Source organism: Anastrepha obliqua, chromosome 5 (assembly GCF_027943255.1).
Source record: "Anastrepha obliqua isolate idAnaObli1 chromosome 5, idAnaObli1_1.0, whole genome shotgun sequence".
NCBI lineage: Eukaryota > Metazoa > Arthropoda > Insecta > Diptera > Tephritidae > Anastrepha > Anastrepha obliqua.
The window spans coordinates 4536079-4805898 of NC_072896.1; the positions used below are offsets into that span (position 1 = coordinate 4536079).

Below are 269820 nucleotides of genomic sequence, written 5' to 3' on the forward strand. Positions count from 1 at the left end.
TGTATCAATTCGGACGATATGACCAAACCAACGAAACCGCTGGATCTTTATTCGCTAATTTGTTTAGGTCAACGTAAAGCTCATACAACTCATTGTTCCATCGCCAACGCTGCACTTAGATGTTGAAATTTAGACTACTTCAGGTTTATTCAAAATACGACGCTTAACAAATGTATGCGAAAAAATACATCATTTCATCAGTATCCATTATGAGCACTTTCACAGGTAAATTACGCCAAAAAGTCAATGTATGAATGCCTAATTATTGAGAAGTCCAGTTTTTGTTTCACCAGTTCTTTTTCTATCCTCGACAGAATCAGTTTCTTGAAATTTGAATTGTCGACTCATTCGGAAGATTATAACCACCAAAATAAACTTGAATTTTGCGAGAGGTTGTTCTTAAAGATCGGCCATTTTCACAATAAGTTTCAATAATTTTAGCGCGCTGTTCTATCGTGTAAAATTGCACACCTGTCAACTTGGCAAATGTCAAAGATGACATAAAAAAGTGCCGTCTAGGAATTATTCACTACTCACATCTAGGAAGACCCTTTACAAAATTACGGAAAATTCTAAATTCTAATCCTTTAGTCACTACTAAGAAATGCATAATAATTATAAAAATGTTTGTTAGAAGTTGGGTGAGCGCATCTGTCATAGCATCTGCATCATTTTACATGGCAATGAAAATGAACGGTAAAATACACGTCGGTGAACGTGTTAAATGCTCGAGCAATAAATAATCACTTAGTGACTGTTAGATTATTAGATTGTTTACGTTTGCACTAATGTTTCAAGTGCTGCCTTTTCTTAGTTTTCAATATGAGTGTCACACGCACGTCATAAACTGTTTTATTCTAGAGCCACCCTTCAAAGAACCTGTACGAGCACTTAGACGATGAGTTAAACAAAATGCTCAACAATTTTTTGAATTGCTGTACCTTTTTAACTTGAAGAGCACTCCCATATTTTAATAAGTAGGGTAATGCCACCTTGAGTGGACCACCTGAGACAGTTTTGCGATATGATTGTGTAAATGTCAATACTGGCGTAGAGAGTTGCGCCACACTCGATAGCCCTAAGTAAAGGAGTTCGAAGTTAACGGCTATGAATGCAGACGAACATTTTATAAAAAATTAAAAAACAAATTCCGAATTATAATTTTCTACATTATTTTAAAATCAAAAATATCCTGAAAATTTACCTTTTAAAGGTCAGAAATATTTTTTCTTTTTGGTTTGGACATTGAATTTCATTGTGCAAAATTATAACATAGGTATTAATTCTGTTGCAAGAAAATAAGTTGGTGGTTGATCATCTTTTGTAACTTTGAGTGAAACGCAAAATTTTTTTCAATGGTAGTGTATAGCTTTTTGGATATAAACGTCGCCGAAAGAAAATTGTGAGAAAGTATCCAAAGCAGTAGAGAATGACTGGCAATTGCAACTACCAAAATGCATTGTTGAAAGAATCAAAGCTATAATAATTAAAAACAAAGCACTACGAAAAATTGATGAAAAACGGAAATATAAGTGAGGTTAAGTTATATGGTAATATAGAAGTATTAGAAGGGCTCACTTGAACGTGAACTTAAATTATTTGCACATTTTACTGATTTATGTACCCAATTATTTAGATAAGACCGCCTATCCTAATTCATATTCCAAACGGAACAGCAAACGCCCAAAAAAGTAGCAGCTGAGTGACTAAATTTCAAACTGATGTAGAGAGCTTTCAAATTCCCGACTGCAATCCGATTGATGATTCGCAAAAACATTTTAAAAAATATTCATCCGCACCATCACAACCAACGATGGAAGGGTAAATTATTGAACATGAAATTATAAGGAAGTTATAAACTTAGAAGTTCATACTTCTGTGGGCAAAAAGTAAGGTGAATTTGGTTGGTGAAATGAAAAATTTTTATTTATTTTATTTTTATTTGCAAATTAATTTTATCCCCTTCAAAATAATCCCCTCTCGATGAAATACACTTATGCCAACGATTTTTCCAATCCCTGAAACATGCCAAATAGTCCATTTCCGGTATAGCCATCAGCACCTTCTTAGATTCAGCTTTTATCTCCTCAATCGACTCGAAACGCCTTCCGCGGAGTGGTCTTTTGAGTTTTAGGAATAGCCAGAAGTCACACGGAGCCAAATGAGGCGAATACTGTGGTTGCGGAATGATATGCGTGGAATTTTTGGCGAAATGGTCACGAAGAACGAGTGCAGTGTGAGACGGTGCATTATCGTGATGCAAAAACCAAGAGTTGTTGGCCCATAACTCTGATGTTTTTAGACAAATTGCTTCACGTAAACGACGCATAACGCTCAAATAATATTCCTTATTAACAGTTTGGGCAGGTGGAAAGAATTCATAGTGCACCATACCACGAAAATCGAAAAAAACTGTCATCATAACCTTTATTTTTGAACGACTTTGTCGTGCTCTTTTCGGTCTGGCCTCGCCTTCAGCACGATATTCGCTTGATTGGTCGGTTCTTTCAGGGTCGTAAGCATAAATCCAAGTCTCATCTCCCGTAATGATGCATTTGAGCTTGTCCTGATAGTCTGAAAGCATTGTTTCACACACATCAACGCGACAACTTTTTTCCAAGAAATTGAGAGTTTTCGGTACCAAACGAGATTTGACTTTTCGTAGGCCCAAATGGTCTTTCAAAATGGTTTTCACAGATCCTTCTGATATTCCGATCATATCACTAAGGTCTTTAACAGTCAACCGACGATTTTTGAGCACTAACTCCCTCACTTTATTAACGTGTTGGTCGTCTGTTGACGTCGATGGTCGTCCGGAGCGCTCCAAGTCATCAACACATTCTCGACCCTCTTTGAAGTCTTTGTACCACTTATAAACATTTTTCTGCGACATGGTCGAATCACCAAATGCCTTCTGCAACATGCTAAACGTTTCCGCAACCGAAACAAATAAATTCACCTTACTTTTTGTCCACAGTAGTATATGCACTAAGTCCACTGTGCACAAAGTCCATTAAGTGCGACGGTAATTTCTTTCTCGTGCTAATCGGCATTATTAAAGAGAGAGTTCAAGAGTTGGTTTTTATTAATGTCAGTGCCTACATAATTTAAAGTCACATTTGCCGATGTACGCTTTTTTAAAGCAATGATCCCATTTTTTAGTTCCATAGAAGTAACTATGACGTCAGGGTTGAAATATCATAATTTGGAAGAGTTATCGCGGTACGGGACTTCCTACTTTGTCATCAAGCTGTGAGCCTTCCCTACAAGGCTTACAGTGCACACTGTCAGTGTGGTATTTATCTCTCCACTCTTTCGTGCTTTAAAGAGTCGTGATCAGATGCACAGCAATAATTGTTGAACGAACGCGTAGGAAAACTAAACATTTTTAGAATGTACGGGTATCCCAAATTCCGTGTCTCAGGGAGTGGTTCTCTTTGAAGCATTTAATTTTTTGTAGTAAATACCAAGTACTTTCTTTTTTGTTTTTATTTACCAAGTAAATATTTATTTTGATTAAAGTAATTTTTAAATTGGTTAAGGTAATATTCAAAATTAAGTAAAGTTGTTTTGTTTATACACAAATATGTACACGCACATATTTATTTATACAGAGTTAAACGTTGATTTAACTGATCTACTTAATAGTTTCTATGCAAATATTTACCAACAAAGTCTGGCACAACATCTGTTTAATATGTATGGGGGGATTTTTTTGAGATTCATCAGAACAATCGATATCAACAATATGGTATGGCATGATATGGTTAAAAAACATCCGATACATATATGCATATGTTTGTGAAAATTTACGTAGAAAATTTAATCAAACATGCATACGAGTATAGATCCAAATTTTTTCCTCGTATTTTATTAAATAGTTTGACGTGTGTTTAATGCCCAAAACCCGGAAGACACTAAAGTAAATATACACAAGCTGACTTTGAGAAACTTAGAAAGTTTATATAATAATAACTTCGTTCTTTTCGAAGATAGATTTCCAAGAATTCCAAGCGTACACAATTTCACACAATTAAGTTAACTAAGATGAGTATAAAAGCTAATAGTGACAATCAATAATCAGTTAGTAAGGAAGCAAATTAAGAAACGTAAAGAAGAAATGTGAGAATGCAAGTAGGAGCGGTAAGACCAAGGATGATAGATTACTAGGTTTGGCCAATAATTATGGTGAAAAACAAAATTGAGAGGGGAACTTCGGTTGCCACGTAACGGGGTGATTCGCCAGCCGAGTTCTCCACGATCAGGTCACATGTATTCACACACTCGTCGAATCAATCGTTATTCAGATAGAAACGACGCAACACGAGCGAAGACTGTGTTGTATACCACTAACACAATCTTATTGCCAGCCGAAATCTGCACATTAACACGACACACTTGACCAGTCAGTCGTTGTGCAAACGGCAACGAAGTGACATTGTGTTAATTTTTCTTTCGTATATCACTAACACTTAGCGGCCGCCGTAGCCGAATGGGTTGGTGCGTAACTACCATTCGGAATTCACAGAGAGAACGTAGGTTCGAATTTCGGTGAAACACCAAAATTAAGAAAAACATTTTTCTAATAGCGGTCGCAAAACTCCGAGTGTATTTTTGCTATGAAAAAGCTCCTCATAAAAATATCTGCCGTTCAGAGTCGGCTTGAAACTGTAGGTCCCCCCATTTGTGGAACAACATCAAGACGCACGCCACAAATAGGAGGAGGAGCTTGGCCAAACACCCAAAAACGGTTTATATATATATATATATATATATCACTAACAAATTTTTTTAGATATCGAAATTTGTACCGATGGTTCTAAGATGAACTATGGTGTGGGAGCTGGCTTCCATTCGGAGCCATTCAACCTATCTCAGTCAATTCGTCTTCGTGCATATGCCAGCGTGTTCCAGGCAGAATTCTTAGCGATCAGAGAAGCATGCAAACCACTAAAATTCTACAAGGAAGTTGGTGCAAGAATAGCTATCTTCTCAGACAGTCAAGCAGGTATAAAGGCCTTAGACTCCAACTCCATTTCATCCAAGCTAGCCTTACAGTGTAGAGCGGAACTAGAATTGCTTAGTCATTGACTTGAAATCACTCTGATAAGGGTTCCCGGTCTTAGGAACATACGGGGTAATGAGATAGCGGATGAGCTAGCAAAAAAAGGTTCGACACTAGAAATAACAGAGGCGGCGGCAGTCGCCACCCCACTCAACACATTAAAAGCATCCATTGTTTCACACTATCATGCTTCAGCCGAAAGAAGATGGAAGCAACTAACTACATGTATTACAACAAAAAACACATGGCCGTCGTACAAAATCCATAGGACGAATGATCTGTTAGTATGCTCTCGGCCAAACATCTCACGCATCACCGCAACCCTTACAGGTCATTGGAAAGTAGGGGAGCATGCAGCCAGACTCAACCTCCTCTTCAATCCCATCTGCAGAAGCTGTCAAGCGGAAGGAAAGTTTTTTCCACTACTTATGTGAATGTCCAGGGCTACCTATCTGAGATCTAAGACATCGAGATAAGGGATTTGCTGCTATACTTGGACCACACTAAATGGATCTGACTTAGAACAAAAAAAAACATCATCACACGAGGACAGTGGTAGTAAAACGGTCACTAATTAGGATTATTTCAGTGGATAACTCCACCAATTCAACAACAACAATTTTTTAGTTTTTTCGTACTCAAACCGATTCATAACTTCTATGTCAGCCCAACCGCTGATTTAGTCAAATTCGCTAAGAGCCGGCTAACGAGCTGATATTGGCAGCACCATTAAACATCTTTTCCTTATAAGTAAGGCGAGAATGATGAATGAGAAAGTGTATGTGGGAGTGGGAGCAAATATATATTGCTCCAAATAAAGGCAAACTTTTCTGTGCGTGATTTTTGAAATACGGGTATTTATGTACCGCTTGTTTTGTTATTTTGAAGGATAACGCGCTTGTCGGTCTCATTCAATTTATTAAATATATCTTACTATTATGCCTGCTGAGAGTTTATTTTTATCTGCTGCTACTGAAATCATCGCATGAGCATTGCCTTCAATTCCCTCCATTTGCTGCACAGATTATCACATCCTTAAGATTGTACGGCAAAACCTCCCTGCGAGACACCATTGTAATAATTTTAATTTGATATATATCATTTTTTCTATTATTTAATTTTTTATTGGTTGCCGAAATATCTTTAACCATCGCTCGTTATTGTGTATTTTTTTGTTTTATTTTTTTTTTTTGTTCTGCCTTACAGAGACATTTACTGGCTAAAAGAAGCCAAAACTTCCAAGTTAAATCGAATGCATATAGGTACTTCAAATTGAAAATTATGCCAAATTGACACAAACAACGCCTAAAGGTTAGTAAGAAAGCATCTTTCTTTCTACCCACAAAAAATATATATATTTTTTAATTATTAAAAATTAGTGGCAAATAAAATACTATATCTAACTACTCAGACTTTCCTCCCAATCAGAAATATGTTATTTTGTCATATCTCACAAAAAAATTAGCTCCGTTTGAAGCAATGTTTCGCTATCATTACTGTTTATTACGATTTATACGAGTATACGAATTTTATTCGAAACGTTATGGAAAGCCCACTAAAAATTTAAGGGATTACTGAGCATAGAATCTTAGAATAGTGTTTTTCAAATATGATAAAAAAAACTTTTCCTGAATATTTTAACCTAAAAAATAAAAACTTGTTTTTAATCTTCAAAAGAACCGTAGATATTTCACTTTAAAAAACTTTACGCCAAAATTTTCAATACTAAATATATCTGAAAATTATTAATTTTTTTTAAAACATTTTCACTTCTTTTATATTAAAGCCAAAAAAACAAACTAATTTTGTAGAATATTTAACGAGAATGTCCAAACAGCTTGGAATGCTTGGCATAGAATCGCTCTACTTTATTTTGATTCCTTAAAGTGGAAAACAGATGTAAACAAATTTGGCGCCAATACAAAGCTAGAAACTTTAAGTTATATGGCTTTTATTGTAGTATAAACTATATTTTAATAAAATAAAAAAGAGCGTGTAGCGTAGTAAACATAACATAAGTGAAACTTTCAAGGCAGACAAAGAAAGAGGGAGAGACCCGAGAGGGAATGAGAGAGAGAGAGAAAAAGAATATATGTGTATCTAAATAAATAACATTTCCAGAAAATACAAATAGACAAAATTTACAAAAAAAACGGAGAAGGATTGACCGGTGTAGGTAAACGCCGGACACAAACCGTAGCAACAACGCGCACTACTCAGAGCGTTTATCACCCGCACAAACGCAGCGATTCCAGGGCCACAGCAACGGCACAAATTACCGCAAGACAATACCAATAAATCAGACGCCAGAATGGGTAGCACTTTATAATACCCACAAGCACTAGCCCAGGAAACGAAAATAGGCGCCAATAGGCACAAAAAAAACACCAAAAAATTGGGACCAAAAAACGCCCCAAACAGTAGGCACCAAGGAAATAGAACGCCAAAAAGTAGGCACCAAAAATATATTTCCTACAAGTTTGTCCCAACAAACAAGCGCCAAAAAGTAGGCAGTGTTATTTCTCACTAGAAATTAGCAACCATAAATAAAAGATATAGCTCTCTATGGTTCCTCTATGGTATATCTTTTTTCTCTCTCGCGGAAAGAAAATGCCCAAAACGTTGCATGGCCTTGAAATTTTACTCTCCATTCCCTCTCGTCCATCGACGCCTATGAAGTTTCACTTCGAAAATGAAAAAAAAAAGTAAAAATATCTAACGGGGCTGTTATTATTGTGAGCACAGCAAATCTGTGGGTGACAGAAAAAAAAACTATTTCTGTTTTATAATGAGGGTATTGGTAAAGTAATAATTAATGTACAGAATTTATTATATGTGACAAAAAGCGAGTCCTAAATTATTTAAATTTAAACACCTTCAGTTGATGAGAACTGCAGTAAATGAGTTTTTTCTTGCAATAAAGGTTGTGAAGGCACTAATTTTCTGTTCGCTAAATTATTACTAGTTTTATAATTTATAGTTATTAGAGCCACTGAGCTTAGAAAAAAAATGTATAACAGCGTAACTATAAACATTATTATTGCTCAAAACTTTAACTATTATTTGCCCTAAGAAGAGGGATGACATACTTAGAGTGCGTTCTTTTCTCGCAAAAAAAAATTCTAACTCATTCATATTTTACAAAAATTTAAGACCAGTCCAAAATACTTGGATCACTTGACATGAAATTACTCATGAACTGTTTGCGCTTATGGGGGAACACCTATGTGATTTTTCAAACAAATCGTTTTTTTTTTGCATTTTGTTAAAGGAGATATATTAAAAAATATGTAAAAAAATGTAACTTAAAATCTTGAAAATTGGCGAAGTAATACCCAATACAATAAGTGCAGGTAGAGAGTTACAACGGCCAATGAAAACTTTAAACGCGTTTTTCTCAAAACGACTTTTATGAACATGGTGCCCTCGATTTCTCGAAGACTTATGAACCGATTTTAATTTTTTTTTTGTTTTTGTACATTGCATTGGCTACAGTCGTACATAGCCGTTTTTAAAAATTCCAAAAATTAATATTTTTTCAAGCCTTTCGAAAACAAAAAAAGGGTAAAAACACAAACTCATTTTTCAAACCTGCACCATTTTCTCAAAAAAAAAATATTAAAAAAACCGCCACGTACGACGATAGCCATTGATGTATAGATTAAGATTTTTTTGGTTTTTTGCTGTCAGATGAATTTTCACCGCTGTATCATGGCCACCAGACGCCATAATAACAATTGTAATTTTTAATATTTTTTAATAAAAATTTGTGTGACTATAGTTGAATATATGTTAAATAAATTATAATTTGCCTGAACCTCAAATAATCCTCCTTACTTAAAAAAAAAAAAATCATGAACATCACTCGATTTTCACACATTCACAGTGGTGTTCCCCCTTAACGCTATGGCAGACGTATAAAAAATGTGCGAGTAAAGATACAGTGTCAAAAAGTTTATACGAACATTATTATTACAGTACCTTTTAACTTATTGTACTTAGGATTGACTTTAACTTGACTTTTATGCTCTGTCTAGCATTCCTCTTTGTGTCGATTCCTATCAATTAGTCAACTGAATGAACAGTAAGGCAGTGGTACGGCAAAAATAAACTCAATGAATTTGATTGCTCCAAAAATAAACAAAAATATGTTTATGTGTGCAATAAATAAATATCAAAAGCGCAGTAAATATGTGCCTTCAAGAGATGTAGCAGACAGTTGCACTAATACATACAGATACAGGTATGCCGTCGTCATCCGTCTCTAAGGTTTTCCGAAATTTAATTTCATTTCGAGAGCTATGAATGAAATACGGCATTCGTGGTTGCTTTTGAAACTTAAGTTAATGCTAGACATATAAGTGCCACACCAGCAGTTGATTCTGGGTTCAAACAATACCGCCAACATAAACTAACAAAATTGTGATTTTCTAGCGGTCGTGCGTTAAAATTTTCAACAAATGACTAGCGTAAATTGCACTAGCCGTTAGTAAAAGTTTATGCCAATAACTCAAAAATTTAGTAGCTGCAGTTCACACAGCGAGGGAGGTAGGCAGCAACGGCGACGGCGACAGCTAAATGGGGTCAGCCGTCGACCTGATAATGCCAAGACTACTTACGATGTTTCCGTGTTTCAGGAAATGCATATGAGGCATTCTCTGAAAAAAAAGCCACTTGAAAAAAAAGTTCTTTATTTTTTTTGGCAATAATATATCTTATAGTATATGTAAAAACTAAAATAAAAAATATGGTTTTAGGTCCGTGTAATGCGGGGTTGCCATACTGTCAGGGGTCAAAGTTTTTTGCAAAAAAATTTTCGAACCGCCATAACTTTTAAACGAATGAACGGATTTTAAAACACCTTAAGACTTTTTTGTACAAAATTTCTTAAACTTTAAAACTGTGTATCATAAAAAATTTTTAAATTAATATTTCATTGAAAAGAATTAAAAAAAAATTTTTTTTTGAATTTTTAACCACTTATGCCCCGATTTTTTTCAAAAATACCCCAAAATGTTCCTTATTTCATCACCTTTTTACCCCCCAAAGGGAATTTTGGGACAGCAATATTTGTATGAGTTACAAATAAAAAACCAACTCAGTGCAACGCTCTCAATCTAACCAATCTATTTGTTTGACTACAAATTGCAATAATTTATCAGAAGCTGTGAAAAGGAAGTAAAAAATAAGACAAGCAAACAGGATTCCTTAGATTTCAAGCTGTTGCTATGATGAAAAATCATTGATTTATGGACTTTTATTATCTGCATTTAGCGTAACCCAGGATTAACGACGTGGACGTAGCAGACATTTAATCCCTTTTTTATTTTTTCATTTTTTTTATTTATTTTTTTGTTTTTTTATTATTTTTAAACTTTTTTTGTATTTTTTCAATTTTATAATTTTTTTTTTTTTGGTTTTTTAGTTTTTTAAGTAAAATAATTATGTATATTGAATCTTAACTTGATGTTCATGTGCTTTTGCGTTTACGTCCACGCTTTGGTGGAAAAACTACAGATTCTTCAGAGAAACTAAATGTTTTTAATAACAATTCTTCGTTACCGATAGGGATAAATGCGTGATGCTTTTGGGTACCATTAATTCTGTTTGCTAAAGAAAATCTGACTTTCAAGGAATTTTCGAGCACATTTTGTTCTTTTTTTGAAGAAAAATACACGAAAGTTCGTTCAAGATTTTTCTTTGCCCAATTGAAAAGAGCTTCTGCTGTCAAAATTTGTTGGGAAGGTGGAAGTTGTAAGCTCGCTCGAGCTGCCAATCTTTTTAAATTTCCACCAATACCGTCACAAGGACCTTTCCCATGGGCAGTTTCATGGAAGTGCCATTCAGCATCCACTCCAAAGTCCTTCTTATGATTCAACAAATTAACAAAGTTAAATCGATTCTTATAATGTTGTGCTGCTCCATCAGTAAAATATATTATTTTATTTATCGATAAACTTTGCTCCTTTAAATGTTTCATAAGAATCTTCTGGAATGCATGCACAGCTACAGTATTATGCGTGAGATCATCAGAAAGAACAACTATACTGTTATGTTCAAGTTTCTGATTTTTAACATAATAGTACACAATTTCTCACACAAAGTTTCAACAAATTCATTACTATCCTGAACTTGAGATATCAACGTTGAACGGTCTGTGCTTTCCCAAATTTGAAACTCAATTTTATTAATTCCGTTAGACTCGAAAATCTCATTTAAATGGTCTTTTATAATATCAATATTATTTTCGCATTTTTTACATTCTCCAGAATGACATTGAGGTGTCGCATTTTCACAGACCATGATTTTTAAGCAATCTTTATAAGAAGTAAGTTTTAAAACACTGGATTCAGTCAAAGAAGGTATAGGTGCTCCGTCAATCATTAAGTGCACATTTTCGTGGTAAGTACATACACAAACCGAATGTGTTCCACATGATCCCGCAAGAACACAATGCTTCGGTCGCAATCGGGCGAAGGTGGAAAATCCTATCTTACAATTCGGATGTTCTAATTTAAAAAGATAATAAAGTTCCGAAAGGTTACATAAAATTAAACGCTTTTGTACATGAACACGTTTTCCATCGGATTGCTTTACAGGAACGAAATCTTTTTTACCTGGCAAAAGACGACTATTTGTGTCCTTTTCATAAAAACTAATAACCAACGTTTTAATTTCTTCAGATAATGAATTTCCATTAATTTTATCGCTTTTTCCTTCTCTTGCTTGTTTGACGAGTTGGCGTGAACATCCAAATATCTTTGCTACTTTTCTTTCTCCCATGAATCTGGTACAAGTTTTAATAATTCATACTTTTCAAATCTACTAATCTGTGGATCATTGAATTAATTTTTTCATTTTTCAATAATTTGCAACAAATCAGCGGAATCATTACCGTTATTAGTAGATTTATCATCTTTAGCAAAAGAAAAATCTGAATCAGATTCGTTCTCACAATCAGATTCAGATTTATTCTCAGACTCAAATTCGTTCTCAATCTTAAATTCTTCCAAATTCTTTAAATCTGTAGACGATGCAGAAGATTTAGGTTTAGATTTACATTTACCAGTAACTTTAGGCCAACCTTCTTTCACAAGCTGTTTACGACATTTATCACACAAATGCAAACTGTGAGGTACGTTTTTTCCAACAATTTTTCCACTATTGACCTTACGTACATTCTTATTTTTATGATATTCATATTGAAAAGGATTTAAGCACTTAGTAAAAGGCATAATTAAAAAAAAACCATATAATAAGTAGTGAAAAAAAAAAACTTACTGTAGAAAACTCTGTCAATGCGATAATCGTAGAAAATGTTACACTTTGTTAGGCACGGTACTTATAATACGCGTGAATAAACTCGGTTGTAAGAAGGCATACAGCATAGCCACCTAGAGGAATTTTAGGGTACTTGAATTCTCCAATTTAAACTATGTAGTTAGTATTGGACAATTATCAGTATTGGACAATTTTAAGGACTTTGTTTTCCATTTATGGACATGAAATCTCTTTAATTTCTTTTACAAAATTCCTAAATAATAATTTTTCTTACATTTAGTAAAGTATGATGGAAAAAGATAATAATATAATGCAGTAGGGATGATAGTAGAGCATTTCCTTGGATTAAGAGCGTTGCACTGAGTTGGTTTTTTATTTGTAACTCATACAAATATTGCTGTCCCAAAATTCCCTTTGGGGGGTAAAAAGGTGATGAAATAAGGAACATTTTGGGGTATTTTTGAAAAAAATCGAAGGGGGCATAAGTGGTTAAAAATTCAAAAAAAAAATTTTTTTAAATTTTTTTCAATGAAATATTAATTTAAAAATTTTTTATGATACACAGTTTTAAAGTTTAAGAAATTTTGTACAAAAAAGTCTTAAGGTGTTTTAAAATCCGTTCATTCGCTTAAAAGTTATGGCGGTTCGAAAATTTTTTTGCAAAAAACTTTGACCCCTGACAGTATGGCAACCCCGCATTACACGGACCTAAAACCATATTTTTTATTTTAGTTTTTACATATACTATAAGATATATTATTGCCAAAAAAAATAAAGAACTTTTTTTTTTCAAGTGGCTTTTTTTTCAGAGAATGCCTCATATACCATTTTATGTTCCTGAATGGTACAAAAATATACAAAAATTTTGTAATCAAAAATAGCTCTACAGGGTTCACCCGTCACTTGACTGCGCTGTTATCTGCCTGAGCTATGCGTAGAGCGACTACTCTGCTATCACCAATTGGAAAGAGTGTTTGGCATAATTAGCTGAATTTGACTCACATTCTAACTCAATTGCACAAATTGAGCCGAACTCGCAGCTAAGTCCAGCTGACCGGCTATTTATGCAAATCGAAACACGTTTTTCGCTCAGTGCGCGTCCGAGATTCGTTGAGTGTTGTTTACAAGTAGAATAAAGTAAGTGGTCAAAGGTGAGAAGGAAAAACACGCATACACACATATAATTGAGTGCAACGAGTACACAAATAAATTGAAAAACGCATATCGTCAGCGGCTTAAATGAAATAAATTTTTATCTGTTTTAAATTGGTTTTGCTTTAGTATTTTTTTATTGGCATTCTCTACATAAATTTAAAATGCATTCTGCGGCAGTCGCAGCTCATCGGCGGCGCCCTTAAAATGTTAATTGTTTTGTTAATATGCTCGGTCAGTTTCAATTTGAGTGAAGCTTATGCAGAAAACACAAAGTAATAAATTCACAACGTTTGAGAAGAAATGCGGTTATGAGGTGAGTAAAAATGAAGTACTACAAAAAGTGAGTGCGTGCAAGTATGATACATACCTTACGACCAAGCCTACCTACCTAGCGCTGAACTGCCTACAACAAGTTTTCTTAGCGGCTCAGCTAAATAGTTCTTCTTCCATAGGTTTTCAATGCAACGGTTATTTTAAGCTTAGCGATGCCCCACAGTGTAACGCGTGTGGCCACTAATAACAAAATGAAAGTGATAAGTTTAGCTTTTTTTTTGCGGACCGACCATAAATGCTCTAATCAAAAGAAGGCTGAAAGGTTTTTCACAATTTTCCCTTTATAATAATATATAAACACGCGCTTCAAAAATTACAAGATTAAAATTTGGAATTTTTACCTATTTTGTATACTGTTTTAGAATTTTTTTTATTTATCAAGAATTGTTTTCTTTTTTCCAGTAAAGCATATGCCTTATATCGCTTTTTCTCATATTCATTGAAATTCTCCGTTTCTGTGTATTAGCGTTCATTCACAAAAAAAGTTGTTACTAAATAAAAGAGCCAAATAAAATTTTGTGAACTGAAATAAAAAGCCCACTATTTAAATATTGCAATTTGTTAGCGAGCAGTATCATCATAGGTGTGTTCAAAGAGTATCGTGAATTTTGTGTTTTTTCAAAAATTATTTATTTATTCATAGGGCGGATCGATTTAAAAATCGCTCATTGCTCTGTGAAAATCGTATTCTAGGGATCAAAATAAGAAACTTTGCCGAAGGAACCATACCTCTAAAACGATTTCTGATGTCCCCCAATTTAAAAATATCACCATTTTTGGCGTTTACATGAAAAAATCAGCTAAATGGCTATGTTTTTTCTTTTTTTTAATTTATTTATAATAATATAATATTTATTATTTATTTATAATAATATCTATTTTTTCTCTTAAGAAATTTATTTAGTCAGAGCAATGGGCTATTTTTTTGCCTCCCCACAAACCGACCCGGGCTATTATTCATTAATATCTATTTGGTCCCCTTCAAAGTAATCCCCATGAGATATTATGCACTTCAGCCAACGTTTTTTCCAATCTTCGAAGCACTTAAAAAAATCATTTTTTATCTTGTTCAGTTCCTCCTTCTATGCCGTCTTTATCTCGTCAATCGTAGCGTAGCGTCGTCCTTTCATGGATCTCTTCAGTTTCGGGAACAAGAAAAAGGCACAGGGGGCCAGATTTGGGGAATACAGTGGTTGTGGTATCATTAGTGTGTTGTTTTTGGCCAAAAAATCGCGCACAAGCAACGATGTGGGAGCAGGGGCGTTATCGTGATGCAGGAGCCAATCTTTGTTCTTCCACAAATCCGGGCGTTTCTGGCGGATTGTTTCGCGCATAACTTCCTTATTGACAGTTTTACCCTGTGGCAAGAACTCATGATGCACAACGCCCCTGCAATCGAAAAAAGCGGTAAGCAAAACTTTTACACTCGACCGAACTTGGCGCGCTTTTTTCGGTCTTGGTTCATGCGGCAGCTTTCATTAGATTATTAAGCTTTGGTTTCCACCTCATAACCATAAACCCTTGATTCGTCACCAGTTATGACCCTCTGGAGCAAATTTGGGTCGTCGCAGACAGAGTGCAACGTCTCATTAGCAATGCTCATGCGATGCTGCTTTTGGTCGAAATTGAGCAGTTTTGGTACGAAGTTGGCGGCGACACGTCCCACGCCCAAATCATTAAAAATCATCAAATAATCGAATGGCACGAGCCAATCGATATGTTTAGGTCCTCAGCAACTTCTCTAACGATTGGCCAATACCATTTTCACTTCATCAATTTTTTCTTCCGTTGTTGAAATGCTCGGGCGTTCGGCATGCTTTTCGTCGTTCACATTTTCTCGGCCTTCTGAGAACATTTTGTGCCACCGATACACATGGCTTTGGTCCAAAGTAGCTTCACCGTATGACACAATCAACATTCGGAATGTATCTGGGTACTTAATTTCTTTTTTCACACAAAATTTGATACAGGTTCTTTGATCCATCTTTTTGAATAGGTAAAAATCGAAGACGAGCCGAAACACGTAGGAGCAAAGCAGCTGTGAACAATTAACTGAACATTCAAAATGGCCGAACTCGTCGGCATGAGTGAGAGATATGAGTACCAACATATCGCCACAAAAAAATCGAAATTCGAATATATGTACGTAACTTGCGAAAATTCATAATTCGCGATACTTTTTGAACACGCCTCGTAGTTGTCGTGACTATCCGTGTTGAAACTTGGTCTCCCTCTATAACTTCGACCAAGAATCTCGACCCTTTGCAAACATTCTCCAATTTTTCAGTCCAAAGATCTTGACGTCGTCATTGACTGTTTCAATCCAAATTTTCCTTGGGCGACCCCTTTTATAAGGCGCATACCGCTTACTATTGTAGTTCTTTATGCAATTTCGTTTGGGTCCATTCTCAGATCATATCCAGCCCACTTAAGATGCTGAAGCGTGATGTAGTTGGCGATTTAGAAGTCGTGTAGCTCAGCTAGGCCTTCCTCGTTCTTACCTAGGCGAGGACAGTATGAATTAAGCTTAAATGAACAACCTTAAGCTCCCGATACGTTTCATAGATTTAGTACTCATAGATTTGGTACTCGGAAGAAAAAGAAAACAAGGTGAATGTATAAGAAGCCCAATTTAGTAGATATGTCATATGCAGATATGGCCAGCCCACCTGACGGGTCATATGCAAATTATTACCGGCTTCTGTTGTTTTTTTTTTCGTTATTAGGACTTTGTTTGTGCCTTCCTCGAGTTGTTTGTGCAAGGTGGTGCAAAATTTATCACCTTAACCGGAAACTTATAATTATTGCAAATGCCGTCGTACATGAGCCATATTTGACACTTCTGAACTAGACAGCTGCAGTATACAAACACACAAAGCGTAAAGGTCAAATAACGATTTGCATTGTTCAAAATTATTTTTTTTTCCACTTCGTAAAAATTTGTTTATTGAGACTTTCTAAACAGTATTTGGATGAAAATCAAACTCACACAACCCTTTGGTGTCTGTATTGTTTTTGTATTATTTTTAGGTACATGAATTCGTACAGATTTCTCGTAACAATGCCAAAGCCACCTCAGGTGCACATCTGGATGCCTCCACAGGCACTAGAAAGCAAGCGATGGCCGTGGACTTACACTACACAAATGGCGATGAATACTAGAGCAATACCGAATTAACTAACTGTGAATACGGATGTAGCCAGAAGTGCGACCGAATCCGGTATTGAAGACGCGGAAACCCAGATGAGCCAACACCGGTCCTAAGAAGGAATATAAGTTCCAATTTGAAACCTGTACGTTACTTAACATCGGTTCGTGTGAGGTACCGGAGCAGGCAGACAAATTCATATTGACTCTGTACATCCAAGTGCGCGTACCGGTACCAGATGTGAATAATCAGGTTAAGGACTTTGATGGTATGTATGTTGGGACTTTCAACTGAGGTTTTTAAATTTCAATGATCCACCGCAGGTGTAACGATTGAGACACAATTCTTACCGGTGCCAGCGCCAATACAGGATCTGAATTTCCGCAAATCTAAAGCACCGTATGAACTCGTCTTCCCCGCGCGTGATCTACCACCTCTTGGTTATAAATCGTACTATATAACAAAAACAAATGAAAATCATACGATACCCGTGCCGGATTCAGAAAACATATCGAGTTTCACAAGCATCGGAAATGAGGTACCACTAATTTTTATATTACTTTCTACTCAAATTTTAAAAATGATTTTCTCAGTTTATTCGTCTCACGTTCACATTGTGACCGTCAATCTTGATTTGGACGCCAAATAGTACAGTTAGAGTGACACTGAAAAGCACGAAAAAGTAATCAGTTGGTAGCAATAGCAAATTCGCTTTTTGTCAGCAGTAACTCTAAGCGGAAGTCGTGCCGACGCATTGCGAGCTCATTTCGCGCTCCCACTGAAAGAATAGCTTCGATTATTGCAATGTAAACACAAACCAAATATGCCGCCATAAATATAATTTATAATAATTAACAAATTTTTTATTTATTTAAAAGAGTAATATTATAAATAATTAGTCCACTTAAAAGGTAAGAAAAAAAGGAACAAGCACCGGCTGCTAAGGCCTTCGGCTATTGTTTTAAATGGTTAATAATATAGATAAAGGAGAAAAAAGGAAATAAATATATTTACTAAGTTAACTAGATGCTAGCTGCAAGATTATAATATATTATAATATACCTATACTGGCGAAAAGATAAAAATAGTACAATCGAGGGAATGCGGAAGTAACCACTACTAAAAATACCAGATAACTTAGAAGCCTATGAAGTTAAATTTTTAATTTACAGCAAGAAACGAATTGGTTTGTGATACTAATACGAGTATTATACTCCGTTGTCTGCTTCAGAAGTTCAGCTGGTTTGATATTTTTAAACACCGATGATCTAATATTTTGGATTCCCGAACATATATCCATGAAGTGAGGTACGGTGAACTCGCTGAATCCACAAAACGGGCACGGGGGTTTCGGCAAACCATTTAGCAAACACGAGTGGATTGAAATTTTATGACCAATTCGTAGACTAACAACGGTCTTAATATTTCTGCATGATGAAATTGACGAGTATTGGTTTTTCGATATCGAGAGATTGAAGGATTTGTAGTGATGTTGGTACTGGTTCCATTTGTTCAGGGAACTTTCATAATTGGTACGCCTTATCAGTTTTTTTGTATCTTCTGGAAGAGTGTATTCGAACATGTACAATGGATCTTTGGTTGCCTCCTTAGCTCTACTATCGGCCTGTTCGTTACCTTTGATGCCACTGTGTCCCGGGACCCACATAAGTTTGATTAAACCCTTTTTTTCTTGTGTGAGCATGTTTCGCATTTTTGTGATTACGGGAGAGTTATTAGCTGGGTTCAGAATAGTCTCGATTGTTGATTTGCTGTCACTACATATTATATATTGATGATTTGTTTGGGACGCAAAGTGTACCGCCACAAGTAACGCAGCAGCTTCGGCTGTGAAAATTGAGCAGTAACTTGGTAAAACTCCAATGGTTATAGTGGCACCTATTTCGTTTGTTACGGCAAATGAAGTATAGGTATCGGTTTTAGATCCGTGAGTAAATAACAGGTCCCAGTCTGATTTCAAAGGAGAAACAGTTTCAAGATATAATTGCTTGAATTCATCGGGTCCAGTAGTATTTTTTGTAAATTATTATGGCTAAATAGCTTGGTATGACCCATTTTCGATGAGACGGGTTTTCTACGAGAATAGCTGATATAAGTATGTTTAGTTCTTTGGCTTGATTTAAAATTTCTGAAATCGTTGATTTTCGGCCATTTTTACTTGTCTTGTGTTGACATGAAGAAACGCAACAAATTATTCCACAAAAATTGTCGCACAATTTAATATCAAATATTCAAGTTCAATTTGAAATCCCAACGCTACGAGTTTTGATTATGTGGAATGGAGCAATAGCTTACATGTTGAAGTAACCATGAAATAAATAAGGTTTAAAGCATATAAAAGTATTTAAAACTGAAAGTGATGTTATCAATTTGGACCAACAAATACAAAAATAAAATAGGGATTATTTGTTTTTTCTATTTTTTTTTTGTTTGTTTTTGAAAGCAGCAGTATTTAGACCATGAAACTTTTATCTCAAGCCAGCTTTCGTCTACTTACACCCGCAGTTTTTATATTTTGTATCAAAAAAACAGGAACCCTAAAAACGATGCACAATCGCAGGCTTCATTCCCAACAAATGTTTAACAAAGTCTTCCAGGTAAAACTTTATCCGCGCTCTCTATACTTAAGCAACAAAAATCCCTTGATAAGCTTCGATAAATCTTCGGAATAACTTATAATAATTCATCATAATTTATCCAAAAAAAATGCTGACGGTTTGCTGTGAAAAGCCCACTACGAGTGTGGCCCATTGCCAATTATATTGTGAATAACCTAAGCAACACCCAAGAATGATGGAATACAAGATTGCGCCTTCCGAATTCGCTGCTTCGCCATCGCTTATGAATAAACGAACAAAGGGAAGGGAAACTATTTGCTTGTGAAGAGGAAGATTAAGCGGTAGCAATACAAACAGCAAGAAATTATACACACACACACTTTCTTTCCACGGCGTCATCTGCACAAAAACGAATAAAGCTGGATTTGGAGGCTTCATTTGCGCTTTCTCATACACGCGACACTTCATTTTCATTCGTTTATTTAGAGTAAAACTTCAAATTACAATATTTATTTATTTTATTAATCTACAGAACAAATTACCTTACCCACTATACAAAAATGTAAAGAAAAGCAAGCCAAAATTGGCAACTAAAATATGAGCAGTCAATATAAATTCAATATCAAGTAACTGAATTAAAATTTTTTTACAAAATTAGGTTTAGATAAAGCAAAATCAAGCAGGTTGGAATTATATAATATAGTGAATTATAGTCTAAAATGGCACGAGGAATGGGTGCATCACTCGCAAATTTAGCATTAAAAAGGATAAAATTTCCTTTGTGGAAAATTAAAGCCTATTCGCTCAAGTAGATCTGGACAGTCCACGAAGCCATTAATAACACTAAAAATAAACAAAAGTGAAAATTATTAGCTTTAGCCGAGAAATAGAATGGAACAGGGGACTCAAATCGTAGGGCACGTAAGGCCTGCTTAAGAAACAATTTTTGAACGCTCATAGAATAGAACATTAATCGAAAGTTGGGTGTAAGGTATCCAAATGTTGATAACGTAGTCTAAGTGAGAACGAACAAGAGCTCTCAACAGCAGTTTATGGGTATACGGATCAGAAAATTCAGATGTCGATGGTTTTCGAGAAAAGTGACATAGTTCAAAAATACAAAATACTGAGGTGGGTCAGTTTTCTAGATAATTGACGCGCCAATTCGATCACCTGACAAAACGACACTAACGCCATCTCTCAGAATTGTTTCAAGATTCGCTTATGACGCTTTTCCATATAAAAATATATAAGCTCTGTAGTTGATTTTTGCTTTTAACGGCAGAACTCCGAATTTGAGTTAATTTTGAGTTATGTCGCTTTTCTCGAAAACCATCGATGTACTGCGACGAATGAAGCCTAGGAACAAATACGATTTTGAATGAATAAAATTAATGCGACCACTGAAGGAAAATGTTAAATGAAAACATTTTTCAATTGTCAAAGACAGACGCGATCCCAAACAAACAAATAATTTATCTTCTTTCGTTGCTGTATTATTACAAGCCACGACGTCCGCCGATTGTTAAAACGCGAAAAATAAAGTAGCGCCTTGCGGAAGACGCCACCTTAGTATTTTGCACACCATGAGCTACTTGGAGAGTTGAGTTTTGGCGGCGGGTTTGATATCCAATAAATTTATATCAAAGCTCGAAGAGTCAACTATAACTGATTGCTCTTCTTACATACACTGCGTTAAATAAGCAGAGCACTGGAATAATTTGGCACTCATATAAGTTTAATACTTTTTTATGAAAAATAGTTAATTCGCCCACAAAACCCATATAAATCCAAGTTTTGAACTTTGAGCAAATTAAAAAAATATCAACAAATTTTTATGAAAATTGTGATGTTATTTATTTAAGAAAGGAAGCCTTATCTAGAAGACTTTTTAATTAAAATTTCTAGAAAAAATGCCCTTTGAATGCACGAGCCCACCTCAAAAAACACCGAATGTCAAACATCAAAAACTACAAAGTTTTTTTTTTAATTTTCACAAAGATTGAAACATGGATTTATATGGTAGTAGGCAAAGGATTTTTTTTTTGCATAAAATTATGCATTTTTGCATAAAAAAATTGTGGGAAAAAGCTGTCATTATTTCTCTAGCCAAAAAAGAGCAATGCTATTAGATTTCAGTGATTATAGACCTGTAAGCCTTCTTCCAGCCTTTACCAAGTCACTGATGGCAAAGCAAATTGTAGCATTTGTTCGGAAAAATAATTTATTGTCCTCACTGTAGCCTACATAAAACTGCCGTTTGACAACGATGACCTATGCTTCCTATGCCTTTTGTATTTCTCAAAGTAAATCGTGATCTGTGTTGCAAGTAACTTAAGCACTTAGTTTGGTCAAGCTTATGATCAGCTGGTATCCTCTGAACATAAGCTCTAAACACAGGGGTGAACTTTTACAACTTTTTTTGTTTGTGTAGCGACGTCCTTGGTCGACATTTCTGTCATTGCGTGGTAATTGTGGATCGCAAAAGAATCCATTAAGAGGCGCGAAGGTCGGTCAACGCGGTCACATTGACTCCAAAGCCGAACATTCCTGATGTGGCGGATAATATTGTGTTGTTTATGGGATCTGGCGATATTACTCCATTACATATTTCATTTATTTGAGAGAGCAGCGACAGAAAACCAGCTACATTTTGATACACAATTTGAAAACTATGGATGGGAAATCATCACCACCATCGTGCACACCAAACTTTGCATTGATTCATTCTTTTTTCGGACCATTACTGGTTTCAAGAAATTAATGGGTTTTTGATTAGGTATCCATAAAACTTTGAATTTCAAAAGTAGACCAGACGAGGGTCGTTTAAAAAGGTCGTGCCAAGTTAGAGAGCTGGCATTACTGGCGCATATCGAGGTTATGTTTAATTAGGAGACTCTCTTGAAAAAGCATGCACCAGGTTTCAGCCAGATAAGTAAATTTCTTTGCGTTTGGCTTTCGTTTGAAACGAGAGAGTCGAGTAATTTCCCTTTTCCATCGCGACAACCCACCAGCTCACGCTCAGCAGTTGTGGTCACAAAATGGTTCTAAGGAAATAGGATTCCAATTCGTTTCACATCCTCCTTATTCTCCAAACCCTCGGACTACCATTTGTGCTCTAATTTGAAGAAATGGTTGGCAGGGAAAAAAGTTTTATTGAAACGAGGAGGTTACTGTTGAAATGAATGGCTATTTTTGAAACTTGGGCAAGTCCTATTATACGAAAGGGATTATCACACTAGAGCAGCATTGGACGAAATGTATCAGCCTAAAAGGAGACTCGATTGAAAAATAAAAAAGGTTAATCTCAGAAAATTAAATAATTTTTATTTTTGCACGAACTTTTTAAATTACCCTCTTATTATACTTTACTGGATATTTGAGTAATTTATTTATTTATTTATTTATATAAATAGTACTTAGTAAGACTAAGGTCTTTTAACAGTACTTCAACATTATTATATACAACTGGAATATTTTTAACATACAAGTTTCTTAATCTAAATTTTACACCAGTTCATTTACAAATCAATCCAATATATTTAACTCAACTATAATAATAAGAAGAAAAGAAGCAGTAGGAAAAGAAAAGAAGGATTTAGAAAAGAAAAAACAAAAGTAGTAATTAGAGAATGTAGAGAGAAATTTAGTGCCCTAATTTAATGCAATCAAACACTTTTGAAGTAATTATAGACTTGTGCCCTGAAGTTAAATCTGTTAAGTCCAGCCTTCACAGTGTCGGGTAATGAGTTCCACACTTTAACAGCGTTAATGAAAAATAATCTAGATGATGGTAGGTAATTAAATTTTGGAACGATGAATTTGTTGTGTATGCGATACCTTACTGGTATCAACTTCTCTGTCAGATAGGGAGGAGACTTGAATAATGTAAGCAATTTCTAGCAGACAAATGACTATTAAGGCAACAGCCCAGCAACCTTGATCGCCAGGCAGAGATGTGTTCATATCTGCCAATCCCATATACTACATACCGCGTGGCGTTATAAAAAGCGACATTAAGTTTATGGCAAGATGTGGAGTCAAGTTTGCTGTATACCACCTCAGAGTACGTAACGAGAGGCATAATTAGCTGGAGAACTAATTTGCGCCTTGTTTTCTCTGGTATGAATGTTGCAGAGACTCTCAGCTTACGCAATGTAGCATAAATATTCCCCATAACCCTATATATATGGTCAGCACAGGTAAGTTTTATGTTAAGAATTTTTTACCTTATCCATAAAGATAAAGGAACTTGTACCTATCCACAATTTAGGGATATTGTCAACATGCACAACACTATTACATATAGGTAAGACACATGACTTTGACGCGATCAGACATAAAGAGTTTTCATTAATCCATACAGAAATAGCAGACAAATCACTGTTTATTTTGAAACTTAAATCTTCAACGAGACCAATACGCATGGACATTCACGTACTGACAAACGGTAAAAACATCATTGACAAAAAGACTGAATAAAAGTGGACCAAGGATAGACCCTTGCGGAACACCAGTGTGTACGTATCTAGACTGAGATGTTAATTTACTGGTCCTGACCTTCTGCGTTCTGTCACCAAGGTAGCTCTGGCCATGAGCTTCACCGCACTGTCTTTGAAGCCGAAATAGTGGTTAAGCTTCAAGCATAACAATTTGTGATTCACTGAGTCAAATGCTTTAGAAAAGTCAAGTAAACAAAGTAGAGTCAAGTCTCCGTTATCAAAACTAATTCTAACATCGTCCAGTATTCGCTTTACTTACGAGCTCTTCGTTTCAAGGTTTCAACATATGAGTAATTTTAATTTAATTGCAGTCCATTAGCAACATACTTTCTGATAACTAGAAAATTACTCATTTACTTTCAAGCAGAATGGACCCAGCTAATCGGTCTGACAATACACCAAGACGACTTGTGTTTTATTTTTTCCGACGTTTACGAAAACGAATATATTATACCATTTTATGTTTATGAAAGGTAAAAAATACACAAAAACTGTGTAGTCAGAAGGAGCTTCAGAGCGTTCACCCACCAATTAACGACACTGTTATCTGCCTTAGCTACGCGTATAGCGACTGCTCTACTATCGCCATTTGGAATGAATAATTCGCATGCTCAGCTTTATTTGACTCAGGTTCTAACTCAATTCCACGACCTGAGTCAAACTCCCAGCTGAGTTCAGCTGACCGGCTATTTATACAAATCGAAACGCGTTTTACGCTCAGTGCGCGTCCGAGATTCGTTGAGTGTGGTTTACAAGTGGAATAAAGTAAGTGGTCGAAGGTGTAAAAAAAAAACAAAATATGTATGGATGTATATATGTAAATTCAAGCATAACAAGTGCACAAGTAAATTACAAGAACAAAAATATTTTATCAGTGGCTTAAGTGAAATTTAATTCCCATCTATTCTGATTTGGTTTTGCTTTAATATTTTCTTGTTCTGTGATTTCCAGTTCTGATATTTTTTAATCTTTTTATTGGCGTTCTAAGTTTGTGTTCTCGCTTTGGTTGTGCATTGCTTTCTGCTGTAATTTAAGTGCACGAAATGCATTCTGCGGCACTGCGCGGCACATTCGGCGGCGGTGCCCTTAAAGTTTTCATTGTTTTGTTGATATGCTCGGTCAGTTTCAATTTGAATGAAGCGCGTCCGAAAAATGCGAAACAAAAAGCAACAACGTTAGAAAAGAAATGCGGTTATGAGGTGAGTAAAAAGAAAGTGCTGCATGCAGTGAATACATAGATATTTTTACTATATTTGTACTTTTATCTGTTCATTCATTCATTAACAGAAGACCTCTTTAAAATTTTGCAAAACATATTTCTATAAAGTTACATTTAGTGTAGGTTTTATTTTTTTTCTTGTGGATTAATTTACCACTTAAGGTATACAAGTAATTTACTTATTTAGAATCTCATTTGTTGCAGAAATGATTAGTGAAAATCTGGCAAAATGATAAAATAAAAATAAAAAATAAAAATAAAAATATATGTTCAGTTTTCTTCCTTATCTTTTCCATTCTCATTAGGAAGAATTTATTTTTTATTTATTTATAATATTTTTTCATAGAAACGTTCATCCGACCTTTACATTGAAGGTCCCGATAAGGTTTGCGTTTTTCCCAGAAACGGCAGCAAATAAGAAAATATAAAATGTTGAATATTTTATTAATTTAGGTCAAGTTGCGAATGCGCCTAAAGCTGGGTATTTGAAGTTATTTATTTATTTACTTCATTCTACGGAAAATAATCTTACACCTTAATCAAATATGATAAACAGATCAAGCTAAAGTTTTACATTATTTTCATTGAAATTAATGACGTTACACAATCGCGCAGATCGTACAAGAGGTTATTTAACCCTTTAACTTTTTATTTTATTTGGAAAAAATTGTTCTACCAGCTTAATTATTTTCCTACTATTTTTGTTTCGAAAAAATTATTGTATTTTTTTGAAAAATTTTCGAAATTGTAAATTCACATAAAAAGTAACATCATAAAAAAGATGTGTGCAAAATTTCAGGGAGATAGGGCAATAACTTTTCGAGTTATCGTGTACGCCAATTCGAAAAATATAGTTTTGAGAAAAACGCATCTAAAGTTTTAATACAACGTAACTGTTCCTCTCCCAGCACTCGAATGCAAAGAATAGAGTCGATCTAAATATAATATAAGAAATACTTAAATTTACGTTCTAAAATTTTTTTCACATATTAAAGGATTATATTAACATTTTATGAAAAAAACAAAATTTTTTTTTCGAAACTTTAAAGGTATCCCCTTAAAAAGACAGCCGTTAAAATTTCATGATATTCTATTCATTAGTTCGTGAGTTATTTCAAACAGAATTTCGTGTTTTAATATTACTCCGCTTCCTGACGGGAAGAAATGCCGTTCAAGCAATCAATGGCTTGAAAAGTGTTATGGATGATACTCCGCTTCATTAGAAACAACAATAAAACGATGGTTTGCTGACTTCAAACGTGGTCGTAGAGACACCGATGATGCTCCAAATGAGGCGGTAACACCAGAAAACATCAAAAAAAACCTCAAAATCGTTTTGAATGATCGTAAAGTGAAGTTGCGAGAGTTAGCTGACATCGTAAAGATATCAGAAGAACGTTTTAGCTTCTTATTGCATGAACATTTGACTATGAGAAAGCTCTGTTCTAAGTGACAGCCGCGTTTGCGCACTGTTTTGTTTCATCAAGACAACGCCCCGTGGCTCCCAGCGACTACAGCCTGTTCGCAGACCTAAAAAATGCTCGCTACTAAGAAATGTTGTTCCAATGAAGAGGTTATCAGTGAAACTGATGTCTATTTTGAGGCCAAAGATAAATCGTTCTACAAAAGTGGTATTAAAATATTGGACCGGCGCTGGAATGATTGCGTTGTTCTTGATGGAAATTACATTGTTAAATTAAGGACAATAATTGTTTTTAAAGCAAGATGCAGAACATAATGCTAGTACTACATTTTGAATAGTATGAACATCTGATAGGGATAATTAAAATTATATATTGGTAGTCGAAAAAGTCTTTTCGTATTTCTAAACAAACTTTAACTCATTTTTTTTATATTTTTAATGAACTTTATTAAACCAAATATGTACCATTTTGGTCGACCACCTTTTGCCATTTTTCCTCTAGAGACATTATTCCATCAGTGTAAAACTTTTGTGGTTTCTCGGCGAAAAACTTCTTCTTCTTCTTAATTGGCGCGATAACCGCTTACGCGATTTTGGCCGAGATTAACAAAGCGCGCCAGTCGTTTCTTTCTCGTGCTAACCGGCGCCAATTAGACACACCAAGTGAAGCCAAGTCCTTCTCCACCTGATCTTTCCAACGCAGAGGAGGCCTTCCTCTTCCTCTACTACCACCAGCTGGTACCGCATCGAATACTTTCCAAGCCGGAGCGTTTGTATCCATTCGGACGACATGACCCAGCCAACGAAGCCGCTGGATCTTTATTCGCTGCGCTATGTCTATGTCGTCGTAAAGCTCATACAGCTCATCGTTCCATCGTCTACGATATTCGCCGCTGCCAATGTGCAAAGGTCCAAAAATCTTGCGCAGAATCTTTCTCTCGAACACTCCAAGCGTTGCTTCATCGGATGTTGTCATCGTCCAAGCTTCTGCGCCATACGTCAGGACGGGCATGATGAGAGTCTTGTAGACTGTTAGTTTTGTTCGACGAGAGAGGACTTTACTGCTCAATTGCCTACTTAGTCCAAAGTAGCACTTGTTGGCAAGAGAGATTTCTACGTCGGCGAAAAACTGCGACAAGTAATTTTCACAGGCTTCTCTTGAATCCAACTTTACTCCATTAAGGGAGTTCTGCATTGACCGAAACAAATGGTAGTCCGATGGTGCAAGGTCAGGGCTATATAGTGGATGCATCAAAACTTCCAAGCCAAGCTCTCCCAGTTTTTGCCAAGTCATCAAAGATGTGTGTGGCCTGGCGTTATCCTGATGGAAGACGACGCCCTTTCTGCTGATCAGTTCGGCCCGTTTTTTTTTTCGATTACTTGATTCCTTTCCAATCCCACCAAACACACAGCATAACCTTTCGAGGCGTCAATCCTGGCTTTGTGACCATTTGTTGAGCTTCACCACCCTTGCACCATGATCTTTTTCGCACATTATTGTCGTATTTGATCCACTTTTCGTCTCCTGTTACCATTCGCTTCAGAAATGGTTTGGTTTCATTTCGTTTCAGCAAAGAATCGCAGATGTTAATTGGGTCCATTCAATTTTTCACAAACAATTCATGTAGTACCCAAACATCGAGCTTCTTTTTGTAACCAGCCTTTTTTAAATGGTTCAAAACCGTTTGATGATGAATGTTTTGTGCCTTGGCGATGGCAGCTTATGTGACGGTCCTGGTCAATCTTTTCCATAACTTCGTCAACTTTTTCAACGATAGGTCGACCGGAGCGAGGTGCATCTTTCACATCGAAATTTCCAGAACGGCAGCGAGCGACCCATTGTTGTGCTACACGAACTGATACAGCATCGGTGGTGGCTTGCGTGGCATTCTTCCCTTTTTTATACAAAAATTTCAAAATATAGCGAATTTCTTGATTATCTTCACTCAGTTTTGAACAGCTATAACTTTTTTTCATATCTTCCAATTCGGGCCAAAAAAAGTTCGTTATCATTTCACGATAGCGAACACTATTCACAGTAACTGCCTGACTGGCCACATTTTGGAAAAAATAGGCCCCAATGATGCTGCCGACCCATAAGCCGCACCAAACAGTCACTCTTTGTGGGTACATTGGTTTTTCGGCAATCACTCTTGGATTATCAATTAGCGGCAATTCTGCTAATTGACGAATCCACTGAGCTGAAAATGTGCCTCATCACTGAAAACACGAAGTGCGCGATTTTGATTTGAACGCCCGTATTCATACTAAGCGTGAATAACTTTAACGCCTTGCTCGATTGTGTGTCTTTCCATGGTTCAAATTGAGTTAGAAGTGAGGAATTGAAAATGAAATGCAGAAAAAAGCTTGACGTCTAGGTGTGGTTCACATTCAACATCGGCCCTTGAAATTTAACCACCCTTAATAATTTGAAGAGATTTTTGAGCTGGTAGAATAACTTTTGAGAAGCGCTGCGTTTATGACTGGAAACTTCCTGATTTACTTATGACATATTTATAAATATAATATCCTTAATTAAACACTCTTCATTTTTTATTTTATATTTAACCTTCAGAGTTGCCATAAAACTAAACCAAACATGCTCAATGTTCATCTGATTCCCCACACTCACGATGATGTGGGGTGGTTAAAAACTGTCACTCAATACTATTATGGCAGCAAATCACTTATCCAAAAAGCTGGCGTGCAATACATCTTAGACTCAGTGGTGGAGCAGCTTCTGAAGGATCCCGAAAAGCGGTTTATCTACGTCGAATCTGCATTCTTCTTCAAATGGTGGCGCGAACAGGATCCGGAGCTACAAGAGCAAGTGAAAATGTTGGTGAATGAGGGAAGACTGGAGTTCATCGGCGGTGCTTGGAGTATGAACGACGAGGCTACAACGCATTATCAAAGCGTTATCGATCAATTTACATGGGGGTTGAGGTAAAAGCGAATTGAAAAATATTCTTCCAACATGTCATGTATTTTATTAATTTATAGGCGCCTCAATGATACATTTGGTGAATGTGCACGTCCACGCGTTGGCTGGCAGATCGATCCTTTCGGGCATTCACGTGAAATGGCGTCGATGTTTGCGCAGATGGGTTTCGATGGACTATTTTTTGGACGGCTCGATTATCAGGATAAATCAGAGCGTTTACTAACCAAAACAGCGGAGATGATATGGCGTGCTTCGGCTAATTTAGGTAAGGCTGCTTTTCTGCAACCACAGCATCAAAAGTGCGTTCTCTGTCTCTTTGTATGTGGTGAGGTGCTAGATTTTACAGCATTATTTCATTTTTTCCTGTAGCTGTTTAAGTTCTTCACATGTAGATTTCTTCCTTTTATTGTTAGGAATATGAGACTTCAATTGTGACAGTAAAATCGAGCGATAGTGACGAATGACGCATGGAAATTTTGATTAGTTTTTACCAAATTTGCTCAAAACCATGATGCAGTGGGCACTTTCGGGCTACAGAAGTGTGACCAAGAGCACAAATATACGAGTACATCGAAAGCCAGTCTCTTATAAAAGGGTGCCTATTATTTTCATGCTAAATTGCAATCAATTTGCTCTCAGACGTTAGCCTCGAAAATGCTGCTTAGCGTTTTGAAATGACTAATTTGGTTTACATTGTTTTTGTTTTTTTCTTTTTTGTTTTTCAGATGAATCTGCTCATCTTTTCACTGGCGCTCTCTACAATCAATACCAGCCACCGCCCGGCTTTTGCTTCGACATTCTCTGCGCCGATGAGCCAATAATCGACTCAAAGCATAGCCCAGATTATAACGTCAACCGGCGGGTAAGCTAATCTAGTCAGTACTCACAAACACTTTTTCCACACTAATACATCTGTAAATAAAAATATAACTCACTCATCATTTAAGAAAGAAAAACAAATCAAATTTTACGAACCTCTCATTCGAATATTGATTGCTAACCTTTTGCTTTAGGTGAATGATTTTTTGAAATTTGTCGATCAACAAGCGAAATATTATCGCACTAACAACATAATCATTACAATGGGTGGCGACTTTACATTCCAGGATGCTAATGTGTATTTCAAAAATTTGGATAAGTTGATAAGGTTTGGAATACAAAATTTAAAGCGAAATTTTTTATCTAAATGTTGGTGATAAAGGTTGCTGAAAAAATATTTTAAATATTGACAAGTTTCTGGCTTTAAATTTTTCCCTTTTTTATGTTTTTTGAAATATTTATATTGCCACTCCACTTAAATATCTCACACACCGGTTTTGAACCCATTGAGAGTGCTAAAACAATTTGATTGTAAAAAGTCACGCCTAGATGACAGTAGTGAATAACTCACAGACAGTACCTTTTCTATGTCATCTTTGCCAACAACATATAGGTTAGGTTGGTATGGTTGCCCAAGGAGTGAGCACACTTGGACGAAGAAAGATTCGTCATACTATTATGAAGGAGGTGAGGTGAAAGAGAAAGACCAATGGAATGCAGGGAGAGGGCGGGGAGAGGTAGTGCTGGGATGGTTAGGAGCGTGTGGATTTAAGAGCGATGACTATGCTGCGTTTGCGTCAACCGCTTTGTGCTGCTGATGAAATTCATCAGATTTTTAATATCAGCGCTAGCTACATCAGCAGGTGTGGCAAAGAAGTAAGAGCTAAGATGCCTGGATCTTAGCCCCGTTAGAGCAGGGCAGCTAAAGAGAAGGTGCTGAGATAATTCCACCTCATCCTCTATGTATCCAGCGCAAAGAGGACTCGAGGTGATTCCAAGTCTCACAGCATGCATTCCTCGCGCATTGTGTCCTGTGAGAGAACTCACGAGATTAGAGAGCTGATATTTTGTCAGCCTCAGAAGCTCGCCCGAGCGCCTCCGGTCCACACGTGGCCAGAAGGATTTCGCGACCTTACACGTTTGTGTACTTGCCCAGCGCTCGCTGGGTTGGCGCGATGCCCATCTTTCAAGGAGCAGACCGCAGGTAGTCAGGGGGATCCCAATTCTTTCCGTTCGCGGGGAAATTACCTCACATGTCCCTAGTCTGGCCAGCTCATCCGCCTCACAGTTTCCCGCAATATCGCTGTGACCAGGAACCCAGATGAGGCTGATGTCAAAGACGCAGTCGAAAGTGAGATCAGGCATTCCTTGACCAGTTTCGAATGCACCGTCATAGACCCGAGGACCCTTATTGCCGCTTGGCTGTCAACATATAGGAAAATTCGTAATTTTTATTTGGTAGCAATAATCATCCAAATGCGTCGACATTTCAAAGGTTGGTGAAAATCTTTCAAGAAACTGGTTCTGTCGAGAATAGAAAAAATATTGTCAGAATAAAAACTGGACGCTTTGTTGAGAAAATTGCTGGTGTAGCTTAAAGTGTTGTTGAACAACTTTCTACGTCCATGGGGGAAAAGATTTCAAAGGTGAGCTATTTAGCATACCGTTATTCGGGTCTGAGAGAATTTGACAGAATCGGCTGTTGGGCTTACGTCACTTGGGGTGACGAAACGGCTTGTTTACGAAAAAACTAAGATTATGTTAGTGATATACGAAAAAAATTAGCCAAAGACACTTCGTTGCCGTCTGAGTAACGATTGATTGGGTGAGTGTGTGAATACATGTGAAATGATCGTGCAGAATTCGGCTACCGAATCCACAAGTGACGTGGCAGCCAAAGTTCCCCTCACTGTTTCCTCTTTCACCATAACTAAATAGCAAACCTGGTAATCTGTGGTCCTTGTTCAATATCGACTTCTCGACGCTCTCAACAATTACGCATTCATGAATCGACTCTTTGTCGAATTTTACCTATAGACGTGCTCACGGTGGGCATTTAAATGATATCATTTTACATATACAAATACTGAGAGCCGTATTTTGAATAAAAATAATGGAAGCTGAAGGAAGAAAAGTATTTAAAAGTTTTGTTTTAAAACAACGTTTAGGCGCATCTTTTCAAAGAGTATTTTCATAAATGTTCTACTCATTCTTAGAAAGCCATTTTCATTCTTTAAATAATTTATGCTCACTTGTTTTTTTTTTTTGCTTTATTTTTTAATTTATTGCTTATCTACTTTTAACGAACTGAGGAAACAAGTATTTGTGATTTAAAGTGTCAACTGAGTCGTATTAGAAGTCACTGTGATTGAAATAGTGCATTCCGCTTTAATGTGGATCTGGGCAGTTGTACAAAAAATTATATGAAAAAGACTACTTTTGGCCTTTCTACTGTGAAATTATTATGTGGAAACAAAATAATGTGAAGCCTGTGTTCCTGTGTCCCCCTTGCGTTGGTTATACTCATGTAGCTTAAGGGGTTTTAAATAAGAGGTGTTATTTTGATATTCAAAGAAAAATGGTATTTTTTAATATAAATGACCGGATGTTTATTTCATTATAAAGGTGAAGGTATGCCGTTAATAGTGGATAATAACATCAGGAAATGACCACCACGACCACGCTTACTGGACAATATCCTTTTCATGAAATTTTTCACAACCGAACTGCAAAATGGCTGCCCTACGTCCTCGATAGCTTCACGAATTCCACCTTTTAGGTCTTAAATCGACCCTGGGCTGTTGGCGTAGACCTTCTCTTTCACGTGGCCCCAAAGAAAAAAGTCACAAGATGTTACATCACAAGATCTCGGTGGCCAATTGTGATCACCTTTTCAAGAGATAACACGGTCCGGAAACTTTTCCCGTAAAAGATCAATGGTTTCGTTGCTTGTGTGGCACGTAGCGCCGTCTTGTTGAAAATAAACGTTGTCCAGAGCAATACCATCCAATTTCGGCCATAAGATAGCCCTTTATATATTTAAATAACACCGATTGTTGGAAAACTCTTTATTTCACATTTAGTATGTAACAGCTTTGGCGGCCGCCGTAGACGAATGGGTTAGTGCGTGACTTTGTAAGCTCACGCAAAAACTTAACCAAAATGTAATATTCATAATGATCACTGTTATGAAATCCAAGCTGTAGAAAGAATTACTTAGTGTCATACGACAGGTGTACTTAATAAAGGAGGCAAAAAAAAAAAAAAAAAATTTTAATTAAACAAAAATCATAGAACGTTAAAAATAAATAAATAATATTATGAAAAGATTGAAACTTGGTACGAAATTCATCGATCTTTATACACAACATATCGCAAAATTCGTAAATTTTTTTGTGAAAATAATCATCCAAATGAGTCGACAATTCAAAGGTTGGTGAAAAGTTTTCAAGAAACTGGTTCAGTCGAGGATAGAAAAGGACCAAAAGCTGGTTGTTCTGAAATGTAATGAAAATATTGAAGCTTGAAATAATCTAAATTTTTAGAAATTTTGTTTTAAAATAACATCTAGGCACGTCTTTTGGACATTAATATTTTTTTTCCTTCAGCAATTTTATCTCCTATTCTCCTATTATTAATAGTCTACATTTATGTTTAATTTATTTTAATGTTTATGTTTTCAAGTAGCAACTTATTTCAGCAAATTATTGCAATTCTGTAGTCATATTCACGTACATTATTATTAATTGAAATTCTTATTAGGTATAACTTTTTATGGGTATGCAAGTTTTTTGAAATTGAAATTGAATTTAAAGTTTATTTGAATTCAGTCAGATTTTTTACCTACTATTCTAGAATATGTACTTCAATATATGTATGGATGTACATCTATCTGCGTGTGTGTGTGTGTTTTAAAAGAATAAATAAATTGAACGTCAAAGATTTGAAGTAATCAAAGCATAAATTTTCATATTTTATAATAAAGAAAAATATGGATATATTTCATATTGAATTAAATTGTTTATAAAACGTTGTTGAATTATGACCGAATGAAAATCATGTTTTTATGCAATATTTAAGTTACAGATAAACTAATTTTAATATGTTTTTTAAACTTGTTGGACATAAAATACGAAGGTTGGCTTACTTTAAAAAGTAAAATAAATCAATAATAATAAAAATAAAAATAAAAAACAAAAATAGTTTGCTTGTTGATACTAGTAACAGATTACACACATACACAATTAAAAATGAAGGGTTTTAGGTGTAGCAGCACTTTGGAACTCTGATTGGCTTTCTGTGATACTGATTTCTTCGATATTTGTAGCAATCTTTGGATTGGTAGAGTTGTCATGCTGAATTCAATGATGGGATTAGTATTGATATTAAAAATTTGGTATCCTCAGGCCTGCCATAAGTTCTGTTACAAGTTAAGTCTGCTATAGATGTGAAATTATAATACTTTTTTTAGTGAAGTTATCTTTATTTACTCATTTAAATAATAAAAACGAAACTTTTTAATTTTCATTCGAAATGGTTACCATTTGTTTTACACAAGTCTTCAAACGATTAGGTCATTCAGCTATTGCAGCACGCACGGTTTCCATTGATATTTGCGTCGCTGCTCGAACCAAAGATTGTTTAAGACTCTCCAAATTTCTGTGAGGTCTTCGAGGGGCACTGTTCTCCAAATCTTTTCACAAACTGTAGTCCGATGGACTCAGATCTGGACTTCTAGGCGACCAATCTTCTGCGGCTATGAACCCAAGAATATTTGTTAGTTTTTGCCTTATGGGCTGGAGCGGAATCTTGCTGGAAGACCCAACGCTCTCCGTTGAGGAGAATACTGATCAACTGCTTCACCACAACTTTTAAGACATCCCCCTGATACACTTTTGCCCCGGTCTTAACCAAGTAAGTATATACATACTTACATATATAAAGGGTGGATAAGTTTCAAGGGCCGGTGTTGATTTTGAACAAAATACAATTTATTTAAGAAATTATTGTCATTTCTCTTTATCATGATAATATTGGTATGGCTCAATTACGTGTGAAATAAAATATTGGCTAAATGGCCGCCCCGGCTCCGGCGGCACACCTCCAAAGACCACGAAATGCAAATAGTTCCTTATCTAAGGGGTGGTTAAGTTTCAAGGGCTGGAGTTGATTTCGAATAAAATACAATTTTTTTAGGAAATTATTGTCTTTTCTCTTTATTATGATAATATTGGGATGGCTCAATTACCTAACACATTACCGCATAATTATCTTTACGCATCGGAACTTTATATCAGTTCATCAGCTGCAAAATAAACAAGTGTTTCTATATTCCCTTTACCCCAACAGACTGCACATCTGTCTTACCCTATCCTTTAAACCCTCTCTTCAAGCCTTAAATGAAATCAAATCTAGGTTAATTCAAAACCTTAATTCAATATTTGTTTCTTTGTGCTATCGCATAATTTGCTTATCCAGTGAGGAGTGCTGAATATTGTTCGGCACTAAAACTCTGACCTTTTGGATTTTATTTATTTATTTTTTTAATTTGTGGGATTAGAGACTCTAGTATCTCTTCATTCCTCCATTATCTATATCTTCATGAGCTTAGTTAGTCTACTTTTATTCCTCTTCAAAACGAGTGTTTCAAGGGCATTGTATATTTTAGGTCGATGAATTCATCGAAATTTCTCGTAACATGTCCAAAGCATATCGCACCAATAATATACTTGTTACGATGGGTGAAGATTTTCACTATCAAATGGCGAGTAGCTGGTTCAAGAACTTGGATAAGTTAATCAAGTGAGTAAACGCCCAAATTAAAAATTGGGCTAAAATTTCAGCAACCATTATCAGTAAACTAGAATTAATCGACACGAGAATTTGAAACTACTACCAACTCACTCACTCATTTCAACCTTTCACAGATACACCAACGCACGCCAAGAGAATGGTTCCAATGTTAATCTACTCTACTCCACACCTTCCTGCTATCTAAAGTCTCTGCACGATGCCGGCATAACTTGGCCCACCAAGGATGACGACTTCTTCCCATACGCTTCGGATCCACACGCCTACTGGACGGGGTACTTCACTTCACGCCCAACCCTAAAGCGTTACGAACGTTTAGGCAATCATTTCCTGCAGGTCTGCAAGCAACTCACTGCTCTGGCACCCAAAACTGCTGCCCACTTCAATCCACATCTCTCGTTCTTGCGTGAATCAATGGGTATAATGCAACATCACGATGCAGTCACGGGTACGGAAAAGCAAGCGGTGGCCGGAGACTATGCACTTCGTTTGGAAGTGGCTATACGAGCATGCGCCACGAATACTAGAGCAATATTGAATCAACTGACCGCGGATACGGATGTAGCCAGAAGTGTTACAGAATCTGGCAATGAAGGGCAGCGAAAACCCAGATGGGCCACTAGTCCTAAGAAGGAATATAAGTTCCAGTTTGAAACCTGTACGCTACTTAACATCAGTTCGTGTGAGGTACCGGAGCAGGCAGACAAATTCATATTGACTCTGTACAATCCATTGGCGCAAACGGTATTTGATTATGTGCGCGTACCGGTGCCGGATGTGAATTACCAGGTTAAGGACTTTGATGGTATGTATGTTGGGAGTTTCAACTGAGCTTTTTAAGTTTCAATGATCCACCGCAGGTGTAACGATTGAGACACAATTCTTACCGGTGCCAGCGCCAATACAGGATCTGAATTTCCGCAAATCTAAAGCACCGTATGAACTCGTCTTCCCTGCACGTGATCTACCACCTCTTGGTTATAAATCGTACTATATAACAAAAACAAATGAAAACCATATGATACCCGTGCCGGATCCCGAAAACATGTCGAGTTTCACAAGCATCGGAAATGAGGTACCACTAATTTTTATATTACTTTCTACTCAAATTTGGATAACGACTTTCCCGTAATTAACCGTTATACTTCTTAATATTTTAGTACATTCGTCTCACGTTCGACACGAACGGCTTCCTTGTGACCGTCACCGCCGACGGTATGACACGCATTGTTAACCAAGAATTTGTGTACTATGAGGGCGCGGTAGGCAACAATCGCGAGTTCCGTAATCGCTCCTCTGGCGCATACATTTTCCGTCCCGCCACTGATCAAGTGCGCTCCATTTCACTTCAACCGAAACTGAAAATCTATCGCGGCAATCTAGTCGAGGAAGTGCATCAGTCCTTCAACGATTGGATCAGTCAAGTAGTGCGTGTCTACCGTCAGCAACCTTATGCCGAGTTCGAGTGGTTAGTGGGCCCGATACCAGTGGATGACAACAAGGGTAAAGAAATTATCAGCCGCTTCAACTCAGATATAAATTCCGGTGGCATATTCTATACCGATTCTAACGGTCGTGAGATGATCAAACGTAAGCGAGATCATCGCGATACTTGGAAGTTGAAGTTGTTGGAGCACACATCGGGCAACTATTATCCGATCACAACAAAGATCGCAATAGAAGACGACACTGCGCGCATGGCCATACTTACGGATCGTGCGCAAGGTGGTAGCTCCATGGGTGATGGTTCATTGGAATTGATGGTGCATCGACGATTATTGCATGATGATGCCTTCGGTGTTGATGAGGCGCTAAACGAAACCGCCTACGGTGAGGGTTTGGTGGCGCGTGGCACGCACTATTTAATACTGGGTGCATCGAAAAAGAAGCAGAGCCCAACGACGCAGGCGATTGAACGTATCACCCAGTTGCGGAAGTTGCTGCCAGCTTGGAGTTTCTTTAGCAATGCGGAGAATATAACTTATGAAGATTGGCGTGAAAATTGTAGTAACATTGTGAGTTCGACGTCGATGCCTTTTTTGTAGAAAATATTTTATATAACAGTATCTAATTGCAGTTCACTGGCGTGGGATTGGAGCTGCCTGCCAATATTCATCTCATGAGCTACGAACCGTGGCGCGACAACGAAGTGCTCGTACGCTTCGAGCACATACTTGAGAAGGACGAAGATCCCGAACTCTCCAAGTCTGTGCAGTTCAACGTACAAAGCGTTTTGTCGAGCTTAAAGATTGCTGACATGCGCGAGACCACACTAGCGGCAAATGCTTGGTTGGGCGATAATCAGCGTCTGGAATTCGTGCCTGACGAACCTGAGGTTTCCTACAATTCGTATGGCGTTTATCACAGATCATTCGACGAACAACTTCTGTTACGAGCGGATAAACCTCTTTTGGGTGCCAAATATTACAGTGAGACTGGAACTAAAGAAGAAGAAGAAGACGTGGAAGAAGAAGAGGAGCAACTGGCTATGCAAACGAACCGTTTGAAGCGTGTAGCCGACGAGTCTGAAGAGTTGAATCGCAAGCGTGCAGAAAAACTGCGCAGGCACAAGGTTGTACGGCAGAAATTGACGGAAGGCGTTGCGGATGATGATAATCGTTTCATTGTAGAATTGAGTCCAATGCAAATGCGCACCTACATACTCACTTTGCAGAAAGATAACTAAATGAGATTAGAGTAAAGTGGGTTTTTCACATGTTTCCGTGTTTACTGTAGACTTAGTTGTGTAAAAACTCATTGTGAATTGATAAATATTTTGCAGAACGATGGTTAGCAAATGTTTCTAAATAAATGCATGAGTACCAAATAAATATATGGCTTGGTTCGTGTAAATTCTCGGACTTGTACCTCCTCACATCATTTGCTCTGGGTTAGTCTGAAGCGATCGCATGCCCCGTTGTTCGGTAATTTTGAATTGCAAAAGCACCACCAAATAAGTAGCCATAAAAGTGAGATTCTTAAATAGAAAACAAATAAAGTTAACTTGTAGAAAGTGCAGTATTTTGCACGGCACCTCCACTCTCTACTCACCGAGGAAAAGAGCTCACGATTAATATTTGCATAATCGTCCAAATTCATAATGGGCGGAGTCTTTGAGATGGCCAATAAAAACATCTGCACCTCCCTCTGTGTAGGCGAGTCCAAAACTGTCAAGTTCACGTTAAGTAATTTTGTTTGAAAATCCAATCCCACTTTGCGAGAGGCATGATGAGCCTCATTGCAAATGATGTACAACAGACTCATGCAGTAGAACATAATGACGAATAGTCCGATCTCCTTGTAAGTTGCACCGTGATCCATGATCTCGCTTATCGAACCGTAAGCAGCGGTAAGGGTTGTGAAAAAAACGACCAAACAATACATGCCATACATATTGGAATAAGCACGACCTGGAAGTGATGAAGTAAAGTAAAGGAAGAAATAAATTAGTTTCGCAGGCTTAAAGGTTAAGAACTCAAAGAAATTTCACAAAACTTTTGCCCCCAATGAGCGAGGCCTTTGAAATTTGTGAAAATATCGCGAAAAGTGTAATGAAAGGTGAAAGGTCGTCATTGCTGAAGCAGCAGTACATAGGCGCATTACCTCAAGGCCGCTTTTGTCTACGTAGTACCGAAGTACATATATTTTCAGAGAAGGCGTTCGGTCGCTGATCGGTATTATTACAGGACACAGCCCATGTGCTCAGCATATGACCGTCATTGGAATCACTGAGGTCCAGATTTGTCAGTCTTGCTGAAGGTAGCCGGATAGCAGTGAGCATTTACTCTGCAATTGTGATGCATTTGCTAAAGCAAGGCTACGAATTTTGCGTTCCGATGTCATGGGAATGAGTTAAATTCCTTCTCTCAAACTCGAGGATATTTTCAGATTTGCCAAAGAATCTGGAAAATTCTCACAAGACTTGCCATCTCTGTCCTTGTCTCTATTCAATCCTATCTCTTTCTCTCTGTCACATCTCTCCTTTCCTCCTGGACCATCTACCCTTTTACTTTCCAGAGCTCTGAATGCAATAGGCTTTTTTGCCTCATTGTTTTAGGAGTAACCAAATCTCTCGGTGCTTCTTTACTCGCCTTTTTCAAATTTCAATTTCATTCACTATTCAAAAGCAAAACGCTAAGGTAGTATTCACTTACCCAATTGCTGCATTAAGTAACTCAAGTCTACCCAGAGGTATCTAAACTCAGTCAATTTCTCCGCAGGCTTCGGGCTCTTCAGTGTGAACTCCAAGTGTTTTGCAAGAGCTTTGCTAGCCGTGCCAAATGCATTGCAGTTTATGTACCTGTATAAAATAGTAAGGCAAAACGAAAACAAAATCATAAAATTAATTAGAATAGAAGTTTTTATGAAAAAATGGGCATCCAATTAGCACTCCACAGAATATAGGTAAATAGATATGTACATTTTTTTATAGTATTTATGCACTGGCTTGAACAGCCGCAGCAGTAAATTTTCTAATCCAAATCTAATTGAATTACTTGTTGGTTCATAAAGAGAGGTCTCTCTTCGAGATGCAAGATGTAGATTACTATTCATCATCATCAGTCAGCGCTACAGTCCGGGGTAGGCTTTGGCTTGCTCCAATATTCTCTTCCAGGCCTCTCTATCATTTGCTAGTAACGACTAATTTCTCACTTCCACTGATTTCGGCGGTCATCTTCGACACAGTCCGGCAATCTTTCGCATGATATTCTCCTATTTCTCTCCGCTATCGGTGTATAGTCCATAATGGTTTATTGGACGCGAGCTTCATTCTTATGTGTGTCTAAGACATGTTATCCTCTGCGGTTTAATGCATTTTACTATATCTTCTCCGTTCATTAGACGGAGCAGTTCCGAGGTTAGAGTAAGATGGTTACTTCCTGGAAAGGGACTCATTTGGAAGTCTAGGTGAGCCAAACTAATAAGAAACAGATATTCAGGCGCTTAATATGTACTCAAGCCCAACTATGCCATCTGATATAGTAAAATACTGATAGCTAAATGGTAGCCTTATAAAAGCAAGACAGTTAAGAAGTAAATACCCAGATACCCCTAAAACGACATCGACATTAACCGGGCGTCCATCATCACAATTTACAAACTCTCGACCTCCAAATATCTTCATGGAAGTTCAACCACCTATTGCAGACGAAGAATTTGAGTCATTAAGCCTTGGATGGTGTAGCAAATTAGTCTTCTACCAACACAGAATCGATCATAATATGTTCAACTAATATCTGGCATTTAAAGGTACTCAGCTTGAAACCAACCACCTCTTCATATTCCCAATCAAGCCAACTCACCTCAAACGCCAATTTATCTAGTAACAGCCGGTGCAGCAGTTCGTCTCCGGAACCTCTTCCCATCCTCCATTTAGGAGATTTAGATGGATAAGGATCCACGTGGACCCAATGTAAAAATATATACGCTCGTCAGTCAGTGCAAGGAGTTCTTAGCTCTCATAATAGTTAAGTTTATTGGGCCCTAGTGCAGGGCGACCTCTAATGTAATTCATTGGGTTTGACAACAAGTAGACTCTTAATGAATTTGAGTATTTTCTCAGACCTTTTGTTCCATATAAGCAATGGGTTTAGAGTTAAAACATCTAAATAGTTACACATTCGCATAAAATATGCTCTGCCGTTTCATCGCTCAGCGCGCAACCACAGTAGATGTTTCTACTAGTCCTAGTTTCCAAAAGTGATAACAAAGGCTACAACGTTTCGAATTGTGTCCAGTGCGAGTTCGTAAGTCCTCTCTATCCAAGAGCGTGCTTGACATTGATCGAAAAGAAAGTATGAATGGGTATACCTGCCTCTGTCCTAGACCATCCCTTCAGTGTCTTGCCTTTTGTGGATAATTTCCCTTATGCGGGCATTAGTAAGCCCGCAAAGATGTTGGGGAGATTTTCGAGTTTAAATAATAATTTTGAATATGAAATCCGGGAAACAACAATGAGAAATTTCGAAGTCACTGCACTGTGTCGAAAAGATACGCTACCGAATATGTATAATTTATTAACTATTTTAGCGACTCTACACACAATTTTATATTTATATTTTCATCACTGGAAAGAATTTCAAGAAATTTTTAAAAACAGGCGTCGATTCGGGGTCGAATACTCGTTTTTTTTTTCTTTTTTTGCATGCGAAATGTCTTTATTTGCTCCATTGTGACGTGGATTTAATACGTTTTCATTTGTCTTTTGGTTCTTTTAATAATTTTCAGGTTCTTTTATTAATTTCCTTTCTTTTTTCACACAAACACCCAAAAAGACACCCTTGGTGCGCGCCTGTTCGTAAACAGACACAAATAAACTGTTCCTTTAAATATTTTAGCCTCTTTGGGTTACTATTAATTCTTTAGCACATTATCAAAATTTCTTCCACGCACTAAGTCTAATAGCACACACTTCTAGGACTTATTATATAACTCACCACAAGCTGCAAAAGCAGTTCAACATCGCAATGATGGGATAGTAAGCGAGGGTATACCAAAACTCAAAATCTGGTTGCAAAACGTATTGCGACATATTTACAGCAATGCTCAGCGTCCATGAGAATATGCACAGAGCCCAGGTAAGTCGATACAGATTGGGAAACTCAATCGCCGAACCGGTGACACGCCAGAACTTGTATTGATAATTCGTCCACATATTCTTAAATATGGCCACCTGCTGTCCATGGCGCCAGCTTGCCACCGGCAGTAAGAAATGCGTAAACAACAGGCTGATGAATATGACATTGTAGATGGCCTCATCGAAGTGCTTGTCCGGTTGTGAGATGAAATGCTTGACTCGTGCACGCAACACCATCACCACAATAATTGTCTCGATCGAGTAAACGCATATGGCGTACATCATTTGGCGTGATCTCCACGAGAAGCCGGTACGTGGCATAGTGTTGACAGGCGGATTGCGATGGATGGGCATTATGCCCATGATTTGAAAGAGTACCAGCAAACTTTTCGTAGTCTTGTAAAAGGAGTCGTGTTCATCCAACAGTCGCGCGTCGTCCATCGTCGAACGCTTGCGGATGTAGTAGTCGATGGACTTGCTGCCCTCCTGTGCGCGCTTCTCCATTTGTATGCGATAGCGGTGCTCATCTTCGAGGAACTCCCTTTGAGCAGGATTGAATAGTGGCACGATGCGTGGAGGCTTATCCACAATCGTGGAACCGTCCTTATTCTTCACCCAGAAGCTCATTGCGAATGAGGTGAAGTAGAGAAAAATTTCCGTTTAAGAGCGCCAAAGAAACGAGTGTTGATTATTGCTTTCGGCAGCCTGTTCATGCAAGCGTTATTTATTATGCACTAATGGCTCTTAGTGTTAGGCGGAGTCATTGCACTAAATTTTACTACGTAATAAATATTTAAACACCACAATAATGATTGTAATATTAAATGTAAGTGCATGGCATGAATTGTCAAAATATTGATATGCGTAAAAAATATGTAAAGCATAAGCATTTTATGTAAAAAAAAACGTAGTCCACAATGTTTTATTTTCATGATAGCCTTCACTTCATCCCCAGCTCTACTAAGTTCGATATCCTCTTAGATAACAAATCAAGCGCAGTGTGAAATAGTAGAAGAATTCAATGGCACCCAAGACGCTAAAGCCGAGGAAAAGCCCTGCTGCGCCACCAACAGCAACTGTAATGACATAATTATTATATTTTTGAGACATAACAGGTTATTGATGGAAGTCCTCAACTCCACTCACCCAACAAATCAGTCATTGTAAAAATGACTTGACGCTTATACAACACCTGCGGCCAGGTAGTTACTTCAAGACCAACTGTAAAACCGGTTTGAAAAACGTTGAGGTTTGCCAAGACCTGAAATGAAACAAGCGTGGAGAAATGAAAGTACGGGCGAAACCGAATTTATAATACTCAGACCACGATTTAACTTTAAATAAAAGCGTTTTTCTGTATTCGACGAACAAAACTATCACTCTACAAGGCTCTCATCATACCCGTCCTATCGTACGTCACAGAAGCTTAGACGATTACAATATCCGATGAGGCATCACTTGGAGTCTTTGAGAGAAAGATTTTGCGAACGATTTTTGGAACAATGAGCTGTATGAGCTTTACGACGACTTAGACACAGCGCAGCGAATAAAAATTCAACGGCTTCGTTCATATCATGGTTCATATCGTTCGAATGGATACATACGGTGCGGCTCTTAAAGTAGGTACTCGTTGCGGTACCAGCTGATGATAGCAGAGCAAGAAGAATGCCCAATCAAGAAGATGAAGAAGAAGGCATGCTATTTCTTTTTCTCAACCTAACGGCAATAGCACACTTTATACCGATTCGCATCACACACTCTTCCATAAGCATCACGGATCACGATATATATATGATACGACAGCTCCGACCCCAACCCCATTTGACGATATGTCATAACTGGCCAACAATTGCCTGTAGCCGTACATTTAAACAGAGCAAGTGTGGAGCAGAAAAAATTAACTTACTTGAAGCTAACGCAAATCACGCGAATAATCGGTTGGCGACTCGTCAACAGTCTGCACCTGAGCAGTATTGGGACGGTTTTGTGTCAACCTCCGTCCAATCTAGTTAGAAATAAATTAACCCCAAACAGACCCTTGCAGATAACCAAGAGCAAACTCAATCTCCACACCTCCATTCGCACCAGCTATAGAGGCTTTTCTGTCCAAAAAATAATTCCGTTTTAGTGCTATTATCTTACAACCAAGACCCTCTAAGCCTTTCAATACTCAATCTCTGCATAGGGTATCAAAAACTTACTGCCGATGACATGTTTTTTCTGCATTTTTCATAACAACATTCACATATCAGTCAGCATTTCATTTTTTCCAAAACTGGGGAGGATGGGCATATCAGCATCGAAGGTTTGCGAACTGCTGTAAATCCTCTTGTCTCATCGCGACTCGAAGAAGTAGGAATGACGGAGAAACGTCTGAGCAATACTTTCGATTGCACTTGAGCTTGTCACGCTAGAAAAGCTGGAGGGATCGATAGTTGTTCAGCCGGCAAATTCAGACAAATTATTTACTCTAAAATGCATTGACTTCAAAATGTTAACTTGGGTAACCGATCAATGGATGTGAGGCTGACGCTCGAAGAAAGTTTAGTTGAGTCGAAGGCACTTAATAAAATGTTAGCTCCCGCGTCGTTCAGGTCGGAGAGACCGCATGGTTACTTGTTTTCAGTAATTCTTTGGGGCCTGTAAAATAGTTTAGCTATTCCGACAAGAACGTCTTGAATTTCTTCTATATGGTACCAATTGTGACTGTTACTAACTCCTGCTGGAGTAGCTGTAACTTTTGGAGGCCGAGCAGCTACAGATCGTGTACTTTGTAGTGCTCGTTCCCAAAATAACATTTCAACAGTCTCATAGAACCGAGTTCTGTGAAGCTGATTCGGTTGTTAATTAAAATGAGTTGAATTCAACCAGAAATGATTTTAACTTCGGCTCACAGTTGTGGTATAAAAGCACGCAATGAATGATAGAATCATAATCATCTCTAATCAGAACTTAGCACAAAGAGTAGGAATACTCTGTGATTAGTAAAGTCTTCAATTTATTCTTAGCCAAAAAGTCTTAGTTAACCTATCGTAGTTGTACGTGTTCACTTTGATTGGTTTCTAGCACCGCAAATATGCTCACATATTATATTTACATTGCGGAAGACTTTGTGGTACAGTTCTGTAATCTAGCTTATAATGGTAGCGTATAAGATGGATTAATATTAGGCGTTAACCGGGAACAGAGAGATTTCAGGATGGAAGTCATCGGCATACTATAATACATAAATGGATTTTAAGGGTTCGGCGAACGCCTATCCACTGAAAACCTACTTCATTACCATTCATTTACATAAAACTTACAATTCTTTTTAAACAATGAACCCAGCCAACTCGCAAAGACTCCGTAAGGAGGAGACCTTATTTACCAACAATTTTTTTTTAAAAAGATGCCCTAAATCTGACAAAGATGGAGTGTTTTGGAATTATTTCAGTTATTTATACGTAACACCTTTTTTAAAACCTTGGGATGGGCACCCGGGTCTGGCCAGACTTTTCGCGCCAAACTTGTTCGACTTTGAACGTGAATGTAATATATTTATATTATAGTTAACGACTTCAACTTCCGTAGCTTCATAAAATTTAATTTTCTCTCGACTTATGGATATAAGCTTTTAAAAAGGATCCTCAAACCGGACGGAAGGAAACCAGAGGAAGGTTACTAAACGAATTCAAAAACGAGTGAACATCAACAATAAAGTAAAGCAGCACAGCGTGAACTTTGAACGTTCCCTTGCGAGGACTCCTTCGACTCTGCTTCGGAGCGGAATGAGAAACGACTAAGTAAAATTTGTGAAAATGTTGCACCTCGGCTTAACTGAGATTGAAAAATAACTAAAGGCCGAACAAATTCGCATAGCTGCAAACTTTACTCACAAGGGGCTGCCAGTACATTGCGCATTCGAACATACAAGCAACTTTATGGTATAAGTTTTTCTAAATTGCAGAAGCTTATAGCAGCCTAAGCTTAAAATTTATATTTTCTATGAGAGGAGGTTTTTAATATATTAAAATTATTAGGTTCAACATTTTAGTTTTTAAAATCACTTTAAATCATTTTGCTCACCTACCTCCACATTTTTTATCACAACAATCCCGTTATAACAAGAATCCATGCAATGGCAATGTACAGTTTTACGGCCTTTTAAGCTTTGCAGGCGGCGAAAGGACTCTGAAAGGAAACAAGAAAACAAAACACAAATATTTACATTAGAAGCTCAAAATAGTTGTTTTATTAATATGGAAGAGCGTATATGTTACCCCTATTTAAGAACATTTTTTACCTACACTCCAGCAGAGCATACCATACAGGGTGTTTCACGCACAAGTTTATTATACAATCAATTGGAAAAAATTATATTCAGTTTGCCAAGGTTTGTGGAAAAGTTACGGCTGGCTGTACGTGGGCTAACCAGGCAACCAAATTTTTTCTGTGGCTGTGTGGTGCGGCGCTTCTGAAGCCACCCAGCAGAATTTATTCAAGCGCTTCTCTAAACTTCACTTTTGAAGCGCTACCTTTTCACTTCCAAACACGATGAAAAATAGACACTTGGTTGTATCGTTTATCGTCGGCTTTTTTGAACCAAACGATTACCGCAAAGTGCTTCGTATACACTACCTAATGCGCAGAAAATCAGCAAGCGCTTATTTGGAGCATACTGAAACAAACATATGTTTCTGGCATTTTGTTTTCATTTTTTGAGTTGAGAAGTTCAGTTTTCTGCACGTGCGTGTTTCTTGCGACTTACAGAATAAATAAATTAATAAAAATAGGTCAATAAATTGAAATATTGTAACCAAATACGTGTGGTTTATTAATAAATGTACAAAGTGTTAAATTCTCAAATTCAGATTGGTTTGGATTAGAAGTGGGAACTTTCCAGATTTTTTCCAATTCTTGTTGGCTTGGCGTTTTCAAGGTGAGTACAGTATATTTCTGTTGAAGTATAAATTAGATATAAATATATCCCATTTGCTATACCTATTTAACATCTGGTAGGTAAATATTCACTTGGCAAAAACTCCTGGCATTAGGAGCCAAACAGTGTGCTGCATTTTTGGCATATTCCTAGGTGAGCAGAGTGCATTCCGGTTTAGTACAGCATAGGTATACATCTCATTTCAAAACCAGACTTTACCACTTTTAATTAAAGTGTTATTTTGCAGGAAAGTAAGTGCATCAGACAGGTAAAATGAGTTATGCGCTTTTGGGCTATAGCAAAAGACATTTTAAGCGGCTTGTAGCCAAAGAATTGAATGGTTTGAAAACTGTAGACGAGGAAGTCCCGAAAGATTCATCAAATCGCTCTAATTTAAGCAACGATACGAAAAATGTCGAAGTCAATGGAATTTCTGTTCCGGAAAATCCAGAATACGAGAGGATTCTTATGCCTTTAATGCAACCGTCATTCGATATTATTTCGGGATTTAAAGAATGGATGGTGAAGCATAAAATAAGGCGAGCTGCTGTTAATGATATGCTTGTTTTGTGTAAAAAATCTGGTCTTAATGTCCCCATTTCGACAAGTGGTCTTTTCGAGAAACAAGCGATTTGTACGCGTCAAGTAAAACCTGGAGAATATTTTCATTATGGGTTAGAGCAGGGCATTAAAAAATGTTTACAGTTAGAAGTTCCTCTGGGTCAAAATATTTTAGAATTAGATATTGGTATAGATGGGCTTCCTCTATATAAAAGTTCTTCGAATTCCTTATGGCCAATTCTCGGATCAGTAGCGAACCACACCAATATGTCTCCATTTTTAATTGGGTGTTACATTGGGAAAAAAAAACCTGAAGATATTAACGATTTCCTATTTGATTTTGTTCAGGAATTTTTGGTATTACAGGAAAGAGGTATTGAGCTGGGATGCTCCACAGTGTTTATTAAGCTACGAGCAATTATATGCGATGCTCCCGCTCGCGCTTTCGTTAGCGGAACAGTAGGTCATACTTCTGCCAGTGGATGTTCCAAGTGCACTCAACAGGCTATGCAAAAAAGTGAATGTTCCAATTGCACACAACAAACTTTACAAAAAAAGAAGCGCTTGACATATAGCGTAACAGTTGAGAGCTTAAGAACGGACGACGACTTCAGGGCAAGAAGGGACCCACAATTCCATTTAAAAATGTTTATACACAATGAACATATTTTAGAAAAGTTAAATGTTAGAATGATCAGTCAGTTCCCTTTGGACGTGATGCATCTTATTGACTTGGGGGTTGTTAGAAAAATGCTACTTTTGATATGGAATGATAAACTATGTAGTGGAAAGATTCAGAAGATTTCAAGAGAAAGAAAACAAGATATGGATAATTTTTTCTTATCTTTAAGAAACTGCATTCCAAAGGAGTTCCAAAGGAAACCACGTTCCTTCAATGAGCTATGCCGCTGGAAGGCTACCGAGTTCAGGCTAGTAGTTCTATATGTAGGTCCTGTTCTTTTTAAAAACTTCCTATGTGATACCTTGTACACACATTTCCTTCTACTTCATTCTTCTTATAGACTTATTTCATCTACTAAATGTCGAGCTAATTTAGATTGTGTGCAAAGTATGTTGGAGGTATTTGTTCATAATTTTCAATATATTTATTGCGAAAACAAAGTAAGCTATAATGTGCATAATCTGCTTCATATTGCAAGTTGTGTTCAACTGTTTGGAAATGTTAATTCATTTTCAGCCTACAAGTATGAAAACTATCTACAAGTGCTGAAAAAAGATTGCCGAAAGCCCAACTTTATATTACAACAAATTTGTAACAGAATTAATGAACGAAACGAAGTATCAATTAAAAATAGAATCGGCATGGGGAAGAAAATAGTTTCTCATAGGTTTGCGTACTCAAATTCCCCTTTATATACAAGTTACAACTTCAACGAATTCTTTTTGAGTATCGATGCACCTGATTGTTATTGCTACTTCAAACCATTTGTGCCTATAAAAATTTGTGGTTTTTTCAAAGATAAGGCAGGTCGGGAATATATTGTAGGAAGGGTTTTTCTTAATAAAAGTAGTTTTTTCACTGAACCTGTACATTCAATGTCGTCGTTAGGGATTGCATATGTAAGCAATCTCAGTGATAATGAAGAAATATTTGCAATCACAAACTTAATTAGCAAATGTATTTTTTTGCCAATAGGGGATAGGGCAGTCATTGTACCAATTTTACATTATTTCTAAAAAAGGGTGACCACTTGAAGAATGAAGGGAATGAAGAAGAGTTTTGTAACGAAGGCATCGCAAAAGGAAATGTTCTGCGATTCAGATAAGGTGAATAACCAGCTAAAAGCAAAATGTGCAAAACTTGGTAAATATCATTACGGTCCTTTTTATTTTAATACCTAATTTTTATTAAAATTGTATACTTCTTTTGGCAGAACTTGAGAACGAGGAGCTAACTAAGTTCCTGCAAGAGCTAAGAGCAGATATCTCACAATTAAAAACAGATGTATCAACAATAAAAAATAGTACGGCAACCCAAGGTGTGATTCTCGAAAAACTTGTTCAGAAGGTCTTACCAAAAACATCAAATTTAACCATTTTGCCGTTCAAAACGATTGAAGAGATTAAGTCTGCAGACAACATTTTATCGCAGTATCCTCGGGACGAATTGGTATTGCTTAATATTTACCTTGTCATATTAGAACTATTAACTAGTTAGGTATTTATTATAATTTCAGGTGGCATACGTACGCAATACCGTAGGTGTTACTCCGATAAGAAAAATTGTTCCTTTCTTATTTGCTGAATCTACTATGCCTTTCATTAATTGGGATGGTCGTCACCAAAGATTTGCAATCAAATCTCTTCAATTTTTCAACGAAATAGTTTTTCGTACGATATTTGATAAATTATATACTCAATGTCGAAGTATTATTATACATTTACCTTATTTTCATATAACAGGTGCAGTTCAAGGTCCCGATATGGATTTCTCCAAATTTGACAGTGAAATGCGGAAGGGGATCCGATCCGCGAAAAACAAAATGTATAAAAACAAATCCAACCAGTCTTAATTATTTTCGAAGCATATCTTAATCTACCATAATTTATTTTGTATGTAAGACTCAACCTTCATCACATTTTTTTACCATTTTTAAGTTAACCATTTATGAACGTTAATGTAACGTAATGAAAACTTCCTTATTTTAAAATGAATTCCAGTGTCCTTATGTAAAAAAAATTTATTTTGAAACATATATGTATGTACATATATGAACATTAACGTAGCGTAATGAAAACATCCTTATTTTGAATATAAATCTCATTCATTTAATTTGTGTAACAAAATACAGAAGTAAATTCTTCGTTAAAAGTATTTTGTATCTTTATAAAAAAAAATAATAAAACAATAACAACCCAAATTTTTGTTTTAGTTCAATGTAAGTACATAGAAACGTAGGAAACGATGCCCATCTCACTCGCATTATTGGATAACAAAATGATGTGCCTCTACACCGCGGTATTAGCCGCGCATTTGGTGTGCTTCACTCCAGCATAGTTAGATGCATATTCGATGCACATATCCTTCGCATTCTTAGATGCGTCTCTATAGCGCAGTATTAGTCGCGTAGTTGATGCACATCACTCCTGCATTATTAGTTGGCATTTACAAGCGCCTCTTTCACGAATCTCGGGAAGCGTATTATCTGCGCAACATTCAAATGAAAGTGATGCGCCAATTTCCAATGACATGCCAATGGGAAAAGATGCGGTATGTGAAACAAGAGCGATGCGCTTTAACGCATCTACGAAACGCTTCTGAAGCGCTTCCGAAGCGCTTTTCGCCCTATAGGGCAGCAATATTTCCATCCCAATTCTTAAAATTTTTAGTCACAAAAATCGTAAAGGCATGACTTTAAAAAGTCTAAAAATTGTTTAGTACAGATATAAAACTTGCTATAAATCATGTCGAGACCATTAAAGTTTTAAAAGCACTTTAGACTTAATTCTACACACATTTACAAATACACGTCCGCGGGGCTACGAGAATATTTGACACTTGAACATGAAACTTTTTGTGCAAACTCCCATAAATATTTAAGTATGCATGTATTACGAAAATTAGATAATACATAATTTTTTTTTAAATCTTAACTGTGTATAATCCCTGAATCAATCTTTGTAAGCCGTCTTGATTTCAAACCCACCATCATCACCATCACCCCCGTACCATTCATGATACATACCCGCATTTTTAGCTACACAGGACTTCAGCGTAGAGTAATAGCATACGGGCTTGGGTTTTCGAACTGAAATATAAAAATTACATTACTTCAAATATAACAAATTTTTCTTTTCTTCGATTTTTCTTTTTCTGTCATAAATTTTCATAACTTTAGACCCACCTCTGTTGGGATAGAAGTGCGGTATGCATTTACATTTTTTATAAACCAAATTAAGTCGACATTCTTGCATGCAAAAGCTCTTCGTATAGATTTCAAAGTGTTCCAAATTCGATTCATGAGGATACCGACAGTTACGTTGAGCCACTGTAGTCGCTCTTGAACATTTCGTAAGTAAAATATTGAAGAAATTGAAATAGAAATAAAAACAGAAAAATAGAATAAATAATAGGAGGTAATAAATTAGAATTAATATTTGAATAAATTTTAGTTAAGATTTGAAAGTTTGTGAGAAAACTTAAATTTTTACAAACTTCTCGTATCCCTCCTCGGCAATGATTTCAAATGTCTCAGCCTTATAGTAAACCGCCTCATTGGTATAGAAAAATTTTTGCTCAATTTTCAAAGCATCGTGGGGAGAGTGTATGAACACCTGTAAAAATAAAAAATTTTAATAAAAACAAAAATATAAATATGTGAGATGTGAGATGTGAGATGTAGCAAGCTGAAAATTCCAATTCGGACATTCGCTGATGAAGTTAAATAAAGGGTCTTTAAGGGGGCAGATACCTGTTAATATAATCTTTTAAGCATATGTCAAAAAAATGTTAAAACTTAAATTTGAGTATTTTTTATATTATAGATCGGCAACCGTGAAGACTTTATTCTTTGCTTTCGAGCGCTGGGATAGGTATAATTACGTCGTATTCAAACTTTAGACGCGTTTTTCTCAAAACTATATATTTCGAATTAGCGTACACGATAACTCGATCTCCCTGAAATTTTGCACACATCTTTTTATGATATTATTTCTATGTGAATTTACAAGTTTTCGAAAATTTTTCGAAAAAATATTTTTTTCGAAGCAAAAATAGTAGGAAAATTCGCCCCAAAACTCATTTTTTTGAGCATTTTATTCCGCGATTTTTTTTCCATTTGTTTTAAATTCATATAGAAATTATGACAGTAATAAACAAAAAAATTTTGGTTTTTTGTATTCAGGTCACTGACGCCGATGCTACAATGCCCGCCGATTGAGAAGCCCCGCTGCGACCTTCCTGGAAGAATTGAATGTACATCGGCCATTTTAAATGATTAAAATAAAAAAAAAGTTTTATATTATTTTAATGTATAAATAAACTGTATGCCAATTAAAAAAAAAATATATTGACTTCTTCATTGTAAATAATTTTAATGAAAATCAGGGAAAATATGGCCGTTTACATTAACCCTCCGATGTTCGGTGCCTTATGATGCGGTAAGTGCATCATAAGGGTCTGCCCAGACCCATACAAATAATGTTTGAACGGATTAGTATTAATTACGAAGAGCAATTGGGTTTACAACTATATAGATGCATGGAATGTTCATTAAGACATATGGGACGATTACATTTGCTGCAGTTATAACGAGTTTTACGTCGCTTTTTCGGAGAAGAAGCAGCACAATGGTAGCAGGATGACCGTGTTGAAGCAACTTGTAGAATATGATTGTTGCTGTGCTGCATCTGATGTCGATGGACAAGATTCCGGTACCTAAAAGTAGCGAAATAATGTATTTAATTCATACTCACCTTGATATTGAAAAGATTCATTGCTTGTCTTATATGAGCAAACCTCCATACTAATGGGTTAGTCGCCCGTTTCGTCATATGTGGGATAACTAGCTGCCGTGCCAATTCAATGATAAATGAGCGCCTCTTATCACTCTGCTTTGCCGGATTCAGCTCGTCATAGATGATGAATGAGGCCAAACCGGCAATATCAAGCATATGATAAAACATTGCCAGTGGCCAACGGTTTGTCGAGCGTTTGCACGAATAGCCAGTCAACATTTGATCCATTGTATCTACCCCCGCTTTAAATTTATTGTAGTCCAAAATTTGACCTGGCTCGAATCCTTTCAATGGATCGGTGCTTTGACGGTAATGGGCAGTGGATAACATAATTAATAGCTTTTTCGGCTTTGCCATATACTAGCACAGAGCGATATTATTATTGTGATAACAAATATTATTATTGTGATAACGCTTCGGGTTAAGCAATCATGCGGGATGAAGGTCTTATTTTTTCTTACGGTACCGACGAAAGCCACTCTACGATCCATCAACATTTCTGCCAAGTTGTATGTTGAAAAAAAATTGTCAGCATAAACAGTCCTACCGCTGTCCATATAATTTTCCATCAATTTCATGACGACCCGTTCACCTTGATTCGTTTCTCGCTGGCCACCTGGTGGTTTTCCGGTATAAATTATACCTTTCGAAGGGTAGTTTGAAACAGAGTCACAAATCCACCACACTTTCATGCCATATTTTGCCGACTTACTCGGAATATATTGGGTGAATCGAGTGCGCCCACGATATGGAAATAACTGTTCATCGACGGTTACATGACAATCCGGAGTGTATGCTTTCTCTAAATTGGCCATCAGCATGAGCCATACATCGTCCAGGGCAGCAGATTTGCTTTGCTTCAATCTCTCAGCACGAGTACCACTGTTATCGAAACGGATGAAAGTAGTTAAGCTCTTGAACCGATTCAATGACATAGTGGCCTTATAAATTGGCATATTGTAACTGGCCCACAATTCTTTCGCTGGCTCAGAATTCGAGTGGAATGCAATAAGTAGCATCCCAAAAAAAGCATACATTTCGTCTTCGTTAGTCATTACCCAAGAACGCTGTTTATTACTGGGATGCTTTTCATTCCATAGACGAAACTCTTCAACGGCTTTTCGGTTGGTTTCCCGCACAATGATACTTACGATTTCAGGAGACAGCAATAGCTTGAAAAGAGCTTTATGACTCAGTGACGCTCCTCGTAGTGGCCCTTTACGAGTAAAAGTTGTAACATTGTGACAACGAGGCCTTCCAGGTGGTGGAGGATTTAAATTCCACATCTTACCATCTTTCGACCTGTATATAAGGCCCTGGGTAATAGATGTGCTGCATGATTCCATTGTGGTTGAAGCCTGAAGGGCGATAGCTTCTCTATACAAATCCTCAATATCATCATGGTTTTCATCCAGAAAAGCCTCTAACTCGATTTCCTGTTCTATATCTGATACTTCACCGAAGTCATCTTTATCTGGAAAATATTCATCATCTTCTACGTCGCCACTTGTTTCAAATGGATCGGACTCCTGTCCCATAATTTCTTCAATTTGTGCCTGAAGTCGCTGACGTTCTTCCGGACTCACATTTGCTGCACTTAGCTTACGAAGCAAACGCGTCATCACATCAATTTCATCCATATTTACTTGTTCCATTTTATTTAAAAAAACACTTCCCACTAATTAAAAAACACGTGTTCACTTTAATTTTCAAATGTCAACTAAAAATGTATCTCTGCCGCTGCCTCCGCTAACAGTTTAGTTGTTTACACCTAACGGTTAACCAATTTACATGAAAAGCTTATATGGGTCTGCACAGACCCATGTGAGCTTAATTGACGGAATTAGTTTAAAATTATTATTTTTAAAAGAAATATAGCAAAAATCTTAATTTGCTACTTCATTGTGTTCAGCATTTTAGGAAGTCATGGACTAAGAAGCCTCAGATATTAAAAATAAAAGATCTACATACATTTAAAGATCGAATGGGTCTGGCCAGACCCATATGAACATCGGAGGGTTAATCTGTCCCCTTAAAAAGACGTCCTAGATCTTGTTTGATAAGTTTTGTTCAAAATACGGCTCTTACGGCTCTTACACGTGTACAGGCTGTCATACGAAAATTAAAACGTTCACACATTATTGCACTGAGTTGTGCAATCTGCATCCTGTTGTTGTGTTTCAACTCTGGAATCATTGTTGGCTTATTCCTATAGACTTTGCTTTTCAAAAACCACAGTCTGGCCTGAAAGTTTTTTTCTATCCTCCACAGAACCAGTTGAAACTTGTTCAACAACTTTTTAATTATCGGCTCTTTCGGACGATTATTTCCACCAAAATAAATCACGAATTTCGCGATATTTTTCTTAAACATTGATTATTTTCGTAATAAGTTGAAATAATTTCCTATCGTTATTCTAACGCGCAAAACTGTACATCTGTCAAAGGTGACAGATGGTTGACAAATGTCAAAGTTGTCATAAAAAGGATATCGTCTAAGAATTATTCACAACTGAAATCTAGGTGTCACTTTTGATAGACCCTTTATGTATAATGCATTACGTAGTTTGGTAAACTTTGCTAGATAAACACTAGGGTGGACAAAAAAAAAAGTGGTATTGGTAAAATCCCCTAAATTTATATTAATTTAATTCTTTGGGAATTCCTTTTGGAAAAATGCATTTCATAAATTTAATATGAAATGCATACTAATCGAAATTTGTTATGTTTTTCTTTTAATTTGCCTTTCCAAATGTCCAAAAAAGGGTAATCTGCTTACTTTAAAAAAATACTTGGACTAATATTTTTACAAGGTCCCTGAAAGTTTCCTAAAACTGTATGTAATAATTAAAAACCAAAAAAAAACAAATATTTCTTTGGTCGTAGAGCAAATTTAGGGGGTAGTACCAAGATAATTTTTTTTTGGACCACCATAATATAATATAAATATTTACACCTACATAGAAATGGCGAAGCTTTACCTATTTACTAAAATTTTCATATTCATAAAATTACCGTTATACCTCGAGTTGGCTAACTTTAAATCCAACATTCCTTGGGCTATGAGTCATAGTATGATGTCGTTCAGATACCACAATTTTTACTAGGGACAGCATTAAGAAAATTTTTTTTTGGTCACCCTACTATGCCTTTTTACACGAAGCTATACCTATCGGCCAAAAAATTTTATATTACAAAATTACCGTCATATGTAAGATGGGCGCAGTTATACCCCGATTCAGCTAATTTTCAATAACAACATAACTTCGATTAAGTTTTTTACGGATCTTTTTCTACTCAGTTTTAGGGACTTCCGTGCGGACATACAGGCATTGCTAAATCTATTCTGCTTGGACATTTTGGCTTACATATATATTTTAATACATACATACATATATATTTTTATATCTCAACTCCATTAGGCCACTACAAACTACCGTTATTTGAATAAAGTAATGTACCCCTGTGTATTAGTGAGCAGCAAAAATCTTAACTGCACACATCCGTTAGCAACTATCGCCCATTCACACACTTTCCCTTCATGACTCATATAATTTGCGCTGGCTACAAAATGAAACGTTGCAGTTGCTTGCAACCACCTCAAACTCACCCCAATGCTTTCGAATGCTTTCGGCACCGACAAAATCAACAGAACGCTATCGAAGTAACTACCCAACAGCATTTTAAAGTGGTCCTTATTGATTTTCGGATATTTTCCAAATATCGTGTAGCGCGCGGTATACTCATCCTGCAAGTAGCTGTTGCACAAGTAGCATATACCGAACTCAGTAAGCACCTGACGCACCACAAAGTTCCTGAAGCCATCGTTTAGTATGATTACCTCATTTTCGTCGACCATTTGCGTAAAATCGGTGGTCAAATTATATATCAAAGACATATAATTGGCGGGTTTCACACGCAGACGATCCAAGGTGCCGTCGATGCTCGGACGCGCAGTGATATTGTCGAAGTTGAAATAAGTCGAATTGGCCAACGTCTCAAGGAAGATTTGCAGGTCCTCTTTCGCTTGACCAGTGATTTTCTTTTTGCTTGAACGAACACAGAAAAAGAAGAAATTGATTACTTATATATACTTCGAACACAACGAAATTCGTCGAGATATATTATATTTAAATACGCACTGGCAATATTTATCGAAGAGCTCCTGACTTAGTCGGCGCATGGGGCATACTGTGAAACTGGGCACCGGTAAGCGCCAAAAGTAAAAATCGCGCTGAATACCCATCACGGTGCTCTTGGTTTTCCACTTATCGATCGCTTGGAGACCCGTGAAGATGCACATGCCCACAGACACGATAAGCAGTAGTAGCCAAAACAAACTTTCGTGGTTTTGTAAATTTATTTTTAATTAATTAAATTTTTATAAATGTTATGTGAATGGCTTACAAATACCCACTGCTCAAGTAAAGTGAGTTGCTCTTTGACCAAATACACGAATCCATGAATGCAACTTTCGGTGAAATAATTTTTTACATATAATCCAATGCCTTTCAGCCAACGGAAATTGCCACAAAAATTTTGCCATTTTGTTTTCGGCTGCGGGTTTTGATATTTTGGCTGCACTTGAATGTACATTCTGGTTCCGACTCGTATGTGAAGACTACTCTCACTCAAAATCAGTCCTTGCACTGTTATTTTATTTACAGCTATTTGATGTGGTTTCACTCTGGCTTGCATGATTGATTAAATATTCATTCTCTACAAGCAAAATGCATTAATTTTTTTAATAAAATTTTGTTAAGTAGGTGCATATATTCGTGAATATGCGTGTATGTACGTATGTAAAGAGCTGATTTTTAATGCATTGCCATTTGCTGGAACTCTTTATGAAAACCATCTTAACTGACTATAATTTGTGTATTTTGCAATAACCGCAAAACCTTCGAAAACCGGGCGCATACCGAATTGGCCTGCTTCTGCACGCTGCAATTCACTTGAATTTGGCCATCAGCTTTTAAGACAGCTTAAGCAAAGGTCTGTGTTGTAAATATTTGTACAGATTTATCATTTGGCAACCATTAAAAAATATAAAAAGACGAGCAATGGAAAGCTTCCGTTAGATTTCATGCATTTAATTTTTGCGTCACTTGAATGGAGGCAATGATAGAATTGAAATTCAAATAGAAATTTGAAAAGGTCGAGCCAAGGAGCACCAGGAGGTTTGGTGGCTCCTAAAACACTCAGGCTAAACAGCCCATTATATTTAAAACTCTGGAAAGGGGTTTGATAGTCAAGGAGGGAAGGAGAAAAGTATCAGAGAAAGAGATAGGAAACAATAGAGACAGAGATAGAGATAGTTAGTCCTGTGAGAATTTTCCAGATTCTTTAGTAAATCGGAAAATATCCTCCAGTTTTAGAGAACGAATATTACTCATTCTCATGACATCGGAGCCCAAAACTCGTAGTCTTGCTCTAGCAAAGGCAGGACACTCACAGAGAAAGTGCTCACTGCTACCCGCCTTCTCCAAGCGCGGCAGGCACATTGGGCTCTCAATGATTCCAATGGTGGTCATATGCTGACCCCATGGGTTGTGCCCTGTAATGATACCGTCCATCAACCGTACGTCTTTCCTTCAAAGTTTTAGTAGAAGGTTTGACAGTTTTCTATGCGGACTTGTCACAAAACACTTTGCAGTTCTGCAGCGTTCTAGACCGGACCATGGAGATTGCCTACATAATCGCTGATCCAATTCATGATTTCTGCGGAACTGATTCCGATTATTGGCTCTGGCCCTTATGGGGGAACCGCTGATCCACGGTTGGCCAATTCATCGGCAATTTCGTTTCCTTGAACACCGGAGTGTCCAGGAACCCATATAATTGGAAAGTTATTCTGTCTTGCATCATAATTAAGCTTCTTCTTACATTCTTAAATAATCTTTGAGGTTTGCTTCGCGTTCTCCAGGGCCTTCAGTGCAGCCTGACTGTCACTGAAAGCTTCAATCTGTTTCCCGCTCCATCTTCTCTCGATTATCCATTCGGCTACTTTCAGGATGTCAAAAACTTCCCTTTGGAAAACAGTTGACATTTCCCCCATAGCAGAGTGATACTTATTACTATCGTTTAAGTACCATCCGGCTCCAGACCTCATTTCATTCTTGGACCCATCGGTAAAGAAAATATCCGTCAAACCTCCCTGCATGCATTCTGGATTGCTCCATTGCGTGACATCAAATTTCCTTTCAAATGAAACAGTGGGTATCAGGTCGTCTTCAGGTGCCAAAAACAGTGGATACTGCTCAGATAGCAATGACAGAAGAGTCGGGTAGTTATATTTATTTACAAGAAATTATTCTACGCTACTACTCCTCAAATTCAAATGTAAAGCAAAATGTAAAATTAAGCATGTAAATTCAAGTTGAAAATGGGTCGTGGTAAAGCCACCGCTAAAATGTAGAGTAAGTTCGGGTATTACGGACTATTCAGGTAATGTGCCATATATGCCATGTATCCGGTTGAGTACAAACTGAAATATTTACAAAATGGTTTGAACACTTTTTAAAATTTACGAAGCCAACAAAAGACGAGTCGCTTCTTCTTATATTAGATGGTCACTATAGCCACACAAGGAATACTGAGCTCCTGGAGCTTGCTTGCCAAAACGGAGTGACTACAATTTCTCTTCCCCGCACTCAACACATAAGCGCCAGCCTTTAGAAAAAACATTTAAGGGACCATTAAAAGCATACTACAGTGAAGAAATACGTAGGATTGTTCGAGAAAAAGAGAGAAAGGTTACACATTTTGACATTGCTATTTACCAAAGCGTGTCTCAAGGTTCAATGGTTTTAAGTGCACCGGCATACATCCTTTCGAGAGAAATATATTTTCTGATTCTGATTTCATTGCTAGTGAATTATTACATGAACAAATACCACAAACAGAAAATACTTCAGCATCTACCAGCAATGAAGCAAATTTATCTTCAACAGCTGCTAGCACAAATCGTGTCACACCTTGGCAAATATCTCCTGTTCCGAAGATAAGGGAACCTTCTACAAATCCTGGAAGAAAACAGGGGAGAGCTATTGTTCTAACACAGACACCGTACCAAAACGAATTAAAAGATAGTGCGACTATTTCCAAAAAATTTGAGCATAAAATTAAAAAAATCACTTAAGGCGAAACATTTCGTGTGCAAATCGAATCATCAAAACAAATCCTTGTTGTTGTTGTAGCAGCATTAACATTCCCAATACTTACATACGGGGAATGATGCTGGAGTGACAGATATAAATCCGGGTTGTTTCGGTAACGTAGAACCGGCTGTCGTGGAAACGAACAGTCGAATTAATCAGTTTTTAAAAATACTACCGTTGTGGCGAATTATAATAATATGCGTGGAATACTCGCTCCCCAGCAGCAGCAACAACAGCAATATCAACAATCAAGACAAGGTGGACGGAGATGCCGTGACCATCAGAGAATGAATGACTGGAATGTCCGCCAAAATAGAAACAGGTGGGCTGGCGAAGTCGAAATTGATGAGCTACTGATCAGTATCAACAACAACGACCGCCACCACCCCAGCAGCAGCGACAACAAAAACCAAGGAACCGAAACCCGCGACGTGATAAAGGACCACCCCCACCACCGGCGACGAGAATCCGCCGAAAGATGAACTTTTATGCACAGAATCGATCTCTGGAACGTCAAACCACAACCATAGATGATTGTTGTTGTAGAAGCATAAACATTCCCTATGCATATGTATATGGGGAATGCTGCTGAAGTGACAATCCTTGGCCGGATATAAATCCGCGTCGTTCCGGTATCGTAGAACCGACTGTCGTGGGAACGCAAAACAAATCCTCTTCTGATTCGAAGGAATCACTTAACTTAAAAGGAAGGAATCACTACTTCCAAGAAATCTTAGCTTAAAGTTAAAAACCCACCTCAAAATTCTGTGCGCAAGACGACTCATCAAGTCCAATCTTCTTCTGATTCGGAAGAATCCCTTAACTTTGTGGCGCGGAAGATCTCTTTGCCGATCTTCCAGCAAATAAAGAAACAGAATGTAATTTCTGTGGATATCGAGCAGAAAATGACAGTGAATGTCAACTGTGGACAAAGTGCGTACAATGCGATATGGTTTGTGCTCACGAAAAGTGCTTTCCCAAAAAATATGCCATCTTTATTTTCAGTTCTTCTTCTGAATAGTTTTAAGAAAATATCTACAATATCTTTATTTATTTATTTATAACTGAGTTTTATATATATTTTTAAATTACTTTGTTTATTTAAGGTGAAATAAATATACGAAATAATAAATTTGTAGTTTACTTTACTTCTATAACGTCGCCTCTAGTACTCCAGTACTGCGATCCACTTCACCCGAATACCCTGGCCCATATTACCAGTGTTTTATTCGTCAACTTTTGGGGTGGTCCCTGACTTTCAATTCTGTCGAATGAAAACTTTGAATATAAAGTTATTTTTGTAACAAATTTATCATTAATTCAACATGTGTTATAAAAAAGTGATATCCCTATTTTGCTATTATTATTTTGGCCTAAAATAACATCGAAGTAAAATGGTGCCCGCAATACCCGAACTTACTCTACTCCCATATAATCTCTCTTAAACATTGGTCAGACTAGACGCTGAGCTAAAGCGATTGAGTTTTATTTCCTAAGCAAACGTTTCATTAAAGGGCGGAAGTACGGAAAATTTGAATATTTTCGACAGCAGCCCTGACTTCGTCGTTCCTCAAGCACACTTTGTAAAGGGTGGTTAAGTTTTAAGGGCCGGTGCTTATTTTGAATAAAATACAATTTTTTTAGAAAATTATTTACTTTTCTCTTTATTGTGATAATATTGGTATGGCTCAATTATGTATGGAATAAAATATTGGCCAACTGGGCGCCGCGGGCTCGGCGGCACATTTCCGTCCGATGGTCTAAATTTTCGATGGCCCTGAGGCATAATTGAGGTTCTATGCCGTTAATGTGCCGAATTATCTCATCCTTTAGCTCTTGAATTATTGCTGGCTTATCGGCGTACACCTTTTCTTTCAAATAACCCCAAAGAAAGAAGGCCAACGGTGTAAAATCACATGATCTTGGCGGCCAATTGACATTGCTGCGACGTGAGACTATTCGGCTATCAAATTTGTCGCGCAAAAGAACCATTGTTTCGTTAGCTGGGTGACAAGTGGCACCGTCCTGTTGAAACCACATATCGTCCACATCCATATCTTCCAATTCGGGCCATAAAAAAGTTCGTTATCATCTCACGATAGCGAACACTATTCACAGCCTCATTTTGGAAAAAATACGGCCCAATGATGCCGCCAGCCCATAAACCGCACCAAACAGTAACTCTTTGTGGGTGCATTGGTTGTTCGGCAATCACTTTTGGATTAGCATTCGCCCAAATGCGGCAATTCTGCTTATTGACGAATCCACTGAGGTGAAAATGTGCCTCATCACTGAAGATGATTTTCTTCGAAAATTGGTCATTCACTGTTGCCATTTCCTGCCACCATTCTGACTATTGGCCATGCTTGAAATGGCCAAGAGGCTTTAGTTCTTGAGTCAATTTCACCTTGCAAGTCTTTATGCGTAATGTTCATCAACGACGAGCGTGACAGGTGCAATTGTTGGGCACGACGACGAGTTGAGGTGGACGGCTCTTCAACCACACTATCGCGAACAGCAGCAATATTCTCTACAGTACGAGCTGTACGAGCATGCCCTGGTGTTTTCACATCTCCTACAGACCCGGTTTGCTCAAACTTTTGCACAATTTTACCGATTGTACGCACATTTGGACGATTAAATTGACCGAAAAAATCACGAAGTGCGTATGCATTTTGATTTGAACGCCCGTTTTCATAATAAGCCTGAATAATTTTAACGCGTTGCTCGATTGCGTATCTTTCCATGGTTTGAATTGAGTTGGTGTGAAATTGAAAAACGTCAAATGAAATGCAGAAAAAAATTTGACGTTCAGGTGTGGTTCACATTCAATATCGGCCCTTGAAATTTAAACACCCTTTAGTTAATTCTTGTATTAAGCTTGAGTATAAAAAAGTATTGGAACTCGCAGCACGATCGTCTGTTTCCCAATTATTGTACCTCTCGATACAATAAATCACATTCCCCTAATTGAATTGGAATTAAAAGAAAAAATATGTTTTAAGTTTTTTCTTACAAAAGAGTGAAATTTATTAATTATTTAGTAAAATTGTATTTTTGCACTTTATTTTTGTATAGATTTCTGTTTCTTTGTCAGTAGTACGCTAAATATTCGCTTACACTTAAAACAAAACTTAGTTCGGTTAGAGATACGAATTATTTTTAAATGTATGCGTTTAAATATTTTATAGAATATTTTCGAATTAGCAGTTTAGTAGAACACATTTGTTATTTTATTGCAGTTATTTGATTATTAAAATTAAAAAAAAAAAACATTTTTTGCAAAAATTCGAACGTTTCGTACTGTTGTGTTAAAAATTTTCAACAGTGATTTCATAACTAGAATTGTTAATCCCAAAACGATGCTAATTAAAAAAATGTATGCATGCAGTATTTAGTTTCTGAAATACAAAAAAACATTTGTTTCTAGAAAAAATATCGAAAACTTAAAACCAAAATAAATAAATTTATACACAGGCGTACATATATTTTTTGCAAAGTAATTAATAATACAATACCAGTGAATGTTTCTTGCGAATATAGCCACGGTAAAAATATGCTAAGGCAGAAAATTCCTTTAAACGCAAAAGAGAAATTTTAAGTAGCAAGAAATGATCGCTTAAAAGGTCCATTTTAGTGTTTTAATACCTTTCTTGCTATTTGGATGTTACAAAAAACTGTCGTAAAGCAAATATAGTATATTGGAATGTGCCCTAAACAAAATACATACGTAAGTCTACTATTTTTTATATTGTAACTAATTTTTGTCATTCATTTTTAAACAAAATTTCTTTGCGCCTTGAAAGTTCTTTACTAAGCACTAAATAAAATATTTCTTATATTATTTATATTGTAACTAATTTTTGTCATTCATTTTTAAACAAAATTTCTTTGCGCCTTGAAAGTTCTTTACTAAGCACTAAATAAAATATTTCTTATATTATACCTACCTTTATTTTTATAAATACTTAAAAAAATACTAAGTGTAAGCCTTAATTTCACATAAGAAAATTTCGATAAATAAAAATAATTTCCAACAATTAATCAAATCGCAATATTTTCGCTTGGATTGCAAAACAAAGTTACATTTCGTTTGTGTCGCTGTGCATTTGAAAGAACTACGGGCAATTTTTTAATACAAGTGCTTCAAATAAAAATGAACTTTTCGCATTAAAACAATGAAACAAAAACAAAATTCAGTTATAAATTAAACTAAAGTAGTGAAATTTGTTGTTGGCAGGTATCCCATGTGCCGGCTATGATCGAGTATTTAGGCGGCGCCACAGGAGTAACAGCAGTTTTGCTTGTAATAATCGTAACTGCAGAGTTTCGCTTTCACAGCCCACAGGCAGTTGTTGAACTCGTCCACACAGGAAACAGCAACGTCGTTCTGGAGAAGCTCCAGTTGCGGTTCTGAAAAAGATTTAAATTCTTGGATATTAGATAGTTGTGACTACACTCGTACATTCTTCAAATAAAGTCGCTCAATAAATATTTCAGAACCCAATTATTTTTTAGGTTTTAATCAAAAACATTTGAATTAAACAATATCTGTTTACCACATAAATATTTTTATGCGAATCATCAAACAAAAAAAGAGGTTTCATTAAATGCATAGCTTTTAAAGATTTTTTGCCTTCATTGGTCAGTTTAAAACCATTACAATTCCTATACAAGAGAGGGAGACCGCATTATATAACAAACCTAAATCTCCAATACGCATTCCCCTCTCAATTTGTTCTCTTTGGCATTTCTAGCAACCACTCGCAAAAGAAAGCGAATGATTTCTTCATTCATTATATTTTTTGTGTGTTGTTTTTTTTGCACATATTTGGAACTCAGCAGCATTTGAACTGCACAGCCACACGCACACACAAACAACTTATTCGCTGTCACACAGCGTCGCTGCATCAATAAAATTTTGATTTATTTGCATCGGAAGAGCCTCAGTACTCAATCGGAAATTGTAGCGTTCGGTTGTTAAGTAAAGTTCGTGTGAGTTTGTGGGCATTCAAAATGAATGCATAAAAGCTGTTTGTGCATATGAATGCAAAAATTGATAATTACTATGTTCAAAGTGCCGTGAATTTCGTTGCAAAAAGTTCTCTAAACAACGAATATTCGACTGAAAAAATATGCTGTCGAATAATAAAAATTAGAATGCTTCAAAATGAGAATTGAAAATTGTGTGTGCATAAATCGTCGGGTAAACAAAAAATGGCCGTACATAGAGGTGTAGGCGGATGGTAGGGGAAAATACCCATCCCCTACCCCGTCTGTTTTAAAAAAAGGGGTATAAGGGGGGGTAGAGGGGTAGTCTACTTTCTAAAAGTGAAAACCTCACTTGTCGGCGACTTGTAGTTTTTAAGTTATTTGATTTTAAAAATTGTAAAATTGACCAAGAATCCTCCTATTTTGGTTACTACAACCAGCCGAAGTGCTGCCAGACATCGTATAAACAATTTTAGAAGATAATAAATGAATAAAAATACAAAATTTTACAAATTGTTTCTATATTATATACGTCTATTCACATATATATATGTATATATATATATATATATATAGATATATTTATAGATATATTTATATACATATATATATTAATGCTTGATTTTCAGTAAAGTATGTTTGATTGTATGCATTTTGAATATATGATATATATGGGGCATTCTTTCTGAACGTGAGACCCCCTGCCCCCAGAATAGATTTTGACGAAAAGAGGTCTATGAGGGCTTAAAATGTAGGTAATTATGTTTACTTTCGAAAGCAAAGTGGCACTTCTTGAAATTCAAAATGGCGGATCCAATATGGCGGATTCAATATGGCGCAATTTTGCAGTTCGTGCATCAGATTTATGCTATGAACTGATAATAAAAAATGTGATGAATAATCAGTGACCAATAAAAATAAATAATTAACTTGGAAATATGTAAAATTAAATCCAATGCAACAATTTTACTTAAAAATAAATAAAGAAAACACGAAATAGCATAAATCTGATGCACGAACTGCAAAATTGCGCCATATTGAATCCACCATATTGGATCCGCCATTTTGAATTTCAAGAAGTGCCACTTTGCTTTCGAAAATAAACATAATTACCTACATTTTAAGCCCTCATAGACCTCTTTTCGTCAAAATCTATTCTGGGGGCAGGGGGTCTCACGTTCAGAAAGAATGCCCCATATATATATATCGTTGCCGACCAGTTTTCCCATTCCATTTTTCCCAAAACTTTTTTCCCAATGCTTACTTTTCCCAAAGGCAAATGTTCCCAAATTCTTTCATCCAAACTGTTTTTCCCAAGGCGAAAAGGAATTCTACGCAAAAATACGGTGGATTGCGTAGCCGGAGTTGGACTGATGAGGGTTATTTTTCTGAAGCGGCCGAAGGCCGCCCACGCAAAAAGGAGTTCTACGCAAAAAAAAACACAAGTTTGGGAAAAATAGGATTTTAATTGAATTGGGAAAAATTGGTTTGGGAGTTATTTTATTGGGAACAAAAGTTTTGGGAAAAATGACTTTTGGGAAAAATGAATTGGGAAAAGTGTACGGTAACCTATATATATATATATATATTTAAAAAAAAAGAAAAAAAAAGCGCCGCAGGCGAAAATTTTCACTATATTATGAAATATCTATGTTATTAAATATCTATATATAAAAAAGAATAGTTAAAAAATTTTAAAAAGAATAAATGAATAAAAAGACAGAATGTTATGGTTTGTAACTGTATTTGATGACATCAGTCAGCTTTTCAAAGGGATCATAGCAATTTTTAATTATTGACTTGCGCCAAAGATACTCTACAATGATGTCCGCGAAGTTGCTTGGATTGTTATAATTATCTTTTTGAAAGAACCGTTTTACCACCCTCCATTGAGATTCTATCCTCTGCGTATGTATACCATCGCTCGTCACAAACGGATTGTCCGGGTCGCTGTGGTTTACTTTTAGGTGCTCATACCCATGATCGCGAAAGCAGTCGTATGCTTTCCAGTAATCCGTGTGGATTGTTGTGCCTTCCGCCACATGCTTTTTAATCAAAGGTATGAGCACCTCCGCCGAACGCACGTTGTCCGGACATACCTCCAGCCTTAAGTCTTCGCTGCCGTTCTCTATCATACCGAGAACCCAATGGCCTTCCACTCTTCTCCCTAAATTAACAACAGAAATATTTTTATTAATAAAATGTTTTATATTGCAGGCATACAAAATTTACCTTTATTATATTTTCTTTTGCCGAATTTGCTCTCATCTATTTGCACGATTTTGCCCGGTCCTCCTATTTTTCCTTTGGACTCCTGCTTGTCAACCTGATATGTTACCACAGCCTCACGGCAATAACTGTACCAGTCAGTTATTGTTTCGTTAGACAAGCAGGAGCCCTCGACGAAATTTTCTTCTCTAGTCATGGCATTCGACCAGTGATGTGCATACCCATACATGATGTGAAAAATATGGGGGAACGAAATCTTGGCGTTTTCAAACCAAGTCCCGCTCGCTCTAGACACCCCAGATTTAGATCGGCATGACGCTTTTCTGCACCGAAAAATGCCCAGTGAGTGGTTGCCCCTCATATGCAGTGACATCTGTATCTTATGCTTTGTACATAATTTCGACCGCAGAATGAGGCCGTTATCCTCGGCGAATTGGACGCACTGCTCTGTTGTCCCCAATCTCCTTATCACTTTTGCAAAATTCCAGCGCTGCTTTATTTCAGCAGCAGTGAGAGCATTGCTTTTAGAAGTTGCTGGTTCTTGCAAAGTCCTTCCACTGCTTGTGGAAGGTATATTATCATCTAAAAAGTATATTAATATAATTCAATATATATATGTTTTATAAGAAATAAATTACCTGCTTCCATTTGACTCATTTTGTATTATTAAATATAATCTAAATCACTGAATCGAAAACTTTCAACGCGTTTTAAATGGCAACGGTAAATGGAAAACACGAACATGCAAAACAAAATGAAAGTAAAAATTACCGTTTTTCGAAGATGCAGGGATGCATTCCCAGTAAGTACGATAGGAGAAATTCGAGTAGGATGGGAGAAGTTTTAGTGTTTTTGTGTAAAACTCCTTTTTGCGTAGGCGGCCTTCGGCCGCACTGCAAAAAAATCACCCTTAATAGTCAAACACCGTCTCCGCTGCACATAGGAGTTTTACGTGAAGCTGAACTGTATTTCGAAAATCATATCGATATTGTATTTATATATATTTATGAACTCAATATATACACTTTAGAGGTTGTAAACCCCCATTCCCTCATTATTCTAACAAAAAAGAGTGTGTGGAAATTATGTTCCTATGATGCTTCGTTTTCAATCGCATTCTATTTTTTTATTATTTTTTGCTTCTGGCAACACTCCATTCAGCCATGCTTTTCAGTTATTGTAAATTTAGCTGGCGCGTCAAGTGTTTGCAAGTTATAAATGCAATTTAAATTGTTAATTTATGGTATACATTAATAAAAAGAGTTAAAAACGTGTGTGTATGTTAATGTAGTTTGAATATTTATTAAAATAAATTTGATAAGTGCACTTATTGTATCAAAATTTGGTGAAGGTAAAAGACAAATTTTATCAACAAATAACTTAAAAACTATTATTAACTGAATAGTGTTGGTGCTAGTTTTAGCAAAATAAGCACGAAATCAACATCTCCTGTGAATTTCATTGGAAAATTCGTAATATTTCTCTCAAAACAAGTGAGGGGGTAGTGCATGGAGTCGGAGCCAATGCGTCAATTAGTTACCATACCGACTATTTCTGACCCATTTTTGCACGTGGGCCAACGTAAATACCAAGTTTACTACGGTTACTTTAGAGAATATAATAAAGAATACTTTATAAGCTCAAGGTCAGTTGATATGTTTATTGAAAATTAAACAATTGAAGGCACACTGAAGTGGCCAAAGTTTCGTAACTGTGAACGATGAAAGTTCAGGTTGGGTGTGTGAGAGATCTAAAAAGAGAGGGTCAAAAGAGCGAAGATTTATCTATATGCGCGGAGACATCCGGATGTCAGCACAAAATGAAATTAAGAAAAGCCGTTCCATTCGCACTATCATCGTATACTAGCACGATGAAAAGATTTCAGTGCTGAGCCGTTATTCGGCTTTGAGCAAATTTGAAACAAAATACGAAAATAATACACCAATGGCACTTCGTTGCCGTCTGAACAATGACTGATTGAACGAGTGTGTGAATACATGTGAAATAATCGTGCAGAATTCGGCTGACGATTCGGATGATAGAGTACCAGATTTGCTCGTTAAGTATGGTGAAAAAAAATTTTGAGGGGAACTTTAAATTCCACGTCACTTGGCCTGTGTGTTATTGATTTTAGTTGGTATACTAACTCCAACTTCATGTCGGCTGTACAACATATTCGTCTGTTTCTTTTTCTGTTGTCGTGATATTTCTATGTGCAAAACGTTGTTACATGCGCCTTGTCAACAATAGATTACAAGACCACTGTGTGAGTAATTATGGATGTGACTTAACAATAAATAAGCGAGATAGAGAACGGCGATGTAGAGGAAAGGAATAACAATAAATTAAAAAAAGAATGCAACAATAAAATACATATAAACATATTATATTACTACGTCAGCAAATCAACTGATTTTGTCAAATTGTATATAAAATGGATAGAGGGGTTCGCGGATGTCCCCGTGAAGATTTATAAACAAAAACAGAAGGTAAGGTTACGTTAATGTAATGTATATAAAGAAAGGAATAGAAAAGGCCGAATGGGTTGGTGCGCGACTACCATTCGGAATTCACAGAGAGAACGTCGGTTCGAATCTCGGTGAAAAAACCAAAATTAAGGAAAACAGGCAATGGCAAACCTCCGAGTGTATTTCTGCCATGAAAATGCTCCTCATAAAAATATATGCCGTTCGGACTGTAGGTCCCTCCATTTGTGGAACAACATCAAGGCGCACACCACAAATACGAGGAGGATCTCGGCCAAACACCCAAAAAGGGTGTACGCGCCAATTATATATATATATATAATAGAAAAAAGCAGGCAAAGAAAACAGTTCCTTGAGAAAAAATCTGGAACTACGTTTAGGGTTGTTAATATCGCCCTTATTTAAGTTTTTTGAGTTGAATGATTAGAACTTTTTTTGTTTTGGATTAGAAGCAGTTCATTTCGATGTATATTATATTAACTTAGTTTTCTCGTGACTGTTTTGAAAACTAGTTGTGCTTACTTGGCATATCCTAAAAGCCTCGCAAAATAAATTTGGATTGAGATTTGCTTGTAACTGACTATTCGATTACGACAGAACATGGCAGGGCATAGAAGTTTGTTGATTTTCCATTATTGTCCTATGTATGTGATTTCCATATATGTTTTGATATACTTTGTACGTACTTTACTTAATACTTTAACCACTTTTATACTTAATACTTCAACCAAAAAAGGAGCAAATAAAAAAATTATTTTAAAAATATTGGATGAAACAACCGGATACTACCTTTCAGGTGATCACTTTGGAAACACTTCACTCCCTGTCCCACTAAACTTTAAGTGCATAAATGCTCAGCAGCAGTGAAGAATTGAAAAATAAACTCGATTTTTTCCGATAGATTTACTGCTTCCCTTTTTCAATGTATAAATAAGAGTCATTACATAACATCACTTATTGCACGCATTTTCTATAGCTGCGTTCGATTTCGAAAGTCTATGAATCTTTATTAAAAATTGTTCGCGATTGGCTAGCCGCATAGCCTCTTTAAGACAGACACAATTCAAGGAACGACTGCTGTGTCAGACTGTAGTGGAGGTATAAAGTGGGCTCTACACTTCTCTAATTAAAAACTGTAAGGTCGTAAGCAGCATCGACAAGGCGAGACGATGACGCCTTCAAGCCCAAAAGCCTTCCGCAGCGTCTGCTCGCTAATCGACGGCTGCACAAAATATTTGACTTTTAGCAAGCGGCTGAGTTGGAAATGCTGCTCGCTCCAGCTAAATTTAAGATGGCAGCTCCATCGAATGGGTCGGGACCCTGAGCTAACAGCCTATCGCTACTGAAATATAATTGGTACTGAAATCGAAACAAATGGAAGGAATGCTACCGATATTTAGCAACATCTTTTAGCATGGGCGGCGCTCTAGCAAATTATAATAATAATAATCCATTTAAAATACCTGCCTCCCTAGTAATAATTTAAGTAATTAATAAAAAAAATAATTTGTATATAATATACAGTTATTGTAAGTTTTTTTTTCATCGAAAGCATGATGATCCCAGATATCTCACTGCAGAGTAAACTACTCTTGTATCTTACCGTCACAGTTATGCGTGTTACAGCTGCGATAGATGGGCTCTCGGAGTGAGTAACGACACTTGGCCGATTCACGCATCGCACCCTCACGTTCGTCATACTCCAAGCACTTCACTGAACGACGTTGAGTACCGCCATCGCAGGTTTTCGTGCACTGTAATTGAGTTAAAAGAAAAACTTTTGTCAAAAATTCATTTTTAATTTCGATTGAATATCCCTCTCACCTCCGACCACTCGGAGTAATGCCAACGCGGTCCGCAGTACTCCACCTCTTCATGTGAGCAGTTTTCCATTATTTGCGGCTTCAGCTCCGGCTTGCAATCTTCATCCTTCACAATCTGCTGCTGGTGTATGCAGTAAACTGGTCGGGTGCGAGTTAAATTAAAACAGTTTCCATTACATGGCGTCCACGGACCAGCGAACCATTCACCCTTTTCACAATCGCGACTTCGTTCACATGATCGCGTAATCTCTGGTGTTGCACGTGAGTCGCAGCGTTCTGTATTCGGTTTTGAACGATCACAGGAAATAGTGCGATATTCGACGCCTGTACCACATTCAGCAGAGCAAAATTGATTCCAATCGGACATTAACCAAATACCAGATTTGTCAGTCTTATCGCGTCCGCGATAATTATGAGTTCCATTAGCGCCTGAATGTGCCGTGCGGTAACGTGCCACATGTGAACGACGTCGATTCTTCGGGCAATCACATGGCTTGCGTTGATTGGGCATCTCGTCCATACAAGCCGAATTGTCAACGTGTATAACAATGCCGGAAGCGAGCTCTTGTACGCAACTTAAATCACGCTCACGGTAGCCGTCACCCTGTTGACAATGACACTCGCTCCAATCTTCTATGCGCCAATAGGCGGGACAGGGTTGAGTATTGCAGCGCAACAGGTTTTCGTTTAGCATTGGTTTTTCGGAATGCATGCAACGGCGCTGGGAGTAATAGCGTATTGGATTCTCCCGCACGCAGCGCACAATTGGCGTCTGTATGCCACCACCGCAGGTTTTCGAACAGGCGCTAAAGCCTACCACTTTCCAGTTGAAGCGACGACGTCGGCCAGAGCGCGAATTGCTTGCAAAACTTTCCTCTGGACCATTTTTCAAAAACCCTTCACTTTCCACCGATAGCTCATTTTCTTCTGAGTCAGAGGTTATGGGCAGTAAATACTCGTATTTTATACCCGGATTCGAGGACTTGCTGTATATCTGTAATATAGTGAATTATTCTCCATTAAATCGTGTATTATTTAATTTTGCTTTACATACCATCAACTCCAGCATTTCTCTTATGGGACCCATGCAAGTAATCCACTCCGTAACTCCATCGCCATGCTGCAGTCCGTCAATACGATGGTAGTTGAAAATCGCGCCTAAAGCTTCATAGGCACCGCTATCCGAAGCGCTATTATCGCCATTAAATATGTATTTCTGATCGGGTGTACGCAGCACTACGAAGGAGAGAAGATTTGGTTTAATTATAGAATTTTAATTGAAAATATGTAAAATGTTGTTTGTTGCAAGGAGTTACCTAGTAAATTTATGCTGTTTCCCAGTTCGGTGATAGAAATATTCGAGGCACCCGCTGGTATTGTGGCCACGTGCACGTAAGCGTCTTCTGGTAGTGGGTCGCGTGTAAAGATACCCGTTATTGGACGGCAAATTAAACCACCGCAACTCACTGATCCACTGTTGGCGGAAAGCCCGGTGATGATGCCAGTGGCATGGACGGCCTGAAAACAAATAGGGAAATCATAGAAAAACATTAGAAAGGAAATAGTTTTATGCTCGTATTTATAAAATATCGAAGTAAGAATATTTTTATAGATCTTAAAGTTTTTCAGGTGCTTGGGAGACCTCCTTCAGAGAGAAGATTTTTATCACCATTTTCTCTCAACTTCAAGTTTCTTACGCGCTTTTAATTAGCACCAAGTTTTGTAAAAGAGTTATGTAACTGTGATATACAATAATTAAAATTTTGAAATATTTTATACGGAACTCACCAGAAAAGCCAGCAACAGTTTCTCCAACATTATAAAGCACTTAAAATCTCAATCAGTTCTACTAATTTAAACTCGAGTATTTAGCATCCACGAAAGTCTATACATACAAACTTTTAAGTTGTCTTCAATAAAAACATCACAAAAACAAATTTAAACCGAAGAAAGTGAATAGCGATGGCAGCGAAGGAGCTGATCAATAAATCTTACTTAGGTAGTAGAGGAAATTAACATACGAAGAGGCAAAGCATGCAGTACAGGTGAAAAAAAACGTTTAAATTTATGTATAAAGGCAATTAGATTGATTTAGTTATAATTAAAGCATCGAGTAGCTGGAATTCAGCGAAACACGACGATCATTAATGAAATCAGCATTTCAAACAATTGGCTCAGACTCACTCGCACACAAGTGCCAATAAATTAAAGCATGAATGAATACGTTTTCAAAGGTACCCTTGAAGCAAACAATGCGGCAAGTTTGTATGTAGTTATGAAGGCATATGATAGCTTTTTAAAGCATTTCCTTTCTTTCATTTGCCGGTGAGTAGTAATATAAACATTTATTGGACTATTAAATTTATTGACCTATAATTCTTTGCTGAGCACTGTTTGCGTCTTGCGCTCCCATGTATTGTCATTTTAATTAAAAGTGTTAATTCGGGCATTAATTCACGCATAATTAAGTGATAAATTACAAAACTGTGCACTCAATTATTCATGATATCTACCACGTAGATCCCAAGTAACTTAACAATAACGCCATTGATAATAGAAAATTTAGTAGGCGACGTTCAAAGGGGTGTAGTAACAAGGGCCGTTTGAAAAGTACGGCAAAGTAAGAGACATGGCATTATTGGCGCATATCGAGATTATATGTACTTAGTAGCTTCTCTTGAAAGAACAGACACCAAGTTTCAGCCAGTTTGGCCTAGTTCTTTGTGCTTGGCATTCGTTTGAATCGAGGAAGTCGAGAAATTTTTCTTTTTCACCGAGTGATTTTTCTTTCACCAGCTTACGCCCCAGCAGTTGTGGTCGCAAAATTAAAGGAAATAGTGTTACAACACGTTTCACATCCACCCTCACCATTCTCCAGACATGGCTCGCTCGAATCCATCCACTACTATTTGTTCCACAATTTGAAGAACTGACAGCCGGGAAAACGATTGTTTTTTCAAACGTGGAAGTCATTGCAGAAACGAGTCGCTATTTTTCAGACTTGGATAAATCTTGTTAGTCGGCGGGGATTAACAAACTAGAACAGCGTTGGACGAAGTGTATGAGCCTAAAAGAAGAGTATGTCGAAATATAAAAAAAATGACAATGACTTTTCAAACGACCCTCATATTTGATGGAAACGCTACCGAACTCACAAATATTTGATTAAAAGTTATAAAAAATTAAATAGTCAGAATTTATGACGAAACGCGAAAAACAGGTTTCAAAAAAATTCATTTAGGTGCAGAAAATATGTCCATATGTAGATATATTAGGGTGACTCACCAAAAAAAATTGAAGGTTTTCCACCAGGAATAAAAAACATGTTAAATTTGAAGACTTTTTCCCAAATATTTCTAAAAATATTGGGCCTAACGTGAGTTGGATCGATTTGAAAACATTCCCAAAAGTAGAGTTTTATATAAATAAAATTAGTTTGTTTGTACCTATTTCAAAAAAACCGTTTAGTAGGTTCGTTTGATTTTATAACAAAGTAATGAAGTTTTTGGTCAATTCTCGACTATTTTTTGGAAAACTATTTTAGTTCTACCTTCTCCAAACTGGATAAAGAGGCAAAGCGAATGGGTTTGGTGATGAACGAGGACAAAACGAAGTACCTCTTGTCTTCAAACAAAGAGTCGGCGCACTCGCGTATCAGTACCCATGTCATTGTTGACAGTTATGATTTCGAGGTTGCAAAGACTTCGTATACTTAGGAACCAGAATTAACACCCATAACAATGTCAGCCTTTAAAACCAACGAAGAATCGCTCTTGCCAACAAGTGCTACTTTGGACTAAGTAGGCAACTGAGCAGTAAAGTCCTCTCTCGACGAACAAAACTAACACTCTACAAGACTCTCATCAGGCCCGTCCTAACGTGTGGCGCAGAAGCTTGGACGATGACAACATCCGATGAAGCGACGCTTGGAGTGTTTGAGAGAACCATTCTACGTAAGATTTTTAGACCTTTGCACTTTGGCAACGGCGAATGCGATGGAACGATGAGCTGTATGAGGTTTATGACGACATAGACATGTTGTCCGAATAGATACAAACGCTCCGGCTTTGAAAGAATTCGATGCGGTACCAGCTAATGTAGCAAAGGAAGAGGAAGGCCTTCTCTGCGTTGGAAAGATCAGGTGGAGAAGGACTTGGCTTCACTTGGTGTGTCCAATTGGCGCCGGTTAGCACGAGAAAGAAACGACTGGCACGTTTTGTTAAACTCGGCGAAAATCGCGTAAGCGGTTATCGCGCCAATTGAGAAGAAGAAGAGTTTAGGGAAAACTTGTATAGCTCAGACAAATTTTTACCCATTACCATAAAGTGTCGGTGGAAAGCATTTTTTTCACTTTGTTATTTCTTGGTAAATTCACTTCCCTTTATTTTTTGCAAATCTTATTATTTCGATTATTTGCATCCGAAGTAGCCGTATTTTGATTTCGTTGACAAAATTATTAAATATTTTATGCAGGCCTTTTCAGTTTAAACTCTTCTATCAACCCAAGTGATTTCTAAAGCAAAATATTTTAGAAAACTAATTTTATTATTAAAAGCTCGATAATATTTATCCGAGATATTTTTACGAAAGACTTAAGATATATTAAATTTTAAAATTCCCTTAAAAACACAGTACCGATTTGTTATCGGATGGAGAGTGATGCACCCTAATGTTTACATAATAATACCCTTTATCTAAATAACTATGAAGTAGGCACACAATCGCACGCTTTATAGGCGCAGAAAATTGAATGCCATATTTCGGCATTATGGTCATTATAATTCTCATACATACACACACACAATGCCAAATCACTCACGCAATCTTCATATTTATTACACCTCCGGTGCTTGCCTACTATTAATATACGTTTTTTAGCGCATAAATCACAAATAAAAATCTATATTCTTACATTTTCCATGTGTCCATAAATTACCGCTCTTCATGCACCGTCACATATACACGCACACATACATACATACATGAAGGTGAATTGTACAAACAGACAAACTCGTTGAGTAACACATTTTATTTTCCGCATTTGCACTTTGATCCCCATACAACAAATTAATCAGTGAAATCACCAATGTTTGCCAACAATTTACATCTCTATAGATACACTTAACAACCTAGCAGATACAATTTTTTGTGATTTACAAGCGCAAGCGTAGAGAGTAATCCAACAAAGGTGCTTTCATATGAATATCGAATCCATACACACAAGCACACGTATATATGTACATATATGTACGCATGGCAGCATGTGGTAAACATTGGCTGGTACAGTTAGTTGTTGTTTTGCATGCAACAAGTGACGGTGAGGTCAGCTGATAAGAAAGTCAGGAAACCAAAGTTGTTGGCTAGAAAAGAAAAGCTGCCAAGGTATGCATTCATGAATTCAGGCAAAAGAATGGAAAGAAAGGTGTGAAAATGTGTATTGCATATAAATGCGCTTAAATTATCATTTTTTTAATTCTAAAGAAATAGTATACAAAATAATATGTGGGGAGTAGCTCACTTGTGTGTTTGGATACCGAAAAGGGATCTATACCTAAATTGGTTAATAAAAAACTTTGCAGTGTGCAATTTCATTTCCTTCATTTTTTTCTCACATTTTCAAATGGCTGCGTAAAATTTTTTTACATTTTTATACAGTCTTTAATCGAAATGCTCTTCTTCGATTCTCTTCAACCTTACGCCAAAAGAAATCTTAATCAAAAGCAAATTTTGTTTCACTTCAACTTTTCACGTGCAGCATAGCTGCTGGTACCAAATATTGCTTGCAGCAAGTATTAGCCTTTGGGCAGTACGTTTTCGTCATTTGAACAACACACAACTCGACATTCCATCGTCTGCGGTAAACCGCTTAACTAAAAAGACTATTGACTAGCACTTGGACTAAATTTGTTTAATGGTTCTACAGTACTATAGGGCTCTAGTCTATAAAGCTCTGTCTCAATTTTCTAAGTTAAAGATTAATTTGCTATGTATGCAAACTGCTCAGATTGCTCTCAAACATTAGTCTATGTGAGCTCACCACAAAAGCCAATACCATTCCAATGACAAAGCGGTTACTCATCAACACAAAACAACGGAAATACAAACAACATCAATACTAGAAGATTCATAGGAACTCGTCTATTTTAACTGGAAGGCTGTGTGCGCGTTTAGATGACACATTTTAAGCCCACCTTTTGCTTACCTATGCGTATCGCGACTCTTAAAATTCATAACAATAATAATAATAATAAAGACAGCGCACTTTAATAGAGAACAAAACAAAGCAATTAGTGGAATCAGCGTTGCTCTGGGTGTATGGCCATGTCGGCATTTCTAATAATGAAAAGGCTGATAATGCAGCGAATTACTTTGGACTAGCAACTACTTTTCAATATAAGGTACACGATTATAACGACCTGAAGAAAATGTTAAGACAACAACACTCCCACCTAAAGAGACTCACAGAATGGAAAAATTACCAGCTTCGATACTCCAACCTTAACCCGACTGGCGATAAACTTCTCTACCCCAGCAACATCACTCACCCACTTTAAAAACATGGAACGCACTGGTGCAGACGAAATGTGGTTTCAATAGGATGAAATTACAGCTCAGTTATTCCATTGAGTTGTTAATAACGAAATTAAATGATAACATTATCTCTCGATTTGGGTCTGTGAACTGACCCACCACATCATGTGGATTAACACCAATCGATTATTTTCTGTGAGGATATGCAAAGTCATTAGTGTAGACTAAAAACCAGTGACAATTGACGACCTGGAAGCCTGCATTGATCGAGTATAGCATTAATACGACCAGCTATGATGACGGTTTGCAGTTCGCCAGGAAAGCCAGAGGTGGGCATACTTATGTACGCCCAAAGTCATATTTAAATATTAATGGTATACAAAAATTATACAAACTTCCGAATAAAAATATATATATTTTTTTCATTATTTAGTCTATGAAATAATAACTTCTCACAGACTATAAACAATAATACTTAAACTAGAGCATCGAATTAAGAATATTAGTAAAAATTGTTTTAGGCAAAGCCAACTCAGATTTTAAGATTTGGCTAAAGTCGCAAAAAGCCCTTCCAATAGCCCTTCCTTCTGGTCTTATCTGCATAGAAAGGCAACGAAGCACAAAGATACCTCCGCGGTGCATTAAATTTTATTCTCTCCAAAAGCGATTCACGGCCATTAATTCCTTGGATAATGCAAAAATAAAAAGTTAAAGAGAATATTGACCTCCTTTTCTTCGAGCGATTTCAAATTGAGGAGCACTAAACGTGCACTATTCAAAGGTATAGGATCCGAGAAGCCCAATAAATGTAAGGTAAATTTGGGGAACCTCTTCTGCATGCGCAGCACCTTCTCCTATCCTATCTATGAGGGATTGATGGAAAAGGCGATAGATTATTGCAGTATACTCCAAATGCGAACGAACAAAGAGGTATGTATATAGTAAAGCAGTTTTTTGGTGTATGGATCAGTAAATTCAGTGCTTTTCAAATGACAAAAATAAATTGTTGCTGATGAATGAAAATTTAGTATAAAAAAAAATGCCAAGGACCTTAAATTCCTGAAGCTATTGCAAGTTACCTCCAGAGCAGCTGCAATCAGTTTTTAATAAATTGCATAATTTTGAAAACCCAACATGGACGCATTTTTCAATATTCAATGAAAGATGTGATCTCAAGCACCAATAAAATAAATCCTCTAGTTCGTACTGGAGTTTCATCGAATCAGCGGTGTTCTTAATGAGTAAATAAGAATCGTCGGCGTATAATGGTATAATGGAAAGTTGGCGAACGAAAAGCAAGACCCATGCCATTCATAGACAAAATAACCAGCAATGGACCCAGAATGCTACCTTGCGGTACGCCAGAAGTTACGAAAAAGGGGAATGAAAAATGGATTGCAAACTCATTATTTAAATTTTTATTTTTTATTTAAAGTGCTCATCATCTAAAAAAACACTGGTTATCAGAAATGATAGTGAATGGCGGTCGCAAATAAAATTTTGATGTTCCAAAATTTTGAATATTTATTCCTTAAGCGAAATTCTTTAATTAAACTTATAATGAAAGATCTCATAAGAATTTACAGTTATAAATATATTTATATGTCGGAAATGCGAGTACTCTAATGCGATTCACACCATTGAATACTTAAATTTAATTGCGTGTTTTCTCCAAAATTTTCTTTTAATTTATTGCATAAACGAAGCATAACTTGCAAACGCGCAGCTAATTGCCAGCCCATATAAAAAATGGTTTGTTTACATATTTTATTTTATGCGCATTTTTAACAAATTATTTAGTGAGCACTCGGCTGCATGCCACTGACGCACACACAATATGCCGTGCAGTGCAAACAAACCAGCAAATATACCGGTTTCACATACATCCATACATCCATACTCATTTAAGCCTTTTAGTGCGACTCAAGCGCATTACGAAAACGCCAACTTAAGCGACCGTTTAGCGGCGCTCATGCACCACCTCCTCTCGCTCAGCTGTCTGGCTGTTCACACATCTTTCTGCCTGGCCTACGTAGCTGTCCATTTGTCCGTCCATGTCTCCGCATATCTATCTATCACCATCCACTTAAGCACTCAAACTTAGCTGCCGCTTTTGCTGCTGATAATTCGCCGTGAAATGTCTATTGCCGTTGTGTTTGCCCACAATTTGTGGTTGCTGTTGTTGTTATATGTAGCATCTGGCTTATTGCAACAATATTATTATTATTACCATGTCGTCGGCATTTGCTTTGCTTGGTTCAGGTATTTTTTTTATTTTTTGTGTTTGCTTTTTTTTGCTCTTAAACAAAAGCCGCCGCCACCGCCACCAACGGTTGCATTTTTGACGTCAACACAATTTAGCCTTTAGTCAATTTATGTTTACTTGTAAATTTGCAACAGATTATCGCTGCATCTACAAGTAATCGCCGCATGACAAGATCTTTATATTTTTATTTAATTTTTATTTTTTTTTTGTACCTTTTTTGCGCAATTTTTGAATTTTTCGGTTAACCATAAACACCTTATTGTTATTGTTGGCGCTGACGTGCTCTACGTACATGCAAATATATGCAAGTGTGCGTGTGCTGCCCGCTTGATGTGGCTCATTGAATACGTCGATATCGCTTTATTGGCCAATTTGCAATATGACGTTTAAATATTTTTATGTTTTTATGCAAAATAAATGCGTACAAATTTTATACTGATCGGTATTTGAATTTAATGGCTTGGAATAATTTTTCAATCATATTCGAAAATGCGCTTACAATGCAGTAAATGTCAGCCGGTTTTCTCATGACGAAGAAGGAAAAAATGTTCAAGAAATATAGAAGCATATCAAATGAAAGCTGGCTGTGCGCAATGATTCTCAGAACAGGTCCGCTTCGACTTTTAAGACTATTATAGGTAACTATAGGGTATAAATGGTCCTGAGTCTTTCTATGGTCTTACCAAGAACCACATTAACGAACATCACAGGAGTTCCGCTACAAGGTTCAAGCTTTCTAACCTCAAATTATAACAGACTCGGGTTCAGCGTGCCACAATGACTCGCCGATCCCAAACAGCAAGAGGAAAATTAAGACCTGTGATTTTTTGAATTAAAAATTTTTTTTTTTTAATTTTTACTTTTATTTCTTTAATTTTTTTATATAAAGGGTGGTTAAGTTTCAAGGCCGGTGTTGATTTTTAATAAAATACAAAATTTTTAGGAAATTATTGTCATTGCTCTTTATTATGATAATATCGGTATGGCTCAATTACGTATGAAACAAAATATTGGCCAAAGGACGCCGCCCTCTCGGCGACACACCTTCATCCGATGATCCAAATTTTCGATGACGCTAAGTCATAATTGAGGTTCTATACCGTTAATGTGCCGAATTATCTCATCCTTTAGCTCTTGAATTGTTGCCTGGCATCCCCGTGACGTGAGATTATTCGGCCATCAAATTTTTCGCGCAAAAGAACCATTGTTTCGTTAGCTGTGTGACAAGTGGCACCGTCCTGTTGAAACCACATATCGTCCACATCCATATCTTCCAATTCGGGCCATAAAAAGTTCGTTATCATCTCACGATAGCGAACACTATTCACAGTAACTGCCTGACCGGCCTCATTTTGGAAAAAATATGGCCCAATGATGCCGCCAGCCCATAAACCGCACCAAACAGTCACTCTTTGTAGGTGCATTGGTTCTTCGGCAATTACTTTTGGATTATCATTCGCCCAAATGCGGCAATTCTGCTTATTGACGAATCCACTGAGGTGAAAATGTGCCACTGAAGATGGTTTCCTTCGAAAATTGGTCATTCACTCTTGCCACTTCCTGCCGCCATTCTGTCCATTGATGACGCTTAAAATGGTTAAGAGGCTTTAGTTCTTAAGTCAATTGCACCTTGTAAGTGTGTAAATACAAGTCTTTATGCATAATGTTCATCAACGACGAGCGTGAAAGGTGCAATTTTTGGGCACGACGACGAGTTGAGGTGGACGACTCTTCAACAACACTGTCGCGAACAGCAGCAATATTTTCTGCAGTACGAGCTGTGCGAGCATGCACTGGTGTTTTCACATCTCCTACAGATCCGGTTTGCTCGAACTTTTACACAATTTTTCCGATTGTACGCACATTTGGACGATTAAATTGAGCGAAAAAATCACGAAGTGCGCGATATGCATTTTGATTTGAACGCCCGTTTTCATAATAAGCCTGAATAACTTTTGGCAAATGTCAATTGAAATGCAGAAAAAAACTTGACTTTTAGCTGTGGTTCACATTCAACATCGGCACATACAACATATAGAACATCGAAATTTAACCACCCTTTATATAAACAGCGGGAGAAGAATCAGGGCTTGTGATACAAATTTTGGTTTATTATGTTTTATTACATTAATTTTTTAAATATTTATTTTTATATTTAATTATTGCTTGTCTATTATGAACACATTCCATTAAATGCCTCTACGAATCCTAAAAAATAGTGTTGATATTCTCTACAGACAACTAAACGAAACGTTAATAAATTTATTTCGCTTTTTCTAATTTTTTTTAACCCTTAGGTAAAACCCCACATGTAAATACTTTTGATACCAAAGGCCTTGTATGTGCATACATACATACATACATATGTGTATACACCTAATATAATAACAAGAGCTTTTAATTATTCCAACAATCAAAACGATTTATGTAACCCCAATTCATTTTTCATGTACTAATTTTTCATTCAGCAACCAACCAAATTATAAATTCGAAAATACATATCTTTGTTTATTAAATCTACATTAAATGCTTAAAAACTCTTCAATTTCAATCTCACTCGCTACTAACGAAGATCTCCATTCAATAGAATGCAACGAACCAGTAATTTTATGTATCATCTGCCACATTTCGGCCATAACATCGTACATTTTGTGGCCCATAATTGACTGTGACATTTTTAAACCGAAGCGATGATGGCTACGTATTTTACTGTTATATTGTTTTTATTTTTCTTCGTCATGCATTTTTTATTCATTTTTTTATTTTTGTTTTAGTTTTATGTTTTCGCTGTATTTCCAATGTTAATCTCCATAAAATCAGTTCACTTTGGATTTTATGATAATTGAAAATATTTGCATAATTTCGGCATTTCGACGTGCTTTAAAAGGTCTTTGTTTCTAGTGAAACCCGTAAATGCGTTCCATTTTTAATAGTTTTCGAACGGGCAAAGGAGTTCGTACGAGTGACACATAGACGCATGCACACGCACACATACATATATATGTGTGTATGCTCGTAGATTTCTTTTCCACACATAAATCCCAGCTCAGCATTGGTAATTTGGTCACCTGTTGTTGATTGACTGTAAATATTTGTTCGCACATTTTTATAGCTTAGCGCCTTCAGCGAAATAACTACAAATTGATTTCTTATTAGTTTGGTTGGTACATTTTTAATAGCATTCCAGCTTGGATTTATAACTTAATTAGAGGTTTCGCGAACACGGTTTGCAAAAAATCAAACACATAAATATGTTTACGATCTTGTTAATTTAATTTAATTCAAATAATTGTCCAGTTAGATAAACAGTTGCAAGCAAAAGCACAAATGTCCTTAACCTCTATGTAAAGAATTTGTTAACAAGCGCGCATTTCTGTTTCTTACTCCATTTAGATATTAAATTTTTTTATTGTAGGTTAAATATTTTTTTATGAAAACTTAATTCATTCTTTTGCTAAAACCATCCACCAAATTCAGATTGCAGGTTGCGTTAAGTTGACATGGCTGGCTGAAAGCCATCACATAGACCTATTGATCTTTATTGTTACCAGATGGAGCTAGACCCTTACGTTTCTTTGTTTTGTTTTTCTGCGTCTTTTGCGAATCTAAGTAAACTTTAGAGCTCTATCCCCGACAGGTATTCCAACTTCTCATATTGTAAAGCTACTAAGCATTTTAATCTGGTTCTATTTAATGCAGGACAGGAACATAGAAGGTGTTCTAGCGTTTCCCTCTCTTCTAGTTCATTGCAAAATCTGCAGCTATCGTTGTTTGTGATTCCTATCTTTATGCGTGCGCCGCTAGCAAATTGTGGCCTGTCAGCATACCTACTATAGTTCTGTTTTCTTTTCTAGACAGAGTGAGTACGAATCGGTCTTATTTATCTGCACTCTGTGTACAAATGATTTTCGCGGTTTTGCAAGTGATTAGATTATTCCACCTCCTATTTATCCGTATTTTCATGTCCGCAGCGATGTCTTTGTATACCGTATTTAAAGGTTTCAGTATGCGGTTTTCTTGTTCGAATTGTCTGTAAACAGCGCTTTTGGCAATCTCATCTACAATTTCGTTTCCTGCAATGCCCCTATGTCCGGGTATCCAATAAATATGCAACCGTCTGTCTGCGGCTAATCTTCCTAAGGCTTCCCCTGCTTTTCAGAACATTTTTAGATGAAATTTCATATGAGTTTAGTGCTTTAATCGCAGCTTGGTTATCAACGTATATATTTATTTTGACGTTGCTTGATGTCCTTGCGAATGCTATTTCCGCAGCCTTACCTACAGCAAATATTTCTGCTTGAAAGATAATACAGTGGTCAGGAAGCTTAAATGGCTGCCTGATGCCTAGCTCTGCGCAATAGATCCCTGCCCCTACTCCGTCTAACATTTTCGAGCCCTCAATAAATATATGTTATTATAATACGTTTCATTCCTTTTATCCATCCCTCTTCTTCCATTGTTGTTCGGAATTTCTTCACCCAATTGCATTTCGGAGTCATATAGTCCGTTTGGACCCTGTAACAAACGCCTATTGAGCTATGTCCGAATGTTTTACAGGTAAATTCGTCTGTCGCGCTAAGTCTTACGGCGGACTTAGCTGCTAGATATTCCGCCGCAATATCAATTGGTGACAAGTTGAGCATTCTTTTAAGCGCTGTCGTTGGAGTAGTTCTCAATGCACCTGTTGTGCAGAGTGCACCAAGACGTTGAACACTTTTCATAGACCTTTTATGTGTCGGTTTTCTTAGGGCAGGTCACCACACCAGAGCACCGTGTAGTAATATTGGCTTTACTATCGCTGAGTAGCACCAATACATTATAGCAGGAGATAGACCCCATGTAACTCCAATCATCTGCGTATAGTGCGTTGCGGGCTTTTTTCTTCCTCTCTAATATATTGTACTTCCATGATAGTTTACTATCCAAAATGACTCCAAGTACTTTGTGTGGTTTTTAAGAGTTAGTTCCACGTCGTTTAGCATCGGGGGTTGCCAATAGGAAATCTTGTACCTTCTAGTAAAAAGTATGATATCCGTTTTAACAGCATTTATCCCTAGTTCTGCCTGTGTTGCCCATTAGTGCACTGCTCCGAGTGTATTATTCATTATGTCACTCACGGTGTTTAGGTATTTGCCTGTCACTACTATGGCATCTGCATATGCTACTAGTTTCGGTGCCGTACCTTCAAATTTCTTTAGTAACTCATTAACCTCGAGTAGCCAGTGGCGATAGAACACCACCCTGTGGCGTACTCTCGCAAGCTACTTTAGTGAGTTAAGCTTCGTTCCATTCCGCCCTTATTATTATGCAACCTAACAGGTCCTCTTTCATGAGTAAACAGCGGGTTCTGTATTCGTTGTATTTAAGCCCCTTAAAATGGCTTCTCTCGACACATTGTTGAATGCACCACTAATGTATAGATATACTCCTAAAGCATATTCCTTGTACTCTAGAGCTTTCTCTATAACTAACACTAGTGAGTGTAACGCAGTCTCTGTGGATCTGCCTTTAGTATATGCGTGTTGTGCCTTAGACATAAAGTCTGACATCCTATTTTCTCTGATGTGTGCGTCAAGAATTTTCTCAAGCGTTTTCAGAAGAAATGAGATCAAACTAATGGGTCTATAGTCCTTTGAGAGTATCGGATAAATTCAGGTTGCAAGTTTAGAACAAAAAAAAATGTACATCAAAATTTCAAACTTTTAATCAGAGCCTTTAAAAAAAATGTCAGTGTATGCAATTATTAAAGTCTCACTTTTAAATGGATTCAAATCGCGTTGACTTAAAATTTTTTTTTTTTTTTTGCGCTTTATAATGTTTTTGCGCTCTGGGAAGTCATTTTCTATAGCAGGACCGCCTAGCCAAAACTCTTGAAAAATCACTATTAAATATCAACGGGATGATGACACTAGGCAATTCCCACAAGATTAGCTTAAATCAAGTTTTATAGCGCTGCTAAAGAAATCACACGCCCGAAAATGTAGTAAATACAGATGAATCGGCTTAATGAATCATTCACTAAAAGTTTTCCTTAAAATAATACATAAATGTATAAATAAACAATGCGAGAAAGTCATTACAGATTCTCAATTCAGATTTAGAAGCAGCGTGGGAACTCTCTTTTGTACTCACGCTCTCGTTCAAAACTTCAAAGACATACCAAACGACGTACTTTTGTGCTTCATAGATTACGAAAAGCTTTTGACACCGTACAGTACAATAAATGACTCGAAATACTTCATTTGATGGGCAAATATACGAAAGAGCTTTGATGTACGAGTTTAAAAATCCGTTACTGGAATCTTACAGCAGAGATAAGGGTGAATAACGAAAACACCGAGGAAATTGAAATTTTAAAGGGAGTGAGACAAGGTTATCTATTATCACCCCTTCTATTCAGCATTTACTCTGAAGCAATATTCAAAGAGGCATCGCGGATCTCTAAGGAAAGAATAAAAGAGATTGGTGTTACTTAATAACCCAAAGTATGCCGATGATACGACACTGTTTGCCGATAACTTAAGCGATCTTCAAACCTTAGTGTGCAAACTTGATGAGTATCGCAACGAATATGGTCTAAAGACTAAAAACAAAAGAGATTTACAGAATATATTAGCATCAACACTATCCGGAGTGCATTTCGGCCATAAAGAAGCATTTCATAAAGCTTCAGCCTACAACTGTGGGCCGTCCACCTGTGCACAACATCAAGACGTGTGCTGGAGCAAAAGCTGAATGCTAAACCTTAAGCACCTGCATATTAAATTAAGCATCTCGTACTTGTACTACATGTTTATGCTGCTACAACAACAACAACTATTACCATTCTTGTACTTCCACAGCTTTTAAAATTTAAAAATGACTTCCATTACAAGTCTTAACCACCACCCACAGCGCTTGTCGTTGTCAGGTCTCAGCTTCTCCAATAGAATAAATGGAGTCTACTACAGCAGACACTAATCGCCAACTATCACCACCGGCAGCATAGTCATCGGCAATAAAGTTACTTGACAACCTAATAACTGTCAGTCTGTGTGGCGTCGCGTGCGCCATGTGTGTATGTTTGTAACTGCGTGCGAGCGTGTCGGTGATAAATTTTACGTTTAAACATGAAATCCAATCGAAAAAATTGCAAGCCACAAAAAGGCATAAAAATGTAATATATTTTCTTACACGCTTCAAAAAAAATCTTATTCAGAATATTCATATCGAAACTTTTAACATACGCATACATTCATAAAAACATAACCGCATAGGTGTAATATCTACACATACATATACAGACATACATAAATATGTAACACCTTAGCTGTCAACACTTTTATGTGCCAATTTTGACATTGAAAATGACAGTAGCGTATTTTTTATTTACTGCCTATGGTCGAGAACAACTAAAGCAATAGCAACAACAACTAGCCAGCCACTATTCACATATGCACATCAACTATATCGCATTGGCGGGGATCGCGACTGATTGGCACATGGAAAATGCAGATAGGCCGAAGCCATGTCTAGTTAGTGGTCTGTGGGCATACAAATTATTGCAACTCGCCAGTTGTGGGAGCTGTCATGTAAATGTCAGAAGGTCTACAAAGTAAATGAAAGCATTATACATACATACATACATACATATGTACATATCTACGTGCAATGACACTAATGGATGTCGTGTGTTGGCTAACTGATTGGACTGCCCAGGCGGAAGAAGTGATATATTAGACTGTTTTATTTACCCATATAAAAGTGGAAAAAAAAATTTTCTTGCACCATATGAAATGTGTGGCATGCACGAATATGGCTTCCGTACAAACTTCTCCTGATTGTATGCAAAAACAGTGGTCAAAAACCAATGGGTTGTTTGAGTGACTTCAAACTTATATCCTATTTTACTAAAATTGAATGGGCTGTAATGGAAATCGTGCTAAAACACACCGCGCGCTACTTTAAGCACCTTATCACACAGCTGCAAGAAGATGTATTCGCGCCTTTTCTACAGCTTCAATTAAAATAGTATTAACCGAAGCAGGCCTACCAGACATACACCGCAGAACAACACACAACACAATGATGCTTAGTAATAAAATCGTTCAGTTTGATGTATGGAAAGCACCACAACATTCAACAAACAAGCCATCAGCAGTCATGAAATGCATGACATTTATTAACCAACTCGACATAATATCACAATAAACAATACGTTCAGCTGTTTAACGCCGCTATTGAGCCGTACAAACCAGAGTGGGAAATCATCTACCCTGATGGATCAAAATCAGACACCCACACAACGCTTGCAGTGACAAATGATCAAGGTGTCACAATAACTGTCGGTGCTTTACCACAGTACTGCTCTGTCCAGCCGAAGCGGCTGCGCTACATGAAGCAGTGCTTTTTGCCTCACAAACAGGAGAGAAGTATATAATATGCAGCGATAGTAAGTCGACAATTGACGCATTATTGAACACAAACAATAATACGGAGTTGATCAATCGTATAAAGGAAATTGTACACCAACATAAAACACAATCAAAATCATGTGGATCCCTGGACATGCTAGTATAAAAGGCAATGAATTTGCAGATCCACGCTCTAAAGAAGCAAGAGGGGAACCAAAAATACTATATATATCGATTGCTAGAGAGTGGACAAACTACCACCATCACTGCAAAGATCAAAATCCCACCGGTATGAAGCCAAATTACCCACCAGTTTGCTCTAGTCAAGACCTTAAAAAGTTCGTGGGCCTCAGAATAGGCCACACCTTAAGAACACACTCCCACCTCCTGAAAAATTCCGACAAACCAAGCTGTGCACATTGTAATTCAGCCAAACTGTCCGTCATTCATATACTGGATGTTTTACATCTAAACAGGAAAATCACATTTGGTAACATGAAGCCGACCAACATACTGAAGACACCGAACATTATCAACATCAGGGCTATTAACAAATTCTTAAAACTGTGTAATATCTTAGACATATAAATACATTCAGCAACAAACAAAAATAAACTATGTAGATATAAGATAGTTTGTAATAAGACATAATAGACATATGTAATTTTAAATTTGTAGTAACATGAGCCGAAGGCCCTAGTAGCGAGCGCTTATCTTTAGTGGATTAATTATTTATAATTAGTTCTCATGTAAATAATAATTAAAAAAAATGTGCTATAAAATTGTGTACGGAGAAATGTTCTAAAGAATCTGATAAAAAAAATTAAAAATTTGATGGCAACTTTTTTTCATTTCTTAAATTTTTCACAAAGTTTGGAACTAAGGTGTTTGTTATGTTTATTCGAAAGCGTAGTCAGAAATTGGACTAATCAAATTGGCCATGCGGCCAGCGGCGGACATGTGCCGGATATCAAATGCCATGAAATTACCTACCAGATTATAATAAAATAAAATTCATTCCACAAATGTTTCCGTTTTGTATTATAATTTTATGCTTTCAAGCTCTTAAAAACACACCCTATAGAACAAACGATATTTTTATAAAAAATTAACGAAAGCAAATTAGGTTGAAAAAATATTGCGAGCATTGATGAAAAATAATTGGCTGAATCATGTGAATGGAAGTGCATGTAGGAATCTACCCAGAGCAGTTAGAAAAAAAAATCTCCGAATTCAGTTCCGCCAATTAAAAGCTTCTCATAAAAAGTGTTCCTCATGCGCTGCTTATAACAGCAAGTGCTTCCATTTATCACCATAAATTAAAGAAAGCCCGTGAAAGATTATAAGAAGTCGATAGTATGATATTATTATTGTATTATCCCTTTTGTGAGCCGATATTTGCAAAATCGCAGATGACCAAAATAAATAAGGTCAAACTAATTTCAATTGCTTATCAGTTAGAATTTTCCGCGAAATGCAGAAGTCTCGCACAGGCACATCGAATTTTAAATTTCTATACAGATGGCCAGCGTATTTACTAATAGAGAAAGAAAACAATTTCAATTTCCAAAAATAAAGCAAATGTTTTCCCATGAGTACAGGAAATAAAACACTGGCAACGTAAATTCGAGAAAGCAACTAAGTAATTGATAAAATCAATATAAATAAAAAAATACAAAAAAACCAAAACAGCTTCTGACGTAAGCACTAACATTCAAAACAAAGTGTGAAATGCCCAAAAATGCAAACAAGGAAAAAAATAGCCGAAAGGGTGAGAAATAAATATCAAAATGCTTTAAATAAACAAAATAAGTAGAGGTGGGAAACTGTAGGCGGTTTCCGACTATCGGTAAGTCAGCGATAAATTTTGGGAATATCGATGGTGTTCGATTAAAAAGTATTCGAAATCATACCTATTCTTCACCAGCTTTTGCCATCGTATCTGTCAGTAGTTGTTCTCAATATGGCTTGAGGGCCGAACTACATATATTATTTACAGAAGAGGGCAGCTTAAGTGATTGCTACATTTAGCAATGTAATTGAAGGAGTCAAAATTCTCTAGTAAAAAATAGGGGCAAAAGTTTCGATAAAAAGGAAGGGACGAAGAGGATGTCAATATTGCGTCATGCCAAATTATTTCGAGAAAACAATCGAAGAAGGGCTAGCGTTAGCTTGGATGTGATTATTCTGCTTCCGCGGTACTTTTAGCGTAAACATTTTTGATATGGAAATTTAAGTAAAAACTAAAAAAAAGTGCGTGTAGGGTAGCACAGATAACAGAAGTGAAGCTTTCCAGGCAGTCAAAGAAAGAGGGAGAGACCCGAGAGAGAATGAGAGAGAGAGAGAGAGATAGAGATAGAATATAACCTAAATAAATTCACAACATTTGCAGAGAATACAAATAGACAAAATTTATAAAAATAAAATAATGTTTTAAGATAAATCAACACTTATTTTATGTTGTATTTCAATTTGTAGTTTATGTATTCGACGGCAAATTTCATATGTATGTATGTATATACATTTGTACCGAATAAGACCTACTAATGTCCATACTAAGGTCCATAGTTTGCCTAGCAGTATGCGCAGTTGCTCCATCTTGTTGAAACCACAAATTAGGACACTGCTCCGCCATTGGCCGCAAAAAGTTTTCAATCAATGTTCTGTAAGAAGCTCCTAAAGCGTTTCATCCTCATTTTCGAAGATATATGGACCGATAACTCTAGTGGCCATAACACTGAACCAAATAGTACATTTAGATGGGTGCAACTGATGTTGGTGTGTTGCCCTTGGATTGTCAGAGCCCCACGATCTACAGTTTTGTTTGTTGACATAACCATTTAAAGGGAAATGCGCTTCATCCGACATCAAAACATTATTTAAAAAATCAATTTGTATGGCTAACTGTGTATGAATAGAAAAACTCGATAATTTTAGCGCGTTGTGTTGTATTGTAGGGTTCCATAATAAATTTCCAACAATTCAATTATAACCTAATTACAAAAAGAGAATAATAAATATATTAAAAAATAAAAAAGTTATTTGTGCTTAAGTAGGCCCACCCTGTATATGAAAAACAATAATGCACAAGCGCATGAACATCATCTTCCTTTCATATGTACATATGCAGGTATGCCCAAATAATGTTGACTTATTTATTCACATGCACAGCACATCACATTCCTACAAGAAATCAAATACACATACGCAAAAACAATTCTGATCTAAAGCCTATGCAGGTGTGTATGTATGTATACCCACTTTATGTCCTAGCATACATATATGCGCGAGCATAGCGCTCCCTTCTTGTTCCGTGTACTTTTGTCTTCCACCAGTCGATATTCCGAATATTGCACTTACAAAAACAAAATACGTTGATTGCCGCCAAAGCAGCAGCAAGCGCAACGCGAAGGCCGCTTTGGCACCACGCATTCCAAAATGTCCTAGAACACAACAAAAACACAGCGCATTCACTTCATGCCTCAACATGCGTATATCGTCCAAGCCCAAAATCTAAGCCTAGCGACTACAAAAATAAAATACATTCGTAAACGCAGTCACTGCGGCCATGATTCTTTTAGGCGCAACGGCGCTGAACAATTTAGAATATTATATGTAAATTATTTATAATTAGAAACAAAAACAGGGAGACGTGAATAGCCTGAAGTGTAACTAAGATATATATAAGGTATATCTCTCTCTCTCTCCTTTTCCTTTACGTTATATCTTTTTTCTCTCTCGCGGAACGAAAATGCCCAAAACGTTGCATGGCCTTGAAATTTGACTCTCCATTCTCGCTCGTCCATCGACGCCTAAGAAGTTTCACTTCAATAATATTGGCTGTTACTATAAATCATATAATTTTCCAGGTTTATTGCTTCATTGTAATCCAAAAAAGTATTTGTTATGCTTATAAGAGAGCAGCTGCTTAGATTAATGCCAACAAATTTGTATACGCTTATAGCGTTTTGTTTTATTTAGATGTATGAGAACTAACGCTATCGATAGCTATAAATGTTAAACCGTGTTGATATTTCTGTTTATTAAGATTTTGAAAACCATCATGAATCGTTGAATGCAACAACGCTTCCATAAATATGTTTGCCCTTTGTCATTAGCCATCGACAAACTATCGGTCACTAGTGACTAACAAACTATCGATCACAATCTATGGCAATCATTAGCTACAAATACTGTACATTTTTCTTGACCTTTAATCAGAAACAACCATCGGTAGCGAATGAAAATGTGTAAACAGCAATGGCGCTTCCATTTACTTAAAGCAAAGTTCAAAATTTACAGCTAGTTTAACCCTCTAAAGACTGAAGAAAAATTATACCAAAATGTAAGTCATAGATAAAAAATGTATTTCATCAAACTTTCGATTGCAAAGGTGTAATTCAAAGACAACTCCCAAAAATGTATAGAATCGTGCTTCAAAATACATATGAATATCTGCATCCCCCAGTGATCCGAAACATAAAAAGTTTATTCCGTATGAACTGTCCAACAAAGCTCCATTTCTGAGCATGGCAGAAAGACAAAAAATACATCGCTAGCTGAAGCAGAAGTTTTCATAGCTTTTTCATACACGAAAGGTGAAAGGCTTTAAACAGATGTTAACAAATTTGCTATTAGACATCACAACTCAAATATTTTTGTAAATACTAAAAAAATTGCTTTCATGCAACCGTTTCCAAAATCCCCTTCCCTTGATAGTATACTCGTATCTAAAAATGTACTTTGTTCAAAAATTCAAAGACTTAGGTGTAATTTTTGACAGTCGTTTTTCATTTCATAAACTAAATGACCACTGCGAAAAATCGTTTGGAGTCTTTGACAGTGATTCAACGTCAAATGTGACATAAAAGACATGGTCGTACATTAATTTTGTCAGAGGAAGGTCACTTTAACAGAGACGAAATAGCTTTTGAAGAATAGAACAAGAATTACTAGGATTTTAAACAATAAAACAAGCGTTTAAGTTATAGAAACTTATTATGAAAATGCTGGATCTTTGAAAACGGCATATCGCAAAATTCCTAATTTTTCGTAACTTCAACAATTCAAAGATTGGTGACAAGATTTCGTGAAGTTGGTTCAATCGAGCATAGAAAAAGGACTGGCAGACCAAAATCTGGAATCTCTGTTGAGAGTATTGCTGCTGTGGAATTCTGTTTTCTTGAGAATTTTGCAAGACTTTCATCTAACAGAGATAAAGGGTGATCATATAGCAGGATTTCTTGACAGATCATGCGTGACTACTGTCAAATTAAATGCATATTTTTCACTATTCATTGGCATTTCATTATTGTAAGACTTACGCCTAAATTACGGTTACAAATCGTACAAATTTATTACGAAAACTGACGCTCTTTGAAAAATGTTCTTTGCGCGCTTAGGCCAACTTAAGGTGTTCGGTAATGAGCCCCATTTTCGGCTTAACGGGTACGTCAATAACCAAAATTGCCGCATTTGGGCTGAAGAGCAACCCGAAGCCATTGCATGCAGTGAGGCTTATGGGCTGAAGGAATCATCGGCGCATATTTCTTCAAAGACGAAGCTGGCGACAAAGGAAAAGTGAATACGAATTTAACGCTATCGCGTCATGATAAACGACCTTTTGATGCCGGAAATTGAAACCCATGATTTTCACAACATTTCGCTGTTGGTTCCAACAATGCGGCGCTACTTGCCATACAGCCAGTGAAAAAATGAATTTACTGCGCCGTTGTTTTGGTGAAGAATCCATCTCTCGTCTCGGACCAGTGGATTGGCCACCAAGATTGTGTGATATCACACTTTCGACTTTTGTTTTGTGAGGATATGTAAAATCTAAATGCTTTGTGAAGGAGATACCGGCCGAACTCCTCCAGCGAGACATTCAAAATTGGTGTTTACGAAGTGCCGAATTACGGGTCAGTTGCGGCCAACATTTGAAAGGGATTATCTTTACAAAATAAATATCACGAATGGTTCTACACAAAAATAATAAAGATTGCCAAATCTATTTGAGTTTTCGTTGTTTTATTTCAATTTAAAATCCGTTAGCTTCTAAATTGATTACCCTTTAGTTTCAGTTATATTCCTTACCGTTTAAAACTTATATTTCATCTATTCAAGGCACATTGAGCAGGTCGTAGCAGTAGAGCGATGTTTTTGCTTTGGTCTCTAGAATGTTTAGAGTAATTTAAACAAAAGTTTTGAATTTAGAGACCAAATAAATAGACAAAAAATCAAAACAAATGTTCCAGTGCTGCTAACTGTTCAATAAAATTTGCGTGTACCCACATTCTCTTTAAAAAAGTGTTTTAGAAAAAAGTAAAATATGGCATATACATTCTTACAGGGTTTGATTGAAAAGTAATGAGCCTTCCCGCGCGGAGCGTCTGCCAAGCGATCAACCGAATCGGCTGGTGGGGGAAAATGATCGTTGGACTTTCCCCTTCCCAGTTCGCTGGCAACAGCGGTGCAGTCAACATCGCTCCGCGCGTGAAAGCTGTTTTAAAAGTGTGTTATGATTTTGCAGTGGCGAAAATGCAGCGATCGTTGGAGCAACGTTACTCGATCAAATTTTGCGTAAAGCTAAACAAAACGAGTACCGAAACCATTGGGCTACTCAAGGAGGCTTACGGGGACCAATCTCTGTCCAGTGCTCCGGTAAAACGGTGGCACAAGTCGTTCACGCGTCGCCCGGGTTCGGCCCTACCTCGTCAACAATTGGACCCTTCATCACGACAATGCGCCGGCGCACACCGCCTTCCTCTGCACCTCGGCATTGGCCAAGATGGGGGTTCCGGTGCTTCCCCACCCTCCCTACAGCCCAGACCTGTTCCCTCCGGACTTTTTCTTGTCCCCGCGCCTGAAAAGAAAGCTGAAGGGGAAGCGAAGGAGGCGATTCAAAAAACTGTGACAGCCGAGTTGAACGCGATTCCGGCGGATGAGTTTAAAAAATGTTTCCTGCAATGGAAGGACCGCTACCAGCGGTGTATTGACGCTCAAGGGTCCTATTTTGAAGAATATAAGTTGTATAAGAAAAAAGGTTTAATAAAACTGCTTAAAAAAATAAGGCTCATTACTTTTCAATCAAACCCTGTACGTGTGCCAAAGTTCTGAAGATGCAGATATGGATAGAATATAATCTTTATTCTGCCCTCACTTTCCTCATTTTCACTTTCGTACTATAAGTGGACTTTTCCTCATTTTAGTAATCTGGAATTGAGTTATTCGCCTACAGAGGGCGTCACAAGTGAAAGCGTAGAGGTGCCTTGATTCAATCTGTATCGCTATAAGGTTAATATTGAGTGGATTTCCTTCTCCAAACAAATTTATTCTAATGAAATACAGTAGTATTATTTACATTAAAAAAACCCATTGACCTTGAATTGGGTTCACAAAGAGAATAAACAAAAACGCTAACAAAAATCAAAAAACAAATATGGAATAAAAGGCCAGCGTAAAAATGTTGTGTGATTGTATGTAATTACCTCTTTACAAAGACTTTTACAAAAACTATTCATATACTGAAAAAAAAAACAATAAAATGTGGAACTGCTCACATAAGAATTTGTGAATGAGAGGTGAACTATTTACACAGATTTTTGTGTTACTTTTATTGCTGTTTTTTTTTTCTTTTGGAAATCGACAATTCTTTGCAAACGACCGGTAATGCTTTTAACACATCGTAACAGGTCCACAATCAATGCTCGTTTTATTTGTTTAAAGCAAGCAATAAAAACCCAATCAATCACATTTATGTCATGAGCGATAAAATTTCAAGAATTTCAATTCACAAATTTTTTTGGCAGGTGCTAATCACGACTTTTGACTACTAGTTTTCATAGAATTTTTCAAATTTTTTGTTACTGAAGGCAATCGCACGTGACTTTAGCAAAGTTTATTGTTTAGACTATAGTATAACCCCTCATGGGCAATACACGAGTACTTTTTGGCATACGTTTAAAGCAAAGATAAAATTTTGTATTTGGATAGCATTTAAGTTTCATTAACAAGTTTGTTTGAAAAAATGCAGAAAAATAAAACTTTTATTTACGCTACCACAGCCTGATCATAAAACTGGTGAGAGATTTGTTTACTGCTCGTACACTGACCTGTTATTTGGCGCTTTTATTTGTTTTTATTGCCACTGAATTATAGAGTGATTAGGAAAAGACTCGCCGTTAATTCGCAACAAGAAGTGTTTTCCGTTCAGGAAATAATATTTCTTGTATTAAACAGTAGATATGTATGCCACACACATACATATATACATGTTCAGTCACAGAATAGGTTTTCCTCGACAATCCTCAGACTCACCGCATGGACACCTAACGGACTATGTCCGGTAAGAATACCTACCAAATTTGAGAACTGCGGCTTTGTTAGCCTTAGAAGTTCCCTCGAGCGCCCCCGATCTACCCGTGGCCAGAAGGATCTCGCGAGTTTGCACGTTTGCGCTCTAGCCCTGCGATCGCTGAGTTGACGCAAGGCCCACTTTTCCAGGAGTAGACCACAGGTTCTCAACGAAACCGCAATCCTCTCGTGTTACGAAGAATCCGTCTTCAGGGTCCCATGTCTAGCCAGCTCATCAGCCCAGCAGCTTCCCTCTATGTCGCCGGGCACCTGGACGAGGTTAATATCGAAGTATCCAGATGCATCCCAGGGAGCAGTCAGGTATGTCCTTACTAATTTCAAACTCACAAGTAACTATCCCAAATCTCCAATTGCCGCTTGGTTGTCAGAGTAGATATTTACGTATTTCAAAGAATTTACAGAAGTAAGCAACCAATCCACTGATTCCTTAATTGCGGCTACCTCCACTTCGAAAACACTACAGGAAGCTGAAATTTGAGCTTGATAGAGAGCTCCTTGCAGAATACTCCTCCACCTCCTCCAAGTGTTGCACACCGCTCACCCCTCCCTTGAGTTAATATGGATGTAAAAATTAGCGCTCGGACCCAGCGAGGGTGTACATTGATCCAGCAACATGGAGATGAAGTCAAAGTTTTTAAGAAGAATAGAGTGCCCGTAGCTAAAGATTAGCTTATGGCCCGAACACCTTAGTCTGATTGCGGCTCGTGCAGCGGTAGTTTTCCCAACGATACCACATTCAGTATAGCTTTGAGCGTCCCACTGATTTCAATGATGATCCATACAAGGCTACTGTATGGAGGGCGTCCACGTTAGCCCTCTGTCAGGAATGAGTCCCTGGTACTTCACCCTATCAGGAAGTACCAAGGGAGCGTCCGATATTGGGGGGAGTTAAGCTTTACGTATTTTATATTTCCTCGTAAATAAGACAAGCTCCGTCTTCAGAGAGATCGCAATAAGTGGGCAATTTCACAACTAGATTTAGATAACCCTGCGTCAATTCCAGCAGAGTATCTAAAATCTTACAATCAGTGCCATGCCATCCGCGAAGGCAATCACCTGGCAGTCTGTCCTCTCCAACTCCTTTAGCAAGTCGTTAAGCACAACAAGCCAGAGTGGTTGCGAGAGAACACCGTCTAGCAGAGTACCTCCGCCCTGCCCGACGAGAAAGGCGCCGTCCTATTGCTATCGCTAAGCATTTTATGGATGTGAAGAAATTCAAATTCAAAATATTTATAATTGATTTCGGGCATTATTCTTGTAGCTCGGTTGCACAAGAATGCGACAAAAAAATTCCATTCTGCTTCTCTTGCGAAATCATTGTTGTGACTTTTTACTTTTGTGCTGAGATGCTAGACCATCAGAAACGTTTTTTTTTATAGTTAAAAAAATGGTTTCTTAGATTAAAAGGAGTTATAAATCTAATTAAATAATTCCAAGATTTGAAATCAATTCTTCAAAAAATATGTGTACGTACGTACATAGAGTATGAAAGGAAAGCAAACAAAAGTGTTGCGTTTGCTACGTCCGATTGCTGCGTTTATTTGTCGGATTCGATCAGGCTTCGCCACAATATGTTTCTCCCTCTTCCTCCAGAACCTCATCATCCATTTTATTTGTCAACTAATTAATTCTATGCAGCACTACATGGTTCGGCTCCCTTTTCTCCCCAGGGTTACTTGGGAGACATGAAATTCCGCCACTCCTGAATGCTCGCATAATGCCAGTCGAGTACCAATGGACTAATTAATGAATTCAAATTTATTTCAAGACATGAACACAAACAACTGTGTTTTGTTAGACACTGACAGTCGAGTGTTGTGAAATAGTTGTGAATTATGGAATACGATTTTATTTTTACCTCCAATTATTTTTTCAACTTCCAAACTTCCACTCAGCCATGCATTCGATTCGCTTCGGAGCTCTAACTAACTATGCAAAGCTGCGCTTCTACATTGGATGTGCGATAATGAACTTGAGCTTGGAATACTAAAACTTAGCGATTGCGCACAGACACTCATCTAAACAAAACAGAATTTATTGATTTTTATTTTGACTACATTTCTCTAGGTAAGTTTTTTTTTATTTTTCGCACTACAAATTTAGTTTTTATTCTTCGATTTTATTCATCGACTTCTATTTCGCCAATCATTATTCCATATTGCGAATTCTGATTTTTATTGCTGTTCGACTACGCCCATACGAATTTATTTATTAGCGCCCATTTATTTGTCAACAAAGTTTCTCCCCTTGCTTTTGTTCTGGTTTTAATTTTTCTTTATGAGTTTAATGGGACGATGTGGTTTTTATAGCCATTCGTACATATGTATGTATGTATGTATGTATGCTTGTGTGTGTCACACTTAATATTAAATTCCGAATACTTGCAAAATGTGTATCATCTTTTTCAATCGAATCATTGGAGAAATGTGTCAGTTCCACATTGATTACACTGGTTTATAGTACAAAAAAAAACCAATTAATATAGGATGGCGCAAAATTAATCATCCAATTCTGTCTTTGAATACTTTTTTACTAAATTAAAAAATTGTTTTAAATGATGGGAATCTATATTTGGACCTTTACGCGCTCCATTGCTTGTCTGTTTGTATACTTTAACTGTCTAGTTTACAAATGTCAAATATGATTGACGAACGACGCCATTTGACAAAGTTATAAATCTTCAGAAAAGAGTGATTAAATTAATAATGTAATAAAATCTAAAATGTAAAATGATAATTATGTACACATAGTTATCAATATGTAGCTTTGTAATTGAAATTTATCACCCTAAGTAATTTGAATCCATTAAGACCAGCCAGTGAGATCACAAAAATCGACTTTGAGTTCGCCACTTGTTAAACTGTACGGTCAATGCAAAAATTAATATTTTAATTCTCCTGCTTTCATATCCATAAGAGAATTTTTTACATCCATATCTTAAATGCTTCCTAGATATATAATCACGACTAATCATGCACCAGTCCATTCGGTTACGGCGGCCCCTTGCAACGACAGCCGCTCACTTTTAATACCCAGTGAATAAAAAATACCAGGCACCGAAAATAATCCATATTTTCAAAACTTCAAAAAAAAAATCAAACGATTCCAAATATCACAGAACAGTTTCAAATATATCTGTGTATATTTTTTAATAATCTTATGAATCTTTTACGGTTTGAACATTTTTCACATATCGATTTAGGGGTTTTTTATGAAAAATGAAACTTATTTTTCGAATGTAAATTTTTTACTCTTGATATTTTTTTTATCTCAAAATATAATATTATTATTTTATAAGCTATAAATTTTTCATCACATGGATTTTCTTTTTAATAAAACTCATTTCTTCGCAAATAAAATTTAGTTATTGAGTTTTATTCTTTTTTTAATGACTGGCGGCTCTTTAAACTCGACCCAGATTGCGTGAGCGGTTATCGCACCGCAAAGAAAAGATAGCTCATTCTCCTACAAAAACCGTATAAATTCAAGTTTTAAGCTTTGTGCAAAATCAAAAGAAATTCTAAAAATTTTGATAAAAAATCTCCTTATCTTTAAACTTATTTCCTTCACAACCAATTCGGATTTCGTAGAAAACATTCAACAATAGAACAGGTACATAGAGTAACAAATAAAATATTGTCAGAAATTGATAAAAGAAATGCATGCGTTGTTGTGTATCTTGATGTGGCGAAAGCTTTCGATAGTGTGTGGCACAAAGGTTTAATATTTAAACTTAAACAGTATCTTCCACTCGACTACTATTTGTTAATGAAAAGCTAATTAGCAAACAGATACTTTTATGTGAAATATAGAGACAAATACTCTAACATTCAACTCATGGAAGCCGGTGTACCTCAGGGTAGTGTATTAGGGCCTATATAATATGTGCTGTACACAGCTGATATTCCCTTGTATCGACATGACAGCAACTCTTACAGATGACACCGTCCTATTGGCAACTCATAAAACCTTAGGAGCAGCAACAAACAAGTTACAACAGATTTTGAACAAAACACTAACATGGTTTAATGCTTGGGGTATACAAATCAATAGTGGCAAAACAATTCATGTAGTTTATTCTAACAAGAAAGTAGGGCACAAGAATCTGACAATAAACAATTCACAAATCCCGATAGACACTAAAGCAAGATACTTTGGAATGACTATTGACTCCAAACTTCTCTGGAAAGAACATATCACGTTGAAAAGAAATGAGGTAAAAAACAGATTCCGACAAATATACTGGCTAATTGGCAGGCGCTCGAAACTGTCATTGCTGAATAAAATCCTTATATACAAAACTGTGTTTGTGCCAATCTGGGCATACGGCATAGAAATCTGGGGAACTACAAGTAAAAGTAACATTAACATTATTCAACGACTACAATCAAAAATACTCAGAACTATAACCAATGAACCTTGGTACGTCCCAAACGAAGATATTCATCGCGACCTCAACATCGATTCAGTAGAAGAAATCATTCGCAAACGCAACACAAATCATATTGTCCGTGTACTGAACTGGCATGCGACAACCCCCATCAGCAGAAAGGGCAAACTCCAGGCGGCTCAAACGAGCAACCCCAACTCAGCTGATAACTAGAATAATTTAAAGCTGTGTACATACACTTGTAAGCTCAAGCAAAAAACTTAACCAAAATGTAATATTGATAATGATTAATGTTATGAAATCCAAGCTGTAGAAAGAATTACTTAGTGTCATACGACAGGTGTAATTAATAAAGGAGGCAAAAATTAAAAATTTTTTTAATTAAACATAAATCATAGAACGTTAAAAATAAATAAATAATATTATGAAAAGATTGAAACTTGGTATGAAATTCATCGATCTTTATACGCAAAATATCGCAAAACTCGTAAATTTTTTTGTGAAAATAATCATCCAAATGAGTCGGCAATTCAAAGGTTGGTGAAAAGTTTTCAAGAAACTGGTTCAGTCGAGGATAGAAAAGTACCAAAAGCTGGTTGTTCTGAATGTAATGAAAATAGAGAAGCCTGAAAAAATCAAAATTTTTAGAAGTTTTGTTTTAAAATAACATCTAGGCACGCCTTTTGAGAGTTCTTTATTTAAAAAATAAATCAGACATTTGGACAATAATATTTTTTTGCCTTCAGCAATTTTAGCTATTATTCTCCTATTATTAATAGTCTACATTTATGTGCACAAAAAATGAAATAAGGTATGTCATTAAATATTTCTCTTTGTATACATTTTACGACATTTTTTCACGCTACGCAAAATTGTTCCGACTTTGCATTCATAAACTTCAAAATTTATGTTTAATTTATTTTAATGTTTATGTTTTCAAGTAGCAACTTATTTCAGCAAATTATTGCAATTCTGTAGTCATATTCACGTACATTATTATTAATTGAAATTCTTATTAGGTATAACTTTTTATGGGTGTGCAGGTTTTTGAAATTGAATTTAATTTTTATTTTAATTCAGTCAGATTTTTTACCTACTATTCTAAGACATGTACTTTAATATATGTATGTATATACATCTATCTGCGTGTGTGTGTGTATTAAAAGAATAAATAAATTGAACGTCAAAGATTGTAAGTAATCAAAGCATAAATTTGCATAGTTCATAAAGAAAGAAAAATATGGATATATTTCATATTGAATTAAATTGTTTATAAAAAGATCTTGAATTATGACCTAATGAAAATCATGTTTTTATTTAATATCTAAATTACAAATAAACTAATTTTAATATGTTTTTTAAACTTGTTGGACATAAAACACCAAGGTTGGCATACTAAAAAAAGTGAAATAAATAAATAATAATAAAGAAATAAAAAACAAAAATAGTTTGCATTCTGATACTAGTAGCAGATTTCATATATACACAATTAAAAATGAAGGGTTTTAGGTGTAGCAGCACCAGACTGGCTGACTGCACCGAAAATTAGAGCTCATTCTCATCATGAACACCAACATTAAAAAATCTACTTTGAAAATTAAATATATTGATTTACTTGTTGTTGTTGTCTCGCCTTTAAATTGGAACAGCCGCATGAGACATTAAACAGGTAGCAGCAGTGGGGTAGCAATCTAAATTTTTCTATATTTATTATATCTCAAAATTGTAAAATTTTGTTTAAGTTGCTGTAACTGTCATTCTTTATTTACAGATTGCGACATTCCTGGATTTAAAAGCATAAAAAAAATACATTTTACTAGTTTTTTTCTTTACTGCTGCAACCTGTTTAATGTTTCATGATTCAATTTCTTTAATTTGATTTTTTTTTATTAAATTGTTCACTTTAGAACAGCTGATTGGCTTTATGTGGCACTGATTTCTTCGATATTTGTAGCAATCTTTGGATTGGTAGAGTTGCCATGCTGAATTTAATGATGGACTGAGTATTGATATTAAAAATTTAAGACTCTCAGGCCTGCGATAAGTTCTTCTACAAGTTAAGTCTGCTATAGATGAGAAATTATACTACTTTTTTTAATGAAGCTAGTTTTATTTAATCATGTAAAATGCGGCTATGAACCCAAGAATATTGGTTGCTTTTTGCCTTATGGGCTGGAGCGGAATCTTGCTGGAAGACCCAACGCTCTCCGTTGAGGAGAATACTGATCAACTGCTTCACCACACCTTTTAAGACATCCCCCTGATACACTTTTGCCTTGGTCTTAAACAAGTAAGTATATACTTATATATATATTATTCACCGCCTTTTAAATGTAATTATAGTCCAAGTCTAGGATGAAAAATATATCAAAACTCAAAATTTAATTTAATAAACCTCTCTTAAATCTCAAAAAATCTTTGAAATACCTAAATACTCAAATATAAGTATGCATAATAAATATCCCACGCAGGAGGTCGAAGTATTTTATGGTCTTAAACTTTAAATGAAGTTATAGCGTTCTTAGGATTTCTTACACTTATGAAGAGTGATTTTTTAGCTATTATCTTTTTAAACAGTTGGTTTAAACAGCTGACGCACGTTTCGTGTTTTGTTTCACTGTCAAACACCTTCAGTTTGGTCTTTAATTTAACCATGAATCGTCTTACAAACGAACAACGCTTGCAAATCATTAAATTTTATTATAAAAATGTGTGTTCTGTTAAGAAAGTTTAAGATCCACTTTTTTATCGAAAACTTGTGTTCAGCGACGAAGCTCATTTTTGGATCAATGGGTACGTAAATAAGCAGAATTGTCGATTTTGGAGTGAAGATCAGGCAGAAGAATTGCAAGAGCTACCAATGTATCTAGAAAAGGTTACAGTTTGGTGCGGTTTATGGGCTGGAGGTATCATTGGACCGAACTTCTTCAAAGATGCTAGGAATCGTAATGTAACTGTGAATGGTGAGCGCTACCGTGAAATGATATCCTACTTTTGTTGCCCAAATGCAAGAGCTTGACTTGCATGACATGTGGTTTGAGCAAGACGGTGCCACATGCCACACAGCACGCATAACAATGGACTTGTTGAGAGGCGAGTTCGGTGAACATTTTATTTCACGTTCAGGACCTGTCAATTTGCCAGCCAGATCGTGCGATATAACGCCTTGAGATTATTTTTTCTGGGGCTATGTTAAAGCTCATGTTTATTCAGATAAGTCTGCTTCAATTAACGCATTGGAAGACAACATTAAAGCATTTATATGTGAGATACCGGCCGAAACATTCGAAAGAGTATGTCAAAATTGGACTAAGCGGATGGACCATTTGAAGCGCAGTCGCGGTCAACATTTGCTTGAAATAATCATCAAACATTAAATTATATGGACTGTACTATCGATTTAAATAAAAATTGCATAAATTTTTTTGAATTTCACGTGTGTTTTTTTGAAAAACTTTCCTATAGCTCTTAAAAATCACCCTTTAGTAGGCTTACTCGAAAATCATAATGTAGAAAATACGGAAAGTGGCGCCTTGCGAAAACTACTACTTTGTCCTTGGTGAATTTGAGAATTGAGTGACGTCAGCACATAGAATAAACACATTTTCTCTTCTTCTTCTTCTTTCTCTTCTTTTTTTCTTCCTCTTCTTCTTCCTCTCCTTCTTCTCCTTCTTCTCCTTCTTCATCGTCTTATTCTTGCTCTTCTTCCTTTTCTAGGAAGACAAATCTTGTATTTCATTATACTTCGATGGAAATTATTTGGAATCAGCTAGAAAAAATTTGTATAGAACCAAAAACGTTATACTACTTACTCGAATTTTTGATAAAATTTTTAAATTATAAGTATATACATATTTACTTTATATATATAATCGACGCGTACACCCTTTTTAGGGTGTTTGGCTGAACTCCTTCTCCTACTGAATACTTTTATGTGCTATTAATAATAAATAAGATTGTTTATTAAAAATTATGTGAATTCGATATGGAATATTAAAATCCCTTTGAATATGGGTTTTCACTGGCTTCAATCAAAATAAAAGAAGCTACGTACAGCACCTTGTACAAACAACAATTCACTGCTACATAGAAATTTATGGGGGTACTACTTACACACAAACACCCGGACGTTAAAATTCGGAATTTCGCATGCAAATTAGAAATATCATTATAATTACACGCATAGAACTCAGATGAGCATAAAATGAAGGCCATATATTTCACGACTTTCTCAATCAGTGATAAAAGATTTATGATAAATTCGCACATAGGAAATACCAAACAAAAATATTGAAAATAACAAAATGTGTAAAAATTATTATAATATGCAAGGTATACTTGCACATACTTACACATCTATAATTTGCATAGGATAGCAAAATTTCCCTAAAATCTGGCTTTCGGAAAATTTTTCTCCGGGATAGTATAATAACTGGCCGCTTTGTGAAATAAACAACAAAAAATAAGTACTAAAAACTTAAGCGATCAACTTCGCCTATACTTGGCAAATTTCGTAGCTCCTCATCGTATATATTATTATTATAATCTTTTAATAATATTAGCAAAAATCAGCTATACATTTTTCGCACATTACTGACAAGCCGACACTCAAACAACCAGACAGCCAAGCAAGCCGTCAATCTGGCACGCAGGCAGTCAGTCAGCAAGTCAGTCACTCGGTTGTCTACAAACTCTCTCTCATGTGCCGAAACTAGAGGCGCTGAGCACACCAAACAAGGCGGCCGCAGCGGTGGCGGCACCTAGCCAACACTCAGCAGCTTTACCATTTTCGCAATACTCACAAATTGGGTTAATTACTCGCTTCGCTTGAAAGGGTGCTCCAGCCACATTTGCATTTGCTGTTAGAGCTTTTAAATTTTACATTTTTTTGTTTGCATAGCTTCTCAAATAATTTTAGCGCCAATTTTGGTTGTGACATTTGCGTTAAATCTAATGGTTTTGATTACAATGCACTTGCCATGGCCAATCGCGGGAATATTGAATTGCTATTAGCCGCAAAGACGAAAGAAAACAATCGATATGTCAACCGCAAACCGCAGCTATCGACATATGGCATTTAAGTGCATCACATCTACATCTTCATCATTCTTCGCCCGGCCGCCATTCGTCATATTAATGTCAGCATTTATGAGTAGACGCTAAACTATCAATTTTCTAACCATTTTTAGCTTAACAGCTTAGGAAAATTGTGGGCATATTAGGCGGCTTTAATACTTTATCCTAAAAAGTACGTATGTACAAATGTGCAGTATGTATTTTTAAAAATGTATGTAATTTGTGGATTTTAATTAGTGGCGCCATCCCAAGATGTGCCTAGAAAATTGTGCAAATATTAAAATCTCAAAGCATGCATTATACTTATAACTACATACATACATATGTATGTATGTATGCACTTGCAGCAGTGTATGGGAAAAGCACCCACAATTTCCTGATCAAGCCATTTACGTAAACTCTTGTCACTCATGCGCTTGTGTGTTATTATTTCCAGCCAAGGTTATCGAATGGATTTTGTAAATACAGCGAAATTCTATAATGCATTTGATTTACTACTTATTTTTGAATAAATTTGTTAATACAAAGAACTGAAAATGAGTGATTTATTAAAAAAAAATTGTGAAAATTTTAGAATATTCTCGAAAGACACCTATTTTCAACAGCAAAATAATATTAGGTTGAAAAAAGTGCTGATTTTCTAAATTAATCAAAAATTGAACCAATTTTTTTGGGATATATTTAAGCAGGTTGGTTGAAAAGTATTGAACGCGCCATATAATACTTGCTTTGGAAGGCGTATCAGCAACAAAAATTCCAAGGCACATTGAACAGGTAGCAGACGTAGAGCAGCTGAATAACTTTTTTGTTTGATCTCTAAACTGTCAAATTTGGTTTAATTTACTGTAAACTTTCAATCTTTGTTTATAGATTTTGACATTCTAGAAATCAAAATTAGAAACAAAGTACGTTGCTCTTGTTTTTTTTTTTTTGCCTTACTGCTACTGCCTGTTCAATGTGCTTTGAAAATTCCATAAAAAATATGAATGTGTCAAAGAAATCTGCTTCATTTCCACCTGTACAGCCATTGCTGGCTTTTATAGTTTATTGTGATCACATTTGTTTTATAATCCATAGAAAAAAGATGCATTTGAGCATCAAACAAAAAACATAACAATACAAATATGCGCGCATACGAAAGATATTGCGATAATCAGCAAAAACAAAGCGCTATCAAATACTTTTTGTGATATAGAAAAGGCTACCGGTGAAATTGGATTGAAAATTTACGAGGGAAAAAGAATAAATGTTGTTGTCCAGAAAAGATCAGATAGTACAATCAAAATCGGAAAGCGGTGAAAACTTTTACATATTTAGGATTTAAACTAAGTTGTGACGACTCAATGAGCATCACAATGGGCGGTGAGATACCCATCGACCTCATGGTCCGGGAACGATTGGCTGCGTGGGACTCCAAGAAGAAACACGTCATCACTAGCTTCCCAGAACGGAGACGCCAAACCATGCTGCGGTGGCAATGCCAATGGGACACTGAACCGAGTGGCAGACGGACGGCGAAACTTATTCCATCAATTGACAAATGGGTCCAAAGGAACTTCGGGGAAGTGAACTACTTCTTAACTCAGTTCCTCTCGGGCCGCGGATACTTCCGAAGTTACCTATACCGTATGGGCAAGGTAACCGATTCCAAGTGCATATAGCGCGAAGCACCGAGCGATCACGCTGAACACACGTTTTTTAGTTGTGACAGATGGCTCGCGGAAAGAAATGTTCTGAGGGAGCAGATTGGCGACATCGCACAGAGCAACATAATCAGCAAAAGGCTCGAACGTACGGACAGCTGGAACGCGGTAATGAAATACATCGAGAACGTACTACGAACAAAAAAGATTGACCTCGACACAGTGCAACAAAGTGAAACCGCACAGATAGAGACACAAAAAGACGAGCCTATAGCATGAAAGCTGGCTACAAATACGGTGGACCCAGACGTGGGTGCATAGAATTGGTCAATAGAGCAAACTTCTCACTTTCAAAACTCTTCAAATCAAAGCTGCTTCATAGACCGTTCAAAATTACGACGACAACAACAATGAATGGCGCATAAAAAGGAATCATGAACTGGGCCAACTACTAAAAGCAGAGAATGTTTTGCGCCTCATCAAAGCCTCAAGAATCAAATGGCTAAGGCAAATAATCGACGCTTAAACATTTACGACGAAAGCAAAAGATAAAAATATCTATACCTCGAAAGATTAGGATGGATTGACGAACCTGAGGATGACATAAAGAAATTCAAAGTAAATAACTGGAAGGAATCAATCAAAGATCGGGTCATATGTAGCTCACACAGAGCTGTAGCGTCAATCGATGATGATGATGATGGCTTAAAAAAGCTTAAAAAACTCTTTTTCAAAGATAATTTTCTAGGGCTCCAAATAAATTATAAATATGGGTGCTTGCAGAAAACTCTCAAATTGGGTAACCATTTAAGCAAAAAAAATGTTTAAGTCAGGAAAGAAATTTTTCTTAACTATATAATATTGCTGGTTCAGTTGGGAAAGGTTTCAAAGCTGGGAAAATGGGTTCCGCATAGACTTTCCGTCGCCAACCTTCAGCAGAGCGTGAAAGTGTGTTCTCAGCTGCTGCAACGGCTTGAATATGAAAGTTTTTTGAACCGTATCGTTACTAGTAATGAAAAATGGGTCCTTTAAAATAATCCTGTTCGCAAACGTCAATGATTACATAGAGATGAAACACCAGGAAGGACCCCTAGAGATGGCCTTCGCTCAAGAAGATTCTCCTGTCTATTTGGTGGGATATGACCGGTATTATTTATTATGATTATTATTCCCATCAGCTATCGAACCTGAACGAGGCACTAAAAAAAATCGACCGTCTTTAGTGAATAGACGCAAAGTTTTGTTTCACCACGACAACGCAAGACCTCATATCGCAAGGCAAACATTAGACAAGCTGAACGAGCTCGGATGGGAGCTAATGCCGCATCCACCATTCTCTCCGGATATTGCACCTTGTGATTATCACCTTTTCCGTGAACTTCAATCCCATATGAGCAACAAGAACTACTCCTCAAAAGAAGCTATAAAAAGGGATATCGGAGCGTATTTTGACTCCAAGGACAAACACTTTTTTGGGCAGGGAATTAAAAATTTGCCTAAACGTTGAGAAGACATTGTAAATAATGAAGGAAAATATATTTTTGATTAATAAATACCTTACACATCTTTTTTATTAATTTTAAAACCACCTTTAAAAAACGCACGAATTTATGGACTGACCTAATACTTCAAAGACAATTCACTCATTAAGTCACACCTGAATGGTATTGCTAAGAACCATGCCTGAACGTCCTAGGATATGCCTTTGTTAAATTCATTAACAAAGTAAGGCACAGGATAAAAACTTATACAGAACCACGAACCAATGATTTCATCTGTGATTCAGTGCTGACGCATACCGAAAGGTAAATAGGTGTGTAGATTTGGTAGTGTATTGGCATGTATTATAGAATAAATACATAGTCACTCAAATGAGGTGGGAAATTTAAAATTTTTAGTATACAACATCATAATATTATAATTTGCAACCACATGTCCAATTACTTACAAAAAAGGCGAATTATGCTTGTAAGACAGGTGGCATACCCCTCATTGCAATACCTCCCACTAATCGATATCAATTAAATCTAATACCCCATCATTAGTTATGCTCTAGAGATTGACAGTACACAAATTTTTGGTTAAATTTGATGTGCCACGCCCACTTTTCTTCTATCTAGCACTTTTCGTTGTTAGCAGATATTGACAATACATACGTACATACAGCCACGGTCATATGAATAGCACATTTAGACTTTGAAAGCAAAGAGTGGAATGTTTTTAAATAATTATTTTTTATTGGGAAAAAAGCAACATAAAAAATAAAAAAACGTATTTACTTCCACTTTAAAACAAAAAAATTGTCAAAAAGAATTTCAGTTCTGATTTAATTTACGAGAACGTTGATAACTCACGAAACTTCCTGGACACATAAATAGCACATCCTAAAAAATTCACATAAAAGCAAAAATAGTAAACAAATCGAATAGTTAAGTAATAATATTGTTTTACCAGATTAGTATTTTGTACTATATCCACCGTTTTTGATTACTTCTTCAAGCCGAGCGCTCTATGCTTTCTACAAGCTTGGGCCATCTTTCAAGCCTCCTCAACTGCGGCCCACAAATCATCAACATTTTTAAACGTTTTGTTAGCGATTTTGACCTTAACGTCATTCCACAAATTTTCTATTGGATTGAGATGAGGGCTCTGCGCCGGCCAAACCAGTACATTAATTTTTTCTCTTCTGAGCCATTGCTTCACTGTCTTTGCAGTATGCTTTGGATCTTTGTCCTGCATAAATGTCCAATTTAATGGCATAAACCCAAACACAAATGGGTCCATTTTATTCTGGAGTATATCTAGATACTGAAATCTACCAATTTTACCAACCACACGAAAAATCGGCCTAACACCATGCCAGGAAAAAGCTCCCCAAACCATGATGCTTCCGCCGCCGTGTTTAATCGCCTTTTTGCGAACCTAGGATTTAGCGCTTGATTTTTTGGACGACGTACAATAATTTTCGCATCTGGTCCCATCCTATTTATTTTGGTTTCGTCGGTCCAAAATACGTTTTTTTAAAACTGAATAGATTTGTCTTTGTGGGCTTTTGCGAAAGCAAGTCGGTGTTTGATATGTCTTTTTGATAGTAGTGGTTTTTTTCTGCTTTTGCGGCCAAACAGCTGGGCTTCTTTAAGTCGCCTTCTTCAAGCTTTCTGACCACCTGTAGACCAGATTCTTGGTTTATTTCAAACATTATTTGCCGTGCCGACTTATAAGGATCTGCTTTGCTCTTGCGTATTATAGCTCTATCCATATTAACATCAGTTTTTCGCGGCTTTGGTTTTCTTTCCGTTGTTTTTTTGCTTAGATAGGATGAATCTTTCTTAACTAAATTAAGAGCATTTTCCGAGAGCACATCATCATTTCAGTTATTTCTGCATAGCTTTTTCCGTTTTGACTCATACGGTATATAAGAGCTCTTTTCTCCGGCGCACAATGTTTTCCACGTCCCATTTTTGTAATTACTTTAAAATTTTATTTAAGAAACAAAAAATTATACTAAAAATCGCTGAAACAATATTCAAATTTTACTCTCCGCTGCACAAATTAAAATGTGCTATTTTGGTGTCCACTTCAAAACAGCAATAAGCATAAATAAAATAGAACGCCAAAAATTACATCGAAAAAAACGGTAAATTCCTCGCATAAATGTAAGCTTAATAATAAATGTAAACAAACAAATTTATTGGATCAAAGCAGAGTTCCTACTAAAAACTTAACCTAACATATAAGGTTCAAATTTGTGCTATTTATCTGTCCATGGCTGTATATACTCGTATAGCCGTCCTACCTGTAAATGTCAGTTCTTTAGCATAAGCCACTACAGAGATGATCAGTATTTTTGTATGGGAAGTGAGACGCTTCTTTATCCAATAAACGGAGAGAGGGAGGTTTCAACTTTTGAGTGTAGCTTATTTAAACTTAGTAGAGATTTATGCACCTAGCAGAAGTGATACCAAATTCGCATAATCATTAGTAATAAACCGGCGCATATATGAATCCTCCACAGGTGTTTCGGTTAAGTTTTTATTCCAAGTAAAGGAGAGCGTTCTGATGTTGTCCTACAAAGAAGGAAAGAGAGAGGCCTACAGACTTATTTCGCCTCCGAACGATGTATAGCTTTTATCCACAGCTTTTCAAGCCAAAACTTTTAACACGGAAAGGTTCACCATAGTCAATAAACGAAGCGGAAGCTAAAGCTAAACTGCACACATCTAGCCTAGTGTTATTTATAAAACGCTAGTAATTTATAAAATATAGCAAATACACCTTTTTTGAGGAAACATTTTATTTTTAAATGGTCATTTAATTAGTAGACCACTGACCGCTGTTTAACACCTCGGCATTGTTAACACCTCCTACGAGCGTACCCACAAATATAGATACGTATACATACATACATATACTAAAGAGCCCATTTAATACACTTGCTTAGCTTAGTTATTCGTTTGAATTTTTGGGCAAGAAAACATAAATAAATGATATAAATATATATATGCAAATTTAGGCTGAGCTAAAAAAAGGCACAAACACATACAATATCTAAATTGAAATATTTTTTTCGTGTGATTGTTTTTTTTTCTCTTATTACTAACCATTATATTCAAGAAAAAATTTAAAAAAATTTTGTATTAAAAAAATAGAAAATATATTTGGCCATAGAAATCTGAAAATATGCATTTTGCTATTTTTGTTAATTTTTTATTTTATTTATTTTTTATAGATTTTTTCACGATTATATCACTCAATACATTTCTTTTGCGCCATAAATCGTGCAGAAGATATAAATAAATGGAAAATTAAATGGGCATAAAAATGCAAATTCGTCAGTATACAAATATGTAGGTAAGTGATCAGGCATACATATGTACATATGTATGTATTCATATTCATATTTTAAAAATTCAATTTGTTTATATTTTAAACCGAAATTAGCATAAGCATCGAAATCAATTTACATTAGTATCGGCATAATCATTTTGTGTAGTCTCTCTCGCCTACGCCGAGCATATTGAGCAAACTTTAATGTAAAAATTTCAAAGATAATTGTTTTTGAATGGTAACCACTCTCGTGTCAGTGCTATAAAAACTCTTTCACATGGTAAAAATAATAACAATGTAATCAATATAATCACAGCATGTAATGTGTGTGTGTGGCGTAATGTTAACTCACTGATGGAGAGAGCAGAGGGCACACATTTGCATATCAAATGTAAACCTGTGCTGTTATAAAAGAGTTCATGTAACGATGAGTTTATAAGTATTTTGCTAGTCAGTCGCCTGTTATTGAATGCATAATATTTCATGTATTCATGTATTATAATCTGCATATTTCAAATCTATCATTTATTTAAATAATATCTGGTATTCAAATATGAAAAAATTCTGCGCAATCGTAGAGGCAATGCTAACTACAATAAAGGCAGTAATTTATTTCGGCATTCGAGCTCCTGCTGAAATATTAGAAGTGAATCTTCATGTTGCTCCATGAATTGAGGTGCGTACAGCCTTTTACGCCACCTTCGAATGACTGTTGGTGTTTATTACCTTTTTGGGGTAGAAACACACTCGAAGGGCTTCAATTGTCTACAGATGGCCGGCTGCTATCACACAAAAATTTGTCTATAATTAGATCTTTCATGACAACAGTGGGCTTTTGATGTGACCTTTACCGAAAGGTAGTCGGTTACGAGCCTATGCGGCTATGATTACCACTCCCTTTACTACCTTTTGAAGAAATTAGAATTAAAGAAATTTATTCTTCTTATGATGTTCAAGCTCGAATCTATTTCATGATTCATTCGTTTGCCATTTCCACTTGATTTTTAGATTTTTAATGGTTTAGCCAATATCAGACCGTTAGCCGGCTCTCGGCGAATTTGACATGATCAGCTGATTGGCTGACGTTGCAGGGGTTTGATTACGAAAAAACTAAGAATGTGTAGTAATATACGAAAAAAATTAACACAATGTCACTTCGTTGCGTTGGACGAGTGTATGAATGTATGAGAAAAGATCGTGCAGAATTCGGCTGGCGAATCACTACCGTGACGTAGCAGCCGGTGTATTGCCCAAAAAAAGAAAACCATCAGAGCTCGTCAATTCAATTTCGCCGAAGTGAAAAAAGTAATTCATTTGACTATTGAATTATTATTTAAATTACCATCTCGCAAAAATTAGTATTGATGATGGATGACACCGAGTGTTGACTCTGTCAGGAGGATGATGAAACCACAGAGCAACTGCACATCTTTCATCGATTTCAAATAGATTCAAATGAAAACGAGAATACTTTCGTTCCAGATATTCTGAACTTCGTCCGCAAGGCGGAAAATTTTCTGAAAAAATTTGGCTTTCAACGAATTCCTAACGTGAGACAAGAAACATTCAGGTTAAATAGAACCTGATGTAACACAGGTAGTAGGGGCAGTCAATAGGCTTAGTATTAACTACTTTTAAAAGTCAATAAGCCTAGTATTAACTACTTCATCGCTGGAAATCTCCCAATAGATATACCATATTTGTGCAGGAAATGGGACAACTTTATGACAGACAAAGAGTAAAGCCGACAACTAAAGCGAAAGCTGCACAACGTCTGCATTCGTTAGTAAAATGGCAAAGCAGATGGGACTCGTCTGTTAACGGGCGTGGACCTATACACTTATCCCCAAAATTAGCCAATGGGTGAACAGAAGGCATGGTGACGTAGACCCAAATATTGAGCGGTCACGGATGTTTCTTGGAGTACCTCCATCGTTTTCACATGAAAGACACTTCGTTCTGTCCAAGCCACAACAATGCAATAGATAGCGCGGAGCACGTGTTCTTCTACTGCGATCGTTTCAACGAAAAACGCCGAACGCTTGAGTTAGTCTTGGGTGAACAGCTGAGCCCAGACAGCTTAATCAATAACATGTGTGCATCACATGACTGTTGGAAAGCAGTTAAAAGTTTTGAAAAGAGGATAATGCTGCACCTGCAACGCGCGGAGTGGCAGCGCAAAACGCAGAGAAAAACAAATCAGCCCTCGATAGGAGATGGACTGTATACGAACTGACGACAAATAACAGACGATCGAGGCATGTGCTCACGACGGCGTAAGACAGTATAATATTACCGCAACATCTTCTTTGCTACAGATGCAAAGGAAACCTCGATAGCGTATAACATCCATACGCCCATGTGAGAGGAACCTGAGAGCATGCCACACATACCACTGGTATGACGGCACTGAGACATTAGAAGACGAGCCTATAGCATGAAGCTGGCTACTAATATGGTGGGCCCAGACGTGGGTGAATAGTATTGGGCCATTTAATGGACACCATTCTGGGCCTCCCCGCAGTAATGCAAGGTAGTTCCGAAAAGGGAGTCTCCCCAGAAGAGGAGGAAGGATTGTTTTAGTGGCTACACCATCCGACGCAGTTGACGACGGTCGCTGTAAGTGCGAAGGCATTTTAAATCCTCCTCACCCACCACAAAAAAAGCAAAAAAACACAACTACTTCTAAAACGAGTAGTAGCCTTTGGGCCTGAATCAATTTGACCAATGTTTGGTGCTAGTTAACCAATATACTTTGGTACTTGCATATTATTCTCTAATAGAAGAAGATGCAAACATAAATTATAACTGTTTTGGAATAAATCCCATTTTTCCAATTTTTCAATTTTTTTTTGTGTTTAGTTACAGTTAATTAGTATAATTAACATATTTAGTTATTAAAATTTAAATGGAGCAACATCGAGTAGACGTGGACGATGACAACATCCGATTAAGAGACACTTGGAGTGTTTGAGAGAAAGATTTTGCGCAAGATTTTTAGACCTTTTAGGTTGGCAACGGCGAATATCGCAGGCGATGGAACGATGAGCTGTATAAGCTTTACGACGACATAGACATAGCGCAGCGAATAAAGATCCAGCGACTACGTTGGCTGGGTCATGTTGTCCAAATGGATACAAACGCTCCGGCTCTGAAAGTATTCGATGCGGTACCAGCTGGTGGTAGCAGAGAAAGAGGAAGGCCTCCTCTGCTTTGGAAATATCAGGTGGAGAAGGACTTGGCTTCACTTGGTGCGTCCAACTGGCACCGGATAGCACGAGAAAGAAACGGCGCGCTTTGTTAAACTCAGCCAAAATCGCGTAAGCGGCTATCGCGCCAATTAAGAAGGAGAAGAAAAACATCGAGTAGAACAAAAGCAAACATCTTTATGATGACCCAGAAAATGAAAAAAGTGCTGTCTTTTATCTTTTACTACTTTAAAACAGACAATTCCCTCAGAGGAGTTTGCTCGCGGTTAGTTGGGTCACTTTGGCCCATGTTCCTCACTGGAACTCTAGGAATTTATGATCATGAGTTGGGTCACTTTATTTGGTCAGGTGCTACATATCTTTAATGTGATTCCCTGGATTCTCCCTTTCCAGCACAGCGCTGCTCAAGGTTATGGTCGACTGAGTGCATTCAACATAGTGAAATACTTTAATTACTACATAATAGTTAAAATAATCTACTGTTATGTGGGTAAATAATATTTGCACAGTTGCAACATACCAATAATGCATATGACACATACAACACATAGCGCACATAGCACACATGCCTTTAATAACTTTTCATTTGTTATATTTGTTGTCATGTTGTTCATTATTACTTGTTGTTTTCCATTGTGCTTATTTATTTACATTTTGCAACATTCTTTACAGTAAAATATTGGCTACTGCTAACTGTATTCTCTTCAAAGCCTATATGGTTGCATGCCCCGCGGGAAAATTTGAACTACCTCAGAAATAGTGGCATTATGGGAAATGTAGTCTATAGGGGCTAACACTGGAGGCGTGAATGAGAAACACAATGAGCCTAGAAACATATAGAAAATATACTGTGCAACCTTTCTATAGCTCAAAACATCCCCTGAACTAATGCTTCCGGAGCACACCTTTTCACAATTCTTTGTTCTTTTTTTTTCCTATCGCTTGAAGCTTAGTACTGCGAAAAAATCGATGACGCTATAGCTCTTTTGTCTATTGTATCGGCCTATTGTTAGCAAATAACGTCAATTTCGATTTATTTTTTGTACTATCGATTGTTTTATTTAATTAACACTAATTGGCGGTGCTTTGTTAATCATTTTAGGTATTCATTGAAAATTCATTCCTAAATATGCTGCCTTACTCATTCAAATACTATTGTAAGTACCCCGCAAATTCACCGGGAAGAGAGAAGCGTAGCAGAACTAGCTGAGTCATATTTGAAAAAATTTGCATAACTCACACATAACCCAGGCACATCAGTACGGTGAGTAACAGTAGTAGATCAGCTGACTTTGATACTTCAAGTTTGGCATTTTAGGGCAGTCAAGCATTAACACAATCAAGCAAACTTTAAAACTACTTTTTAATTTTTTTTGTTCTAGGTTGAAATATGCTGCCTTCCTTTCAAACTTCTTTTGATAGGATTGAACATATTTAAGGGGAAAGATACCCGTAAAATTTCGAAAAAACATTTTTTTTTTTCATAAAATGTTAATATAATCCTTTAAAAATATGTCAAAAAATATTTAGAACGTCAATTTAAGTATTTCTTATATTATATCATCAACCGTGACGACTCTATTCTTTGCTTGCGAGCGCTGGGAGAGGTATAGTTACGTTGCATTCAAACTTTAGACGCGTTTTTCTCAAAACTAAATTTTTCGAATTGGCGTACACGATAACTCGAAAAGTTATTCACCGATCTCCCTAAAATATTGGACACATCTTTCTTACGATGTTACTTTCTATGTGAATTTACAATTTCGAAATTTTTGGAAAAAATATTTTTTTTTCGAAGTAAAAATAGTAGGAAAATTCGCTACAAATTTCATTTTTTTTAAGCTTTTATTCCGCGATTTTTTTTTCATTTGTTTTTAATTCATATAGAAATTATGACATTAAAAAACAAAAGGTTTTTTGTATTCAGGACACTGACGAAAATGCTACAATGCCCGCCGATTGAGAAGCTCCGCTGCGACCTTCCTGGAAGAATTAAGTGTACATCCGCCATTTTAAATGATTAAAATAAAACAAAAATTTTTATATTATTTTAGTGTATAAATAAACTGCGTGTCAATTTTGAAAAAAATATATTGACTTCTTCATTGTAAATAATTTTAATGAAAATCAGGGAAAATATGGCCGTTTACAGGTATCTGTCCCCTCCAAGGGTTTCTAAAATTTGCTCCACGTCCTGCGAAATGTTCTGATCTTATCCCTTAGCTCTTAAAATCTTTAAGTATCTTGAATTGAGAATATCCATTCTTGCAACATCTTGAATGGAACAATTCATTGCCCAGCCCTGCTGGAGATAAGTCAAAACAGGTTTTAAAAAAGGTTGTTTTTAGAACTGCTCAACTTCCGAAATCAGGGCATCGTGATAAGAATTAAAATATTTACTTTCGCAAGATTAATAAGTTTTTTCGAACAAATGAGTAAATTTTCAACTGAATTATAATTTTTGGAGCAGATTCTATATTTTTTTTACCATTTTTAGTAAATAAATTAGCTGTCACCACTTTTTCCCCTCCAGGTCGACACCAGTCAATTGGAGTTAAATGGGAAGCAGTGCTACAGGTAGATTATAGATAAATTGTAGATGGATCTCTAATACTTCCAAAATATTGTAAAGGAGTAGCACCTAAAACATTCAAACATACTGCCGTGCAAAATTCGCTACTTTTCTGAAAGCGACGAAATCGCCAACTACTCGCATTACAGACAATACTGGAGTGTAGTTTTTCCCACAGGGTCTCTGTGTATGTGCGCAGCTTGCGCATGTATGCGAACGCTATGACATTTAAAGTGCGTGCATCGCACATACACCCACACACACACACGCACACTTAGCGTTCTCATTGTTGCAATTTATCTTTTCGATAGCAAAAGCATGACAACAATAAAAACAATAACAATAAAGAGAGCATATAAATAATCGTAACATAATTGCCAATAAGGTGGAACAAATTTCAATTAACTGCTGACATGTCCACTGCCGGCAACAACAACAACCACCACAACAACGAAAACATAATAATTTAAAAAACACACACGCACACACACAAGTATAAAAATTGTTCTTGTTAACAAGCATTCGAAAACAGTCAATCGACGAAAAACCGTAAATAAAATTGGCGCTAAATGGTTGGCTAAATATGCGCCCAGGCAAATACATGCATGCGTGCCGCACGAGCGTACCATTAAAAAAATTGCTGTTTTTTAATAACTTTTGAGCGCAAAAATTTGCCACTATATTTCAACTAAAAAAAATTTTTTTTTCAATTTTTTTTTTTTGTGATAAAACGAATTTCACTAAAAATATACATATTTTGTGCAGATTTTCGCGATTTTACGCTTTCAAAAATGGTAATAACTATCAAAATTCACGAAAAAATATATAAATATCTTTTCTAGGTAGAAATTAAATGCCAATTATATAAAAATAAAATTCCTTTCGAAAATTTCCAATCCTATTATTTAATAATTGTTTCCAAAAGAGTTACAAAATAAAATAAATAAAATAAAGTTTTCATAAACAACAAAAAAATCTAGTATTTATTTTACTTATGCTCTTTCATAACTTAAACATTGACTCAGTTCATTAATTGATAAAGTTTTTTTTTTAATTTTTATAGGTTTAACCAATTTTCTATGAATTCCCAAGCAAAAATTTGAATTGAAGAATTTTTTTTTTTCTAAAATATTATTTGCTAATTTTCCCCAGTCAGAAATCCGTTTTCTAGCACTGGGCGGCAACTAAATTTGCTCAGTTCAATTACTCTTCGTCAATCAAATCACACTCCAATCAAATTAACAGCATTTAAATAATTGCTTTCCAAAAACAAATCAATCTCACGCGCTCGTACTATTCATTGAACCCATTGCTGTTCTCGCTTAATTTCACCCAGAAAACCACTTCTGATCTGCACCATCGCTACATCACAGTCACTTCAATATTACCGCCAAAATATTATATTTTTTTTTTTTATTCAAGCTCAACTTTTTTCAAAATTTTAGTATACGCGCCCGTTCGATTCCGCACAAAGAAACCTACACGTCCAGCACGCGCCAATCGCGTTTCGATATTGAAATTGAAAATCGGTTTTTTCTACGATCTAGCCGCTCAGCGCCAAAAGCGCTGGAGAACGTTAAGCAGTCCGGCAGGCAAGCAGCGCAGTCGCAGTCGCCGCCACTATCATAGCGATATGTAGTAGCAGCCGTTTAAAAACTTTTGCACACCTTAGAGCTCGTGCTCGTGGTGGGGGGAGAAGCTTTCAATTTTCAGCTTATGGGCACAATCAGTTCACTTGATCGGTCGATCAGTTTGCCAGGCACTCGGTTGAGCCAGTTTGACTGTAAACGAGTTAATAATGCTCTATGTTTGACTGTTGAGCGCTTCTTAAAAGCAAACTAATGTTATTGCTAGCTATTATGTTGAGCATAGATCAAAAGCATACCCTTTTAGCTGGCTTCTGACTCAACGCATCATTCTCACTATCAACTGATTGCCACTTGACGCTTAGCGGTGCTAAGCAGAGTTCGATTGCTGCTTTTCACAGCAGAAATATATTTTTCAAGTTTTTCTATTGGTGGCTTCATCTTTGTTGCTGTTGTAGGCAGTGTAATGAAACTCATAACAGATGTGCGTATTTATAATTAGCAGTTATTCACACTAACAAGCAGATACCATTACAAAGTGTGCCCGCGGCGTATATGTAAATGTGGTAAGCCCAGTGGGGATCAATAGCACTTGGCTCCCAACATGAATCACTTTTTTATAAAACAAAAAAAATTTAACTAAACTAGCACTTAGTTCCTCTTCTTCTTGATTGGCGCGATAACTGCTTAAATGATTTTGGCCGAGTGTAACAAAGCGCCCCATTTGTTTCTTTCGCGTGCTAACCGGCGCAAATTCGACACACCAAGTGAAGCCAAGACTTTCTCTACCTGATCTTTCTAACGTAAATGCGGCTTTTATCTTCCTCTTCTACCCCAAGCAGGTGCCGCATCTAATACTTTCTGAACTAAAGCGTTTGCATCCATTCGAATGGCATAACCTATCCAGCGGAGCTACGGCATCTCCATTCGCTATATCTGTGCATCTCTATGTCGCCTCATACAGCTCATTGTTCCACCGTCTGCAATATTCGTCTTCGCCCACGTGCAAAGGTCCAAAATTCTTCCACGCTCAAAAGTCTAGGCAATTGTGCAAAGTTTCTGATCGCCATTCAGGCATTCATTTTCCAGTCAGGACTATTCTTCTGCATGCATTTGAAACAGCTAACAGCTTCAGGGTTTCTCCCAAGTATCCTCTAGGTACCCATTTGGGTGTGAGCTAATGTGGGAAGGCGAAGCTGTCCAGGGTTTTTAATTCTGCGATGAGTTTGGTATACGCCATGTGAAGAAATCCCCAATGAACAGAACGCACAGAATGCCTCTGTTGAGAACTCCCTCTTTTGATGGCAATCACGGTAAACCATTTCAAAATAAAAATAAATAATTGGCGTTTACACATCTGTTAGGTTTATGGCCGACCTCCTTCTCTTAAATCTGGTGTGCGTCTTGATGTTGTTCCACAAATGGAGGGACCTACAGTTTTAACCCGACGGCAAATTTTTTGTATGAGGAGCTTTTCATGTCAGAAATACATATTAGGAATCTTGTCATTAAATGCCGAGGGGCGACCGCTATTAGAAAAAACTTTTGCTATCATTTTGCGGTTTCATGCACGGTGATTTGAACCTATACCGTCCCGAAGCAGTGAAAGCTAAACATTATTATTTTTACCTTCACTGAAATGAATGAAATTAGTCACGAATTTTTACAGTTTTTCCTTCTTATGAAATTTTAGCCTCCACTAGTCGAACCTGTGAACCGCCTACAGGGTACTTCTTTAATTTGCGACTTCCCCTATAACCCCGTATGATTCTTCGAATTATCATAAATAAAAATTGAACATTTTTTATAATGACCCATAATGAGTTCTTGAACCTTTCAGAAAATAAATCTCAAAAACTGCAGTCAAATTGAATAATAAAAAATGACCGGTTTGACAGTTTGAAGGTAAAACAGTTTCCCTAAAAAAATGTATATTTATAGCAGCTAATCCATCAGCATCAGCATTCAGCCGTTTACGACACTGTTAGGCCTCTTCCATTGATGTCCAATTACCTCAACCTTTTGCTGTTCTTATCTAATTCTTTTGATGTCTTCGCCCCATCTTGTGGGCGATCTTCCAATTTTCTACTTGTCTTCTCAGGGTATCCATTCTAGGATTCTCTTTGCCCATCTTTTACCCGTAAAGCGCGCTGTGTGGCAAGCCAATCTCCACTTTGCTTTGCTTTGGTAACTCTTTTGATTACGTCGGTTACTTTTTTTTTTTGTCTCAGAACTGCATTTGAAATTCTGTGTCTTCTGTTTACGCCCAGTATCGATGTTTCCATTGCTCTTTAAACAACTATGTACATAAAATAATTCCGGATGGCTACTACAAACGTGCTGACTTACATGCGTACTTACAAAGACTATTTATTACAACATTTATGCAAAAAGAGTCTACGGCTCGAAATGATTCAACTCAATAAAGTTTGTATCATATGAACATTAACGTATGTATGTACTTATAGATGTGCACTGTTCTTAATGCATAGCAATATGACAAAACATATATGTATCGTCAGCTTTCCAAACCAAAGCTTTAAAGATACTAGAACGACTGCTGTGATTAGAATATTCGCCAGGACAAGCATGCGATCGCATGATTTAGGAAAAATACCAGCAACCCAGCGATCAGTGTAGCGGCAGCGGACAGGCTTGCAAGAAAGAAAATACTTAGGTATGCCGCTCGCACAAAGGGGGCTCTTCATACGTTTTCCTTTTCATTCAAATTGAAGATCTAACTGAGGAAGAAAGTTTGACGAAGAGTCTAAGCTTAGAGGTATACATATGCATTTATTGTTTTTTCCTATTAAAAAGAAAGCTAAAACAAAAAATATCAAATATATACTTATTTGCAAAAAAGTTAAAGTGCATGTTGCTGTTTTCGCTAGAAAAACTGATGTTTCTATCTTTTTTCTTTCATATGCTTTGTAAGAAATTACAAATCCCGAAAACCCCGGAATTGTAGGCACTAAAATATCGCGCAATCCAGGGAGTGTAGACAAAGTATTTCGGAACTTTTAGGACTTAAACACATCAAAATGTCTGGATTTCAGGATTGGCACCAGTAAGCCAATAAAACATGGCAATAATAAATTACCCTTGGGCTAAGTTAGAAGGCAGAGAAATATCATTTGCATTTCCGTGATATGCTCCGACTAGGAGCGATGTTTTTTTTTTATACTAATTCTTTAGCTCTGACGGTAAACAAGGGCAAGACTAATTATATGCTGGCGTCGTGCAGCGAGTGACGACATCTTGAACCACAGATCGAAGTTATTAACTATAAATTCGATGTGATCAAGGACTTCATTTACCTTGGTTCCGCTATTACCAGCCCCAACGATGTCAGCCTTGAAATCAAGGGAAGGATAACTTTTGCCAACAGGTGCACTTTGGGTTAAGTATGCAATTGAGTAGTAAAGCCCTCTCTCGACGAACGAAAACAACACTCTATAAGACGCTCCAATTCCGACGGTAAGCAATCTTAAAAATTTTGGGAGTCACCTTTGACAGCTTGCTCTCCACTAAGGTCCAAAATCGTAACAAGGTCCTTAAGTCGCTTGCCGGCAGCACTTGGGGTAAAGACAAAGAACTGTTGCTATCGACATTTAAGGCAATTGGTTGGCCGGATCTAAACTATGCTGCGCCTGTCTCGTCGCCTGGAACAAGGGACAGTGGATAAAGCTACATACATGCCAAAATACTGCCATTCGGACAGCGACCGGTTGCCTCCTGATATCCCCTATTCAACAGCTTCCTTTTATGAAGCAAAATAAGCTGCTCAGCAAGCAGTTTCTGCTGGGATGCTACCGCAGGTTTCACCCTTGCAGACACCTGCTTGAGCCAGAGCCACCTCCTAGGCGCGTCAGGAGACACCTTTTAAGCTATACCGACGAGATCCAGGACAAAACTAACAGAAATCTACTGGACCAGACAGTATTGAGACAGTGAATAAACGACATTCACCGGGAGACCGTCACCACCTTCTTAAGTTCCCGCCCTGTGAATGCCGTAATCGGAGACCTACCACCACCTATTGCATATGAAGAGCTCCAGCTTCCACGTGAGACACGTGTAACACTGGCAGAACTACGTTCTGGATATTGTAGCAGGTTAAACTCCTACTTATCCAGAATTGACCCCGACATACCAAACATATGTCGGGCATGTGTAGGCACACCGCACGACACTAACCACCTTTTCACATGCCCTCTAAAACCGACTCATCTAACACCCCTCTCCCTCTGGACCCAACCCGTCGAAACAGCTTCTTTCCTGGGCCTACCCTTAGATTAGCCAGACGAAGACGACCGGTGATGTACCCTACACTGACGGGGCTTGTATTACTGTAAAAACAACAACAACAACAACAAGAACGTCCTCGTGTCCGACGGAAGGACCAAATTGAAAATAATCAGGCTTCTCGTGGCTAAGAATCTGTAAAAGGTGTGCGGCGAGACATTATTCCACAGGCTGCAACTCATTAACGGGTAGTTACGGCCAAGTAAGTAAGTACACTTAGGTGCACGCACTGTATCTGAGGTGAACTTCTACTCGCCTTCTCGCAACAATTTATAAGAACGAAATAAGTTGAATGGAAATTTATACTAAACTATAAACTATTCAATTAAACTTTTACAAACTACAAAATTATTAAACTATTGGTAGCCCCTTTTAGAATGAACTCAATATGTTGGTTATTATTTCATACGTTTAGGCGTGACTTCTGCGAGGATTGTCGCTGGCGTAAATAGCATCACAACATATTAGGCGCTTAAGAGACTTACAAAATGCATCGGCTTTACACAAAGCTTCAAAGTCGAGTTCAAGCAATAATTATTCAACCGTTTCAATATATGAATCTAAAGCATTTCAATCTCAAAAAAAATTTCGAATTGTGCAGCTCAAAACCAACTTATCATTCCACTTACAACACAGCCTCTAAACACGTCCTTACCCACCTACGATGATGTCAGAGCTTTGCAGAGTTAAAAGAACACATAAACCACAAGAAACAAAAAAAAGAAAAAACAACCGACACGCAACAAAAACAAGCAGAAGTAACAACAACAACATAGTTCTCTCATTTGTACATCACTTAGTCCATTCGAACGAGAGTAAAAGCTGCAATTCCAACTCAAAACCTCATAAAGTTGTTGCATTGACTTCCGTTGATAAGAATTTGAAGGTGAAGAAATAATTAACACGGCAAGAAAGCGAAAGCTACTCGTCGGCATGTTTGCTATGTACTTAAATAAGCACTATGTGTATGTGTATGTGTGCACCTAAGCATTGTCTGCGTTATCTATCACAAAGAGATAGAAGCCGGCACTTAATGAAATGCGCTGCCGAGGCTGGAAATGTTGTTGGGAACAGAAAGAAATATAGAGCAGATGATTAAATTATTGTAAGAAGCTGAGAGACCGGCGAAAATAAATTGCAACAGTAAAACAAACAATATTATTTTATAATTCGTATGTATGTGTGTGCATATATTTATTTATTTGCGTTTATATTCTTACACTCATATATAAATATATGTCTATTTTGCGGTTGAAAACGTGTAGAAGTATTGCCTGCCCCCACAAAAGCCAGCTGCTAAATGAAGGCACATCGATTTGAGTTGTCATGCGAAAGGCAAATATGCACACAGGCGTACGTACCTGCATAATTAAGTTAGTGTGGTTTGCTTAAATAGCATTTCAATACCGCAAAATTTAAACAGGATTTTCTAAAAGGGGCGAGTCGAAATGGAGTGTGAGTTATTCGCGAAGCCACTTTTTTATTTAATGGCCCGTACATACAACGCTAAACTACACTGCGTTAAAAATAATATCTATAGCACAGCCACTTATTGACAACTTTTTTCTTCATAATGTTGGGCGTTTTCCTCTATATACAAAAATTTCGTACATATGGAGAAAATGCACAAGAACGCCACTAAACAAAATTTGTGAAAAATCTACGCGATTTTTAAGCCACTTGAAACTTACGTTTTATTACTTTACCTAAATTCAATGGACTATTAAACTGGTACTCAAAATTTTTCTAAAGGTTCTGATTAGAAAGTGTGAAATTGGGTTGGGAAATTGATTTTTTTTTTTTTGTTTTTGTTAAGGCGGGGCTTAAAAAAATCGATTTTTTTTTTGTTTTCATAAATGCCTTCCCAAACTATCCAAGAATGTGTCCTCAAAATTTCAGAAGCAAATTCAAAATATTTTCGGAGTTACAGAAGAAATTGTGAACAAGCGTCAAGCAAGTATACGAGCGGCCGGATCGCTCGAAGTGCGATTTCTCGGTCTTTTATTTTTACGATTTTTCCTAATTGGCGGAAAAGATAGGGAAAAAGTTAAACGTCCTATCGAAACGAGATAATATTGATTGTATTCGGAATTAAATTCTCTTCTAGTTGAACCTAAAAATCCTTAAGAAAGTTATGATTAACCCACTTTTTAACAATCTAAAGTGAATTTGTTTTTCCAAACAAATAAATTTTTTTTTTAATTAGCGAAAAATTGTTGAATTTTTCACTATACTAAAATAAAATTTTTTTTAGGTTTTTGGTTTCTGATGAAAATTGCGACCTTCATCTTTTCCGCCGCACGACACATGCACACTCGAGGCGCCTCGGCAAAATGCTCGTGCCAGGCATAATATGGCATATATTTTAATGAAAAAATTTGAGAAGACTGCTGAAATATATAACAATGAAACCTGAAAGTTTCGTTTCAATCCACGAAAAAATCGATTTTTTGAAGCCTCTAAAGCAGGTTCCCCCCTTAATTTGCACATAACTCAAAAATCGGATTTATACTGTTTTTTATAGGAAAATGAACTCAATTTTTTCAGGCTGAAGTGCTGACACTGGTACAGTGTGATGCGATACCTGGAGATGATATCTACATTTTCACTGATAGCCAGGCGGCGATAAAATCCCTCAAAAAACAATCGACAACCTCCAAGGTAGCCATGAAATGCCGCGCATCTCTTAACGAGATGGCTGTGCCATTTCACCTAATGATAACATGGGTTCCTGACCATTGTGACATTGAGGGAAACTGCACAGCCGATGAACTAGCGAAAATCAGCACCAAATTGACTGATGAGTACATACATAATGATATAGGTATACCCTTGTAAACATGTAAACTGTGTATCGCGAGGAAATTGTAAGAGTAGCGAATGAAAGATGGCATAATGAAGCCTCTTGCAAAACCGCCCGACAACTGTGGTCGACTCTCAATGCTAACCGCCCGGAACTTCTACTAAGAAGAGATAAGCACAGTCTTAATACACTGATTTTAGTTATTACGGGACACTGCCTAAACGGTAGGCACGCCCAAAGAATGGGTGTGCAAACACACGACCTCTGCAGAAATTGTCTAGACCAGGGAGAGGAAGAGACGGTCCCGCATCTTCTGTGTCACTGGCCTGCTCTATCCAGACGTAGACTCGCCATTTTAGGTGGACAATCCTTTAACGAATTAGAAGATTTCGGCTCTGTCGAAATTATGGATCTTACAAAATTTTTGAAAAGTACACATTGGTTTTAGGAGGGATAAGGGCTACTTCTCCAAGCGGCTTCACAACGGGCCGCGAGCCTGAGTGTGTCCTCGGTTTGAATTCGGTTGAAGTGGAGAACTTAAAAAGCATCAGTCGAATGCGACTTATCGTCATAGTCTTCAGAAAGCCCACAGAAAGAACTTTGCGCGGTCAACTGGCAAAATTTTGGTAGTCAGTCCTCGATACCTTCGCGAGAGCTAATCATACTCTTAAATCATTCATAATAAAGTTTCATGGTTTCCATTTGCTACTCACTCGTGGGCTGCGTGGTAGAATAAGAAACAATAGATGAGACAGATGTCTTCAAAAACAAAGGGTTTTACAATAAGAGCGGGTAGATGTTAAAATGGAATAAAATGGCGTTTGCTGTGTGGCACGTAGCGCCGTCCTGCTGGAACCACATGTCGTCTAGGTCCATATGGTTCAATATGGGCCATAAGAAATTGGAAGGGCCACCACGTCTATCGAAAAGGGGCGCAATGCGCGCAGCGTTTGCATTAATGAACACTCATTTTGATAATAAAGTTTTATCATTTGAAAGTGCTGTTCAATCGTGTAACTTGCCATGATTGTTTGGCACAAACAACTGAATAATAAACAAAACAAAATGGCTGCCACAGGGCGCCAAAATCGACCCGCGCCAATTGAAAAACCCTTTACATGGCGATCACAGAAAATCCATATCAAAGTGTATTTACCAAACTTTCAGCCTAAATAAAAAGTAATGCTCACCATGGGCCGTATACAGGGTTATATCACAAAAGAGTATCTCTAACTTGACTTTTGTGGTCCCTGTGAGGATTCTGTTACAATTTGGAATATGAAACTAAATCCTTTTCCCCCAAATGGAGGTCTTAAATTCATGTAACTTTCTAAGAAACTCTATTAAAATATTTTAGATGGCCCATGGAAGTTTTCCATTGTATTTCGATAGCACCACTTTTTTAAGCTTTTTTTATGTCTGCAAGGATCATCAAAGAACAAAGTGTTTGACCGCTGACTAATGCAAAATCCTTCAGTGAGATGAACAGTTATTCGGATAGCTGACGAAAATCAAATTCATGGACTCATTAACCGTGCATTTGAAATAAATCAGGGAATACCTAACCTCCCTTTTTGGTTCGCATTTCAATACTTCGCTCTCGGAATTATGTGAGTAGCAAGTCACTGGGCCACTGCTGGAAACTGAAGACTGAAAAACTGGGCATGGTATGGAGGTTTCTCCATGAGCTGCTATTGAATGGGTGGATTTGGAGTCAGCTGAGCAATCGCTAAGTAGAGTTCTAGTATTCAAGGTTGCAATGCTCCAAGGTGAAGTTCGTTTGACCACGGGTGTATCAGAAGTAGCTTAGGGAGTTTCTACGAATATTAAAGCCACCACTTCATCGACGGTGAGATCTATATATCTGTATGTAATTGGCACGTACACCCGTTTTGGGTGTTTGGCCGAGCTCCTTCTCCTATTTGTGGTGCGCGTCTTGATGTTGTTCCACAAATGGAGGGACCTACAGTTTTAAGCAGACTCCGAACGGCAGACATTTTTGATGAGGAGCTTTTTCATGGCAGAAATATACTCGGAGGTTCGCCATTGCCTGCCGAGGGGCGACCGCTATTAGAAAAATGTTTTTCTTAATTTTGGTGTTTCACCGAGATTCGAACCAACGTTCTCTCTGTGAATTCCGAATGGTAGTCACGCACCAACCGATTCGGCTACGGCCATAGATGAGATCTATAACTTAAGCTAATTTAGTTTGTTTCCACAATCAACCAGCTGATTGGACCCTATCAGTGTGGCTTTAGACCTGGCACAAATTCACAATCGACCAGATATTCACAATTGGTCAAGTCTTGCAAAGGACCCATGAAAGGAGAATCGGCACACACCATCTCGATTTTATTCGCTGCTTGGGCGATGGCAGCTCGATGAGCTGATAAGCGTCCCTTGGAGTGTTTGAGAGAAAGATTCTGCGGAAGATTTTTAGACCTTCTCACGTTAGCAACGGCGAGTATCACAGACGCTGGAACAATGGTTTTTGAATATGTCGATTTTCGTGCACTCGCTTCAGTGTGAAATTTAAAATTTCGCACTCATGGGGCGCAGTAAAGCGCGTACTTTTACCCTCTCTCACAAAGTTAAATGAAATTAAATGGATTAGTAATAATTTAGTAGCGCTTTAGGGATTTCAAAATGAAATAATAATGAAAAATAATTAAGTTATAATCAATCGGCAATGGAGTATGTCTGATTTAATTTTTCTTAACCGTAAAACCCTTGCAAAGTACTTAAACCGCAAAGCAACAACCGCCACTTCGACACATAATGTTTAAATTATGAATATTCATATGTGGCTGCGTGCGTAATCATATGTCTACGGCAATTCGAATGCATAATCCGCGTGATAGTCGGTATGGTTGTTTGTTTCGATATGTGTGGCATACATTGAGGCGTTGATGCAATGCAAATCTGCGGTTCGATAATGTAATTTGAGTTGCAGAAGGCGTCAAAGATATTTCTTTTCATTTTTCTGCAAATAAATATGGGTCAAATGGTTAAAGAGTTTGTGTGATTTGCGCTTTTCATTTCCTCAAATGAAATGGCTGACAAACACTTTCCATTCCACTTGATTTGATTTGCATGCTTGGCAAAAGTGACAAGATGACTTACTTCTATGGCAAATTATGCAATTGCAAATGATTAAAAACAGCTGCATGCTTGCGCTTGAGAGTTTGTGTGTGAAAAAAGAAGTTTTGCGGAGGAGTCGGTTGGTTGGCTGGTTGGGTGGTTGTAGTGCTTCCCAAGTGACTACTCTGAGGTCAATTAGCGTGTGCAGGCGGCATGTTGCAGAGTATCGGTTAAAAATAGAAAAAAATAAATATTGTACTTGGTTTTATTTCATTTCTTTCACTATTTCACTTTTAAAACTCGATTGCTTCTCTGTTTTTGATTAGTTAGTGCATTCAGAGAAGCACTTAGCGTGTCTTAAAATATATTGCACTCGGTCACTGGGTGCTTCAGCTTCACACAGCTGCGCGCTCTGCTATACTTTGCTACTATAAAAGTAATTTTAGACAATGGAGCATACAAATTAGTAATTTTAAAGCCTTTGCGATGCACGTTTGCAGATCAAAGCATTGTAGATTTTTATTTGCGATTTCGAGGGCCCTTAGAGCTGTTTTGATCTGCTGTATGCAAGAAGAAAATAAATTTTATTTTATTTTTCTTTGAAAAGACATTTGTGTACTTTCCTCAGCAGAAAGTCAAACACTCCAAGGGATGCCTCAGCGGATGTGGTCATCCTTCAAGCTTCTGCGCCATATGATAGGACGGGCATGATGAGAGCCTTATAAAGTGTTAACTTTCCTCGTCGAGAGAGGACTTTACTACTTAATTACCTACTTAGTGCAAAGTAGCTCTTATTGTAGTACTTTGTAAGCACATTTATAAGTATCTGTTTATTTTTTATATGTAACTATGTACAAAAATACAGGTTGAAACTTTTATTGTTTTTTGTTTTGAAACTCATAATAAATAATAACACAAAGGTTTCTCATAGCTAAAATATACTTTAAATATTTTAGATAATTTATGCTGCCGAACTAAATCAAAAATCAATCATTTCATTTATTGTAATGAGGTTCTACGAAATAAAACGGTCCTTATATATTCACTATCCCTCTTTGTTATGTATTTAATAACATTAAATAATTACTTTAATTAACAGCCAATAAAAATTAACACAAGTCTGTTATTTAACAGCTCTCACATTTATGCACTGTTAATAACAGCAGAAAATGTTGATTAACATGAACTGTTGACTATATTAACAGTAATGTTAGAGCGCTGCGATTTTCGTACAGTGCGCCTAAAGATATGCACCTTATTTCAGTTATGTTATCTATTCTATTAACATAGCATGCCAGCATGACGAATTATATTCTAACAGGAAAATTAAGAACCAAAAAATACCAAATAAGCCTTTTTGATGTTTTTTATAATGCATGCATTAAATTGGTTTAATTAAATTTTGTGAGTTTGATAATATTTTCTACAATGTCAATGTATTTTCATTTATAAAAAATAAAATTTAAAATTGCATAGTTGGTATGAAACAACAATAAAAAAATTTAAAAGCAAGCTAAAATGCAGTGGCATAAAAGAAAATGAAAATGGCAAACATTTTAAAACAATAAAGGCGTGCACATGTATTATACAATGTCTACGACTAAGCACAGCAACAAAGTACAGTTATTTACAAGAAAAATTGTTTGCATAAACCTAAAAGTTCCTCAGAAGTTCAAGTATAACCTATATTTGGGAGTAAACTAAAATTAGACCAGCAGGACAAAACTGCAGTTTGTTCTTGGAATGCATGCATCTGTGTTTCAAGCGGAGGTGTATGCAGTTCAAGAAGCAATGAACTTCGTTGTGGAAAACCGATGGAGAGGCAGATCTATATGTGTCTGCAGCGACAGCCAAGCTGCGCTTATGGCCTTAGGCAGCCCCCCAACCACATCAGGAGTAGTCGAGTCCTGTAAATTTAAGCTGCACTATGTCGGTAGACATAATAGCCTGATGCTAACATGGGTCCCGGGACACGTGGGAATCGCGGGAAATGAGATCTATGACTCTTTAGCCAGACTGGGCTCTGAGGCCAACTTTTTCGGCCCAGAGCCTGTTTTGCCACTCCCTTCTGCGGCCATCAAAGCCACGGTTAGCAAATGGGTTACTACAACCCACAAGCGAGCTTGGCAGGCTGAGCGAAGCTTCAGATGGACTAAACTGATGTTACCTGTCATGTCCGATCCACTGTTGCAAACCTTCCTGTCATTAAGCAGAAGGGAGTGCAGATGGCTGGTTGGACTGATGACGGGCCACTTTCTGTGGGCGAAACACATGGAAAGGTTGGGCATCTCAGACAGTGTCGGAGATCGGGTGGATTTAAAGAAAATTAAAAAGGAGTCCAAGTGTAGTACAATGGGCTTAATTAATGTCTGAGTGCCGCACTTGCTAGTTGTGCCGACACAAAAAAAGAAAAAAAGCTAAAATTAAAGGTTTTAAATAAAAAACATTTTAATGTTTAATTTAGTCTCATCGTTGTTACGATCAATGTAATTTCGCAAATTCCAAACGCTTTTTTCATTTTCTTTTTCACATTTTCCACGCATTGAGTTCGCCCATTATCTCCAGCAGCTCTAAAAGTTCTTCGCACAGTTTTATCACAAGCGATTATTCTGCTAAGCTTTGTGAGATTCCCATTAATTTCTGGGGCAGAAATGCGTGTCTCTCGCTTCATTTTTCTTATAATAAAAGTCTTATCGCAGGATTTCATTTTTTCAGGCCTTCCTGATTGCTGTCCTGAATGTAATGAATTCCTCTGAAAAATGCTGGGGATGCTTTAAATGGTTCTTTTTGTGGGATTTGATATCTTGTTTTTCCTTCATTTTGAAAAATTTATTTTTAAATATTAAATATAATTTTTCTTTCCTCCAAAGTAGTTTCTTTTGACTTTCTACCCATATTTTGAGCCACTTCTCGCAATCTTGAAACCATCGAATTTTACTAACAGTATGAATTCTAAATTCTATCAACAGGAATGGCGCCTTTGCAAAGCCTACTACGATTTAAAATTCCGAATACTTATGAGATGTGAATTCAACACAGTTCATATTGAGATGTTGAATTATTTCTTTCAAGAGAAAGCTAAGTGTTTATATGTATTAAAAAATGAGTTTCTAAATCTCAGCACGCGATAAAATAGTTTTTTTTTTTTAACGTTCTGGTAGGACAATAGGATTTCCGAATACTTTTGTGAGGCATTTGAATTACAATATTTAAGTGCTCCACTCACCTTACAAACTCCATCCACGCACATTGCACGCTGCCGATAATTTGAGCGATAATATTCAGCTGGACGAAAGCAGGGTGTACCATCAATGACCGAAGAGTTCAGTGTCGCAAAGTATTTCATGCCCACTGGCTTGCAGTTGAGTTCGCATTCGGCATCCTCTGGCAGTAAAGAAATATAAAAAAAAATTGTTTTAGAAGTTTATCAGTGAATGCACAGAAGTGTGGCTTTTGCATATTTAAACCTAGCATTTGAGCAAAATATCATTGGGTGTTATACAAAACTTTTGACTGTTTGGGCCGTTCTTCGTAAGGTTAAAATTTTTGGTTTTTTTGGCTCAATTTCTTCTGAGGATCATCTTGTAAAACACACTGCATAATATGACTATACACTGCTTCTAGATGATTGGTAAAATCATTGGAAAAATCGTGAGACAAGCAGATGATAAACTACCATGGCAATGATTTGCTCACAATAAAAAATAATGGTTTCCCTAAATACGAGGCGTGTTTTTAAAGTAAGTACCGTTTTGACAAAAAAAGAACAGCAAGTAAATTTTTTGTAAAAATAATTTATTCACTCCAAAGGCCATACTCTACTCTACTTTTCTGCATAATTCCCACTACTATTGAGGCATTTATCGTATCTTGAGACCAGCTTTTGTATGCCATCGGCAAAGAAGATTGAGGCCTGATAAGATAACCACTGCTTCACAGTCTTTCGGTTTTGTGCTCATAGTCAACATGTTTGGCACCCAGCGTGAACACAATTTCCGATCATTTAAACGTTCGGACACAATTTCCTAAAGAACACTCCTTGAGACTGCAGGAAACTTTTCAGCTAAGGACAAAATCGTGAATCGTCTGTTCTCTTGAACTTTACAGTTCACTTTTTGAATCAGTTCATCGGTAATGACTGCAGGTCTCCCACTTCGTTCCTCATCTTTAAAGGCCCTAATCCATTTCCGCACCATTCCATCACTCATAACGTTTTCATCATACACTTCACTGATTTGGTGATGAATGTCAACTGATTTGAAGCCTTGAGCACAGAGAAACCGTATTACAGCACTCACTTCACAGTCCGCGGGATTCTCGGTAGGTGGAGGCAGATGTAGGCTCGATCGGATGATTCCGTAATGGCGTCTGTGGATATACGACGCGCACGCGCCAAACGGCGACCGCAGCGCTGCGCCGGCGTATTTTAAAAACGGTACTTACTTTAAAAACACGCCTCGTAGATAGATAGAAAACTGAATGCAGTAAAGCATATGTACGCTGCAACCTAACTGGTTTTTTCCATGCCATTGATATCCTAAAAATTACTAGGTTTGCTCTGAGAACTACTTAGAAACAGGAACGCCTTTTGTGAACTCACACGAGAGTAAATGCAAAGTCAGTTATACCAAGCCCGCGAAAAAATATAGGTCCTCAACATTTTGGCAAGTTTTAACTTTTTAATTAAAATTATTATTATTTTTTAAATTTAAATTATTTTTATTTTTTTATTTAAAGTTTTCAAGTTTCAAACATTATACTAAATTTATAAAAACTAATTTCTATCTAAGCGGCAGCCGTGGCCGAAAAAGTTGGTCCGTGACTACCATTCGGAAGTGCGTGGATTCGAATCACCGTGCATGAAACAGCAAAATGATAGAAAAAGTTTTCTCTAACAGATTTAATCCTGTCTAGTTTTTTACCCAAGTAAATCCCAAAGTATTGAACTGTCTCTCTGCCGTTACGTTGTCGTACGCCAAGCGCTGTTTTTGCTTGTTATTCGGGACGTCTTAGAGGCGGTCATACTTCCTCATCGAAACCACGGCTTAAAATGGGGCATGCTTAGAAATTCAACATATCGATTATGCTGACGACGTTTGCGTCCTGGCACACAAAATACTGAACTGCATAGAGGAGTCACTAGAGAAAAGTGCAATCACTTAAAATTTAACTGCGGCCAAACAAAAATTTGAAGTTTATCTAGCAATACAAAAGCAACTGTAAATACTTCAGGTACTCTAGTGGAAAGTGTTAACCAATTTACATATCGCACCCTAAATACAAAAGGGTCACAACTCAAAATGTTCCTTCTGCTCAAATATGAACGAGACGTTATCAATAAAACGGTCCCCGTATGACATATGGCAAAAATAAATTTTTTGTTTTTTGGTAGGACTGTTATAAGCTTACATGGCAAATTTCAGCGAGATATGTCACATAGTTTGTTTTCTGTGCTACTGTAAACAAGTCAAGCTCGAGTGTGGAAAATTTTGAGTTGTGACCCTTTTGTATTTAGGGTGCGATATCTTGGTAGCGAGGTTGCAGCTTTTGGTGGTACCGGTAAGAGTCTCCAGGGAATCGTTACCTGGGAAACATTCTCCGTGTTTGTTGGCCTAACACATTAGCCTACGCAAAAACGAAAAAATCATTGCCCGAAAGGCATTGGCGTGGAATACTCTTGCGAATGCTGGTCGCAAGCCTGTTAGACCAAGCGAAATTTGAAGGCTTAGTCGAAAGAGAAACTAGAAGCCTCGGCAAGACCTGGAGCGAATTAAAGCATATTGCCAATACTCGCACAAGTCCCACGAGGGATTGTGGACTGGAAGAAGTTACGAAAAATGTCTGAAACAATCTTCCAACCAGTCTGCCACACAGGTTGAAAAATATTAAAAACCTACTGCTTTTTAGAAAGTTGACCTATTGTTAAGCACTTTTTTCTGCCTCTCGCCTTTTTCCCCCATTAGATTAACTTTTTCGTCTTTGTTTTTTAACTTTTTTCTTTCTCTCATGTTTTAAAGGATGGGTTGGTTGGTTGGTTTAAGTGGTGATTCTTTCAGAATCCAACTAGCGCTTCCGCACCTTTTTGTTGCCACATCCTCGTTACCAACTTGTTTACCAGTTATTTACAGCATGACTATATCCAGTCCGTGCGGTTCAGGAACCTTATCAGGTTGTTGGCATCTAAGCCAGACAGCTGTTCCAGACTCTCGAACAGCGGTTTACCCAGGGTTAACATTCTGTCCCTCCATAGGGCAGGGCATTCACAGAGGAATTGGAAGATTGTCTCCTTTTTCTCCGGTTGTTTACAACTATGACAGTATGTATTATGAGGGATGCCCATTTTGGCTGCTTGTTCTCCCACAGACCAAAAGCCAGTTATGACTGCCGTTAGTCTCCAGGCGTCCCGTCGTTTCATGTTTAACAATATTGACGATTGTTTGAGGTTGTAGGTGGGCCATAACGTTCTGCTAACCTTGCATGTAGTCTGATCTCTCCATCTACAATCTGCGATTCGAAGGTATTTTAAGGAAATTCCACTCTGGACCGCACCTAATGGTGTGAATACCGATTCTTCAAGAGCGTTATTCATGGCAGATCTCCTTCTTGCCAGTTCATCCGCTTTTTCATTACCTTCGATGCTCCGATGTCCCGGGACCCAGATTAAGGTAACTTTATGGTTTTCGCTCAAGGTGGTAAGGCTAGTCCTGTTTTACTCCACCACTTTAGAGGTTGTTATAGCCGCGTCCAGTGTCTGGATTGCAGCTTGGCTATCCGAAAGAATAGCGATATAGCCCTTAAAAGAGGGATCTGCGATTAGTAGCCTACAAGCTTCCCCAATTGCCAGTACTTCCGCCTGAAAGACACTGCAAGCATTAGGGAGACGCACAGATCTTTCAATTTTAAGTCTATGAGAATATATACCAGCTCCAACACCACAATTCATTTGACTGCCATCTGTATGGACTGTGGTATCGAACTTGTTTAGTGAGAATCAGTTATTCCATTCTTTCCGAGACGGAAAGAGATTGACAAAATTTCTACTGCATGTTACCGTCGGGACGATGTAGTCAGTCCTCTTCGAGGTATACTGGGTTTGTCGCAGTAATAGACTGGCATGGTCATGAGCTTTATCCTTCCAGCGACCCGCTTCATTTAACCTAAATGCACTCATTACTGCCATCTTCTTGATATGCAGATCTACCGGAATAACGAGTGTCAGAGCGTTCAGAGCCTCCCTAGGACATGGTGTGATTGCACCGACTGTTATTGCACAGGCTGATCTTTGTATTCTGCCAAGTAATTTGATGTTGTATTCTCTCTCTAGAGCTTTCCAGCAAACTATCATACGCTAAAATTGGCCGTATAACCGCTTATACAGCCATAATGTATGCTTAGGTTGAAGACCCCATCTTCTTCCAAGCATACTTTTACAGGCATATAGATTTTACTAATAACACATAACCAGAGGAGTGGAGATAATACTCCCCCTTGGAGTGCCCCTGTGGACTCTTTTTGTTATGTTGAAATTACCCATATTAACTCTAATTATCCTGGTTTCTAGCATATAGATGATCCAATTACTGATACAATTTTCCTCCCCTAAGTCTGTTAACGCCCGTTCGATAGCATCAGTGCTGCGCCTTCTATGTCAAGAAAAGCAGCCATGGTGTACTATTTGCTTGCTAGAGACCCCTCTATTGTTCGGATTACCTCGTGAAGCACTGTCTCCGTCCATTTGCCTTTGAGGTAAGCATGTTGTGGAATTGATATACTAGAGCTCTCCAGCGAGCTTCTAATGTGTATGTCTAAAAGCCGTACAAATGTTTTTAAAAGGAAGGACGACAGACTAATTGGCCTAAAGGCTTTCCTCTTAAAAATAATTTTTAGAATCACAATTTCAATATATTGTTGTCTTATTTATACCCACTTCTGAAATATAGCCAACGGTTGTTGTGTTGTAAAGGGTGGTTAAATTTCAAGGCCCGATGTTAAATGTGAACCGCACCTAAACATTAAGTTTTTTCTGCATTTGATTTGACATTTTTCAATTTAAGACTAACTCAATTCGAACTATGGAAAGATACAGAGTCGAGCAACACGTTAAAGTTATTCAGGCTTATTATGAAAACGAGCGTTCAAATCAAAACGGGCGTTCGAAGAAAATCATCTTCAATGATGAGGCACATTTTCACCTCAGTGGATTCGTCAATAAGCAGAATTGCCGCATTTGGGCGAATGATAATCCAAGAGTGATTGCCGAAAAACCAATGCACCCACAAAGAGTGACTGTTTGGTGCGCTTTATGGGCCGGCGGCATTATTGGGCCGTATTTTTTCCAAAATGAGGCCGGTCAGGCAGTTACTGCGAATAGTATTCGCTATCGTGAGATGATAACGAACTTTTTATGGCCCGAATTCGAAGATATGGATGTGGACGATATGTGGTTTCAACAGGACGGAGCCACTTGTAACACAGCTAACGAAACAATGGTTCTTCTGCGCGAAAAATTTGATGGCCGAATAATCTCACGTCGCGGCGATGTCAATTGGCGGCCAAGATCATGTGATTTTTTGGGGTTATTTGAAAGAAAATGTGTACGTCAATAAGCCAGCAACAATTCAAGAGCTAAAGGATGAGATAATTCGGCACATTAACGGCATAGAACCACAATTATGCCTCAGAGTCATCGAAAATTTGGACCATCGGATGGAGGTATGCCGCTGAGGCCACGGCGGCCATTTGGCCAATATTTTGTTCCATACATAATTGAGCTATGCCAGTATTGTCGTAATAAGGAGAAATGATAATAATTTCTAAAAAAATTTTATTTTATTCAAAATCAATACCGGCCCTTGAAACTTAACCACCATTTATAACAATAAATAAATGAAATAAAGATAACATAAAAAAATTAACTCTTTTTACAAACACAGCACAGTCATCTAGTTTATCTCCATAGAGAGTTGCTTGCTTACTAAATTACATTCACATTTACCTGAAGGTCAGGTAGCTAGTAATAATCTCTTTAAGACAACATTATTTTCTCTCACTTACTAACCTTTAATATATGGCTCCCACGTGTATTTCTGTCCCTGAAAATCGACCTCATTGAAAGCTGCACATTGCACGGCGCGAAAATCAGCCAACGCAGCAGGGCAAGGCTATGAACAGAGCAAAGGAAATTTACTTGTAATATATGCAGATGCATTTACCGTTACTTATGTACATTATTTCTGTGTAAACAAATGCGTTTTAATTATACTATAGAATATATACATATCCTCATATGTGTGTGAGTAAAGCAGCGGTACACGACCGCCCCAAATACCTGCTCGTTGCAGATGTGATAACGCTTGTAGACGCCAATGCAGGCCTTACTGATGTAACGTTTGCCAGTTGAGGAGTTGCTGTAAAGAAAATAAAACACATAGAATGAGAAAATTAAGTGGGTCGAGAAATAGAGTAGCAGCTACTTGCAAAAATAATAAAAATAAAACTGGAAGTCAGTGCAAAGTGCGGGAATAAGTACAGAATTAAGTGCATTCATATGTGTGCATGAGTATATTACATGTATATATTTATATATATGTATGTATGCACTAATGTACACACACGAACAAAGAAACCTTGAAAATCCGCGTATGCATAAAATACGCAATTTTAATTGAGCTGAACTCGGAATGAACTTCAACGCTACGCGCACAATTTTTGTGTGAGTCAAAATTGAGTTTGCTCACAGCTCATTGTCTCGCTCGAAAGGCATTTATTTATTATTTTATAGCTTCATAGTTATTCCTCTACTTTCAATTGACCCATTGACGCACACACAAATACATAAATACATACACAGAATACAGCGCAGATTTCGCAACACTCACGCACTATAAAACCTCAGAATCTGGCATAATTTTGCGCTTGGAAACCATGGATGGTGCAGAAAAATTAAAAATATGTCAACAAATATAAAAAAATACATATAGGTGTATGCAAGTATGTATGTATGTAAGTATATATGTATAGATATTTGGAATAAGGGATGTCTGTTTGGGTTTTTGATGAGCTTTTTCTAATACAATTTGTGTTGGGCCACAAATGAAGGTATGACCAACTTTTCCATGGCACTCGACAGTTTGCTGTTAACTGCCGAGTTGCGAACATTTTATTCATTAATCATTTAATGATTCATACCCCGAATGGTTGTCACACACAAACCCACTCCGCTAACGGCGAGCGAACAGAAACAAAAATAGACACACAAATGCTTTACGGCAAAACTTATCAACTTGTTTATGGTACCATCCCAATAGACGAAAGGGCAATGAAACTGAAGAATTCGCAGTAACCAGAAACAGCAAACGAGGCGCCAGCGATTATGAGAAGAATTTATAAAAAAAAATTAAATAAGCACAAACAGACAGCAGCTTAAAAAATGTATACATTGAATGCCAATTTGATTAGTTCCGTCCACTAAGTAGCTGTACTCATGCCATAAGCACATGCCCATATATGTGTGCATACATACATACATGCGTGCATTTATATATACATACATATATATGTATAAATATTTGCACGTCTCCATAAGCAACCATTTTGCGTTGCGCATACGCCCTGGAGTCATGAAAACGCCACACTGCCTGGCGCTTCTATGGAAAAGGCACTAATTTACCATGTAAAAAACAGAAGAAAAAAACAGAACAAAAAAAAATAAAAAAATATTCGCGCAAATGTATCTAAAGTTCCACAGCAGCTTCACTAACTGTTTCGTTTCCTGTCCCTCGCTTCGGTTTGCTTTCCTTCCTTCCTCGATTTCTATGCAATTAATAAAAAATTTTGTACTTGCGCATAGTTTTTGTTTTTTGCATATTTCTTGCTCGCATTTTCCGCTTATTTGTTGGCGTTTTTGTTTATTTTGTTTCGCATTTTACTTTGGTCTTACGCTCTGCAGAATGTCAAGTGTAATTGAAATTGAAATTGAAACTGACTGCGGACAGCCGACTGCCATCTTCAGCTGTTTGGTCACAGCTGGTCACTGCTGACACAAATTTTTCTCAATTTTATTTTTATTAGACGTAATTGGTGGGAATGTAAATTCAAATATGAGAATCGTAGCAAAGCTTCTAACAAGTTTTGATTAAAAAGAACTCGAATATATAAGTATATGGATTTACGGTTTGATCAGGGGAAAAAATCATTTTTCAAGCATAAAATTCTTAGTAATCAAAAATTAAATTTTAAAGTTAAGCGGTTACATACGTCCAGAATTTTCAAAAAATCAATTTATTTCGGTATTTCGAAAGTATTTTAAGAATATTCTGTGAAATTTTCATGCGCAAATTCCCAAATTCCGCGCGATTCTGTACCTCAAACTTACAACTCGTTTTTCTCGAAACTACTTTTTCCGGTACGGTCTGCATGATAACTCATACAGGTTTTAATAATTTTTTATGCGGTTTTTTTTAATATTCGAAAGTGTTTTCTCTATAGTCCGGATTTTTGATATTTTTATTAAAAAATTTTAAAAAATTAATTAAAGTGTGACATTTATGACGCGAAACGCATATTTTTTTTTTAAATGGCGTAAATTGCTAAATTTTTCTAAATTCAAAAATCCGGCTCTACAAACTATAACTACAAATAAATTTTATAAGATTTTTTTATTTTTTATAGATCCATCAACCTTTCAAGAAATGATGCAGACCGTGGAGCAACTTTTTTTTCATTGTACTTTGCTTTACGTGATTTTTTATATACTAATTTTTATAAAGAAAAATTAAAATTAATTTTTTTATAAAGTTTAAGTGCTAATAAACAATGTATACATTTTTTTTTATTTCTACTGTTATCCCTTCTAAAACAGTTTTCCTTTTAGCGCAGTTTTGGCGCTGCTGGACGTATGTAACCCATTCATTAATGGAATTTTGAAAATTATAAAAAATACCACGGAAATGCTGCGTCCACCGATACAACGCCACCCACTTAGGGATATAATAATCGTCCCATCAAACAGATCCATGCAAACGACAGTGAAGAACTTCAAGTCTAAGTAGAGTAAATAACAATATTTTTATGACCCTGAGGCAACCCATTTGTCCAAGGATCAAAATAATAACAACCGCAGGTAATTCAGTTCAAATGAGACCAATTAGTCGAATTCAAGTGCACAAATTACAAATCCCTTAGTGTTACAAATTTTACATAAAGATCGTGGCCTCAAACAAAATAGCGAAGTAAAGCCTCGATTCGAAGCCGGTTCAACCCGGAACAGCAACGGGAATCGATTTATCGAATAATCCGCAAATTAAAAAGAACACCAAAGAATTTTTGAAATACTTAGAATTTATTTAACTTAATTTATGATTGATAGGGTACAAGACTACCTGTTCCATGTTCGCTCCTCAAAGCTGTATGAATGCGTCCATTGTGCTGCCTGTAAACAAATTGCAAAGAAATAGAAAATAGGTCGTTATCCGGCAGTGCTGTATCTTTGTCGCAGACAATGAAATGAAAAGATCAGTGATCCCCAAATACCGAAAGCTTTTGGATTCAACGTTGCCGCTAGCTTTGAAATGCTAATATAAACAGATTTTTCATTTAACCTTAATAATTTTTTGATTAAAATGCAACTCATTCTCCTACAAAAACCATGCAAATCCTGGTTTCATACTTTGCGTAAATTAAAAAAAAATTAGTCTATTCAATTATTTTCTTCAATATAAAAAAATATCGAGCATTCTTTATATGGAAAAAATACAGAGGACCGCTGCCAAGTAAAAATTGTCAAAACTCAATATGATTTTTTGCCCACCTGAAACTTACACTTTAATTAATACCAAAGCTCAAAGTTTGACTTCAATATTTCCAATAAATAGTTTTTAACAAAGAATTTCCACTGAGAAAATATTTAAAAAATAATGATTTTCAATAACTTTTTTTGCGTCAATTGCTTTATTTTACAAAAATAAAAACATAGCATTAGTACATCGCGTTTCGACTTGACTTTAGCAAAATTTCAAAAAAAATTAATAATTGTAAAAGTTATCGCTGCTTTTGTGGAGGCCGTTTCTCCAGAAGTCCCTTGCGGTGATCATCACAAGACCTTGGAGATTCATCTAAAACCAATCGGACAAGAGAAATTAGTTTTATTAATAAATAATCTTTTGCCTGATCGAAGCTTTTTTTGTTTTTTAAAATTAACAATAGCGTGGCCTCAGGAGATGTTTTTCAGATTTTCGAGAAAAAACCGACAATTAATTGTTTAAAAAAACGAAATTTTTGAAAAAAAAGCCTTCGATCAGGCACGAATTTTTTTATTTTTTTCAAAATTTTATTGAAATCTACCAAGCCGTTTTTAAGTTACAGTGATCATCAGTTCAAAAAACATGGTTATGAGCAAAACGCTCCGGAGCGCCCGAGCGCCCTTTGATAATTGTTTAATAACTCGAAAAGTATTTGTCGGATTCACTTCAAATTTTCACACAATATTTTTAAGGTATTTTATTCTTTCAGAAAATGACCAAAAAATTTTTTTTTTTTAATTTTGACTACCCCTAACCCCTTAAGAATTTAGAGGCTCGTCTCAAGAGGTATCGTCTAACCCAACCAGTTGTATTATTATTTTAGCAGCAATCAAAAGCAAGCCATACTGCAGGATCAAAAGTTTCGACAAAACCTCGGGTTTGGGCTGTCGATCTAAAACGTCTTTTGTATTGGACGACCACTTACGTCATGAAAAGCAGGCTCAGAAAATATTTAGAAAAATTGTGGTTTTGTATCTCAGTAAGTGAGGATGATTTTTAAGCTATAAATACTAAATGTAAAATTGTTAGTCTTCAAATTCCAACAAAACACAAAACAAAATGATTTTCCGTTCAACATTAAAAACAAAAAAAATTTCTGATTTTTACAATTGAAATGATTTACCTGAAACTTGAATATACGCTATACTTTTTTCGATATTTTACCGATATTCAGTACTCAATAATTTGTTCCGATACTCGAAACAAGCAAATGTATCGATACTAAGATACCAAAATGGCCACTCATCGGATCAACATAATTTTGCGTAGATTCGAAAATGTGAGTTACGCACGAAAGGCAGTTTTTAAGTATCAGTGAATATTTTGACTTTTGTAATGAGACTTTTTCCATAGACCACTTTCGTATTAACCCAAATTTCACTAAGTTCTTCTTTAAAAAATTCCGAAAATTGTTCACTTAAAGCTGCTTCAATGAATTCTGCGTTGAGTTCGACAAGCTGATCAGAACAACTCCGAAAAAATTTATAATCGACCAAAAAAGTTTTAACTCAGAAGCTCAATGAAATTTACGTAAATGTATCCAGAAAAACCTGATGAAAAGCGTCCCACTGCAAAACCTGGTACTCACAAATTTAAGTTTTTTCGAATAAAACACAACATTAAAATTTTAAAGAATTCGTATAAAAATTTTAAATTTATTTTAATATACAAAAAATCAGTTTTATGTGTATCAATAATATTTCCTACTGGGCTTGTATGCAATTAATTGGCACTTACACCTTTTATTTGTGGAGGGCCATTGCAGTTTTCCACAAATGAAGCGACCTACAGTTTTATATCGCCTCAGAATGGCAAACGGTTTTTTATGAGGAGCTTTTTCATGCAGAAATACACTATCAATAGAAGCTTCATGCCCGGGGGTTCGAACCTGTGCACTTCCGATTGATAGTCACACATTCGGCTACAGCGGCCCCCCGTGTATGTATGTACAAAAAATGTGTATGGAAACTATTCTGAAAATTATTTTAAAAACAGCTGCGGCTTTTTAGATAACCAAAAAGGTATAATATTATAAGAGTAATGTAACTAAGTAGAGTCAGCAGGTAAGCCAACAGAACGAATCGTTGATTCTACATACTACCTTTTTAATACCTGTCTCATTTCAACAATCGAAAAAGATCGGATGGACAGTTTTTGCCGTCGGCAGGCCGTTATGTTTGCATGCCTCACTGTTTTTTAATTATTCCTTTTTTTCCTTAGTCTGCTTATGCGATTCGTCCATGGTAGACCGCGCTCTTGAAAAAGTTCTGCAAAAATGTTACTTGGCGTCCCATGCCATCCAAATCTGCAACGGTGGCAGCCGTAGTGCAAATTATAAAAAAAGCTTCAAATAGCCGCCAGTAAAAAATTATTAAAATTCAGCGCGATTTTTTAGCCACTTAAAACATGTATTTATTTTACAAAAGTTTCATAAGCCGTGTAACGGCATACCAAAACGTTCACTAACAATTCTGATAAAAAATTAAAAAATGTACATATATACAAATTTTGTTAAATTTTCCTAAATTTTGTTATATATCAAAAAGTTATATTGGTAATTCGTAATTTTCAACTAAAGCCTGAATAATATTTAACAAATATAATAAACATTGTTGCTCGAAAAGCATTGCAAATAAAGGGTGTTTTTTTAGAGGTTAGGTTTTCAAGTTGGCACTACTTTTTTCGTAGATAGTCTTTTTGACAGCTGTCACTTGATTTATGCTCAGTTTGGTTTGCCATTTCATAATGAATAGACTTACACCTGAACAACGTTTGCAAATCGTGCAAATTTATTACGAAAATAATGGTTCGGTTCGCGCGACGCATCACAAGAAAATTTTGTTCAGCGATGAAGCTCACTTTTGGTTGAATGGGTATGTCAATAAGCATAATTGTCGCATTTGGAGTGAACATAGTCCACAAGCCATTGCTGAGACGCCGTTACATCCTCAAAAAGTCACTGTTTGGTGTGCTCTATGGGCAGAGGGAATCATTGGTCCATATTTCTTTAAAAATGAAGCCGGCCATAATGTTACAGTCAATGGAGAGCGCTATAGAGCCATGATTAATGACTTTTTCGTGCCTGAATTGGACGATGTTGATGTGGACGACCTTTGGTTCCAACAAGACGGCGCTACATGCCATACGGCCAACGCAACAATCGATTTATTGAAGGAAACTTTTGGTGAGCGCATTATCTCGTGGCGTGGACCTGTGGCGTGGCCTCCAAGATCGTGCGATATAACACCGCTGGACTATTTCTTGTGGGCCTAAGTCGCTTGTCTACGCAGATAAGCCCGAGACGATTGACGTCTTGGAAGAGAATATTCGGCGCGTTATTGCTGACATACGGCCCCAATTGCTGCAAAAAGTGGTCGAAAATTGGGCCTCTCGGCTGGAATTTATTCGAGCCAGCCGCGACGGCCACTTGCCCGAAATCATTTTTAAAACATAATGGCAAACCCTTATCTTTATAATAAAGCTATATTCTTGGCCATAACATTAAATTATATACGTTTTATTTCATCTTGAAAACCTAACCTCTAAAAAAAACACCCTTTATTAAAAACAAATACTATGCACTTAGTTATGCTCGGCAGTGAATAATTTCAAACGTTTTTTCGTATAATTGAGATCATAAAATAAGTTATTCCACTTAAAATGGAGTGGCTGTGTGACGTCTAGGATAATTTCCCTGTATAGTAAGAACTGAAATAAACCCGAGTACAAAAAATTTTAACACTAACAATTGTTGTTGGTTTAAGCGAAGCTAACTAACTCGCTATGTAATGCGAGTATGCAAGAAAACACCAACCCACAAATTAATATAATAAGCGAATGTTCTCAACAAAAACAAAACGAAGTTGATGAGATTATGTACAACCAAATGTGTGTATGTATGTAATTCGCACCCATTTTGTTGTTATTGCTGATGCACTGATTTTTGAGTGCAGTGAAAAAGGGCGCGAAATAAAGAGGAACAGCCAAAACTTCCTTATCATATGCGTGTATATACATACGTAAGTACATCGATCTTGTGTATGTTTGATTAAGAGAACAAGTAGAAGGTGAGGACGGCTGCTGAGAACGAAGAGCTAGAGAATAAAAATGATAAAACAAAGGTTACTGCAGGTTACTTGCTTGCAAAAATTACGGCATGTTTGTTTGTATGTACGAAAACAAAAAAAAAATGTAGGTATGTAAAAAAATATGATCTCATTTCGCAAAGTGTGTTGATGAAAAATACTAAGTGCTCTATCACCGATTTACCGTTCAATTTGTCGATGTTCAAAGTCTAGCATTCCTCACCTCTTGTAGCGGGAAATAGAAGATTGCGTGTATAGATTTGAGGCCATACATATGTGCATTTGTGTGGGGTGCCTTTTTAAGAGCTTGGAAAAGCTCAAAATGATAATACCAAACGGAGTTATTGTTGGAGTGGATTGTTTCATTATTGTCTGATAGATAATTTCATGGCATTTATTTTTTGAATATGATGTAAGTTATATATACGTCGTGGCCACGAATTGCGTGGTCCATTCGATCAATCCAATTTTTGACTAATTTTTCAAAATAAACGGAATAATAATCGAAATGAGAGGAATCAGCAAAAATGTGACATAAGCCAAGATCCTTACGTAAAATTGTCCACGTAGTCAAAGAACAAAGACCAACAAGTTAAGAACGACAGCGAAACGACATTTCTGCGTCTTCTTCATCACTTCGCTCTCTGAACTTGGTGAACAGATATCTTTTATTATATTTTATTTTTATTTTTCAAAGTAAATTTCCACAATTTTTAGTTATTCAGTCGTTAAACATTTCATGATAACTTGCCAAAGTTTACTGAGCAAAAGGATCAATACAGTTTGCCATACTCAGCTGTCAAGCCATGGTTATCCATATCGATAGTTCTCATGCAACTAAAACAACACCCTATACATGAAAGTTATGTAGGTAGAAAAAAAATTTCTCTTTGGAGAAATAGAAATTCAAAAATTCACTGTTAAAAAAAGCTAGTCCTCAATGTAAGCACAAATGTGCATATGGATGATTGTTTCCTTATATGCCAACTGATGGCACACTTTTTTCTCTCACTTTCTGATGGTAAGCAGGTGAATGGCCTAAGTAACTGGTGTCATTTGTTTTATAAGAAAAAATGTGTGCTTTCCGTTATTTTGGCAGTGGTTTAAAACATTTTCACACCACCCAATTTTCACCCAGATAACTGGACTGCTGTATGGAGGCTATACCACCAGAATCGGATGTGATAAGCCAATCAACCTACTAATCTTAAAACAATCTGATTCCAGAAACCGCATGGCCCCTTGTTCCTCCCTGGAACCATAGGAAATAATAATAATTATTATTATTTTCGCTTCACACTAAATAGATTCAAAAAATATGCTTCTCGCCCGGTACAAACTTTTTAATAATTAACGCACCTGTTTGTTTTCTAACAAGATGCATTTTAAAACGGCTGAAGGAACAAAATTCCAGCCTTCATAGCTACTCATCTTTAAATCACTACGATCCTTTATGCCTTAGAACAAATAAACGATATATTCGGGCAGGTTCTGTAATTTACTTTCGAGTGAATTTCATTGAAACTTTCAACTTTGGCAACTTCATTCAAATTCACTTGGAAATGAATTGCAGAACCTGGCCGATTATATGTATGTGATCCCCCTCATCTCTACACCTCCTACAGGAAACATTGCGAGCATTTCCGAACTTACTTAGCAGCCAGTGCATGAATGATATTCCCTGAAGGCGTAAGATTTTCGTTTTTAGTTGTCGTTTTCCCGTCATAATTCGGAAAATTATATACGGCTGTTGGCGACTTTACAGGAAGTATGATGGATTACCAGGTTTTGGCCATCCGCAGAAAAATTGTGAGAGTAACTTCGGTAGCCACGTCACTGGGTACTCGGCAATAGAATTCTGCTCGCTTATTTCACACGCATTCACACACTCGGGCAATCAGTCGTTGTTCAGATAGTAACGAAGTGAAATGAGTGGAGGCTGCTTTGATTTTCTTCACGTATCACCAACACAATCTCAGTTTTTTTCGTAAACAAATCACTGCCATCACTCCAGTTCCGACAACCAATCAGCTAACTCCAACTTGCTGAGAATCGGTGACCTTACAACATATTTTAACTCAGCGATGTTCCCAGTAGATTTATAATGCGTAACCAAGAGCCGGTTGTAATGGGCCTATTTCTCCGCATAAAAAATTGGAAAAGTCTTGACATCTGAGCAAACAAAAAAAATTATCAAAAATCAACGCATTTTGTCATATTAGTAAGCTTGAAAGCGCCCAGAAAGCGTTTGTGCCTTATACTTTGCGTTCTTTGCATTTCATCCCTTCCAACTACATCCTATAAAAGTCGGCGCTTGCTCATTAATCTGAACACTCTAGATATTAGAAGCACAGTTCTCTCGCTCTTGTGTTATTTTCGAGACGATTGACTCTCCATCGCTACTCGAGTAAATTAATTTCAGTATGCCTTAGCGAAGCTTACAGATTCATTAAATTTTCTAGTTAGGAATGGTTAGACCTAAATAAGCTTCTAAAACTCGGAGAAAATTAAATTCGCTTTCAAATCATGTGGGTGTAGATTTTTTTGCCCAAAGTACCACTTCAAAATGTTACTAAATGAATTGTTTGAATCCAGTAACTGAGTATTCTGTAATATTCTTTCTCTGGAAATTTGAAGAAATGTTATATTTCCCTTCATTCATTAACATGAAACAGCTAAATTATAAGTTTAGTTTACTTTTGATTGAATTATTTGGCATTAATCTGTTTTTCACAGTCTGAAAGAGATACTCCATTTTTAGATAATTTAATAAATAAATTTAGCACTCACTTGAAAAATTACTTTTCTAACCTTCAATGGGCTATACAAAAACTGCATCCCAGAAAAATTCTAGAAATACTGTTAAAAAAGTTGAAATTTTTTATAAAACTAAAAAAACAAAATTATACAAAGTTCGTTACTTTGCTTTATACGAATATTGTTTTTGTTCTAGTATGAACTATTGTATATTTTGTAGCAAAAATATTATAAATATTTTGTTTGTAATTTTGTAACGTGGGGTATAGGAAGAAATCGTAGGGATAGGGCAAGTATAGGTAGGTAGCTGAAATGGTTGAAGTGCACCTGGCACTCCTCAAGTAGCACTAAAGCGCCGTTTTGATACCATTATAAGACCTCCAATAGGCAGGTATAAAATTGATTGGATTTAGGTTGGCGCACTGCCCCAGGCTGTCGAAGAAAGGAGCGCCCAATAACCTTAGTCTTCTAGCTGTCAAACCTGGACATTCACACAGAAAATACTATGCAGTCTTCTTCTCCGAAAGGTCCCCACAGCTTCTGCAATGGAGGTTAAATGGTTCGCGTGTGTGCCGATCGTCCAGTGACCGGTAAACACAGCTACGACTTTGGAAATCGAATGGCGAGGAGTCCAAAGAACTTTCTGAGTCCTTCGTATATCGTATTGGGGCCAAAGGGTTTTCGAAAAAGCACATGAAGAAATGGAGCTCCATCTTTTCTGTGCTTTACTGAGAAATCATTTGCGCAGTTCCCTTTTAACAACTGTCAAGGGGATGTCGATGATGTAGGAGGTCAGAAACCCCTCCCTGGCAAGCTCATCAGGAATTTGATTTCCCTCTATGTTCCTATATCCTGGAACCCAGATCAGAGAAATGCAAGTATAAATTTCAAAGATCATGATTAGCACGCTTTAACCCCTTGCCTTATGGATCGAGCGACGATTGTGTGTGCCACTTTCGATGGCAGCTTTTCTTGTATGCAAAAAAACAATAGGTGCTCACTTTTTGCCAGAAAAAGTCATCACATGTCTGGTACGAGGTTCTCATTTTAGGCATGACAGCAGGATCACGTCTCCCGCAGGTTGCAAAGGGCTAAGAAGCAGAGTTTATTGCAGCTGTCGAGTGTTCTTTTTAATAAGAATCGTATGAAACTAAGCGATCTCTAACACAAAGGCTTTACTTAGTTCTACCTTCATACAGTTCTGCCTCCTATACTAAGCAACCGATTGAGGTTTTATGACTAAGCAATGGATTGGTTGGTTTGCCAACTGACACTATTTAGAGAAAAGAAATTAGCAATGAATAATTTTTCTTGTAAAAATTAAATTATGATTACATCTTTCTATTAATACACATTATTACTTATAGTCGTGCATATTATCTTCACTTGAGCAGTTCCAGTTTGTACGGCTACTATATTTAGTTCACAAAGAAATAAAAAAACCGAACTTAGTTTAATAGCCCCTCTTCACTCCACATATGAAATAATATATTTATAGTTGGTAACGTCAATAAAAGTAAGTGGAATAAAAATACCTCACCAGTGACCACCCATTTGCAACTGATAAGGACCAACTGTATGTACGCAAATATGTCCGCGCTGATCATTAAGGGGCGCCGTAAGTTCTACATTTCTTGCTACGCTCTGCTCGCATCACACTTATTGGCATACGAAAATTTGCACACACACATGCATACTTGTCCATGTATGGCTAATGTACACACATACATATATGTGTGTGTTTGTATGTATGTAAGGGAATGCATGCTGATGACTCTAAATTAAAAGGCGTACTGATTTAATGTATATTTACGTGCATATATAACATATATGTAAATGCGTATGCTTGTATGTGTGTGTGTGTATATATTTTTACTTATATACATATTTCTACATATGTACTATTCCACGTATTCCAAGTACATACATAGTTCATCATATCAATAGTATTGTAAGTACGGCGATAACTCATGCCTTGCCAGGCATATTTGTATTTGCACACATACATACATACATTTGTATTATAGAAATCGATTTTAGGTATTGCAAAATTTATATTCCATTATAAAACGCAATTCAGTTTCGAAACAACTGCGAACGCGAGTGGATTTTTTCAAAGAAACAGAAAATTTAAAAATCGTCGATCTTTCAAGAATTTTGATAAGAAAAAAATTTGTTCGACTAAAAGCAAAAAAAACAAAAAAAAAACAGCAAAAGTGATGGCTAATAATTTGCATATATTGTTGTTGAGTGTTTTGTTGTTGCAACAGGTAAATTTGAAAAAAATATAAAAAACTTAGTTTAAGAAAGTCTTAAGCTTAACCAGCGAGCAGACGACTCCACTTCCGTACTTTTGTCGTTTTCATGCGAAACAGTTGAAAATTAGACTGGGCTGCTGCGCAATGGCCCGATGAGCTTCTAGCCCTGGGCAATAAACTGTGTCAAATGAACTTTTTTTTGGTACTAAATTAACAAATTTTCGGTTTTAATACATTTTATGGTTTCTTTTATTATTTCTGCAACTGAATGCACTTAATTTTAAGGACCATAAAACCAAATAGACGCAATTTCATGGGCAGCAGCGCACAGTTCACTCAAAAAAATCGATAGTTGCAGTTTATAGTTTTTTATAAGTGATTGGAGTTCATTAAATTTCTTTTAACTGATACTATTGTTAACTGATATAAAATTGTAAAATTAATTTAAATTAAATTAAATATAGAACTATGTGAGAAATGCGGAGATGAAGTTAAATTAATTTTATTTTTTATATGCGCCTTAATTTAAACAAGTTTGTCAAAATAATTCTTTTTTTTTTGTTAATTTTTTGACAATAAACTTAACAAATAAATTCCCAAAAAAGTACCAAAAGTTTTGTCGAAACATTATCTAACGATAAAATTTTCCGGAAAATTTGTTAAAACAATTAGAAAACGTATATATAACAGAAACAAGACAAATTTTTCAAACCAATTTCACATTTTAATTTTTTTTTCGTTGAAAATTGCAGCAGCAAATTCTTAAGAATTAAGTAAATTAAAGAAGAAGAATAATATGAAGAAGTAAAAGTAAAATTTATCACCATTTAAAATTATAAAATTTTAAAACAGTAAATATGAAATTTTTACATCTTTCTTTTAACTTTTGCAAAACGGCAGTTAAAAACCTCTCTCTGCGGTAATCCCTTTCTTCGCTCTTCCCGCTCTTTCTCTTTGTCTTTTCTCTGGTATATTACTTTACTGTTATTGCTTTTTATGTTAGGGATATATTGTACATATCCCCAAAAAATAATACAAAAATAAAATATAAAATTTTTAAAACTGATTTTTCTTATTGTACAACGCAATTACAGAACAAATATGATAAACAAACAACAACATTTTCAAAACAATGAATTTTCTTTTTTTATTTACTCATCGTAGTAGTGTGTACTTTAGAAAAAACAGAAAAAAATAACAACAAAAAAACAATTTTAAAAATTTCAAAAAAGAAGATTCGATCCAAACATTTTTTCTAGCTTTAATGCCTTTACATTTACATTTTAAAAAAGTTAGCTCAAAATTTTTTTTCATACAATTTTCGAACTTTGATACATAACAGCTGCTGCTTTGGCAATCATCTAATAAAAGTTGAATTAAAGATTTTAAAGTTCCTGTGATAGTTACGCATTCAATTCATTTGTAAGTAAAACTTCAAAAAGCAAATAATTTGTTTTGCCGATACATAAACGACGGATATCCATCCATATATAAAATTAATAAATAAAAAAATTTAACTGTCTGACGAAAAATAGAAAAAAAAGCTTTTTCATTTTCATACAAACCATATTTTTTAACAAAAAAATTTATGTGTGGTATTAAAACAAAACTAAATTAATATTAATAAAATTCAACAAAGCTTACTTTTTTCAAGTTTTTGTAGACCAATTTTAGCAATTTTCAAACGCGTCATTAAAATTTTAAGAAACGGGGAAAGAAAATATTATTTGATAATATGAAATATAGATAGATAGAAGCTCATTTTTATTAATTATGTAGTATAACTCATAAAAATAGATTTTAAATGAACTTACAACATTGCCTTAATTATTCCGGAAAAAAGGTCAATGTTATTCATCTAAAATAAATTGGCTACATCTTAGAGCACCAACAACAAAGCTCGTAAGATTACTCCGTTCAGAACTTCTACAATTTCATATTGGACTAGAAAGTGTGTCCCAAAAGCTGCGTGTCGATAAAATTTTAATATGTGGCATCTTCCAAGAAAATGCCGAATTGTTTCAATTTCATATAAGTTACAGATGTCCCAGTTTTTCTTATACAGCCTGCTTAGCATAATGCCCCCACTCCTAGCTTTGAAAATCAACTAAATTCTGCTCCTATTCAAATCATGTAAAATAAAACATAAAAATCTACAATAAAAAAAATTAGTGATTTTTTTTTAAATTTACTTGAAAAGCTTCACTTCACTTCATGCAAGCCAATTTTTATTGATTTGTTTTAATAATGTTTTAATAATAACTTTTATTTACAAATTAGAAATATCTAAGAAAATAATTCAACCACGCAAAACACTTTAAATAGTTTTATATTCGTAATATGCAATTTTGCGATAACTGCAAACAATCAATGTTTTGACTAGCACCGCACACAAAAATATGCACACACACACACACACTCACATGCTTACATAAACACACATTTACGCAATTCAATTAATCTCATTTGTACCACCCATATTTTCTGTCTTGCCAGTTCACCCGCTCGTCCGCCCTCTTCATATCACGCGATCCCGAATGCAAAAATGCTGATAACGATACGGACGAGCCCAGCGAGAAATGTTCGTTGATGTTGCATTTCCAACGCAATCTTGGGAAATATCGCAATTTCTATGCGAATCTACTGCAGGAGGAGAATGCACAATTCGCCACCGAGCTGCAAGAGCTCTACAACATTGTTAGTTCGGCTTTGGAGGAGAAGGATATTAAGGAAGTGGAAAGACAATTATTATACTCTGTATGGCTGGTGGAGCGCACCAAAGATTTGGAGGACTTTTTAATTATGAAAGGTATTAAGAATATTAGGTAGAAATGTTCAGAGGTTTACTTGAGAATAGGCGGGTTATGCAATTTTTTAAGAATTTTGTTGGTTTTATGTTTACTCTTGAATAGTCACTTATTTAGATGCCTACACACACACACACTCACATATCGAAAACAAACAAGAAATCTGAAAATACTCTTCATAAAAAATGTTCGCTTTTATTCACATTGCTACTATTTTGTATTTATTTTTCACTAATTTATTGTAATTAATTTTAACTCAAATAGTATTATGGGTGTTATGACAATGTTTTTAACTGTAAACCATAGGATTTTAAGCAAATGCGATCACTTCTTATCGAACAACCAAATTGTATATTGAAATAAACAAACAAACAAATTTAGAAAATGGGTTTTATTAAAAAAACAAACAACAAAAATGTATACATGCACCCAATTTCTCTTAAAATGTGGGTAATTTCTTTAGCTGCCGAGGAAATTCATCAGTGAAACACGGCAACTCACGTGGCTCCTCATCTATTATTCCTATTTGTTCCTTCGAACAATTCGAAGCAATGCATTCAATAGTCAATTACAATTCCTGGTTAAAAATTGGTGCACAACCTTAAAAATGTGAGGCTCTTAGTTAGAGCATAGGGCGGAAGCTTGTCAGTACCATCGTCATTACCACTACAGACTTGTGCAGACCATTGCTTTCACAAGCTTCTCATCACGCCATAAATATAATATCTGGAACCTCAAAAAAGTGTACCAACCATTACAAATGCCGCTGACATGGCGTTAATAACGCGAAATTAAAAATACCTTTCCGAACTTTTTCTCAACATCGAGACAGGTGCTGAAATCGTCGGACTAAAAATAAATGCAAAAAAAACCAAATATCTGAAGATTTCCTGCAAGGTGTATAAAAGACACCCAAAAGGCATGGTAATTGGCACTTACCGCTTCGAGGGCGTACAATCGTTTAAATATCTGGGAGTCACGATTCAAAACAGTTCAATACAAAGCAGGATTGCACCAGGAAACAGAGTAGATTTCGCTCTTGCCAAACTATTAAAATCTAAACTTCTTATGAGAGATTTCAAACTACGTTTATACCAGTCGATAATACGGCCTATTCTTGCATACGGCTGTAAATGCTAGACAATGACTTATAAAGATGAATCGTATCAAAGAGTATTCGAGCTAAAAGTACAAAGAATGTTTGGTCCGCTACGACTGCAAGATGGTGTCTACCGTATACGCTACAATAAAGAATTGCTGCTGCTATGTAAAGGCGAGGACAACATGAAATACGTCAAGTCCGAAAAACTGCGAATGCGAGATGACCTCCCCCAGACATCACTCGTGTCATACAACCCCGTAGCGCCTAAAGCACGAGAACGTCCAAGGCTAACATGGGTTGAACAATTTCTAATGGACCTGAGGACACTGGGTGTTAGAAACTAGATAATTTTCACCGAAGATCGAGATGTATGGAAACGAATCGTGAACAAAGCGAAAGCTCACCCCGAGCTGTAAAGCGGTCCGATGAAGATGGTGGCTCTTGGAGTGTTATAAAAAAAGGTGCTGTTGAAATTTGATGAACGATATGAGCTTTAAAGCGATTTAGACATAACGCAGTAATTTGAGAACCAGCGAACGATATTATAAAAAAGACAACGTATCTTCTGCATGAGAAAGTACCAGCTGAAAAGGACCTCGTGCTTCCAATTGTGCTAACTTCGCTCATTTAAATAAAACTCAATGGTTAGCGTACATTTCTGTAATCAGGCAAAATCGCTTAGGCGTGCAAATCGTCCTTTAAGTGGCAATACTGGACTTTATTAGAGTAACTCCCGCACGTGAGACTCTGCAACTTTTTACAAAACACTTCTTTATGCATCTCAACAGTTCTGATTGACTTTACTAGTGTAAATTCGCTTTAATTTCTGCCTCTCAAACTTCATTAGAGGTTAATCATTAGTAAAAGGTATAAAATGAAAAAATCTCAAGTAGCTGGATGATGGAATTTGAATGCCATTCGACTCATTCGAAAAAATAGTAGCTGATCTTCTTCGGAGACAGATTTTTTGTCAGTCTGAAAAATATATTTAAACTGTTATCAATCTCATCTGCATTTATGAAGGTATGTACATACTTACATACATACTAAAAAATATTTATGAGTCAGAAAAATTTTTTATTTACAAGTATAGGAAAATATAGTATGTATAAAAATCAGTCCTTCAGAATTTGTTGAACTGTAGCTGGCATGGAAAAAGGGTTGGACTTTGTTGTGTGGTGTTAAAAACAAATATACGTAGGTATGTAATAAAATTAATTTATTTTATTTGTACGTCACATTTATGGTTGTATTTTTTATTGCAATGTAAATATTTACTATTCATATTATTGGTATGTAACTACATAAATTTCATAGGAAAATTTTTGCATTTTATTTACTCGTACAAATATATTTGCGCCTACAATTTTTCGTCAGACATGTAAATATAAATAATATTTTTGTGCATACGACTACATGCATAGATTTACATGTTTTGACGATTTTTTAATTCAAATGTTCAATGCTGACCAAGCAACATTCTCGCTAGTCCACAGCCCTATTAAAGATAAATTTTTATTGTTTTTTTTGCATGCTAAAGAAGGTCAAATAATATAACCAGTGTACCTGCTTCTCGATGCCCAAATCACCACTCTGCATCCACACTACTGGAAGTTTTATCGAAGCCCCCTGAAACTGCCCACTACCGTAAAAAATCAAACCAGGCTATTTCTCTTTGCAATTCCATAATATTTTGTACAAAATTGAACTAATTTGCTTTTACAATATAAAACTACTTTTTAAATATCTCCTACTGTGTGCTAATTAAGTTGGGGTTATATTGTGTATATCTCCTATAAATAATAATAATAATAAATATCTCCTACCAATATTATTTTTAGGTTTATTAGCAGCTGATTCCTTAGCAGCTCCTCCAAAAGTTCGGATGTGGTCATTAACCCTTTTGTGGTCAGTAACCCTAATTCGCTCTCAGGTTTGAATGCCTATATCCAGTACATAGCCAAATATATACGTATCATAACCGTATACGTATGTAAGAAAAAAACCAACGGAAAAATAGAAAAAAAGGAGCGTCAAGCAACTACAGTTCTATTTCGTCATATATGTGCATGCGTATGTAAAAATGTGCGCTTGCATATATACGTACGAGCGGGCAGATCACAGCCAAGAGAGCGAACTCATCAAGTTAATCACCCACATAAGAACATGTGTATGTATGTCTGTACATGCATATACATATGTACGTAATAATTTCAAAATTGAAAATACATAAGCAAATGATGACATAGAAGAAAAAAATTGCAATTTCAATTACACGTCTGATGGGAATTGTAGTCTCACGGAACGTATGAACATAGGGGTTGGGTGCGAAATGCTTATTGTGTAATATTCGGTATATCAAATTCTGTATTAAAAGTACAGCTAGAATTCTACAGCTACAAAATTGTATATTGTGAAATTCTATGCGGTAAAATTCTTTCTTTTCTTCTTTCTAATAGCGGCCGCCCATCAGCAGGGAGTGGCAAGCCTCCGAGTGTATTCCTGCCATGAAAAAACTCCTCTTAAAAAACAGTCTGCTAGTCGGAGTCAGCTTAAGTGGTAGGCCCCTCCATTTGTGGAACAATATCACGACGCACGCCACAAATAAGAGGAGGAGCTGGGCCAAGCACCCAGAAAGGGTGTAAGCGCCAATTATATATATATGTGTATATATATTAGGCCGGGTCGATTTGTGGGGAGGCAAAAAAATCGCCCATTGCTCTGTGAAAATCATATTCTAGGGATCAAAATAAGAAACTTTGCCGAAGGAACCATACCTCTAAAACGAATTCTGATGTCCCCCAATTTGGGTGTTTTCTGTGTTAACCTCATATCTACAAAATCATAATTTTCAGTAAATCGATGAAAAGTTATAACTTATTTGATACGATACTTATAGTAGATACGAAGTTTTTCAATTCGAACATGTAGATACAAGAAAAATCGAAACGCTCTGAAAAAAATTCTATAATCATTATGAACACTGTATGTTTATTTTATGTTTATTTTACGTAACAGGAGTGCTAAGGAGTGTTTTTCACTAAAAATCTCAATTTCGAAAAAAATGAAGTTACGAGGTTAACACAGAGAGGGGACGATATGGTGTTTGGGTCTCCCATAGAAAGTTGCAAAACATAGATGAAGCAACTGGTATAAATAAAGAAATGTTGGTAGCACTGGAAAAGAGCTGCCAAAAATTACATTTGTTTAGAAGCCCTTAATGAGTGTTAGTAAGACCAACTTTATACGGTTGCCGTTGCTTCAAGTCATTAATTGTGATGCTCGTGCTTTGTTAGGATCCTTTGTGCCCTCGTAATTCTCAATTTTTCTGTTGGATGTAGACTAAAAACTAAAAATTGCAAAGTGTGTGAGATAACGGGAACATCAAAGAAGAATAAATGCGGTCTTATGGGTCTTATGAAGCTTAGCAAATCTCAGAAAATATGGCTGGCAGCATTGACAAATGTGTGTTATACCAGTTTTATGAGAGACAACCATACTCACTGGCGGTAAATCTGCGAAGTGATTAATTTAAGGCGCCTATTATTGTTAAACTGCCAATTACTACTTTTTTCATTAAACGCATAAAATGATTTTTTCCTGTACGGTATTTTAAAAATACAGAATTATAGTGCAAAGTAAATTTATATACAGAATTTCTATACGCAGAATATTATTTTATTATTATTACATCATTTTATCTTAACAGAATTTTGAAAATGCGGAATCATAACCCAAAGGAATTTAGGCTGTTTTGAATTTATTTCGTATTTTTTCAAAATGTTTACTCATGTTTACTCAAGTTCGTAAAGTAGAATTCTGGCCACTCCCAGAGAGAAAGCCTGCCCTGCTTTGGCATCTGCAGATGTTTCGACGCGCTGCACTTGTTAATTTTTTTGTTCACACAATTACTTCAATAGTGTCATGGCCTAAAAAATTACCTTAAATAACCCCAAAAAAATATGCAGAAATAACACCTCTTCTTTTATGCTGTGCAAAAAATGCATGGCAATATTTATTAACAGTATCTCATTAAATTAAAATATGTCGTTACTTTTACTTAGGGATGCATAATAAATTGTAAACTTTTGATTTCTTGAGTTGTGACTCTATTAAAGTAAGTGAGCGATATGCTCAGTACAAACAAAAAAGAAGTAGTAATTTGAAATAGAAAATCTGTTAACATTTGCACGATCTCTGTGGTTGCCCCTATTCATGACCGCAACTGTAACCTATTCGCGAAGGTCACATTAAAAGAATAGGTATAAAGTTTGCGCTCTCTATACGCAAAGCCAAAACTACAATGACAAAAACAATGTGAGTGCATACATAAGCGGTAAATTGGAGACAAAAAGTTTCAATTAATTAGATTACTGAGAGCAAACACAAAAACAATGAAAACTGAGGAGCCACTGATGCTCTCTGAACAGGTTAGGTATTTTCTGTATGGACACCGCAGATATTTATGTATACATGTAAGTAAATATGATAATCATGAGTTATGCGTAAGTATGGACATTTGCATTTACAAATGCGGACGATCGAAAATATGGAATTAAGATTTCCTTAGGACAAATATAAGTCAACGTAATGCATATGTATATGGTGTTTATGCTATGATGGGTGCACTGGAAATTATTAATATTGTTTTTCTTTATTTTTGTTTTTGTTCCTTGTGATTGCAGAAGAAAGTTGATGAAGATGCAGAAGTTGATCTCATGCCAAATGTATCGCTAAATGTATTGATGCTTTTAAGGAACCTTTAAAAGAGACTGTGTTTATTCAGCAACATAGAGGGATAAGGTTTAAGAAATAGAAAAATTAAAATGGAAGTTGAAAAGTGGCAGTGGATGCGCTTACAAATAAAGCACGATGCATGGTTGAGCACAAAGAAAATATTTTGGATTTCAGATTTTTTGAATACTGACAGTTAAGTCAACATTGTATATAAAAAATATGGCTTTAAAATACCTACGTACCTATGTATGTACATATCTGCCCAGCATTACAATATTAAACGACGGCGGCCGCCGCAGCCGGATGGGTTGGTGCGTGACTACCATTCGGAATTCACACAGAGAACGTCGGTTCAAATCTCGATGAAACACCAAAATTAAGAAAAACATGTTTCTAATAGCGCCCGCCCCTCGGCAGGCAATGGCAAACCTCCGAGTGTATTTCTGCTATGAAAAAGCTTCTCATAAAAATATCTGCCGTTCGGAGTCGGCTTGAAACTGTAGGTCCCTCCATTTGTGGAACAACATCAAGACGCACGCCAAAATTGGAGGAGGAGCTCGGCCAAACACCCAATTGTACATATATATATTTTAAATATTTACACTATGCAACATTAATTTTTTCACCAAGAATTGGCTTCTATGGGTTTTGGTAAGCCGAATCCGGTTTACAATTTTTTATCCATATCATTATTTAGAAAAAAATTTTCTCCAAACAAGCCATTTCGCTGTTTTAAAGAATTGGTAGTACAAACAAAAGTTCGCTAAATTTGAAAATTGTTAAAAATTGGAGTTAAAGATTGCTCGATGTACGCAATTTTATACCCCTTTTATATCCTTTTACCCACTGGATTTTGGTATAACAAAGTGCAAGTTTCAAAAGTTTCCTTTCATATAAAGTATTTTATATGGAGGAAAATGCTCAACACTTCAGCGAAAAAAAAAATTTCTCGAAATTCTCTGGATACTAGCACTTTGAATATTGAATGGGCTATATAACCGCATACCAAAAATTTTTCCAAAAATTCTGATTTTTTTTTTAATTTTTTTTAAATAGTTGCGAATTTTCTACTAAGTTGGAGCTTGGAGTTATATGGTTTTCGTTGTACAATGTAAGTTTATAAAAAAAAAAAAAATTATACAACAAGAGCATGGCAAAGTTGTCTGAGTACTCTATTCGCTTTTTGGGGTGTTGTAGAGTAACTTCACTTTACTTTCAAACTTCTTTCGAATTCTTTAAATATATTTTTAATAGGGAAATGAACTCAAACTTAAATTATTTAAACCATTTCAATGTCAATGCCATTGTTGTCAAATGAACACTTTAATTTCAATGACAAAATTCTTTTTCTTTTTTTTTTTTGAAACCCAAAACATAAAGGCACGCGCCAAATACATTTTTTTCTGTCATATGATACCTCACTCCAAAGGAAAACCATAGCTTACTGTCAAGTTCAGAGACCCATTTAAATTTAAGTCAGCCTAAGCAAAATTTTATTGTATAGTATTTTTTTTAATTTAAAATTTGGTTATTGATTTTTACTTGTAACAATGTTTAGTTGTAATTGTATATTTTATTGATGAGAAGCCAAAAAGAAAGTATAAAATAAAGCCATTCTATCAGAAGGCGGGCAATTCAGTCTTAGCCTGGTGGTTGGAAGGCAGTCATTCGCCCTAACTAAATCAAAAAAAAAACATCTTTTATTTTAAAGGAACCTTTAGTCGGCAGGTTTGCTCTAAAGCTCTTCCCCGATAATAAAGACTTTTCAGTACGAACGCTTTTGAGTTACTCATAGAGTCCAGTGGGGCTACTGAACTTTTGGAACAGAGGACAGCATATGAAAGTAGTAAGGCAAAAAGAGCTCTGGAGAAAAACACAGTTAACTGTTTTATTAACGAATTATGAAGTAGCCTATTTTTCGTTTATAAAGTAGAGTTAACTTTTCGTAAAATTTTCATTTTTTGTTTGTAATATTTTACTAAATGAGAAATTCATATTTTTTTATATGTATATATATTTTTTAGATCATTTTAATAAAAAAGAATTTCATATCAAATGGTGGTGCCATTTTACATTTTAGGCAATGGCATAGCTGTTGGCCAATCGAACGAAAAAGGTTTTTGCAATAAAATTGCGCTCACTCAATTGCAATCTACCTTCCACTCAATTAAAATGAATTGTGTCTTAACTTTTTCCTTTAATTCAAGAATTAGCATTCACTTATTTGCCATTCTCAAAACTTCCTTTGTAATAATCAATTCGTTCCAACATTTCCTCCACAAATATCTCTGTTTATTTTCACACTTTTCTTGCTACAAATATTTCTACCTTACACATCAAGCTAACTGCACACAGTCCCGCCCGTTTACTCAAAGTTTATCTCCCAAATCGGTCGAACTCAAATTCCAATACTTTGTAATCCAAATAGCGCCCGAATTTCGTCGTTAAATCATCAAAACTGTCAAGCACATCCAACTTTTGCTTCACATCCGCACTCACCAGGGCCGCCTCTACCTCGCCGAGCACACTTTTTATCTTCGCAACAAACTGCGCTGCTTCTTGCTGTTTCAGCAGGTACATTAAAAACTCTCTAAAGAACTGCAGCTGGACATTGAGCAAAGCCTTGTCCTCAGGCTGAGCATCCAATAGCTTCCACAAAGTGGACGAAAACCCTTCTTGTATTGCTGTGAAAGCGGCATATTTCTTATCGAAGTCCTCGATCTTCGCAGCGCTTTCATATGCGGGCAACAGCTTTTCAATTTCCTCAGCCACTGGGCCGCTCACCTGTGACAACAACTGGCGCATACTCCACTCTTGTATGCGTATGTCCTCGTTGAGGAATTGTTCGTCGTATTGTAGGCTGAGGTAACCCATAAATTCTTGACGTTGTGCGCCTTCGTATGCGAGCAACAATTTCTCCTCGGCTAAGGGATCCTCAGTATTGGCGGCTTTCGCGTAACGCGCAAGCATCTGCTCCAATTCGTCAGCATATTGTGGTGCGACATTTTTTTGAATGCGCGCCAGACGATGAGCTGTGTAGCTCAGGTGACTGCTGATTTGCGCCTTCAACTCGTCCACATCAACTTCAGCCTTATCGGCTGCGATGAACTGCGGAGTCAACGGAGAAGAAGTAATGAAGTTTTTGTGTCATTCCACTATTTATGGAAATTTTGATTTCTTCGTACCTGTAGCGCGAAGATTACTTGAATTTGTAGCAGCAACAGCTTTCGCAAAAACATTCTATTGATTTATTTGATTTTCTACTACGAAAATGTATTCTCTACTGCAAGCGTTCGAGCGTCTTAAAGAGTGCACGAGTCGCGTGCAACGCACTTTTATTGCAAAATACACGGCAAAAGTATGTAGTGGTCGTGATACATGGCTGTAATGAATACTTTTTAGCTTAGAAATTCCTCTGTTATCTGCCCAGGCAGGATTCGACGTTAGTCTCGCTCAAAGTCTAAGAAATTACTGCTCACTGAGCGAAAAAATTCTAAAAAATATCAAAGCACTAATTTTTTGGTTTTGCAAATTTCGTTTTACAGAAAATTCAATGACATTTCCAAGAGCAATGCACCAAATGCATAGTAAGTATCCAAAGCATAAATGACCGCAAAGAGCAGTCCATAATTGAGTTAAGGTGGCTGCAATGCAATTTGCTAAGTAATTGAAGTGACTCGGATTAGTGAGCTCTAAGCATAAGAAAAATACAAAAACAAATGGAAGTGGAATAAATGATTGACTGCGACATAAAAAATATGTATGAAGGCTTGCATGTGAGCTTCTGACTAATGTAGAGCAAATTTTGAAAGAAGCAAATGATTATACGAAGTAAGGCTGCTAAATTCTTAAACCGACGCTTCGGTAGAAGAAATCCACATACGTCACCACCTGCAACCGTGAACTGTTAAATGTGAAGGCGTCTCTTTCCAATGTACCTTTCGCTTCTGTAAGCAAATCAGAACAGACATAGCCCACGTGTTTTGCTTAGCCCGTTAATGGCAGGTTTAGCAATACAGCTATGAATTGTTGTAAGTCCTTGAAGCCGCGGTACCAAATCTCATACTTTATTGAAAGAAGCGCGCGAGTGAAGCTAATAAGCATTTTCAAGAATATCGAGACAACGTTGAAGATAATTTGCATGGCAAAAGTATCCCTTGCACTTCAAAAACGAATGCCTACCCTATGATCAGAAAGTACCGGGAATGTTTAAATAAAACAAAGTAGTGTTAAATTTCAGCCAAATCTATTTTATCTCCTTCAAAATATGACCAGTCTAAAGCAACACACATGTGCCAACGTTTAACCCAGTCCTCCAAGCACCCTTGGTAGGCCGGCGAAGGAATGGCCTTCAGCGCCTTCGTCGCATTCTCTTTGATCTCCTCTATCGACTGAAATCACCTTCCACGAAGTGGCAACTTCAACTTGGGAAACAAAAAGAAGTCGCAGGGGACCATATCAGGTGAATACGGTGCTTGTACGGTAGTATTTACTTGGTGTTTGGTCAAATAATCCAGCACAATTTGGACTCGGTGCGTTGGCGCGTTATCATCATGCAAAATTCAAGAATTGTTTACTTACATTTACAATATATACAACATCTCTCATACGCTTCAAAACGGATAATTAATATTCTTTCTTGACTGTCTGGTCCGATGGAAGGTACTCATGGGGCACTACCCCTTGGCAATCAAAGAAAACAGTCAACATCACCTTCCCAGTACTTTTTAATCATAGGGTACGAGTATATCGAAAAACTTGGTAATGTGGCTCGATCTGATAGCTGCACCGAAATTCAAATTATTGGTCAGCATTAGCACCTTTACGTTCTGCTTAAACTCCTCGAAATTATAACGAAAAACATTCCTGAATTGTTAAAGAACATTTCATGGGTTTGATGAGGACCCATCGTTTCTACCAAAGTATAGCATTTCAATGTTATACCATCCGCTTTGTTAGCCGGATTTTGCATAAAGGGAGTTCTATATATTTCCTAAGATCAAATCATCGTATAAAAGAATAAGAATTGAGTGCGTCCAAGCAGTGAAAAGGACGCGACACGCGCCTTTAAGAAGCTGGAATAAACAAACTTCCGGTACTTTTTCGAAAAATGGAAGTTTCTCATAGTGATTTCTGGAGTTAAAGCGGCGCTGTATGCTGAAGCTGGCATAAGCTGTATCAGTTTCGCTATTTAATAGCCACACCTCGTACAAATGTAAATACTGAATTCAATCATATTTGACCGAAAAATTCTTATCTTTCTCATGATAAGAGTTTGCTTTCTGTCGACAAACTTGCATCAGTCTCAAAAGGAGAAGGGAAGCTTTACTCGAGTAGAGGTCAGGTTTGTTATGCCAGGTAAGGAATTTATAGTACAAACTCGGCTGTATGTTTATGAAGAGTGAATATTGTTTCACAATTTCTTTATATGGCCAGCAGAAAAACTATAGAACTTCAACATTTTGGCCAGTTTTGACTATTTTTCGTTAATTTTTCATTTCAGATGTCATTCAAATAAATAAAATAACATTTTTATTCAGCATTTTTAGAAAAAATTTGGGTACCCAGTTTTTTAGCTCTTTGAATTTTTGGTACAAAATATGCAAGTTTCAATTGGCTCACAATTCGCGCTGATTTTTGGTAATTTTTTTTTTGCTGTCGGTGTTCGGTTTTTTCTTCAATATAAAAAAGTTTCGTACATTCGTTATATGGAGAAAATACCCAAGAGCATCAGAGAAAAAAATTATCAAAAATCAACTATATTATTATTATTATTTATTAGAGGAATATAAAATATTGCACTAACAATTTTAACACATTGACTGCCATAATTTTGCATCACCTCAAACATACGCCTCGATACACTAATGGCCTATAAATCTGCGAACTAAAATTTTTTCTAAAATTTTGTATTTTTGGCAAATATTTTCAAATATTTTTAAAATTTTTTGTTAGGCAATGTGCTATACTTTTATAAAAGATAATGAGCTTTCAAAATAAAAAAATGACAAAACTAGTAAAAATTTTAAGAAGCAAACGTTTTATAAGACTTCTAATCGGACAGATGAGCAATGCGCAATACCTGAGTGAGTATTTCTGAAAGGTTACGGCGCGTCGCAAAGCGTTAAAAAATGTAGCACTTTGCGACAAATCTTTGTGGCAGCTCAAACCAGCCCAGACTTTATTAATATTTTCTGAAAGTATACCTATTCACTAGGCATATTTTCATAGTCCACATTCGCTTATTGTTCAATCAAATGGTTTCATAGGTATATACAACGAGAATTTTTCCTTTAGAAGGGGTTGAAAGAAGTATTCATTTGCATGGGTAGAAATTTTCTTGGCATGTTGGAGACGTTGAAGCTTTAGAAGGCCTCACGTAAAATTTTCTAAAACATTTTAGGCTTCTAACGACTTTTTTTTGTGGAGTTTCTTTAATTAAGTGGCCTAACGACCCTTTAAGGTGGGAGCTAGCGGACTAAAATGTTCAACAAAAATATTTCTCGTGAAAATTTAGTGTCTATGTGTAACCATTTACTTCGCTCGGACATATATTTTAACCTTTTTTCACTTTTTTGAAACAACGTAGATCGAGACATGAAAGAAGAAATTGTTAGCTAAGGTTTGCGAATCTATCGAATGTTTTATTACTCCAGCAAATCGAGAGACCTCCAGTTTTAAGGCCGACTCCGAATGAGGAGTGTTTTCATAGCAGAAATACACTCGGAGGTTTGCCGTTGCCTGCCGAGGGGCCACTTTTTCCATGATTTGGAGTTTCATGCGCGCTCCTGGGTCACGTACCAACAAATTAGGCTACGGCGACCGGGGTCAGATTTCGGAAAATAAAGGGTCATCAATTTAGAGGAATCGGGTTTTAAATTGAAATAAAACCACGAAAATTCAAAGTGATTGGATAATCTTTATAAATTTAGTTAAAACCATTCATGACATTTATTATTTAAAGATGATCTCTTTCAAGCGTTGGACGCAACTGCACCGTAATGCGTACGTTTTCCATGGTGAAATGTCAATGAATGCTGCAAAAAAGTATGTATTTAGTTTGACAGCAGTCACGCGTGATGTGTCAAAAAAACCTTATTGGAAGGTAGTCACCCTGGGCCCTGGATAGGGCCTGTGATTGCAGGGCAGTGCAAAGAACTCAACAATAAAGTTCGTAGTAAATTTTATTCAGTGATAAACAAGATTTTATCTAAAAGCTCTGTCATTCATTAATAAATTCTATTCATATTTTATTTCAAAAATACTTTCTTTGATTTGTGCACTGCCAAAACTATTTGAGATTTTATTTGATTACTAAAGCAACAACTCCATTCACATTATTTCCTTACGGTGCATAAAAACTGCCGCGCGCATCACACTCCTATTTTCAAATTATATCTAATTAGTCAATTTGCAAAAAATACTTAAAAATGCACTATCAGTCGCACGCAATAAACGCACGCTTTCACTAGCAGCAAATACAAAACACAAACAAATAATTATGTAAGAAAATATTTAATGGCTTTATCAGAAAAATAGTACTACAAATATTTGTCCAAAGCCTATATTCTACAGTTCAATAGCAAACCGTACAAAGTCTAAGCAGTAGAGCACTTCTTTTTGTAAGTCTTTTTATTTTATATTTATATTTAAGTAAATGCCATGAATTCATTATGAGAACAAAGGTCAGTAATGTAATGGTAATGAACGCTCATAACGAAAATTCCTGCAAGGCAAAAGCATCCAAATTGTTTTCATGTGAGTATATTTTTCTTATATCTCTTGCGATGACCATCAATAAATATATATACAAATATGGCACAGTATATATTATTTTCATTTATTTCAAGTCTGAAACATTATTATAGTTTTTACAGACCACTTAGCGTTAGTATGAGCTTAAATTACTAATGATAGTTAAAAAAAATTAGAAAAAAAGAGTTTTAAAATTCATAAAATTCATTCTTGGGCACTGAAAGTCAAGCGAAATCTCATTGAATTCTCTTAGTCCGCCGGCAATAGCAGCATTACGCGCATAATTTGTGTTAAGAAATTTGAGATGAAATGAGTAAGTGGTCGGGTAGAGATCTAGTGGAGATATGAAAGTGAATGCTCCGCAAGCGGGATGAACAAACCGCTTCTCTTTTAATTACACTAAAAGCAAAATACAATGAGAGTATAGACTTTCTACTCTCTGGAGACTTAAAGCTAATTAATATCAAATGGCAATTATAGGAAGAGGAGAATTTTAACGACCTGAGAGCATAATTAACGAACGCAATTCAGCTCTCTCAATCGCAAATTGGTGGCAAGGCCCTCAGATATAGTAAATATAATATTTATAATATAATATAGAGCGAACAAAGGAAGTGGAAAGTCACTTGAGAGTATAAGGATCCGAGAACTCGAGCTATTACGCCGTATAAGACCTAAAATGAAGTAAAAAGTGGATACAACAAAGTTATTATTATTATTTATTAAAACATGATTCAAATTATAGATTAATCTAATGTAAACGCACTAGCTACCCGGACTATCGGCTACAACAAAGTTAATGTGACTATTGAATGAAAAATGGAAGTCAAGGATCATACCTAGATCTTGGATTTCATGAACAGATTGATATAAAGTAAGGAATATATGTTTCTGCTTAAAGCATCAATGGATTGGACTTAATAGATTTATTATGAAATTAGGTGGCGCAAAACAAAAAAGTCTCTAACAACAGGTATTTCTTATACAACCTTATGTAAGTCAAAATTTTCTCATCCGATTTGCAGAAATGGGGTATCAGTGAAAGGGTTATGAGTCAGACAGTATTTTAGTTTGATTACCTTAATAATTTTTCTCACAAAATTTTTGTTTAAAAGGCTCTACTTTTTAATATTATATTTGAAATTTCGTTTCATATGCCCACAATTTTTTTGATTAAACTGGATTGATTAAAAGGATTAAAATTTTACCATTCAAATAGGTTATTTTCATAGATAGAATCTCAAAGTCCTCAGAAGATATGATTGTTTAAAGAAATGGAAATGGAATGCCATTTTGCTTAGGCTTGTTACGTTTTACTTAGAACTGCTGTATTCATATGAACTTACATGCATATTTCTATGTTTTGAATGCAAGATGAGGTTGGGTTATGTTGGCTGTCCACTCAGGCTCTTAGCCCATCGCGATACCACATGGGGAGCTCCCTAAATCCAATGTTAGCTGAGGTTAGAATAAATGGCTACTCTTGCGAGAGGCCCACTTGGACAAATACACAAAATTCGTCCGTTGTGATGCCGAGCAGCTGAGAAAAAGGTTCTGAGATGATTTCACCTTGTCCTCCAGACAGTTTTTACCGAAAAGACTTGAAGTTTGGACACATAACGGGCACTATCCCGTAAGGATACATATCAAGTTCGAGAGCTGCGGCTTTGTTAGTCTTAGAAGTTCCCTCGAGCGCCCCCGATCTACCCAGGGAAACAAATCTAATATGAACTTTTAAAAATTTTTAGAAGACCCGATCTGAGATCTTCGAATTCATAAAGAAATTATTTACACAGCAGCAGCACAGCGGCGCAAAAGGCGCAAGATCGTCTTCTTTGTTTATACAACTTCTGCAGAAGTAATATGTCTGCACGCCTAGCCTCTGAGCGTGTCTGCATTTACGGCAGTGCCCCTTTATAACAGAAATCAATGTGCTACGGCTGTGCTTATTTTGGCTTAGCAAAGATGCTGTGCGTTTAACATTGAGCATCGGTCACAATTTTCGGGCTATTCTGCAAGTGGGTTTCTTACGCCATGTTTCATTTGCTTTTATTAAGAATTTCTCAAAAATAAGTAGCTTTCATGTTTGTAGGGGTATGCCTATGTCATTGTCTGTGTGCACGTCAGTCAACTTGGTTCCGAGTCTCACTAGTGCGCGGGCGCTACAATTCCCTTCGATGTCATAATGACTAGGAACCCATGATACATTTGAGCAAAATGGCACAGCCATGCCATTAAGAGATGCGCGGCATATCATGGCTAACTTGAGGATTTTTGACTGTTTTGTGAAGGATATTATCGCCGCCTGGTTATCAATGCAAATGTAGATATCATCTCCAGTATCGCAACACATTATACCAGTGTCACGACCTCAATTATTGGCGTCAGTTCAGACTAAAGACACTGCAATCGTCGGAGAGCTGAAAACTAAAGAAAATTTCCAGATTTTCGGAATACATTTGCCAATAAAAACTGTACGAGGGTTGCTAGTTAAGTTTTGAGCTTGAAAAGTTAACAAAATTTTTACATATTTCAAGAAAAACACAACTACCACAAAACAAAACACAAAAAAATCTGTCAATAACAACTATACGAGGGTTGTAACTTAAGTTTTGAGATTGGCAATCAAAGAAAATATTTACTTGCCGAAGGACAAATACAACAACCACGGCACAAAACACCAAAAATACTGTGCAAACTAATGTTTGCCAATAAAAATTATACGAGGGCTGTTACTTAAGTTTTGAGATTGGCAAGAAAACATTTTTTTTTATTATTGAAAGAAAAACACAACAACCACGATACTAAACACAAAAAAAATTGCCAATAAAACCTATGCGAGGGTTGCAACTTAAGTTTTGAGATTTGCAGTAAAAAAATATTTACACATTGAAAAAAAAAAGCAACCACCACGACAAAAACATACAAAAAAATCTGCCAATGAAAACTATACGAGTGCTGCAATTTATGTTTTGAGATTAGTAAGAAAAAAATATTTCCATATTGAGAGAAAACCACAATAACCACGAACTAAAACACAAACAAATTTGCAAATTAATATTTACCGATAAAAACTACACGAGGGCTGTTACTGAAGTTTCGCGATTGGCAAGTAAAAATAAATATTTCTAGCCGCTAATGGTTTAAATGTTTATGCTAAATGAAGACCAATGCTCTTTTTCCTGCGTTTGGAACAATTTTCAACATTTTTTGCACTAATCAATACAAGTATTTTTTTAGCGATTAGAAAAATATGCGGTAACCAACGCAAAAGATTATTTTTGTCAACCAACTGTTCGTGCAATATTGAACGGAAGAGGAACTCATGCCCAAGCATGTCTCAATCTCAGAAGGCACTATATGTGTGAAGCCGATATTACAACTCAGATTGACGCAGAGCTTCGATTCGTTCAGGCACAACAACTGGTTTTCGACGAGCTTCATGAAATTCGGAAAGTAAGACCGCAATTGAGTTGGTAAAACTAGCGAAATAAGTGACTTCATCATTAAATCCGAATCACATTGAGAGGCATTGTGTTATTGCTTCAATACGCGTCGAAAATGTTCACGATTTAATTTCATTTAATTTTTTTTTTTTTTTATCAAGCTGATTATTCCAAGTACCTGTAAAAAGCACAAATTGCACTCGTATGAAAAAATGAACTGACAGCGATTGCGATTAAAAGTGTCAAGCCTTACGATGACAATGTCAGATTTCAAATTTACTGTGTTGTTGCCATGTCCCAACACTTAAGTAGCTACTACTTACGTGCATATAAAAGTAACAAAAAAAAATTTTCTTAGTAGTAACTCGAGGGTTAAACGATGCCGCCTTTTATGATATATATTTACCTAAGTATTGCAAAAAAGCTTCGAAAAAAAATCATTTAGAAAACCAATAAATTCAATTTTTTCGCTATTTTTATTTTCACACGAACGCCAATGCATTAGTCCGTTTATTGGTCGCACATTCAACAACATTGCAATAAACTACATTTATGAGTACATTTATACTTACAAATAATCATTGCTTACAAAACTCATAACTCACACAGCCATTTAATGCTTCTCAACGTACTTCTCCTTCAAGTAGTTGAAGAGCTCCTTGTTGGCGGGGTTGGTGATTTCGTAGTAAGCCTTTTGCTTCTCTTCCAAGGTGGCGGCAGCCAAACCTGCTTCAGCCTGTGTCTTCAAAGCGGCGATCTCCTCCTTGTATTGCACATTAGACTCGGCTAGCAAGCCATCGAAGAATTTGATGGCACCGCTCAAACCCTTTTCGATCTGAGGCAAATTTTGCTTCTTCAAGAACTCCTGGAAACTGGCGCTGAGGTCCTTTGTAAATTGTGAGTAACTTTCGACCTTCTTAGCAGCATCAGCCTCCTTCGTGATGGCGTTCAAGGTTTCAATGGCCTTTTCAATATCTGGCTTGAAATCATTAGATTCAGCCTTTTCCAACAGAGCCTTGTAGAATTCGAGCGAGCGCTCTACTTCAGCATCAATGTTCAGTTCCTGCAATTTCTTGCTTAAATATTTATTGAAATCTTCGGGGAAAGTGCCGTGCAGGCCATCCAAAATCTTGGTTTTTTCCTTGTGGTCGGTCTCCTTAAGCGCAGCCTCGGTCTGGCCGATCAATTTCTCCAAATCGGCTTTGTATGCAGCATCAACATTGGGAAGGATCTTGTTGTAAGCACTCAAATTTTCACGCAGATCGCCGTCGATTGATTCGGCTATGGTAGCAGCGAAAGACAACTATTTGAAGAAAACAGAGAGATATTTTGTTATTATCAATCCATCAAAAGCACAAAATTTAATATCTTTACTCACCTGCGCGCACGCCGCAACAAAGAGAAATGCAGCAATGAAAAATTTCGCCATTTTTTATATAAACACAAAATACGTCCACACACTTGACCGGCTCAACTGAGACTCACAATCGAATGCGCAGCCGCCGCTTCTATTTATACCTATGGCAGAATAGTGCCGTCGGCTATAAGCGTAACTTTTATATTTACGTTTTTTCGCTACTGAGAAATTACAAACCAAAACACAAACAAAAAACTCTGTTTGTTCTGTCGAACTCTTTTTTTCTTTGCGGCAACTTGACCGTAAATGCTCTTGTTTTATTGTTTGTTCTCTGTTTATTTCTTTTGCGGTTAATTTACATATTTATATTGGTCATAACTTCTATAGCTGTAAGTTTTCGGGGGTTTCACAAAGCGTCCGATATTGTTTTTGTTGCAGTACTTTGTTGCGATGATCATCACTTTTGTCTACTTGTAAGCGCGTTTTCGTGTTCACAGTTTATACTGAATCATTAAAATTCCCTCGGCTACACTGTATAAAATCGATAATGGCAAGGAAATCAGAATAACCAAGTACAAGTGAAAACTGCAGTGTCATCGATCATACCAACAAAACAACGGGATCAAATGCGCGAACAAAACCCTTATTTAACAACTTTGCGTTATATGAATTTTTCATGGGTGAAAGCGAACCAATATTTATGGCGTCATTCTACCTGAAACAAATGTTGATTCGCCAGGCATTTATGGCTGCATCCACCATCAGCACCTGAACACATTTCAGCGTCCAGCGTTCAGCACCAGTCTAGTAGAATAGTAGTCCCTACGTGAGTGCTTGAAAACGTCAAAATACTCTAACTGGGTTCCTACGCGCGTTCCAGGTTCTGTCTTCTTACTACTTCTCGTCACTAGATGAAATCGGAGAGTGCATTTTTTTTACTTCCATTCCTCTGTCAAATATTTGAGTCGCTTCAAATCCAACCATAGATCTGGGCATAAGAAGTGCTGAGTCAATCAGAAGTGATATTCTCTAACTGAACAACATCACCCATAATAAATGATAACCACATTAGTCCTACATTGACTATAGCCTCTTTACAACCTTATCACTGCGTTTACTTGGTTCGTAGGTCATTTGTTACGGTTATTCTCAAATGTTTAGCCAATCATAAAAAGTTGGTTGCGGGTCGGTTTCTGCTTCACTGAGTTGCGTTTTTGCACTACATCTGACCGTCTCATCAGCTAATGCATTCGATTTCAATGTAAATAGATGCGAGAACCCAGCAGGGGGTCTCACTAAGTTGAATCGATGACATCAGTAACGCGCGCAATCTCTTTACATTTCTGATTTAACTAATTTGCATCATAATACCTTTTATATCTGAATGTTAAACCTTACCTAAGCACCCTTCCAAACCCTTACCTAAGCATCCTTAGAAAAGATCTCCACTTGGGGGATAATGTAGTTATCTTGCTTAGTACGGCAGATACCAGCTAATTTCTCCAGACTCTCTTGTAAACGACGGTGGACCATTACGAAAGTTTGGTAAATACCTGAAAATGTTATAACTGCTTGGTACCAGGTCCAAAGTATAGGAAAAAGGAAGGACAGAACCGCCCATCTAAGGCCTGAGAACATCTGAGGTTGTCTCGATGTACTTTTCCTACCCTACTTCAATGTGATAAGTTGCTAACAGTAGAGGCCGAGTTGAGTGTTTTTCGTGCTTAGAGCAGCTCACAGTGGATGATTCTCCTCTAAGAATGAATAAATATATAAATAACTGCACTGCAAATTTTTATGAACGATAATCTGGGCTAGACAATCATTCGGATTGGCACACCGCTCGACTTCGTTACATTTGAGCAAAGTAATATATATTCGGCGCCACTTCTGCCCAAAAGGTTATTTTGCGTCGCGCTTTCACATACGACTTATGTTATGTTAAACAATTGAATAAGTGCGCATTTGTTGGTCCGACTCAATTTCCATTATTTCATCAACGGTTTCGATATTGAGCCTCAGCTTCAACGTTCACTCTATCGCAAGATATCCATTGCAGCCACCAATTTACTGCTGCATTCGATACGTTATTGGCTTCACATTTCACATTTCTTTGCTCCCACTTTTCAACTCATTTGTTCACCTAACACACAACTGGTTTTTTCAAACACAGTTTGTTTTAAGCTAATGTCACCTCTCAATCGCCGTACAGTTTGAGGCGATGCAATGTCTACATAGTAAGATTTCGCTCACTAACGGCATCTAGCGGAAAATGAATATGCGAGAGACCAATCCATTGGCCAGGTAGTGGATTTTTCTTGGTTAAAATGCTCATAAAGACGAAGACAGTTGAGCAGAAAAGGAAATAATTTCCATTAAATTTTTTCGCAAAAGGAGAAAAAATGAAGAGTGGCAACACAACACATTAGGCAACACAAGAGGTGCTAGTAATGTAAAAAAGCAATTTCCATAAAAATATTAAATGTTTAAAGATCTTGTCCAAAATTTTTCCGTTTTTTCAACCCAAATATTTGTATATTTTTTATTGAAATGAAAATCTGATCTAAAAAGTGATGCAAATTGTTATCAGATGCAGCCAAGTTTGGCAAATAAGCTGCATGGAACAGTCAACCTTCCCAACTAAACGCCTTGAACGCCTTGCTTGACCAGCCTTTCTCAGTTTAGTAGGGCTTTGTGATTAAGGAAAATTAAATTTTTTTTGCCTGTTTTTTTATTCTCATTATTTGGTTTTTTTATATATATATTGCTTTTCAATTATTATTATTATTTTTCATATTTTGGTGGCTTTGTAGAGTCATACCGCTTCTGGGGCGTGGTAGTTGTTAGTTATAAGTTATAAAGGTTTCACCTGATTCAAGAAGCTTCCAGATAATTAGTACAGGAAAAGTGCAAAAACAGAAATCGGTAATGTTGCTAGTCATATTTTTTTAACAGGGGTCAGAATCATAAAATATGTGGTTTCTGCACAATTGCACAATTGTATTTGTAGCTGACGCTATTTTTGAGTGTTTTCCAGTTTTGCAGGTATACATCTGGTAAATACTTGCAACAATGCTACGAAAAGAACCGCTTCACAGCAAAATAACACTAGCGCATATACTTCATGGTGAAAAGATTTTTAGAGGTGTACTACTTATCAGACCGTTATTCGACTCTGAGTGAATTTGTCAGATATGCCGACGTCATTCGTTTTGTGTTTCACTAAGATAAAGCTAAATTTTGTGAAACACAAAACGAATGACGTAGAATCCAAAGTTCCCCTCAAAAAAATTTTTTTACTATACCTAACGGGCAAGCCTGGTATATATCGTCCCCTTAGTATTAAAATAGCCTATCAATTTTTTGATGTTTTGAGAAAATGAATTTCAAACTTTTTGTCGAAAGTAGCTCTCACTCAAATCTCGTTATGTCTGTAAATATTTATTATTTTTTGACTGACGTTTTGACCCACTTTGTGGAACTAGAATTTGACAAAATTTTTACCACATATAAAATCGACGATGGAGAATCCAAAAATTAAAAAAAAAATAATAGCCTATGAGCACATAGGCTATTGTTATACTAAGGGGACGATATCATCCTTGCATATACTTATATACGGAGTTGATTATATGCGTAACCCACCATTCTATGCTCACACGACCAGACTCTCTGAGGCATGTTATTGTTCCCCAATATGACTGCATTGTCTGAGAGAGCTATTCGGCCCAAAAGAGCAAGTTGTTGCTGGTTAAAGCATGTTTCGAAGAGCTAAAGAAATCTGGATTTTTAGAGGGGTTAAATATAATAAATCACATCGAAAATATTGCTGCTTCATTCCTTCTGTAAGTATTCATTGATCGACTCAATTATTTATAGCTTACATAAAACCAGGAAAAACATTTGTGGAGCTAACTAATGAACAATTTAATAGGTATTTAATTCAATTTAAGTTTATTACCCACACAATGAGTAATTGTGCAGCGGCATTAATCATGCCTTATTGTGATTCCACTGTGATTGTGTGCAAGTACGTATAGGTGTGTTACAGATTAGTAGTTTTTATAAAAATGAACGAAACAGTTGAGTAACTTAATTATAGGCACTTAAATTTTCAAGTGTACTTTTACATTTCGCACTTTCATGTTTTTTGATGCATATCACACATATCTCACACATTCGTACATACGTATAATATATATGCGCCTAAAAATGTGTAGTCGGTACCAGGTAGATCACTTTGCCGACACTGACGCTCTCTGAAAACAAATTAACACATAATTTTGTATGATTGTTGACCAATCGATTAGCATTTATAATACCAATTTTTTCCACATCAAATGTCTCTCGCCTTTATACATATGCACATATATTTGTGATGAAAAAAGCAAGACAAACCAAATAAAAAAATCACAAATATCGCGTGAAAGCCAATAAACTATTCTATTTCTAAGAGTAACCATTGTCAGCTTTAGGCGATTTTCAATCAATATGAAAGTCTATCTGCACATTCACGACTGCAAGACGCCGTTCTTTTTTTCGAAACGGCAAACCGCCAACAACAGAGCACCTCCGCCCGCCATGCGCTTGCCGACTTTTTGTCACTGCGGGCTTTGCGGTCAGTTTGTGGTGGCAGAACAATAAAAAAATATACGCGTCATCAGAGTTAATAATGACTAACAAAGAAATTTATAGGTATTTAGCTAACGCTGAATGGCACTTTTTTGAATTTACATACGAATGTATATATACATACATACACACATCTGTTTATCAAAGTGTGCCAATTAACTAACCGGGTGGGATATCACCCAGTTAATTTAAAATTCAAATAATAGCGCTCCAACCGCAAAATCTTCGTTTAAAATTCAATTAAATTAAATAAGTAAACAAAAATTAGCTATTGAAGGTTTTCATTGGAAAAATGAATAAGGAACGAAAATAAATAAAAACAGCTAATTAAACACTTAGTATATATACAAGTACATATATACATACATATTAGGGTGGGAAGCAATTTATGGAAACAGTTTCTGACCTATAGCCCGCGAAAAAACTATACCACCGCAACATTTTGACCAGTTTTGGCAATTTTTTTTTATGTTTGTATTTGTATTGTGTATTTTTTGTATAAACACATTGCTCACTGTCTTACAAAAACCATATTAATCCAAATTTCAAACTTTCTACAAAAATTGTAAAAATTAAAAAAAATGTTCACCAAAATGCTTAGCCTTTTTCAAAATTTATAGAAAAAATTTAGCATGAAAATTTGTAGCCCATTAATTTTAGGAAAATAATGAAGTGGAAATTTAAAGTTGTTGTTGTTGAAGTGGTTGAGTATTTCCACTGAAATAATTCCAATTAGTGGACAGCACCGTTTTACTACCACTGCCCTCGTGTGATGATGTTTTCTTTGATCTAAGTCAGATGCATTTAGTGAGGTCCAAGTATAGCAACAAATTCTTTATCTCGATGTCTGAGATCTCATTAATTTGCTGCAAGAAAGGCTTACCGAAAGAGCGGAGTCGTGCGCTAGCTAGCCCTGGACATTCACATAAGTAGTGGAAAAGACTTTCTGCAGATGGGATTGAAGGGGAGGTTGCGTTTGGCTGCTTGCTCCCCTACTTTCCAATGACCTGTAAGGGTTCCAGTGATGCGTGAGATGTTTGGCTGAGAACATCCTAACAGGTGATTCGACCTTTTGATTTTGTATGACGGCCATGTGTTTTTTGTTGTAATACATGTAGTTAATTGCTTCCATCTTATTTCGGCTAAATCATGATAGTGTCAAGCAATGGATGATTTTAATGTGTTGAGTGGGGTGGAGACTGCCACCGCCTCTGCTATGTCTAGTGTCAAACCTTTTCTTGCTAGCTCATCCGCTTTCTCATTACCCCTTAGGTTCCCATGACCAGGAACTCATATCAGAGTGATTTCAAGCCAATGACTAAGCAATTCAAGCTACTCTCTATACTGTAAGACTAGTTTGTACGAAATGGAGTTGGAGTCTAAGGCCTTTATAGCTGCTTGACTGTCTGACAAGATAGCTACTCTTGCACCAACTTCCTTGCAGACCTTTAGTGATTTGCATGCTTCTCTGATCGCTAAGAATTCTGCCTGGAACACGCTGGCATAGTCAGGAAGTCGAATTGACTGAGATAGGTTGAGTGGCTCCGAATGGAAGCCAGCTCCCACACCACAGTTCATCTTAGAACCGTCAGTATATACAGGGTTGGCCATATTAAACTGACCCATTGAGTAACCCTATAACTTTTTACTGTAATTTCAGATCAGCTAATGACATACCGCGTTGGAAGCGTCAGTCGAAGGAGATTTATACCATGAAACAGTACACCCCAATAGAACGCGCTGAAATTGTTCAGCTGTACATTCAAAATTCCTTCTCGATTGTAAAAACGCAACGTGCGTGGAGAAAAAAAAATAAAGTGAAAAGTGCGCCGTCAAAGAACGCAATCAAGCAAATGCACAAAAGATTTTTGTCTTCCGGCACTGTGGCTAATACCCGACGTCCAAATAAAAAGCGGCCAAGACGATGTAACGAAAATATCGCGGCCGTACGAGCCAGTATCGAGTCATCGCCGCGAACGTCAGGTAATCGTCGTTCTGCTCAGTTGGACATTCCTCGGACCACTCTACGACGTATCATTCGTTTGGATTTGGGGATATTCCCGTACAAAATACAACTAAATCAACAACTGTTGCCGGCCGACAAGCCTCGTCGCTTGGAATATGCCAATTTTGTCGTCCGAATGGCCCAAACTGATGAGGATTTTTGGCATCAAATCATTATGAGTGATGAGGCCCATTTCTCCTTGAACGGAACCGTAAATAAGCAAAATTGCCGTTTCTACGCCACTGAAAACCCTCAAATTATTGAAGAGGTACCTCTTCACGACCAAAAAGTTACAGTCTGATATGGTCATTGGGCCGTTCTTCTTTGAAAATGGTCAACACCAACCATTGACCGTCAATCAAGAGCGTTATCGGGCCATGATAACCGATTTTGTGATGCCGATTGTTCGTGAAAATGGTATGGAGCACTTCTGGTTTCAGCAAGATGGCGCACCACCACACACAGCACGAGCCACCGTCAACTTATTGAAGACTTTGTTCCCTGGCCGTTTGATATCAAAAAGCGGCGATTTTGACTGGCCGCCACGATCACCGGATTTGACGCCACCGGACTTTTTTCTTTGGGGCTATTTGAAATCTAAGGTTTACGTCAACAATCCAAAGACACTAGGCGCACTTAAGGCCAATATCCGACGGGAAATAGCCGCCATATCGGCCGAGACGCTGGCCAAAACTATGGAAAACGCCGAAAAACGGGCACATTACGCTATACGAGCTAAGGGCGACCACTTGCGCGATATCATATTCAAAAAGTGATGTAAACGAATCTCCTTGAACTAAATTAAATGTTTTTCACAATGAAACACAAAAAAATGTTTCTTTTTCCATATTTTTTTAATAATCACATGGGTCAGTTTAATATGGCCAACCCTGTATTTCAATGTCGTATCTTCCAATCACCTTCCCTTTGTTCCATTCGGCTCTCGGTGGAAAACGTATCGTAAAGTCTTTCTTGAAGTTAAAGTCGGGGACTCTGCGGGGGTCCCTGTAGGAGGATCTTGCTGTGACCGTACGACCTTGTTGTCCAGCTTCCTATGTCTCTCAGTTTCACCGCGCTGCAGGTAACGGTTGTTTTTATATGTAGGTCTAATGGTAATAGATGAGTTAGTACATTGAGCGCTTCTGTAGGACTGGTACTAAGCACTCCTGTTGTTAAGATACACGCTGTTCTTTGTAACTTGTTCAGCTTGATTTGGTTGTATTTCTTTTATGTTGCGGGCCACCAGACTAGTGCCGCATATGTTAGTATTGGCCTTACAATGGCTGTGTTGGGCCAATTGCATAGTTTGGGTTGGAGACCCCATTTTTTACCCCACATTCTCTTACACGTGTAAAGTGCTATATTCGCTTTCTTTATCCTGTACTGTTGCTCCTCCAGCTGAGTTTGGGATCTAAGATAACACCTCGGTAGTTTGCCTGTTGGGTTAACGTAAGACTAACGCCGTTTAGTTTTGGGGGATTAAAGTTTGGTATCTTGGTTTTCTTAGTGAATAGCATCAGTTCAGTTTGGCTCGGGTTTACACTTAAACCACAGTCTGTGGCCCAATTACTGAGTAATACCAGAGCTCCTTCCATAATCTCAATGATTATGGTTGGAAACATTCCTGATACCAAAAGCACTATGTCATCCGCGTACGCCACTAAATTTAAATTTAAAGTAGCTTAAAATTATTTTAAATTAAAGTTTTTCGATTTTTTTTAATTAATTTTTCATTTTTTTAAATAAATATGACGCAAAAAAAAAATTTGAAAAATGTACCGTGAGACGACCAAGTGCGCATCTGGATAACGACTAAATAAAACTCACAAAATCTGGTACACGTATTGCTCCCTACCTCACTCATGCTTTAACCACACCCACTTTTAATATGTTAAGACAAAATTTCTGTTCGTCCGTTTGAAGCTACAATATTTTCTTCGATTCCAATACAACATAAATTTTTTTTAAATGTGGGCGGGTATATATTTATATTCCTTACTTGTTTTAAATTATGATTTTCCAATAAATGAGTTTTAGTAACCTCAAATCTGTATATCTGCACTACTAAAAAATTTGCCATTCGGACTACGAATTATTCTCTAGAAACTCACCGATTGATACATTTGCGCTGCTGAAAGCGAACACCTCCGCCACAACTACGCGAGCATTCACTCCACTTGCTCCAATTGCCCCAGCGTGGATAGGCGCGTTGACGTGGACTCGCATGCGGTCGCCTTGTTGTTGAAAACCCTGTTTCGTTTGACGACACATCTGAAGCTTTGTCAACATCAGAACTGCTAATCGAGCTGCTAATTGGTAACTCTGTAGTTGTTGTTGCTATCAAAGGTGTTTTTCGGCTACTACTCGCCGCACTGGAACTTACACTACTAATAATAGGCGCATTGGGAACACCCACACTTCGCTCAGATGTCGTCGCTTGAAAGCCACGCGGCAACTTCACCGGCTCAGTTGTTGTCCGCTGTGTTGCGGAAGAAGGTAATATGGCTGAGGCTACGGTCGGCGTAGTCGATAATACTGATTGTTCCTCGGTGTGTATTGCGGTGTTAACTGGTGTTGTTTCCAGTGCTTCTGTAGTTGCCAAGAGCAAAGTCGAGGTAGTTGGTGTTATGGCTATTGCTGTTGTTGACGGTTGAACAGTCGCTTCAACAGCTTCGTTTTCTGGATAAACTTCGTTTATACTCGGCTTTTCTACAGGCGCTGCACTTTGCTTAGGATAGCGCCATAGATTGGCCATTTCATAGTTGGATTTCGGATAATTAACTGCTACCGCCAGGCGATTGCTTTTTTGCTGATTGCGTTGCTTTAGCCATTCTTGGTGTTTCTGTAAAATAAAAAAAAGAATTATAAAAAAGAAGAAACTGTTAGGTGTAAGTATTTTGTTACAGTTGACAAAAACATTCGAGACAGGATTTAATTTTCAAATTTCTTTAAGATCCGAACCGGGCAAAGTACCATAAAATAATATATATGGTACACACACGGATGTTACCACGACTCGAGCCAATAATAATTCTGATGAATAGGGTACATGCCACCAATCTTAGGACCCCTTGTGGGAATTTCCTCTCCTATTTTCGGGGTGTACCTTAATTTGTTTCTACAATGGGATTTTATGCCGACTTCGGAGAGTAGATGGCTTAGGGGTGAACGGTATTCGGCGTACACGGATATTTGTCATTGTTTGTGGAAGGCGTTTGCCGACAAAAAAATTTCCGAAGACTAGATATTTGTTATCGGTGGCCGCCGTAGCCGAATGGGTTGGTGCGTGACTACCATTCGGAACTCAGGGAGAACGTAGGTTCAAATCTCGGTGAAACACCAAAATTAAGAAAAAGTTTTTTCTAATAGCGGTCGCCCTTTGGCAGGCAATGGCAAACCTCCGACTGTACTTCTGCCATGAAAAAGCTTCTCATAAAAAATATCTGCCGTTCGGAGTCGGCTTGTAACTGTAGGCCCCTCCATTTGTGGAACAACATCAAGACGCACGGCAGAGGAGGCGCTCGGCCAAACAGCCAAAAAGGGAATACGCGCCAATTGTATATATATATATATATATATATGCCATTCATAAGCATCCTTGAATATTAGGGGCGCGTGAGGCAGTAACTAGTTAAATTTAGAGAATTACAAACAAGGTGCCAAGCTCCAATTCATCATAAGAACTAAACCGAATTAACGATGTCAGGGCCTTTAAGCAATGCAATTCTCGCTGGCCCTTTGCACCTTTCTGCAGTAATTTCAAAACTGGCATTATAATAATTATAAAAATGCAATAAGATGAGTTTTTGTTGATGACAAAATTAACCATCACCGGCACAATGAAGTGCGTAAGTGAAACTTCTTTCCCGAAGAGTGGAGGCAGAAAAGTTAAGAAACGGAATATTTGTCATCACTTGCAAAAACCGGTGGAAGAAGACTTATCACCTGAGATTGGTGAAAAATATTTGTGTTATTCAAAAAATTACCACAAATATACTTAAAAAATTATCGCTTTAATTATTGTTGTTAAATTTCCCATTTTAGCGTTTCTAACTATAAAGTGCAAATTTACCGCAAGGGCAGAAATGCACAAAATATAAAATTCGACAAAAAATGAATTCATTGTTTACAAAAACTTCAATGCTTTCAGATCATGTGCTTTTGTGGCGGCTTTCTGGATGAATTTGCTGGCTAAAATTTCTCCAGCACAAATTGAGCGTCTCTCTTGCATCACCTTGTTCTCTCAATCTTTGAGTGACGCTAATTTTTTTGGCGTTGGTCTATGATAACTTAGGTCATCGCTTTTCAGATGTCGAAACATACCCACTTCGCAAATTAGTTTAAAGCTTACGATTCAATAACTATTTGCTCATATTTTGAATTTATATGTAAAAATGTAGTAGTCTTCCTAGTTGATTGTGATGATAAATATTTCCGAACCCAATAAATAAATAACTAATTAGCATACCAGTAGGCGTTTTTAGCAACTACAGATTCGATGTTTCACGAAGAGGTATACATTATTAGTTGCAAAATGTTTTAAGTATATTAATATATTTTCATATTCAAACCAGACACACCTCGATTCGCATACTAATATACAGATCGTACTTACAGAAAACACGACGCATATGCAATATCGATTCTGAGAAATTAAAAAAATCCCTTGGTGGCTGAGCCCATTTTGCACGACGAGATATGAAAATGCATATTTTTCGTTTGCTGGAAGATCGTTATAGTCAAATGTATTCATATATATATTATAACTATAGTATATACTTATGTAGGTAGGTAGGTGAAATAGTTGAAGTGCCAAGACTGGCAGTAGCACTAAAACGCCGTTTTCATACCATTATGACACCTCCAACTGGCAGATATTTACAACCAGGCTGAGCTGTTGATATAATGGAGAAGATTGATGAGAATTAAGAGCACCTAGTGATCTTAATCATCTAGCTGGCAAACCCGGAGAATTACAGAGAAAATGCTTCTGCAATGGGGGATAAATGGTAACCCTAGGTTTTCCACGTGTGTGCCGATCGTCCAGTGACCAGTAAACACAGCGACGTGTTTGGGAATTGAATGGCGAGGAGTCCAAAGGACTTTTTGAGTCCTCTGTATATTGTGCTGGGGCCAAAAGGTTTTCGAAATGCATAGCACATGAAGAAATGCAGGTTCATCTTTTCTGCGCTTTCCTGAGAAATAATTTGGGCAGTTCCCCTTTAACAACTGTCAGGGGGATGCCGATGCCCGGGTAGGGGGTCTCTGTATTATATAAAATTCGCACCCTTATCCATAGTTTTATGTGAATTCAATTATGTTGCCTAGTCTAGCGGATTAAGAAATTAATGTTTCATTTGGTTTAATTAAATAAAAATAAAAACTAACCTTTGCACAAGGACTTTTTGACAAAACAAAATAAAGGGTGGTTAAATTTCAAGTGCCGATGTTGAATGTGAACCACACCTAAACGTCAAGTTTTTTTCTGCATTTCATTTGACATTTTTCAATTTCAGACTAACTCAATTTTAACCATGGAAAGATACACAATCGAGCAACGCGTAATCAATGGTCAGAATGGTGGCAGGAAATGTCAACAGTGAATGACCAATTTTGGAAGAAAATCATCTTCAGTGATGAGGCACATTTTCACCTCAGTGGATTCGTCAATAAGCAGAATTGCCGCATTTGGGCGAACGATAATCGAATAGTGATTGCCGAAAAACCAATGCACCCACAAAGAGTGACTGTTTGGTGCGGTTTATGGGTTATTTTTTCCAAAATAAGACCGGTCTGGCAGTTACTGTGAATAGTGTTCGCTATTGTGAGATGATAACGAACTTTTTATGGCCCGAATTGGAAGATATGGATGTGGACGATATGTGGTTTCAGTAGGACGGTGCCACTTGTCACACAGCTAACAACACAATGGCTCTTTTGCGCGAAAAATTTTATGGCCGAATAATCTCACGTCGCGGCGATTTCAATTGGCCGCCAAGATCATGTAATTTGACACCGTTGGACTTCTTTCTTTGGGGTTATTTGAAAGAAAAGGTGTACGTCGATAAGCCAGCAACAATTCAAGAGCTAAAGGATGAGATAATTCGGCACATTAACGGCATAGAACCTCAATTATGCCTCAGCGTCATCGAAAATTTGGACCATCGGATGGAGGTGTGCCGCCGAGGCCGCGGCGGCCATTTGGCCGATATTTTTTTCTACGTAATTGATTCATACCAATATTATCATAATAAAGAGAAATGACAATAATTTTCTAAAAAATTGTATTTGATTCAAAATCAACACCGGCCCTTGCTTCTTATTTAATTGCAATCATTTTTTTGCTAAGGTCATGTTTAAAACGAGTGCTCGACATTTTTTTACATGGAAGAAAAATCCAACAAAAAAATATTGTCAATGTGATTTTGAACGCTTCAAACATTCAATGAATTGAAAATTGTATACCCGAAAATTTTCTAAAGATTCTAATTTAAAAGTGTGGAATTTCGACGAAAATTTGTTAATGTTTTTGCAGAAGAATGAAGTATATTTTTTATATATTGAGCTACAACGTTCTTCCAACAAACCAACTATACACATATATATTTATATATGTATATATATATGTACATATGTACATCAGTGTCTTTGAATATGGAGCACATGTTTCTATTTAGTTTGCTTAATGCCGACATCTGAAATCATTAGAATGAACACCCGTCAGCGCTTTTTACTCATTGCTCATCACTCAGCGTGCAAAGCTCATCATCTGCTCAGATTCTATGAGCTACAGTAAACGGAAGTACATTCATTGAAAAGCAAGAACAAAATTCATCAACTAAATACACACATTTTACATATATAAGAATGAGCCATGGATGGATATCAGCGTTTTAGGGGTTTGGCGTCCATTACAGCCGGTTGCGTTGACAGTGATTATCAAAATTTGGAACAAATTTGATGGATCATTGAACGTTGTGACGAAATGTCGCGCGCATACATACACACACGCATACACACATATACGAATGGTGACATTTTTGTTGTTGTAAAACAGTTCATGTAGCCAATGTAATTATTTTTTATTTGTTTTTGTTTTTTGTTGTTGTTGGTCTTGTTGGTTCTTGTGAAGGTCAATTGACACGTAAATTACTTGTTGCACGATGCGTCTCACATGAAATTTTAGCCGCAAATTGATTCTCATTTTGGATATTGTTTTGTATCGTTTTCGTTGTTGCTGCTTTTGTTGTATTTACTGTTGCGTACAATTAAAGACGAGTAAGGCGCGTTACAGCTGATTTTTATCATAATGTTCACATTGTTGTTGTTAGTTCGATTTTGTTAGGCTTGAATTTGAAAATCATTTTTGTTGGCGACGGACGCACCCATGGGAAAAGTTCGACTAAATTCGGCTATTTTTTCACAGTTCAAAAATTTTTTGGGCCACTGCGTGCATTGCAAGAATTCTTTTAGAGTTCAGTAATTTTGTAGGAGAAGGTCAAATGCAAATGTGTGAGTACAACCGCAACTGCCAAGTGTTTATGGCATCATAAAATTATACAAGTATTATTTTACAAAAAAACAATCAAAGGGAAAATGATGTAACTTTATTTAACTACGGCATTTGACAAAGCAATTAATTACAGCACGCCCATTATTGAATTATAAATAAGTTTTGAAGTATCTTCACTTAACATAAGATTGTGTTTGATTTTTGATGAAAAAAATGCTTTGAGTTATACGAATGTACGATAAAATTTGCAAATTTTGGGTATTCATATTGGGTATTTTATATTAAAAACAGGCATGTTGAAAACAAACTCGGACGTCCTCGAACACATTAGCGATTAGCGAGCAGAAGAGGTCATCTCTAGGGTGTTCGGTTAACACATGAAGCAGAACGACAAGGAAAACAACTAAGAGATATACGCTGAATTAAAACATCGAACGAAAATTAGTCGAAGAAGCAATAACAATTATGGCATAGACTCTTCAGCTGTAAATTTCCCCCTTCAGTGTTCACAAACATCGACGAGACAATATCGACATAAGCTGCTCTTCGTTGAGTTGAATTTTGGTGAAGACTAAAGATTTCCCCTTACAAATTTAAAACTTCTCACCAAATGCTGCCCCTTAGCCGAGGTTAACTTAATCTCACGCCCTACTAAATACGGCCCAAGAAAAGTATAATTTTGTATACGAAATCATAATGAACGACAAGACATCTTTACACTAATGGTGGCTTCCCTTTGTGCAATAATGTCGCATTTATTAATTTTCTCAGAATATTCATAGGGCTGCATATTCATTTCTTATTCTGTTGTACTCTGACCAAGTGGATGTGTGTCATTTTAAGCTCTCTACGAAATGTGATGGAGAGTGTTTTAAAGTTTGTTTTGGGTTATCTGAGTACAAAGGATCTAGAAAATAGTTGGAGGAAAACTTTAATTGCTACAAAAAATGGAAGTGAAATGAACTATTTTATTACATTGAATTTATAAATTTTGAAAATTTAGACTTTTTTCTATTCCCAGATGCAATACAAAACAATTTCGGATGTCCACATTTTCGTAGCAATAGCATATAAATAATAGGTTATATTTTTCTCGAGAAAGTAGTTTCATAAAAAATTCACGATTTCTCAACAAACACGAACGACCCATCGACATGGGATTAAGGTGTTAAATCTAATTTCCTAAAAAACAATACTTTCTTAAAAAATAAAAAAAAATTTTTTTCTTAAAACATATTCTTAGAAACAAATTAAAAAAAAAATTTTTTTTTAAATCTCTTCTTAAACATTTTTTTAAATTTATTAAATTTTAAAATTTTAATTTCTTAAACCAATTTTTCTTTATTCCTTTTTTTATTTCTCATTTATTTACTTTTTGAAAACAAAATTTGTCCCACGAAGTTTGTCCTGGTAATCAGTAGTTAGGTTAGGTTAGGTTAGGTTGACCTGGCTGGCTAAAAGCCATCACATAGACCTATTGATCCTTAGGGTTACCAGATGGAGGTAGACCCTTACGTTTCTTTGTAGTAGACATCTTGTAATACGTCTGCGTCTTTTGTGAATCTAAGTAAACTCTGAAGCCTATCACCGAGAGAAATTGTAAATTCTCATATAGTAAAGCTCCTAAGCATTTTAATCTGGTTCTAGCTAATGCAGGACAGGAACATAGAAGGTGTTCTAGCGTTTCCCTCTGTGGCCTGGCATACATACGATAGTTCTGAGGCAGTTAACAAGACCCAAAATGTTGTTTAACTACATATTTTCAATAGTTTACAAGTATAAACTGCCAATTATGTAATTTTCTATAAAAAAAAAATATTTTCTTAAAAAAAAAAATTAATAACTTTATTTTTATTTCTTATTTATTTACTTTGAACGCAGGCTATATAATTTCCTAAATTATAATATTTCGTTAAAAAAAATAAAATTAAAAAACAAAAATTTTTTTAATTCTTTTTTTAATTCCTTTTTTTTCCTTTTTGCCATGAAATGTACAGTACCTGAAATTTAACTGAAAAAATGGTTTTTTCCACTCAGCTTCGCCTTGGAATCGGAAAGTTAAGAGAGCAGTTAAACTCATCATTTATGTATATATCTAAAAGCACTTAGCCGAATATACATATATTACTACGCGTCTAATAAATAAAAGCAAACCCTACTTGAAATAAACGTTTAATTTGTTGTTGATATTCAACAGCGCGCCTGTCTTTAAAACTGCCTAAAATTATGTAACACAGTATTTTTCATCCAAGCGAATAACAAATTCTTCAGCGCTTCTTACAGCACCTTTTCACTTGCGTTTATATCTACATATGTACGTAGATCGCCACTCAGTGGTAGTAATAGAGTACACGCAAATAAGTCAAGAAATGATTTTAAGATATAAATGAATAGCAAGTATGGATATGTCCTTCTCATTTATGTAGGAATATTTTTGAATATATGAGAAGTGGTAGGCATTTCACTACTCAAAAGTGTATTAAGATAGTGTTAAAATCGCTCACATTGGTAGCAAAATCAGATACAAAGCATGCAAATAATTTATTAAGGTTATTATTACTATATTTGTTTACTAATGTTTACTAACAGGAACTCAACCCCCTTTGCTTTGCCGGCAAAGTAATGTTATTTTCTTTATTCTAATGCTTGTGGTTATTGCATGATTTTATAATCGAAAATTTTATATTTCAAGGATATTTTCTTCCCGTGAACTTTGCGAAACTCGTTTGCAAGATTCAGCTGGTGCGCAAGAGCATTACCAAACTAAAAGTCCGTTCACACATGCAGAGATTAGCAATTTATTTAAGTGTGCTCTGCCCAATCCATAAGAAGGGCGATCCTGCCATCTGTGCCAATTACCGCGGGATTAGTCTTCTAAATATCGCCTATAAGGTTCTAGCGAGCGTATTGTGTGAAAGGCTGAAGCCAACCGCCAACCAACTGATTGGACCTTATCAGTGTGCCCTCAGACCTGGAAAGTCTACCATCGGCCAAATATTCACAATACGCCAAATCTTGGAAAAGACCCATGAAAGGAGAATCGACACACACCATCTTTTTGTCGATTTCAAAACTGCATTCGACGTTGCTCAATACCAGCAGCGCCGTCAGAATTGAGAAGAATCTCTCTTGCCAACAAGTGCTACTTTGGACTAAGTAGGTCTCTAGACGAACAAAACTAACACTCTACAAGGCTCTCATCATGCCCGTCCTAACGTATGGCGCAGAAGCTTGGACGATGACAACATCCGATGAACCGAGGCTTGGAGTGTGTGAGAGAAAGATAGACAACGGCGAATATCGCAGGCGATGGAACGATGAGCTGTACGAGCTTTACGACGACATAAGCGCAGCGAATAAAGATCCAGCGGCTACGTTGGCTGGGTCATGTCGTTCGAATGAATACAAACGCTCCGTCTCTGAAAGTATTTGATGCGGTACCAGCTGGTGGTAGCAGAGGAAGAGGAAGGCCACCTTTGCGTTGAAAAAATCAGATGGAGAAGGACTTGGCTTCACTTGGTGTGTCCAATTGGCGCCGGTTAGCACGAGAAAGAAACGACTGGCGCGCTTTGTTAAACTCGGCCAAAATCGCGTGAGCGGTTATAGCGCCAATTAAGAAGAAGAAGAGAATTGCAGGCCAAAGCGTCTTTTTCTGCAATATGAATGTTTAATTACTAATATCTAGGAAAAATTTTATTAGAAGAATAGCTAGAATTATTTTTGTTTATTTTTTACTTCGAAAATTTTGTATGGATAATCTCGCTTTTTAATTACAGATTGGAGTTAAGTCGGAAAAGTAGATAATCTCGTTATATGTGAACCTAATTGTATTATAACAGAAATAAGCCGAAAACGACATTCACAGTAAAACACATTTGCAAACTAACAAACCGCCAAAGTACCGAAATTTGTCTGAGTACCCTTAATATTTGCTATTCTAATGAGACACAAAAAAATTTGTTTGAATTTTTTTACTCTGATTATTTTGGTTATAAACTTTAAGATGACGCCACATATTCCTAGCTTAGTTTAAAAGATTTTTGAACTTTAAAAGCCTACTTGGTTTACTTTACGGGTTGTTAGGTTGTCACCAGTTTAATTCAATTCGATACAAATGTCTTACAAATTGTTGAACTAAAATGCAACCGTCTTAGTTTTCTTTCGAACACACCACGCCGACTTGAATTCATTAAGAAATTACGGCTGCTTTAAGGTAACGAGTACAAGTAGAACAAATAAAATAATGGAAAAAGTGCGCATGTTTTTTTTATGGAATTTATACAAAAAACTAATTTAACTATAGGAATCTGAAGATCCTGGATTCAATACCTCATCAACCATGAATTTATCAGAAAAGTTTTTGGAATGCATTTATTTGATGAAGAAGAATTTCATTGAGATCATCTGGCATTCAGTGAAGCGATAGGGCTGCAATTCCCCCTATCTGTAGGAAAAACAGCAAAAACAACGGCGCAATTTAGATGGAAAATAAATATTTCTGACTCGCAATATAAGCTCGGAGCAGGAGGAGAGGTATTTCTAAAAACCTTTGAATTTGTGATTTGAGTTGATTACCTTAGAAATTATGTTTTTTTTTCGAATATGGACCCAATAAAAGGCATGTCGATTTGCTGAAAAATTATGAAAAAGTATGCAACTCGACTGTTACTGGGCTGTAAGCATCTTTGCAGCACGAAAGCGAAGCAACAGGAATAGGAAAATTGAGAATTCGACTTTTTCTTTTGCTGTCATTTTGCTTTCAAGTGACTACAAGGCATTGTTAATTTTTTTGTTTTTTTAGTAGGGCGTGCTACACCCTTATTCCACATAAAAAAAACTCGACTATGTACTTTAGGTAGGTAGGTAGGTAGGTAAAATGGCAAGACTTCAAGTAGCACTTACGTGCCGTTTTGATACCATAATGTGGACCATTACCTGTGCAAAGAAAAATTATTGGGAAGAGAAAACCTTATACAGCCATCCAGTGCTGTTGATGTAGTGGAGGAGAGAAAAGGGATCTAGGCAGGAGAATTTCTGCAAGTCATCCCCAAAGGGCACGCTAAGGAATCTCAAGCGCCTAGCAACCAAAGCCGGACATTTTCAGGGAAAATGCTCAACAGTCTATTTCTCTGTAGGATCCCCACAGCTTCTGCAATAGGGTTTGTACGGGGTTCCAAGCTTCTCCGCATGAGTGCCGATCACCCAGTGACCAGTGAGCACTGCAATGAGTTTGGAAATTGAATGGCGGGGGACTCCCATCACCTTAAGCGTTCTGACTATGTACTTTATATATCCGAAAAAAATGAGACTTGCACTTTATTAAACTAAAATTAGAACTAGAAACTAGAAAAATTCTAAAAATTTTGTTTGTGTGTGTAGCCTATGTATTGAACGTATTTTGAGTAAAACGGCATCCACTGTTACATGAGATGTATATTTTTTTTGCAAGTAGTACAAATATTTCTCACCTATAATTGCATTTATGTATGTATGTATTTATGAATTATATTTAAATCACTTACCCGTATCCGCTCCACAGTCGTTATGTCTGCGCTAACTAAAGTGCTGATCAGCACAATAAAGAAACATAATCTGAAAAAAAGAAAATGGAAAACAATATTAGCTTCTTTATTCAAAGCAGCAGGGCATATTTGGCGTCAGATACAGGGTGATATGTAAGCGCTTACACGAGATTATAAAGCCTATACTCTTTCTCAAAAATCACAAATCAGAAGAGCAGAATTCCCCTTCGGAAGTGACCCAAAAATCTTCTTTCAAAATGACCGCACGAAAATCAATGAGAGATAATCTTTTTCGACATTAATGAGCTTTTCCAATCTCAATGGATAAGTGTTCCATATCTCTGAAATTGCAACACGAGCGCAAAACAACTTGACGCCGGAATGAGGCGTCCAAGCGACAGCCAATAGTGCGGCACTATTGAATATGCAGTTGGACCGCAAACCGATGAAGAAATGTGCGATATTTATACGCATGTATGTATGTGTGTTTGTGCATTCATATGCCGTATGAACACTGGAAGCTTTTGGAGGCGTTCAATCAGAGCCGTAAATGAACTGCAAAATCATCAGCAACAAGTGACTGACGACGGCAAGTCCAACAGAGATGCCAATATGTCGAGATGCATTATGCCCATTGTGTGTATGTATGTATGTATTCGCGTTTAAAACTGTATGCTGTAATGATGTGCTCAGATGAAGATGTTGCAATGCAAATTGAATTCATAAGTGCATTGAAGTAATGAAGTGATGAAAAATGTTCCAATTTTCTTATCTCTTTTCTTTCCTTCTTTCATTCTTGGTGAAAAATTGATTTTGTAGATGCAAATATGCTAGACGAAGTAAACTAATTCCATGGGATACAAATATAAGTGCCTGAGTTTTAAGTATAAATTTGCATGCTGTCCATTCTGCATACATTGGATTCGTAGTACACACATGCATACATACATACACACATACATCTATAAGTAATGCACAGTAATTGAACTTCCCGCAACTGCTGCTCTAGACTGCGTTAAGTGGAGAAATGTATTTGGCTGTACACATACATACGTGCATTACGGTGGCCCTTAATAAGTCAAATGCATTTGGCCACTGGACGAAAGCTTTAACTGTCTCCCACCGGGACCAAAACTTGTACGATATTCCTTAACCGTCTCCAATCGGGAGCAAAATGAATGTGTGATAACTCCAACTATAGTAGCATTGATTTTGGCTGTTAGATTTGAAAAAAAAAAAATGATTTAAATTTTTTGAGTCGTTATGTGGTATTTTTTGACCACTGTGCGAAAGAGACAGTTATCATCGGGACTGAAATCTGTATGCGATATATTCGAATATGGTCGCTTTCAAATTGCGGAAATTTACTCTCAAAAAAATAAATCTGTTCAACAGCTTCATAGAGCCCTTATTGCTTTCGAAATGAGAAAGGAGCTGCCGTCACGGTGAATGGCGGGCGGTATCGAGCCGAGGATGATAGTTTTCCCAGGCTTGATCTTTAACTACGGTGAAAATGAAAATTGTGCGCGTAACTTCGGCTGCTACGTCACAGTTTACTCGGCAGCCGAATTCTGCCCGCTCAGTTCACATGCATTCACACACTCTTCCAATCCGTCGTTGTTCAATGGCAACGAAGTGTCATTGATTGATTCTCCTCGTATATCATCAACACAATCTCTGCCCGCAAGGCCATCCCCCTCAAGGAGGTGACGGATACGACGACCCCGCGGACCCTAGTCAAGATGTCCCTCGTTTCAGCGACTTTGTAAGAGTTAGCTAGAAAGTTAGGAGACAAAATCCAGCACATGTCTGTTCCCATATTAGGCGATATATTGGTCAGTGTTGTTCACGATGTTAGGTGCAAATGTATTCAACGGGGCGCACGGCGAGTCCCTGGATAGGTCGTATGGCTTTCCACCTGCGACCTCAAAGGGGTGATGTGTGTTCGCTCTGCCGATGTGTTAGCTCCGGTGTATATCAGTAACCAGCCGCCTTGGACCCTGGTCAGGAAGTGTTCATTGGGCGAAAGAGTAGTAGCTTTCGTTGCTCCGGGCGAGCGCCAGTTCGTCCGTGTTTTCCGGGATCGGTAAAGCGTAGGTCAGGCCTCAGGGAACTGGGGTAGGAGCATTGCCTCCGAGGGTACACCCGCTCTTGATTATTTCGGCCCGCCCCCCTGCACACGACGAGTTTGTTATATAAAAAAATAAGGAAAAAATTATGGAAAAAAGACAAAAAGAAGACAAACAGCAGAAGGTCATTAATGATGGAGATCTAGAGCAGAGCCCTTTCGTAAGGAAACCTCGATTGCTTCGCTCGCCACCACAAAAAGCGAATACGCCTCTTATGATTGGATCATTGCCAACTATAGAAAAATCAAAGGCGGTCAATGAAGGAGCTGAAATGACGCCTCAAGAATTAGACGTAAGAGTAATGTCAAAAAAGGCTAAAAATACTGCAAATGCGCCCAATACGCCGTCACAAACCCCTGTAACTGCAAAGGACGCAAACACAGAAAGGGGAAAAAACTGCATCTTCGCGACAAGACTTTATTCTCAAAATGCTAGTTGAAGAAGTGGAAGCCGAAGAGAAATGTTTAAGAGTGCTTAGGAAGATGAAAGCAGTTACATATATTGAAGAGTAGGAATACATCCACGGAAATAAAGACCGGAATCTCAGTGCTCGATGAACTATTCGACGTCATGAAAAACTGCAGAAAAGGTTGGACTCGAGATGAGAAAATCGGTAAATGTCGTCTCTTGCCGTACACATCAACGAAAGAAATCGGAGGTGACACCCCCGAAACAGCTCGAAAAACAGGTGTTGTCGAGGAGAGTACTCCTTTAACCGAAAAACGAAATACACCAAGTCCTGCCGCACCTGACTCTTCGACGAAACTAAGAGTTCGAGAGCCTGAGAAATGGCAGGCTGACTGAATTTTTGTTTCCAAAAATTAATTTTGAATTTTTATTTCCAAAAATTAATCAGCTAAACATCGACGGCATTTGGTTTGGATGTGGCTGATCGAATGGACCACGTAACTCGCATCCGCGGTGGACATATGCAGGAAATCATATTAAAAAAATAAATGCCATGGAATTATTTACCAGATTGTAATAAAAATGAATTCATTCCAAGAATATTTCTTTTTTGTATTATAGCTTGAATTTCTCAAGCTCTTAAAAAATACCCGATACTTGTCTGATGACAGATTTCTTTAAAAACCAAATTGTTTTTTTAGAGTGTGAGTTTGCCAAAGATGTAAACACATTTACACAACAGTTATATTTTCCGTTGTTTATTTGCTTTCCGCTGTTTATTTGCTTTCCGTTTTGCGTAGATACTTTACAGTACCCAAGAGGTTGTTCAGTCAAGAAGAAAGTTATGCAGTTCTACCAAACAAAGGACAAACCGATGTCTTTATTTATTTATTTATGTTGTTGTTGTTGTAGCAGCCTTTCTAAGTGCTGACTAGTTTGGTGTTCCATTCAGATGAAATTTGGCTACTTCTAACGCTGGATCAACCATCTTCAACGTCCTCCAAAAGACAAACTGCGTCTTTGAAAAACGACTTGTTGTATTGTACAGCGATTAAATAAGGTATTAAAAATCATACATATGCACATACATACATATGTAAGTACATATATGAAAGAAGGAAAGTTCTATAGAAATTAATAATGAAAGATTTTTAAAAGGAAATAAGAGTATCTTTTGATACAATTTAATAATCATATAGGACTTAAGATCATTTTTTTTAGTGGGTGGGTGAGGTAGGGTACCTGATGCGTGCGATCGTCGTTTACTGCGCCAAGTGTTGTAGCCAGCTTTCATGCTATGGGCTCGCCTCTTGTGTCTTCTGTATCTTCCTTTGATCTAGACTGACTGCCACTGCTCCTGGTTTGGAATCATCCTAAGCTAGGCTCTTATACTTTGCTAGAAAGATCACTTCTGGAGGTGCATCCCTTTTTAACGGGCCCCTATTGAGTTTCAATGAAAAGAATACCACACAAATCGTCTTAACCCATTCCCTCAGCTTACATATCTATACATAGGTAGCTCTTGTACTAGGAAGAAACTTTTCCAAGATTTTATCCTAAAATATAGATACTACATTTTAAATTAAACTTATGCACCACCTTTCACACTGCTAATGGAGAAAGGTAGCTCTGTAGAACTGAAGCTGTTTATCATCAAAATAAAACTATTTCGAAACAAAATTGGCGCGACGAATTACCAAGTTTTTACTACTTTTTTTTTGTATTTAATCTTTTTCGTATGTTTTTAAAAAGTTTACTGCATTCTACGACAAAACCCAAAATCTTTAGAAAAGCTAGAAATGAAAAATGTAAGCTCGAAGTTGCTCAAAAATCGCATCGATTTTGACAGTTTTTTTCACTGAAGTATTGAGAATTCTCTTCCATATAAAGCGCATTTTCGGTAGTCTCTTGTAGGAAGAAACAACTACCTCAACAAAATAAAATTCCAAAAATTAATGAGAATTTGGAGCCACCTTAATATTGCACTTGCTCCTCTAAAATTGATAATGCTATAAAACTACATACCCAACATTTTTTTGAAAATGTTGAATAAAAACACATGATGTATTTTTTAAAATTTCTTAAATTTTTGTGAATTTTGTATAAATATTTTTTGGGCGGCCGCCGTAGCCGAATGGGTTGGTGCGTGACTACCATTCGGAATTCACAGAGAGAACGTAGGCAAGCAATGGCAAACCTCCGAGTGTATTTCTGCCATGAAAAAGCTCTTCATAAAAAATATCTGCCGTTCGAAATCGGCTTAAAACTGTAGGTCCCTCCAATTGTGGAACAACATCAAGACGCACACCACAAATACGAGGAGGAGCTCGGCCAAACACCCAAAAAGGGTGTACGTGCCAATTATATATATACATATATATATTTTTTGTAATAGAATTTAAAAAAATATCAAAATAAAACTTAAATATAAAAAAGTAGTTAAAAATTAGTAATTCGTCGCGCTACTATTATTTTGAGCACAAGTCTATAAAAATTAGCAAACAAATATAGTATATCCCATATGTTTTCATAAATGGAAATAAATCAATAGCTGAACACTCTTTACTAATTGTTATTTTTCCTTTTGTTGTGTTTGTTTAATATCTGTTACGAAAATATTTACACACCGTCTTCTCATATTTATTCTTATTTAGATGAAATAGTGACGCATTACCCTCAAAATTAACGTCGTTGTACAAGTGCTTGCTCTACACACATACATACATACATATGAATCTACGTACAATTATTTTAACACGTTTTTGAAACAAATTTGTAACCCAATAAACATGAACTTGAGGTTTCGTTGATAATGAATGTACCTATTACATAAAACGTCAGCGAGGGAATCCATAGAGAATCAAACATTCCCGATCAAATGTACATTCCCTCGTTTTCAAATGTAATGCTGAAAGTAATGAAAGTCTGGCACGATAAATAGAGAATCGGAAGATCGAAACCAAAATGACGAAACAAGTTCCGAGATCAAAATAGGTCAAAAAAAAAATCAACAAAAAAAAAGTTCTCAAATTATTTTGAAACTTAGGTAGATAAGTAAAATGGCAAGAGTGCCACAGGCACACTTCAAGTAGCACTTACGTGCCGTTTTGATACCATAATGTGGACCATTACCTGTGCAAAGAAAACTTCTACAGCCTTCCAGTGCTGTTGATGTAGTGGAGGAGAGAAAAGGGATCTAGGCAGGAGAATTTCTTCAAGTCATCGCCAAAGGGCTAAGGAATCTCAAGCGCCTAGCCGCCAGAGCCGGACATTTGCAGAGAAAGTGCTCAACAGTCCTTTCTCTGCAGGATCGCCACAGCTTCTGCAATAGGAGTTTTACGGAATTCCAAGCTTCTCTGCATGAGTACCGATCAGCCAGTGAACAACGCAATGAGTTTGGAAATTTAATGGCGGGGGATCCCCATCACCTTAAGCGTTCTGTTTCTATCATATTGAGGCCATAGTGTTTTCTAAATAGCACACGATGAGACGATGAGAAAGAAACTGTGTAGTTTCCCTTTAACAACGGTCAAGGGGACACCGTTGTCTGAGAAGGGGACAACTGAAACCGATTCTGTCGACCCCTTCCTGGCAAGCTCGTCGGAATTTCATTTCCCTCTATATTCCTGTGCCCAGGAACCCAGATAAGGGAAATGTTTCCTGCATGTTCGAGACGTTTGAGTTCCTCCTTACAGGATTTAACCAGAAGAGCTACAATACGGCGACGACAGGGCCTTTATCGCAGCGTGTCTATAGGAAAAAATATTAATGTCTCCCTCCAAACAGCGATCCCGAAGCATTTTGCATGCCTGCAGGATCGCGAAGACCTCTGCTTGAAAAAGCTGCTTCAGCCTAATAGGTCTCTGAGCAGCAATGGATTTAACCTGCAGATACACAGGTAGTGCAGAATAACGTTGAGCGCAGCAGTGGGGCATGTTCTACCATGCCAAACTAGGCAACCATATGTTAAAATTGGCACAACCACTAAGTGGTACATCCAAAGTTCGACACGTGGCTTGAGACCCCATTTTTTCCGAACATAGATTTACAGGCGTAGAAGGCTATACTGGCCTTCTTAACTCGATTTTCTATGTGCAGATACCTGACTTCCGATACGAGTGTAAGACACTGGTTGTTTAGTCTGGAAGCTTAAAAGGCGGAGGTTTGTATTTCGTGGTGAATAGCATCAACTCCGTTTTGTTAGAGTTGACTCTAAGAACGCAACTGGCAGCCCAACTACTGAGTGTAGCCAGTGCACCTTCCAAAATTTCAGTCATTACTGATGGGAAGGCTCCTGAGACCATTAGGACCAAGTCATCGGCATATGCTTTTGAAACTTAAGAAAGTCAAAAAACTCTCTCTAAATAAATAATATGTCAATCCAACAATACTCTTGTTTGGAACTGCTTTACTTTGAGGAAAAATAAACCCGAAGTTTTTGTAAACATTTTCTTTTTGTTTATTATTCTGTTCGATATTTTAAAATTTTTCGCATTCTTGCTTTTTAGGCTTCTTTAGGCTCATCTTTAACTAACATCAAACTTAACAGAACTTTTTATATTGACAGTAAAAACATTTTTATTCTCTCAATCGCTTCTTAAACAATCGGGTTGATGTAATTAAAGGTCAGTTGATACTCCCTTTAAAATTTCGTTCCTAGGTTCAAGGTTAAGTGAGTTGAAATTGTAATTTGCAAATAAATTCTTCTTCATCAATTCCTTTTATCCCGAATGGAGCATGGGGCCTCCACCTTTCCATAGACTCCCACGCGTATTGGATACCTCGTTGTTGTTGCTGTAGCAGCACAAACATTCCCCATAGATGTACCAGAAATGCTGCTGGAGTGACAGTCCTTGGACGTATATAAATCCGGGTCGTTCCGGTAACACAGAATCGGCTGTCGTGGGCACGATTGGATATCTCATCTTTAGCTATGGTCCAGGATACCAGGATGTGCCTCGTGTAGGTGAGAGTAAGAATTGAAGTTATAGAATGATGATAGCTACTTCCACATATTTTTAAAACTCCGATACAAATAAATTGCTCTTGAGTTAAATTTTTGTTTGTAGAATTGCTGAGAAACCGAAAAGAGTCAAACGGCACTTTAAAGCGACAAGCAATTTATTGTATCGGTTAGGAAAGGGCACTCTATTGGTAAGATGAGAAAACGGCCCTAAGTATGATTTCGGCGTTACAAGGAGTTGATGAAAAATATCGACATTTTAAGACAACAACATTTTTCGCCTTCTCTTTCCAATCCCAACTGAAGACTCTGTCAAATTTTATCATATATCTACTCTTGTTTAAGATATTATTAGAAATTTTATCCTACCAAATTTTATCATATCACCAAAATGTAACATATTATATTTACTTGGGTCATATTCAATTATGGTATGTTACGAAAATTTAATTTTCATCCTTTAAATTTATCCTTTATTTTATCTCCAGTCATAATGGTCATTACTATGATTATTAATTAATTCTCAAAGCCTTTGTTTCCAGCACTCCATTTCATCAGACAATGTTACTGTTTCCAAACATAATACGAAATAATATTAGGAGTTAGAGTTGGATGTCCGAAGATAACGAGAGTATCGTCTAAACTTCGGAGTGAACATAATTGCGATTTTATTTGAGCTTTTAATATAAAATGAGCCTTTTGAGAAAGCCACTTATGAGGAAGAGCTTGTTGCAATGCATTTACGCACATCAATGGGATGCGGCTAACGACGACCTTCTTCAAACTTATTGAACCTTATGGCTCGGGGGGCTCTTGTAATGAGTCATTATCGTAGAGGAAAGCATGACGCAAAGCATAGCACACAGTGTATTTACGTTTTCAATTTCGCATTGCATAGGGCATTTGAAAAACAGAACGTAAGCTCCGTTTCAACATATAAAAAGTGGGCTGGTTGTTTAGCTGATTTCAAAAATATTTATGTTAGATCTAAATGAGGAGAGGAGTAACGCATATACCAAGTTTGGTTTTATTATTTAAGTGTTTATCGAGATACACGCATTTACCTAATAATCAGTATGGCACTTCCCATTCTTCGAAATTTTACAGGCCTCGTATTTCCTTTTTTGGGTTCATCATTAGAACCTCATTTGTATAAGTTGAATATTTGAAAACTACCGTTATATGGAGAGCGGATGTGGATATTGTGGGATTTCGCTAAAATGTAAATCAAACTTCATTGCAATTAATTTTTTTTGTTCTAGTTATCGCACGGATGGGCAGACCTAGCTAAATCGACTCGTCTCAGCATTCTAAGCATTTTGGTATGCTTGCCCTAGCCACTATTAAGCCACTATTACCCCTACGATTTGTTCTCATAAACACCCACTACAACAAGTGTTTGAGATGTTCATTCTCCTTTATGTTTAATGTTGCTAGTGGCTCTTTATATTGTAAGTACTTCTTCATTAGATCGTCTCAATTTCAACTTTCCACAATAGAGCCCACGTATATTATTCCCTTTTTATGTTGCTAATTGGAGAACGGGGGCCTTAAGGTTTTAAGACCACGGCGTTTTCCTGTAAGAACAAAAACGGTGATCTCGTGTCTGCCGTACAGAGCAATCTTAAATTATGGAAGGAACACTTCTCGAACCTATTAAACAGTGACAGCTGCGCATGTCATAGAGAATGTGAAGATCCCGATACCCCAATCGTTGACGAGGAAATAACACGACTAAAGAACAACAAAGCCACGGGCGCCGACGGACTGCCGGCTGAGCTATTCAAACATGGCGGCGAGGAGCTGGTAAGGTGCATGCATCAGCTCCTAGGCAAAATATGGTCGGATGAAAGCATGCCTGCCGATTGGAATTTAAGTGTGCTCTGCCCAATCCATAAGAAGGTTGATCCTGCCATCTGTGCCAATTACCGCAGGATTAGTCTTCTAAATATCGCCTATAAGGTTCTAGCGAGCGTATTGTGTGAAAGGCTGAAGCCCACCGTCAACCAACTGATTGGACCTTATCAGTGTGGCTTCAGACCTGGAAAGTCTACCATCGGCCAAATATTCACAATACGCCAAATCAGGGAAAAGACCCATGAAAGGAGAATCGACACACACCATCTTTTCGTCGATTTCAAAACTGCATTCGACAGTACGGAAAGGAGTTTCCTGTATGCCGCGATGTCTGAATTTGGTATCCCCGCAAAACTAATACGGCTTTGCGAGATGACGTTGCTCAACACCAGCAGCGCCGTCAGAATTGGGAAGGACCTCACCGAGCCGTTTGATACCAAACGAGGTTTCAGACAGGGTGACTCGCTGTGGTGTGACTTCTTTAATATGATGTTGAAGAGCATCGTACGAGCCGTAGAGCTTAATCGCTGAGGCACAATATTTTATTTTATAAGAGCGTACAATTGTTGGCGTATGCCGATAATATCGATATTATCGGCCTTAATAACCGCGCTTTTAGTTCTGCCGTCCCCAAACTGGATAAAGAGGCAAAGCGAAAGGGTCTGGTGGTGAACGAGGACAAAACGAAGTACTTTCTGCCATCAAACAAATACTCGGCACCCTCGCGTATCGGCACCCACGTCACTGCTGACAGTTACAAAGTTCTAAAAGACTTCGTTTATTTAGGAACCAGCAGAGCATCGATAATAATGTCAGCCTTTAAAACCAACGAAGAACCTCTCTTGCCAACAAGTGCTACTTTGGACTAAGTAGGCATTTGAGTAGTAAAGTCCTCTCTCGACGAATAAAACTAACACTGTACGAGACTCTCATCATGCCCGTCCTAACGTATGGCGCAGAAGTGTGGACGATGACAACATCCGATGAAGCGACGCTTGGAGTATTCGAGAGAAAGATTCTGCGTAACATTTTTGGATCTTCGCACGTTGGCAACGGCGAATATCGCAGACGATGGAACGATGAGCTGTATGAGCTTTACGACGATATAGACATAGCGCAGCGAATCAAGATCCAGCGGCTACGTTGGCTGGGTCATGTCGTCCGAATGGATACAAACGCTCCGGCTTTGAAAGTATTCGATGCGGTACCAGCTGGTGGTAGCAGAGGAAGAGAAAGGCCTCCTCTGCGTTGGAAAGATCAGGTGGAGAAGGACTTGGCTTCAGTTGGTGTGTCCAATTGACACCGGTTAGCACGAGAAAGAAACGACTGGCGCGCTTTGTTAAACTAGGTCAAAATTGCGTAAGCGGCTATAGCGCCAATTAAAAAGAAGAAGAATTGGAGAGCGGGGTATGCATGTAATGTCCAAATTGCGCGTGCACTTAGTGAATTAAATAAAATCTCGAGTTCTATATCAATTGCTTTTTCTTTAGCGCATATGAATTTGCTAAAACTCTGAACCTTTATTTTCAATCTCTTAGTTTTCTAAGTTATTTTAAGTAATTGTTAATGTTTTAGTAATAAACTTTCTTTTTGCTATAGGCTAAGAAGAGTTTTGTAAAAAATTTGTATTTGAATAAACTAAATTTATACAAATAAATTAAACTGAATAAACTAAACTGAATGAACTAAACTAAATAAAAGAAAATGACGTTAGAATATTTTCTTAATTAAGAGAATACGCAAATTTCGGGGGTGTGTGCCAGCTGTTTAAATTAAGAAGTTGCTTTGCTTACAAAGTCTATTTAATCTAAAAGCGCGCTTTTAGTAGTCCATCCATGCAGAATTTTGGCTTAAAACGTTTCGAAACGCGGCCGTGTAAAGAACGGTAATCGCAAAAACGCCTGCACTTGAGAAAATATAAACTTTTCATAATGCAAAAACGTAAGCAGCTACATATATAAGTATATCACTAGAGCTCTGTAGCTGTATAAAAAACGACAATAAAAATAAAAATTAAATTGAAAATAAAAGTGAATAAATGAAAATATGTGTACTGAGGGATGCAGTGAGTTTTGGAATGAAAGGACTGCAATAAGTGCAAATGACCTACTTTTTAAGAGTTTTAAATTTTGAAAATAAAATGTGTTCCAAAAAAGTCATATGCGTGCAAACTCCCATGTAAATTATTCAGTAACCGCCCATTGTTCATAATTTCATTTTTGTTGTTTTGTGTCTGCAGTTGAAGAGTTGAGAGCGAAAAAGATGTTTACAAGCAAAAGATATGTAATCAATTAATTTAGTTGTTAATTGTGTTAGGTACAAGACTCGGAACTAGCGAAACCAATGTAAAACCCATTATGAATCTTATCTAAATAAATATTTGACGCGTGACAATTTCATGGTTCCAATGGGAAGTTCTTGAAAACTCTGGCGCAGTTTGCACTTTTTCGCGTTTATGTAGAAACATGAATCATTAGAGAATTTCCAGTTTGAAACGATACGCTTTAAAAGCGGGAACATTACGAAAATTCATTCAAAAGTGCAAAAATAATTTGAGTAGAAACAAATGCAATGGTGCCTACTTTGGAAAATTGTACGTAAAAACAATATCAAATACCAAATAGATTTAATTTTATTTGAAAATATAAAATACAAAGTGAAAAATTAATTGCAAAAATGTTATCTGAAAAATGTGAAAAAAACAGTAAGTGCGCGAATAATCAAAAATGCCTCCGTAAAATGGTGGACATTTTTTTTTTTTTTTCATTTTATCGAACCGCTTTATTGTCTTCAACAGATTAGCCTTGGGGATCTATGCGTAGTAACTAACATAAATGCAGAAAAAAGCAATAATTTTCTTGAAAGTGCTTTGTGAACGCACAGCTTTTGTGGGATTCGACTCACTCTGGGACATCCCAACAGTTGTTTAATTTTTTTTTTTTGTGTTATGGCTCGTGCACATATATCCAAGTTTCATGACCTGATACGTTTTTTTTTATGTGTATACATCTGGAGAAACACCGCGACTGAATTTTTCAAGCTTTTATTTACACCATTTCACGCGATTTTTTTTTAATTTCAGCCAAATTATGTGCAACTAAATGGTTAGGAAAAGTCGTTTTTATTTGACTTTTACTAATGTCCAACACTGCCATTATCTCACGGTATATCACATACCGATCCATATCGGTGATGGACGATCTCTTCACTGAAACTAACATGAAGCAAAACTAAAGCATTGTTTTTGTGTTAATCCACATTTGAAATCGCAAAAAATCATGTCAAGAAAATGTTCTCGAGATATTTGGCACTTTCCACAAAATTTACCTTTTTTAAGATGCTATTAAAACGAGACTAATTGACGAATTTTTGATCTGGCAATGGTATTTAGCATAAAAAAAGGCATGCCGATAGTGATCCTTATACGGTTACCAACGTGTACTGAAAATGGCTCAAGAGCGAAATAAGACTTAAGAGTCGAAGTTTCACAAGCAGAGAAGCGAAAGAAGTATCAGATCATCACTATGAGATCGAAATCCAAACCAGTTCAATATTTAATAAAAAATAATAGTGCAAAAACTGCAAACAACATTGAGATTTCTGGGTCTTATTCAGAAAAAATATCAAACTTTCTGCACTTTTGATGAGCGACTGAGCCAACAGTCTGATTGTTCATAGAAAATCCCTTCTCACTTGAGATTGGATATTAATGTGAAGAGGTATGAATTCTAGAAGTGCCTCAATTGACAAAGTCCAAGCCTTCATCAATATCTTAACAAGACCGCAGGTCAGTTTTTGCCGCTCTTGGCGGAAATTTCTTGAAGGAAAGACATGAACCGTTGCAACTCACCCAAGTTTAGGCTAAAAGGTAAAGGTTAAAATAGTTTTTTCTACTCTTAGACCCTCTAGCGAGCCTGGTTATAAACAAATTTCTGAGCGCTCTTTTCTAATATTCTTATTAAATCTTCCAGAAAGAAATGGACAGAAGAGAGTAATTGCAAGCTATGTTGATGTGGTTTACGGCCGGAATTACTGGCCCAAGTTTTTTCTTAAAAAATTGGTATTAAATGCTTCATATTAAAAAATAATTTTTTGATACACACAATTCAAGCCTGTGGTGTAGTTGAAATTTGATTTCATTGAAATAGTGCTAATTGCTTCACAGTAAGCGGCAATCGGCCAACATACGTGTGCAATGGAATGGCAGAAAATGTGAAAAATTTTTACTCCCTACTTCGATGAACCATTTTTTTCTTTTGTTTTTTTTTTTTTGAAAGGAGGCCTTTTCTATTAACAATTTTTTTGGAAAAGCGCAGCATGTCATGGATATTTTATTTTAATTTACCTTTTCTAATTTCTTAATAATAAAAAAATATTTAACAAAATTTAAAAAAACTAAGAAATAAATGACTTAAAATTTTACAGTTACATCAATTTTAAAAACACTTTTTAAATTTTTTTTAAATGAATAGATATTAATATATTGGGGACTAAATTTTGTGCGAGTACCACTCAAGGAATTACTTCACCACCATTCTCAAATCTTCCAAACCTTTGAATTTGACTGCTAGACTGTGGGCGCCTGAAAAAACTCAAGTATTTAATTTGGCCATTCGCACTGGACACATTGCGACCATAAACTCGCACCACTTGTCATTTCTTACAGTTTGCTTTTATTGGTAGGCAGATAGAGCAAATGAAAGAAAGGAAATTTTCTTTAAAAAATGAATATAAAAAACATCTGATGTTTTATTTGCAAATCTGTTCATCTACAATGAGGCTAAGCTTACAGTAAGTTAATAAATTACTGAAAATGAAATTTATTTAACGCCAAAAATACTTCTATGCAGAATTTACTGGTTTTTATGTAGGAGTAGAAGTTTTTTTTCAATTTTCGTGCTTAAAGTTAGCCACGGCTAAAGTCACCATTTTGTTGTGTCCATTTCGTGACAGGGTAAGTTCGGGTAAATGACTTCTGAAAATGACTACGAAAAAACCATGAAACCATAATTAAAGCCATGGATCAGCGTAAGTAGTCGTGATGTCCTCTTGCAATATATATATATATATATATATAATTGGCGCGTACATTCTTTTTGGGTGTTTGACCGAGCTCCTCCTCCTATTTGTGGTGTGCGTCTTGATGTTGTTCCACAAATGGAGGGATCTACAGTTTCAAGCCGACTCCGAACGGCAGATATTTTTATGAGGAGCTTTTTCATGGCAGAAATATACTCGGAGGTTTGTCATTGCCTGCCGAGGGGCGACCGCTATTAGAAAAATATTTTTCTTAATTTTGGTGTTTCACCGAGATTCGAACCGCCGTTCTCTCTGTGAATTGCGAGTGGCAGTCACGCACCAACCCATTCGGCTACGGCGGCCGCCTGTCCTCTTGCAATGCTACTTTTAATTTCATTTATTTTCAATAAAAGTACTCAAAAGCAAGAAATTAAAACTTTTGCTAAAAAAAGTAACCAGAAAGTACTTTTTTATTGTGCCAAAAAACGTTGGGCAACGTTGATTGACAACTCGACTTGATTTAAGACGACTCGTCTAATTTCTGTGGTGCTCTATGTGGTATAGCAGACAAATTATAGGCGACTGCTAGCCTGAAGGCTAACATAACTCACATTCTTCATAAAATTGGGTCTCCTTTTGCAAAAATGTCGTCCAAAAATGGCCTACTAGGATTCTTCGCCTGCAAAGCCGCAGCCATTTACCCGAAATTGTATTCCAGATATAATGTCACCAAACCCACATTAAAATAACAGAAAAACAATTGTGCTAATATGTCATTAATTATTTTTTGATCGAATTTCGAAGATCGAATGAATTTATTGGAAAATGACTCACTGTACATACATACTTACGTGCACGTGTGTGATACGAATTTTTTCAAACTTGCTTGCATTTTACAAATTTTTTTCGAAACGAATTCAATAATGAGTATTATTTATAATTTACAATTGAAAATTACTTAAAAAAAATTATAATGTGAAGAAAAAAATTGGTAACACTTATTTTTGAAAGCATTAAAGCATGCCTGGCTATGATCTAAAAAACACAGGAAACAGTTATTCCAATTTGATAGACTAAATTTAATTAAACAAATCATATATTTGTGTGTTCCAACAAAAAATTATCTCACTTATAGATAAAAGTACTTGTATATCATTTAATTAATTTCTATTTCGAATATCGCATTCTAACCAAATTTTATATCAAAATAATTCCTCAGCACCTCTTTTTGGAGTACGTCATCTGCAGTCTCTACTGCTATTCTTCAACATTGTTGTTGTCTATATTTGTCGTCTGAACGTCTCAGTAGCTGTAGTCGCAATGACTAATGCCAACACAACAAATCCAGATTTTCCGGTAAGTTCGAAAATATTCTACGCTCACATTCAGCTAGAAAATAAAACATTTTTCACAACCCACAGGAATACGACTGGAACGAGCAGCACAAATCGTACATACTCTCTAGTTTCTACTGGGGTTACGTGATCACTCAATTTCCAGGCGGTTATCTGAGTCGCCACTACGGCGCCAAAATTACCATTCTCATCGCCACACTAGGCTCTGCTGTTTGCAGCCTCATTAGGCCCCTCTGTGTACGCCTTGGCGGTTGGCCCATCTTTTGCGCCATACGCTTACTGCAGGGCTTATTTCAGGGTGTCATCTTTCCCGCCATACACGACCATCTCGCCAAGTGGTCTCCACTGCATGAACGCAATCTCTTAGGCGCGCTCAGCTTGTCTGGCACCGATTGCGGCACTGTTATAGCGCTGGCATCTAGCGGTCTCATCGCTAGTAGCTCCATTGGATGGCCTGGAATTTCCTATGTATCTGCGTCGGTCTGCCTTGTTTGGTGCGTATTTTGGCTTGTGCTCGGCGCCAATAATCCGCCATCATCGAAGTTCATCTCACCGCAGGAGTGCAAATACATTGAGACCTCACTTGAGCGCAACGATGGTTTTCACCAACAAAAAATTCCAGTGCCTTGGCGTGCAATCTTCACTTCTGTGCCTTTTCTAGCCTTTCTAGTGGGGCGTTGTGCTGAGGCTTGGGGTTTTACTACCCTACAAGCACAAATACCCTCTTACATGAATGGTGTTTTACATATGGATATCAAGAAGAATGGACTCTTTTCGGCACTACCCTACCTGACAATGTGGATCTCATTGTATGTCTACTTGGCTATAGCGAATTTTCTCACCAAGCGGAATATTCTTTCGTTGACTGCGATGCGCAAGACGATCAACACAGTTTCGCTTTGGATACCAGCACTTTTACTTATCGGTATAGGTTTCTTGGACTCGAGCCAACAAACGTGGGCCATTGCGCTGATGACACTTAATGTGGGCATAAATGGTGGCTCCACCATCGGGTGTACGCTGAATACAATCGATCTGGCACCCAACCATGCGGGCATTCTCATGGGCTTATCAAATACTATTGTGAATATTGTGCCGGTCTTGTCACCGCTACTTGTAGGCGTAATTGTGACTGATAAGGTAAGGGAACTTGCCTGCGAAAATAAAAAATATTGGAAGAATTTTTCATTGTCTCTTCTAATTTAATTTTAGCATAACCGCACGCAATGGCAAATTGTATTCGCAATCGCCGCAGTGATTTTCTTTCTGGGCAATCTGGTCTACATTATTTGGGGTACGTCAGAGACTCAACCGTGGAACGCGTCTGACTTTGAAAGTGAAAGCGACTTGGAGAAAGCAGCGCATAAGAAAACGACTACAGAGGCAACAGTTAAAAATGAGGGAATAAAGGAGAAACAAGAGGCTGTCGAAAGTGGCAATGTTGTAGAGAGAACAAGACTTTGAAATACTCTTTTAAAATAGTATATTAGTTAAGTTATATTATTAGTAGTATTTAAATATATTTATAATAAATAAATGCGTGATCTGTATATCTTAGATGGATATAAGCTTTATAGTTATTGTTGTTCATAAGAATGTATTTATATGTTTGTCAAAAACAAGTTCATTACATATTGAAGTCATTTAGCATTGCACTTGTAATAAATAGGCAGGAAACATGAAAAAGTTATAATAAAGAAAACCATTTCGGCGGTTTTTAGAAGGATAAAAAAAAATTTTATGGTGCCGAATCCTCTCTACATATGCTTTCAATACCGGAAAGGACTTTTTTAACTTTTTTTTGTATGGCGACCGACCCGATCCACGTTACAGTTGTATGTGAACTTTGTACTACATATTGCATTGTTAAAATCATTCGAAGAATTGCCATAATCTGTGATAACTACCAAAAGTAAATTTACTTACGAGATGTGCCTATTAAAGAACGAGACTGATGCTGCTATAGAAGAAGTACGCATACACTGGACGGATGCTGTTTAGCATTAACCTTTTCCTCTCACTCTCGCATTAGTATTCAAGTCTACCTTCCTGCGTATAACGATCCTTTTTACTAAATTATATATATATCTATGTAGGTGGTTAAATTTTAAGGGCCGATTTTGAATGTGAACCACACCTAAACGTCAAGGTTTTTTCTGCATTTCATTTGACATTTTTCAATTTCAGACCAACTCAATTTGAGTGATGGAAAGATACACAATCGAGCAATGCGTTAAAGTTATTTAGGCTTGTTATGAAAACGGGCGTTCAAATCAAAATGCATGTGCGCGATATGAAGAAAATCACCTTCAGTGATTAGGCACATTTTCACCTCAGTGGATTCGTCAATAAGCAGAATTGCCTCATTTGGGCGAATGATAATCCAAGAGTGATTGCCAAAAAACCAATGCACCCACAAAGATTGACTGTTTGGTGCGTCTTATGGGCCGGCGGCATCATTGGGCCGTATTTTTTCCAAAATGAGGCTGCTCAGACAGTTACTGTGAATAGTGTTCTCTAGCATGAGATGATAACGAACTTTTTATGGCCCGAATTGGAAGATATGGATGTGGACGATATGTGGTTTCAACAGGACGGTGCTACTTGTCACACAGCTAACGAAACAATGGCTCCTTTGCGCGAAAAATTTGATGACCGAATAATCTCACGTCGCGACGATGTCAATTGGCCGCCAAGATCATGTGATTTAACACCGTTGGACTTCTTTCTCTGGGGTTATTTGAAAGAAAAGGTGTACAACGATAAGCCAGCAACAATTCAAGAGCTAAAGGATGAGATAATTCGGCACATTAACGGCATAGAACCTCAATTCTGCCTCAACGTCATCGAAAATTTGGATCATCGGATGGAGGTCTGCCGCCGAGGCCGCGCGGTCCATTTGTCCGATATTTTCTTCTATACGTAATTGAGCCATACCAGTATTATCATAATAAAGAGAAATGATAATAATTTCTTAAAAAATTGTATTTTATTCAAAATCAATACCGGCCCTTGAAACTTAACCACCCTTTATAATAAGTGAAAAACTTACATTTGAAAACTTATTCTTTCGGATTTTACTATTCAATATTATATGTGAAAAAATACCACCGTGCCCGTTCCCCTTCAGATTGTTATACGAGAATTAACATTTTCAAGATCTCGCTCACACATTATCGAATTGAGTTCAGCAATCTCGATCAGAGTGTTCTGTTTTAGCTGTGGAATCGATTTCGTTTATTCCCATAGACTTTACTTTTCAAAAAAACGCAGTCTGGGATGCCAGCCTTTTTCCTATCCTAGACAGAATTAGGAATTATTCACTACTGACACCAAGCGGCACTTCTGAAAGACGCTTTATGTATTTAGAATGTATCTGTCACATACCAAATATGTAAACATTAGCTTGGACGAAGCTTTCTTGCGCATTCACCTCGAATGAATTACGAGTTGTTCGTCTGCAGTGTTCACCACTAAAATTGTCTGCTTAAAATTTATGTGGAACAACATCTTAAAGCTCATTTTTATGAACTTTTATTATACATTCCCGTTTTGGATAAGAGCTAAAATGTATTACAAAAAATTATTCGTTAACACACACACACATACGCTCCGTAAAAAAATGCCGACCCTCTGGACTAGTACTGTCTTCGGCAAAGTGGATGCTGGGAACATTCTCTTTCATAATTACTAACTTTTAGTCGTATTAGTAACCAGTGTTGGACAGTGTAATGTAAGGAACCATTACTAGAAATAGAGCTACCAATCGAACAAAATTCAGCTTCGGAGATTCAGAAGAAAACTTGGTAGAAGAAGTATTGCGGGATATATTATATAAGATAAACCAATATATAATAACTGGATACATGGACAGGTGAGCAGCTAAAGAAAATACCGGGGTGTGTATATTTTGAGTAAGTCTAAACTACTCTGAAATCTAAAGAGAAACGTGCCTTAATCTTGCAAGGCAGAAATGTTGGTTTAAAGCGGACTTTAATATCGGACGCAACACTGCAATCTTGTCGGACACCCAAGTGGTTTTCAAACTCTCATATTTAATCAGACTCTCTCGGCTAAACTAGTAACGAAGTCCCAAAGTGAGCACACTTGGTATGATCAATAAAGTTTGAGTTCTCTGGATGTCGGGTAACATTGACGTTGAAGGAAATGAGTTTGAGTTTCTGAGAAATTTTACTGAGCAAAGTTGCACTGTCGATCTTAACAACAAAAAAAGAAAATGTTCATAAGCAACTACAACTATAAAAGGTCCAGCATACGTTTGGGACTTTCAACCGAAAGCTCTTTAAGGAATTCATAAACTTACTATATGCAATAACAACCAAAGCATTTTTTTTTGAGCGGAGTATTAGGAACAAAGTGCACAATTAATTTTGTCCGTTATCTTACATTGGTTTCGTCTGATCAACACTAAAATTTTCCGCGGAATATTTTAAATCACCATCGACCGAACAACTAAGATTTTTCAGATTTAAAAAAAGGTTATAAATTACCCACACGGGGAAGATATATGGAGTTGAGTATATAGAGTTGTAAGGCTTAGGGACAAAATGGCCCAATATTCTACAGTTCCTCGTCTTTCAAAATTTCTATGCCGCATTCTTTTCGTTTTTTCCAAATTCGTTGCACAGTATAATAATAATAATGGAAAAACGATAAATTATTTCACAGTGTTGGTCTAGTTACTTAACAGCCTCACCTCGTGTGACTTGAAGAGCTTGTTTTGTACGATTTTTGTGCCAAAATGTACAAAATCTCCCAAAATGTCACTATACATAAATATTACCATAAGCTGCGTGCAAATATTTTGATTCTCCTAAATTTTCGTTGACATTTACAAATTCATTTGCCGAAGGAAATTATTACAAAAGGCACATTGAAGGTCACTGAGATCGTGCTTACAAAATCTCAGATAAAAACTACCCTTTCAAAGCATGCAAGTAGTAGCATTAAACACACATACTTACATACATACACATACCTACACGCATACTTGCTCACAGCTTCGCATGCTAACTGTAAGTACTCGTAAATTCACTTGTCACAAATGCATTACCAACATGCAATAAGTCACTTACTATTGGCTATTGACCACCAAAAGTCAATGGAAATGTTATGCCAACCTTCAATCAAACCGAACGAACCGTTAGAATTATGACATTTGACGAAACTAAAAAAGAGTCATAAAAACAAATAAACACCATTAGGAGCAATCAAAACAAAACAGCAGCGCATGAACTGTACGAAACGTGAAAAATCACTATCATGACATGTGAGCACGCAATGTGCAGCCAATAACAACAACAACATTTACACTCGCTACACAACTAAGCTGTGCGCATACCTACAACGCCGCATTGCAATGGGAAGGGTTAAGCAGATAAGAAGAGATGCAATCGGCGGTTTCGAATGTGTGGGAAAAAATTAATTACTCGTAAATATTGGAAATATTCTTAATGATAAATTCTTAGTAGGGTGTATGTATGTTTATAAATAGTAGGCGATCGATTTTTTGATATCAGTAGTGACTACTTCTAATGACTTGGCTGACAGCTGACGATTATGGCTGATTGACGTTTGACCACAAGCTTGAGCATTCGAGCGATACTGATCTTTGTTTCATGGAATCTGCGGTGGAAGTAAAAGTGTGGTGCGTGCAAGAATTTATGGGTTTGGCACGAGGGATATACCAAACTTGTATATAAGTAGATGGATGTGTGTGTGTGTAAAATTGAATTAGAAGTTATAAAATAAAATAGCGCCAGTTCAAACAAACCTAACCTATAAAAAAACAATTTTACTAGAAAAATTTAAAATATTTGCATGAATACAAAAAAGTTGAAGAACAAATAATCCGTATTGAAAGTGACGCTTTGATAAAAATTGGTTCGTTATTGTCATTTCAGTGAATTTAATGATTGTACTCGAGATGCAGGGGACTGCCAATCTGTGCTATGTCCAGAAAGACATGAGCTGACGATCAAACACCTGCTTGGGTACGGTCTACTTAATACCTCAAGACTAGCCTCGGTTCTCACAGGACACTGGAAGGAAGGGAAGTACGCGACGAGGTGAAATATACTACACAACAATATGTGCCGCAGTTGTAGAGAAGTGAGGAGAAGGAAACCCTTGTGAACTTTCTTTGCAGATGTCCGGGTATATCAAGAGCAAAGTTGTGATCTTTTGCAAAAATTTCTTCGGCAACATTGACGAAATTTCACTTTCTAGACGCGACGATGTGGCTATAGGAAATTTCACTATTGGAAACCTAACCTCCAGAACAGCAGAGAATTGTGGTACTAAAGTGGCACTAGACGTGAATTACGTGCCTCTCAGTTAAGGAACAACAAACACTTGAGATGATAAACACCAGATGATAAATTGGTGTTGATGGAAAAATTCGGCAGCCAAAGAATCCTACGACCCAATACTGTACAGCCTGTAGGAAAATATCGAAACGCACGTCAATACGCAGTAAAAAATGCTTACCAATATGTGGCACTTTGGGTTGAGTTAATGAATCAACAGGTAAGTATTCTCGTAACTAATGAAAACCGCACTGTAATGAACCTCTTATTTTCCATCCTAAGGTACGACGTAGTGGTCTGGACGGGGGCAAGATTGAGTGCTAAAAAGAAAATTTGATGTTTGCAGTGATTATGGGGAAAGGTTCAAGTTTGGAAGGGGAGCTTTTCGAATTACAATTCAACGATTCTATTGGCTAGGTTAAATCCAGCCCTGCGACAGTGATTTTTTCTGCAATTAAAAGAACAAAAAAAAATCCAAATAAAGCGCACTAAAATATGTAACAATAAACCGCCCTTGACTTAGGAACAAAACGTAAAATGCAGATTATCGCGTATCAATCGTCAATATTGATGTCAAAATATTTTATTAGGTAGTTTTATAAAAAACTTCCATTTAAATAAAGATTTTCATTTCAGATTCGGACTCATCAGCCTTTCATATGAACTCTGATTTGTGTATGGTATTGACCTCCAGTACTACAATTGATAAAGACTTCACTTTTTTATTTAATTCTGTGTAAAATATCCACTTAGTTTCTTGTTTGTTTGTATATTTCGGTTAATTTTAGTTATATTTCGAAAAGCGTTCGCATAATAATTCACAAAAAGCTTTCCAAATTGAGTTTTACTCGGAATCAGTGGTATTAAACTCCTGAATTTCGAAATTGCGGCAGAATTTCGCGATAACCTCAGAATTGATAAAAGCATTTTTTCAAAGAAATTAGTGATAGGCCTGCTATGAATACTGAGAGTTAAACTTTCAGGAATGTAGTCTTTTTTTGCAGATGGCGGCGCTCTTAGGGATTCATAATACCAGTTTTGAATTTATGATTACGCTTTTAGTTGATAAAATTTTACATAAATCAAACACTTTTATTGTTAAATGCTTCCCTGAATTTTTTTAAGTGCTCGCGAATGTAACTTTTCAATCATTTTTAAACCAAACGTAAGATATTTTTATTAACTTAATTAACTATATTAAATTCTATCCATCATCAATCAATTTGAGACGTCTATCAACTCATTCAATCAGAAGCCAATCAAGCGTTCGTTGGTTTTAAATCAATCGAATTTTTGACGGCACACAAAAGCAAAGCATACTTTTTAGTTTTATATTAAAGTAAAGCAGAAATATTTTTGATTGACCTGAGAAATTTAACAGCAATAAAAGAAGAACAGGCAGCACAGTTCAAGGTGAGAAAGTAAGGAGAACTCGTTGCCTATCAATTTTAATAATTTGAGAATCTGGAAACCAATTTTTTCTACTTAAAGAATTTAAAAGGGCTTCTATGAGACAAGATTTATAAAAATTAGAAAAATTTTCATCGAAATTGCAAAATTATTATTTAGAACTATTTTCGTCGAGGATAGAAGAAGGACTGACAGACTAAAAACTGGACGTTCTGCTGAGATTATTGCTGCCGCAGCACAAAGTGTTGCTGAACAGCCTTGAACAGCGATATCTCGGCACATCGACTGTCAATAAAATCTTGTAATGGAAACTGGAGATCAGGAGCTAAAGCTCTAATCGCTCTAATTTCGTTCATTAATCGACTATTCGAATATTTTTTCGCAGTTTGCGGGCATTTGAAGAATTTAAACAGCTAAAAAAAGTTGTGAATTATATTTGTCAGCATTTCTCCAGCTTTCCGAAGCTTAGTTCCTGTAGGAATAACTTTTAAAACTTTGGTAAAAAATAATCCAAATAAGCCTTCATTACTCGAAAAACCTGGATATACATAAGCTTATGCTCCAAAAATTTTCGAGTAAATAGTATCGAACAGGCGGGCCAGGTGTGTGGGTACTCCTTGCTCACACACCCGGGCCATTCGAAAATGTACGAACAAAACCTAGGGCTCCATTAGGAATGTCGGCTCAGGTCAATTACTTTTCCATTCACCCATTCGTGAAAAGGTAAATGTGGCAAGACTGAGCTAAAATAGAAACGACGGGAACTTTTTTCTGATAACTTCAAGTTTATTTATTCAAAATAGTCCCCTCTGGTCTCGATACACTATTTTGCGCGATGTAAAAGCATTGCGAAAGAGTGTTTCCGGTCATTGAGCGGAATTTGGAATGTCCTTCAGGCTGTCGGTACAAAGCCTTTTGGATGGCCTCTACGGACGCAAAACTTTTCCCTTTCATGGCCAAATGCAATTTTCCAAATAGGTAGAAGTCACAGGAAGCCATATCAGGCGAATACGGTGAGTGCTTAATGGTCAAAATGCGATTTCTAGTCAAAAAATCAGTCACAAGAGTGGATCGATGAGAGGTGCATTATCGTGCAATAAGCGCCAGGTTTTTTCTTGGCGGTATTCAGGGTGAATTCAACGAATGCGGTACAACACACGCGTCAAAACGCCAAGATGGAAAATTGTATTGACAGTTTGGCCCGTTGATACGAACTCTTTGTGGACAATTCCCTTGGAATCGTAAAAGCAAATGAGCATCAACTTGATTTTTGACTTCTCCAAACGCGATTTTTCGGGTCGTGACTCGTCTGAGGCCTTCCATTCGGCACTTTGACGCTTAGTTTCAGGTCCATGGTGGAAACACCACGTTTCATTACCAGTTACAATGTTGTAAAAGAAGTTCTCGTCTTTTCTCACCTCTTTAAGAGGTCTTTCGAATGTTGAATTCTGACCAATTTTTGCTCCTCAATTAACTTGGGCGAATTGAAACGTGCACAGACATTTCGTAAGCCCAAATGATCAGTTAAAATGCGATAAATCGATGTTTTGGAGATATTCAAAATGATTCCATGTATTTCCCCGATGATTTCGGTTCATTTTTGATAAATTTACGAACAATTTCGATGGAGTTTTCGGTGGTTACTGACCACACACTTCCATCACAACCATCTCTGCAACGTGTAAACCACTCATGAACTGCGGCACGAGATAGAAAATTATCGCCATAAACTTTTATCATCAATTCATATGTTTCGGTAAACGTTTTAACGATTTTTAAACAAAATTTGATATTAGCTCTTTATTCAAAACTCATTTTTGTACCAATGACACAAACATACTGACACTTTAGACGCAATAACTTCGCTTTACTTTGGGTCACGTCATTTTTTATGTACTAATTTTTGTAAAGAAAAATTAGAATAAATATTTTTATAAAGTTTAAGTACCAATAAACAATGTATAAAATTTTTTATATTTATTTCTACTGTTATCGATTCTTAAAACAGCCTTTACCATTACTCTTTTGACACACAAAAAAACACAAAAAACATTTAAAACGAAATAAAATAATTCAGCAACGATTTTCGTATTAAGAATCCATAAATTCATTTGGAGAATTTAAACAAATAACAATTATTAAACCGTACCGCATACATTCATATGTACAGATGTATTTGTTTTGAATATGAATAAACAAAAAACGAAAGAGTCGCGTGCTCAGAAATTCCAAAATACCACCACCAGAGAAGCCACCCACCAAATTGAGGAGAACTTTAAAAAATTCACAAACAACAAAACACCCAACAACTGTAGCACATAAATAATTTGAGCAACAACAAGGCGTGTATACCCGAACATAAAATCATTTAATTCTCAGCAGAATTTAGGAATTTTACGATCACTTTTAAGTGAGTCTGCGTTGGTCATAAACAATCCAAGAATGGGAATGTGAGAATCTAGGCGGACGCAACAGACAAAATGCTAAAAGCGTGGCGTAAGGGGCGCGAGCCGGCGAATTCTTGTGAATCAGTGGCAACTTGGGGCGCTTGACTACTGGCCACCAGCCTGATCGACAGCTCGGCAAGTGTCAAAAATGCAATTTGAAAATGGGTCTACTTAGAGCACAGACCACTACTACATATTAAACAATTAAAAGCAATTAAACTCTTCAGTTCCATTTCTATCAATGCACTTATGGAGTACGCAGCAGCGCTGGAAACGGAATTGTGTTCCTGCTTTGCTGGTAATTAGCGTTGATAAGACAGTAAGTTGCCAATATTGTGAGGTACGTACGAATATGTTCGAGTGATGGGATCGTGGTTGGTGATCGAGAGTGGTGGTATACCGTAAAGTGACGCGATTTCTTGGTATTTTCAATTGAGTAATTCGAGCCGCTGTTTGGATTGCTCAACCCTCTCTTTTTTTGTTTGTTCTTTATAAGTTTTCTTTTTGGTCTTTAATTTCTGATGAACGCAATGATTTATGGCTGCTTACTGCGTGTCACGACCGGGGTGTGTGCGCTACAATTAATAAATTATGTATTTATTGTATCGTTTACTCATATTGAAGTACGGAATACACTAACACATAGAAATTATGCGCATACTCGTAAATATAAGGAAAATAGTCGTAAAATTAAAAAAAAATCTGCTGTCTCATAAAAAGTTTTTCGACAATTTTGCTAAAAAATGTATTTTTTATGTAAATAGGAAATGGTGCTTTCGCGATATTTTTTTTTCTAATTATTAAGTCATCAAAATGGAACGTGGACTATGTATTGGGAAGGAAATGTTAGCAGTAATTTTTGGTGCTGGGTTTTTGCGATATTTTTAATGCGATTTCGGGATATCGGGATTTATCTCGAGATACAACTTTTAACTGAATAAAAATGAAATAAGCTTTTGGTTTTTCGTAATATTTTATTGAATTGGAAAAATAAAAATGTTTTTGACTGATGTCCAGTTTCACCAATTAATTTTAAGTCTATCAAACTATTAAAATTTGACATAGCAGAGTTTCGTATTGAAATTGTACAACTTTAAATCATAAAGTTTGTTTAATTTTCTTAAAGAATGTTTAATTTTTATAATTCCAGCCGAAGGCCTTCAGCTGCTAGTGCTAGAAATCAAAATGTAAATTTCAATCTATTTACTTTTTTAACTAATCTTATTCACCAGAAAACACAGGATACCTCTTCTAACCCCCCTACCCTTGAGGGAATCACACTGTCAATTGGCGAAGTGGCGAACTACCTAGGACTAGTATTAGATAGAAAGCTCTCGTGGAAACAAACGATTAATGACAGAGTAAAAAGTGCCACAGCACTCTATACATGCGAAAGAATTGTGGAGGCAAAATGGGGCCTAACCCCAAAAATAGTACACTGGCTATATACAGCAGTGGTACGCCCTATCAAGACATACGGTGTCTTAGTCTGGTAGCCAACACTTGAGAATAGAACAACAGCACAACGCCTAGAAAGTATTCAAAGGGGTGCTAGTCGCTGCATAAGCGGGGCACTGAAGACTACGCCCACGGCAGCGATGAATGTCTTATTACCGATGGAGGCCCACAGCAAACAGATAGCGGCGAAATCCGCACTTAGGTTAAGAGATTCTTCTAACTTAGTCATTAACAGAAGGGGCCACGCAAGAATACTAAACGAATACCCCTTCCTACATCAAACGACAGACTTTTGTAACTCAGTAGAGTTGCATTTAAACACATCCTTCACCACAACTTTCCCAACGAGAAAAGATTGGGTCAATGGGATAATGGACAATAGAAGCGGAATTAGCATCTATACTGATGGTTCCAAACTAAATGATCAAGTAGACGGAGACCTTGATTCTGAAGGAATGAATGCCAACATCTCATTCCGGTTACCGGATTACTGCAGTGTATTTCAAGCTGATATTCTGGCTATCAGGGAAGACCTTCTAGCCCTAAATAAAAGTGTCCTCACCACAAGAGATATAAACATATATTCAGATAGCCAATCGGCCCTGAAAGCTTTAGAATCGCCTAATATTAACTCGAAGACAGTAAAAGAATGTATTGACATTCTGACAGAACTATCACAGTACTTTGTAATAAAGCTGCTCTGGGTGCCGGGTCATAGAGACATAGAAGGCAACTGCAAAGCAGATGAGCTAGCGAGATTGAGTACCACAGTACCAATCCAACCAGACAAAGCGAACACACCTATACCTTTAGCAACTATCTAACTAGCACACTATCAGTGCTGCCAACAGGCTATGGTCTCAGTCCCTTACCTGTGCAACAAGTAGAACGACGTGGCCGGAATCGACCATGAGCCGCACAAACCGACTGTTGAAACTAAACAGGAAAAACATGAGAAATCTTCTCGGGCATTGTCTGATTGGCAGGCATGCCAGTAGACTGGGAGCAGCCTATAACGACTATTGCAGAAGCTGTAACGACATTGAAAAAGAAGAGATTATAGAACACTTTCTATGCTGGTGCATGGTTCTGGATAGAAGAAGGTTCAATATTTTAGGAAAAAGTTCCCTGAATAACTTGGCAGAAGTAGCCAATGTAAAAATAACAAGTCTTGTTAAATATATTAAAGCCACACGTTGGTTCAATGAGGACAATGTAGAGTGAGGAGAGGGGACAGCCCTGGTGTTATCACAATGGGCCTACAGCAGGTCTAGGTTTGTCAACCGACAACCACTATACCTACCTACCTACCTATCATACTTTGTTAAATAATAATAATAAATATAACCATTTTTATAAAGCAGATGGGCGATTCCACGTCAAATAATTCTAGTGGTTTGGACATTGCCATAAATTTTTCGGAAAATTTGTTTATTTGTAAGCTTGAGTATAATAAGAAAGAAATGAAATTTTTGGGGAAAAAATTTTGTTTGTTATCTGTAAAAAAATGTTTCCAAAAAAACGTTTTGTTTGTTTGTTTCAAATTTTTGGGAAATTATTATTTGTAAAAAACGCTCGTCCTCAGAATGTTTGCTTATCTTTTCCATTAATAGCTGAGACTATGCTTAGTACCTAATCTCTGAAAGTTTCATACCACTAGAACTCGATTAACTCTTCTTAAATAAATATACCGAACTAATGATAAATGCCGTGGATCTGCTTAATGATATTAGTAGCGACGATTTGATCGATTTGCTAATAGGCGTGATATACGAGTAGGTATGAAGGCGCTTCGCTAGAGCAGTCTTTTTCACTGAATGCCACACTAGAATCCTACTAAGAAACTTTGAGGGAGTACTGAGAATAATTTCAGCTATTAATGAAGAATAGAAGAAAAACACCTGAGGGAGAAGGTTTTCACAAAAGCCAAGAAATATTTCTTTACCAAAACTTTAAGGGGGGAAACCAGTTTAGACTAATCAAAAGATCGAAATATTTTTTATTGCATAAATTGTTAGTATAACTACTCAAGAATATGTTGTAAAAATTTCAAAAGGAAATTCGTATTATTCCCGATTTTATGAGCACCTAAATGACCGCCCGTTGGTTCGGCGCCGTAGCGCGCGGTAGTTAGAACGGCGTTTTTCTCGAAATGCCTTTTTTCAATATGTGCGCACTCTAGCTCAATAAGTTATCGACCAATCGTTATGAAATTTTTGGGGAGTGTTCTTTATTCGATTTTAATTTATATGAACCTAATTTTTGGATTATATATATTATCATTAAAAATATTTTTTTAAGCAAAATAGATGAAAAAATATGGTATGAAAATATGACATTGTGTTCCAGCCGCTCAAAAACATGCAAATTTCAATATTATTTTATCAACATTAGGTTTATATTCCTAGGAAACATGTTGTGAAAGAAAAAAAAATGTTGTTCATTGCAGAGAAAAATTACAACTTAAGGAATACCCACCAGCCAGATACTCGGACTCGATCGTCCATGAACAGCACGCTCTAACGCCACTATTTCCGGCGGAAATAGCTTAAAAAAATTTAAAGGAGTACTTAAACATATTAATAAAATACCCTCTAAGTTTCAACAATTTCTAATTATTCCTTCCTTATTAAAAAAATTCACGAAAAGCACAAACATTTCGGCCTCCTAAACCGGTTTCCCCCCTTAAACAAAAAACGACTATTTTTTTTAAATGTATATTTTGTGCTATATTTGACCTGAACAACTCGATCCCAGAATTTTCAACTTTGAATAAACTTTAAACAACAAATTTTTTTTCAAAATTTTTTCAGTTCATTTCTTATTCATTTCTTTTTCTTTGAGTAAAGGTATTCTAAAAAATATCCAAAAAAACATCCCCTGAAAGTTAATACAAAAAATTAAATTTGTTTCCAAAATTTTTTTTTATTCTAAGATATAGAAAAGAACAAATTAAATGTTGTAAAGAACCGCAGAAATTTGATTTTAAAAAACTATGTATCAAAACTTTCAACATTGAAAATTCGCAGAATTATACAATTTTTCAAAATTGTTGCAGTTTACTTCTTCTTATTCTCAAGCCTACAAGTAAAAAAATTCAAGATATGTCCAAACTACTTGGATCACTTGACTTTAAATCGCTTATATACATAAATAAATGAATAGATATTTATATATTAAATAATAACGAATTCTTCAGTAATAAGTCGACGTTCCACTCACCTCAGCATTCGCGATAGCCGCAGCATCTTCCAACGGCAATTTAACCACATTTTTGTTGCTTTCAAATGCGTTCAAATTATCTCAGTGCAAAGCGTGTCAATATCACGTACGTTGCAATTGATACATGTGAGAAATTGAGACAAAACTTTTCAAAATTCAATCAATAATAATTTTAAATTCTATTAGCGCCGCTGCCAACCGACTGCCATAAAGTTCACTAAGTTTGTTCAGCCTCACTTGGCACATGCAAGGGACCACACCAGCAAACGAAAGCTGAAATGAAAACGATGCCCAAATAAATATTAGAGAATTAGTCATCTTTCATAGAAGAAATTAAATTAATAAATAATTTAAAATAGGCCAACGCACTTCTGAGTTGTTGAGTGAAATTTGGGAAAAGTTCAGCGGTTCAACGCGTAAAACGGAGTCAACACATACCCGCACATACAAGAACATGCAAAAAACAATTAAAAATTTATTGGATTTAATAGTTGGTTGCTTAGTTTTTCATTTTTTTTTTCATAAATTAAGATTTTTATTTCTTATCAGCTAGGCTGTAGAAGCTGATTGATAAGACTAATTGCCTTCCAAGTGTGAATTAATTCATACTTATTTTTAGAGTTGACGGAATTAAAATTCATCTTGTCTTGTATTTTTAATTTCAATTGGAGGAATGTCAGTACTATAATTTGTAGAGAAGAGTGGAACAAACCAGCACATATTGGATTTGCTTGAAATAGGGGAAAATATGAAATATTTAAGAATCACTTTTACTTTTATAATTGAAAATATGACAGAGACCAAAAAACAAAAATTATATAAACCCAGCAGGGGCTTAGTGTCGGATGGGTGTACTTTCAAAAAAATATTAATCAGACCAGGTTTCTTTCGGAGCTGTCCCACAGTGTAATGAAGTCGATGAGGAAATCGCTGAAGTTTGTGGATTGTATATAAAAAATCTATATTTTTGGCGTGACCTACATACATACCGACATACCTGTATAAAATATTTTTTTTCACGAATATTTTTTACTTATTTATATGTATTTCATTCCTTCAAAGTCATCTCCATTCAGCTAGAATAAACTTGTGCCAACGCTTCTTCCCATTCTCAATGCAGTCCTGAAAAGCGCTTTTTGTTGCATTCTTGAGCTCATCGTGGCAAATGTTCGCCCTTTCATCGGAATTTTCCGTTTGGGGACAGGAAGAAGGCAGGAGATCAATGCCGATGAATACGGTGTCGGTAGGTAGAACTATTTAGAGTTATATTGAAAGCTTTTGTGTATCCAAAAGTGCGGTATTGCTATAGCCACCTCTTCCCACCTCCGATGAATGTCCGATAAAAAGTTATTGCTACTCACAGCCAGAGCAACGTTTTAATTAACTTATTGCGCTGTTTAGCAATTTTTTTTTTTTCAAATCAAAACTTTAGTGAAACCAGCCAAGGCGACAAAAATGATCAGTACGCTAAAAGCTTTTCCAAGCTCATGTACGTATGAAGATCAATTTTAGATAAGTCCCAATACATGCGTTTTAATTTGATTTTCTGGTTAACTGCAAAATCGAGGCATAGAATTTGTAGCGAAAAATGCAACAATTAGATAAACGATTAAAAACTTTAAAACAAGCAAAAATTAGCGACTGTCCTAGTGAACAAATAAAATAAATTTGCTCTAATAGACTCACAAAAGCGTTTGGGGTTGGCTGTGTGTCGATAGCTGCCAAGTCTGTAGCTCGACTATAATAGATATGCGTACCAGGTATGTGGAAACTTGTAGATATATTTGTACAGATAACTGCCTGTTGACATGCGTATGTGCGCTTAGAAACTAGTATGCATACATACATACATACGTAGGTATTGTGCCATTTTATATGGAATGACACTCCCGCTGAAATTAGTTGACAAAGTTGAAAAAATCAGCAAGAAAAAAATAGACAACAATTGGTAAACCGGATAAAAGTGCTAAGCTATTTTGTGCCTGTTTAAAATTTGTTGTTTCCGTTATAATATACATACATATGTACATATTTATTACACATATAAGCCCAGAACTTTTAAAGAAGTTAATGAGCGCCAAAGCCGCAGCATTTCCGAAACAAGAGTCGTTATAAAAACTATTTCAAGAAATATTGAGAAAATAACAGTATGGTTTTTTTCTTGTTAGTAATGCTGTCTTCTTAGCCAAATGTTTGAAAAACACTATGAATACGGTCTAGATGTTCACTGCCTGCTTATTGATTTCAAACAAGCCTTCGACAGTGTTAAAAGAGACTGGATCCAGCACATATTGCTTATTCTTGGAATACCTGCCAAACTTATAAGGCTCGTTAGCGCAACGTTCACAAATACACAAGCAAAAGTGATAATTCAAGGGAAGCTCACAGAGTCGTTCCCCATTGAAACAGGTGTAAAACAAGGTGATGCCTTATCAACAGTCATATTCAATTTGATGCTGCACTTTGTCGTAAGGGAAGTCAACAAAGGTGGTACCTTGATAACCAAAACAACCCAAATATGTGCTTATGCAGATGACATCGCTATTCTCTCAAGAAATAGGAATGACTTAAAAGAAATTTTCTTAAAAATTAACAAAATTGCAAACGATATTGGCCTTTATGTAAACGAGGGCAAAACCAAATATCTGTTGAAATCGAGGCGGCCTGCACAGTTGCCAAATTTCCATGTGGGAGCCTATACTTTTGAAGCAGTGCAGCATTTTAAGTACCTAGGAGTTATGTTCGCATCTAGCGGTGATTCAACTTCCGCCGTCAGGGATCGCATCAACGCCGCCAACAAAGCGTATTACGCCCACCTTCACTTGTTCAAGTCCCGACTTTTGTCTAAAGCTACAAAGTTCACTATGTACAGGACTCTTATTCGACCAATCCTAGCATATGGTTGTGAGGTATGGACTCTTGACAGGAAAGGTAATGGGCGTGAGGTCCAAAGGCAGACCGTGAAACCGTTGGATTGACGCAGCGGAACACGATCTTAAGAAGCTGGGAATACGTACCTACGAAGCAACAGCTCAAGATAGACCGCTTTGGAAGAGCATTTTGAAGGAAGCTTTGACGCACCCCGCGTTGTAACGCTATGAAAGAAGAAGAAGAATGCTGCCGACATTGTCATCATCGGCCTAACAACCGCGCTGTTAATGCTACCTTTTCCAAACTGGATAAAGAGGCAAAGCGAATGGGTCTGGCGGTGAACGAGGACAACACGAAGTACCTCCTGTCATCAAGCAAATAGTCGACACGCTTGCGTATCGGCGGCCACGTCACTGCTGACTGTTGCAAGGTTGTAAAAGACTTCGTTTATTTAGGAACCAGCAGAGCACCGATAATAATGTCAGCCAACGAAGAATCTCTCTTGGCAGCAAGTGCTACTTTAGACTAAGTAGGCAATTGAGTAGTAAAGTCCTCTCTCGACGAACAAAACTAGCACTCTACAAGGCTCTCATAATGCTCGTCCTAACGTGTGGCGCAGAAGCGTGAACGATGGCAGCATCCGATGAAGCGACGCTTGGAGTGTTCGAGAGAAAGATTCTGCGCAAGATTTTTGAACCTTTCACGTTAGCAACGGCGAGTATCGCAGGCGATGAAACGATGAGCTGTATGAACTTTCCGACAACATAAACATAGCGTAGCGAATAAAGATCCAGGGGCTACGTTGGCTGGGTCATGTCGTCCAAATGGATACAAACGCTCCGGCTTTGAAAGTGTTCAATGCGGTACCAGCTGCTGGTAGCAGAGGAAGAGGAAGGCCTCCTTTATATTGGAAATAACAGGTGGAGAAGGACTTGGCCTCACTTGGTGCTTCCAACTGGCGCCGGTTAGCACGAGAAAAAAAACGACTGGCGCGCTTTGTTAAACTCGGCCAAAATCGCGTAAGCAGTTATCGTGCCAATCAAGAATAAAAAGAAGTTATTACTCAATTATATTGTACAAAAAAGATATAAATTTGATGTGGGATTTCTCTGATACGCTTTTAGATAGGCTAAAAGATGTTACTAAAGAAAGGAAACAAAATTCTCAAGGTTTCGACCACGACTGTGCGAAAAGAGAGTCACAAGAGTCATACTGCGCTGGCAGCCCTTCTCAAATATAGCTTAGAAATACTTAACCCCCGCCCATAGAGTGCATGTTTAGTCTATTCAGATTATTTTGCTGAATTAGAAGAGCTTGGCAAAACTGGAGTATTAAGTTAAGCTTGAAGGCGAAATTATCAAAAATATAAAATGCATTTGATTTCCTGTTCATTCCGCAAACTTTTTGGCCTCTCCTCGTATTAATAGAAAAACAAGCAAATATGTAAATATATACCTAAAAATGCTAGCGCCGGAATTCGCTCAAATCATGCAATAAATTTTGATCCAATTTTTTATTCTTATTTTTTTTATATTCACTGCATATCGCAAATCAATCAACAAAAAACATTTAAACAAAAAAAAAACGAAAATAAAAAATAAATTAATATATTGGGGAAAAGGCCAAACGTTTTTCTAAACAAACATACTTACTTATACATATACACACATAAGGCTGCATGTACAAAGCCACATACCAGCAGAGAAGATGTTTAATCATGCGCGACATGTGAAATCTTTTTTTTTTTTTGGATAGCCCGAGCCACCGCAAAAACATCTGTAGAGCAGCCGCAGTAGCTGGAACAGAATTTGTAGTTAAGCGTACGAGTAGAATAGCTTAGGGTCAAATTTGCTTCAGTCATACCACATAGGTATGTACGTATATATACATACATATGTATATATATATATTGCACATCGTGTTAGACATGCGTACATCCATTTACATAGATTGTCTACAAATTCTAAAATATATTCACTTTTATTGTACTTTTGTTTAAAACTCCAAACGGTTTACTGCAAAGTGAGCTCACATATGCGCTCTTTTACATAACAATTTGTTTGCTACATGTAAGTACGTATGTGTATGCATACCCTGTAGAGAAACTCTACACTAATGGCACAAAGTCAGTACTGGTGCTATCTCGGCAGTGTAGACAATTGAACTACCAGAGGCTCAGTTGTGGGAAGACTCAGAAAATGAGCCCGGCAAACACTGTTTTCGCATAGTTCCGGCTCTGGGGTCTACGTGAAATCCGGCGGGATAAAACTGCACTTTGCCCTTGGAATGCATGCATCTGTGTTTCAAGCGGAGGTGTATGCAGTTCAAGAAGCGATGAACTTTGTTGTGGAAAAGCGATGGAGAGGCAGATCTATATGTGTCTGCAGCGACAGCCAATCTGCGCTTATGGCCTTAGACAGCCCTCCAACCACATCAGGGGTAGTCAAGTCCTGTAAATCCAGGCTGAACTATGTCGGTAGGCATAATAGTCTGATGCTAACATGAGCCACTTTCTGTGGGCGAAGCACACGAAAAGGTTGGGCAATTCAGACAGTGTACTCTGCCCAGCTTGTGAAGAGGAGGATGAGGCGGCGGACCACTTCCTGTGCGTCTGCCCCGCCTTCGCTCGAATCAGGTTTGAGGTCTTTGGCACTGATGTGTTAAGAAGGGACCATCTTGGCTCCTTGGCACCACAAGATCTACTCAGATTTCTTCGGAGATCGGGTAGATTTAAAGAAAATTAAAAGGGAATCCAAGTGTAGTACAATGGACTTAATTAATGTCGGAGTGCTGCACTTGCTAGTTGTCCCGACAAAAATAAGCCAATTGAACTTCAGAAGTCGAATTCAAAATGATGTACGTTCGACGCTCTCTGGAGTATATGAGGGGCATTTGAAAAGTCCGTGCAAAGTCTGAAAGATGGCATTACAGGCGTATATCGAGGTTATGTTTAGTTAGTAGCATCTCTTAGAAGAACATACACCAACTTTCCAGATCGGTATATTTCTTTGAGGGGCGTTCATTTGAATCAAGGTATCGAGTAATTTTGTTTTTCGATCATACGACAACGCACCAACTCACGCCTCAGCAGTTGTGGTCGCAAAATTAATGGAAATAGGGTACCTACTTGGTTTCCTCGTATCCCTCGGATGACTATTTGTTCTACAATCTTACTGGCGGAATGTTCATTAACCATTAGGGCATATCCCATGTTTTATTCGGCAGGACTTAAAAGTATGCTATGTCAAAAAATAAAAAAGGTTTACCCCAAACAATTAAGTAGTTTTTATTTATGGACGGGTTTTTTTAACGACCCTCAAATCTAGCGGATTTCGATGTCAAATTTACTCTTCTGAAGTGCATTAGACGTTTCTGAAATACATTTATAATAAAATACATTTAACATTTCTGAAGCACATTTAACACTTTCTGAGCTACAGTTATAGTATATATAAATCTTAATTTTTAAGAATGTCCATATCTTTTTCGTACTACTAGCCTGAATATGGGACTCCTAAAGACTCCTAAAATGGGAACAGCCCCTTGTAAAATCGATAAACAAGGACTATGAAGGCGGAAAACAGGTTCTAAATTAAAAGATTTATTCCCGACAATTTTATTTTCATTGTAAGAAATCAAAAAATTACAAAATTTATACACAAAGTATTTTCTGTCTTCTTCGGCATGAGATTACTGCGGTCTGTAAGAGCCGTTCCCTACAGTGCAACGTTCAAATTCACATAACTTTGTCGATTTTCATTCAATTTTATCAAACAAACCTCGTTCGACCAAATTTCAAATTACCTTCAAAATATAGTTTTCCAAAAATTTTCAAGATCAAATAATATCGTAAAAATATTGGTAAAATTTGAAAAGCTAAAAACCTATTTTTATTATTATCTAATTCCTAGCATTCTCAGTGGACAGGATCAGACAAAGGCAGGACCCTAAGAAAAGAGCACTAAATTTTCAAGTTTTTATGTTTTGAAAAATACCACGAAACGAAACGGTTGGTCCACGTAGCGATACCTCAATGCATATCCATGCTGTTTTCTTGTTTTTTGTCGCACAGTGTTATATATCGAATTCAAAACTAATTAGGATGTTTCAAAGAAATAATGCAGGTTCTTCTAGAATGCTTTAGCTAAACTTAATAAAATTTGACAACGATCAAAAATGTGATGTAACACTTCATCTGACGTTAATATTTTGAATTTACCAGCGCTTGCAAGAAAAGTAAAAATAACGCAATATAATCTCGTTTCCAAATGCACTCGAAGTGAAATAGTTGGTGATGGTTTTTCCTACTGGGTCTATATTTAAATATATTCATTTTCACAACTGCTACCCTTTTTCTGTTATCATCTAGGATCTACTATTGAACTTTGTGTTCAGTGGCCGAAAGAAGGCATTTGGATACTAATTTCAGAAATTCCAAAAGCTTCCGGTTTTGATATATCAATACATTTAGAAGAATGAGGAAGGAGCTGAGTGATGAAGCGATAATATGAACGGCTAAGAATTCGCATACTGTCTGCAATAGATAAGTTAATATGTGAGCACGTGATCAACGAGTTCTGAACTAAATCATCCTGTCGAAGCTTAAAATGTGAATCTCAGTAGACTCTTTGGTATGGATGGATGTGTGTACGGTCGATAGCGTGTGCTGCGACTGTCAGATTAAATTGATCTAATTTCCCAACCTTTAGTTTATTGTGAAATATTTGTAAGTATTTAAAAATTTAATTTTCTATTGAATACTTTAGCAAAGTAATAAACAAGCTGCTAATATTAACTCTAGATTTTTTATTTTACAAGGTACAAAAAAAACTTTCAACATTTCAAGGGGCGTAAGGGGACAAAGGTCATAGGTTTGACGATTATTTTACAAAACAACTTCAGAAAATGAAAGCACTTTCCAATTTGTAATTCGTGGTTCAGACACCATTTTCAGGTGACTACAAATTGCTTACAATTTTCAGTTTTAATATACATATGAGAAACTCAGCCGATGGCCGATGCTGCTAGTGCTGCTGCCTCCTTATATTTGAACAACTTGTTAATATACAAATTTCATAATAATAATAGATGAGGAAAACCTATCTCTTTTTTCAAAACTGTTACTAGTTATTTTTGAGTAGTGAGATTGCGTTGAGATTTTTTGATGGAAATCGAAATCTTTCACCTACTTTTACGAATCATCATAAAAACTTAAAATGCAGAGGTCTTGTTATACCAGCTTGATCTAATATATTCTTTACAAGGTTGACTAAAAAAGCCTTAGAAAATATGTGGAATATGAGGATTAAACTATTTTCTGAACTGCAGAATTTTGTTCCTGGATTTTTTAATAAAGATGTATACAAATTAATATGCATTAAATTAAATATTTTTGTAAAATTTGTGCTCTTTAACAAAAATTTATAAAAATTTTCATTTCAGCATAAGTGAACACGGAATCTAAACTGGTAAAAAAAATCGATGCTACCGATGAGCAACGCTTGGACTACCAGTCACTGAGAAAGTCAATGAAGTCATGGCGAAAATTGATGATATGCGTGCTAGTGCTGTTGACCCTCAACTTGGCAGAGGAATTATCTGGAACTGAATCAGCGTGGAACATCTAGATGATCTCGATTTTGGTGATGGCATTGCTTTACTATCGCAACAAAGGGGACAAAAGCAACGGAAGCTCAACTATGCAGAACATATTGGGTGGCGTATAAACGTTAGAAAGACAAACCCAATGGCTATTAATGGCTCTAGACCTGGTGCATTTAGGTTGTACGGACAATTTATTGAAATTTTCAAGAAATTTGCTTATTTAGGTAGCCCAGTAACCCCTGACGGTGGCATTGCAGCTGACATTGAATGCAGAATAATTAAAGAAAAAGTATCTTTTTGTGGTATTGCAAACAGCTAACCACGAAAACAAAGCTCCAACAAAACTTAACTCCAACGTAAAATCAGTACTTCTATAAAGCTGTGAATCATGGGCTGAGGCCGTTGCAACAACAAAAAAGCGTCAGACCTTCATAAATAGCCGTCTTGGAGTCATCCTGCGCATATGGTGGCGCAATAACTGGATGTCAAATTATGAGTTCCTCACGCGAGGTAGGCAAAGGCCAGTTGAAATTGCGATTCGCGAGCGTAAGTGGAAATGGAAGTGAAATTTGCGAGTGATATCAGCAGAATATCCTTAGACTGTAATCCACACGCCGTAGAGGTCGACCCAAGGCATCTTGGAGATGAGGCCTGTACGATGAATTCCCAACAGCTGACGACTCGCATGGGCAAATAAAGCTTGAAACCAAAAATCGATCTCAATTGAATTTATTTAATGTGGCACTTTGCACCCCAGTCGGTGCGCTAGCAAATAATAATAATTAAAAAGGTGTAAGACAGCTATATTTAAAAAAAATTACAATTAATTTAAGTTACGTATTTCAGATTCGAATATTTATGTACTTTGAAAATGAAACTCTCAGCGGACTAAAAAATCATATCAATTAATTTGGTTCTTTATTTAAAATAGACCTTCCACTAAAATTGTTCTGCACAGCCATTACGGAGTTTATCGAAACTCATGGCCAGATTCGTCATTTCTTCTCTAAAAAGTTGGTACATCCCCAAAAAAATATTCACTCAAACTCATAAGCATATCCAAGTCATACATACAATATATATATTTTTCATGCATATTTTCTAATATTTATGTTTGTAGATGTGTTCAATTTTCATGATTTCAGTAAAGTTTTGGAATCTGTATACTCGGCACTTTGCGCTCTAAATACAAATAGTTGTAATAAATTTTGCATTATGCATAAACAAATACTTAAGCACTCAACGCCCACTCAAGTGAATGCATTTACATATAAATAAAAAATATATTAAATTGAAGTGCAAACATTTTCACTTTCATTTTCTCAGCATTTTTACTGTAAACCGGCAAAGTTCAAATATAAAATGACCAAAGAACACTTAAACCAACTGCACGGAGGCTGGTAGAGAAGTGAGACGGAAAAATATAAATACAAAATAATGCAATATTTAAAAGGCTAAAATTAAAAACGCACTTCAACTTGTCCACAATATAAATGACGATATGATTGAAGCCAAGAGCGCAGCAGATGGAAAATTGATAGCAGTAAAACAAACTCCAAAATAAAAAAAAAAAAGATGTATGCGTGTGCACGCATTTCTCTTGGTAGTAATTGAAAAATGATAAATGAATTTAATTTTTTTACAATCTGGATGATCTGCGCTAGTAACACATCTCTGGTGGGCACTTCCAGCAGTGGCCAGTGTGAGATGCTCACAAGCATAGAAAGGTTCACACAGTTTGAACTCTCATTATTTTGACATTAAAGTGACGAGTAGAGTTTCTAAAGAAATGGCGCCATGTGGGAAGATGAAGTGCGGTGATTAATGTAGAGTAAACTGAAACCTGACAAGCTATAAATAGGTGTTTTTAATGAAAGTGAAAGCAGAAGTTGATTTAAGTTAATTATTTTGGAAATAGTTTGGTATGCTTTTTCTTAAAAACTCGAACTTCAATAAACCTAAGCGAATTAATTATTTTTTATAGAAGAAATTGCATAACATTGCAGCAAGAAACTGCTTAGCTCAAGTAGACACAGATGTGATCAACTGATATAGCTATTTTCTGCTTCCAGCCACTAGTCTTTTGCATAATGCAATATTTGTTTACTTTAGAGACCTGCAAATCTTTGATGTGATTTTTAATGTAATTAGAAACATTTTAAATATAATTGAGTAGACATATTTTATTTAATATTGTAGCATAGTAACTATTTGTTAGCAGAATAACCGAAGAACGTCATTTAAATTTAAAATGGTTTAAAACTCATAAATCAATCCACTCTTAATTCAAAATCCAAATAAGATCAATACAATAATATTGAACACAAACTTTTATTATGAACTTGACAGCCATAAGCGTATGAACTAAGGGAAAATCCAAAAAAATTTAACTTGACAAAGTATCGATGCCGGATCGATGCGGTTGGCGTAGCGGAATGGTTGGTGCGTGAGTACCATTCGGGAGTGCACAGATTCGAATCTCCCGGCATAAAACAGCAAAATGATAGAAACAGTTTGTCCTAAAAGCGGTCGCCCCTCAGCAGGCAATGGCAAACCTCCGAGTGTATTGCTGCCATGAAAAAGCTCTTCATAAAAAATATCTGGCATTCGGAGTCGGCTTAAAACTGTAGGTCCCTCCATTTCAGCAACAACATCAAGATGCACGCCACAAATAGGAGAAGAAGCTCGGGCAAAGACCCAATAAAGGGTGTAAATGCCAATTATATAATATATGCCAAATATAATATATATTAGGTGCCCAACTAAGTTCACGCTGTTTGTCCATAGATGCCGCCAGCACTGTGTACTAGTCGATTCTAACATAACCTAAACGTCATAAACCAAGCATAAGCATATGGTAAACAAACTGCTTCGACACATTAGTGATTTTGTTTTGGTATCATATACTTTTGGCTTTGTGAAAATGTCTGATTTTGTGCCGAATAATCGTCATTTGCGGGAAGTGTTGATTTTCTTCTTTCATTCGAAAAAAACGGCGTCTGAAGCGCATCGAGAGCTACAAAAAGTTTATGGCTGCTTTAAGTGAAACAACGTGCCGAGATTGTTTCCGTTTCTTCACAGGCGGTGATTTTAATGTTGACGACCGTCGGCGTGAAAGAAGGCCAAAAACCTGCGAATTGAAGGCATTGCTCAATGAGGATCCGTGTCAAACGCAAAAAAAGCTTGCTTCAGTATTAGGAGTTACCCACCAATTCATTTCCAAGCGATTCCATGCTTTGGGAATGTTTCAGAAACAGGGGACTTGGGTTCCTTATGAGTTAAAACCAAGGGATGTTGAACGTCGTGTTTTAGCCTGTGAACAACTGCTTCAGCGGCTAAAAAGGAAGGGTTTTCTTCATCGCATCCTGACGGGTAATGAAGAATGGATTCATTACAGCAATCCAAAGAAAAGAAAGTCATGTTGGTGTTATTTACCATATTATGAACTGTTAAAACAAACCAAAACCATCACTGGCGATTGGTATCGACTTCAATTGATGGCATTGAGCCGAGCACAAACCCGTTAAAACCTACCTGGAAACACTGAAATGGGAAATCCTACCCCACCTATCATATTCTCCAGATATTGCGCCGTCCGATTATCACCTGTTCCGATCGATGGCACATGGTCTAACTGACCAGCAGTTCTATTCATATGAAGGCATCAAAAAATGGCTTGATGAACAGATTTACCGCAACGGTATACGAGATTTACCAGAAAGATGTAAAAAAGAAGTAGCCAGCGATGGGCAATACTTTCAATTATTAACCATTTTTTCAAAAAAACAGCCAAAACTTAGTTGTATATCATATTATATATACATATAAAGGGTGGTTTAGTTTCAATGGCCGGTGTTGATTTTGAATAAAATACAATTTTTTTTGGAAATTATTGTCATTTATCTTTATTATGATAATATTGGTATGGCTCAATTACGTATGGAACAAAATACTGGTCAAATGGCCTCGGCGGCACACCTCCATCCGATGGTTCAAATTTTCGATGGCGCTGAGGAATAATTGAGGTTCTATGCCGTTAATGTGCCGAATTATCTCATCCTTTAGCTCTTGAATTGTTGCTGGCTTATCGACGTACACCTTTTCTTTCAAATAACCCCAAAGAAAGAAGTTCAACGGTGTCGTTGGCGTTTAGGTGTGGTTCACATTCAACATCGGCCCTTGAAATTTAACCACCCTTTATATAAAATGCATGGTATCTATTAGCACTATCTCATGTTTCTTTATTTTTACTTTAAAGTTCTAATGTTCTGCCAGCAAGAGAGCGATATGCGCATTTTCCATTTAGCATTTAATCATCAAGAACGCAAATCTAGCTCACAATTTTGTTTAAGACTCTTTGATTTCATATTTTTGCTACACTAAATTTGTACCGCTCCAGCACTGATCCATCGTAAAAAACCTAAAAGTTCTAAAGTCCACAAATAATTTGATTTTATTGAGTCCTTATGAGCTCGTAAAGTTTGTTGTTTTAAAGTCAGCTGGCTAAAAAAAATCAACTTAATTAAAACTGGAACGGTTTGTTTATATTTTCCATGCACACTCTGTCAAAAATGTACCAGGAATTTGTTAAATTATCAAGCAAAGCTTGTTAAGGTGAATTGTATAATAAAAAAAAAATAAAAAAAAAATAAAACATAAAAAAACTAAAACCATAAAAGATCAGGCGAAAATTGAATATAAAGAATATTATTTTCGGCGTTTGCGAGAGAAAGCTTGTCAAGGAAGTAGGTAAAGATTTGTGAAAAAAAACGCTGGGTTCTTGCGCCCCATTCATTTGCCGTACTAAAATTGTATGCCTTGTTCGTCATGGTTTGGTCTAAAACATCGTCTCATATAGTTCCACAACTACTTTATCCACCTGATATGTCTTCGGTTGACTATTTTACCTCTCGAAAACTCAAATAACTACTGCAAAACAGTCATTTACAGGAGGAGAAAAGAATTTGCGATTATTCGTTGTCATCCACGTATTATTTAAGAAGTGCTCCACTTGGAAGGTGAGTAAATAATGGTGAGTCAAATAAAATATATGCGATTTTCGTTTTATTGACCGATTCCTGGCACTTTTCTGGCAGAATGTATATCTGATCTTGATTCTCAGAAAAAGCAGGGCCTTGTTGATAACCAAAGATACGGAAATACAAATTTGACCCAATTCATAGTTGATTTGCATATTATTTGATTTTATTGCGATCTCCAGATGCTGCTATATAACCAGTGCCTGCCTACCGAGATTCTGCTATTGAATGCATCCAACAAGCAACCAGCATTCATGGACGCAACGCAGCGCGCTAAACTTTATACATATGTATGTATGTGTGTATATCTGTACACATTAGGGTGAGTCAAACCTTTTCCCTACTCGACTTCAGCAACTGAAGTAAGCGGCTGGAACTTCTGTACAAAAAAGTTCAAGAACCACAACCCAAAAATGGATTTCGAGCCCCTTATTTTTAGTTTTAGCTATTAATCCTCAATAATTTCTTTGTCTATCTAGCGGAGGACTTTGAAGAAATGTAAGATACAGAAAATAGAGAATTTATTCTTACCAAAACCCACATATCTGCATACATTTTCTTCCAAAATAATTTAGCTGAATCAAAATAAAAATTTATTGGGTTTTTATAACTAAAATTAAAATAAGGAATTTCAAAATAAACTTCAGAGCTAAGCTGACATCAATTTATATACAGAATAGCTAGTGGACTCCTTTCGTCGCCGTAACAAAGTCGGTTATATTTTTTAAGATCGAACTGGCCCGCCCTTATGGAGCAAAGCGACAACTTTTCTTTTAAGCGTTTTTGTATGAATATTGTGCTTTTATAAGTGTGTAAGTATAATTCGATAGCAATGATTGCATTCAAATATAAATCTGCAAGCAACAAGTAGCCACCTAAGGAGGCTATTAATAAACATTTCATTGGAACACTTCTTCATTTTATTGTAACTTTTTCTTCTTCCACACTTCGTTACCCAAATTGGGGGACATCAGAATTCATTTTAGAGGTATGGTTCCTTCGGCAAAGTTTCTTATTTTGATCCCTAGAATATGATTTTCACAGAGCAATGGGCGATTTTTTTGCCTACCCACAAATCGACCCGGCCTAATAGCCATACTACGGTAGTTGTGCACTCCTATGCTCTTTAGATCGTCCTCAACGGCGTCTAACCATCTCTTCCGCGGTCGCCCTTTTTGTTTCACATCCAGATTTTGCCACTGATCGAATCAGTGTTTTACGATATATTATAGTATACTTTGATTTTCGTTCTTCTACTCAAGAGCTTGCTTTTTAACAATTTAACGTGGACAAAATATGCTCTGTTTGCAGCTACACGTTCTTGGATAGCCGTCGTTGTACCATCCATTCTACGGAGAAGCAGTCCTAGATATCTAATTTGATCCACGCTTTCAATTTTATCATCACCAATTCTAAGCCTTTCTCAGCGCGTTAAGTCTTGCGAGGTATTTCGTTTTGCTCTCATTAATATTTAACCTAAAGAATTTTGCTTTTATTTGGAGTGCTTGGGATACTTCTTTTAGATTCTTTGGAACATTCATATTGGTCGCGAGGATGACCAGGTCATCAACAAAGTCACATATTTGGGAAGTTTTAATGCATATGGTCTCTGTCCATTACTATCATTATATCTTATCGTATTCTAGCTTTGATTATGTCGTCTTTTTATTTGATATCTTCACCTCTTAACCTTTTCAATATTGGCTTATTCATTCATATCATCTTGACTTACCCTATCGATTGATGCCCTATTACATCTTATCCTCTTTTAACCGTTCCTTTTCTAACAAATCCTATTCTGCCATCCTATATACCTTAGCTTACGCTTTCTTGTCTTGTTCCTTATACTCTTATCTCTTAAGTTAACTAACTAAAGTCTTAAATCAAGCCTGTTTCCATTCGCAGGCGCTCTGCGTATTATTTTCAAATATCATTATTTCTCAAAACTTTAAATTTAAATTGTATTAACACTAACAACTTTAAGTATTATTAGTGCTTAAATTATTCTGCGAAGCTTTATTCTATTTTCATATGTGCGAATAATGAAATACACTTCTCGAGACGTGGTTAGCGCTAAGAGTGAAAAAGTTTTCATTTCTTCCCGATCCTATCCTATCTCATTCTGTGTTGTCAAACCTCTCTAAGTGCACGAGTTATCAACTAATTTTGTGCCAAACAGTTTTGTATATTTCGAGTAGCACAAACACCTCGCAACGCATCCCTCTTATCCTGCTTAACTCATCAATTAAACTTCATAGGCTCATCACTTAATTGTCCAATTATAGGCATAACAAACAGCTTATGAAAATTGATTTATGTTCCCTTTTGATTACACAATAGCTGACGTAATGAACTCAAGTTCGTTGCCGTTAACTCCTGCAAGATTCCATGCCAAGTTTATTTTACTCCAATTCCCAATTGCTTAAAGACGTTGCACTACGTCGATGTGAGTACTTCGTCTTGCTGTGTTTGTGTTGAACCATTTTAAATGTGACCTGCACCTTTATTTCTGAGCATCTCTTTTTTGTTGTCTTTTTTTCTGTTGCTGTATTTTGAAGTCTCCTCCGCTCTTCGCATTTGCATCGCTGCATCGATATAGTGATTGATGCACTCGAGTTTTGACGTACCAACGACTGCCCAGCAACTTCGTTAATTTTGTGTGGCCAGTGTAAACTTTGGCCTTTGTTGCTCTATTACTATTGTTTATCAAATTTGTGGTTAAATACACTTTTATTAGAGAGTTCGCATTGCGTTTCACCTAAAGAACTGCCGTCGTGGAGTATAGACAATGCATTTCTATTGTATTTTCGGAGAAAAAGTTATGCACTGATATTTAGGCTAGGTTTATTTCCCACGTTTATCATGATTAATATAGTTGGAACTTTGTTTTTTTTTGTAACTATATGTGTATGAATGTACACAGTCTTAATATTTTCGCATAATCGGAATTATTGGTAAATTAAAATAAACAAAAGCAGATTAGAAAGTTCGTTAAATGCGGCTATACAGGAAAAATGGCAATAGTGCCACAGGCACACTTCAAGTAGCACTTACGTGCAGTTTTGATACCATAATGTGGACCATTACCTGTGCAAAGAAAACTTTTTGGGAAGAGAAAACCTTCTACAGCCATCCAGTGCTGTTGATGGAGTGGAGGAGAGAAAAGGGATTTAGGAAGGAGAATTTCTTCAAGCCATCCTCAAAGGGCACGCTAAGGAATCTTAAGTGCCTAGCCGGCAGAGCCGGACATTTGCAGAGAAAGTCGTCCACAGTCTCTTTCTCTATAGGATCCCCACAGCTTCGGCAATAGGGGTTCTATGGAATTCCAAGCTTCTCCGCATGAGTACCGATCACCCAGTGACCAGTGAACACCGCAATGAGTTTGGAAATTGAATGGCGGGGGATTCCCATCACCTTAAGCGTTCTATTTCTATCGTATTGGGGTCATAGTGTTTTCGAAATAGCGCACGATGAGACAGACCTCCATCTGTCTTGCGCTTTTCTTAGAAAGAAATTATGTAGTTTCCCTTTAACAACGGGCAAAGGGACACCGATGTTTTCGAGGGGGACAGCTGAAACCGGTTCTGTCGACCCCTTCCTGGCAAGCGCGTCGGCAATTTCATTTCCCTCTATATCCCTGTGCCCAGGAACTCAGATAAGGGAGATGTTCCCTGCTCAATCGAGATGTTTGAGTTCCTCCTTACAGGAGAGCTACAATACGGCGACGACAGTGCCTTGATCACAGCTTGGCTATCGGAAAAAATATTAATGTCTCCCTGCAAATATCTGCAACAACTCAAATTACTTCGAAACGACTTCTAAACTTAACTTAAATACTGTGACTCAAATGGGGGGCCCTTTGATTCGACGAAAATATATTTTTCACAGAAACTGAGAAAGTATTTCCCGCTTTAAGTGACAACCTCAAGATAATAAGGGTTCGTTCTTATAACAGGTTTCTACATAAGATTTCGTTCCTCAGTGCATGTCATAGATGCATTTCCAAAATCGCCAAAACATGTTGAAGAATGTCTAAGCACGAAAGAGGTAAGGCAAGAGGTGCGCCGGTCCCTTCCGCAAACTATTTACTATATAAAAATCATCAGATAAAGCTATTTTTGGAATCCCTGCCGTGTTGAAGTTTAACTAAGAAAATGGCAATGCCAAGAGGAGAGTGAGCTTCCCATTTTATTGGGACTACGTCTATCCACAGGCGCCCCGTTGTGTGTACAATTCCAAAATTCACAACCTGCACTCATACTTTTGACTTTCACTGTGATCATTCGATAGATTTTTCTACTCTTAGAGAAGTACTTTTCGACTTCGTATTAAAGACTGATTTAACTCGCCTATAAGGATCTATTTAATATTGGCCAGCTCGGTTCTTACCTCCATTGCAGTAATCTCAAATAAATGCTATCAGGCCTGTGGTCTTTGTGCATTATCCGTACTCTGATTGGAATTCTGGAGAGTAATAGATAATAAAATGGGTTAATATGTGGGTGGCTAAGAGACTCAACCCCCAAGTGGCAATGGCATGTAAAGTTGGTTCCATAGTCACCGAATGACTATATTAAAATTATTCGGCAGAACTGACAACGCAAATCTTGCAGAATATGTTTAACAAAAAGTTGGCACAGTGCAGGTTTAAGGTGCTTAAGGGGAGGTAAGGGTTTGCACTTTAAAAAAATCTACTTTTTTTGTCTTATCTTATTGTTTAACATTTCAAGAATATATTCCCAAAATTTTAAGCCGAACTGAGAAAATTTTTTTTAGTTATTGTCCAATTAATCTCGCGTCTTAGCTCTGACAGGTGCGAGCGTTCGGGAAGGCAGCGGCTGACAAGTTTTTCTCAAAACTACTTTTTGAAAGTCGGTGATCACTGCCATTTAAAAACTACTTGGCCGATTCATTCCAAACTTGGCACACATTTTCTTCATATAAAATGCCTCCCCCCAAAGTTTAGCTTATATATATATTTTTTTTGACATGAAGGGGATTTCCCGCCCACAAAATGGCGGAAATTTTCGTTGAAAATAGATGCTTTCACTTTAGACCGCCGCCAAAAATTGGTAAACGAAGAAAAAACAAGCGGACAACGTTGGGGGGAAGATTTAATGATACTTTGACTAAATTTGAATTGGTTTTGGTTTCAAATAATTTCCGACCGAGATACAGTGATCACTGCAAAATGCTTTTTTTTTCAAGACGTTCCCGGACATGGTCTGTCACCGGCTTATTTTTAAGTATTTCCGCATGAAAAAGAATATAGTTAAAAGTATGCTCAATAAAGTACAAAAGGTTTTAATAAATTTGCTCAATCCATATTTAAGAAAAAAATTCCCAAAAATAGTTGTTTTTCCGCTGAAACCCTTACGCCCCCCTTAACTATCTCATATGCAGATTTCGTTAACAAAGCCGATATTCTCGACGTTTAAACCTATTTATAGTATGAGTTCATCAATAAAGTTTCCTTTGCTAGCTCAACGGCGACCGCGTTTCCGAGAAAATTTTCATGATGAGAAACCCAAATTAAGTCCGCCGAGAGCTATGAAGTCGCTACTCAAATCATTTTGAATCCATAATAAATAAATCAGAAGCTCGCTGCAGACGATACATTGGTCAACCAGCGCCAATTTTTTTATGAAATACCCTGTATATTGTACGAGTATGTATATTGTATTACTCGTTCTTTCAGCAGAAGCTTTATTAACTTTCTTGCACGGGCCGTTAAAATCCCTCGCGTGCCACCATGAAGTTGAGCAGCCTTGTTTTACACAAATGTATTAAATTATCTAAAGATTGATCTTATCACAGCGAAAATCGTTTGATTTATAATGAGGACTGAAAGCATTCTTATTCAGACTTTATGGCGTAGCCAGCGAGTACGGAGTGAAGTGTGCTGGTGTCGTCGTACAGCTTGTACAGCAAGCATACATAGAATCTTCTTCTAGAACACCTCAATAGACAGGTCATCAGATGTAGTCAACTTCATTGTTAGAAATAATCTTTTGTTCGTGAAAAAAACGTTAATATACGTATCACCTTGAAGCTAACCTTTGACTTAGTAAAAAGTCACGCTAAGCTCGAAATTATAATCCGCAATGAAAACTTTCATATTTCACTAGATTCATTCTTCACTAAGAGTTTCATTAAATCAAACGAGTAAGACATAAATAAACCGTTAACCAAACGAAACGAAAAAACGTAATATTAGTAAAAATACAAAAAAAAGCCAATAAAAAAAAAAAATATAGCACTAATAAAAAAACAAACGGAAATAAATTTATCAAGTGTCAAAAAGCATTTTAAATGAAATTTATCATAATCGCAATGCGAGCGTAGCGGCTTCAACAGCCCAACAACTAAATATTTGAATGATTCGACCTAATGAGTGGCTCAATGAGTTCTGTCCGATACTTATTCTTCGAACGCTTCTCCACTACTTGTTTTTGTGTCGTGAGATGAATGCTAAATGAGGTGTTCGTTCGGGCGCTTCTAAAAAATTGGTCAGCTATTTAAAGGAGGACTATTAATTAAAAGAATTAATAAAAGTGACGATGATTAAGTAAATATTTTCATTGGACTTTTCTTGTGGGTCTCAAACCAAACCTATAATTTAGGTATTAACTTCTTGATGTGCTATGAATAATGAAATTATTTAAATTGTGAAATGGCGTCTAGTAATAGACCGAGTGTAACGTGTTACATATTTTTATGAATATAAGTGTGTATGTATGTATGTGCCCATTTATGTTTGAGCACCAAACTGAAAAACTCTGACTCATAGGTAATGACTTCGATGCGTGGTTTCTCCACAGTGAGAGGGGCGAAAACGAAAGCGTTACTTTAAATTCACAACAAATATGTAGATAAGTACGCATGTGTGAGTGTTTAAATGCATTGGGAAAAGTTTTGCACAGTGGCAAATAGCTTTGGCTATAAACATTGATTATTATGACGTGACATAAAAACTCGTTGTTGGCAATTGTAAACTAGCATTAACTGTTCTAAATAGGCGAGCAACGGCAGTTTATTGGCACTGCGACAAAAATCTAAAATGGTTAATGTGACCGAATCGATGAGGATGGAAAATATTTATATATTTATTTATAGGAAAAATAATTCTAATTTTATGCACCAAAAATATGCATAAAACTAGAAAATATTTAATGGCGCGTAAAAACTGTGTGCCAATATTCGAAAGCCTTTAACGATTGCATAAACGAAAAAACTTTCTTGGTTTCAATGGGCCTTTTATACTTTCTCACTTTTCCTCTTTTTTGTGGATGGACGCTGTCAATCATTGCACGCCAGTCATTACTTCTTTCTCAAAAAGAGAAAATCTTTTCCATGACTTCATATATTTTCACATTGGAAGTGGATTTAAGGGGACGGATTTAAGATTCTAACACAACCCGATCCGCTTTTCTTTCAGGAAACGTTTATGCTCGCATAGCAGCTCGTTTTCTACAATACGTTCTTCCTCTTCCAGCCCCACATTCTTAGAAAAGAGATGGTGAAGATCATGTTGAAAACTTCAGTCAAATATGCCCGTGTAGTTAGAGGTACTCCTATTAGCTCGTCCTCAGGTAGTATTTGGTCGCTACCCTGAAAATACTTGATAGAAATAGGACATCGTGATCTCCCTAAACCATAAGCATAAGAACTGTTACTATCCCATACTATCAGAATTTTTCTATACATGAATCCCCTTTTACATATGGATCTTTTCGCAATCACTAACTACCTCGTAATAACAAAATCGTGAAGAGCTGACGGTAACGATTCCGATCCTTGTCGTCAAAAATCGTTCGTCCTTCAATTTATCGAAAGTCGTGGAATGTCCTTGAGAAGGGTGGGAACATAAAAAAAGTTCAAAGACTCGCATCTGTCCTCATAACCGGTGCAATGTCAACCACACCATCCGAAGCATTATATGCGACATTAAACCTCATTCCAGTGGATTTTCAGGCAAGATATTTCGCTCGCAGTGCGGCAATAAGGTTGAAGATCTTGGTCAAACACAAGACACGACCACGGAAAAGTTCTGGCTAGGCTAGACATTTCCGAGCTTCCCACACTTACGATTCCATTAAAACGTTCACGACCCTCCTACCCTCAAGGGAAGAGTGGGAACGAAATGACGTAAGACAGATCGAGTCCATCCATGTGTACACAAATGACTATAAAGATCGTAGGCAGAGTGAGCGGAGGTGTATATTCCGAATATCCGGGGATCTCCTTTAGTGATCAGCTTCCCGACTACTGCAGCGTCTTTCGAGCTGAACTGAGGGCAATAATAAAAGCTATCAATGCCCAGTGATACAGTGTGATGCGATAACTGGAGATGAGATCTACAAGTCAAGCGGCAATCAAACCCCTCACAAAACAGTTGACAACCTCCAAGGTTCCCATGAAATATCGCACATCTCTTAACGAGAAAGGTAACATGGGTTCCTTGTGAAATTCATGGTAACTGTAGAGCCGATGAACTAGCGAGGCCCGGCACCAAGTTGACTAATGAATACAGACTCACATACTTGTTAGCTACTAGATGGCGCATTGAAACCGCTTGCAGAGTCGCCCGACAATTGTGCCCGACTCTAAATACTAAATGCACAGAATCTCTGTTAATCCAAAATAAGCATAGTCTTAACATACCAATTATCGTTACAACGGGGCAGTGCCTAATAGGCAGCCCAGAGGATGGGATGTATAGATGAGGAGGAGGAAGATATGACTTGTGTCGTATATCTTGTGGTATTGTCCTGCTCTAGCCAAACGTAGATTTACAATTTGAGGTAAACAATTTTTTAATGAATTGCAAATCCTCAGGACTGTGGAAATCAAGGAAGATTTTAGAAGATAAAATGTTTGGGAACTATATGCAGATTTAAGGTGAGATAAAGACAAGTTCCCCATGCGGCATTACAATGGGCTATAAGCCTGTATATGTCCCATAGCGGACAACCGCTTCAACCTAACTTAACCTAAGTAGTCAGCAAGAGCTTCAAATAACAGTCGACATACATGGCAGATTAGCTCGCTAATATAAAGCTCTTACAGTTAAGTCTTTCTTTTATCTCTTCAATCCATATCGGTTCGAAAACTCGTCCACCTGCCCCATTTAGGCGCTACTCAAAAATCGAGACGCCTTTTAATCATAACATCTCACACGCAGTCGCGGCTTTGAGCTGTTTAACTATTCTGTTAACAAATTAAAATACTCGCAATGGTAAAAAAAACTATTTGACAGCTTGTACGGTAACAGATTTTAAATCCTTCAGTGTCGCCACCTGTTGCCTTTTGAAAGCGAAACCAAAAATGAAAATAAACACTTAATGCATTAAATTGTCAGCGAAGAACGACGAACCGGTCTACGGCGTGCACTCTTGATTACTCGATTTTAGCATATCATTAGACACTTAATAGATGTTTACTTACTTACAATGCACAAACTGATATGTGCATGCATACATACATACATATACTATTGTTGTACATTTATGAATGAGAAGTGATTTGGCAAAATTTTGAAATTACAAATTTTAGTTTGCTATTCATTCTACATTTATGCTCACACACGCAGGCATACATATATATGCATGTATGTATGTATATTTGTATATTTACATTCAGACTTTCCGGTTTCCCGAATCGCTGACTTTTGTAATCCATTTACATAATTACGAATTTGAATAATATTTTTGGATTTTTGTATTTACTATATGCATACATACATATACATATTTGCTTATGAATCTATGCCACCCCCTACCGCGTTATATTTTAATTGCGCTTAGATAGACAAATGAGGCAGGGCTTCTCATTATAATTATTTGTGGGATTAAGTGATAAGTGCCAAGTCAGTCAAGTCAGTCAAGTCGGTCAAGCGATAATATAAACATCACTTTTGTTTGATAAATTAAGGTGTCAGACAGTTGGTGGCAGCTGTCTGGCGCTTTTATATTGGAGTGCAATGTAATTTGTACATAATTTTAAAAAGTGACCTTGACGTACGCCAGCCTACAAAGAAGAACATCAACAACAGCAAACGCGTGTTCAGCATGAGAAAGTTGGCCCTCTTTCGAGTTAACAAACAATTCTTTTTTTTCATATTTTCGAAATCTTCTTTTCATCTTCATGTGTGATTTATTGTAAACTACAAAACTTCATACTTTGACAAAGCAAATAAAAAATATTCATATCGAGTGCGCTTAAGTGTTTAATTTGTCTTCAGCCTTCCATGCGCTGATGATTCATCGATGTAATGACAAATGCTTAAGCATTCTCAAATATAGGCGGAAAGAAATTGATAGACACACATTTCTCATTATTGGATCCTCATGCAGTAACATAGTGAAAATGATAAAATGATGACATTTCGAAATGGCGCCCGTTAATAAGTGCCAGACAAATCAACTTTCACTTACTGACTTCAAAGAATTTAAGTGCCCATTATTCGGTGAAACATTTTCGAGCACGAAATCTTTCCGACTGATGGCTTGAAGGCATTCGATATGTTCCTATAGCTCATAAATGGTACATAGGACTTCGATCAATGTTAAAATCCTTTAATCTTGAGTCATGTAGAGACAAATGAACTTTTATAAACCCAGCGATTGGCCTTCTTTCGCCCAACACACTGGTTTAACGCTGGACCAAGCTTCCTTGGAACTGCTCAGTTGCAGAATATATTCATCAGCAACATACAAGTTAAGAGGTACATCATCGTCAACTATGAAAAGTGAGTCCGATAAAACAAAGATGCTGGAATGACAGTTTAAATCCCGGCATAAAAAGCGAAATGGTGCATTAAGTTCGTAATTTAGTTCTCATGGGACTAAAATATACGGTGCGTGCGGCAACATTGAAAATACTTTTTTCGCCAAACGCTTTTGCTCATTAAACAAGATATACACAGAGGCGATGTCGTGGTACAAAAGCTCGAACCACACACGCAAAATAAGTGAGCGCAGGCTGTTCAGAATGTCTTGTCATATACGAGTATAGTCACTCTCTATTAGACTCACGATGAATGATGCTAACTTTCATTGGTCGCTCTCCACTATGATACTTTCCCCTCACTGCTGGTTTTGTTTATAGGCCTCGTAATCATACTCGAATATCCAGTTTTCATCTTCCGTGACTAACCGACTTATACACTGGATTCCCCGAACTCCTCGTAAGTTAACCAATCTAGAATGATATTCGAGCTTGACAAAGCTCGGCTGAGTACTGAGTACTTTTTGTACTCGAATTCTTCATGCGAGTAGTTAGGTGAGTATCGAGTACGATGTTAAAGTATTTAATTTCTTTCTTTGAAGAATTTACATGAATTACATGAATCATGATGTAGTGGTTTGGCAGTACTTTTACTTAGGAGTTGGAAAAGTGATTCAGTAAAATAGAGTTAAATAGAGCCATTGCTATAGCAGCATTTTTGTGCCCTTGAGTCAAAAGTATTCACTTCAGGGGCATCGTTGCTTATCCAAAAGCAATCCAAAATATTAAAATGCTTGTTACTCGTTTCTCACTGAAGTATCGTTCTTGGCCAGGATTTTTCAAGATATATAGGGCAACGATTTCGTTTTTAAAGAGTAGCCCACCAGAGGAATGGGAATCTCTTAAAGGCACATTTTCAACCCTTTATAAAAATGACAAGCAAGTTTCCCTGTGTTAAATTTTGGAATGTGTCTGATCCTAGTAAGATCGATCCTAGCAGCATCGATACTTTTCTTCTTTTCTTTCTAATGGCGGCATCGGAATAAAACTAGTCCGTATTCTTCATTAGAATAAATTAAAAATCGACTCACTTCATGTACTACAGGGTGAACGACTGCTTGTATCTGTAAAACAGACGCAAATCCGATCAACTATTCCATCTGATCCATTTTGGAGAGCAAGGTGAGGGACTAAAAAATATGTCAGTATGGATGCGCTGAAAAAAGCGATTATACATAAATGGGCCAAAATACCTCAAGATCACATTCGTACAGCATGGAACTCATTTTTTGACCGTTTGAAGGCTATAGTCAAGGCAAAAGGTAGTCATATCGAGCTAAAGTGAATATATATTAAAATTGTAATCATTTTTGAACAATTTTGTCTTTGAAATCAATAAAAACTAATTTCACACACAAAAGCTATGGTGTTTTTTAATAAAACCAGGTATTTTTGTCTGAGAGATGAACAAAATTAAAGGCCAGTGTTAGACAATACTTTAGATAAAATGAATTTTGTTTCTATTTCTATTTTTTATATATTCGATTTTTTGTATGAACAATGTAGCATACAGGTTTGCCACCTTTTTTATTATGGTTGCAGAGAAGAACAAAGTACCACAACATATTCCTCCTATTCAGATCGGTTCTGTGCCAGACTCCCAACTTCATTTCATGGCGCTTTTAGGGTTACCCGTTAGGGATTCAGCTGAGTTCTCATTAATAACTTTGAAGGGAATTTTAAAATCATCGAATATTAGGATTAAGGTCAATAAATATATTTACAGATATACTAATTCATTTCCTACAATTTTTAAAATAATTTTAAATATGTAGACATAGTTGCGAAATGATAAAGTGTGGCATATTTGTTCTAACTTCCGAGTTAAAGTTACGTTTTTTGATTTATTTTCGTTGCAAATTTGTTTATTCACATTTTTGTTAGCTTACAAATATATATATATATATTATATATGTATTTAGCATTTATTAGAATCAGCTTTGCCTCTAATTGTTTGCATACGCACTATTTACAGTAAAGTTGCTCTCATAAATTTGTTTGTATTTCAGAACAAATATAAATGCAAGCGCATAGTCGCAATACTCGCAAACACACATACACATACGTACGTACACACATGCGAGTGTACGTTAGCGATTATTACGACAGATGCTGATAAAGAGATACAATTCTCATTCCATGTATAGCTTTTCAATTACATTACACAAACAATTTTAATTAAGAACTCTTGTTCGTATTTTACTTTTTTGCTCATTATCATTGTTGTTGTTCCATTCTACTATCTATTGTTATCGTTGCGATGTTTCGGTTGTTGGCAATGGAAGTTCTGATGAAATTAACGAAATTCAATCAGGTAAGTACTTAATGGTTTCATAGTTGTCGGAAGGGAGTTAAGCGTTTTAACTGTGGAGTATAGCATTTAGGAGCTAAATATGCAGACATGCGTTATCCGGTCGGTACGACTTGCGTGTATATCCACTCATTTATGTTTGCATGTAAGTTATATATTATAAGTAACTTTCCCCTTTCGCTCTCGCTCTCTTCATTATCTAACTGGAATAATTATTATAGCTATGTAAGTTATATATTTAATTGTTGTAATTGTTGTAATAGTAAATGGGGAACTCTTTCTCTCTTCATTTTAAGTATAAATCTAACTGTTAAAATAAATTGAATAAGTATAGTTTTTAATGTTAAAAGTAGTCTTCAAAGTCACCTTGAAGAGTAAAGACAAATTCAAACTTGTGCTATTTTAATAAAGATAAATTAAATTATAATAAACTAAAAAATAAAACTTCAACAATTTATTTTATTTTCAAAAATAAATTTAACTGGCGACGAGGATGGGATATGTTAGTTAAAACATATCCAGTGATAATCGGAAAAAGAAAATGTTAAATTTTTCAACAAACCGATGTGAACTGCAAATTACAAGCGATTTTGGTGTACCAAAAAAAGTAGAGCTAAGTAGAAGAAGAAAACGGAACAGTAAAGGAAATTTTTTAATTCATCTGTAGAAAAAGTACGGTTAAAATTGTGAAAGTTATCGAAAAATATATAAGAAGGACAAATTGGTAAAAGTCGCTAAAGTGTGGCAAAAAGCGAAATTTTTGTAAACTTAAAAACTAAAAACTAAACCAAAAAAAAAAAAAAAAAAAATATTTCGTGTAATAACTAATCCGAAAGAATAGTTCTAACAAATTTATGATCGTTGAAAATAATTTGAACTTAGCGCAGTTGAGTGCAAAACGGCAAATTTGTGCATAATTTGTGAGCAATTTTACTGCCCAAATTGATATGACTACTGTACATATATATATTTAAAGCGGACAAAATCTTTGACAAACAAGAAAAAAGATTTGCTTCGTAAAAAACAAAAAACAAAAAAAAGGAAAAGAAATTACTAGAAGTTAAAAGTTAACGGAAAAAGAGAAGAAAGTGTACGGTGTGCATTCCAGTGCTAACGGCGTGAAAGACGAAAGAGAAAGCAAGCCAGCTATCATTAGAGAAAGGAGCAGAGCAGCGTGTGCTTAGAACAAACAACAACACCCACAATGGCTTTGACGCTAGCTGAGAGCTTGCGTGAAGCGAGGAGCTTGCCTGCATTTAACGGGAGCAGTGAATATACGCTCAGCAACTACCTGAGGGACGTCGCAACTGTGTTGCAGCTAACGCCAGCAGAACATGTACAGACAATAAAAACAGTATTAAGCAACAGACTGCAAGGTAAGGCGTTAAAGGCGGTTGAAACCTTATTTAACCCTACATGGGAGGGTATAATAGTTAAGCTTAAGGAGGAATTTGGAGTAAAAAGAAGTTTTTTTAATTTAAGAAGTGACGCTCTAAACGAAGAAGCTAGAAACATTGAGGAATTACATTATAAATTAAGTAAAATTTTAAGTTTAATGAACACAAAGTATAGCTTAGAACCTGACATTTTGTATACACCTGAAAATAATGAAAAATTAATTTTTGATATTTATGTAAACTACTTACCTATTAGTATTAAATCTCTTTTGCTACAAAATAATATTAGATCTATTAACATAGCTTATACATTTTATTTAGAAAATAATTTATTAAAAGATATAAAACTAGTAAATAATAAACAAGCGAATAGTTTTGCGTATAAAAGTTTTCAAAACAATAATGATTTTCGAAATAACAATACCTTTCCAAATAATAACTTTCAAAATGCAAATAATTCATTAAATAGGAATGGTTTTCAAAGATTTCAAAATTCAAGCACCTTTCCTAATTATAGTAGCCGTAATAACAGAAATAATAGTGGTGGTTTTAATAATTGTAACAGAAATTTCAGAAAATTTTCCTGTGCAGCCTCGAAATTATCATTACCCATAGTAATATTAACTATAAATAATACAAAAACAAGATGCCTAATTGATAGTGGTGCTGCTACTACCCTCGGAGATTATAATTTTTTTTCCAATATAGGAATAAAGAAAAGTTTAATAAAACCAATTTTATTAAATACCCTGGTCGGTAATAACATTATTAAAGATGAAGTGATAGTAAATGTGCCGGATGAATTTAAAGAAAAAAATAGCACCATGTCTGTTAAATTAATTAATTTTATTGATAAAAAATTCGATTGCATAATAGGAATAAATATTTTACAGCCCTTTGGAGCTATAATAGATTTTCAAAATAATACTCTTAAAGTAAATAATAACGAAATAAAACTAATTGACTATAAATTTAACATTTCTTATGAGGAAATTAATTATATAGAAAAATTTGAGCTGGATAAATTCAAAGATTTAATGCCTACAAACTTAAATAAGGAAGAAAATAAGTTATTAGAAAATTTTTTACATAAAAATAAAAAGACGTTTTATATTAAAAACCAAAATTTAACTACAACTACCTGTGTAAAACATAAAATAATAACTACTTCTAATAAAATAGTATACTGCAAGAATTATAGGCATCCACAGATTTTAGAAAATGAAATAGAAAAGCAAATAAATGAAATGTTAAAAGAAAATATAATACGCCCCAGCAAATCGCCTTATAATTCCCCTTTGTGGATTGTTAAAAAGAAGTCCGATAATTCGAACCAGCAGAAATGGCGATTAGTTATAGACTTTAGGAAGCTAAATGAAATAACTGTGGATGACAAATTTCCTCTGCCAAATATAGAGTCATTATTTGACAAGTTAGGTAAGGCGCAATATTTCTCGTCCTTGGACCTTGCGAAAGGCTTTCATCAGGTTTTGATGGAGGAAAGCGACATTGAGAAAACGGCTTTTTCAACGCCCCGTGGTCACTTCGAGTTCATTCGAATGCCCTTCGGTCTCAAAAACGCGCCCGCTACATTTCAGCGAATGCTAAACTACATTTTGGCTGATTATATAAATAAAATTTGTATAATTTATATGGATGATATACTAGTCTTTTCAACCTCGCTAACCGAACACTTAGAAAGCTTGCAAAAAGTATTTAATAAACTGAATGACTACAATTTAAAGGTTCAAATAGATAAGTGTAGATTCTTATCGAAAGAAACAAACTTTCTTGGCCATATCATAACAAATAATGGGATAAAGCCCAACCCCGAGAAAATTAATATAATACAAAACTTGGAGCTACCAAAGTCAGTAAAAGAAATTAAATCGTTTTTAGGTTTAACCGGATATTACCGGAAATTCATTAGAAACTATTCCTTTGTTGCTAGCCCTATAATAAAATATTTAAAAAAAAATAGTAAAATTGATATTAATGACAAATCTTATATTGACGCTTTCGAAAAATTGAAGAAAATTTTAACAAATCCACCAATATTATGCTATCCAGACTTTAATAAAAAATTTGTATTGACCACGGATGCAAGCAATGCTGCTATTGGCGCGGTGTTGAGCCAGGATGGCAAACCAGTAAGTTACGCCAGTAGGACTTTAAATGGACATGAAAAAAACTACTCAACGCTGGAAAAAGAATTATTAGCCATTGTATGGTCAGTGAAATATTACCGTCCATACCTTTTTGGTCGAAAGTTTCTAGTTCAAACTGATCATCAGCCTTTGAAATGGCTTTATTCACTTAAAGAGCCCAATTCTAGAATCATCCGATGGAAAATATTATTAGATGAATTTGATCTCGATATTGAATATATTAAGGGAAAGGAGAATAAGGTAGCTGATTTTTTGAGCAGAGTTGAAGTAAATCATAGTACGGAAGAAAATGTAAATATTAATTTCTTTAGAATAAATAAAATTGTTAATAAATATAGGACGCAAATAAGAATAGTTAAAAATAAAAATAAAGAAACAGAAATACTTTTTAAAAAATATAAAATAATATATGTGTCTGAGAATGACTTAAATAATACTCATTATTTGAATGATTTATTTAGACGTGAAATAAAAAAAGGAAAAATTGGGGTATACTCGGAGCTTGACAATAATAAATATAATATAATACAGAACAAATTAATTGAATTATTTTCTAATAACAATAAAATAAATTTCATAAATTGTACTAAAGTTGCTAGTGATATTGAATCCGAGGAATCTTTATTGAATATCATTGATGATATTCATATTAAAGGTAACCATAGAGGAATCCAGGAGAATTTCGAAGAATTAAAAGATAATTATTATAATCCTAAATTATTAAAATTTATAAATAGATATTGCAATAACTGCAGAATATGTAATGAAAACAAATATGACAGAAAACCAATAAATAAAATATTTCAACATACTCCAACACCAGAAAAACCAAATGAAATAGTACATATAGATATTTTTCAGATACAAAAGACTAGTTTTTTGACAACAATAGACAAATTTACGAAATTAGGAACGGCACATAAACTAAATGACAAAAATATGGTAACAATTAAAACTAAAATCGAAGAGCGAATCGCATTTTTAGGAAAACCTGATAAAATTATTATGGATAATGAATTTAATAATGCACTTATAAAGCTGTTCTGTCAAGAAAATAATATAGAAACTCATTTTACAACACCGAATTCGCACACAGGAAATTCAGATGTAGAAAGAATGCATTCGACTCTCTTAGAGCATATAAGAATATTAAAAAACGCTGAAAATATTAATGACTCTGAAGAATTAGTACTAAAAGCAGTTAATTTCTATAATAATACAATTCACAGCACGACTAAATTAAAACCAATTGATTTTATAAATAAGTTACACATAAATTTAAAAGAGGTTAAGGTAAGATCTGAAGCAATTAAAAAGAAAACCATTGATAGAGAAAATATTAAAAGAGAAAATATTACACTTAATTTACAAAAATCTAATTTATATATTAAAAATCCTACTGCAATTAGACAAAAAACTGCTAAAAGATTTAACATATACCACCACAGCAACCCTAATAAAGTAGACACTGCACAATTTAGACGCCCATTAAAGTCTATAAAATAAAATAAAAATAAATAAAAAAAAAAATAATAATAAAAAAAATGAAATGGATTTTTAGAGCAAAACATGGAAAACTATTCGTTAATATTTTTTTTATATTAAATCACACTATATTTATTTTTTTAAAATGTAAACTATAGAATAAGAAATGAATATTTATGGCTAATATAGTTTAATATTTATCTTGGAAAAAAAACCGCTAAACAACTTAAATATATTTCAAGTTATTAGTTAAGTGTGATTTAAATCTGTATCACTATAAGAAACTATTAAATTTTCGGATTGTATATTATATTTGTAAAAGATTCGACGAGACTCGAATTCTTTAAGGAGAGGCGAGTTATATATTATAAGTAACTTTCCCCTTTCGCTCTCGCTCTCTTCATTATCTAACTGGAATAATTATTATAGCTATGTAAGTTATATATTTAATTGTTGTAATTGTTGTAATAGTAAATGGGGAACTCTTTCTCTCTTCATTTTAAGTATAAATCTAACTGTTAAAATAAATTGAATAAGTATAGTTTTTAATGTTAAAAGTAGTCTTCAAAGTCACCTTGAAGAGTAAAGACAAATTCAAACTTGTGCTATTTTAATAAAGATAAATTAAATTATAATAAACTAAAAAATAAAACTTCAACAATTTATTTTATTTTCAAAAATAAATTTAACTTGTATGTTTGTGTGTATTCTGTTTGCTTGACTTTGACTTTTATTAATTACGAAATGAGAATTTCATAAATGTAGCTTAATTGCAATCAAACAAACAGCAGGAAAGTGGAATGGATTGCGCAAGAAAATAAAACAAAATTTATTATCAGAAAACAAGTTAATAGTTGCAGCCAGAAATGTGTATTCACAAATTAACTTTTTTCTAGTGCATCTATAAAGATTCTACTACATCCCTAGATTTTATGCAACCCTAGAGTTTTCATTAATTTATATTTTTTAATTATCAATTTTACTATAAAATTTCATTATTATATTATTTCTCACCTTTCTTGATAAATTTGACTCAAAACCTTTTACTAATTTAGGTAAGTCTAAGGTAGGACAAGACAGACTTTATATGCTTGTTTGTAATCGGTGCACGGTTAAACTTCCGTATTTCTTTACTTACATTTGCAAAAGGGCTGTATCACGCCTTTTCTCTAGAATTTCGCCCATTTCAATTTTAAGATATCCTAAATTTTACTTGATTAACGCGTAAAGCAAATAAATAAAAATTATTTTTTTTTGTATTTGGGTAAAAGGGCGGGTTTCATCAGATTTCTGTTATTGATAAATTCTCATACTCATTTTCCGCAAATAACGTAAATTTGTTTTACTAACTTCGAATTATTTTATTTCTAGCATTTTAGAAAATTACCGTTATATTGAAGGTGAGCGTGATTGGTGCCCCTTCAGCTTAATCTTCATACCAGTTTTCCTAGGACGAAAGGATAGATAAAAATCTATTCGCTCAGGTGTGTGAAGGAAATTTGTGTTCCTCGTCCAAGCGAGTACTTGCATGGGCAGCCATATATGTAACCTATCGAACAGTAATTTTTTTTATATCCATCGTACACGATTCTGAGCTGTTTTTTTCGCCAAGTGGTCTTTGATCGAACAGTCGTAGCTAAATCAATTTCTCCCGTCATTGAGTATTTTCCTGTGCAACTGTCTTTATCTATTTCGAAACCGTTGTGCCTTTACATGTAAAAGTTATGTGAACCAGGTTAGATTAAACATGTGCATGTATTAGTGCGCTTGGGCGTAAAAAGGTTAGTTTGGGCATAAAAAGGTTAATTTAAAAACCAAAATTTATAAAAAGCGTAATAAAAGCATAAAAGAATGGTTGGGGCGGCACGTTCGCTGTAAAAACAAACGGCACCTTTCAAGCCAAAAATTCGTTAGCTCACAAAACACTCGGGTCATGAAAAAAGAAAAATTAAGTGAACCAAAGCCAAAAAAAAATCAATTGAGAAACTCAATTAATTAAAATAAACCCCAAAAAATAGTTTTAATTGTTGCACTTTCACATTAATTTTACACGCTTTGTTCACTTTCAACTGCATCAAACAATAACTATTAAAATGAATGAGAAATTACAACAACACCAAAATAGAATAACTGAAAAATTAAAAGCCGCAAATAAAACTTGAAAAAAAGTCCAGATATACGTTGACTAACCCTAAAATTTAAAAATAAATAAACTAAACAGAATTCTTGAGCGAATGCCTTCTATTTTAATTCACGTGTTATGCGTTCACCAAAAAATATTTTAATAACACACAATAAACTGGCTAAAGATGTTAAAAGAAATTAAAAAAAAGCTTTAAAGGCGTAAAACCGAAAGTGCACAAACAAAAATACAAAAAATCGTTCTTAGAGGTGTCTTTATTTGGCGCTATTTGTTTTATCACCACTTAGGCGAATTCCTATTATACACACTTTTCTGGATTTTTTCCACACATTTTTATTGTCACTGAGTAATGGTGCGTATATGGCGCTTTGAATATGTATTTGTACATAAGAATCTATGCACAATTGCGTTAGAAATAAAGGCATAAAATGAATATTTCAATGTCTTGTGGGAGATATTTTTCAAGTACACGAAATATAACTAACAGATTTCTACATTTATCCATCAGTGAACTTTTTTCATTGGTCTACATGCAAGGTGATTTCTAACATATTTATTTGTGTTTCATTCCGGTTTGCTTTGAAAGTGAATTACCACCAATTTATGTATATATATATTTTTTTAATGCAGTAGTTCTTGCTATAAGAACTTTGGCACTGGCATTCTTGCTAAAATTGTCCATTATAAACTCTTTATAGTTTGCCTATAGTTGTTCCACTCAGTTGTTTCTTCAGTTCCTTCAGTTTTTCCACTTTCCACTCTTTCCACTGAGAAAGCGAAAAATAGTCTTTCATTAGCCAATCATGATGGAAAGAATAATGAGATGGCGTCTATCGTGGTACCGTTACTTTGCTCTCAGCGAATTTGACAATAGTTAAATGAGTTACGTGGTTTTAGCACCAGCATGGCCAGATTACCATTTTCGTAACTTGATTTAGCAATTTGTTTTGTTATTTAGTCTCGGAGTTTTAGTTCTTTCTTCATGACATTTTTCTAGCCTGTTCTAATATAAAGCAATGTTTATAATTTTGTAAAATATAATTTTTTTTTAAATTAGTTCAATAATTCACTCAGTTTTATTTAGCTTGTGTGTTGCCTAGCTTTGGATATAAAAACGCACTCAAATGCCCATTTGAAGAAAATAAAATACCAAATTTCTATTGAACTACTTAAAGAACTTTGTATGCGTGACAAATTGTGTTTAAAATGTGCGTTTTTTTTAAATAAATGTATTATGGATATGTACAATTTAATTTATGAGCTTTTTTGTTAAGAGAAACTCTTTTGTTAAGAGAGCGACTTATTTGCTATATTTCAGGTTATGTAACAAAATAAGATACTCATGCCACCGGTTGAAACGATTACATCTCTATGGTTTTAATTCGCATTCAGTAAATTCAAACGCTTTTGAAAATGTGGAAAAATTTAATAAGAACCAAAAAATTTTCATTAACACTAAAATCTTCTCAGAGTGACCTTTTTTAACATTCTTTTGTTTAATAATACAGATTTTTTTTTAAGTTACAATTTCGGTAGCTTTAAATTAAAAACAAAAAGGAACAAACACGAAATTTAAAAATTTTCGGATTTTGGGTATAAAAAAGCACTAAATTTATTGTGAAGGGCAAATGGTTGGCAACACTGCACAACTTGGCAAACGTGGCGTCACGCATTCTCTGGTGGGCGCAATATTGTTTCTGTCATTCTTGTAGGCAATTATTGGTTTCAAGAAAATCTTAAATTCATAGCGCACAACTCTCCTCCATAAAAGGCGCTCTATTAGTACTCTCCGACAAGGTGGAATGCATGAGTCTGATTCTGGGCAAAAAGCTATCGTGCAAATCTAATACTTAGTGAACGATTAAAAAGGCATAAATAATAAAAAAACGATGCTCAATTGACCCTTGAGGATATTTATAGACTCTATGAGACTACTAGCAGGTTATGAAAATGTCGTGCCATTTCTGATCAATTTTCAGATCTGCAAAACCTGCGCAAACACAACTTACTCAATCACTAAATCGTTTAATGGATATTTGTTAAACGGCATCGCTTTTTTTGAACACAAAGGCTTACGTAAATTGGCGTTGCCAACACAACTAAAGTCTGCCTATACGAGTCTAGTAGGTGGAGAAGATTTGAGTAAACATATTTTTAAGATTCTTGTTATTATTATTTTCATCACGGCTGTATATTTTAACACACATATGTATGTATGTACATTCTACATATGCATAATTATACTTCTGCCTCTTAGTTATGTATGTTTTTCACGCGCCCTTTTTGTTTAAGCGCCGATAACGCAAATTTGAGTTATGTTTTACAGCTTTTAGTGTTCTGCAAGTTTGCTGTTATTGTTTTCTGAATAACTTCACATACAGAACATATGTATGTATGTTTATATATTATATATTACCTATGTAGCACAGTACCTAGGAAGAACGTTTCAATTTAAGGTTTATGTAGATTGTAAAGCTCGTACAATTATGCTTTGAACCCAAACTTAGAAGATGCTTCTGTATATATTTTATTTTTTTTTTGTAAAAATATCAACACATTTATTTATTTTTACTACGCTTAGGCAGTTAGGTAACAATTATTTACATATGCACAATATGTGTGTAAATATGTAAGTACATACATATATGCTTAGTATTTCGATAAAAACGTGTGTATTCAGCGGAAAGTGTGCAATGAGACCTTGTCTAAAACAAAATTTTGAAACTCAGCTTGAGTACTCGGTGTACAAATTTAAATTGTTTTAATTGCGATAAAAAAGATTCCAGTAAAAATATAAAAATACGCTAAATGCTGTACGCACATACACACACATACTCACATTCGTTCTTTGAATGAAGCAAGTGCAGGAAAATTGTCTTAAGCCGATTTTGTACTTAAAAGGTGATGGGTAGCGCTCAAAAGCTTCCGAGAATAGCTGCTTGAATAATTAAGCTGTTATTTGTTAATTTTATTCATAATTAGAAACGAAAAAGTAATGCAAATTTATTTACTGGGAAAGTCAAACAAATTATCAATTTCATTAATTTGGATTTCCTTTTTAGACTTAATACAAGCATTCGTTAAAGTCTGTCATGTAGGCCCGCTATACAAACTCAAAATGAATCTGCCTTGCTCATGCTATAAGCTACTTACTTAAGGGGACAGAGACCTGTAAAATTTCGAAAACAAAATTTTTTTTTCATAAACTGTTAATATAATCCTTTAATATGTGAAAAAAATTTTAGAACGTATAATAAATTTAAGTGTTTCTTATATTATATTTAGATCACCAACCGTGACGACTCTATTCTTTGCTTTCGAGCGCTGAGAGAGATTTTAATGTATTCAAACTTAAGACGCGTTTTTCTCAAAACTGTGTTTTTAGAATTGAATTTGCACACATTTTTTTAAGGTTATTACTTTGTATGTGAATTTACAAGTTTTCGAAAATTTTTCGAAAAAATATTTTTTTCGAAGCAAAAATAATATAGTAGGAAAATTCGCCCCAAAATTCATTTTTTTGAGCATTTTATTCCGCGATTTTTTTCCATTTTTTTTAATTCATATAGAAATTATGACATTAATAAACAAAAAGTGTTTGGTTTTTTGTATTCAGCTCACTCACACCGATGCTACAATGCCCGCCGTTTGAGAAGCCCCGCTGCGACGTTCCTGGAAGAACTGAGTGACATCCGCCATTTTAAATGATTAAAATAAAAAAAAAATAAAAATGCTTATATTATTTTAATGTATAAATAACTGTATGACAATTTTGAAAAAAATATATTGACTACTTCATTTTAAATAATTTTAATGAAAATCAGGGAAATTATGGCCGTTGGAGAACTTAGGCAAGCTCTCTCAGTTTCTGCCAAGCTGTCAAAGATGAATACTGTCTGACACTATCAGGATAGTACACAACACAATAGCCTTTCAGCTGACAAATTCTCGCTGTTTCACACTCTTATTAAAAATTGTAAGTAGCGGTTAGCTCAAAAAGGTGCTATAAGCTGTTCAAGCCCAATCCAACTCAGAATTACCTCCTTTGGCAAAAATTCTTGTTTAATGTAGTTTAAAGAGGTCCATCGACTTCATAGTAAAATGAAAACTTTAAAGCCATTTTTCTCGACATTTTGGTTTTTTAGATTATGACACTCCTGCCGCAAATGAGGGATATATACCTTTTGATATGTCCTGACTAATGTCTTCTTTAATGTATCGGGTGATTTTAAGAGCTTGAGAACTTAAAATGATAAAACAAAACAGAAAATAGATTCGCCTTTCACACTCCATCGCTGATCAAATAGCTTTTTAGTATGTAGATCTCTTGGCAGATATAAATTTCTTTTCCAGAACGAAGGGAGGTATTTCAGTTGGAAGAACTCTTTATTAATGGATTATCTGCTCAGTGAGTTATTTACCCGCAGGGTTGCCTAATAAAATTGCATTATGACCAAATAAAAACTGCTACAACAGGCGGTGCTAGGTTTTTATGAGACAAGGTGCCATAATTTATCCAACACACGCCAACCAGATCTGAGCCGTAGTCATTAAAAGTGTAAGTCGCTAATGCGATGTATTTTTATGAAGCTCAGTTTTGGTATATCTGGAATAATTTTTTTTGCACTTCTCCCATAAAATATTGTTATTTTATTTATGTATTTTTCAAATAATTCATACACACATTTAAGCTTAGAAACTCATTACTAATTTACACTCATACTGAAGAGAGAAAAATAGTTTCCTCTTTTTTTGAGATATCAAACCGTCAGAGTTTTTGCTCGTGTTTCATTAAGAAGAAATGTATAACTTACCTAATTAAATCTCACTCCTCAAATATTGCAGTAACGCACTTTAAACATTCAATTTTATTTCCAACAAAAAATTACACAGATTTTTTCGGGATACACTAATTGAATAGCTAAGCACAAATATTATTTTTAATGTTTTTTTTATTATTTGTTTTTACTAATATATTACATTCTATTATATTTGTGTTAATTTTTTCTATTATATTTTGTATTAATTTTTTTTTTTTTTTAATTTTTTAATATTTAGTTTTTTTAACATATGCAATATTAGTAGCAATCAATTAGTTTTTTTAGAATAAATAAGTCAAGTTTGAAGCCTCACTTTCGCGTATTACTTTTTTATTAGTTTTCAAACAATTAAATTTACCCCTTTTAACAAACACATCAAAAAGTGGCATTTAAACACAAATCGCTCAATTCGCACTTATTCCCTTTATAATTGCATACCACTGACTCGACAACTTCCCGCTAGCCAGTTAATCTTTGCTTGTTCTGCTGATATTTTTTCCGATTTTATTCTGCACCTTCACCACGCGACACGAAACGCCCTACAAAAGGTACACGCCATCCGCAACAAAATTGCGCTTCAACAGGAAAATAAACACTTCGCCACTCTAAATATGTATGTATGTATGCATGTGTCTATACGCATTCGCTATGCTGCGTCACTTCCCTATGTGTCACATTCGTCGCACGCTAGCACATTCGTTGGTTCGTTCGTACTCCAGAGAGCAAAGCGGATTATTATGGTATTTAATTCGCAAAATGCTGGAAGGAAAAGTCCGTCTTAACCGCGCCGTACGCAAATCAAAACTGAAATTGCGGGAAAAGCATTTCGGGAATCCAAGCAACAAACTGCCAACAGCACAATTATCAGCAACATTAAAAGGCAACAGCAGCAGCAGCAGCAGCGGCAGCGGCGGTGACAGCAATGAAATATTTACTTAGTGGCAAAGTCAGATGGAGTTACTCAGCCACACAAAGCCAAAGCCATGCAATAAATGTAGTGCAAACGAGCAATGCGCAAGCAGCAGGCCAATAACAGAGCAGTTTAGCATAGGCCCCACAGCATTAACATTAACCGCCAACCCGAAAATGTTAACTAACAGAAAAATGCTACGCATAACAGCGCAGCATATTTTCACACCTCAATGCAGAACTATGTACACAGAAGTGGCCGGCCATACCCTCTTTTGATAAGAAAGTAAACATATGAAATTCAATCAATAAAGTAGCGTCATCCAGGAGAAGATATTTTGGTTAAGAAGGCGTAAAGGCGTAGTTGCGCGAAATTACATATTTCCCCCCCTATGCCAGAAGGGTGAATGTGTATAAATTATAAAGTTGGGGAAATCACGTGTGAAGGGGTATTGCTCTATGAAAATCAGAAGATTTGGTTGCTGATATGTAGAATTATTTGTGGTTTCCTTTTATGCATGGTATTCTGGATTTTGGTATAAAATAGAACATACAAAGGCTAATCAAGAAAACCCATTAACGACCCTAAATGTACCAATTTCAAAGTAATAGATGATTTCTGAACATAGTAACTAACATTACCAGTGTTAGAAATCGGTTTCAACATTCTCGCCCCTTTGTTTCACGCCGAATCGTGATATAATATTTACAATATCCAAGCAATGGTCTCTATTATGTTCGCGTGAAAGGTGTTGTGGGCGTTTTATGGGCATTTGCGCATTATCAACGGCAAATAATGCGTATTATCGACGCCATCAAAACACGGCCATGCTCAAATTTCGATGAAACTTTATTCTAAAAATTTGTATTATTTTACCTTTCGCTATGAAAGCAACGCTGTAATTACTTTCTTCTTCTTCGAGCTAAGCGATTCCATATGTAACCCGAATTCCTGCCCTCCTCGTGCCAAGCCCTTGAGCACTTCGATACTTCCATCGCAAAGCAGCAAGGAAACAGGAAGTCACAATAGAAGGAATCTGGAACCTCGCTTAGTATTACTCGGCCTGGTAATTCTGAATTTCTTACGCCTTTATTAAAAAGAAAGATTTTTGTTGCAGGAAAATTAAATAAATGCAATACAAATAATATGAATGAAAATGACAATAAAGATAGACTATGGAGTTATGTCCTTTAAAAAGTGACAAGACAGTGCAAATTGAATTGGCGTAACTGTTTGAACTTATAAGTAAAGGGTCTTACAGAAATGACGCCTAGATGTTAGTAGTGAATAATTCCTAAACGGTATATATATATATATATTTTTGTCATCTTTAACATTTGTCAAGTAGGCAGAGGTACAATTTTACACTATAGAACAACGCGTTAAAAATATTGAAACATATTATGAAAAAGGTCGATCATTAAGAACAACATATGACGTTGCTTCGTTACTTTTTTATGAGTCGAATGAATCGACAATTCAAAGGTTGGTGAAAAAATGTCCAGAAACTGATTCTGTCGATGACAAAAAGAGGACTAGCAGACTAAAAATTGGACATTCTGTTGAGAATATTGCTGCTCTAGCGCATAGTGTTGCGATATCTCGACGTTTTTTTTTTAATGAATCGAATTTTGGGCTGATTTTACTTGAAGACGTGCTAATGGACGTGGTGGGCATTTAAATGATGTCATTATACACAAATAATTGTTAAAAGTCATTGTTTGTATAAAAATAGCAAAACCTGAAAGAATCTAAATTTGTGTACATATATTTTATTTTTAAACTTGGCAAGACAGTGAAAATTGGGGTGACGTTACTGTTTGAATTTATGCTATAAATATTTACGTGTTTTCGAAAGACCATCTTTATTACTTGATGAAATTCAAATCATAATGAAGAGATTTCACTAAACTAAAGAAAAGCGAATGTTTTTGTTTAAAATATACTTCAAATTCCTCAAACGTACAGTGATCCACTATGAGTCACTGGGCCGATGGAAATTAATAAAAAAAACACAATTTTGGCACCTTCAATATTTTTGACTGCGACTGTTTATTAATTTGATATCACCATTTCGAATTACAACGCCACTAGTGTATGTGCTTAACATACAGCAGCTAACATTATGTGGTTCTGCAAAAGTTTACTAACAACAGCTATCCAACAGCGCCAATGTTAAAAGTGAGTGCTGTTACCGAAAATATCTGCCGCATGCATACAAGAAAAAAGAGCCAATGTTACAGCTGCTGCTGACGCTTGAATCAGAGAATGTTCATGCTTCACACTTGATCGACGCACATTTTTGGCATATACAAAGAATAAAATTTCAAACTTTTGGTGAATTGAAAATTTTTTATATTTAGGCATTTATTGAATACGCAAAACTAGGCGCGTTTGCTAGCATTTTCCGTTTTCCCCACCCCTTTTTGTTAAACACTTTATTCAATGTTATTGGTAAATGTTGCGTGCAGCCACAATTTAATTTTATGATCGAAGTTTCACCCCTCTTACCATTTAGTTAAACCTTTAATGTGCAGTCGCGCCAACACCAAACTTTTCATTTTCATTTGTTATTACAATTTTTTTTTAGGTCAAATGTGTTGAATTGACATTTGATTTGCATTTTCCGATTCATATGCATGAACAAATTTTTAAATAGAATGCCCAGGAAATTGAACTTCTAAGTGTATCTGCATGCACATTGTTGCTACCACAACCAGAGGCGACAAAAAAAAAATATTTTCATTGCTTTTGAATTTATTTATTTATATTATTGTTGTTTTATGTTATTGCTGACGCCGGGTGATAAGGAAACGCAATGCACTGTGCAAATTGCGGTTAGTAGGTGGTCTGAAAAAAGGGGAATGGCATGAACGTAGGATTTAGCTTTCTTGTGGTCCACAATCGTACATTCATATTGCAAAAAATATGTCACAGTAATTTTTTTTTCTAAATAAGAAATTACTTCACAATTATATACATATACACACATATATATACAGTCTATTTATGTAAAGCCAAAGAAGGGCTGGCTGGCAACCAGGCGATATTATCAATTAAACCTCTTCATGAATAATTTTCTTATGTAATGCTAAAGTTTACTGTAAATTTTGCAAATGGTAATAATTAGTTTAATACAGACAAATTGATGTATTATTATTATTATGAGAGAATTTAGCACTGCAACCTGAAAGGGATCTATTGTACACCCTCTGTAGGTTTCGAGTGTTGCTCCGAGCCCAACTTCCTCAATTAACTTTAATATTTGTCATATTTGATTGAGTTTTATTTGATATAATTTAGCCAAAAACTTCTGGGAAAGATTGCTTAAGATCCCGAAAATTGCAATCAGAAAAAAATGTCTACGAAAATCGAAAGAAAACAACAATCTGAATGGACTGAATCTATACTAGAGGCCGAGGGGACTTAAGTGTTCGATGCCGCACTTATGTCGAACAGCCAGCGAAATATGATTATTGTAAAGGTGGGCATTGTCGTTCCTCTATCCCATTTTCCGCTTCTTGTATACTCTCACGCACTTGTACACAAGGGTATTTTAATTTATTTGAACTCATTAATGACTACGCGAAACTCAATTCTCTGCATATCTAATTTTTTTCGCTTCAAGAAACAAGTCAATAGTTTCTCCAGCAACATCTGAATACATTTTACTTAAACATAGCCTTTATAATTGTACAGGGTCGCCAATAATGTCACCTGATTCACGTTTTAGCTCCAATTTCCCATTTTTCTGCAGTTTTCAATTTGAGCAAATAAATTTAAATGTCGTACATTTTTCCATACTGCTTTTAAATGCCATAAAAATCTAAATTTTCAAGCTTAAAAAATATTGCAGCAATTATAATTAAAACTTTTTACGTTATTTTACTTTAAAAGAATTGATTTTTTGATATTTATATTTAATAAAATTAAAAAAAAAATTAATTTTCTAAAAAAATCCTTCGTTTTGGAGTCTTTTTAGCAGAAAATACAGTTTATTTTAGAAATTTGTAGTTTTTTTCAATTTACTGTTTATTGAAACAACACTGGTCGCCAAGTAGTACAACATTTTCGACTTCCTCTTATAGAGGGTGATTTTTTAAGAGGTATAGGAACGCTTTTAAAAAAAACACACATAAATTCAGAAAAATACATGAAATTTTTATTTAAATCGATAGTACAGTCCATATAATTTAATGTCCGAAGATTATTTCATGCTAATGTTGACCGTCACTGCGCTTCAAATGGTCCATCCGCTTAGTCCAATTTTGGCATACTCTTTCCAATGTTTCGGCCGGTATCTCACATATAAATGCTTTAATGTTGTCTTCCAATGCGTTAATCGAAGCAGGCTTGTCTGAATAGACATGAGCCTTAAAATAGCCCCATCTGGGTGACCACTTGACAGGTCCCGAACGTAAAATAAAATGTTCACCGAACTCGCTTCTCAACAAGTCCATTGTTACGCGTGCTGTGTGGCATGTGACACCGTCTTGCTGAAACCACATGTCATGCAAGTCAAGCTCTAGCATTTTGGGCAAAAAAAAAAGTTGGATATCATTTCACGGTAGCGCTCACCATTCACAGTTACGTTACGATTCGCAGCATCTTTGAAGAAGTACGGTCCAATGACACCTCAAGCCCATAAACCGCACCAAACTGTGACCTTTTCTGGATACATTGGTAGCTCTTGCAATTCTTCTGTCTGATCTTCACTTCAAAATCGACAATTCTGCTTATTTACGTACCCATTGATCCAAAAATGAGCTTCGTCGCTGAATACAATTTTTCGATAAAAAAGTGGATCTTCGGCCAACTTTCCAAGAGCCCATTCACCAAAAATTCTGCGTTGTGGTAGGTCGTTCAGCTTCAATTCTTGCACCAGCTGTATTTTGAAAGGCTTCACACCTAAATTTTTTCGCAAAATTTTCCACGTTGTTGAGTAACAGAGGCCCAATTGCTGCGAACGGCGACGAATCGATAATTGATGGTGATCATTAACACTGGCCGATACAGCTGCGATATTTTCTTCAGTTCACACTCTACGTAAGCATGTTGGTGGTTTGATGTCCAATAATGTAAATTTGGTTCTAAATTTAGTCACAATAGCTCGAATAGCCGCTTCAGTGGGTCGATTAAACTGACCATAAAATGGAAGAAGCGCGCGATAAACTTTCTTAACAGAACACTCATTTTTTATAATACAATTCAATGATTTTCAAGCGCTGTTCGTTTGTAAGACGATTCATGGTTAAATTATAGACCAAACTGAAGATGATTGTCAGTGAAACAAAACATATTGTTGAAAAAGATAATAGCTAAAAAATCACCTGTTAGATGATAAAGCTAATTA

General features: G+C 36.4%; 7 protein-coding genes and 1 long non-coding RNA gene across 11 annotated transcripts; 3 read left to right on the plus strand and 5 right to left on the minus strand.

The window, feature by feature from the left end:
• The first annotated feature begins 24783 nt into the window (after nucleotides 1–24783).
• On the plus strand, nucleotides 24784–39108 carry LOC129247054 (lysosomal alpha-mannosidase). Of its 3 annotated transcripts, none has more exons than XM_054885933.1 (10): nucleotides 24784–24826; nucleotides 25013–25260; nucleotides 29279–29649; nucleotides 29707–29912; nucleotides 30373–30509; nucleotides 30661–30794; nucleotides 36394–37082; nucleotides 37138–37352; nucleotides 37438–38292; nucleotides 38355–39108. In XM_054885933.1, the coding sequence occupies exons 2-10, from the start codon at nucleotides 25105–25107 to the stop codon at nucleotides 38961–38963; spliced, it is 3372 nt and encodes a 1123-aa protein (XP_054741908.1). In that variant the 5' UTR covers nucleotides 24784–24826; nucleotides 25013–25104; the 3' UTR covers nucleotides 38964–39108. The 3 variants fall into 3 exon arrangements, with proteins under 3 accessions (XP_054741908.1, XP_054741909.1, XP_054741907.1); XM_054885934.1 differs by having other exon boundaries at nucleotides 24789–24826; nucleotides 25050–25260; XM_054885932.1 differs by lacking the exons at nucleotides 24784–24826; nucleotides 30661–30794 and adding an exon at nucleotides 36135–36268 and having other exon boundaries at nucleotides 25016–25260.
• Nucleotides 39109–39149: 41 nt separating this feature from the next.
• On the minus strand, nucleotides 39150–43481 carry LOC129247289 (gustatory and odorant receptor 21a-like). Its single transcript, XM_054886350.1, has 4 exons — nucleotides 42715–43481; nucleotides 40432–40577; nucleotides 39329–39687; nucleotides 39150–39254 (listed from the first exon to the last, which is right to left on the minus strand). Exons 1-4 carry the CDS (start codon nucleotides 43479–43481, stop codon nucleotides 39150–39152), a joined length of 1377 nt encoding a protein of 458 aa, XP_054742325.1.
• A 333-nt stretch (nucleotides 43482–43814) lies between these two features.
• On the minus strand, nucleotides 43815–58276 carry LOC129247291 (uncharacterized). Its single transcript, XM_054886355.1, has 9 exons — nucleotides 58221–58276; nucleotides 57956–58153; nucleotides 57424–57862; nucleotides 52514–52632; nucleotides 52203–52357; nucleotides 52005–52106; nucleotides 46927–47027; nucleotides 44001–44115; nucleotides 43815–43930 (listed from the first exon to the last, which is right to left on the minus strand). The coding sequence occupies exons 1-9, from the start codon at nucleotides 58274–58276 to the stop codon at nucleotides 43815–43817; spliced, it is 1401 nt and encodes a 466-aa protein (XP_054742330.1).
• Nucleotides 50056–51012, plus strand: LOC129249370 (uncharacterized). The gene is made up of 3 exons (XR_008582650.1): nucleotides 50056–50467; nucleotides 50535–50688; nucleotides 50761–51012. It is a non-coding gene; the product is annotated as an uncharacterized LOC129249370 (long non-coding RNA).
• Nucleotides 58277–64813: 6537 nt separating the features above from the next.
• On the minus strand, nucleotides 64814–225113 carry LOC129246887 (thrombospondin type-1 domain-containing protein 4). Of its 2 annotated transcripts, XM_054885598.1 has the most exons (11): nucleotides 224932–225113; nucleotides 194335–194404; nucleotides 183411–184141; nucleotides 140887–140965; nucleotides 140617–140719; nucleotides 134785–134942; nucleotides 73820–74021; nucleotides 73558–73739; nucleotides 72505–73497; nucleotides 72284–72434; nucleotides 64814–65386 (listed from the first exon to the last, which is right to left on the minus strand). In XM_054885598.1, the coding sequence occupies exons 1-11, from the start codon at nucleotides 224979–224981 to the stop codon at nucleotides 65244–65246; spliced, it is 2862 nt and encodes a 953-aa protein (XP_054741573.1). In that variant the 5' UTR covers nucleotides 224982–225113; the 3' UTR covers nucleotides 64814–65243. The 2 variants fall into 2 exon arrangements, with proteins under 2 accessions (XP_054741573.1, XP_054741575.1); XM_054885600.1 differs by lacking the exons at nucleotides 134785–134942; nucleotides 140617–140719; nucleotides 140887–140965; ... (1 more) ...; nucleotides 194335–194404; nucleotides 224932–225113 and adding an exon at nucleotides 74292–74405 and having other exon boundaries at nucleotides 64817–65386.
• On the plus strand, nucleotides 153296–156650 carry LOC129246890 (uncharacterized). The gene is made up of 2 exons (XM_054885603.1): nucleotides 153296–153470; nucleotides 155955–156650. The coding sequence occupies exons 1-2, from the start codon at nucleotides 153420–153422 to the stop codon at nucleotides 156285–156287; spliced, it is 384 nt and encodes a 127-aa protein (XP_054741578.1). The 5' UTR covers nucleotides 153296–153419; the 3' UTR covers nucleotides 156288–156650.
• Nucleotides 164363–165557, minus strand: LOC129246888 (uncharacterized). Its single transcript, XM_054885601.1, has 2 exons — nucleotides 165290–165557; nucleotides 164363–165212 (listed from the first exon to the last, which is right to left on the minus strand). The coding sequence occupies exons 1-2, from the start codon at nucleotides 165341–165343 to the stop codon at nucleotides 164481–164483; spliced, it is 786 nt and encodes a 261-aa protein (XP_054741576.1). The 5' UTR covers nucleotides 165344–165557; the 3' UTR covers nucleotides 164363–164480.
• On the minus strand, nucleotides 173763–174802 carry LOC129246889 (uncharacterized). The gene is made up of 2 exons (XM_054885602.1): nucleotides 174684–174802; nucleotides 173763–174608 (listed from the first exon to the last, which is right to left on the minus strand). Exons 1-2 carry the CDS (start codon nucleotides 174732–174734, stop codon nucleotides 173919–173921), a joined length of 741 nt encoding a protein of 246 aa, XP_054741577.1. The 5' UTR covers nucleotides 174735–174802; the 3' UTR covers nucleotides 173763–173918.
• Nucleotides 225114–269820: the final 44707 nt, after the last annotated feature.

Bases quoted from the DNA above. Each gene is read 5' to 3' on its own strand.
- LOC129247291 (XM_054886355.1), bottom strand. From the start codon at position 58,276: ATGGATTCGTGTATTTGGTCAAAGAGCAACTCACTTTACTTGAGCAGT. The intron at 52,107-52,202 runs GTGGGTCTAAAG...TTTATATTTCAG, and splicing joins GCACTTCTATCCCAACAGAG to TTCGAAAACCCAAGCCCGTA. The intron at 43,931-44,000 runs GTGAGTGGAGTT...ATGTCATTACAG, and splicing joins TACAATGACTGATTTGTTGG to TTGCTGTTGGTGGCGCAGCA.
- LOC129246889 (XM_054885602.1), bottom strand. From the start codon at position 174,734: ATGGCGAAATTTTTCATTGCTGCATTTCTCTTTGTTGCGGCGTGCGCG. The intron at 174,609-174,683 runs GTGAGTAAAGAT...TTCTTCAAATAG, and splicing joins TTGTTGCGGCGTGCGCGCAG to TTGTCTTTCGCTGCTACCAT.
- LOC129247289 (XM_054886350.1), bottom strand. From the start codon at position 43,481: ATGAGCTTCTGGGTGAAGAATAAGGACGGTTCCACGATTGTGGATAAG. The intron at 40,578-42,714 runs GTGAGTTATATA...TATTTTATACAG, and splicing joins AACTGCTTTTGCAGCTTGTG to GTACATAAACTGCAATGCAT. The intron at 39,688-40,431 runs GTAAGTGAATAC...CATCACTTCCAG, and splicing joins TTACTTAATGCAGCAATTGG to GTCGTGCTTATTCCAATATG.
- LOC129246890 (XM_054885603.1), top strand. From the start codon at position 153,420: ATGGCTAATAATTTGCATATATTGTTGTTGAGTGTTTTGTTGTTGCAA. The intron at 153,471-155,954 runs GTAAATTTGAAA...CTGTCTTGCCAG, and splicing joins GTGTTTTGTTGTTGCAACAG to TTCACCCGCTCGTCCGCCCT.
- LOC129247054 (XM_054885933.1), top strand. From the start codon at position 25,105: ATGCATTCTGCGGCACTGCGCGGCACATTCGGCGGCGGTGCCCTTAAA. The intron at 29,913-30,372 runs GTAAGGCTGCTT...TTTGTTTTTCAG, and splicing joins GCGTGCTTCGGCTAATTTAG to ATGAATCTGCTCATCTTTTC. The intron at 38,293-38,354 runs GTGAGTTCGACG...ATCTAATTGCAG, and splicing joins GTGAAAATTGTAGTAACATT to TTCACTGGCGTGGGATTGGA.
- LOC129246887 (XM_054885598.1), bottom strand. From the start codon at position 224,981: ATGTGGTTAAATTGCCGTTGGAAGATGCTGCGGCTATCGCGAATGCTG. The intron at 140,720-140,886 runs GTATTTGGGGCG...CTCTGTTCATAG, and splicing joins ATCACATCTGCAACGAGCAG to CCTTGCCCTGCTGCGTTGGC. The intron at 65,387-72,283 runs GTAAGATACAAG...AATCTTTTTCAG, and splicing joins TAACACGCATAACTGTGACG to AACCGCAACTGGAGCTTCTC.
- LOC129246888 (XM_054885601.1), bottom strand. From the start codon at position 165,343: ATGTTTTTGCGAAAGCTGTTGCTGCTACAAATTCAAGTAATCTTCGCG. The intron at 165,213-165,289 runs GTACGAAGAAAT...TTGACTCCGCAG, and splicing joins AAGTAATCTTCGCGCTACAG to TTCATCGCAGCCGATAAGGC.